Source organism: Lepisosteus oculatus, chromosome 3 (assembly GCF_040954835.1).
Source record: "Lepisosteus oculatus isolate fLepOcu1 chromosome 3, fLepOcu1.hap2, whole genome shotgun sequence".
NCBI classification, from domain to species: domain Eukaryota; kingdom Metazoa; phylum Chordata; class Actinopteri; order Semionotiformes; family Lepisosteidae; genus Lepisosteus; species Lepisosteus oculatus.
Window position 1 is genome coordinate 12,222,243 of NC_090698.1, and position 210,989 is coordinate 12,433,231.

The 210,989-nt window shown below is 49.5% G+C and overlaps 20 protein-coding genes and 2 long non-coding RNA genes across 46 annotated transcripts; 16 read left to right on the forward strand and 6 right to left on the reverse strand.

Annotated features, from left to right (window-relative positions):
- Positions 1-1,603: 1,603 nt before the first annotated feature.
- LOC102691067 (RING finger protein 223) lies at positions 1,604-6,932 on the reverse strand. The gene is made up of 2 exons (XM_069186833.1): positions 6,833-6,932; positions 1,604-4,471 (listed from the first exon to the last, which is right to left on the reverse strand). Exon 2 carries the CDS (start codon positions 4,369-4,371, stop codon positions 3,763-3,765), a length of 609 nt encoding a protein of 202 aa, XP_069042934.1. The 5' UTR covers positions 4,372-4,471; positions 6,833-6,932; the 3' UTR covers positions 1,604-3,762.
- Positions 6,933-20,097: 13,165 nt separating this feature from the next.
- On the forward strand, positions 20,098-22,599 carry LOC102690862 (RING finger protein 227). Its single transcript, XM_006627327.3, has 2 exons — positions 20,098-20,670; positions 21,344-22,599. Exons 1-2 carry the CDS (start codon positions 20,172-20,174, stop codon positions 21,400-21,402), a joined length of 558 nt encoding a protein of 185 aa, XP_006627390.1. The 5' UTR covers positions 20,098-20,171; the 3' UTR covers positions 21,403-22,599.
- Positions 22,600-29,850: 7,251 nt separating this feature from the next.
- On the forward strand, positions 29,851-31,837 carry LOC138237251 (zona pellucida sperm-binding protein 4-like). Its single transcript, XM_069186836.1, has 9 exons — positions 29,851-30,064; positions 30,146-30,333; positions 30,413-30,510; positions 30,586-30,713; positions 30,801-30,990; positions 31,076-31,223; positions 31,305-31,380; positions 31,488-31,613; positions 31,691-31,837. Exons 1-9 carry the CDS (start codon positions 29,851-29,853, stop codon positions 31,819-31,821), a joined length of 1,299 nt encoding a protein of 432 aa, XP_069042937.1. The 3' UTR covers positions 31,822-31,837.
- Positions 31,838-33,625: 1,788 nt separating this feature from the next.
- Positions 33,626-36,023, forward strand: LOC138216039 (zona pellucida sperm-binding protein 3-like). Of its 2 annotated transcripts, none has more exons than XM_069186834.1 (9): positions 33,626-34,000; positions 34,076-34,194; positions 34,283-34,386; positions 34,581-34,758; positions 34,833-34,950; positions 35,031-35,116; positions 35,191-35,303; positions 35,624-35,755; positions 35,873-36,023. In XM_069186834.1, exons 1-9 carry the CDS (start codon positions 33,650-33,652, stop codon positions 36,001-36,003), a joined length of 1,332 nt encoding a protein of 443 aa, XP_069042935.1. In that variant the 5' UTR covers positions 33,626-33,649; the 3' UTR covers positions 36,004-36,023. The 2 variants fall into 2 exon arrangements, with proteins under 2 accessions (XP_069042935.1, XP_069042936.1); XM_069186835.1 differs by having other exon boundaries at positions 35,630-35,755.
- Positions 36,024-39,050: 3,027 nt separating this feature from the next.
- Positions 39,051-40,460, forward strand: LOC138237267 (zona pellucida sperm-binding protein 4-like). The gene is made up of 7 exons (XM_069186837.1): positions 39,051-39,133; positions 39,209-39,336; positions 39,424-39,613; positions 39,699-39,846; positions 39,928-40,003; positions 40,111-40,236; positions 40,314-40,460. Exons 1-7 carry the CDS (start codon positions 39,069-39,071, stop codon positions 40,442-40,444), a joined length of 864 nt encoding a protein of 287 aa, XP_069042938.1. The 5' UTR covers positions 39,051-39,068; the 3' UTR covers positions 40,445-40,460.
- A 1,784-nt stretch (positions 40,461-42,244) lies between these two features.
- On the forward strand, positions 42,245-44,646 carry LOC138237283 (zona pellucida sperm-binding protein 3-like). Of its 2 annotated transcripts, none has more exons than XM_069186840.1 (9): positions 42,245-42,623; positions 42,699-42,817; positions 42,906-43,009; positions 43,204-43,381; positions 43,456-43,573; positions 43,654-43,739; positions 43,814-43,926; positions 44,253-44,378; positions 44,496-44,646. In XM_069186840.1, the coding sequence occupies exons 1-9, from the start codon at positions 42,246-42,248 to the stop codon at positions 44,624-44,626; spliced, it is 1,353 nt and encodes a 450-aa protein (XP_069042941.1). In that variant the 5' UTR covers position 42,245; the 3' UTR covers positions 44,627-44,646. The 2 variants fall into 2 exon arrangements, with proteins under 2 accessions (XP_069042941.1, XP_069042940.1); XM_069186839.1 differs by having other exon boundaries at positions 42,246-42,623; positions 44,247-44,378.
- Positions 44,647-47,080: 2,434 nt separating this feature from the next.
- LOC138237309 (zona pellucida sperm-binding protein 4-like) lies at positions 47,081-49,077 on the forward strand. Its single transcript, XM_069186841.1, has 9 exons — positions 47,081-47,309; positions 47,392-47,579; positions 47,659-47,756; positions 47,832-47,959; positions 48,041-48,230; positions 48,316-48,463; positions 48,545-48,620; positions 48,728-48,853; positions 48,931-49,077. Exons 1-9 carry the CDS (start codon positions 47,096-47,098, stop codon positions 49,059-49,061), a joined length of 1,299 nt encoding a protein of 432 aa, XP_069042942.1. The 5' UTR covers positions 47,081-47,095; the 3' UTR covers positions 49,062-49,077.
- Positions 49,078-50,859: 1,782 nt separating this feature from the next.
- On the forward strand, positions 50,860-51,723 carry LOC138237325 (zona pellucida sperm-binding protein 3-like). Its single transcript, XM_069186842.1, has 3 exons — positions 50,860-51,238; positions 51,314-51,432; positions 51,519-51,723. Exons 1-3 carry the CDS (start codon positions 50,861-50,863, stop codon positions 51,706-51,708), a joined length of 687 nt encoding a protein of 228 aa, XP_069042943.1. The 5' UTR covers position 50,860; the 3' UTR covers positions 51,709-51,723.
- A 338-nt stretch (positions 51,724-52,061) lies between these two features.
- Positions 52,062-52,973, forward strand: LOC138237804 (zona pellucida sperm-binding protein 3-like; the record flags this gene model as incomplete). Its single annotated transcript, XM_069187651.1, has 4 exons — positions 52,062-52,198; positions 52,279-52,364; positions 52,439-52,551; positions 52,909-52,973. Coding segments are annotated over exons 1-4 (339 nt in total), but the record flags the coding sequence as incomplete, so codon positions are not given.
- Positions 52,974-52,975: 2 nt separating this feature from the next.
- Positions 52,976-53,327, forward strand: LOC138237341 (uncharacterized). The gene is made up of 2 exons (XR_011188883.1): positions 52,976-53,059; positions 53,177-53,327. It is a non-coding gene; the product is annotated as an uncharacterized lncRNA (long non-coding RNA).
- Positions 53,328-55,890: 2,563 nt separating this feature from the next.
- On the forward strand, positions 55,891-57,893 carry LOC138237392 (zona pellucida sperm-binding protein 4-like). Its single transcript, XM_069186846.1, has 9 exons — positions 55,891-56,128; positions 56,211-56,398; positions 56,478-56,575; positions 56,651-56,778; positions 56,857-57,046; positions 57,132-57,279; positions 57,361-57,436; positions 57,544-57,669; positions 57,747-57,893. The coding sequence occupies exons 1-9, from the start codon at positions 55,915-55,917 to the stop codon at positions 57,875-57,877; spliced, it is 1,299 nt and encodes a 432-aa protein (XP_069042947.1). The 5' UTR covers positions 55,891-55,914; the 3' UTR covers positions 57,878-57,893.
- Positions 57,894-60,108: 2,215 nt separating this feature from the next.
- Positions 60,109-62,551, forward strand: LOC107076541 (zona pellucida sperm-binding protein 3-like). 2 transcript variants are annotated; one of them, XM_069186844.1, is made up of 9 exons: positions 60,109-60,497; positions 60,573-60,691; positions 60,780-60,883; positions 61,092-61,269; positions 61,344-61,461; positions 61,542-61,627; positions 61,702-61,814; positions 62,159-62,284; positions 62,400-62,551. In XM_069186844.1, exons 1-9 carry the CDS (start codon positions 60,111-60,113, stop codon positions 62,531-62,533), a joined length of 1,365 nt encoding a protein of 454 aa, XP_069042945.1. In that variant the 5' UTR covers positions 60,109-60,110; the 3' UTR covers positions 62,534-62,551. The 2 variants fall into 2 exon arrangements, with proteins under 2 accessions (XP_069042945.1, XP_069042944.1); XM_069186843.1 differs by having other exon boundaries at positions 60,110-60,497; positions 62,153-62,284.
- A 450-nt stretch (positions 62,552-63,001) lies between these two features.
- On the reverse strand, positions 63,002-72,576 carry LOC107076539 (caspase-14-like). Of its 4 annotated transcripts, none has more exons than XM_069186849.1 (9): positions 72,469-72,576; positions 70,446-70,725; positions 70,016-70,078; positions 68,757-68,806; positions 67,808-67,960; positions 66,667-66,886; positions 66,015-66,137; positions 65,527-65,636; positions 63,002-63,752 (listed from the first exon to the last, which is right to left on the reverse strand). In XM_069186849.1, the coding sequence occupies exons 2-9, from the start codon at positions 70,720-70,722 to the stop codon at positions 63,648-63,650; spliced, it is 1,101 nt and encodes a 366-aa protein (XP_069042950.1). In that variant the 5' UTR covers positions 70,723-70,725; positions 72,469-72,576; the 3' UTR covers positions 63,002-63,647. The 4 variants fall into 4 exon arrangements, with proteins under 4 accessions (XP_069042950.1, XP_069042951.1, XP_069042952.1 ...); XM_069186850.1 differs by lacking the exon at positions 72,469-72,576 and adding an exon at positions 71,360-71,734; XM_069186851.1 differs by lacking the exon at positions 70,016-70,078 and having other exon boundaries at positions 72,469-72,570.
- Positions 72,577-74,128: 1,552 nt separating this feature from the next.
- Positions 74,129-81,059, forward strand: LOC107076540 (C-type lectin domain family 4 member E-like). 5 transcript variants are annotated; one of them, XM_069186853.1, is made up of 7 exons: positions 74,129-74,428; positions 75,941-76,030; positions 76,591-76,665; positions 77,123-77,239; positions 79,833-80,068; positions 80,167-80,282; positions 80,690-81,059. In XM_069186853.1, exons 1-7 carry the CDS (start codon positions 74,356-74,358, stop codon positions 80,856-80,858), a joined length of 876 nt encoding a protein of 291 aa, XP_069042954.1. In that variant the 5' UTR covers positions 74,129-74,355; the 3' UTR covers positions 80,859-81,059. The 5 variants fall into 5 exon arrangements, with proteins under 5 accessions (XP_069042954.1, XP_069042956.1, XP_069042955.1 ...); XM_069186855.1 differs by lacking the exon at positions 79,833-80,068 and adding an exon at positions 79,421-79,572 and having other exon boundaries at positions 74,145-74,428; XM_069186854.1 differs by lacking the exon at positions 79,833-80,068 and adding an exon at positions 79,406-79,572 and having other exon boundaries at positions 74,146-74,428.
- On the reverse strand, positions 77,736-83,959 carry med11 (mediator complex subunit 11). 3 transcript variants are annotated; one of them, XM_015340333.2, is made up of 5 exons: positions 83,874-83,959; positions 83,284-83,414; positions 82,579-82,716; positions 78,542-78,789; positions 77,736-78,452 (listed from the first exon to the last, which is right to left on the reverse strand). In XM_015340333.2, exons 1-5 carry the CDS (start codon positions 83,941-83,943, stop codon positions 78,302-78,304), a joined length of 738 nt encoding a protein of 245 aa, XP_015195819.1. In that variant the 5' UTR covers positions 83,944-83,959; the 3' UTR covers positions 77,736-78,301. The 3 variants fall into 3 exon arrangements, with proteins under 3 accessions (XP_015195819.1, XP_015195821.1, XP_006627388.2); XM_015340335.2 differs by lacking the exon at positions 83,874-83,959 and adding an exon at positions 83,587-83,769; XM_006627325.3 differs by lacking the exons at positions 77,736-78,452; positions 78,542-78,789 and adding an exon at positions 81,757-82,099.
- LOC107076538 (autophagy-related protein 16-1) lies at positions 83,907-91,985 on the forward strand. Of its 5 annotated transcripts, none has more exons than XM_069186858.1 (9): positions 83,916-83,995; positions 84,545-84,710; positions 84,811-84,992; positions 86,812-86,875; positions 87,408-87,495; positions 88,365-88,438; positions 88,716-88,967; positions 89,088-89,144; positions 90,680-91,985. In XM_069186858.1, exons 3-9 carry the CDS (start codon positions 84,905-84,907, stop codon positions 90,780-90,782), a joined length of 726 nt encoding a protein of 241 aa, XP_069042959.1. In that variant the 5' UTR covers positions 83,916-83,995; positions 84,545-84,710; positions 84,811-84,904; the 3' UTR covers positions 90,783-91,985. The 5 variants fall into 5 exon arrangements, with proteins under 5 accessions (XP_015195823.1, XP_069042959.1, XP_069042961.1 ...); XM_069186860.1 differs by having other exon boundaries at positions 84,545-84,704; XM_069186861.1 differs by having other exon boundaries at positions 84,545-84,700.
- Positions 91,986-93,214: 1,229 nt separating this feature from the next.
- Positions 93,215-129,464, reverse strand: arrb2a (arrestin, beta 2a). Of its 2 annotated transcripts, none has more exons than XM_069186848.1 (15): positions 129,243-129,464; positions 113,764-113,794; positions 111,748-111,808; positions 110,263-110,307; positions 109,937-110,133; positions 105,688-105,747; positions 105,488-105,555; positions 104,776-104,911; positions 102,635-102,719; positions 101,278-101,350; positions 99,814-99,951; positions 99,372-99,455; positions 98,080-98,156; positions 97,554-97,608; positions 93,215-96,846 (listed from the first exon to the last, which is right to left on the reverse strand). In XM_069186848.1, the coding sequence occupies exons 1-15, from the start codon at positions 129,263-129,265 to the stop codon at positions 96,750-96,752; spliced, it is 1,230 nt and encodes a 409-aa protein (XP_069042949.1). In that variant the 5' UTR covers positions 129,266-129,464; the 3' UTR covers positions 93,215-96,749. The 2 variants fall into 2 exon arrangements, with proteins under 2 accessions (XP_069042949.1, XP_069042948.1); XM_069186847.1 differs by having other exon boundaries at positions 93,215-96,849.
- LOC107076543 (uncharacterized) lies at positions 128,564-131,248 on the forward strand. The gene is made up of 2 exons (XR_001477755.2): positions 128,564-129,222; positions 129,412-131,248. It is a non-coding gene; the product is annotated as an uncharacterized lncRNA (long non-coding RNA).
- Positions 131,249-133,278: 2,030 nt separating this feature from the next.
- gpc2 (glypican 2) lies at positions 133,279-147,604 on the reverse strand. The gene is made up of 11 exons (XM_015340312.2): positions 147,034-147,604; positions 143,635-143,793; positions 141,915-142,049; positions 141,216-141,391; positions 140,817-140,897; positions 140,362-140,527; positions 139,732-139,862; positions 139,314-139,457; positions 138,964-139,100; positions 138,404-138,579; positions 133,279-138,261 (listed from the first exon to the last, which is right to left on the reverse strand). Exons 1-11 carry the CDS (start codon positions 147,182-147,184, stop codon positions 137,981-137,983), a joined length of 1,737 nt encoding a protein of 578 aa, XP_015195798.1. The 5' UTR covers positions 147,185-147,604; the 3' UTR covers positions 133,279-137,980.
- A 3,011-nt stretch (positions 147,605-150,615) lies between these two features.
- LOC102689854 (cohesin subunit SA-1) lies at positions 150,616-177,215 on the forward strand. 3 transcript variants are annotated; one of them, XM_015340295.2, is made up of 34 exons: positions 150,616-150,820; positions 153,151-153,355; positions 154,037-154,169; positions 158,277-158,408; positions 158,902-158,998; positions 160,309-160,385; positions 161,179-161,383; positions 162,177-162,328; positions 162,608-162,681; positions 164,303-164,426; positions 164,561-164,659; positions 164,834-164,913; positions 165,460-165,567; positions 165,715-165,814; positions 165,950-166,064; positions 166,379-166,482; positions 167,032-167,124; positions 167,465-167,554; positions 167,804-168,004; positions 168,238-168,305; positions 168,703-168,790; positions 169,078-169,158; positions 169,301-169,393; positions 169,524-169,683; positions 171,035-171,168; positions 171,859-171,960; positions 172,132-172,280; positions 173,134-173,256; positions 173,415-173,605; positions 173,730-173,934; positions 174,655-174,783; positions 175,125-175,218; positions 175,428-175,499; positions 176,512-177,215. In XM_015340295.2, exons 2-33 carry the CDS (start codon positions 153,234-153,236, stop codon positions 175,479-175,481), a joined length of 3,777 nt encoding a protein of 1,258 aa, XP_015195781.2. In that variant the 5' UTR covers positions 150,616-150,820; positions 153,151-153,233; the 3' UTR covers positions 175,482-175,499; positions 176,512-177,215. The 3 variants fall into 3 exon arrangements, with proteins under 3 accessions (XP_015195781.2, XP_015195780.2, XP_069042963.1); XM_015340294.2 differs by lacking the exon at positions 150,616-150,820 and adding an exon at positions 150,833-151,011; XM_069186862.1 differs by lacking the exon at positions 150,616-150,820 and adding an exon at positions 151,215-152,261.
- A 658-nt stretch (positions 177,216-177,873) lies between these two features.
- ap4m1 (adaptor related protein complex 4 subunit mu 1) lies at positions 177,874-189,032 on the reverse strand. 5 transcript variants are annotated; one of them, XM_015340318.2, is made up of 16 exons: positions 188,903-189,032; positions 188,577-188,638; positions 187,975-188,060; positions 186,752-186,858; positions 185,161-185,257; positions 184,710-184,820; positions 184,123-184,203; positions 183,955-184,017; positions 183,796-183,862; positions 183,500-183,553; positions 183,088-183,194; positions 182,014-182,105; positions 180,658-180,702; positions 179,794-179,839; positions 179,593-179,710; positions 177,874-179,051 (listed from the first exon to the last, which is right to left on the reverse strand). In XM_015340318.2, the coding sequence occupies exons 2-16, from the start codon at positions 188,632-188,634 to the stop codon at positions 178,801-178,803; spliced, it is 1,383 nt and encodes a 460-aa protein (XP_015195804.2). In that variant the 5' UTR covers positions 188,635-188,638; positions 188,903-189,032; the 3' UTR covers positions 177,874-178,800. The 5 variants fall into 5 exon arrangements, with proteins under 5 accessions (XP_015195804.2, XP_015195803.2, XP_015195807.2 ...); XM_015340317.2 differs by having other exon boundaries at positions 187,975-188,063; XM_015340321.2 differs by having other exon boundaries at positions 179,794-179,844; positions 188,903-189,031.
- A 955-nt stretch (positions 189,033-189,987) lies between these two features.
- On the forward strand, positions 189,988-206,266 carry mcm7 (minichromosome maintenance complex component 7). 2 transcript variants are annotated; one of them, XM_006627280.3, is made up of 15 exons: positions 189,988-190,190; positions 197,191-197,270; positions 197,828-197,992; positions 198,087-198,211; positions 198,776-198,956; positions 199,496-199,633; positions 199,840-199,989; positions 200,090-200,204; positions 200,858-200,989; positions 201,095-201,178; positions 201,559-201,770; positions 201,866-202,131; positions 203,083-203,251; positions 205,160-205,269; positions 205,642-206,266. In XM_006627280.3, exons 1-15 carry the CDS (start codon positions 190,160-190,162, stop codon positions 205,847-205,849), a joined length of 2,166 nt encoding a protein of 721 aa, XP_006627343.2. In that variant the 5' UTR covers positions 189,988-190,159; the 3' UTR covers positions 205,850-206,266. The 2 variants fall into 2 exon arrangements, with proteins under 2 accessions (XP_006627343.2, XP_015195785.2); XM_015340299.2 differs by lacking the exon at positions 189,988-190,190 and adding an exon at positions 194,937-195,386.
- The last annotated feature ends 4,723 nt before the right edge of the window (positions 206,267-210,989 follow it).

Sequence of the window (210,989 nt, forward strand, 5' to 3'; positions counted from 1 at the left end):
TTTCTATTTTTAAGTTTCAGGTTGTTGTGCAATACCAGCTTCATCCTCAGTTCCCTTTCCCAACAGCAGAAGCTTGAAAAGGAAACCCCCTACTCTTATCTGTCTGCCGAAACACAAACATGCCCTCCCATAACCTGACAAACCGAAACAAGGCTCCTCTTCGGGGGGGTGGCTGGATTCTGCTCTTTCCTGAGAGGATGACCTTCAGAAACGACAGCTGTCTCACTGACACCCTTCATCCGAAAATCCGGATGGCTTTCTGGAAACAGAGAGTGAAGGCCATTCTCTGACAGCGGGGTGCAGAGAAAAGGAAAGTGAAAGAGCTGAGGAGCAAGGTAAAGATCAAAATTGGTTTCTTTGCCAAGTCAAACACCTGCGGCAGTGCAGAAGGGCAGAGAGCAGAGTTTTGGGAAAACCAAAACTTTCTGTCTGAGGGTTACCCACTGGGGGAACAAATAATAAAGGTTATGATGAGATGCAATACGTCACTATGCTGTTTAGTGAAAGTTTGAATTAAGTTCATCTGGTCTCAGAAAACAGAATATAAATTCATTGCAGAGACCTGGCCAACCTCTAGTGTTAACAGTAATGTCAGGACAAGGACAGAATACACTGCATACACAATCTGTTTTGGCATTTAAAATATTCCTGTACCACTCCATGAAATAGTTTTCTGATGTCCAGCTGTCTGAGAATATCATGCACTCTAAAATCAGCCCAGTGATTTTAGAGTGCATGATATCTCTGCTGCTCATCCTTACAGGGGTGGCCTGAGCCTGATCACCCATCCATCCAGTTCAGGGTCACAGGAGACCAAGAACCTATCCCAGCAATAACAGGTGTAAGGAGGGGTACACCCTGACTGGGACCATAGTGCACACACAGATACAAAAACACACATCACACTTACACTTACACTGGGGATACTTTTCCCTGAAGCCAATTAACCCACCTGTATGTCTTTGGACACATAGGAAACCAGAGCACACAGAAGAAACCCTCATGAACATAGAGAACATACAAACTCCACACAAATAGCAGCCCAAGAACTGAACCCAGGGCCATAGTGCTGCAAGGTAATAACACTAACCACTGCGCCACCATTCTGCTCAACAGCTTAGCCACAGTATTATTTATTGCTCTGTCTTCTGCAGGGAAGTGGGTACTGAAAAATCAAGAAGTCACATACTGCCCCTCTAAGAGATCAGTTAAGTTCGTCCATGATTTTCCTTTTGGTTCAAAATTCTTCAGCATGAGCAAGATGATAATAGATCTTAATAACACAGCTCTTGATTTCAAGGGCTTTTAAACCTAAAGGATTTTAAAGAGGTCTGTGCAAAATGCACAAGCAGGTTCACGTATTTACACGTGGGAGCAGTACAGTATACTGTCTCATTAGTATACTCATTATTAGCATACTCGTTAGCTGTGTTGTTTAATAGATCAAGAGTGAAAGAGACACTCTAAGACACTCTTGGAAGACTCTTTAGGCAGATAGCCTGATGTTACAGGAATAGTCCTCAGAGAGATTGACTCCGGGATGATCTGTAAGATAATGCAGTAATGCCGAAGCAGAAATTGAACACAAGAGATGTGAGACCTGTAAAGTTTTCAAACCAACAGGATTTTATGTGCAAAGAAAAGGCAACAGCAAATCAAATATAGGGCTACATATACCCATTTAGTATAATAGATTAAACCTTTGGAAAGTCTCTCACACACTGGAACTGCGCTGTATTTCTCTTCTTGATCTGACCGTCCTTGTACATTTTCTTCTATTTGCTGGGGTACCTCACGATTTCTGCAGTTCTCCAAACTTCTGTTCCAGTTTCAGAGCAGGATGTCACTGGGCCTGTGTCTGTTATGAAGGTATACCAGGGTGTGCCAATCCATTTGAAGTGTCAGGTCTTCACACTTCTCAGGGAGTTTTCAAATGTCCCCATTCGAATCTTGTGTATCTCTGGGTAGTTTTTAGGATGCATCCTTGATGGACAAAATGAAACTACAAGACAGAATCACAGCAGACATACACAGATACAGTATGTGCAACACTGCACGACAGGAAAATAGAGAAGACATATTCACAAATTGTGTTAAAACTAAAGTTTCTACTAAAGTGCATTTATACTGTATACTGTACGTAACCCTTTCAAACCTAATAGCCATCTTTGTTCTGATAAAATCATTATTATGTAGGAAGCAATAATTATATTATTATTCCCATTTCATCTTTCCCAAAACCATTCTTTTTGTGACTGAAAAAGGGTTACAGGGCAAAGAAGATCTCTATTATTAATATTGATTATTTGACACTGTGATCTAAGATGTCTAGTAGTCATAACCAACCATAGAACTGTAACATATTAAAAGTAATGAATAGAACAATTACAAGCAAGTACATTAACACAATAATATCATATAGCAAAGTAGTCAAAACAAGATAGAGGAATTATCAAAATATTATTCTCTGATCCACGGTCCAAAGCAAATGTTTCCTAATTTGGTCCTGGAGAGTCCCAGTCCAGTAGTTTTTACAAATAATGAATAAAATTATCAATTATTAAAATACATCAATTCCTGAAGATCAATTCAGGTGTGATCAATGACAAAGGCAATTTCTTAAGTTAAAAGTGTTAGAAATTGTTTGGAGAAAGATCTGATTCCTCCTCTTCTCTCCAGGATCTAGCTTCTTTTCATCTAACAGATTACTTTCTTAGCTGATAGATGATGTACGTTTTCCAAATGACTATAAGGAGAGGGGAGATATGAACTTATCAGACTGGGACTTTCCAAGAATGGGATTGGAGAATCTCAGGCTAGCACATCTAGCATATCTGAAACAAAAGCAACGTTCCAATGGCGAACCATGCAATCCAGCAACGGTTTCTTGAGGAGGCAATGGAAGGCGCCACATGGGGGCGCCAGAGAGGACCGAGAGGAAAGTAACATGAGAGGCCTGAGAATAAAGAGAAACATGAACCATCAAGTCTGCAAGGATTCGAGATGTCATCCACAGTTTCAGTCCTATCCCACATTTGTTCATTTTAAAATAGGGTTGTCCGAAGTCTCAGCCAGGAGAACAGACAATTGTGTCTATTTAATCTAGGTTGTGCTATAGACTTGGGAAAGATCAGTGCACGAACCAGTCTGAGTAAATCGCTGAGCACTTATGAACCCGGGATTGGAGCAGAAAATAGAAATAATATGATCAGAACCTTTAATTGAAATCATTCTGTTATCTTTTGAATTCAAGGTTAAAATTACAAATTGGCTGCAAATGTAGGCCTCTGCATATCATTCCCTGCAAGCATTCAAAAGGGAATAGCACTGAGGATTTGGCTGGAGATCTGCTCCAGCCCAGTCTTTGCTGTTGTATCCAGATTACCCCAATCAACCAAGCTTACGTTTCACACATGGAGCATACGACCTGTGACGGGCTACCATCTCATTTATGAGGGGGGTCTCAACTTGACTTAAACCATAGAAATCGGGAATAGCTCTGATTTCAAGAAAAGGTAGCTGTTTGTTCTTAAAATCGATTACAAATTGTTCACTCTTGTTTAAACTCTGCGTATCACCAACCCCGGTTTGCTTTCAAACTTCCGATGTCCAAATGCAGAAGTCAAAGTTAAAACCTTGTCACCCTTATTTCCCACTTGATTGATTCTCTAGATTATAAAACACCAAAGCAAACATGTTGGACCAGACAGTGACCACATGTTTGTTACAACGGACACCAGGACAAAAGGAAATCAGGTTTGGTTAATTGTGGAAGAAGTTGGGCCCGAACACCACTCCTACGACACAGGTCATGATGAACATGAGCCAAAAGACCACGGAGATCAGCTGCACGCAAATCAAAGCTTGGCGCCTCTGGCGTAGCTCCCCGGCGTCGCTGGACAAGAGCGAGCGGGTGTTGGCGTCACTCTCGGTGCCCATCTGCTCCACCCGCAGGCTGACGGTGGGAAGGATGATGAACCGAGCTTCCCGGGACTCCAGGGAGAGGACGACCCGCTGCGTGACAGTGGCCAGCCGAGCCGCCAGGGGCATGCGGAAGGTCACGTGTGGCAGCTGTGCCATGATGCGGTGCTGGCAGGGCAGGGACAGGGGCCCCCCCGTCTCCAGAGGGGTGGGGTGGCGGCAGAGGGGGCAGGAGATGGCCGGGGTGGCGGTGGGGTCAGGCGGGTTGGGGGAAGACAGCTGGATTTTCTGCAGGCACTCCGTGCAGAAGACATGCAAGCACTCCAGCATGCGAGGACACTTGGGTCCCTGGTTGTATTCCTGGTAGCAGACCGGGCACTCCAACTCTGCTGTCTCCCCAGCGCCTGTGGTGCCCTCTGAGGGTGGTATGGTTCCAGGGAGGTCCGCCATTCCTGATGTGGGTTTTTGGGAGCACTTGTTGGCCTTATTGTAAAAGCACTGTGGTTAGAGGTGCTGTTTGAAAGTATTATTTTTGGTTTCCAAATCACAGCTGGAAGAGAAATGATTGATTTTATGGTTAGAAAAAGTTGACCTGAAGACCCTTAACCTTCATCCTTTGTGGATTGTGGAGCTGAGCTACAACCTTAGAAAGCTCATTGAAATAAACTGGCAGAGTTCAGGCTGCTAGGTTTTGGGCTCTTAACAGAGTTTCTAATAGATGTTTGGGAGGAAGGATATATATATAAAAAAGCTGGAAATTCTTCAACTACCAAATTCTTAAACTCTTTTCAAATGTAAATTTAAAACTCATCTTCTTACCAGGGCCTACGTCTGATTGCCTTTCAGTTTGCTCTTGTTTCATTTTATTTACTTTTTAATGTATTCTTTATCAACATGTACAGCATCCTTGTGTTTGGATGTTATCACAATAACAAGGCTCTGGTAACAGTATGTAGCACAAGTGCTGTGCAAAACTGCTTCTAAATTACAAAACTGTTGCAATTACAACTCACTTGGCAAAGGGATTCCATTTAAAAAATTGAGAAAAAGATATATGGGTTAATAGTTAAACAAAATACGTTTTGCACGCTATCAATTTCAGTGATCTATGCAGTGTCTGTATTATAAATGTACCTCTTAAAAACAGTTTCCCCAATCATTTAATCAATCTAAAAAGTAATCTCTTACACAAGTAAATATAATGGATTATAATTATACTTTGAAAAGTATCTTTTAACAACACCTATACCATAATGTACTTAAAATACTGAAGCTATTGCCTATATCATACGGTATAGCTCAACCACAGGAAGCACAGGTGAAGCACAAGGTACAGTATATCAGAGGGTACACTTAGCTGGACTGCGAAAACAGCATACACAAGAGACCACGTCAGAGCCATTATTACAGCTCCTGAACCAAGCTGCTTATTAAAAACCTGCTCGGGTACCTCTCAGCCTTTGTAACTGGCATTGGATTGAAGCAGCTGCTCAAGGACATTGCACAGCTGAACAACAGGGAACTAAAAAGCCCAAAGCAGAATTGTTTTAGGGAGCACGAGTTAAACCATTACAAGATCAGTGGTTCCTATCCACTAATCATAACTGGTCCCACAGGGAGCTGTATGAGCCATTCGCTTTGCTGTGTGGGCTGGGCAGGAGCAGCTCCCTGCTCACCACAAACACACACAGGGCAGTAACAGAAATTCAGCCTGTTACCACCGTTGCTAAGCAACCCAATCCCTCTGGCCTCAGGCCTGCTTGAAATTAACACAAACACAGGCCCATAAATGGATGTTTGCTGTCCCTGTGCTGCTACAAGAAAAAGTCACAAAGTTCCTTTCTAAAGCTCTAAAGGAAGGATGGGATTAGTATCCATATTAATACCTTAATCATTGTAATTCCTATTATTGCATTTGCTCACCATTATTTCAACATCTAATTCTAGGTTACTCATAAATGATGAGAATCATACCTGTATTTAATTTTGCGGTTTTACAGTAATTGTTACTATTTCATGTCATTCAAGAACAGTGATAACAACACATGTTACACATTTTAAGGCCACCCCATTTTACACAGCTTCTCTGGTTAAGAAAGCATTCTTAACATAACTGCTAAAAAGATTTTCTTCAGCCCTCAATAAAACTGATACAACTGTTTTAGTTTGTCATGACTGTCACATTCTTGGAACAATCTATATTATCTTGTTTATCACTGGATCTGTAGTTATAAAAATTTGTATATCAAATGTGTAGCAAAGTGTGCAAACTGTGTCTGAAAAATAAGGTCATTGTAGATAATAATACAAATGTATGCTTTGGAGGATTTAAAAGACCCCTACAAATATAAACGCACAATTCAAGTTGGGACCATCATTTTTTTCTGGCATTTTTGCAGGGTTTCGAAATGCACCATCATAAAAAAATCATTTCCAGGCAATCAAAGGCTTTTTGAAACCACCTGTGAATCTGTTATTGAAAGGGCGCAAGCTTTGGGCAACATGGAAAAAAAGGTTTGCACTCAGCCGAGGGAAGTTTGCAAACTCTTATCAGCAAAGGCCGATAAGGATCTTCCTCTCGCCCAACACCATCTGTCAGTTTTTGCTGTTAGTTTTAAACTACATCAGCATTACTACTGTCACTTGCAAGCACCTACAATATATACACATTTATACAGTACCTACAGTATCAGCAACTTTGTTTCTTCAGTCTAAAAGTAGGTTAAACTTTGGGTGGATTCAGCAACTTTTTAAGTAGATCTTGTAGATTTAGCACCATTTTGCAAAGTGGCTTCCCCAACACTGTAAAAGACATATTTGCTGCCCTTCTGTGCTACTTCAGAACTACAGAACCTTTACCTGGCAGGATGCAGGGGTTGTAGCAGGGAGAGAATTTGAAACAACATCTTACCCCATCAACACTCCGCAAGCCCTGCGTTTGTCTCTTTGCCCTTTTTGAAGCAAGGTGTCCCATCTCTGGTTCCCATTGCTGGTTGATGCTAGCCTCACCAGGAGAGATCATAAAATGCCTCTATGGATAGGAGAGGCAGCCTGATCTCTCTGACACCCCTTGCCTGCCTGGGTGAAACACTGTAACCCTGGTAAAGGCGCAGTGGAACCGTGTGGTTTCCAGGGAGGGGAATATGTCAGCCCCTATGCGATGCAAACTGGGGGCTACAGAGACTCAGGGAGAGGGGGGGTGGAGGCTCAGATTATTGGTGTTTGAGCTTACTAGTGCTTCCCTCTCACCTGTTGCATTTCATGAGTTTGAATGAGCTTGAATGAAGCCAGAAGGACTACCTTTGCATGTCAGTTTCACCATTTCATGGTACAGACTCTTGTATGGGTGGCAAACTCTGCTGACATTTCAGATTTGATAGGTTATATCACATAAAATTACACAGAACTATGAAATGATGAACTGTGATTATATTATTAACGTCTTTCTACTTTTATGAAAGGTTTTGAGGCTTAGAAAACTTTAAATGGAACCTACTGCTGCTAAACAGATCTATTTTTCTCTCAGCTGAGGGAATCCGGCTGTTATTGTGCAGGACAGTGGTGAGGTAGTTAGCACTGTTTCCTCACTGTTCACTGATCTGGGGTTTGACTCTGGCTTTGGTCACCTGCCTATGTGGATTCTGCTTGTTCTCCACTTATCCTCAGAATGATCTCCAGGTAATCTGGTTTCCATCCATCTCCCAAACCCAAACTGATCAGCTGTTGATCAGCTACTGTAAATGCATTCATTCCATGATGAAGAGGGCTGTAAACCCTGCTTCACTGCTGTCATGAATGGCTCTTCCTGGCCCTGGATTGGGTTTCTACAATACAGTACCGCTTAGACCCTGAGAATGCTATACTGCACTTTATAATTAATCTTGGTCTGAACAGGCTGTCAGACTAGCAAAACAGCTTGAAGGCATCTGAATTTGTTAGTCCTGTTGCTATTATTGTCAAGTGCAGCGAAAACAAGTCAAAGAAAACAGTTGTACAGTAAAAAAACATAACTAGATAAATGAATTGAAAATACAGAAGCAAGCTAGAATAATAAAAATGGCAATTAACCACATTAATTGGAAGGGCAATGTTCATAAGAAAGCTCATGAACACAATTTGAGAGACTAAGCACCAGAACTCAAGGCTGATGATTAGAAATGGGCAGTAAACAGTAGCCAGGTAGCCAGATCTAAATCCCAACTACTGAAAAAGTTAGAACAGAATTCAAGAATGAAGTCCCTTAGCATAAAACAGAAAACATACAACTGCCCAGTAGCCAAGCTGGTCTGTAACATCAGTCTCTCTGTCACTAAACAGTTCTTTCCGGGCCCTATGCAGACGACACGATCTTGTTGAATTGTAAGGAAACACTGGGGAAAAAGTCATGCAGGAGAGGGTCTGGAGACAGGGGGCGTGTCCAAGGAGTGCAGGTGTCCAGGGGAAGTGAGTCCGGGGCGAACAATCCATGTACAAGTCCAAACGGGTCATCCAAGACAGAGGCAAAAGTCCATGGCCAGGCGATCCATCCGGGGGGAATAAGGAACAGGAACCGGCGGGGGGAATCAGGAACAGAAAGTTAAAATCATAACGGAGCCAGACGCTGCAGGACCCGGGCTCTCACGAAACGGGATTCAAAGAGGAACCTCGAGTAACGTCTACGTCTGGCTTTTAAGGTGGAACTAAGGAGAGGCTGGAATAAGGAACAGGTGTGGGGAATGAGGTAGAACAAGGAAGGGCTGGAGCACCCTCAAGAGGAGGAGTAGCGGTCGTGACACTCTCCCACTCCTCTGAGTCCCAGCAGAGGCTGAGACGGGATTTTATTGCAACATGTTGGAGGATTCTCAGCGTCTGCCATGGCTGGATGACTGAATGATTGTCTGTTTGCCAGTAAGAAAGGGCATCATCTCTGCTTTCCCATGCTGGCCAGTCAGTCACCTCAACCATCCAACCGTTTTCTAACCTCTTCTTCCAATTCAGGGTCACAGGGGAGCCAGAGCCTATCCCGGAAAGAAACAGGCTCAAAGCAGGGCACACCTGGTGAGAATGTATTTTATCACAATGGGGCTGTGACTTAAGTTCCTCAGGCTTTATTCTTCAGCAGCATTACCACTGAAGGAGCACTGTGTGTCAATTTTAGCTCTCTCCCCTGCTTTAGCTCAGATAATTGTTTGCATTACTTTACATGCAATAGACGTCAGACGTACTGGTCTATGATTGCTCGCATCAGTTTGGTCACCCTTGTGGATGGGTGCTACATTAGCTATTCTCCAGTCCCTGAGTCAATCAATCAATGGCTTCTGAAGAGCATCTCTCATTTCCTTGAGTACAGCTGGGAAGATGCCATTGAGCCATCTGGATCTACTCATCTTGAGTGTTTCTGTTAACCAAAACATTTCTCCCTCTTCTATGCCGATATCGTCCAGTGGAATTCTTTCCTTGCAGTGCTCGAGGCCTGTTGTTGACCTCTTCCTCAATGAACACCTGAGTTTAGTACATCAGTTGTTTCTCTTTCCTTGCCTAGACATTTACCATGGTTTTCCCAGCTACATTTTATTTTACCCATAATGGTTCGTTTACTGTTGTAGTGCTGACAGGACTTCTAACTCCTCATTTGAATTCCACTGCATGTTTGCTCAGCATCTGTCTCTTGGCCTTTTAATACCCTTTTAACCTGCTTATTTAAGAGAATACATTTACAATATATTCTCTTTACCGTACATTCTCCTTCTTTTATTATTGGGTTTTCATTTTTTTACTACTCCGAAGTGATGTGTTTTAATCCTTTTTATGAAGGACTTGCTTTTCTCTTCTATTGGCAGGTGAAAAATAAGCAATAATCACAACAGGTACAAAATCTACAGTTGTCACAAACATTATTGGTAGTATCGGACGTACGGTACCAGGAGAGAAGGTTGCAGCTTTCTTAGAAGGTACATAAATTAAGAGTGAAAATGGTTAAAATTCCATGTGCATTGTCCTGACAAGCAGTAATCTTAATAAAAATCAGCTCCAGGATATGATGAAGAAAAGAAACATCCCACTATCATAACCCTGACAAGGAAATGAAATTGTTAGTGTTAGTACTGGGATATTAAATATTTAGGTATTAAGAGGTCACCTAACAGGTGACAGTTAGTGTGAGTCATGAATACGGGCAACTTGTGTGTTTTGCAGACTGAACAACACAATCTGAGCTTCTGAAATGGAAACAGAAGTGAACAAAACACTGGTAAAATGTCACCACACTTCCGCAAAAGAGAAATGAGAAAACAGGTCAGCTTCTCCAAAATCTAGTTGAATCCTGTCAGGGCTTATCGCTGCCGGTGCTGTTATTTTACAGTGGTGAGCTGACGTGCCTCTCAGGAGCGAGTATCCTGCCAGCTGACTGACAGCGGTCAACTCGCTGGACCTCAGTCCGATTACATCACAGAGTTTCCCCTGAGTCAGCCAGCGTCAGCACTTCCTGACAACTTCTCACAGGGGCAGGGAGACACACAGCCACTGAGCAAACTGGGAACCCTGCCAGCTTCCTCTCAGGAGTGGGCGGCTGATCCAGGGCCTGTTGTTTTAGACTCCACAGCCTAGCAGATTGACATCCCTGCCCAGGAAGCAGAGGGAGCACAGACTGAAAAGACCCACATGGGTTAATAAACAGTCACCTTGTTCATGTCTCACAGTGGATCCTCTCTCCTGTCAGGCAGGCCTGGAACACCAAAGAATAATAATAGCATTCCCTACACTTATACTGTATAACACTTTTCTGGACACTCCACTCAAAGCACTTTACAGGTAATTCGGACTCCCCTCCACCACCACTATGTAGTCCCTGACTGAATGATGTGACAGCAGTCATAGTGCGCCAGTACTCTCACCACACACCAGCTCTCGTGGGGTGGAGAACAATGTGATACATGGGGATTATTAGAAAGCCATGATTGGTAAACAGGGTAACAGGCCTACATTTTTCAAGAAACATCCTGGAATTTTTACTGAACACAGACATTCACAAAATCTCATCCCAAGGACAGTGTCTTTTTACAGTTTAGTGTCCCCATCACTATACTGGGACAATTGAACCCACATAGAAAACAGGGTGAGCTCCCCCTACCAGTCCCACTCACACCTCTTCCAGCAGCAACCTTAGTTTTTCCCAGGAGGTCTCTCATCCAGGACTGACCAGGCTCACACCTGCGGAGCTTTAGTGGGCTGGCAGTTGTGAGCTGCAGGGTGATAGAGCTGCTGACTGACAAAAGGTAGGAAGGTGAACTTCATGGACTTTCAGTGGATTTAAGAAATCTGCTTTGTTTTCTCTCCTTTCCATCATAAGACTTGCCAGTTTTATTTCGATCAGTTTTATTTCCATTAATCAATCAATCCATCCATCCATTCATCCATCAACCAATCCATTTATCAATTGACCAACCTATCAGCCAATCAACCAACCAATTACTTCCAAGCAATAAATCAATATTGTGTTGGTATAGCACCCTTAACAACAAGCTGACACAGAACACTCTACAAGTGGCAGTATATGCTGGGGCCAATTACAAACGAAAACCTCTGACAGCTAATAATAACTACTTTCCATACATCTTCACAGAACAACAGCAATATACACGTTTCCACAAATACATTTTGCTAAAAATAATTGGTGATAGAAAAATTGTAATTTATGGGGAAATGGTAAGACACCATCGTATTTCAATGGTGGAGAGATAGGGGCATCTCCTGACCACAAGAGGGCGCTGTGGCAGCTGTTTTCTGGGCTTCACTTTTGGGCCTGACCTTGAGTGTGATTTTGGATTATAGCACAGGTGGGTGTAAGATAGCCACAGGTTCAACATACCAAACAAAAAAAGTCAATCCTGTTTGCAAGTCCATTTTATTTTCTACTGAAATGAATGTTCTATAATAGGTGAGAGCACAGCTTTTTATTTTATTCTTATAGGCCATTAATCTGGAGAATCTCCCTGGAAGATCCTAGCTCTGAGACATCAGATTAAAAGTAATCAGAGGTCAGTAAGGTAGTCAATTGTTTTGATTGATGAAACAACTGATTCAGTACAATAACTAGGCTACCATAGATCATAGACTTCAGTCTTATTTAGGATTTACAGGGCAGGGTCACATGTAAACACGAGAGGTGTAGAAGAAAAGGGAACAGTACACTTTTCTGTAGTTGCGGTTTATCTTTAATCCCTTGTTTTTTCTTTCTTCAATATATGTGTTACCACTATCCAGCTCTTCCAGACATTCAGCCACCAGCTGAAGAATGGAGATGAATAAGTCCAAGAGCAGAATCAAAGCCAAATATTTACTGCTACATGTAGACAAGAAGCGAGAATTGGCATTCAGTTCCACACCAGTAGTTTTAAGAAGTTTAATTTGCCTCTCAGTACTAGGGCCCTGGGTTCAAATCCTGGGGTGTTATTTGTGTGGTTTTCCTATGTTCACGTCGGTTTCCTCTCAGAGTCCAAAGACAAGCCAGTAGATTAGCTGGAATCTGGGGATACTGGCCTTGGTCTGGTGCGAGTGTGTGTGTTTTCTGTCCGTGTTTCTGCCCTGTGATGGACTGCTGTCCTGCGTGTCCTGCCTTGAGCCCGTTACTTGCTGGGACAGGCTCCACCTCCCCTACAACCCTGAATTAGATGGAGTGTTAATAAAACAGATGGATTGCATTGGGGATTTCTGGCCTTGAGGGGAAAGATTATTTCCTTGTATTGCATTATGAATGTGGAGGTGTCTGTTGATCTCATCCCAGGATGCTATAGTAAAATTTGGGAAAGCATTCCATAGCTCCAGGGATTGAAATCTGTCGATACACGAGTCTCTTTTTACCAGAATATTAGCTGTGGGCTGACAGCAAGTGGAAACACGAATCTCCTCAAACAAGAGCTATCCTGCAGACCTGATGATACGGCACACTGCATCTTGCTGATCTGCCAGACAGAGGACTGACTTCACCATGAATGTGCTGCTTAGCTTTTACTCAAGCCGTCAGTAATTATATAGCTTGTAATCAGTCTTTAGGGGTATCTGACACAGCTTACTGAAGGTACTGAAGTTATTGCCTGAGCATCACAGTAAATATTACAAAAGAAGACAATATAAACTGCAGCTACAAATTTAAATCTTATGGCCAGTTATGCTATGATATGAGTGCAGATCTGTATGTAATGAATATAACAATACAAGGGTTGCAAGCTTGGTAACTCACAGCCTGTCCTGGTATTGTAGGATGCATTCGCTCAGGAACAATTTAAAGGCTCCAATTCACATAGCTAGCAATCTTTTGAATTGAATGAATCACATCGCATTGCATTGAATTAACCTTGATTGTTCCTAAGGGAATTTGTCTTGCACATCAAAAAATCCCATAAACATATAACACAATATGTTTAAAACAATAAATAAACTGGAAAACAGCATTTAACTATACTTCCGCATCAGAAGCTGCAGTAATATTATTGTTGTTGTGGAAAATTCTTCATTGGAGGAGCAGGACACAGTTTTGTGCAGATCCAGTTTCTATGGAGCTCAATATGTACAGCAACACACGTCGTGTCTGCCCCACAGAACACAGACGTTTGTTTCACAGTCGGGGTGCTTGTCCTGTTCTTTGATATGTTACTACTTCTAGTCCTCTCCTTTGAAACATAACAGCGGTCATTTCGCTTGTCGTGTTGCCTGTTGCAGGGGTTGTCCTGCTTCATGGCTTGTTGACAGGAGTTGGTCCTGTCCTTTGATATATACTGTAGATTAAGCTGCTGAAGCAAGTCCACTTTATTCTGCCTGAACGTAACTTTCGTTGAGGGCTGAATTAACAGATCCCTGCAATTACTCTAATAGCTTCCACAGTTTGGTTAAGTAGTAATATCGAAGTGCTGGATATATGCAATATGTACATTTACACCCTTCAATAAGGTTTTACGTCCCCCTTCAAATGTTTTAAACGTAGCTCTCTAACAACACAACACAACCCAAAAAGAGGTTTCCAACATTACACTGTTTACTGCAGCTGCTGCAAGAACTCAGACTGGTGTAAAATTGACGTTTAGGCCTACAATATGCATAATATACTGTGTGTTTATGTGCACATTGCAAAAAGTAATGCAATAGCCCATACGTCACCTCTCACCAGGTCTGTGGTGAGTCAGCAGTTACTGCACTCTCTGCAGATCCAGTTACTTTGGCAGACTGCCTGGCGAGCTTTGTTCTGTAAAGCAGTATCAGTGTTTTCCCACTCAAAGGCTTAGGAGTTTTTTACAAGCTGAAAACAAGGAAGAAACGGGGAATTTCCACAATGCAAATACACACGTACACACGTTATATTTGGAAAGAGTTTTGGGAACAGAGGGAAACACTGGTGTATAATGCTAAATGCTGTGCATGCTGTGCCATGCAAAAAGTTCCAGTTCTGTCTCTTCTGACCACACAACCTTCTGCCACACATCTGTAGCAGAAAGAGCAATTCAATGTTTTATTGCAAAACCCAAGCGAGGTTTGAAATGTTGTTTTTCAGAGAAACGGTCTCCTTCTTGTCACTCTGTCGTACAGACCAGCTTTGACCCACAGGGATATTTTCTCCCATCTCTGACACTGAACTCCACAGCTCTTTCAAAGCGTCCCTTGGACTCACAGAGTATTCCTCAACAGTTTCCTACTCACCCAGCTGCTTAGTTTGGAGAGACATCCCAATCAGCCGATATACTTTCCTCTCTTAATGATCAGTTGTGTTACTTGTCAAAGTACGTTTGTGCGCCTGGGCTAATATAGGTTTGTCATAGCAAAGAAGGTGAATACTAATGTTGACTAATGTTAATAATGTCAGCTGAAAGGGTGTTGGGTGGTATAGTGATTCGCATTGCAAACTTCATAGCAGTGGGGCTCTGGGTTCAATTCTGAACCTGGGGTGCTGTCTGTGTGGAGTTGATATGTTTTCCATGTGTTCACATAGGTTTCATCCCACATACTAGTAGGTTAAGTGGCTTCTAGGGAAATTGGTCTTCGGCGTGAATGCATGCCTTCCTGTCTGTGTGTCTGTCTTCCCTGCGATGGACTGGCATCGCATCCAGGGTGAACACTGCCTTGCGCCCGTCGCTTGCTGGGATAGACTCTGGCTCCCCTACGACCTTCAATTGGAAGACGTGCTAAGAAAATGGATGGATGGAGTGGTCTTCATTTGCTTAAGCTATGATTTCTGTCCTCTTGTCATGAGAAACATCCTTCCCAGAAGTCTTTGCATTCACCACATATTTAAAACTCTTCATCTGATTGTTTGAAGTTCTGTAGGAAAGGAAGGACTTGGGCTCTTTCTGACATGACTTTGCTGTAAAAACCAGTGACTTTGTTGCATGTCAGTTTAATACTGGATTAGGTCAAATTGGTCAGTGGGGTCACTGTTATAGGATGTGCCATGTTTATGTTTCAGTGGAACACTGTGTAATAATAAGAAATCTGAATTTCTTGAATTCCCTAAATATTACTGTAAATATGTAAACTCTGAGGTTTCACCTAACAAAATAAGAATGGTTGCTAATGTCAGGAGGTCATGTGTTCATGTAGCCTGTTTAGATTTTATGTTTTATATATATATTACGTTCTCATTGTAAAACACACTAAAAAGACCTGTCAAAATTAGACAAAAAAATAGTGATTAAATCATGTTTTGTACACACAGGTTTGTGCCCTTCGTTGTGTCGTTGACCGCTGATTTTACTGCTAAATGCTCTCTCTCTTAAAACACCATGTTGTTTCTAAAAATCATTTTCAAATGCTTTTTTATTTAATGTGTTGATAAATACAAGTCCGGTTATTTTGTGGTTCATAAAAAACACAATTTTGATGTATTATTCTACCTTTCTCTAATATCAGAGTGCACACTACTGTGGGACAACCTACAGCACATCTAAACATTTTTTATGCCTCAGTTGAGCAGACAAGTCAATTAAGAACAAACACTCGTTTCTGGAGGCCAATTTATATATATATAGTGGATGGAATTTTATCAGATTGAGTTACCTTGTTTAAAATACAACAACTGTGCCCCTGGGATTTGAACCTGCAACCCTCCATTACAGAACCCAGGACCTCTAACTGATATGGTAAATATTTATTGGTCAGCTATTGTAATTTCCCAGTAAAACAGCATATTCATTTCCCAAAAGTTAAGTAATCCTCTGTAGTCAGTCGTATTTTTTTCCTGTATTAACCAATCCTTTCCTGTTGGACTAGCTCAGCCAAGACTCGGAAATGTGATTGTTTTTCCTGATTAACTAGATCAAATACAAATCCTGTTGAGACCTAGGGTGCTAAAGGGAGTTTTATTTTAGCACCGGAAAGACCTAGAACAGATTGTGTTGTTGTTTTTTTACTGATTTAGATCATACGTTTTACATCAATAAATCACTTGAGAAACGTTTTCAGATTTTCATTTGCTTCCTTTTACATCACTTTTACCGTAGGACATCTGTTACACATTATGAAAAAGACTGAAATGTACAGTATCTATTGTTTACAGATACTCTTCACAGGGATAAGTTCAAAGAAAGATGCAAAAAAACGTTTTTTTTTCTTTTTCAAAAGACTGTACAGCTGGAAACAAGCGCTCGGTTTAATAGGTAGGATATTTCTAATTTAATTAGACAGAATAGAAAAATGCCTAAGCGTTTACTGGGGCTTAGAAAATAATGCGCTTGCTCACAACGCTTGAAAGTCTCGCTTTTATATCTTTGGGATTCCTGCGATCAGGTGTGCTGGAAGCAGAGGTACAGTATTTTAGCCTACAGTGCGCGCAGACGAGATGATGACAGCACCATTCTTTGCTGAACGCATTACATCACGGTTGAGCGTTACTTGACCTTTCTTGAGGTTTCACTGAAAGCGGTACAAATCGGTTGGAGCGGAAGTTGCAGGAGTCCACGCTAATCCTGTTTAACGTTCATTGGTTTTTATTCCTCTACCGCAGTTAAGGTGGACCAGAGGTGAATGGCTTCACGCCTGTTCCCGTCTCAGTAACGGAGTGCCTCTCTATCGCTCTCCTAGTGGACGGCGCCCGTGAACTATCTCATTTGGTTTGAGTGTTTGGTTTGCTCTGATCCTAACTCGGGAGAGCCACGCGTGACACGAAGAAACGAGACAACCAGAGAGGAACGAATCAGATTAAACAGAAGTAAAACCTAGCCAGCCAAGTGCGGAAGATTATTACATTTGCAGAGTACACAAATTAATATTAAATTATAACATTTCTCAATTTTGGAATGCCCGCTGTGGGGGCATGTACATCATTTAAGTGTTTCTCTGTATCTAACTGACTTTGAAAGTTATTTTCCTGTAGCTGCAAACCGAGTGCTGACGAATTTGTGATGAGGAGAAAGGCGATTTATTTATTTTTTAATAATGAGAAATAGTTCATCAATCAAACTCGATTGTTTCCTGGATTTATAGGGGATTTTCTTTTCGGCGCCTAAAGATCGGTTTTTTTGTTGTTGGGGAATTCCACGTGCGCGAGATTTCTGCTTACTGTCAGTACATTGATTTGGGCGTTTGTCCCGTGAATGATGTAGTTTATAGGGTATTTGAAAGTTGGTTCACCGCAGAAAAAGAAGCCTGTTAGCAAAATAAAATCTGTCTGGAGTCTCTTTTGTAAAACTATTGATTTTTGCAAGCAGTGATATCGCGCACGATGGGTTTAATAGGCCTGCTCTATTTTGCGATGTGTCACATGCTCTTAGTTTCTTACAAAATTTGTGGTGCTTACCGAGTTCATTCGACATGGTCCTACTGGCCCAGTAGAAGTTCTCTGCGCACATTTAACGTTAAACGTATTGTAACGCTTACGGCCGACAGGTACTGTGTAAGAGCCGGCGTACCAGAGCAGGTGACGTCGCCGCCCTTCCCTGTGATAGCAGGACTACAGCTAGTGGGCCGTAACGCGATCTCTCTTTGGCTCATCGGGCTGGGTCCCTGCTGAGGACGGTGGGGGGCCGACCTAATGCGGCAAGGGCGCCCGCCTGAGCCCCCGTTGCGTTACAGTGTTTTGCTGAAAGTGTTCATCCCCCGCCCAGCAAAACAGACTGAGCTAGGACACTGTTTCTTCCTCTGCAGGGTCTCGAATCGGGTCAGTCCTGACGACGGTTTTACAAATTATTGCTTCGCCTTTCCGGATGGGGTCGGGGGTCAGAGGTTGAAGCTCTCTTACTGCCTCCATCACCAGTAAGAGGTCGGGCGGAGAATCGGGAAAATTATTCGTCTCTTCACGGCACCGTGGGGCGCCTCGATGGGGAGAAATCCCAGGCTGCACAGCGGTGCTCCTGCTTTAAACTCTTCAGAGCAACGGTCAAAGTCTTTTTAAATAAACGTCATGTTAACATTTGCTGGAGAACTTCAAGGGACTCCTCTTTACACTTACACCCATCCATTTTATGTCCACTTCTTCCAATTCAGGGTCACACATACAGAACAGAACAGACAAGCACGCCCTCACACCAGGACCAGTTTTCCCAGAAGCCTACCAGTATGTCTTTGGGCTGTGGGAGGAAACCTACTGTACCTGAACAAAAAGAGGGCATACAAACTCCACACAGGCAGCACCCCAATTCTGGAATTGAACCCCGAGCTCCAGCACTGCAGGGTGGCGACGTGATTGTGCTACCGTGATGTTCTCAGCAAGGCACTGTTAAGAAAACTAAGCAATGGGGAGCGTTTGGTTTTAGCTAATCTGTCAACAGAAAGCCTTTGGAAAGGGTACTGTTGATTCACAGTGTACATTCTGTTCTATCACCATTAGACTTCATATTCATATTCTACACAGGCTTCGAGAGAATGTGCTATCCAGCTTTGAAAGACATGCTTGCAGTTTAAGGACCTCTACACTGTATTTTCCGTGTAAAACCCTTATACTATATTCAAGTTCATTTCCGAAATGTAAGAATTTATTTTGTACCCAATGCATAGACGAATATGAGATCATGAAAAAAGGTTACAAATCTGAGGTCAGATAGTTAGTCATATGTAAAACTGTAACACATATGCATTTCTGGACCATAATGTTTTTATAAAGGAAATATCAAACATAAAAATAAATTGGCCCAAATTAAATTTTTAATACAAAGAGGGTGGTTTCGAGTACCTTTTGACTGTTAACATATTAGTACAAACGACAACTCTGCATTTACCTTAAGATCTTTGGTATTTCCAGAGGGCAGGTGGTTGGGGTCCTATAGCTAACTACTGCTAATTTATTGCTGCAGGCCCAAGTGTTTAGGAAATGACCCTGATGCGGTTCTACTGGTCTTTACACAGCACAAGTATTCACACAGACAACTAAACCAGAGGCCAAGACTGACATTAACACCTCAGTAGGAATAGGGGCAAGACACCTCCAGGAAGTCTGATGTGATAAAAGAGCTCATTAACTGTGGTCTTTTCTCCAAAGATTAGCTAGAGAATCACCTCATAACCACTCAAGAGTTTCTGGGGCATCAGCATTAACAACATGACTGAATACTTTTCACCAGGCTCCCACTGTGCCATTCTTTTACATCATTCTAATGACTTACTTCCGCTCTTTTTTCAAGTGGGCTCGAAATTCATCGCTCTATAGTCGCTCTATAGTCAATTTCGAGCCCACTTGAAAAAAGAGCGGAAGTAAAATCATTATCTTTCAACATCTAGACCAGGTGTTTAATTTCATAGAAACCATTCTTAAAATCCTAATAGCCCAGCTCCATGTTACACATCAGCTCATATAAAATGCTGTTGCCTTGCGTTGTAAGTTGTGACAGTTAAGTTTCTGTGTCCGTTTTTGACCTAACCAAAAGTTGACACATTACGCAGACAGACAGGGAAACCCTTTCAGAGAATGAACTGAACTTTAACAAGTACGTTGTTTTGTCTGTGCTCTTTTTAAGCACAGCGTTTCTCGGGATTAGAAAAAGGAAATTAGGTTCCATCTTAAAACCGGCGACTTGAGGCAAGCCAACAGAACTTGGCTACTTTTTGTTTGGCAAGACGCTCTTCAGTCAGGTTGTCTGTTGTCTGCCGAGCGGTGAGGTAATTTTGCTATGGGCGGAAGCGAACGCGTGGGCTGGTGTAAGTACTCGTTGTTGGAACTACCTTTTTCAAAGCCCTCCCTCGCTCGCTCTGCCCTCCTCCTACCACACTTTAAAAAACCGCGAAAGACCTTCAGTTCCAAAGAGAGACACGGTTGGAGCTGCTGATACTACTGACTTGTAGAGGGTGCCGGAACGATGTGCACTGAACTTGAATGCGGGATCTGCTACCGAGCGTATAGCACCGGTCGCCGCTGTCCCAGGGAGCTGAGCTGTCGCCACACTTTTTGCGAGAGGTGCCTGTTCACCTTAGCCCTCAGTCCCAAACACCTCTCAGTAGAGGACGAGACCCGGCGAGAGGACCCCCGGTGCGACACGGCGATCATTGTCTGCCCGCTTTGCCGGCGTTCCACGTCGGTCTCCAGCCCCTCCGGCGTCCGGCGAGAACTCCGGGTGGACGAGGCGGTTTTGGAGCGGATGGAGGTGGCCGGGGTGCTGCACGGATACGACGGTCAAAGCGATGGGGAAGACGCCGAAGAAGAGGGAGCGAGTGATGCTCCTCCAGAAAGAGACCCCTGTGGCACAGCCGGAGAAGAAAGCGACGCCCCCCTGTCCAGAAAAGGCAAACTCTGGAGGTCCATCAAGCGCTTTTGGAAGAAGTGCGCGGGCACTAGCAGCGGCACACAGCGTGGAATCCGTAAGTAGCCGCGAAATGCACGAACTGCTTCCACGCAGTGTAACAACACACAGATACAACTCCTCCTGGCTAACTGCGAGAATATGCCCACTCTCGCTTGGACTAGCTTACATCACAGCCCTTGCTGTACAAACGCAAACCGATCATTTCGATGCCATTTATAACTTCATTCTAAATTATGTGTTCCTCGAGTTAGGCTATAATGTTCAACACATAGAATCCTGTGTAGGCTTTCTAAACGAGGTATCCTTTTTCACAAGGTTTTTCAGCTAAGAAAATGTTCATTCATTTGAAATAAGGGCGGGTCATGCGAGAAAGTTAATGTACACTAGGTCCTACTATAGCACAGAAACTTTGGACCTGTGACGTCAGTGTAGATGGCATTCGTGATATTTTAACAATTTTCTAATGGTAAAACATTGCGCCGTCCCTGCTTGAACGGGCTGTGTAAGTATGCATACGGATATAAGAGTTTTAGCTCCTCTGTGATACATTTATGACTTAAATAGAAGCGTAGGGATTAAATAATAAATACTAAGATAAAGCACAACCGGACAAGCCCGCGTAGGCGTACTCCTGCTTCCCAATTTCTATATTTGTTCCAGAACAATAGATCTGTGGTTTAAATGTTAGTTCGAGGAACTTTAATCTCACGGTTTCTCTGTCTCTACAGACTGCACATCGGAAGACCTGAAGGACATAGCACTGATGACTTGCTACACGATGATGTGAGCGTACATAGGCTGATCACTGTCTCCACTACGCCGCACAGCACCTGTCACAACACGGTTTTCTAACTTGTGGTGAAATATGCACCAGAAAGCGTCCTGGAGATATGCCTGGTGGGTCGGGACTGCTTGGACTGTTTGCGCTATAGCATTGCGTTATTTTCTTTAAGGCAGCTGTCAACCATTTTCAGTGTTTCAAGCTCTCAGAATGAGAATGTTAAGTACAGATACTCACAGGAAAGTGGGATTCTTCAGACTGCCAAGACAGCGGTATAATTGTACTACGATCAAGTCACGTTAAAAGGTTAATTTAAAATGAACTAAGAGACAAGAAACAGAAACTAACCTTAATTCACATTCTCAGAAAAATGCGTTTAGAAATTACCGTGTATACACGTAAGCACTATATTTTTAGAGATGTTAGTAAACGCTGGCTCTGTATAGTCTAACAGAAGTGATGTACAATGCGAAAGGGTCCGACTTTATTTGATAACAACAACCTAAAGCCTTGGGGAAATATTTAACATCCACACTAAAAGTAATTTTAAGAAAGGTGGTATTTTATATTCAAGATTTCGCTGATTTAGTTCGACAGAACCACTGTGGAAAAGTCGCCCTGTAAATCAGTTTTTCAAAGTATTTGGGGGCTCTGAATCGACTCAGTGATGTAACTGAGTTAGAAGCGAATCTTCCATTGTGTTTGTGTCCTTAATATCCCAAACGTTAACTGGCAAGAGTTCATGATGTACGTGCACATTGCTTATACTTCAAATGGCAAGTTTGAGAAGGTATCTGTGTGCACTAGTCAAGTAGAAGCCACTGAAACCCAGTGGTATTTATGTCTCCCGTGGGCAAGACTGCTTATTGTGTGCTGAAATGTACGCTATGTTTATTCAGACATACGGGGAAAGCCAGCCGCGAAAGTAACATGACGTCAACGCCGACCTTTAGTCTAAACTGTGGAATGTGCAAGGATGACGTTGAGGAGAAAATTTAAACGTGAAAGCTGTGAGACTGGTTTGTGTGGTCTTGTCCTCCTCTTTGTGTCATCTTCTTGTTTTATAGATGAAGCATTGTTTGACAAGTATGTAATTTAAGTTACTGTATATAGGTATCGTAATTTATTTTGTTAAAGGTGTGTGCAGCAATATTTGTATTAGCTAAATATAATTTTGTAATAAAAATGTATTTTTAAAATATGCCTACGTTGTTGTTGTTATTATTATATGGATTTTAATATTACAGCGCCAAAGTCCCGTGCGTCTTTGAGACGGGCGCTTTCGGCAAAACCCGTTGCTCTGAGCGTTGCTCTGGATACCCGCCCCATTAGAGAAAAATCATCCATTTCCTACCCGCTTCATCCTATACAGGTTCGCCCATTTCTCGTATTCAGACCAGTATCCCCTGGAAATCTGTTTCCAATTCCCGGAGACTCACGCGCTCCCCAAACCTTTCCAAAACATCTAGTGTATGTTTGTTCCTTCGGGTGTTTTGTGAAGGCCAAGAATGACCAATATTGCCATTAGTTTTCAGAACACTTCATGAATATTCGAGGAAAAAACAAAAACAAAGATCACTTCAAACCAGCCTTGTGCCCGTGTCTCCTAATTTCATGCCTCATTAAATTGTTTATTTTTGTACCAGCAAACACTTGTGTTGTTCAGCACTGTAGAAGCCATTTGAAACTACAAAGGCTGAGAATGACATGGAGCAGTTTGAAGGTGCTTAATTAATCAATTCAGCATATCCACACAGGTTTATCAAGGTCCGGAAGTGCTCATTGCAAAAACATGTAGTATAATGTACTCCTCATAATTCAAATTGTTCAAATGCCAAGAGGATGATGTCAGAGCTCAGTTTGAGCAGGTGCTGACCGGGTTCACTGCAGTCAAGATCTGCTTTAGTTTGATCTGGAGCTGATTTGGTACTGCACTGTTAGGTTTAATTTAGGAAATGATCTAGCTTAGCTAATACACTGAGATTGATGTTGTCACACGTACTGAAGCTTCTGAATGGACCTACTAAAATGCATCAACTCAAGAAAAAAGTATGGGACACAATCAAACTGAAATATAGCGTAACAGCACACATAGCATGACTCATAAGAGTTTTATGGTAAGAGTGGTTTCATGTAAAAAATATGGTCATTATCTTTTACTGAACAATACTGCACTAAACCATCACTTTATCTCAATCTGTATTAGGAGAGTGTTAGACTATGACAAAAATGCTGTGAAGGGAATTCTAGAATGTAAGGAGTTCCATGTCATTTTAAAAACAAATACCTCTTTTTAAGACTTTACTATTACTTCTGACCTGAGCTATATCCTTCCATTTTCCAACCTCTTTATCCAATACCAGGGTTCATGGGGAGCCAGAGCCTATCCCAGCAAATAATGGCCAGAAGGCAGGATACACACTGGACAGGATGCCAGTCCATCACAGGGCAGACACTCAGATACAGACACACATACACATTCACACCAGGCCCAATTTTCCCAGAAGCCCAGTTAACCTCTCAGTATGTTTGTGGGCCATGGGAGGAAACCCACATGAACATGGAGAGAACATACAAACTCCACACAGATAGAATCCTAGGAATCAAACCGAGGGCTTCACTGCTGTGCTACTGTGCCACCACCAGAACTTGATCATAGCCAGTAATGTCAAGGCATACTGTATGTATCACAACATCATATTACAGCTCATTATTTCCACTTGCTATTGTATCTGAGATTCTCCTTCTGTAAAAATGGGTAAAACTGACACTTGCACTGAACATAGCAAGTTTCCTGACTCCAAAAAGCAACATACTGTATCCTTCTTTAAAAACACTTTATCTTTTAACTAAGTTAAAAAATAAAAGTCATGCTCAATGTTTAACTTATTGATCTGAAGTTAAATAGCTATCAGGTTATTTAGGGATATCTTTACCACACACCACTGTGGGAATGTATGACTTAAGGTGTGGGCTTTGCCTTTATGCATTCATATCACGCCTGGCACCAAATTGCTCAGGCTGCTGCTTGTGAATGTGACTCCAACCAGCTGGTCTGCACAAGCCACAATGCAGAACTCAGCCAGAACGATATCTGTGTTCTGATTCACTGGGGCCTTTCTAAGAGCCCAGTCAGAACAGCTGTGCTTTGCACAACTTAAAAATACGTGGGTTGACTGCACTGATATCCATGGGGCATGAGGTGGAAGATCATATGGAGACCTTGGGACTGATCACAAGCGTTGCTCATCCGCATGAGATAGGAAGCATCTTAAACTAATACCGTATACTGCTGCAGAAAATTCACAACAAGCACAAAAACTGCAGAAGAAATATTCAAGAAAGTAACGACTGATTAATTACGACCGGGAAAGTAACAAAAGGAAGAAAAATCTTCAGGGTGATGATGTCATACAGCACCTTTTTGTATTTTAATATTACGTAAAATAGGGAATACACGAGGAATAAAAACAGCGACCCCTGTTTCTCTTGTAACGAGACCAGCTGTACCGCGACATTGCGCAGACCACACCTGGCAAGCCTCGCCACCGCCACATTATAAACCGTGCAGTTAGTCATACATTCCGGCCTGTTTGTTGCTGAGTTTTTAAACACTCCCTTAGTAACCACGCACAGGGAGGCCCGTGACCGCCCACAGAGAGGGAGGCGCTGTGAAAACTGTTTGAAAACAAAACATTTGAAGATAATAAGTTGGGAAAACTGACACACCTAATCTTCAGCAGTTTTCAGCTCCCTGATAAAAATTAGAGGTCAAATTACACCCCTCTACAAATGTTACAATGTACATTTTCGAAAGTATTGATTTATTTCTTTAGCGACTGAGAATAACGCGCTGTGTAGTGTAGTTCGGGTCCGTGGTGATTATTGTATTCACAGGTAGTGGCTAAATCTGAACTTTATAGACCTTAAAGAGTTTCACGTGCATTTTCACATGTTGCTGACTGAGGTTTTTATTATACCTCTTGTGATCTCTGGGGTGTTTTATCGCAGTCAATCCATTGGTTTCGGATAATTAGGCTGTTTATACTGTCTTGCCAGTTCTGATACTCTTTTTTTATTCACTTTGCACTAGCAACAGACATAAATTGTAACCTTTGCGGTACGGACTGGGAGAGGATAATATTGTAACGCATACGGCCATCAGGGTGTGTAAGAGCGGTGACGTCGCCGCCCTTCCCTGTGATAGCAGGACTACAGCTACTGGGCTGTAGAGAAATCTTTCTTTGGCTCACCGGGCTGGGTCCCTGCTGAATGAGGCGGGTGTCCCGGGTTCGAGCCCCCGACGGTGCAGGGCCGACCTAATGCGGCAAGGGCACCCACCTGAACACCCGTTGCGTTACAATACTATTGTCAAAAAAGTAATTAAGTAGTTTCTATTCTGAATAGAATAAAACATCAATGTGACACGTATCCAAACATATTACCAACTGTTTATTGGTGTTTACATCAAAATGTTGACAAATGTTGTCATCTTTCAAAACTACAAAACACCGTAGTTCAATATCAATGCGTGTGCTGTTTACAAAGCGTTAGCCGAGGAAAAATAACTTTTCTTGTAGTACAAATGGTTTAAATTGCCCTAGAGGTTCTGAAGAACATTACAATCATTTAAACAGTGTGTAAAACACGAAACAAGTACTCGCACAACACGAAAAAAATGTTATTTTTAATATGCGTATACTTTAAAGGTTGAAGTAAGACGTCGTTATACAAGTGAACGCTCAAAACCTACTAGAAGTTGATAATATTACCATTTTATGCACCCTTGGAGAGATCCTGATCCGCATGTTTTATCGGAGCTGTAAACAGTGAGAATTGATAGGGGCAGAAAAAAAAACTACTTGTATTGACAAAGTAAAGCTTTTCAGGAGCAGAGCTGGGGACTCCAGACAGACCGGAGGCGCAGCTCTCTTTCTCCGCTGTCTGGGAGACAAGCCAGTTAGCCACCACGCCCCACACTACAAGGACAGGCATGAACTTCCCCTCCCTCAGTACTGACCGGAACAAAACGACCTGCAAGATGTTTGTTTTGGCCTAGAACCTTCCTTGAACTGTCTTCGGCAATGTAATATTTTGGATATCACAATGACATAGACAGTACAGGTTTCTTGGCCGAAACTACGAAAAGAAATCATTAAAACCCAATTTAGACTTTAGTGAAACAATATCTTACGGGAAAGGATCAGCAAAAACGTTGAACTACAGTATATAGTACTTACAGTGTTGTACAATATGAAAGAAATAGCGTAAGGTTTTGTCTGTGGCCGGTTAAAAAACTGTGCAGTCTGCTTTCGTCTGTTTTGATGGATGACAAAAAATGTTGCGTGCTGTGTGGTGGTGACAGCTCAGACCTCTAAATTAAAAAGTGCCTTATTAACGCATGTTAATTGGGTGAAGACATAATATTAATTTAAACTTCTTGTGTTGGGTAAAACTGTTCATCAACATTGGGGATTCTGGGGAGGAAACATTAGAAAAAGAAATAAATGGAGAAGTGTATCGATGTCTCGTTGTGTTCTCGAAGTTTCCGAGAGTTTTTTTTTCTTGGAAACTTTGGGTTTGTTTCTCAGACAGGAATCTAAGGCTTTTGGGGAAAACGGGAATATGGATCCTTATATACACTGTACATATTAAATCAACGGACTGCACCTGAATTACCCTTTAACCAGAACTGCGAGTTTGTCAAAAACAAGATGTTTTGTTCATTGTAGGCGCAATTAGAATATTTGTGGTTTGGGTCTGAAGAAACCGAATGTAAATACAAGGGAACTCCCTGCCTAGCAACATCAGACACACAACGCGCGTTGCCACGGAAGTGGGTCGATATTTATCAGTACAGGCTGACAAAAGTATCTGGATACCAGACTGGAAATATCGGTTCTAATTACTTCTCATGCTGGACTTGTAAAACAGTCAACAACAAGGCCCTTTGACAGCCATGCCAAGGGATGACAACAGCTTTTTTTAAAAAAAATTCATCGTTCTAAAATTCCCAGTTTAAGTTTAATCAGGCACTACGATGTTCTGTTGTTATTAATTTAATTGTTAACAATTAAATGTGTTCATGCATTTTGGGATTTGACAATTTGTGCTAATACGTGTTACCGTTACCACAATGTGTTTTTCTTTTTTTTAAATCCTCCTGCAATTGCTCTTCTTGCCTTCTCTCTGATTTTGGTGACAACTACCTGACTCACCAACTGACTGATTATAACAAAACAACATCACTTTATTGGCCCTATACAACTTCTTGCATTAGGAATTTGTCTTCTCACATACCCCAGCTTGCTCTCCATGAGACACACAGACAGGGAAAGAAGCTTGGGGTCAGAGCGCAGGGTCAGCCATTGTACAGCGCCCCTGGAGCAGTTGGGGTTAAGGGCCTTGCTCAGGGGATCACCAGAGAAGGATTCCTCTACCGGGTACGGGATTTGAACCGGCAACCTTCCAGACACAGACGCAGATCCAGATGTGTCTAAGGTGTCACACCTGAAGAAGGCTCCACGGTCGAAACGTTGTGTTTTCTTTCTTCTTTTTTCAGCATGGAATAAACCTATTACTTGTTCTTTTGTTGCTACTATGTCTGCTGGCTGACTCCGACGCTGAACTAGCTCCGTGAAGTTGCCCCCGCAACAAACTGCAAAACGATTTAACCAACCTCATTCGTTAGTGCTGCATTTCTGCCGGTTCTTACCTTTGAAAATAGCGTTTGTGCTGCTTTCGTCAACTAAGTATATAGTACCTTGGGTTTTCGGATAATCACGTGACCGTCTACAAGGCGGTTTAAAGGTACCAACACACTCTGTACATTTAATTACTGGATGTGATGAAAACAACTGGTTTGCGTTTTGTGCAATTTGAGCCCTGTGGAGTAGATGTTTTACATTTCAAAAGAGCGCCTTCCTTTTCGGAGTATGACGCAAATACAGAGGGGTCACGACAACCAGATCTGTAAATTGAACAGATTTCTGGTACATATTCTGCATCTCAAACAAAGACCTCTTTGAAATGAGTAACTTTGATCTTCTCGTGAACGTTAGAAGAAGATTGCACCAAAACGAATTGCACCCGTTGTTTTCATCACATCAAAAAGAACCGAGTGTGTTGGTTGCTGTTCGAAGAGGTGTTAGTGGGACCACTAGGTGGTATTCACCCCGCGGTATGTGTGGGTCCTAACGCCCCAGGATACTGACGGGGACACTACACTATAAAAAGGTGCCGTCCTTTGGAAGAGACGTTGAACTTAGATCCTGATTGTCTCTGGTCATTAAGAATTCCAGGGCATTTCTCAAAAAGAGGAGGGGTGTTCGGGCCAAATTGTCCCCTGGCCTTTACCAATCATTAATACACCCGATCTGTGAACTGGATTCATCACTCTGCTCCCCTAAGCAGACAGCTGGTGTGTGGGGAGCGTACTGGCGCCCTGTGGCTGTCATCCAGGTGGGGCTCTACATTGGTGATGGTGGAGGGGAGAGTCTATGCCTGGTGTGTGAGTGTCTAGAAAAGCATTATTTAAGTGAAAGGAATTATTAACTTCTCATTGAAAAAAGATTTTATGGGGATGTAAACAAAACGTGTTTTTATGGCAGGAAGCCATCTGTTTCGTTCTGTTATGTTCCAACACACAGTGCTACTGCTTGAAACAGTGCAACGCACAAATAAACACATTGGGAATAATAACACACGCGCTGAGGGCTGCGTAGGAAGAACATAAGGTAACAATCAAGTGCTTCAGAGTGAGTTTGTCGAAAGGCTGTGACCGCACCGCCCTCTGTTGGGAAGAAATTGCAATTGCTACACCTTCTCAAAGCGCAGCAAAACTGCTGGGTAAAGCGAAACTACCACAAAGTCAAAGACAGCTGAACCAGACATAGCACACTGCTTACCCGAGAATCAAGCATTAAATTGTTATTATTATTTTATAAAACACCTCAAAATAAAATATTGGAATAACGTAACAGTATATTCATTATAAAGACCACAGTAGTAAAAACATGAATTAGAAGGGAAAAGATGGAAAAACGTGTTGGGTGTGCTACTTTTATCGACAGTTTCTCTATTTATGTTTTTATGTTTTTTTTTATTTTAATATCTTTGCTAAACATTTGTATAGGTCATTTAATCACCAGGGTCTACTGGGTGACAAAATACAAGCAAAAAGTAAGGCAAAAATTAATCTATTATGCACAGATTTCCAATACCATGAGAAATAAAAATTGCCATCTACATATCGAATGATACCGAAAAAAAACAGCAGTACAATCTGCGCACCTGGACTCAATTCTTGACCCTGGAGACGCGCAGAGCGTCTGAGGTCCTCGTGCGCCCGCTTCAGCCTGCTGCTGTCCAATCGCCGAGCTCAGCCAATCAGCGCGCAGAGAGAACTTAAGGCGCTGAGCGCGGCTTTCCTCTAGTTCCTCTCCGAGTTCTGCCATGGAGAAGTCTGGGGGCAGTGGGAAAGTGTGGAGTCTGTGTGCCTGGCTTTTTGTGTTGCTGGATGTGGCTCTAGCCCAGAATCAGAAATGTCTGGTGAGCGATAATGACAAGGTGGTGTGTGGAGACCCAACCGTCACGAGAGCCGACTGTGAAGCAGGAAACTGTTGCTTTGATCAGACAAGCCAGAGGCGCTGCTACTATGGGAATGATGGTGGGTTTGTGTAACCTGAGCACTTCAGAGCAGGACTCCTTTTTTATAATGGGATTGAATCCAGCCTTTGTATCCCCTCAGTGACTGTGCAGTGCACCAGGGATGGTCAGTTTGTGGTTGTGGTGTCCAGGAATGCCACCAGCCCTCCACTGAGCCTGGACTCGGTCAGTCTGCTGGGGGGTGGCAGTGCAGCCTGTGGCCCTGTTGGCACCACTGCTGGCTTTGCCATGTTCAAGTTCCCAGTCAGTGCCTGTGGCACCAGGATGAGGGTGAGTTGCAGCCAGTGTCTTGTTCCCAGAGTGCCAGTGTGTGCAGGCTGTGCCTGTCATGTCCCCACCCCTGTTCCAGGTGGAGGCTAGTGCTGTAGTGTATGAGAACCTGATGAACTCCAGCTTCGAGGTGAGGCCGGGACCTGATGGCTCCATCACGAGGGACAGTGCCTACAGGTGGGCAGGTTGCCTTCTCCTTCCTCGGCTCCCCTCGGCCTGTGCCAGTTCCTGATGGCTGGCTTCTTCCTGCAGGCTGTTCTTCCAGTGCAGGTATGCAGATGATGAGCTGGTTCCTCTGCAGGCAGTGGTCTATACGGTCTCTCCACCCCCTCCAGCAGTGTCCCCAGGACCTCTCCGTGTGGAGCTCCAACTGGCAAGAGGTACCTGTGCTGAGCCTTCAGCTCTGCTCGGCTGCCCTGCAGGGTGAAATAGTGCTCAAGCTCCCTCCTCCTCCTCCTCCTCCTCAGGAGAGCAGTATGACTCCTACTACAGTGAGGGTGACTACCCTGTGACCAAGGTCCTGCAGGATCCTGTGTATGTGGAGGTTCACATCTTGCAGAGGACGGATCCCAATATTGTCCTGACGCTGGGAGACTGCTGGGCCACTTCCACCCCAAGCCCTCTGAGCCAGCCCCAGTGGAGCCTCCTGGTTGCTGGGTAACCTGTCCTCCTGTAGCTCTTGCTGGATTCCCCACTGCTGACCCCTGCTGGCAGAGCTCTCACCCTTCTCCTCCTGCTGCAGGTGCCCATACAGAGATGACGACTACCAGACCACTCTGATCCCTGTGGGCGGCTCCTCAGGGCTGCTGTACCCAACGCACTACCAGCGCTTCATGGTCCGGATGTTCACTTTTGTGGACCCTGCCTCCCAGCTCCCCCTGAAGGAGACGGTAAGGAGCCGTGGCTGGGAGGCACCAGCTTGATCCCCGAGGGCAGCTGACCTTCTCTCACCCCTGCTCTGCTCTCTCCAGGTCTACATCCACTGCAGTGCAGCAGTGTGCCAGCCGACTGCTACTGACCGCTGTGTCCCAACCTGCAGCAGGAGGAGTGAGTACCTGTCGCATGTCGGCTCCAGTGCTCCAGCTGAGGGGTACCTGTTGGCTGCTGAATCCTGGTCGTCAGTCCTCCCAGCAGTTCTTCTGTTCCTCTTCCAGGAAGGGCAGCTGCTGCAGCACGCGGGGGCTCCTCCAAAGACACTGCAGTGGTCTCTAGTGGAGAAGTGATCCTGACTGCCTCTGAGCTCCCAGCCCAGGGTGAAGCGCATCGGCTCTGGCCTGAAGGTGAGAGGCTCCACTGTGTGAGCGGTGTTGGCGTGTTGCTCTGGCTGTGTACTGACTGCTGCCTGCTCTCTCCTCAGTGCCCCAGGTCTTCAGCTATGTCTTGCTGGCAGTAGCTGCCTCCACTGTGCTTGTGGTCTCTGCGCTGCTGCTGGTAGCTGTGTGGAGATTCAGACCTTGTACACAGAACAAAGATGTAACTGGAGCATAATAAAGGGAGAAGTGAACTCTGGTCCTCCTCAGCCTTTTTCTTATTCACTCTCTTAATGATGTCTAAGACGCTTACAGCTGCTTCTTTCTAGAAGGAATGGTGGCAAAAACACTGCTTAACAGCTCAATGTAATGATTATTGCAGTAAGAGGCCTTTTCTGCATCCAGCTCTGAAACCTCTTCCAGAACCACAGTCTGCTCCCTCTCCTTCGTCTTGGTAATCTGACCACTGAGGAAGGTCATTAATACTGCAGGTGCTGCTTGGAGTCAGCGGCAGTGCTGTTCCCCTTGCAGCGACTGTAGGGGAACTGACTTCGTACCTCCACTTACTGCGGCAATACTGCCTGCTCCTCACACAGGACTGATGTCACGCAATCCAGGAAGTGGCTTTAGAGCGGGATAATCTGTGGTCTTGGCTTCTGCTCTCTGGAGAGAGAGGGAGGTGGCGGGATTGGACTTGGGGTACCTGGGAGGTCATTTGGGAGATACGGATCCATGAACAAATATATAATCAAAGTAGTTTGAGTTTCACTTGTAAACATCAACATTATTGATCACAAAAGTCCCATTTGAAAGGGAATTAGTGATGGGGGAGGTGCAGTGGGCAGTATTACTAAACTTTGGTCATCTGTATGTCGAGTATAAAAAGTTGGAATTGGTGATTAATCATGCAATTGAATATTGCGATCAGCATAGATTATTGGCACTGCAAATATTTTCGGCTATATTTGCTTCGATTACAATTTGAGAGACTTTTCTTCCTGTTAAAAGCTCGAAGAGGAACCTTTGGGGATTTTTAACCAATCTCAATTCACTACGTGATTCGGAAGCCCTCATCTGAAAGAAAAACGAGGCATTAACTTTTAAAGATTAAACCTTGCTGAACGTGCAATAAGACTGACCTCTTTCAACTTGTATTTTAAACCACCAGCGTACGTGGTAATTATTCTAAAGCAGTACTTTAAATGTCGAAAATATTAAACTTATTTTCTTAATGTGTGCGATTTCAGCCCGCAGGCACAGAGTACACGTGTTCTCTCATCTGGCTGCAGCTCCTTCATCAGCGCCAACATCGCAGGCTTCTCGATCACACGCCTGCTTACGCGACACTGTCTCATTCGCTTTCTGGTGCTCTAATGTAGCGGGTTTGTCTCTGCAACACGACTAATCAGTTCATTGATCTGAAATCACACGTGTAGCGCAAATTAAGACGTAATTAGAGTGGATTTAGGATTCATGTTAAACGAAATGTAAGATAAAACTACACATTGAAAGGCCTGCCTACATTTTCTATAATGTCCGATGTGATTTAACAGTAAGCCAAAAACATATTTGACTAAGAATACGTTATCAGCAGCGATTTAATCCTAGCTTGAAGTGGACTGAATTTTGCTGTATTTTACATTTTTATTTTCTGAAAATCCTCAAGGAAGGTTACAAAGTGCACCCCCTGGACGTCTTCACAGCCAGCACTGGGACGATATTTAAGGTAGAAATTGGATCACAATGCGTAATTACAACAGAACGTACTGACTCAGCCGGAGAAAATGGAAACATGAAATAAAAGAATACGTAAAACAACACCGGTTCCTATTCGGACAGTTTTCAACAGACTCGGCACTGTTTCCTGATCGCTGCTCTGATCTTCCCCGACTCTCGCGCTCTATCCGGGCTCCTCAGTACGAGCGGACACGGGGTTTGTTCACGTGAGAATCTGCTTTCTCTGTCGGCAAACCTGAACCCCATTAAGAGAGAATATCTGTGTGCCTTTAAAAAGACGTACTTGGCAAACAGTAGGTATCATGGATTTGTTCTCTGTGGGAAGCAAAATGTGGGTTTCGGGCATTTCTCTCTTCAGCTTCTTGGTGTTCGGGCGTTTCTGTGACGCCGCTACATGGCGCTCAGTTCCCGGACGGCGAACCGGTATCACGCACAAGGGGGCTGTGTTTTACGACGTTCCTCGGTTTCCACAGCAGGATACGCCGCTCGTGCGGGCTGTGTCGGTAGCGTGCGGGGAGAGTCAAATCGTGGTGCAAGTCAGGAGAGACCTGTTCGGTACCGGTCAGCTGCTCAACTCCTCGGACGTCAGTCTGGGAGGCTGTGCGGCCACAAGGCAAGACGACGCGGCGCAGGTCCTGATCTTCGAGTCCGAGCTGCAGGCGTGTCGTAGTTCGCTGACGGTAGGGTGCCCGGCTTTGACATCATAGCTTCATATTTTAATGGTGTGCCGGCTTCACCCGTCGCTTCTCTCCTAGAGCGCACCAGAGGAGCTAGTGTACAACTTCTCTCTCAACTACACCCCGCGGGCGATTGCCAACACCCCCATCGTGAGAACGAATGGCGCCGTTGTCGGTATTGAGTGTCGCTACATGAGGTGAGGGAGGCATCTGCTGTCCTGCAGGGTCCACGGAGCTCCAGGGCTGAATAAGGACTGTGTCACTCTGCTGGAGTCTCTTTCCCAGGTTTCACAATGTGAGCAGCAGCGCCCTGAAGCCCACCTGGGTCCCCTACACTTCCACCAAGTCTGCGGAGGATGTCCTGGATTTCTCCCTGGTGCTCATGGCTGGTATGTGCTCCTGTAGGGAGAGGTGCAGCAAGACTCCCTTTCGCACTGGGGATGTCTGCTAGAGAAGATTGCTTTGTTGAATTAGCTTGACTGGGGGTCTATGAAGGTTTGCTCCCAGTAACCGGAGCTCTTTGAAGGGATCTGTTCATCTGGTTCTCTGCTATCTTCCTGTAATGGCTCCTCTCCAATGCTAGATGACTGGAGCTCCCCAAGGACCTCCAACGTGTTCTACCTGGGGGACGTCCTGAATATTGAAGCCTCCGTCAGCCAGGCTGACCACCAGCCCCTCCGGCTCTTTGTGGACAGCTGTGTGGCCACCCTGGTGCCTGACCAGACCTCTACCCCCAGATATGCCTTCATTGAGAATCATGGGTGAGTCCTGTGCCTTCTGATGGAGGAACTGCTGTGCAGACGGTGCACTTGCAATGACCTCCCCTCTCCCCCAGGTGCCTGACTGATGCCAAAACTACAGGCTCCAGTTCTCAGTTCATGCCAAGACCCCAGGACGGCAAGCTGAGGATGAAGCTGGATGCCTTCAGGTTCTATCAAGATGCCAGGAGCTCAGTGAGTGTCTTCCTGTGGCCTCTGGGCTGTGAGGAGGTTTAGCTGCAGTGGAGCCTCTGACTGAAGGTGTGCTGTTCCAGATCTACATCACCTGCCTTCTGAAGGTGACTGCTGCTTCCCAGAGTGTGGACTCCCTGAACAAGGCCTGCTACACTACTGGGAATGTGTAAGTGAGGAGGAGGCTGTTGCCCGCAATGTGCTTTGATGCGGGTGTCTGCAGTGATGCCTGTCCTGCTGTAGGTGGACGTCTGTGGATGGGAGTGATCAGGTGTGCAGCTGCTGTGACTCCAGCTGTCCTACTACCAAATCCAGGCACTGGATGAGAATGAAGAGGGATCTGGGATCTAAAGAGGGTGAGACTCTCTTGCTTGTGGTTTCCTCAAAATGAGAAGAGAGGATTCTAGTTCTTGTAGAGGCTAGTGTTCCACTCCAGTAGTATGAACATTGGTACATTGAGGGATTGGGAGCAGAAGTCTTCATAGAAAACCATGACACTGTATGCTCTTATTCTTGGGGAATGTAGGCAACTGTTCTCTGGATTGCTACATGAAAAGGAGCGTTCCAAAGGGTGTCCTTCCCTCCAGCATGCTCCTTAAGTCCTGGTCAGGCTTATGTGAAAGTGAATGCTGTCTTCTGCAGCGCTGTAGGTATTTCAATCCAGAATTCCTTCCAGTTGCAGCTGCTGAGTGGGAAGGCGATGCCACAGTTGGTCCTCTGTTTGTGCTGGGAGAGCAGGCTGACCGCCCAGCAGAGGTGGAAGGTCAGAGGTCTCAGCTGAGAGCACAGGAGGAAGGTGATGTAACAGGTAGAGGAAGCCTTTAGTACCCAACCTGTATACTGACTGGGGTCTCAGTGGGACTGAACTGGTCTGAAAGCATCTCTATGGTAGAGCAGTGTGAGCTAACCTGTCCTCTCTTTCCAGGAGTGTCTGCTGAGCCTGTGATCCTGGCTGCTCTGGGGGCAGTGGTGGGGCTGGTCTGTGTGGCTGTGCTGGGGACTGTCCTTTACAGGAGACTGCAGAGTAAATCCACTGAGCTGACTGTGGAGAAATAAAGGAGGGATTGGAAACTGTCTCTCTGTGTGATACTTGTTCCTTTCTTAATCCAGTGCAGTAGACCTTGACACCTGCTTATTGCGCTGACCTCTCGTGTCCTCATCATGCTACCCTGTTCAGTGTCTTTGCCACAAGCACTGTGGGCAGAGGGTGGGCTTGGGCTGTTACTGCACTGGCTCCAGTCAGCTAGTCTGACTGCCTTTCTTGTGCAGATGCTAAGCATTAAACTGCAGCTCCACTCTGTAGAGTAGATGCTATGGGTGGGGAGCTTCTCTGCAGCTGATGATGGCTGCTGTAGTACTCACGGGAGCAGCCTGGACTCCAGCCTGTTACAGGTCCCTGCCAGCAGCACATGGACGGTTGATTGTGCTTCTAATTCAGGTTCTAGTTGACACGGCATCCTTTATGAAGGGTAGAGGGCAGCCACGTTTCTGGTGTTGCCATGTGGGGCTCTTTACTGTCACTGAGACGCCTCGTATGGTTCTCGTTTTTTGATTTTATGGAGTAACACGTTTTAAGGGGTCTGACTTTTTTACTTCGTTCTGAGGTGAAAATGTTTTGGTATGACCGCGGCGTTCGGTACCGAATGGAGCGGGCGTAGGACTCGGGAGAAGTGGTTAATCAGAAGCGGGGACAGGGATTACAGCGCTACACCTACACTAACAGACACGAAGGGAGGAGCCTGTTTCCAGCCTCTCTCCCCCTATATACAGTACAGTCCCCTAATCCCGCCCCCCAAGCGCTCTTTCCAGCCCGCCCTGCGTGCGCATGGCTCTACAGTATTATCAAACTATGTGGATGGAGTTTAGATTTTTCTAAACAGTATTGTACTTAGGACTTCGTTCTAATACACAGTACAGTCTAAGACAAGAGCCTAAACAAAATTAGCTTGCATGAGCAGAAGAGATGTAAACGAAGGCTGAAAACCGCCGCTCCAGCTTCCTGTCTCTCTCGAACATGATGCATCATGTTGAGATGCGAGTGGAAAATTCCTTCTGCTACCTCTTTCTGTTGCAGCTGAGGAGTTTACTAATGTCCGAAAATGGCCCATTAGCATTGAGATCGTAATTTGTTTCTGAAGAATAGAAAAGAAAATCGGGATAAGAGATCTCGAAAGAGGGCAACGCCGAAACCAGCCATTGTAAAAATGCATAAAATGTAATCCTATGTATTTCATTTGGTTTGGGCTCCGTTACATCCAATTAACTAACAAACGGTAGACATGGCCCATTGTCAAGCTAGAGCCGTCGACTATTCGAGGTTTTTCTTGCTAGAAGTGAGCAGATTCTCGTTTGCCGCAATTGTACACATGCCGTATGTCTACAAATCGGCCCTACCCAGACAAAAGCGTGAAAGCGCAGTTCAGCGATTATAACCGGCATTAAAACGTATTGCTTTCCGCGCGGCTTCTCCAGTGTTTTATTAAATGGAGGTGTGAATTCAACCTGTAGCCGCTCTCCTCAGAGCTCAAGCGGATTAAAGCATACCTGAGGTCCACAACCCAGGCACAGTTCTAGAACGTTTTTTATCAAACTTTCCCATCTTCACAGCTTTGCTGATCTCACCTCCCTTGCTACTGATGGCTCTCGATTTAGGCGTTTTACCTTCATCTTTATTTCTGCAATTGCTTTCCACAAAGGTTTCAGTGCAGTACTTTTTAAGTTATGATTTGCTATCATTCTTACGAAGCGGAGATCCTATTTGTTATGAATTCTCACACATCAAAGTCAGTGTACAGGCGAAGGTTCAAACAGGAGCTCCCAGGGTACTGTGGACAAGGCAGGCTCGGAGTCAAAGAAAGAAACTAGGTGGAGGCAGGAAAACAGGCTCACTGGAAGAACACGACTCAGGAGGTTGAGGCAAGACTTCGCGAAAAAAACGAGGCTTAGACAGGCTTTATATAACGTTACAAACTTTTCGAGGGTGTGGCAAATGAGGTGATGACAGGTAGCACCCAATCACAAATCGGGGAACAGAGAGATATTTTTGTACTTTCTATGTATGTGTATTGGGTCAAAACGTTGTGATCCCAGATCACCAGCTTGCTCTTAATTTTTCCTATGCCGAATCCCGGCAAAACATTTGAAGCATTTCGAAACAGTGTGACGCCATGAAGTCGCGTTCAGCCTGGTCACGCGCCTTTTCATACGGACTTCGGAGCAGTGGACAGTATGGTAACGCTATGCTCCAAAGGAATCGAAGCAGTGTTTCGAGTCGTTTTTCGTTAAACCAGTCGCTAAAGCAAGATCAAACGATTCCTGGCTCAAAAATGACGCTGGAGGGAACCAGCAGAGCGATCTGCGCACCTGGACTCAATTCCTGACCCTGGAGACGCGCAGAGCGTCTGACGTCCTCGTGCGCCCGCTTCAGCCTGCTGCTGTCCAATCGCCGAGCTCAGCCAATCAGCGCGCAGAGAGAACTTAAGGCGCTGAGCGCGGCTTTCCTCTAGTTCCTCTCCGAGTTCCGCCATGGAGAAGTCTGGGGTTAGTGGGAAAGTGTGGAGTCTGTGTGCCTGGCTTTTTGTGCTGCTGGATGTGGCTCTAACCCAGAATCAGAAATGTCTGGTGAGCGATAATGACAAGGTGGTGTGTGGAGACCCGACCGTCACGAGAGCCGACTGTGAAGCAGGAAACTGTTGCTTTGATCAGACAAGCCAGAGGCGCTGCTACTATGGGAATGATGGTGGGTTTGTGTAACCTGAGCACTTCAGAGCAGGACTCCTTTTTTTATAATGGGACTGAATCCAGCCTTTGTATCCCCTCAGTGACTGTGCAGTGCACCAGGGATGGTCAGTTTGTGGTTGTGGTGTCCAGGAATGCCACCAGCCCTCCGCTGAGCCTGGACTCGGTCAGTCTGCTGGGGGGTGGCAGTGCAGCCTGTGGCCCTGTTGGCACCACTGCTGGCTTTGCCATGTTCAAGTTCCCAGTCAGTGCCTGTGGCACCAGGATGAGGGTGAGTTGCAGCCAGTGTCTTGTTCCCAGAGTGCCAGTGTGTGCAGGCTGTGCCTGTCATGTCCCCACCCCTGTTCCAGGTGGAGGCTAGTGCTGTAGTGTATGAGAACCTGATGAACTCCAGCTTCGAGGTGAGGCCGGGACCTGATGGCTCCATCACGAGGGACAGTGCCTACAGGTGGGCAGGTTGCCTTCTCCTTCCTCGGCTCCCCTCGGCCTGTGCCAGTTCCTGATGGCTGGCTTCTTCCTGCAGGCTGTTCTTCCAGTGCAGGTATGCAGATGATGAGCTGGTTCCTCTGCAGGCAGTGGTCTATACGGTCTCTCCACCCCCTCCAGCAGTGTCCCCAGGACCTCTCCGTGTGGAGCTCCAACTGGCAAGAGGTACCTGTGCTGAGCCTTCAGCTCTGCTCGGCTGCCCTGCAGGGTGAAATAGTGCTCAAGCTCCCTCCTCCTCCTCCTCCTCCTCAGGAGAGCAGTATGACTCCTACTACAGTGAGGGTGACTACCCTGTGACCAAGGTCCTGCAGGATCCTGTGTATGTGGAGGTTCACATCTTGCAGAGGACGGATCCCAATATTGTCCTGACGCTGGGAGACTGCTGGGCCACTTCCACCCCAAGCCCTCTGAGCCAGCCCCAGTGGAGCCTCCTGGTTGCTGGGTAACCTGTCCTCCTGTAGCTCTTGCTGGATTCCCCACTGCTGACCCCTGCTGGCAGAGCTCTCACCCTTCTCCTCCTGCTGCAGGTGCCCATACAGAGATGACGACTACCAGACCACTCTGATCCCTGTGGGCGGCTCCTCAGGGCTGCTGTACCCAACGCACTACCAGCGCTTCATGGTCCGGATGTTCACTTTTGTGGACCCTGCCTCCCAGCTCCCCCTGAAGGAGACGGTAAGGAGCCGTGGCTGGGAGGCACCAGCTTGATCCCCGAGGGCAGCTGACCTTCTCTCACCCCTGCTCTGCTCTCTCCAGGTCTACATCCACTGCAGTGCAGCAGTGTGCCAGCCGACTGCTACTGACCGCTGTGTCCCAACCTGCAGCAGGAGGAGTGAGTACCTGTCGCATGTCGGCTCCAGTGCTCCAGCTGAGGGGTACCTGTTGGCTGCTGAATCCTGGTCGTCAGTCCTCCCAGCAGTTCTTCTGTTCCTCTTCCAGGAAGGGCAGCTGCTGCAGCACGCGGGGGCTCCTCCAAAGACACTGCAGTGGTCTCTAGTGGAGAAGTGATCCTGACTGCCTCTGAGCTCCCAGCCCAGGGTGAAGCGCATCGGCTCTGGCCTGAAGGTGAGAGGCTCCACTGTGTGAGCGGTGTTGGCGTGTTGCTCTGGCTGTGTACTGACTGCTGCCTGCTCTCTCCTCAGTGCCCCAGGTCTTCAGCTATGTCTTGCTGGCAGTAGCTGCCTCCACTGTGCTTGTGGTCTCTGCGCTGCTGCTGGTAGCTGTGTGGAGATTCAGACCTTGTACACAGAACAAAGATGTAACTGGAGCATAATAAAGGGAGAAGTGAACTCTGGTCCTCCTCAGCCTTTTTCTTATTCACTCTCTTAATGATGTCTAAGACGCTTACAGCTGCTTCTTTCTAGAAGGAATGGTGGCAAAAACACTGCTTAACAGCTCAATGTAATGATTATTGCAGTAAGAGGCCTTTTCTGCATCCAGCTCTGAAACCTCTTCCAGAACCACAGTCTGCTCCCTCTCCTTCGTCTTGGTAATCTGACCACTGAGGAAGGTCATTAATACTGCAGGTGCTGCTTGGAGTCAGCGGCAGTGCTGTTCCCCTTGCAGCGACTGTAGGGGAACTGACTTCGTACCTCCACTTACTGCGGCAATACTGCCTGCTCCTCACACAGGACTGATGTCACGCAATCCAGGAAGTGGCTTTAGAGCGGGATAATCTGTGGTCTTGGCTTCTGCTCTCTGGAGAGAGAGGGAGGTGGTGGGATTGGACTTGGGGTACCTGGGAGGTCATTTGGGAGATACGGATCCATGAACAAATATATAATCAAAGTAGTTTGAGTTTCACTTGTAAACATCAACATTATTGATCACAAAAGTCCCATTTGAAAGGGAATTAGTGATGGGGGAGGTGCAGTGGGCAGTATTACTAAACTTTGGTCATCTGTATGTCGAGTATAAAAAGTTGGAATTGGTGATTAATCATGCAATTGAATATTGCGATCAGCATAGATTATTGGCACTGCAAATATTTTCGGCTATATTTGCTTCGATTACAATTTGAGAGACTTTTCTTCCTGTTAAAAGCTCGAAGAGGAACCTTTGGGGATTTTTAACCAATCTCAATTCACTACGTGATTCGGAAGCCCTCATCTGAAAGAAAAACGAGGCATTAACTTTTAAAGATTAAACCTTGCTGAACGTGCAATAAGACTGACCTCTTTCAACTTGTATTTTAAACCACCAGCGTACGTGGTAATTATTCTAAAGCAGTACTTTAAATGTCGAAAATATTAAACTTATTTTCTTAATGTGTGCGATTTCAGCCCGCAGGCACAGAGTACACGTGTTCTCTCATCTGGCTGCAGCTCCTTCATCAGCGCCAACATCGCAGGCTTCTCGATCACACGCCTGCTTACGCGACACTGTCTCATTCGCTTTCTGGTGCTCTAATGTAGCGGGTTTGTCTCTGCAACACGACTAATCAGTTCATTGATCTGAAATCACACGTGTAGCGCAAATTAAGACGTAATTAGAGTGGATTTAGGATTCATGTTAAACGAAATGTAAGATAAAACTACACATTGAAAGGCCTGCCTACATTTTCTATAATGTCCGATGTGATTTAACAGTAAGCCAAAAACATATTTGACTAAGAATACGTTATCAGCAGCGATTTAATCCTAGCTTGAAGTGGACTGAATTTTGCTGTATTTTACATTTTTATTTTCTGAAAATCCTCAAGGAAGGTTACAAAGTGCACCCCCTGGACGTCTTCACAGCCAGCACTGGGACGATATTTAAGGTAGAAATTGGATCACAATGCGTAATTACAACAGAACGTACTGACTCAGCCGGAGAAAATGGAAACATGAAATAAAAGAATACGTAAAACAACACCGGTTCCTATTCGGACAGTTTTCAACAGACTCGGCACTGTTTCCTGATCGCTGCTCTGATCTTCCCCGACTCTCGCGCTCTATCCGGGCTCCTCAGTACGAGCGGACACGGGGTTTGTTCACGTGAGAATCTGCTTTCTCTGTCGGCAAACCTGAACCCCATTAAGAGAGAATATCTGTGTGCCTTTAAAAAGACGTACTTGGCAAACAGTAGGTATCATGGATTTGTTCTCTGTGGGAAGCAAAATGTGGGTTTCGGGCATTTCTCTCTTCAGCTTCTTGGTGTTCGGGCGTTTCTGTGACGCCGCTACATGGCGCTCAGTTCCCGGACGGCGAACCGGTATCACGCACAAGGGGGCTGTGTTTTACGACGTTCCTCGGTTTCCACAGCAGGATACGCCGCTCGTGCGGGCTGTGTCGGTAGCGTGCGGGGAGAGTCAAATCGTGGTGCAAGTCAGGAGAGACCTGTTCGGTACCGGTCAGCTGCTCAACTCCTCGGACGTCAGTCTGGGAGGCTGTGCGGCCACAAGGCAAGACGACGCGGCGCAGGTCCTGATCTTCGAGTCCGAGCTGCAGGCATGTCGTAGTTCGCTGACGGTAGGGTGCCCGGCTTTGACATCATAGCTTCATATTTTAATGGTGTGCCGGCTTCACCCGTCGCTTCTCTCCTAGAGCGCACCAGAGGAGCTAGTGTACAACTTCTCTCTCAACTACACCCCGCGGGCGATTGCCAACACCCCCATCGTGAGAACGAATGGCGCCGTTGTCGGTATTGAGTGTCGCTACATGAGGTGAGGGAGGCATCTGCTGTCCTGCAGGGTCCACGGAGCTCCAGGGCTGAATAAGGACTGTGTCACTCTGCTGGAGTCTCTTTCCCAGGTTTCACAATGTGAGCAGCAGCGCCCTGAAGCCCACCTGGGTCCCCTACACTTCCACCAAGTCTGCGGAGGATGTCCTGGATTTCTCCCTGGTGCTCATGGCTGGTATGTGCTCCTGTAGGGAGAGGTGCAGCAAGACTCCCTTTCGCACTGGGGATGTCTGCTAGAGAAGATTGCTTTGTTGAATTAGCTTGACTGGGGGTCTATGAAGGTTTGCTCCCAGTAACCGGAGCTCTTTGAAGGGATCTGTTCATCTGGTTCTCTGCTATCTTCCTGTAATGGCTCCTCTCCAATGCTAGATGACTGGAGCTCCCCAAGGACCTCCAACGTGTTCTACCTGGGGGACGTCCTGAATATTGAAGCCTCCGTCAGCCAGGCTGACCACCAGCCCCTCCGGCTCTTTGTGGACAGCTGTGTGGCCACCCTGGTGCCTGACCAGACCTCTACCCCCAGATATGCCTTCATTGAGAATCATGGGTGAGTCCTGTGCCTTCTGATGGAGGAACTGCTGTGCAGACGGTGCACTTGCAATGACCTCCCCTCTCCCCCAGGTGCCTGACTGATGCCAAAACTACAGGCTCCAGTTCTCAGTTCATGCCAAGACCCCAGGACGGCAAGCTGAGGATGAAGCTGGATGCCTTCAGGTTCTATCAAGATGCCAGGAGCTCAGTGAGTGTCTTCCTGTGGCCTCTGGGCTGTGAGGAGGTTTAGCTGCAGTGGAGCCTCTGACTGAAGGTGTGCTGTTCCAGATCTACATCACCTGCCTTCTGAAGGTGACTGCTGCTTCCCAGAGTGTGGACTCCCTGAACAAGGCCTGCTACACTACTGGGAATGTGTAAGTGAGGAGGAGGCTGTTGCCCGCAATGTGCTTTGATGCGGGTGTCTGCAGTGATGCCTGTCCTGCTGTAGGTGGACGTCTGTGGATGGGAGTGATCAGGTGTGCAGCTGCTGTGACTCCAGCTGTCCTACTACCAAATCCAGGCACTGGATGAGAATGAAGAGGGATCTGGGATCTAAAGAGGGTGAGACTCTCTTGCTTGTGGTTTCCTCAAAATGAGAAGAGAGGATTCTAGTTCTTGTAGAGGCTAGTGTTCCACTCCAGTAGTATGAACATTGGTACATTGAGGGATTGGGAGCAGAAGTCTTCATAGAAAACCATGACACTGTATGCTCTTATTCTTGGGGAATGTAGGCAACTGTTCTCTGGATTGCTACATGAAAAGGAGCGTTCCAAAGGGTGTCCTTCCCTCCAGCATGCTCCTTAAGTCCTGGTCAGGCTTATGTGAAAGTGAATGCTGTCTTCTGCAGCGCTGTAGGTATTTCAATCCAGAATTCCTTCCAGTTGCAGCTGCTGAGTGGGAAGGCGATGCCACAGTTGGTCCTCTGTTTGTGCTGGGAGAGCAGGCTGACCGCCCAGCAGAGGTGGAAGGTCAGAGGTCTCAGCTGAGAGCACAGGAGGAAGGTGATGTAACAGGTAGAGGAAGCCTTTAGTACCCAACCTGTATACTGACTGGGGTCTCAGTGGGACTGAACTGGTCTGAAAGCATCTCTATGGTAGAGCAGTGTGAGCTAACCTGTCCTCTCTTTCCAGGAGTGTCTGCTGAGCCTGTGATCCTGGCTGCTCTGGGGGCAGTGGTGGGGCTGGTCTGTGTGGCTGTGCTGGGGACTGTCCTTTACAGGAGACTGCAGAGTAAATCCACTGAGCTGACTGTGGAGAAATAAAGGAGGGATTGGAAACTGTCTCTCTGTGTGATACTTGTTCCTTTCTTAATCCAGTGCAGTAGACCTTGACACCTGCTTATTGCGCTGACCTCTCGTGTCCTCATCATGCTACCCTGTTCAGTGTCTTTGCCACAAGCACTGTGGGCAGAGGGTGGGCTTGGGCTGTTACTGCACTGGCTCCAGTCAGCTAGTCTGACTGCCTTTCTTGTGCAGATGCTAAGCATTAAACTGCAGCTCCACTCTGTAGAGTAGATGCTATGGGTGGGGAGCTTCTCTGCAGCTGATGATGGCTGCTGTAGTACTCACGGGAGCAGCCTGGACTCCAGCCTGTTACAGGTCCCTGCCAGCAGCACATGGACGGTTGATTGTGCTTCTAATTCAGGTTCTAGTTGACACGGCATCCTTTATGAAGGGTAGAGGGCAGCCACGTTTCTGGTGTTGCCATGTGGGGCTCTTTACTGTCACTGAGACGCCTCGTATGGTTCTCGTTTTTTGATTTTATGGAGTAACACGTTTTAAGGGGTCTGACTTTTTTACTTCGTTCTGAGGTGAAAATGTTTTGGTATGACCGCGGCGTTCGGTACCGAATGGAGCGGGCGTAGGACTCGGGAGAAGTGGTTAATCAGAAGCGGGGACAGGGATTACAGCGCTACACCTACACTAACAGACACGAAGGGAGGAGCCTGTTTCCAGCCTCTCTCCCCCTATATACAGTACAGTCCCCTAATCCCGCCCCCCAAGCGCTCTTTCCAGCCCGCCCTGCGTGCGCATGGCTCTACAGTATTATCAAACTATGTGGATGGAGTTTAGATTTTTCTAAACAGTATTGTACTTAGGACTTCGTTCTAATACACAGTACAGTCTAAGACAAGAGCCTAAACAAAATTAGCTTGCATGAGCAGAAGAGATGTAAACGAAGGCTGAAAACCGCCGCTCCAGCTTCCTGTCTCTCTCGAACATGATGCATCATGTTGAGATGCGAGTGGAAAATTCCTTCTGCTACCTCTTTCTGTTGCAGCTGAGGAGTTTACTAATGTCCGAAAATGGCCCATTAGCATTGAGATCGTAATTTGTTTCTGAAGAATAGAAAAGAAAATCGGGATAAGAGATCTCGAAAGAGGGCAACGCCGAAACCAGCCATTGTAAAAATGCATAAAATGTAATCCTATGTATTTCATTTGGTTTGGGCTCCGTTACATCCAATTAACTAACAAACGGTAGACATGGCCCATTGTCAAGCTAGAGCCGTCGACTATTCGAGGTTTTTCTTGCTAGAAGTGAGCAGATTCTCGTTTGCCGCAATTGTACACATGCCGTATACCTGCAAATCGGCCCTACCCAGACAAAAGCGTGAAAGCGCAGTTCAGCGATTATAACCGGCATTAAAACGTATTGCTTTCCGCGCGGCTTCTCCAGTGTTTTATTAAATGGAGGTGTGAATTCAACCTGTAGCCGCTCTCCTCAGAGCTCAAGCGGATTAAAGCATACCTGAGGTCCACAACCCAGGCACAGTTCTAGAACGTTTTTTATCAAACTTTCCCATCTTCACAGCTTTGCTGATCTCACCTCCCTTGCTACTGATGGCTCTCGATTTAGGCGTTTTACCTTCATCTTTATTTCTGCAATTGCTTTCCACAAAGGTTTCAGTGCAGTACTTTTTAAGTTATGATTTGCTATCATTCTTACGAAGCGGAGATCCTATTTGTTATGAATTCTCACACATCAAAGTCAGTGTACAGGCGAAGGTTCAAACAGGAGCTCCCAGGGTACTGTGGACAAGGCAGGCTCGGAGTCAAAGAAAGAAACTAGGTGGAGGCAGGAAAACAGGCTCACTGGAAGAACACGACTCAGGAGGTTGAGGCAAGACTTCGCGAAAAAAACGAGGCTTAGACAGGCTTTATATAACGTTACAAACTTTTCGAGGGTGTGGCAAATGAGGTGATGACAGGTAGCACCCAATCACAAATCGGGGAACAGAGAGATATTTTTGTACTTTCTATGTATGTGTATTGGGTCAAAACGTTGTGATCCCAGATCACCAGCTTGCTCTTAATTTTTCCTATGCCGAATCCCGGCAAAACATTTGAAGCATTTCGAAACAGTGTGACGCCATGAAGTCGCGTTCAGCCTGGTCACGCGCCTTTTCATACGGACTTCGGAGCAGTGGACAGTATGGTAACGCTATGCTCCAAAGGAATCGAAGCAGTGTTTCGAGTCGTTTTTCGTTAAACCAGTCGCTAAAGCAAGATCAAACGATTCCTGGCTCAAAAATGACGCTGGAGGGAACCAGCAGAGCGATCTGCGCACCTGGACTCAATTCCTGACCCTGGAGACGCGCAGAGCGTCTGACGTCCTCGTGCGCCCGCTTCAGCCTGCTGCTGTCCAATCGCCGAGCTCAGCCAATCAGCGCGCAGAGAGAACTTAAGGCGCTGAGCGCGGCTTTCCTCTAGTTCCTCTCCGAGTTCCGCCATGGAGAAGTCTGGGGTTAGTGGGAAAGTGTGGAGTCTGTGTGCCTGGCTTTTTGTGCTGCTGGATGTGGCTCTAACCCAGAATCAGAAATGTCTGGTGAGCGATAATGACAAGGTGGTGTGTGGAGACCCGACCGTCACGAGAGCCGACTGTGAAGCAGGAAACTGTTGCTTTGATCAGACAAGCCAGAGGCGCTGCTACTATGGGAATGATGGTGGGTTTGTGTAACCTGAGCACTTCAGAGCAGGACTCCTTTTTTTATACTGGGACTGAATCCAGCCTTTGTATCCCCTCAGTGACTGTGCAGTGCACCAGGGATGGTCAGTTTGTGGTTGTGGTGTCCAGGAATGCCACCAGCCCTCCGCTGAGCCTGGACTCGGTCAGTCTGCTGGGGGGTGGCAGTGCAGCCTGTGGCCCTGTTGGCACCACTGCTGGCTTTGCCATGTTCAAGTTCCCAGTCAGTGCCTGTGGCACCAGGATGAGGGTGAGTTGCAGCCAGTGTCTTGTTCCCAGAGTGCCAGTGTGTGCAGGCTGTGCCTGTCATGTCCCCACCCCTGTTCCAGGTGGAGGCTGGTGCTGTAGTGTATGAGAACCTGATGAACTCCAGCTTCGAGGTGAGGCCGGGACCTGATGGCTCCATCACGAGGGACAGTGCCTACAGGTGGGCAGGTTGCCTTCTCCTTCCTCGGCTCCCCTCGGCCTGTGCCAGTTCCTGATGGCTGGCTTCTTCCTGCAGGCTGTTCTTCCAGTGCAGGTATGCAGATGATGAGCTGGTTCCTCTGCAGGCAGTGGTCTATACGGTCTCTCCACCCCCTCCAGCAGTGTCCCCAGGACCTCTCCGTGTGGAGCTCCAACTGGCAAGAGGTACCTGTGCTGAGCCTTCAGCTCTGCTCGGCTGCCCTGCAGGGTGAAATAGTGCTCAAGCTCCCTCCTCCTCCTCCTCAGGAGAGCAGTATGACTCCTACTACAGTGAGGGTGACTACCCTGTGACCAAGGTCCTGCAGGATCCTGTGTATGTGGAGGTTCACATCTTGCAGAGGACGGATCCCAATATTGTCCTGACGCTGGGAGACTGCTGGGCCACTTCCACCCCAAGCCCTCTGAGCCAGCCCCAGTGGAGCCTCCTGGTTGCTGGGTAACCTGTCCTCCTGTAGCTCTTGCTGGATTCCCCACTGCTGACCCCTGCTGGCAGAGCTCTCACCCTTCTCCTCCTGCTGCAGGTGCCCATACAGAGATGACGACTACCAGACCACTCTGATCCCTGTGGGCGGCTCCTCAGGGCTGCTGTACCCAACGCACTACCAGCGCTTCATGGTCCGGATGTTCACTTTTGTGGACCCTGCCTCCCAGCTCCCCCTGAAGGAGACGGTAAGGAGCCGTGGCTGGGAGGCACCAGCTTGATCCCCGAGGGCAGCTGACCTTCTCTCACCCCTGCTCTGCTCTCTCCAGGTCTACATCCACTGCAGTGCAGCAGTGTGCCAGCCGACTGCTACTGACCGCTGTGTCCCAACCTGCAGCAGGAGGAGTGAGTACCTGTCGCATGTCGGCTCCAGTGCTCCAGCTGAGGGGTACCTGTTGGCTGCTGAATCCTGGTCGTCAGTCCTCCCAGCAGTTCTTCTGTTCCTCTTCCAGGAAGGGCAGCTGCTGCAGCACGCGGGGGCTCCTCCAAAGACACTGCAGTGGTCTCTAGTGGAGAAGTGATCCTGACTGCCTCTGAGCTCCCAGCCCAGGGTGAAGCGCATCGGCTCTGGCCTGAAGGTGAGAGGCTCCACTGTGTGAGCGGTGTTGGCGTGTTGCTCTGGCTGTGTACTGACTGCTGCCTGCTCTCTCCTCAGTGCCCCAGGTCTTCAGCTATGTCTTGCTGGCAGTAGCTGCCTCCACTGTGCTTGTGGTCTCTGCGCTGCTGCTGGTAGCTGTGTGGAGATTCAGACCTTGTACACAGAACAAAGCTGTAACTGGAGCATAATAAAGGGAGAAGTGAACTCTGGTCCTCCTCAGCCTTTTTCTTATTCACTCTCTTAATGATGTCTAAGATGCTTACAGCTGCTTCTTTCTAGAAGGAATGGTGGCAAAACACTGCTTAACAGCTCAATGTAATGATTATTGCAGTAAGAGGGCTTTTCTGCATCCAGCTCTGAAACCTCTTCCAGAACCACAGTCTGCTCCCTCTCCTTCGTCTTGGTAATCTGACCACTGAGGAAGGTCATTAATACTGCAGGTGCTGCTTGGAGTCGGGGGCAGTGCTGTTCCCCTTGCAGCGACTGTAGGGGAACTGACTTCGTACCTCCACTTACTGCGGCAATACTACCTGCTCCTCACACAGGACTGATGTCACGCAATCCAAGAAGTGGCTTTAGAGCGGAATAATCTGTGGTCTTGGGTTCTCCTCTCTGGAGAGAGAGGGAGGTGGCGGGATTGGACTTGGGGTACCTGGGAGGTCATTTGGGAGATATGGATCCATGAACAAATATATAAATAAAGTAGTTTGAGTTTCACTTGTAAACATCGACATTATTGATCACAAAAGTCCCATTTGAAAGGGAATTAGTGATGGGGGAGGTGCAGTGGGCAGTATTACTAAACTTTGGTCATCTGTATGTTGAGTATAAAAAGTTGGAATTGGTGATTAATCATGCAATTGAATATTGCGATCAGCATAGATTATTGGCATTGCAAGTATTTTCGGCTATATTTGCTTCGATTACAATTTGAGAGACTTTTCTTCCTGTTAAAAGCTCGAAGAGGAACCTTTGGGGATTTTTAACCAATCTCAATTCACTACGTGATTCGGAAGCCCTCGTCTGAAAGAAAAACGAGGCATTAACTTTTAAAGATTAAACCTTGCTGAACGTGCAATAAGACTGACCTCTTTCAACTTGTATTTTAAACCACCAGCGTACGTGGTAATTATTCTAAAGCAGTACTTTAAATGTCGAAAATATTAAACTTATTTTCTTAATGTGTGCGATTTCAGCCCGCAGGCACAGAGTACACGTGTTCTCTCATCTGGCTGCAGCTCCTTCATCAGCGCCAACATCCCAGGCTTCTCGATCACACGCCTGCTTACGCGACACTGTCTCATTCGCTTTCTGGTGCTCTAATGTAGCGGGTTTGTCTCTGCAGCACGACTAATCAGTTCATTGATCTGAAATCACACGTGTAGCGCAAATTAAGACGTAATTTGAGTGGATTTAGGATTCATGTTAAACGAAATGTAAGATAAAACTACACATTGAAAGGCCTGCCTACATTTTCTATAATGTCCGATGTGATTTAACAGTAAGCCAAAAACATATTTGACTAAGAATACGTTATCAGCAGCGATTTAGTCCTAGCGTGAAGTGGACTGAATTTTGCTGTATTTTACATTTTTATTTTCTGAAAATCCTCAAGAAAGGTTACAAAGTGCACCCCCTGGACGTCTTCACAGCCAGCACTGGGACGATATTTAAGGTATAAATTGGATCACAATGCGTAATTACAACAGAACGTACTGACTCAGCCGGAGAAAATGGAAACATGAAATAAAAGAATACGTAAAACAACACCGGTTCCTATTCGGACAGTTTTCAACAGACTCGGCGCTGTTTCCTGATCGCTGCTATGATCTTCCCCGACTCTCGCGCTCTATCCGGGCTCCTCAGTACGAGCGGACACGGGGTTTGTTCCGTGAGAATCTGCTTTCTCTGTCGGCAAACCTGAACCCCATTAAGAGAGAATATCTCTGTGCCTTTAAAAAGACGTACTTGGCAAACAGTAGGTATCATGGATTTGTTCTCTGTGGGAAGCAAAATGTGGGTTTCGGGCATTTCTCTCTTCAGCTTCTTGGTGTTCGGGCGTTTCTGTGACGCCGCTACATGGCGCTCAGTTCCCGGACGGCGAACCGGTATCACGCACAAGGGGGCTGTGTTTTACGACGTTCCTCGGTTTCCACAGCAGGATACGCCGCTCGTGCGGGCTGTGTCGGTAGCGTGCGGGGAGAGTCAAATCGTGGTGCAAGTCAGGAGAGACCTGTTCGGTACCGGTCAGCTGATCAACTCCTCGGACGTCAGTCTGGGAGGCTGTGCGGCCACAAGGCAAGACGACGCGGCGCAGGTCCTGATCTTCGAGTCCGAGCTGCAGGCGTGTCGTAGTTCGCTGACGGTAGGGTGTCCGGCTTTGACATTATAGCTTCATATTTTAGTGGTGTGCCGGCTTCACCCGTCGCTTCTCTCCTAGAGCGCACCAGAGGAGCTAGTGTACAACTTCTCTCTCAACTACACCCCGCGGGCGATTGCCAACACCCCCATCGTGAGAACGAATGGCGCCGTTGTCGGTATTGAGTGTCGCTACATGAGGTGAGGGAGGCATCTGCTGTCCTGCAGGGTCCACGGAGCTCCAGGGCTGAATAAGGACCGTGTCACTCTGCTGGAGTCTTTCCCAGGTTTCACAATGTGAGCAGCAGCGCCCTGAAGCCCACCTGGGTCCCCTACACTTCCACCAAGTCTGCGGAGGATGTCCTGGATTTCTCCCTGGTGCTCATGGCTGGTATGTGCTCTTGTAGGGGAGAGGTGCAGCAAGACTCCCTTTCGCACTGGGGATGTCTGCTAGAGAAGATTGCTTTGTTGAATTAGCTTGACTGGGGGTTTATGAAGGTTTGCTCCCAGTAACCGGAGCTCTTTGAAGGGATCTGTATTTGGGAGACGTTCATCTGGTTCTCTGCTATTTTCCTGTAATGGCTCCTCTCCAATACTAGATGACTGGATCTCCCCAAGGACCTCCAACGTGTTCTACCTGGGGGACGTCCTGAATATTGAAGCCTCCGTCAGCCAGGCTGACCACCAGCCCCTCCGGCTCTGTGGACAGCTGTGTGGCCACCCTGGTGCCTGACCAGACCTCTACCCCCAGATATGCCTTCATTAAGAATCATGGGTGAGTCCTGTGCCTTCTGATGGAGGAACTGCTGTGCAGACGGTGCACTTGCAATGACCTCCCCTCTCCCCCAGGTGCCTGACTGATGCCAAAACTACAGGCTCCAGTTCTCAGTTCATGCCAAGACCCCAGGACGGCAAGCTGAGGATGAAGCTGGATGCCTTCAGGTTCTATCAAGATGCCAGGAGCTCAGTGAGTGTCTTCTTGTGGCCTCTGGGCTGTGAGGAGGTTTAGCTGCAGTGGAGCCTCTGACTGAAGGTGTGCTGTTCCAGATCTACATCACCTGCCTTCTGAAGGTGACTGCTGCTTCCCAGAGTGTGGACTCCCTGAACAAGGCCTGCTACACTACTGGGAATGTGTAAGTGAGGAGGAGGGTGTTGCCCGCAATGCGCTCTGATGCGGGTGTCTGCGGTGATGCCTGTCCTGCTGTAGGTGGACGTCTGTGGATGGGAGTGATCAGGTGTGCAGCTGCTGTGACTCCAGCTGTCCTACTACCAAATCCAGGCACTGGATGAGAATGAAGAGGGATCAGGGATCTAAAGAGGGTGAGACTCTCTTGCTTGTGGTTTCCTCAAAATGAGAAGAGGGGATTCTGGAGTGGAACACTAGCATCTACAAGAACTAGAAGTATTAACATGTGGTACATTGAGGGATTGTGAGCAGAAGTCTTCATGGGGAAAACCATGGCACTGTATGCTGTACACAATCCCTCCTGCTCTTATTCTTGGGGAATGTAGGCAAAATGTTGAAATGCAACTGTTCTCTGGATTGCTACATGAAAAGGGCTGTTCCAAAGGGTGTCCTTCCCTCCAACATGCTCCTTAAGTCCTGGTCAGGCTTATGTGAAAGTGAATGCTGTCTTCTGCAGCGCTGTAGGTATTTCAATCCAGAATTCCTTCCAGTTGCAGCTGCTGAGTGGGAAGGCAATGCCACAGTTGGTCCTCTGTTTGTGCTGGGAGAGCAGGCTGTTGGGAGAGCAGGCTGTTGACCGCCCAGCAGAGGTGGAAGGTCAGAGGTCTCAGCTGAGAGCACAGGAGGAAGGTGATGTAACAGGTAGAGGAAGCCTTTAGTACCCAACCTGTTTACTGACTGGAGTCTCAGTGGGACTGAACTGGTCTAAAAGCATTTCTATGGTAGAGCAGTGTGAGCTAACCTGTCCTCTCTTTCCAGGAGTGTCTGCTGAGCCTGTGATCCTGGCTGCTCTGGGGGCAGTGGTGGGGCTGGTCTGTGTGGCTGTGCTGGGGACTGTCCTTTACAGGAGACTGCAGAGTAAATCCACTGAGCTGACTGTGGAGAAATAAAGGAGGGATTGGAAACTGTCTCTCTGTGTGATACTTGTTCCTTTCTTAATCCAGTGCAATAGACCTTGACACCTGCTTATTGCACTGACCTCTCATGTTCTCATCATGCTACCCTGTTCAGTGTCTTTGCCACAAGCACTGTGGGCAGAGGGTGGGCTTGGGCTGTTACTGCACTGGCTCCAGTGGCTGTCGGCTAGTCTGACTGCCTTTCTTGTGCAGGTGCTAAGCATTAAACTGCAGCTCCACTCTGTAGAGTAGATGCTATGGGTGGGGAGCTTCTCTGCAGCTGATGATGGCTGCTGTAGTACTCATGCATGGGAGCAGCCTGGACTCCAGCCTGTTACAGGTCCCTGCCAGCAGCACATGGATGGTTGATTTTTGCTTCTAATTCAGGTTCTAGTTGACACAGCATCCTTTATGAAGGGTAGAGGAGAGCCACAAGGCAGCCACGTTTCTAGTGTTGCTATGTGGGGCTCTTTATGGTAACTGAGACGCCTGATATGGTTCTCGTTTTCTTTGATTTTATGGAGGGATCTGACTTTCTTACTTCGTTCTGAGGTGAAAATGTTTTGGTACGACCGCGGCGTTCGGTACCGAATGGAGCGGGCGTAGGACTCGGGAGAAGAGGTTAATCAGAAGCGGGGAAAGGTACACCTACACTACCAGACACGAAGGGAGGAGCCTGTTTCCAGCCTCTCTCCCCCTATATACAGTACAGTCCCCTAGTCCCGCCCCCCAAGCGCTCTTTCCAGCCCGCCCTGCGTGCGCATGGCTCTACAGTATTATCAAACTAAGTGTGTGGATGGAGTTTAGATTTTTCTAAACAGTATTGTACTTAGGATTTCGTTCTAATAGACAGTACAGGCTAAGACAAGAGCCTAAACAAAATTAGCTTGCATGAGCAGAAGAGATGTAACCGATAGCTGAAAACCGCCGCTCCAGCTTCCTGTGTCTCTCGAACATGATGCATCATGTTGAGATGCGAGTGGAAAATTCCTTCTGCTACCTCTTTCTGTTGCAGCTGAGGATGATACTAATGTCCGAAAATGGCCCATTAGCATTGAGATCGTAATTTGTTTCTGAAGCGTAGAAAAGAAAATCTTGATAAGAGATCTCGAAAGAGGGGAACGCCGAAACCAGCCATTGTAATAGTGCATAAAATGTAATCCTATGTATTTCATTTGGTTTGGGGTCCGTTACATCCAATTAACTAACAAACGGTAGACATGACCCATTGTCAAGCTAGAGACGTCGACTATGCGAGGTTTTTCTTGCTAGAAGTTAGCAGATTCTCGTTTGCCGCAATTGTACACATGCCGTATACCTGCAAATCGGCCCTATCCAGACAAAAGCGTGAAAGCGCAGTTCAGCGATTATAACCGGCATTAAAACGCATTGCTTTCCGTGCGGCTTTTCCAGTATTTTACTAAATGGAGGTGTGAATTCAACCTGTAGCCGCTCTCCTCAGAGCTCAAGCGGATTAAAGCATACCTGAGGTCCACAACCCAGGCACAGACTTTCCCCATCTTCACAGCTTTGCTGATCTCACCTCCCTTGCTACTGATGGCTCTCGATTTAAGCGTTTTACCTTCATCTTTATTTCTGCAATTGCTTTCCACAAAGGTTTCAGTGCAGTACTTTTTAAGTTATGATTTGCTATCATTCTTACGAAGCGGAGATCCTATTTGTTATGAATTCTCACACATCAAGGTCAGTGTACAGGCGAAGGTTCAAACGGGAGCTCCCAGGGTACTGTGGACTAGGCAGGCTCGGAGTCAAAGAAAGAAACTAGGTGGGGGCAGGAAAACAGGCTCACTGGAAGAACACGGCTCAGTACAAGGCACTCAGGAGGTTGAGGCAAGACTTCGCGAAAAAAACGAGGCTTAGACAGGCTTTATATAACGTTAAAAACTTTTCGAGGGTGTGGCAAATAAGGTGATGACAGGTAGCACCCAATCACAAATCGGGGAACAGAGAGATATTTTTGTACTTTCCATTTATGTGTATTGGGTCAAAATGTTGTGATCCCAGATCACCAGCTTGCTCTTAATTTTTCCTATGCCGAATCCCGGCAAAACATTTGAAGCATTTCGAAACAGTGTGAGGCCATGAAGTCGCGTTCAGCCTGGTCACGCGCCTTTCGATACGGACTTCGGAGCAGTGGACAGTATGGTAACGCTATGCTCCAAATGCATCGAAGCAGTTTCGAATCAGTGTTTCGAGTCGTGTTTCTTTAAACCAGTCGCTAAAGCAAGATCAAACGATTCCTGGCTCAAACATCCAAATATATTAGCAGCCCAATGATGTGAAATTGTAAGCAGTGCTGATTTTAATTGGATTTAAAAATCACCGCTGAGGTTCTGTTTCCTCACTTGTTTCCACATCACGGCTGAAGACAATTCTTAAGAATGACGCTGGAGGGAACCAGCAGAGCGATCTGCGCACCTGGACTCAATTCCTGACCCTGGAGACGCGCAGAGCGTCTGACGTCCTCGTGCGCCCGCTTCAGCCTGCTGCTGTCCAATCGCCGAGCTCAGCCAATCAGCGCGCAGAGAGAACTTAAGGCGCTGAGCGCGGCTTTCCTCTAGTTCCTCTCCGAGTTCCGCCATGGAGAAGTCTGGGGTTAGTGGGAAAGTGTGGAGTCTGTGTGCCTTGCTTTTTGTGTTGCTGGATGTGGCTCTAGCCCAGAATCAGAAATGTCTGGTGAGCGATAATGACAAGGTGGTGTGTGGAGACCCGACCGTCACGAGAGCCGACTGTGAAGCAGGAAACTGTTGCTTTGATCAGACAAGCCAGAGGCGCTGCTACTATGGGAATGATGGTGGGTTTGTGTAACCTGAGCACTTCAGAGCAGGACTCCTTTTTTTATAATGGGACTGAATCCAGCCTTTGTATCCCCTCAGTGACTGTGCAGTGCACCAGGGATGGTCAGTTTGTGGTTGTGGTGTCCAGGAATGCCACCAGCCCTCCGCTGAGCCTGGACTCGGTCAGTCTGCTGGGGGGTGGCAGTGCAGCCTGTGGCCCTGTTGGCACCACTGCTGGCTTTGCCATGTTCAAGTTCCCAGTCAGTGCCTGTGGCACCAGGATGAGGGTGAGTTGCAGCCAGTGTCTTGTTCCCAGAGTGCCAGTGTGTGCAGGCTGTGCCTGTCATGTCCCCACCCCTGTTCCAGGTGGAGGCTGGTGCTGTAGTGTATGAGAACCTGATGAACTCCAGCTTCGAGGTGAGGCCGGGACCTGATGGCTCCATCACGAGGGACAGTGCCTACAGGTGGGCAGGTTGCCTTCTCCTTCCTCGGCTCCCCTCGGCCTGTGCCAGTTCCTGATGGCTGGCTTCTTCCTGCAGGCTGTTCTTCCAGTGCAGGTATGCAGATGATGAGCTGGTTCCTCTGCAGGCAATGGTCTATACGGTCTCTCCACCCCCTCCAGCAGTGGCCCCAGGACCCCTCCGTGTGGAGCTCCAACTGGCAAGAGGTACCTGTGCTGAGCCTTCAGCTCTGCTCGGCTGCCCTGCAGGGTGAAATAGTGCTCAAGCTCCCTCCTCCTCCTCAGGAGAGCAGTATGACTCCTACTACAGTGAGGGTGACTACCCTGTGACCAAGGTCCTGCAGGATCCTGTGTATGTGGAGGTTCACATCTTGCAGAGGACGGATCCCAATATTGTCCTGACGCTGGGAGACTGCTGGGCCACTTCCACCCCAAGCCCTCTGAGCCAGCCCCAGTGGAGCCTCCTGGTTGCTGGGTAACCTGTCCTCCTGTAGCTCTTGCTGGATTCCCCACTGCTGACCCCTGCTGGCAGAGCTCTCACCCTTCTCCTCCTGCTGCAGGTGCCCATACAGAGATGACGACTACCAGACCACTCTGATCCCTGTGGGCGGCTCCTCAGGGCTGCTGTACCCAACGCACTACCAGCGCTTCATGGTCCGGATGTTCACTTTTGTGGACCCTGCCTCCCAGCTCCCCCTGAAGGAGACGGTAAGGAGCCGTGGCTGGGAGGCACCAGCTTGATCCCCGAGGGCAGCTGACCTTCTCTCACCCCTGCTCTGCTCTCTCCAGGTCTACATCCACTGCAGTGCAGCAGTGTGCCAGCCGACTGCTACTGACCGCTGTGTCCCAACCTGCAGCAGGAGGAGTGAGTACCTGTCGCATGTCGGCTCCAGTGCTCCAGCTGAGGGGTACCTGTTGGCTGCTGAATCCTGGTCGTCAGTCCTCCCAGCAGTTCTTCTGTTCCTCTTCCAGGAAGGGCAGCTGCTGCAGCACGCGGGGGCTCCTCCAAAGACACTGCAGTGGTCTCTAGTGGAGAAGTGATCCTGACTGCCTCTGAGCTCCCAGCCCAGGGTGAAGCGCATCGGCTCTGGTCTGAAGGTGAGAGGCTCCACTGTGTGAGCGGTGTTGGCGTGTTGCTCTGGCTGTGTACTGACTGCTGCCTGCTCTCTCCTCAGTGCCCCAGGTCTTCAGCTATGGCTTGCTGGCAGTAGCTGCCTCCACTGTGCTTGTGGTCTCTGCGCTGCTGCTGGTAGCTGGGTGGAGATTCAGACCTTGTACACAGAACAAAGCTGTAACTGGAGCATAATAAAGGGAGAAATGAACTCTGGTCCTCCTCAGCCTTTTTCTTATTCACTCTCTTAATGATGTCTAAGACGCTTACAGCTGCTTCTTTCTAGAAGGAATGGTGGCAAAAACACTGCTTAACAGCTCAATGTAATGATTATTGCAGTAAGAGGGCTTTTCTGCATCCAGCTCTGAAACCTCTTCCAGAACCACCTCCTTCGTCTTGGTAATCTGACCACTGAGGAAGGTAATTAATACTGCAGGTGCTGCTTGGAGTCGGGGACAGTGCTGTTCCCCTTGCAGCGACTGTAGGGGAACTGACTTCGTACCTCCACTTACTGCGGCAATACTACCTGCTCCTCACACAGGACTGATGTCACGCAATCCAGGAAGTGGCTTTAGAGCGGGATAATCTGTGGTCTTGGCTTCTACTCTCTGAAGAGAAATGGAAGTGGCGGGATTGGACTTGGGGTACCTGCGAGGTCATTTGGGAGACACTGGTCCATAAATTATTATAAAAATAAAATCAAGTTTTTCACTCAAAAATAAAAACATTCATGATCACCTAAATGACATGATTTCAAGGGGGGTTAGTGACGGGTGTAAAATTTCTAGAATCAGTGATCAATCATGCAATTGAATATTGTAATCCAAACAGTTTATTGGCATTGCAAATATTTTGAGCAATATTTGCCTCTACTACAATTGGAGAAACTTTTTTTTTAATCCTGTTAAAAGCTAGGAGAGAAACCTTTGACAACTTGGGGATTTTTGACCAATCTCAATTCACTACGTGATTAGGAATCCCTTGTCTGAAAGAAAAATGAGGCATTAACTTTTAAAGATTAAACCCTGCTGAACATGCAATAAGACTGACCTCTTTCAAATTGTATTTTGAACCACCAGCATATGTAGTAATTATTCTGAAGTAATACTTCAATTATTTACTTCCACTTGTATAACGCTTTTCTGGTAATGTGGACTCCCCTCCACCACCTGGAGGATGTGACGGCAGCCATAGTGCGCCAGAATGCTCACCACACACCAGCTCTCAGGGGGAGAAGATTCACAGATGGGGATTATTAGGAGGCCATGATTCTTTTAGAGAGACGCCCTGGGATTTTTAATGACCACAGCGAGTCAGGACCTCGGTTTTACGTCTCAGCCGAAGGACGGCGCCTGTTTACGGTCTAGTGTCCTCATTGCTATACTGGGGCATTAGGACCCACATGTACCACAGGGTTAGCGCCCCCTGCTGGCCCCACTAACACCTCTTCCGGCAGTGACCTTCGTTGTTCCCAGGAGCTCTCCCATCCACGTACTGACCAGGCTCACACCTGCTCAGCTTTAGTGGGCTGCCAGTTGTGAGCTGCAGAGTGAAATGGCTGCTGGCTGTGCCAAATGTCGAAAATATCAAACTTATTTTCTTAATGTGTGCGATTTCAGCCCGCAGGCACAGAGTACACGTGTTCTGTCATCTGTCTGCAGCTCCTTCATTAGCGCCAACATCGCAGGCTTCTCGATCACACGCCTGCTTACGCGACTGTCTCATTCGCTTTCTGGTGCTCTAATGTAGCGGGTTTGTCTCTGCAACACGACTAATCAGTTCATTGATCTGAAATCACACGTGTAGTGCAAATTAAGACGTAATTTGAGTGGATTTAGGATTCATGTCAAACGAAATGTAAGATAAGAAAACTACAGATTGAAAGGCCTGCCTACATTTTCTATAATTTCATAATGCCCTATGTGATTTAACAGTAAGGCAAAAACATATTTGACTGAGAATACGTTTTCAGCAGCGATTTAATCCTAGCCTGAAGTGGACTGGATTTTGCTGTAGTTTTTCATTTTTATTTTCTCAAAATCCTCAAGAAAAGTCACGAAGTGCACCCCCTGGACGTCTTCACAGCCAGAACTGGGACGACATGATGCCATTTAAGGTAGAAATTGGATCGTAATGCGTAATTACAACAGAACGCACTGACTCAGCCGGAGAAAATTGAAACATTAAATAAAAGAATACGTAAAACATCACCGGTCCTATTCGGACAGTTTTCAACAGGCTCGGCGCTGTTTCCTGATCGCTGCTCTGATCTTCCCCAACTCTCGCGCTCTATCCGGGCTCCTCAGTACGAGCGGACACGGGGTTTGTTCACGTGAGAATCTGCTTTCTCTGTCGGCAGACCTGAACCCCATTAAGAGAGAATATCTGTGTGCCTTTAAAAAGACGTACTTGGCAAACAGTAGGTATCATGGATTTGTTCTCTATGGGAAACAAAATGTGGATTTCGGGTATTTCTTTCTTCAGCTTCTTGGTGTTCTTTCGTTGCGGTGTTTTCTGTGACGCCGCTACAAGGCGCTCAGTTCCCGGACGGCGAACCGGTATCACGCACAAGGGGGCTGTGTTTTACAAAATTCCTCGGTTTCTACGGCAGCCTACGCCGCTCGTGGGGGCTGTGTCGGTAGCGTGCGGGGAGAGTCAAATCGTGGTGCAAGTCAGGAGAGACCTGTTCGGTACCGGTCAGCTGCTCAACTCCTCGGACGTCAGTCTGGGAGGCTGTGCGGCCACAAGGCAAGACGACGCGGCGCAGGTCCTGATCTTCGAGTCCGAGCTGCAGGCGTGTCGTAGTTCGCTGACGGTAGGGTGTCCGGCTTTGACATCATAGCTTCATATTTTAGTGGTGTGCCGGCTTCACCCGTCGCTTCTCTCCTAGAGTGCACCAGAGGAGCTAGTGTACAACTTCTCTCTCAACTACACCCCGCGGGCGATTGCCAACACCCCCATCGTGAGAACGAATGGCGCCGTTGTCGGGATTGAGTGTCGCTACATGAGGTGAGGGAGGCATCTGCTGTCCTGCAGGGTCCACAGAGCTCCAGGGCTGAATAAGGATCGTGTCACTCTGCTGGAGTCTCTTTCTCAGGTTTCACAATGTGAGCAGCAGCGCCCTGAAGCCCACCTGGGTCCCCTACACTTCCACCAAGTCTGCGGAGGATGTCCTGGATTTCTCCCTGGTGCTCATGGCTGGTATGTGCTCTTGTAGGGGAGAGGTGCAGCAAGACTCCCTTTCGAACTGGGGATGTCTGCTAGAGAAGATTGCTTTGTTGAATTAGCTTGACTGGGGGTCTATGAAGGTTTGCTCCCAGAAACCGGAGCTCTTTGAAGGTATCTGTATTTGGGAGACGTTCATCTGGTTCTCTGCTATTTTCCTGTAATGGCTCCTCTCCAATGCTAGATGACTGGAGCTCCCCAAGGACCTCCAACGTGTTCTACCTGGGGGACGTCCTGAATATTGAAGCCTCCGTCAGCCAGGCCGACCACCAGCCCCTCCGGCTCTTTGTGGACAGCTGTGTGGCCACCCTGGTGCCTGACCAGACCTCTACCCCCAGATATGCCTTCATTGAGAATCATGGGTGAGTCCTGTGCCTTCTGGTGGAGGAACTGCTGTGTAGACGGTGCACTTGCAATGACCTCCCCTCTCCCCCAGGTGCCTGACTGATGCCAAAACAACAGGCTCCAGTTCTCAGTTCATGCCAAGACCCCAGGACGGCAAGCTGAGGATGAAGCTGGATGCCTTCAGGTTCTATCAAGATGCCAGGAGCTCAGTGAGTGTCTTCCTGTGGCCTCTGGGCTGTGAGGAGGTTTAGCTGCAGTGGAGCCTCTGACTGAAGGTGTGCTGTTCCAGATCTACATCACCTGCCTTCTGAAGGTGACTGCTGCTTCCCAGAGTGTGGACTCCCTGAACAAGGCCTGCTACGCTACTGGGAATGTGTAAGTGAGGAGGAGGCTGTTGCCCGCAACGTGCTCTGATGTGGGTGTCTGCAGTGATGCCTGTCCTGCTGTAGGTGGACGTCTGTGGATGGGAGTGATCAGGTGTGCAGCTGCTGTGACTCCAGCTGTCCTACTACCAAATCCAGGCACTGGATGAGAATGAGGAGGGATCTGGGATCTAAAGAGGGTGAGACTCTCTTGCTTGTGGCTTCTCAAAATGAGAAGAGGGGATTCTAGTTCTTGTAGATGCTAGTGTTCCACTCCAGTAGTATGGACATTGGTACATTGAGGGATTGTGAGCAGAAGTCTTCATAGAAAACCATGGCACTGTATGCTGTACACAATCCCTCCTGCTCTTATTCTTGGGGAATGTAGGCAACTGTTCTCTGGATTGCTACATGAAAAGGAGCGTTACAAAGGGTGTCCTTCCCTCCAACATGCTCCTTAAGTCCTGGTCAGGCTTATGTGAGAGTGAATGCTGTCTTCTGCAGCGCTGTAGGTATTTTAATCCAGAATTCCTTCCAGTTGCAGCTGCTGAGTGGGAAGGCGATGCCACAGTTGGTCCTCTGTTTGTACTGGAAGAGCAGGCTGACCGCCCAGCAGAGGTGGAAGGTCAGAGGTCTCAGCTGAGAGCACAGGAGGAAGGTGATGCAACAGGTAGAGGAAGCCTTTAGTATCCAACCTGTATACTGACTGGAGTCTCAGTGGGACTGAACTGGTCTAAAAGCATTTCTATGGTAGAGCAGTGTGAGCTACCCTGTCCTCTTTCCAGGAGTGTCTGCTGAGCCTGTGATCCTGGCTGCTCTGGGGGCAGTGGTGGGGCTGGTCTGTGTGGCTGTGCTGGGGACTGTCCTTTACAGGAGACTGCAGAGCAAATCCACTGAGCTGACTGTGATGGAGAAATAAACGAGGGATTGGAAACTGTTTCAGTCAGTCTTTTCTACTGTACTTCTGTCAAACTGGGGGCAACAGATCAGTATTTGTCTTGTCCACTGAACTATAATGCTGGCATGTTAAGGACGGACTCTGTGTGCCTTTGCCACATCTATTGAAAGGGTCAGCTACTGTTGGCTCCAATTCACTGAGGATTTTAAAGCTCACCCAGTACAATGGTTCAATCACCACTGCTACACTGGGTTTTCATGTGCTGACTCTTGGAATTAAGCTAAGGCTGCTGTGTTTAGGTATTATTTCTACACTGGCCATCTGTGTATGCTTTAGTGATGCTTGCAAGAGCAGGTTTTGGCTGCACAGTGCTGTCTGAGTCAGTGAGAGTGAGTAGTATCCAGATCAGTTTGTTGCACACCAGGAATTTGATGGAGAGGTTTCTGAGTTAGGCCTGCCACCCTGACAAATGTAGGCAGGGCTGTGCTCTCAAATTTAAACTGTTTATTAAGTAACTTTTACAGGTAAGAACAAGTGATCTAGGATCCTTTGCCAGCCTAGAAGATGAAGAAACTATCTGCTTAGTGTTGTTTATGAAACTGGTGGGTTGCAGGCTCCAGGTTTAAGATTATCAATCCAGATGGCAAATTAAGTTGTAAACACCTTCACTGTAATCAAGGAAGGTACAAATGTACAGCAGTTTTGGTTTTTTATTTCCAGCTGTGACCTGTCTTCCCACTGGATGGCCTGAGCTCAGCAGGGCTAGGCTATAGTGGGGTGGGACACTTCTAAGGAGAAAACCAAGCTGTTGCTGTAAGTGATTTTGGTAAACCAGTAGATTTCAGACTAGAATTTGCTATGTTGGTGCCCAGTATAGGGACATGGTACTGAAGGAGGTGCTGCTGTTCAGGGTAGCCATTAAACTTTACTACTTGCCCATGAAAGCTGCTGTGGCTCTTTGAAGTAGATGGAGAATTTATGCTGGTGTGCGGATATAATTGCTTTTTTAATTTTATCATTTTTATCTAAAGTGGCTTTACATAAAAGTATTAATAAAAATAAACCACTTAAGTGGCAGTGAGCTGCTGATTCTTGCCTGTGCATTCCCAGCAGGAGCAGGTCAGCACAGGCCTGCTTATCTAAGAAAGAGGGCTTTAGTGAAGTTGGTCTCCACATTCACTGTGACCTTGGCTGTGCTGCTCTTCAGTGTGTAGTCAGGCTGGACCATTTTTTGGTTCACCTACAACAGAGACAGAAGGAGCGGGAAGTCAATGCTGGCATCAGTTTCAATGTACAAAAAGGCTGCTAATGTTTTGAGAACGCACAGATCCTAGGCATGGTTACAAATGAGAGGAGGCCCTTCACCAATCAGCCCCTGTTGAATATTTAGGGGTTAGTAGTTTTCTTGAAAAAACACAAGGTTTTTAGCTTCAACAAGCATGTTCCAGTCCCCCACAGCCTTTTGTGTAAAGCTGTGACTCCTGTTCTGCCATATAAGTTACTTGTGACCTCTTGTTCGTTAAATACTTCAAATAGGTAATAAAATGCTTCCATCCCTGTGATGTGTGATGTGTCAGCAGTGCTCTGGGTGTTTCTGATGTATGAAGTGTCTTGCAGCAGCCTTAAACACACCCAGCTCCTGCTGTCACTGGACAACTGAGGCCTCACAACGTGGACAGAGTTAAGGGTTGCTTAGTGCAGTGTCTTAAGTCCCACACAGTTGGCACACATGGTAAATGTATAATACACTCTAATTGCAGCAACTTTCTTAGACATTTGGGACTGAAAACTTCACAAAACCACAGGTTCATTTCTTTGTAATTTTGTCCTCGTTATTGTAGCGGTTCCCTGTCCCAGTCCTGATGTAACACTGCCTGCTGGTCTTCATTCCAGCTGAGCTCTTAACACATCTGCTTGATCCTTTAGACTTTTATTTAACATGTTCCTTCAGTCAGTGCTGAGTGTCAAAACTACCCATCTTCCAGGACACTGGCCCCAGCCTCTCTGTAGCCTGCTGGGTGTTATTTTAGCCTCAACAGCTCTTGCTAGTTGAACAGACACAGGTGAGAGTGACTCTGTATGAGACACACCTACAGTATAAGGAATGTTTCCTCCTTCTGCAGACCCCCAGGTGTATATCCACGTCAGGCACCACAGCTGAATGAGGCCACTTCTGAATCTGGGTTGATACGTATTACAGCTCTCTTCTGAGCTGTTAAGAGCCGAGAGCAAATTTACACGTGTGTACCAGGCAGTAAACTAAAATCAGTCAGCCTGTGATGATTACAGGTGACCTGCTATGAAGATCTTTATTTGATTTGTGGGAAAGTGAGCTTCTTCCCCAAAAAGCTCCCCTGAAGTGATGTTCCAGTGTCAAATGCATCACGTCCAGAGGGCATGAGAGCACTGGTAAGGACCAGAGTGAGGGTTAACAGCCTTATATGAGAGCAACTTTGTTCTCCTACCGCGTCTCCTCAGGCCTGTGTGCTGTCCCCCATCCCATGCATTCTGTACACAGACAGCTGTAGAAGCCTTTTGGAGGACAGGCACGTCATTACGTTTGCTGATGGCTCTGTCGTTGGCTGTCTCCTCCAAGACATAGACACTGATCATGGGCCTGTGGTGGACTATTTTGTTGAATGGTGCAACAAATCTTTCGTTCAGTTTAAAATGTTAAAACCAAATACATGCAAAAAAAACAGATTAAGCAGAACAGCAACTGAACTAGCAAAGGTGTCGGTGCACATCTGCTACAGCTGGCAGACATCCATGCCAGACAAATAATGCGGAAGGCCCATATAGTCACCGACCATCACGACCACCCCTTGCGCTGTGAATTTGGTATGTCTTTTACTTGACCCAAGGAACGATCCGCAGAGCAAATGACCCAACTGGGACAATAGCAGGAAGTAAGTGAGACCAGCAGTCCAGCGCGATCGGCCTCTGGGGGCAGGAGGGCTGGTGGCAGGGCCTTGGCCTTGAAGATGTGGTCTGGGCAGAACCCCGCTGCTCACCTTCATGAACAGGTCCGCCAGGTGATACCTCGGAGCATATTTTTCGAAGACTTCTTCCATCACCCAAAACAAGGGGGATCCTCTTTCAGGATGGCGTAAGGCTTGGTTACCTGCGGGGTGGAGAATGCCCACGTCAGTCCCCCTCACCGCCAAGGGCATGTCAGCCCCCAAAGCCACAGGACCTGATTACAGTGCGTTTAATACTGCCTTTATCATCTGAAAAATCAAATACCAGTAGGTGCAAAATTGCTACCGTTTGTTCTTTAGATTTAAACATTCCGACCTGCTCCAGTATTGGTGCTCGGTGCTCTGTCTTATCTCCTTCATTGTCAGCCCACTGTGCTGTACAGATGACCAACTGAACAGTCTAAAACTATGGAGCTGTCTTGGTCTCCCAGGGTGCCTTTGTACTGCTTTTTAGGTGCTCAGATAAGCAGCTTGTCAATGGCACGAGAGGCTCCTTCCTCCCTAGTGTGCACAGTTCTCACCTGGCATTGTGGGGTAAACTGTGAAGGTGTCGCTTATTGTGGGCAGTTTGTACTTCTGAATACCATCGTCCTCAAAATCAGATGGCAGATCGTCAGCCTGCATTACTCCTTCATCCACATCACCTTTAATGTGGAAAGAATTGTGCAAAGTTTGGAAAAGCATACGGGATGTTTAATGGCATCATCCTTTAAGAATGCACATATCTGTAGAAAAACACACATTTTATTAATGACACAATGTTACCAGCCCTAGAGGGACCCCTGACACAGGACACCAGCCCTACAGAGACACCAACGCTGTACACCAGACATAGAGAGACACTGACACTGTACATTACTGCACAACCCTGGTATTACAGCGGGCGGAGCAGTGGTTCTGTGGCTAAGGATCTGTGCCTGTGACTGGAAGGTTGCTGGTTCAAATCCCACAGCTGGCAGAGGAATCCTACTCTGTTGGGCCCCTGAGCAAGGCCCTTAACCCCAACTGCTCCAGGGGTGCTGTATAATAGCTGACCTGTGCTCTGACCCCAGGCTTCTCTCCTTGTTTATGTGTCTCATGGAGAGCAAGCTGGGGTATGTGAAAAAAGATGAATTCCTGATGCAAGATAGTGTATAGGGCTAATAAAGTGATGTTATGTTATTATTTACATACTTCCCCTGCAGGCCTGGATGATAAAGACCTTGGGCTGTCCCTGCAGTTTGGGGCACTCCTTGTTGTTGAAGAGGGCAAAGATCTCCTTCAGAAGAGCTGGCTGGTTATCTGTGCCCAGAATGCTGTCTTCCTTACCGTGGGCCATGAGAACCACAACACAGCACCTGACCTGACGGCGATTGGCGCGGTCTCTGAAGGCTGTGAGCTCCGGGATGATTTCCTGTTAATGGACCCGAAAATGAAACCTTTCTAATGAAATCTTCACGCTGAAGTTGTCTGTTACTGAAGCATTTACATTCAAGAACAGCCAGTAACTTTGTTACCAGACCCCTTCAAGATCCTAGTTAATGTTATAACACCCTCTTAATGTTAATCTTTCCCAGGTTATAAACAGAAGTTGTGTATGTTTCATTATAACACTATTACTTAAATATGAAGCAGAGGTCACAAGGGCAAGCTACAGGGAAGAACAACAGGAGGTACTTCTTTACACAAAGGGTGGTGGGAGCTTGAAACAAGCGGTCCACCCATGTGGATGATCCTGGGATCAATTCGTTACTAGCAACCAAACAAGCTATTTAGGCAGAAGAGCCTCCTCTTGTTTCCTTTGAAACAAGAGGAGGCTCTTGTTTCCTTAAACCTTGAACCTTTTTCCTTGAACCTTTGTTTCCCTGAACCTCTTGTTTCCTTGAACCTTTCTCATATTCTTAATGTGTTTAATGCTCCTGTAATATGTGTACATAATATATCATATTTAACTTCATTATTATTATATTGTGAAATGGACACATCCTAGGTTACCAACTGACTGATGTGGCTCTACTTCTCCGTTAGCCCATAGCCAGCAATTCTTGTACTGGGAACAACCCCACCTTCCAAAGTATAAAGTCCCTTTGACCCCCATCCCCACCCCAGGAAAGGGATGGTTTAGAGTAGTCAAGGTGTGTATAGAGGGGTGGAGGATACCTGACCACCTGGCAAAAAAAACAACTAAACATGAGGAGACCATGTAAACTCCCCACAGACAGGCAGCCCCGTCTGGGGCTGTGCAGCTGCATGAAGGCTCTGGGGTGTCTTTCTGCAGCTCTGCTGCGCCAGTGGAGAGAGACTATAGGACTGGAAGAGAACGGGCGGCCATTACCTTCCCCAGCAGGTCCGTCTCCTCCGTGCACTTGAAGCCATACTTGCTCAGGAGCTTCCGGGTCCGCTCCAGGTCTACTTCCGCCCCCCGGCGGTTCTCCTTCTGGCACAGGATGAAGGCCTCCCGCGCGCCGTCTATATCATAAACATCATCCTGAAAACAGAGGGAAAGGAGTGGTACTTTAATCTCTACTGTACATTAATTTTCCATTGTTTCAAATCATGTTAATATAATCAGCAACTTGTGTCCATTTGGAAGGCTGTACTATAGAGCTCAGTTCAGACCTAAGACTTTCAGAACATCGGGAGAATTCATCTCTTTTCTGCTTCATCCAGTACAGGGCCACAGCCAAGCTGGAGCCTATCCCAGCAAGCAATGGGCAGGAAGCAGGATACCCCCTGGACACGATGCCAGCCCATTGCAAGATGGACAGAACATTCATATCATAGCCCAATTTTCACAGAAGCCAATTAACCTTCCAGTTTGTCTTTGGACTGTGGGAAGAAACTGCAGCTCCCAGAGGAAACCCATGCAAATACAGGGATAGCATGCAAACTCCACACAGATAGCACCCCAGCCATTTCATGGCATTCAATATATTTTGCCTTTGAACCCAGTTTTAAATGCTTCGATAATTGGTTAATAACTGGTTTATTTAAAGCCAGGAAAACTGGGTAATGTTTTAAGGTCAGTTCTTTGTTCTCAGTCTGTGAGCTAGATAAGTCTGGCCAGCTCACGAGGGCCTGTCTCTTTCCTTCTTACAGGTATAATCGTCAGTGTAGCTTCAGTGAATCTACAGAGCAGGATGGGCTGATATCATGTATTCTTCATGCGGTCTCCGTTGTACTGGAGATGGGGTAGGATCCATATTGAAATCCCAATACATCCACCAAGTATTTGACACACAACAACCTATAAGACTACTCAATTACTAATTATAACTGCTTACCTTGTCTATATAGCATCCCTCAGTGTTTGAGCTCTGCAAACCAATGGAATCTGAGAGAGAAATAAATGTCAGACATCAGTATACTTTGGTGCTGAGCCAGTAGGTGGCACACTTTCCTCTGGATTCAAACAAGACTTCAGAACTGTGATGGGGAACACTATACTGCCTTTCAAAAAGTTTGCACAAAGAAATTGCAGATCTACAGAGTCCTGCTCCTGCACACAGGGGAGCATAAGGAGGCGGAGCCAGATTCCATCCCACCCACCTTCTAGCCACTCACTGTTTGACACGTCACAGGCTGCACCGCCGTGTACCAGACGTCAGCGGTGACTGGAGGAGAGGTCCATGCCTCACCAGCAGCGCCATGTCTTTCCTTTACAGGGCACACTCAGAAGCACTCACACCAGGGGCAGTTTTCACAGAACCAATTAACCTACCAGCATGTCTTTTCCTGCAACTCACAACTCACAAGTGGCAGCCCACTGGAGCTAAGCAGGGGTGAGCTTGGTCAGTATCTGGATGAGAGACCTCCTGGGAAAAACTAAGGCTGCTGCTAAAAGAGATGTTAGTGGGGCCGGCAGGGTGCTCACCCTGTGGCCTGTGTGGGTCCTAATGCCCCAGTATAGTGATGGGGACACTATACTGTAAAAAGGCACCGTCCTTCAGATGAGATGTTAAACTCTCTGTGGTCATTAAAAATCCCAGGGTGTCTCTGGAAAAGAGTAGGGATGTTACCCCAGTGTCCTGGCCAAATTTCCCCCTGGCCTTCACCAATGGCCTCCTAATGATTCCCATCTATGAACTGGCATCATCACTCTGTTCTTCTTCCCACTGAGAGCTCGTGTGGGGTGAGTGTACTGGGTTGCCGTCACATCATGCAGGTGGGGCTGCACACTGGTGGTGGAGGGGAGTCTGCATTACCTGTAAAATGCTTTGAGTTGAGCGTCCAGCAAAGCGCTCTATAAGCGGAGGGAATTATTATTTTGTCTTGGGACTTTGGGAGGAAACTGGAGCACCTGGAGTCAACCAAACAAACAGAGGGAGAACATACAGACTCCACACAGACGTCAGCAGGTCCAGAATTGAACCCAGCGCCCCAGGGATCCAAGGCAGCCATGCTAATCACTGTGCCACAGTGTTTACTACCTTAAGGGCTAGATGGGCTGTATGGCCTCCTCTGTTTCTTTCTTAGGCCGTTATGGCTGTCAGAACTGAAGAGTGCTGTTTGACAGAGACAGGCAGACAGAATTTACCCTCACCGTCCGTTTTATAAACCTTCTCAGGCGGAGCGCTGTGGCTTTCGGCAGGAGGGCGTTTCTGCGCTGTAAGGGAAAATCACAAAGCAGAAAGAGGGTAAGTCAGGGTGTCCTGTGGTGAGGGGTGTGAAAACTCTCTGATGAGCTGCCCTGGAATCTCGTAGCTCCGGCCTCCAGAGCCACAGCCACTGGTCGGCTCCTTGGTTTTCCGACATTAACCCTGCAGCTCCTCGTTCTCCCGAACTGGGATGAAGAACAATGCAGTCTGGAGCCCAGTGTGCAGATTTCCAAATGACATTAACCTGCGTCTTAGTATGCCTGTCAAAGTACTGTAACGCATCTTTAAGAACCAGTCCAGACTTTTACAACTTTGTCCCTCCGTTTTTTTGTCTTAGTTTTTCTTCTCGCTAGATCCCTTCGGAAGCGGGTGTACCTCCGTGCAAGGCTGCAGTGAAGGGCTGCAGCAGCCCGATCATCCGCGGGTCATTCCTGGGAATCTTTCCCACCGCCTCCTGAACGGCGACCACGGATTCCTCCAGCCCGTACTGAGACACGATCACCTCGGGCATCTCCTCCCTGGCCATCTTCTTCTTGCTTTGGGGTATTTTAGGGAGCAGCATCATCATCTTCTTATACTGCGGCTCCGTTAGCTCTTCGATGATACTGCTCAAGGCCTGGCACCAGTCGTCCTGAGAAATTCCTCTTGCCATTCCCTGAGGAATAACAGCCCACGCATCCCAAATTCAGGCTTTCCAAGCAAAGTTTACACGCAGAATCAATATCAAAACATCTGCAGAGCTTAAAATGAAACATTGGACAACTCCTATCAATCACCAACTCTTCCAGCACATGCTACTGAGTGCAACAGACCTCAATACTCCACTAGAAAACTCTCGAACTCCCTAATTATTAATGAATTAGGACGACACATTCATCCAAAGCAACATGTATTCATGTACTTCAATACAGGCATTTAGTGGAGCAATCTGAAGCTGTGCTTCCCTTTGGGATTTAAATCTGCAAACCTGCAAGCTTCTCCATACTACTGCTTCAATACAGCACCTTTTTAGATTCATCAAATGCAAAATGCTGCAAACTGTAAGTAATAATAAGTAATACTAATAGGAAATAAGAATGTCAATTGAGTGCACACAGGTCATATAAACATACGATAAGTGACGTGACAAACTAGCCAGCCCATCTAGACCATTTGGAATGTCATAGCTAACTAACGCTCCTTTAAAGAAACCAGTGTATGGGCTACAACAACATGGCTGGGCAGCTTGTTCCACACTCCCAAAACTCTTTGTGTAAAGAAATGCCTCCTGGTCTTAGTTTTGAATGTACCTTGCTCTGGTTTGTGCTTCACTGTTGGTTCTGAAGGTCCACTGGTTTGACTGCTGGAGGGTTTTGAATACTGGAATCAGGTCCCATCGATGTAGTGGTAACAAACAGTGGGTTGGGAGGCTGCTGTCAAGACTTGAGCCCAGGGGATTGCCATAAGCTGGACATCAGTGTGAACCCACACATTGGACTTATAGGAGACAAGACTTCATAATCACCTGCTAATTGCCAAATGAGGCTGATCAAATATTGATCAATATAATTACATACAAAATTCCCTTGAGAGCATTATGACTAGAACCATGCAGCTCAAAATTAGTACTCCACTCTTCAGGCTAAACCGGTTCTCCAGGAAATCTGAGATTGACTCGCCCCCTTCTTGTCTACCACTTTGCAGTGAGCGATTTAGGCAGGTGGAGTTCCTGGGAGCTCCAAACTGAAACGGTATTTCTAAAGAACCCAGAAAACAAAATGAAAATGAAATGGGAGTGTAGCAGACACACACAAAGGCACACAGATTTCAAAGTTTTCCAAATACATACAAGTGTTCAAAACTGACAGTGTCACTGACTAAAACAACTCAGAGGACTTCTTCAGAATAGACAGTGTAACATTTACCAGAGGACACAAGTGGAAACTAAACGGAATGCATTTGTCACTGAACAAAAAGCACAAAAAGGGTGGTGGGAGTATGGAGCAAATTAGCCTTGTCAAAGCTTAAACCCTGGCCTTTCTTAATTAACGGTTGGATGAGATCCTGGAATCAATTAACCTCTAGCTAATTATTGTGACATGATGTGTAGGCTGATCTAATGCTAAACATTTACGAATACAAGAAGCTGAAACTATACATGATAGAGGAATTCACAGAAGGTATAACAAAGACCAGTAGTGTGGCTGAGTGGTTTGAGCTCTTAATGCCTCCCCAGCAGGTTGTGGGTTCAAATCCCATTAGTATTGCAGCTGTTTAGCCCTTGAACAAAACATTTTACTCAGATTTCTCCAGTAAATGCCTTGTTGCAGGACCAGATCTATTACTGTAAACAAGAAGTTGCCCTTACCTGCTAGAGCAAGGAAAAGAATAGGATATTGGAATAATAATGATGGCTTACCCGCGTCTAGAGTTTAGCAGTTCTATGCAGCACAACACAAAACTCCTTTCTCAGGCTCATGAGAGCTTATATAGAGGTGACTGTGCTTGAGGTGTGGCTACACTGAAGCAAAACAAGGAAAACAAAAAGCTTTTATTTGACTGGCATATCGCTGGGATCCTGAATGTGGTGCCAATAAGAGTAGGTAAACATTTCACTTCACGGCTCGCAGGATGCAGACGTACAATGGCAAAATCCCTGAATTCCCCCAGGCCTTTGTACTTTTACTGTAATTTGCAATTGCCCAACTCCCCACACAGCTCACATCCCTCAAACAGAGAGCTGGCTTTAGAGAGCAAGCACAGCGATCGATCGATCGTGGTGGTTCTAAAAACTACAGATAAGAAAAGTGTGACCCCCCCTTTTGCAGAGATAAACTGGGCTATGTTTTTACAAAGGAAGTCCACACCCTGAAGACAGCAGAGAGGTCGCAGGGCCTAAAACAAACAATGACTGAGTGGAATTAAAACCTGTTAAGATCAAGGATGAGTCCACAGCTATTTAAACTCATGTTGTCCCTGTGCTTTGGAGCACATAGTGTGTTTGGGCTCTCTTGGAGCAAACGAAGTCCAGAATATTTATCTGGCAAAGAAAAAATGATAGAGAAGATTTTCTTTTTTTAAATGCCCTGATTTAGGGGCTGGTTTATTCTCACCTTCAGGGCCGATTGCAGATCACTGAATCCCAGACATTAATGCTCTTGTGCCTGGCAGATGCTGAGCGTGCAGATTAGAGTTTGCAGTAGCTGCTGTCGGTCCTGGCTTGTGGCTGTGGAGGGGACAACTGCACATTGACCTCTCCAAGCTCCAGTCTATTTACAGGGAGCAGGAGCAGCACAGGCTTTACCAGTGAGTTCAAAACAACAAGGAAGTAAGTGTAGAAGAAAGGGTGCAAGCAACAGATTAGAACTAGTTAACACGGCAGCACTTAACGCTACACTTGACATTCCTGCTCGTTCTGTGGTGCACTTTCCATGTCCTCCTGCTGTTAGTGTGGAATCTTCCTACTCAAACCAGCTAAGATTTGCAACTACCTGGAGCAGTAAAGGAAAGCAATGGCCTGCAGGACAACCGAATGAACAATATTTGTTCTGCCTTGACAACGGGGTGGGATCAGAGTTCTGTTTGTCATCTATCCAAAGTGCTGGGGGCGTCTGTGGAAAATAAGACTGGCGTGTTGAGACGGGCCCCCTCGTGCCTACCCAGACCCAGTCCCTGAATCTCCCAGCTTCCAACGCCTCCAGTAACCGTTCAGTTACTGAGCTCACTGGGGGGGGGTTTGTCAGCTCTGAGAGGTTTTTCATATCATAGTGAAGGTTCATGGTGCTAAAGTTCCTCTCAATTTTGTCTTCTCTGTTTTCTCTATTTTGCAGCTCCTCAGAGGTAACGGACACACACTGGCCAAAATATAAGGAGCCCAAATAGTATGTCAGGAACAGGACTGTGTACCACTGTAAAATCTCCTTGTTGTTTAATCTTTTGCTGCACTAAGCTTTACAATAATTTACCATTTCTAGAAAGGCCAAGGTCTACACAAAATCACACTCCCCCAGTCCAAAGATGTACTGGTAGGCTAATTAGCTACAGGGGAAAGTGGCCCTGGTGTGAGAGTGTGTCTATAGTCTGTCTTTTTTTAAAAACCATAACAAGTTCGTAGCTCAGTGTAAAACAATGCAACACTCTTAACATACAGTAGCTGTGTTGCATCAAAAGGGTTCTGCAATTAGGAAGTTCCTGGAATAGATGTGCAGTCAGAAATGAGCACAGTAAGTTAAATCGTTTTTGCTCGCTTTGCTTTTGACTGTTTCACAATCCCTCTTAACGGTCTGAAGCCATAACCACAGAGGACATGGACATCGTTTACGCTCAAATCAATTTTTCCAGCAAGGTGGCAACAAAACAGAAAACTGAAAAGAAACCTGGTAAGTCCGTTTAAATCTCTATTCCTTCCTAGTGAACTAGTAGTACTACTATGCTTTCCTACACTATACTACAGCCAAAAAGAATTCAGGCAACTCAGTCTCACTATACACTCATTCTAAACTAAAAGTACTACTATACTAGTCAGTACTACAGGGGAAGAGATCATTAATTGTTCTTGAAATATTCTGCAGACTGGGTCACAATACCTTACGTCTAAACTAGAAGTACTACTATACTACTCCATACCACAGGGAAAAAGAATTCAGGCTTATTGAGTCGTTCTGCATTTATGATCACTGGACTTCTACATTTTATTATAGTTTTAATAAAAAATTAAAATAAGACACATCCTCACTCAAGACACACCAGTCCCCCAGAGGCACATCCTCACTCAAGACACGCCAGTCCCCCCACAGTGAATAGATTGTCTTTCATAAAGAGACTTTTTACTAAGTAATCTCTGTGAGCCTTAATTTTTTTCAGTCAGGGAAATCTGAATAAATGAGCCTAGCAATAAATAACCTAAAATACGTTTTCCTCTGTTCTGTTGCCATACTCGCGACAAATGATATTGAAAAAGAGTGAAGTCTCGGACGTGCCCATAATACAGCCACAGTATTTAAATACAGATGTATTTGTGGCCTCTTTTTGCATCTTAATCTGGGCATTAGCTGTGCTCTGTCATTGTTAGAGGTAACCAGTTCTTTTTCAGGAAATGTCTGGCTCAGGCCCGGAGTCCAGATGCTATTTTCAGGAATGCTATACAAAGAGAATGATGTGTCAGAACTAGGTTCTCTTAGTTCTACAGTTCTGGCAGTTTGTTGGGTTGGAAGTCCTGTTGGGTTTGGATTGGTGAAGGGCACACTTGCTCACGGACACTTTCTGCAGGATAGAATGTAGGAAATATGCTGTCAGAGTTCAGGAAAATTACATTTGGTTGCAGGTTTTAATTCCTCCTTTGACTAATCTTAGTTCTACAGTTTGACTAACCCTTTGACTTCCTATCTCCTGGATTATTACTTTACTTACAGACCAGATTTCTGCATTCGGCTTTGGTTTCCTCTTTCTGAGGCTGGGGATTGCCCTTACGACACTGAAATCCGTTCTGAGAGAAAAGAAAAGAAAAAGAAACTCTCTGTATCCTGGCCAAAGAGGGGCAGTGATCTGAGCAGTGGGGACTTCATGCTGACCAATCAGTCAAACCCGCTGAGCCAGCAGAGATTTAGAGTCAAGTGCCCATTGCCTCTCATCCTCATTCACAACAGAAGGAGCAAACAAGAAAGGCTACAAATGAGAGAAAGCTGCTCAGCCCATCTTGCGTGTTTGGTCTTTTAGTAGTTAAGAATCCCCAGGATTGAGCCTTTCTCTGTGCCTTAAGAGTCTGAATGCTTGAATCCAATCTCCACTCAATCTGCTTTGCTCTAGACTGCCTAGACTTCATTACTTTGCCAATCCATTTAGGAAGCATTCTTGTTGCTCCTCTTCAACAGTCTCTTGTTCATGTGTTTCAGGGGATGATGTGACGTACGCCGATGTGCACATTGCCAGAACACAGACAGAAGGCCTACAAAGTAAAACGATTCACGGAGGTTTTGCTCCTGGTATAACACAACTGTGATTTTTTTTCCCAAAAAAACTAGAACGAGTCTCTAAATTAATCAACTCGGTCACCCTGCACTGTTTAAATGTTTAAATCACTATATAACCATCTCTGAGATCCAGATCATCCAGTTGGAAAGCAATCTGGATATGATTGTGACACTGCTGGCTCCAGTCTGATCTGAGCAGACAGGAACACATTTAACCCATCCGGTCCGTCTGGTAGATAGCAGTAAATCGACCCAAGGATCGCTTTCATCCGTGTCTTGAAACTAAGGTATCACCTCAACAACATAGCAGGGCAGCTTGTTCCATAGTTTGTGTCAAGAAGTGTCTCCTGTTCTCAGTTTATTCCAAGATCTACATTTTTTTTTCATTTCCTGACATAAAATAGATATAGAATATATCACAATAATGATGCTAACAGTGGAATGGATTTTAATTGTGCAATATTACCAAAATGGAATGATAATTTCAATAGTTTTCCTGGTAGGTTTTTCCATCATCTTCTTTAAAGAACTAGTACAGTAGTTGACGGGTAGATTTGGGTCTTGTATTTCAGAGCTTGAACAGACTTACTCAGATATTGGCACTGTTGGGCAGGATATCCCAAAAATAGGCACAGGACGTTCATGGGGTAAGATACTAAGATCTCATTTCCTGCTTTTCACTCACTTCTCTTTTTTTTTCTCCACTTTGTCATGTTTTCTTTCTTGCTATTGTAATGATCTTGAGTACATTCATTCAAAACATAACTCCAAATGGTTAAATGTCTCTTATTCAGAGATCATTCAACTGGAAAACAAGTTGGGTCCTGCAGACCTGAAGTTGTTGCCTAGTTCTGACTGGGTCATTAGCTGGCTATGACCAGGATTCTCTAGAGGTGGCTAATAGCTAGTGCCACAAGGTGTCTGTGATAGTAAGAGCTGCGTTAAGCTCTCAGTCTGATCCATTTTGCTCTGCTGTTTTCACTGTCTTTATATAAAGTGGGAGAGGACATGAAGTGCTTAGGCCGGCTCTTAAACTATTAGTTTTTAAAGAACTGCTGAAGCTACTGACACACTGACGAGTGTGCAATCCTGTGTTCATTGCAGACAGCTCGCCCACATGTGCGGAGAGCCGAAGACGAACTGGCAGGCTTTGTCTGATCTCGCTCCTGGCAGTCCTGTGCTGCCTGGCTGTAGCTCTGCCGATAACTCTGCTTACCTCTCGTAAGTGCTGAACAATCTGATCACAGTGAGGGAAAAATCATATCGGAATTTGGGCTGAGCCACAGAGCAACGGGTAGGGTGGTAATTCCAGGGGGAAAAGTAAAAAGAATAAAGTTTCCCGATATTTCGGCTTAGGAGCTACACACACTCGTCTGGCTGCACTGGGGCTTGAGAAGAGGGGGTTGTGGGTTCAAATCCCAGCTGGAACGGTGCTCCTCTTACATTTCTCCCCCAGGAAATACGTCTGGACAAGTGGGCGCTCTCCAAGCCAGCTTTAGAGCTGAGACTTTCATCTGGCCTGCAGGCCTCTGGGGCTCAAAATCTTTTTAATTTGTCAGCACAAGGTTAGCTTCTGCTTGCTTCTTAGGAGAAAAAAGGGTGACGGAGCTAAAAGTTGGCCCCATCTGTACACTCCAATGTGTTCCTTTTTTATTTTGGAGATTCGGTTTTAATTTTGACATTAACAAGGAACATCAGATCAATAACAAGATAAGCCAGAAACAAAGCAATAAGTTTAACCGGGATGCTGTGTGTCTTGTTTCTGTACATGGGAGGAAATAATTAACAATAATTAGGGCAGTACAGAGTGGCAGCAAGCAGGAGGGCGCAGGGCAGGATACCCGTCCATCACAGATCGTGCACACTCACAAACAATTCAGACAGTGGTTAACCCCACCAGCATGTCCTTGGGAGGAAGCCTGAGCCCTGCCATATGACCACAGTGGGAATAGGCCAACCCCACACTGAACGCACCCGAGCCCCAAATTGAACCCGGCGCCCAAGAGCTGTAAGACAGCAAACGTTCTGCCCATCAAACACTAATATACCCCAAAAAGTGGGAGGTTAAAGACCGCACCTACCAACACAGCCACAACTATCGGAAAACCACACCATTAAAGCACACATAAGAGAATCGTGTTTGTTTCTAACATTGAGGAAGTCATTTGTGGGCTACAAGGGGTTTACTGAACACCAGACTAAACACCCCTCAGAGGATGTCTTCCTTGATGGCCTCATTCTGACTCAGTCACCCAGATTGACTCAGTGTCATGCGGTCGGTTACTAAATGTCAGCTGCCACGGTGCTGGGTCCAGTCAGACAGTTTACTACTGCATGCTGGAGCTGCCTTTCTCCCCCGACGTCATCCCGGAACAGGACAGGAGATGGGGGTTCAGATGCAGTGTGATGGCCAGGGGTCATGTCTGGACCGGAGCTGCGAAATATAGGACCAAAGCAAACCTTAAACCTTTCAGGACCTTGTTGAGCTTCTGATGTAAAAGTGGGGTTCAGGAAAGCGGAAACCTCTTGGCCTTGGATGTCCTGAGGCTCAGTTTCTCCCAGCACGCTGTCTGAAGGCTTGTAAAAACCCAGTACAACACAGCCCTGACGTGTGGCTTTCCGTACTCAGAACATGTTCCTTTAACTGCCATCTCTCCCTCGCTATTTTTGTTGTCTGTGGATTCCTGCTGCCTGCAGGCGGGTCCCCTCCTGACTTCAGTGCTACACGGTCCTGTTGTCCAGTGGACTCCTGCTCTGTCCAGTGCTTTGACCTAACAAGGAACTTAAAAAAGGTTACAAACAAGAGGAGGCCATTCAGCCCATCCAGTAGTTAGTTAATTGATCCCAGGATCTCATCCAGACATTTACTGAAAGAGGCCAGCGTACTGGCTTTAACAACATGCCTGGACAGCTTGTTCCACACTTCCACAACCCTTTGTGTAAAGACATGCCTCCTGTGCTCTGTTGTACGTATTTTTCCCTCGTCCTGTGGTTAACACTTCACCATTGACTCTGGGGTGCCAGTTGGCAGTGTGTGCTTGGATGAGGTCACCTCATAGTCTCCTGTGTGTACGTGCCGGTTCCTTCAGTCTTTCCAGTGCAGGGCCTTCCTCTCACTCAAGGAATCCACAGTGCAGCACTTTTGTTCTACTTAGAAAAGAAACGCTGACAGCCTCTCTATACACACCCACAGACGCACACAAAGCACCACACGGAGGTCCACACACCACACAGCTCTTAGCCTAAAATAAGGTATTTCCAGAGGCCTGAGAGCGAGGAGGCTCTCCTTAGTCTCATCATTCCGCGGCTGGAGAAGTTGCCCTTTTCTCTCGAAGGTTGATTAAACACTAGCTGACTGGCAGTCCGACGTGGCTCACCTTTGTCCAGTCTCTCAATCTGCAGGAGAGTCGAACTACTCCTGTGAGGAGCCCTGGAGGCTGTTCAAGGACAAGTGCTACTTCCTGTCTGAAGACAAAATGAACTGGAACAGGAGTCGTGACAACTGCACTTCAATGCACAGCCACCTTGTCGTTATAGACAGCCAAGAGGAGCAGGTACTGCAAGAGGCTTTATTGCCTTTCCTGCAAACCAGAAAACTCAAAATGAAGAAATTAGTGCTGCAGTGGTTAGTTTTGTTGCCTCACAGTGCTGGGCTCAATTCCTCGCTATCTCCATATCATCCTTGTATTTACAGAGGTTTTCTCCTAAAGGGCCAATAGATCAGCTATGTTTTAAAAATACAGTGATAACTACAAGTATGGAAATGATTGTTAAGGACCTATCCATCTATCCATTTTCTCACCCCTCTGTCCAGTACAGAGTCACGCGGGGAGCCGCAGCCTATCCCTGCAAGCAACCGGCACAAGACAGGGTACACCCCGGACAGGACACCAGTCCATCACAGGGCACACACAGGCACAGACACACACTCACACAAGGACCACGTTTCCCAGAAGCCAATTAATCCACCGGCATGAGAGAGGAAACTGGAGCACCAGGAGTAAACACATCCCAGGTCTGGAATTGAAACCATGGCACCAGAGCTGTGAGGTAGCAATGCGAACCTCTGCACCACCAGTCCACCCCTCCTCCACAGTGAAAAATGGACTAATGGTTTTCACATGCGGATGTCCTGTTTCTGCTTTCAGAACTTCACGAGTGGGGTGCTGCCCCCAAACGACAGGGCCTGGATCGGCCTGACAGATCAGGAAGAGAAGGGACGCTGGCGCTGGGTGAACAACAAAGCTTTGCAAGAGAATCAAAAGTAAGAGCTGCTACTGCCTCCGGCAGGGAATGTGAAGGAGGTTAAAAAAAAACAGTAGGCTAATCGTCCCAAGCAGTCTGTTTGGAGGTGTGTGGCTAATTGATTCCAGAATCTCCTCCAGATGGCTGAAGGAAGCCAAGGCTTGCTGGGTAGTGAGTGACACTCCCTCCTACCACCCTTTGTGTAAAGATCCTCATGTTGTGATTAAAGGCTCTTATCCGGTCATATCTTAAAAGAGGCCAAGGTATCAACAGTTACTGTACTTGACATATTAGCACCCCAGAACTAGGAAACAGCTATAGTATAAGTCCTTATTCATTAAGGGCACGTAAGGGCAGGACAAGGGGAATAATACTGAAAAATGTATAAATATCAGTGGTAAATAATCTGCTTGTTTCCATTTTTAGGTACTGGCAACCTAACCAGCCTGATAACTTCAAGGGCAAAGATTCCTTAGAGGCGGAGCACTGTGTAGTGATGTACAAAGGAACAAATTTGCAGAATTGGAATGATGCCTACTGCTCTGCCAATAGGACGAGACTGTGTGAGAGACCTGCAGTGGATCTGAATGCCTAGCTGAGCTGAAGGAGTTCAGTGTCTGTCCGGCACAGCAGGAATAGAGACCTGGGGCTCTTTTCTACTTATAAGAATCAGACATGTACTGTAGCATTGTCAACTTAACATCCCAGTTCCTCCTGGAAATGCATTCAGATGTACATAGAATGACCTTTCATGCTGTTACTAATGGCCAATAAAAACAAAAAAAACGAAAAAGAACATTTTTTCATGTTTACCTTTAAATTGTCACAAGTCCCTGCGAGTGGAGGCCCATGTTTGTTATTGGTGGTCATTTAACTGGTGATAAGAGGTTCTTCTTCCATGGACAAACTGTTCTCCGCTTTCCATTCGTTTTGAGCGTACCACGATACTGGCCAGACTGAGGAACCGTGCTTTAAACAGAACTTTAAAAATAATAATCCCATCAGAAGGTCAGGGCAAGCTAGGTGGATCGCCCCTGAGCGTAAGCTGAAAGTCTCATTTAATTGTGAAGGGAAGGGAGAGATGGGTAAAGAGTGATGGGACTTTTCTGCTATGAAAGAAAATGGAACTAAGAGAAAATACAATCCCATTCTTCAATCTGCACACTGGGTGATGTAATTATGGTCTTCAGTAGGTCTTATAGAACATATCATCTAGACGGTACCACCGTTATTGAAAAGAGCGTAGGAGAACAGTCACTCACACGCAAATTTATTGCATCGTTTCAGCTGTTTCAAAACACAAAGCTGAAACCTCCGACACCCCAAAACCACTCCGGCCTGAGGTGGGCCCAGAACAGAAGTTTCCCTTGTACTTCCACAGTGGGACCGCCGCAATATCTCTACTGCAAGTGGTGAAGACTCCACTGAAACCTGCTTCAACACCTACACATTGCTACAGTGCTGTGCTTTACAAATGAATCCATGGACTGTAGTAGCAAAAAAAACACCAGTGGTCTCAGTTTTATTTCTTAGTATTTCTGACTCGAATGTACACTGTGATGGTTCTTGTCCCTACTGCATGGTTACATTCTAGCTATATCCTTAGCCTTCATGCTCACTGGCCATAATATTAGGAACCCCACGTCTGTAATGCAGGGCAGTGTGTGTGGCTGAGGCTGAGGAGCAGGAGCCTGACGTCAGTCTCACCTTCCCTGGCCTGGACCCAGGTCTCCGTCCTGCCAGGGTGGAAGGTGCAGAGTGACCACACACCTTTACGAGTCAGGAGTGAGGGGGACAGTGTGGGAGCAGTGGGGTGGGACTGGACGGCACTGAACCCTGCAGAACACAGATCACATCAGGGTCAAGCTGCTCCTGCTGCTTGCCATAGGTCAAACAAAGTTCCTAAAATTCTGGCCAGTGAGAGTACTGACATTAGGGACATTGAGTCCCTACAGCCAGGATCACAGCCAAGGTCCAGGATGAGCTCTTATGTCAAGGGGGAACAACTATGGTTCTAGAGGGCTGCAGTCTGTTGGGATTGTCTAATTAAACCAATAATTAGCTGTTATGCCAAGAAGAATGAAAACCTGGGGAGACTGCACCTTGCCAGGGCCAGAGCTGCTCTCCCCTGTACCCCAGTCCCAGGATCACAACCAGGGCGCCAGCTCACTGGGCCCTTCGGCTACCCGTCTCTGTGGCACTGCGAGTCTGTCCGTCATGGCTAAGGATCCAGCAGTACAGAGCCTGCGCATGTCCTGGGGTCTACGCCTGGTGGATCCCAGGGTGCCCAGCGGCAGTGCGCGTCAGTGTCACACCTGCGGGTCCAGCAGCAGCTCGCAGGTGCGGCCCAGGTCGCCCAGCTTGACCCGCGCGTAGTCGGCCCGGTTCAGAGCCATCTGGCAGTCCTTTCTGGCGGAGTAAGTGGAGCCCTCGTGAGGCTGCCCAGTGGCCACCTGGAAGGTAGGGGAGGGAGAGTCAGTGTGTTTTGAGCAGGGCTCATCCTAAGAGTATCCAGGCATCTGGTTATTCTGGCCATCTCCTTCCTTATTAAACTCTCATTTTGCAACTCTAGAGAGAGAAAGAACAAGCAGGAACTATCACAAACACCAGTGTGAAGAAAACCTACTGCCAGGCAAACCTCCCAGTACCGCTGTTCTAATGGATTTTGTGTGAGAGTTATAAATCCTTCCAAAAATAAGGAGAACCTGAAACTGCTGTCTGAACATTTTACTCAAGTTTCTGACTGGCAAATGGCTAGAATGGTCCCAGTTTCCTGACCTATTGAACAGATCTTGCTGTGTTTGGAATCACATCTTCAACTAAGGGTATTTGGAAGAAAACCTGGATCTGTGACGTGTTGTTCAGAACATTAGTGCAGTTTTAAGGTCACTCTTTCTGTGCGAACATTTCACTTGGGCCTTAATCTCAGTACATCTGTCGCTTTTGGACTCTCACTGTCTCTCTCTGCAGTCAGTGAGGTCTTCCTCTGCATCTCTCGATGCCCCCCACAGTTGTCTCACCTGCGTGAGGTAGCGTATCTGTGAGCTCAGTTCACTCTCCACCCTGTTGACAGAGGAGGTGAACTGGGTGAGCTGTCTCTCCAGGTAACTGGCGTTGTGCTTCTCCTTCGACAGCTCCAGCACGATGCTCCCTGCAGGAGACACAAGGGAGAAATCAGTTTAACACGGAGCAGGTTGGGCACAGAGTGAACAGGCCCTGGATTCGTGAGGACTCCTCAGTCACAGCTCCTCTTGCTGATTTTATTCCCTTACAAAACTGAAGAGAAGAAACAAGCTTCTATTTAGTAAAGATATTGCACCTACCTGTACATGCAGTAGTACCTTTGACTACAGAACACATAGTACTGAGCAAGATTAAAAAATGCAGAGGTTACAGGACACTCTGAAAAATCTGGCAGTTTCAGTTGAGTGAAGGGTCTTGCTCATGAACTGTTCTACAACTGTGCCGGCAACCCAAGTTATTTTCCACTGCTCCATCACTGCATCCTGCTGGTGATGCTCTAGTTACTTCAACAATGCACACTTCTCACAATGATGTCAGCCCCACCACTGTGATGTCACAGGAGTGATGATGATGACGTCACACCAACCTGCACTCTGCAAGATGACAGCGATCTCCTTCTCAACGTCCTCCAGGGCTCGCAGTCTGTCATTTGCCATCGTGCTCCTATCCGGCACCGCCCTGAGGCTGAGAGAGAGAAGGGACGAGGGGGTCAGTATGAATATGCCTGGATTACTTCCAGTCCTGTTCACTTTACTGGGAACAGTTCAACACCAGTTCCCACATCCGAACAGCCTTCACATCGCTGAAATGAAGAGTACTCACAAACATTAACAAACGTGTACGGTTTAAATGCTGTTTTACTTATTTTGCTTTTATTTTGATATTAATTTCCTAACAAATTTCCTGTTAGCTCTCACTTCGAACAAAGCGTTGACGTAAGAAACTCTACTGGCCGTCTAGAGTATTTAAGTCGCTTTCTAAAGACTAAATGCACCTCCTCGTTATAAATTCGTCTTTTCTAAACGTTTTTCGTTGACATTTATTAACTTCTAATTTATGTACAGCGATTTATCAAGCATGAAACTTATCAGATACCTCCGGTACCCGAAGCAACTCTAACTCTATACAGATAGACAGTTACCAACCACAAAATAATAATACTGCTATCCGGTTAACCACAACACACTTCAATCTGCGACTATCCCGGGTTTAATATGCTCAATTTCAACACAAACCTAAAATTAATCTCCCCGCCAGTTTCAGCAGAACTCTCCTCTTCCGTATACGGGCAGTATACGGGTCACCTGACACGGCAAGAACCAAGGGACAAACCTCCTCCACACTGAGTACGGCCTGGAAAGGCGAAGCTTAAAAATACAGGAACAGAACCCCGAATCGCAGCGAGTCAGCGGAGCAAGTTTGAGTTTGGTCATATTTTACAATTGTCTTTCCTTTTACGCATTTATTGAACCGGTTGCTGTTTTAAAGATCACTTTTAATGCCCACGGTACTCTTTAACTAAGATGACCCTGTCAGCTGACCACGGCCCACCGTGACCGCGGTCGACCCCGAGCAGTAGGGCTCCCCACCGAGTCGAGGGGATTGAACGCCGGGAAGATGGAGAGGTGGAAGACTCACGTCCGCTCGGAGCTTTTGAAGCGAGATTCTCTCCAGAGGGACCCGTACGAGCGCTGGTTCAGTTCGTGTAAGCTGATATTCCCGACCGAGAGTGTCCTGTTTGACAACAGACAGTACCTGGCTTGTTCAAAGCTGGCCAGAGTTTCCTGAGAAATCTGTCAGATACAGATAGCGATCAGGACACGGAGGGTTGTACCTGCGCAGGTTGTTTCGACCTGTGAGTGAGGTTTCGTGCCACAAAATTCCCAGTGTATGTGCTGTAATCAGTCCGCTTAACGGAGGGTGTTCTGGCACGGCGAAGTTCCCATTAATACATTTGGTGTCATTTTTGTATATATACATGGGGTGGTGGCTGGAAGGTTGCCGGTTCGTATCCCGCGGCCGGCAGAGGAATCCTACTCCATTGGGCCCCTAAGCGAAGCCCTTAACCCCAACTGCTCCAGGCCTGCCGTATAAATGGCTGACCCTGCGCTCTAACCCCAAGCCTCTCTCCCTGTCTGTGTGTCTCATGGAGAGCAAGCTGGGGTATGCGAAAAGACAAATTCCTAATACAAGAAATGATATATGGCCAATAAAGTGATCTTATCTTATCTATGCCCAGAAATATCAAGTCTTTGGGATTGGCATCCCGTTTCCTCTATTCCCTTTGATTTTCAACTTCCATTTTACAATTCGAAAAAGTGAATTGTCTTTGGATTGTGAAATGGAAGGTGAAAATCTACGATAGTAACAGGCGAGAGTGGCTGATTTGAGAGGATTCCCAGCTATGCTTCCCTTTAAACTTGAGAAATAAGAAAACAAACTTGAGCGCAGCGCACACTGTTAGTGTTAAATACGAGCCTGCGCTCCTAAAATGACCTCAAACAATATGCACACATTACAGTTTTGCAGGTGCGAGCTAAGCGCTAATGCACTTGGCGCAGAACAGTTTCGGCCCTTTACTCTATTTAAGATTCCACTGATGTCTTGTTCGGGATCCAGTTAATTCTTGTATTACACTCGGGTAGTGACTGTGTGCGAGGCGGGTTGCAATTTCCGCATTAGTCGCTAAAACTAAGTATTTAAAAGCGGTCCACTCCTCAGCGAATTCGGTTTACTGTGTGGTGTACGTTTACTCCTGGCAACGTTTTTGGTGTTGTTAGGCCCTTGAAATAGTGCTGGAAGGGACAATATTTCTGAGCTTTTACTAATTTCCTGATGCCTACTGCTGATAATCCTGATCAATTAACCTCAATTTTATAGAGTGCCCATCTCGGGAAAACACCCTGTACACAGTGCTGCATATTGAAAACAATGCAGTTACAGATGAGATTAAGAGTAAAACAAAAAACAAATGGCAGCAGTAACAATAGCTATGTTGTAATAATATTATTACTGTTGTTCGAATCTCCTAGGGGTAATTTTGTTTTGCAGCAATACTACAAAACCATCACTAACAGAGAGGTCAGGACAAACGAGATTTCCTGTGAACACTACAGGGAAAAAGCATAATTATTTAAAATTATTTAAAAGCAAAATCATAGAGGGGATAAACTCTTATCGTTACTCCGGGGGACACAGAGGTGACTCCCAGGTGAGATATGTGTACACTACCAGAGGAGGGGTGTGTCACAAGCTCCATACTGCTGTAAGCCTGCCTTACAACCCTCTGCAGAGGGCATTGAGGCAGATGTGACGTATCCCACTGATAATGGTGACTGGTTACATGCAGTACTGATGTCATTCAGCAATGACTACCCTGATCAAAGTTGCAACAGCTGTGCCACACCTGGGATCTGAACCCGCACGTGCTGACTCTGCTGGAGAGGAATGGCACACGGCGGTGCCTGAGGATCATGGGGAAACGTCTGCAGGGCGCGAGTGACGGGCAGCTCTTGTGCCCGCAGATTCCCGTCTGCTGGAGAGACTGGACCTGCGGGAGACCTTGTGGGAGGAAGCCAAGCAATTCAGGTACAGAGCCGTCCAACAGGGGTCTTTTGGTCTGGGGAGACCAAAGGGATGTTAATAATAATAATAATAATGATCATATTTGGTATTTGGCTGATGCTTTTATCCCGAACAACCACCGTACTCATGTGCACTCCTGAGCTGGGTTGTTTTCCCAGAACAGTTTGGGTGAGTGAGTACTTTGGACACAGCAGCTGTGTATCTGTGATTTGAACCCTTGACCCTTTAGGTATGAATCTGGAGCCCTCCTTAATAAAATGTGCCACACTGTGAAAGAATATACAACACTGAGTGGCGAAAATGAACAGTACTCAAAATGAGCAGGTCCGAAAATCCATAATACTACAAGTGGAAGAAATACAGAATAAAATACGAATATTACAATGCTGAGATGCATGGTAGGCTCTAAAATCCCCCTCTCATAAATGAAGCCGTGTTTCGGGGCATGCCAAGTGTGGCTCCAGTACTGCTGTGCCGCGGTCCAGAAGGAACTGGGCGGCGCCCGCAGTCTCTGATGAGCGCGTCTCTCCCGCAGCCCAGACGCCAGCGGGTGGGTGCAGTCTCTGGAGGATCCGGTCCGCGTGCAGCTGGAGCTGAGAGAGAGCCGGCTCGCTCGCCAGCAGGTGAGGGGCCACGCCTGTCCTCTGATGTCCGCTGATCACAAACGCGACTATTTAGCTGGGCCGTGACCCGAGGGGTGGGTGGGTAGATACTGGGAAGAAGGAGCTAAAGAGCCCCCTTTTCTCCTTTTGTAGAAGAAGGCACTTTGATCACAACACCCAATTCTTTCGCAGCCAAATAATCACGTTTTATGCAGGCTGACCTGCTGGGCGACCCCTACGTTTTTTGCATGAAGTTTCCTCTGCTCCGTTTCAGAGGGAGCTCTCCCCAAGCTGGCCGCTGACGGGTTAGACACCTGTGCTTTTCTGAGTGTGGAGCAGTAGAGGAATCCTACCATAGGAATAGACCCTTTGTGACAGAAAAATCTTAACTTGTGCATGGTTCAGATTTTCACATGTATACAGTGTCAACAATGCCAGTAGCCCATTGCAGGTAGATTCTGCCAGGCCAGTAAATTTTGGCAATTTCCAAGAATTTATTCCTGACTATGGTAATTAAACCAAACACCACTCGATTCGATTCGATTCGATTCGATTCGATTCGATTCGATTCAAGGTGCTTTATTAGCATGACCAATGGGTACAATCAGTGTTGCCAAAGCAAATGAAAGTAATGATATTTACATCAAACAAAACATAAATTGAAGTAAAACTCTTTAGAGGAAGTACTGATTTTTTGTTCTTTGGTAGCAATTAACTGGACTGTGTTAAGAAGTGCCTCTCAATATATTTGTATCAGTCTGGTAATAAAATCCACGTGTTTTATTGTTAACGTGTTTAGAATTAGATGATTGGCAGATTCAATGGGCATTGGAGCTTGGAGCCTGTCCTGCATGTTGCTCATGTTGTTCCTGGCGTTTTGATTCCCTCAGCAATCTGAGACAATGTCAGAGCTCACTGCCCGCCTGGGTCTGATGGAGGCGGAGTTGCAGTACTGTCACTCACAGTGAGTAGCACGTGGGGGGCGGGGCTCACCCACAGTGGGGGGCACGTGGGGGCGGGGCTCACCCACATTGAGTAGCAGTGGGGGGCGGGGCTCACCAACAGTGAAGAGCACGTGGGGGGCGGGGTTCACCCACAGTGAGGAGCACATGGGGGGGGCCCAGCCCAGCCCCACATCCTCCCACACGCTCCACACACACATGCACTCTCATGTCCTGTTGCAAGCACCGCACCATGCCATCGCATGTACACAGCCTGGCTGACCTCTGACCCTCTCCCAGAGTGAGCCGTTACCGCACGGAGGCTGTCTCCCTGTCCCGCCTGGCCACCACGCTGCAGGCCAGCCTGCTGGAGTGCGAGCTACAGCTGGAGCAGCAGGCGGAGGAGCTGGCGGGCCTGCGGCAGAGCCGGGCGGAGCTGGAGGCGGGGCTGGGCCAGGCGGAGAGGGAGAGGGAGGAGCTGCTGCAGCGCTGGCTGGTGGAGAAGCGGGAGCAGGCAGAGAGGGTGAACCTGCACAATGATGCCCAGGAGAGGTAAGAGAGAGAGGGGGACTGTGGGAAACAGTGACGTGAGGACACAGGGAAGTGCGATGGCATGAGTGAAAGAGGGAGGCCAGAGAGACTTTGTCTGACAGTCCCTCCTCTCTTTAACAGGTGGCTCCGCCTAACAAACAGGCTGAAGAAGCTTCTCCGACACCGGACACCCCGCCTGTAAGCCCCGTCCTTTCTCTCTGTACCCCACTGTCCGCATCTGACCACACCCGTTAATACACCCACCTGCAAAACCACATCTTTTAACCCACACTCCTTAACACACCCTCCTTTGTACTTAATGGCTGTGGTGACATTTTGTTTCTTAATAATTGACATTATTAGTTCACAGTTCTCTGCCACAGATAATGTGAATGCTACTAGAATGACAGAGCGCTACACATTTTCATTTTCACATTTTTTTTCCTTTTCTGATTACTTAGTTACAATTTTTAAAACAACACAATACATTTCACCAGGTCTATTATCCTACCTCATACACATACAGTGTGCCTCTGGACTCCATTAATGGCCTCGCATGAGACATACAAAAGATAGTGACATCATCGCCCCTGCTATATATCATCCTTGACCACAACCAGCCATTGTCATGCCAACATTCATTCTTCCAACATGCCTTAATCCCTCCTGCAGAATCTCAGATCCCCTGCATCCCGCAGAGCTTTTACACAGCTTCTTTTGTTGAAAGAGAAACTGAAACACCAGTGCTTATCAAAGGCAGTGCTGTGTTGTCATGAGTGTATGAGGAGAGGCGGCCTGGGGCGGAGGGCTGGCATGCCACCACGGGCTCATCTTGAAGAGGGAACCTCAGGGCTCGCTGACCCGTAAAGGACTGAGAGCTGTGACGTTGTTCAGATGTGCATTCCAAGCCCAGGCAGTATAATAATAACAATAATTGCTTACACTTATATAGAGCTTTCCTGGACACTCCACTCAAAGCGCTTTACAGGTAATGCAGACTCCCTTCCACCACCACCAGCCCCAACCTGGAAGATGCGACAACAGCCATAGTTCTCCAGTACACTCCCCACACATCAGCTATCAGCGGGGAAGAGAGCAGAGTAATGAAGCCAGTTCATAGACGGGGATTATTAGGAGGCCAGGGGGAAATTTGGACAGGACACCGGAGTAACGCCCCTACTCTTTTCGAGAAACGACCTGGGATTTTTAATGACCACAGAGAGTCAGGACCTCGGTTTTACATCTCATCCCGTCACTATACTGGGGCATTAGGACCCACACAGACTACAGGGTGAGCGCCCCCTGCTGGCCCCACTAGCACCTCTTCCAGCAGCAACCATAGCTTTCCCAGGAGGTCTCCCATCCAGGTACTGACCAGGCTCGCACCTGCTGACCTTCACTGGGTTATCAGTTATGAGTTGCAGGATGATATGGCTGCCCAGTCTGCCTATGGTGTGACAGAGGGTCCCAGTGTCTGTGTTTACATCCATAGCCTGGCCAGTAATATTGGATCACCCAGACGAAGAACGCACATCACAGCGCCATCACTGCCATCGCGGATTTGCACTGCACTGCACTTGCAGCTCCGCCTGATACTCCTGTTGTCTCTCCGGCCTCACCCACACCCGAATGTTCTTTATGGGCTCGCTTGTGTAACCACTTCCTTTTTGCGGGCCTGCGCCTCTCTGTTCTCTCCTCCACCCCTGCCTTCCGTCTCTCTGCCCCCCCCCCAGGTCCCTGCTGGCAGCCAGCTGTACGAGGGACATGGAGCTCCGGGTTCGAGCCCTTGGCGGGACAGAAGGGGAGACTGAGGGAGGAGACCCTGTTGTTCCGTAGACCTGAGCGAGGCCCCCCGGAACCTCACCTAGGAAGTGACCCCTGAACTTTGACCCCTGGTGGAATAAGGAAGCTTGCTCCTCCGTCTATCACACAGGATGTGTCCCTCCTGTTTCTAAACATAGTGGAGGCGCTGCAGCTCTGCCTGTGAAGACTCTACACTGCGATCGACTGCAGTTGTCGGTATTATTGTAATTAAAGGGGTAGTAACTCGTTTCCTATACCAGAACTCTATCTATGAGCAGGTGACCTCCAGCTGTTGCAGATCTGGTTTGTAAGAGAGACTTGTGTTTTTTTGTGAATACATGAACAGAAGTATTCATTCCCCCAATGACCTTGAAAGTATAGTGTTGATTTTTTTGTTTTTCTGCTGGAATCGTCTTAGGGTTTGGGGTTTTATGGGGTACAGCGTAAGCCACTGTTTCAGGAAGCAAAGATCCCCATTCAGCAGCCCTGACCCCAGCCCCTGAACTACAAAGTCTCAGGTGAGAGTTGGACCCACCCTGTGCTGAGCCACAGTGTGATCCAGGATGTGGTGTGCAGATGCCTCAGCTTCATAATGTGGGTTCTGTCATGGACATGTGGGGGAAGAGCCACTCGCTGTCTGGGGGTTTACAGCAGTGGGAGACTCCTTACACTTTAGCTAGCAAAGAATGAACCTCGCCTGCCCAATCTCGTATATTGTCTGAATGTCACGTCCGCTTATCACTACCGACGCCTCTGGGATTCCAGTGCTCAAATTGTTGCTGGGACTGCACTCCTCACCACAACCCGACTCCTCCTCCGCCATGCCCACAGTGCTAATCAAGGGGGAAGATTGAATGGGCTTCTAAACGCGGGTCGGGCTGGGCGGGGAGCTGTGGTCTTGCACTGGGGGGGACCGGTACTGGCGTTGCTCAAGCCGGCAGATGGCTCAGAGCCCTGATGCTGTCTCTGCCTCGCACTTTCAAGAAAGGAGTGTCTGTAAGAAATGTACCTGACATGACCTCGCTCCTACTGCAGACATGGCCAGTGGTGCATGTTGAAGAGCTGTGCTGTAGATGAAAACTGTAGACTAGCGAACATGTTAGCTACATTTCAGATCAAAGGCCCTTCGTTTACAGTTCATATTCCCCCTCCAGTGTAATGGATGTTGTTCTGTCTGGTTTCCCTTTGGTCCTCTTTGTGTTCACATGAATAAAGAGCTCCTGTGATAATGCAGAAGGCTGTGTTTTTCTTAAGGATGACTTGCTACCTTAATAACATATGCCTGAGTAAGCATGTGTGGTAGGACAGGGTCAGTGTATGTGAAGAGTGTGTATGTGTAGCAATTTTAATATTTCCATTTAGTATTGATACAAAAAAATACCTTCAAATCTTGTGACACCAGTCCTTCTCCCAGACAGTGAGCGCGGGGAACAGTGACCCTCCACGTCCTGAACACACTTCTGCTCTGAAGCCGCCAGCCCCTGAGAACCAGCACACCGAGCGGCCTGCCTACAGCGCCCAACATGATCACAGACCCCTGGGCAGACAGGCTCCTGTGTGCCCGCAGCCTGGCACGAAGCGGTGGCACCGCTGGGTCAAGAACAGCGCCACGGGATCCCAGACCCTGAGGACATCGGAACGCGCAACCGCACAGGAAATCCACGCAGAAACATTCGGCATTTTTAACATTTTATTTTTCTTTTAAAACATTGTCTAAAATGCAGTACAAAATAAAGAAGCGACAAATTTTTCAATGTTTTTTTAGTTTTTCTTCATTTTCTTGACTAAAATAACATATTGCTTATACAGTATCTTGGTTGTTTTACCTTGTTTTAATATTTATTAATTAATTAAATTACCAGGTAGTAGTTTAGTTTTTTTAAATTTAGTAGTTATAGGAGTAGCTTTGAAATTGTCTTCTTTTTAACAAAGAACTCTGGTGCGATACTTGATCGTCTAGAGACTCAGTTGTTTTGTTTTTCTAAAACTGAAGACTTCAGCAAGAGTGGGGAGCTTCTGGACTGGGCTCATTCGGATCTATACAGACAGCAGGGTCGTGGTTCTGGAAAACGCTACCTGAACCAAAAAGGCCCCCGGGACCAGTTTAGTGGTCCGAGTTTCCGAAGCCAGCGCCCTCTTCCACAATACAGAGGAGAAACTCCGCTAAAAATCTCAGCTCGAAATGATCCAGGACTGTTCACACGAGGAGCGCAGGGCTGGCCCAGCATGCAAGAAGAGCGTGTAGCAGATATGTGAAGCTCCTTTCCTGGGGACCCTACACTGCTCGCTTCTGAGCAGAGGCTCAAAGCTGAGCTCATGCGCCGCCTGGTACACCCCTCCAGACCCGAGCGGTCCGAAAGCTCCCCACCCCTCCCTCGCTGTGCTCACACTCAGTCTGTGAGAAAACCACAGGGCAGATCAGCTTAGCTCACAGCCTGTTAATTACAGAAAGAAAATGGCAACAATTGTCTTCTTTGATTATAGCAGGGTGATTTTTTATTGTTATTTTTACACTTACAAAGTTGCACAAGTATGCAGTTTCTGCTGGATGCTGGCGTACTGGGTTTGGTCACACAGAGGCTCCACGTTAACGATGGCCTGACTACAATGTGGTGAGGTCGCGGTTCCAAACGGGCACAGGTTGGCGCTACTGCCTAAAAGCCTAGGCGATCGGCAGCCCTGAACCCGGAAAGCAACAGGGTCTTCTAGGTCACTCCAGCTGAGCCTCCACGTGAGCCAACTGGATCAGTAGTTCAGGTGATCAGTGCAAGTGGACCCACATTCATTCACTAACTCTATTTAAAGCACTCTGTAATGAACCCAGCAGGGCCAGGGCTTAACTACTGTGTTTACTTTCAGAACCTCTCACTGCGGTCTTCAGCAGCAGAACCCATCATCTGTGTGTGTGGGGGGGTGTAAGTCAGTGAAAACACCTGACTTACAGCCCCTCCCTTCCTTTGTCCAGCGTCAAGTCAAATCCTAAGCTCAGGGGGTGAAAACGTGAGGTCTTGTGCTGAATCCAGCTCGGATGCCAACACAGGCTGCTCAGGAGAAGGCCCCCTTGGCCTGACCTCAGACAGTCGCCTGTTTTTCATTGGCCAGACCACACCCTGCTTGGAGCTGCTCCTCTGTCACTTTCTCCCCCCTGCCAGTCTGTGCCACACTGCTGACACCCCCTGCCAGTCTGTGCTACACTCGCTGACACAGCACCACACAGCTGCCTCCTCCTGCCAGTCTGCGCCACAATCACTGACACAGCACCACACAGCTGCCTCCCCTGTGAGTCTGCGCCACAATCACTGACACAGCTGCCTCCCCTGTGAGTCTGCGCCACAATCACTGACACAGCTGCCTCCTCCTGGCAGTCTGTACTACAATCACTGACACAGCACCACACTTCTGCCTCCCCTGCCAGCCTGTGCCACAATCACCGACACAGCACCACACTTCTGCCTCCCCTGCCAGTCTGCGCCACACCTCTGCCACCCCCTCCGCTGTGATCCATGTTAAATGCACAAACATCAAAACCTCTACATACGCCAGTATTTCACAAAAACTGAACCACGAGACGGGCTACAAAATGGACAGGACGGCCTTCGCTGCTCCCTCCTTCGTGCTGGAATTGAGAGTTTTGCACAAGCATGACGAAAGGCTTCCGAAATAGAAACAACAGTAACGCTGTCCTCCTCGAGCAGACGGTGCTACACCTGCCTTCTGCTGAAAAACACAGACTGTTGCTTGGGCATGCGGGGGCGAGCTGGCAGCCCGTGGACACAGGCAACGCCACTGCGACTCAGAAGTCACCATGGAACGTCACAAAAAACAGTGAGACGTGATCGCTGTACAGAAACTCGGTATGGTGCAGAACCTGTACCCGTAGATGGCTGTAGGAAGCTAAGGTTGGAGGCCTTTGAAGGTTGCAGACCGGGTAGGGTCAGGACCAGGATTGAGCAATGACGAAGAAAACAAATTCGGCTACTGTTGGAAATAATGCTAGTGGACCTGAAGGTGGGGCTGCTGTTTCCAAAACCGATGCCTCAGCATGGGGACAGGAAACACTGTGCCACAGCAGGAGAAGACGCTATCCTGAGTAAGGGGTGCTGTCCCAGTTGTCTGGCTTGCTCACTGCACCACAACTCTTCCCTGCTTGAACCAGCATGGTAATCTCTCACCGGGACACACTCCCACCCACGCCAGAGCTGCCGCCCACCTCACAAGTGTGAATGGGTCCCCACTCACTCCGAACTCCACCTGGGGAAAGGGCATGGCTCAAACGCAAGACACCAAAACCAATACACCATGCAGGGGGGGTGAAGGATCTCTCTCGGCCATCTTTCTGAATGGAACACCCCTCCCTCCCAGCTCCTCCCCCACTCCCTGCCCCATCCTTTCAGAGGACACACTGTTGCTTCTGGGGAGCAGAAGGCGCTGCTGGACCACAGCCTAGCCTGCAATCTCCTGTAAACTTTCCATCAAGCCCCAGAACCCAGATGTTTCACAAAAATAAACTTGAGAGGAACGGAGCAAAGTGCAGTAAGGGCAAAACTTAAAAAAGCCGGGGCTTTGACGCAAAACCGACGGCAGTTTTGCCACAGCTCGGCCTGCTCTGTCTCCGGTATTTGCTTGGAGCGAGCTGGAGGTCGCCTCTCCAAGAGAATTCGACAAAAGCAGAATTTTAAAATTTTCCAATCCCCTTGAGGATTCAAAATCCTCAAAGGGACTGAAAAAGTCAACTCTGTGGATTTCCTCAATTAGCAACTACCAAACGACCTGGACGACTCTTCATGGGTTCACCCTCGGCCCACACCGCCAATTACAACGCATGATTGCTACGCTGTGACTCATGACCGGGGCGAGCAGGCTGGAGTTTTAAAGACAAGGAATAATCAGCAACCGTTTCGAAAACTCACGAGCAGAGGAGCACCACGGTACAGCTTCCCATCAGGCCTCAGCGTGGCCCGTTGGGTTGGGCAAGTCCAGGAACATTTGTCCGGATAAAAACACAATAAGGGTAACAAGTGAGAGGAGCCATCTAGTTTGTTTGATCCCAGATGTTTCTTGAAAGAAACCAGGGTATCAGCTTCAATACTATGGCAGGACTGCTTGTTCCACACTCCCACCACCCTTTGTGTACAGAAGTGCGTCCTTTTCTTGGTTCTAATTGCACCTCCACACAGTTTTCACATATGTGCCCTGAAATAAGCGTGCTTGTGTGTTTCAGCACTGGGCAGGTTTCACCTGCAGTGCGCTGAATTTCTCCACAAGGCCCATCCATGGAAGCGATGACTCTCCTTCACCCCTCCAGCTAGAAACCCATCCCAGTGAGGGCGAGTCCCATCACCGGAGCCCCTTTCGATTCTGGGGGCAGAAGTCGTTTCCTCTCGCACAAGAAAAACAGCCTTTAACAGCAGCCTTGTTTTAGCACAGCTGGCTCCCCTAAGTATTCTGACTCGGCAAATTCCTAAAACAAAACATAATAAAAATAAAATAAAAATATATATTAACTCTGACATTCACCCGTGTGTAATAGCAAAATGCTTGTCCTCTGTTGTTCCTGTTCTGTTTCTTCGTCTCTCTGATGAGTCATCATTAGTCTAGAATATAAACATTCTAAAAAGTTACACCTGACACATGAATGTACAAAAAGACGGATGAAACCATGTTTTCGGTCTTTGTGTTGCTGATGTTTTATCTTTCTTTACCCCCCTCCCAACCCACCCCCTCATACCCATGCCTTCTTGCTGCCCCCCCACCCCTCCCCCTCCACCCCCCTCTCGCTGCAGTAGAGCCCGACACAGAAAGTGCAGGATCTCTGGCGCAACTGTAGAGACCTGCTGCTGTGTTGAAGAGAGCCTGGTGACCAGAGAGAGGGAGAGGAGGAGAACGGAGAGGAGGGGCCTGTGCTGTGACCACTCCTCTCACCCTCCCTCCCAAAAAAACCACGCCCCCGATTCCCATTGGCCAGTGACTTGTTGGCTATGCCCCCCAGGGGGAGGGGCCTCAGCAGAAGTGGTCGTCCTCGTCTTTGTCATCTTTCATGCCTTTGAGCCTTAGGCGGGCGAAGTCCTCGAACACAAAGTCGTCATCCTGAGAGAAGCTGCTGCAGGGAGAGAGAGGGTGGGAGGTTTTAGGGCAGAACCACTGGCCGCCATATGGGCTGCAGAAAAAAGACTACAGGACAGACAGGGAGACAGAGAGGCAGCAAGACAGGAAGACATACTTGCAGCAGAAGAAACGGTGGGAAAGAGTGGCAGGAGGACAGACAGAGGCGGCGGATCACAACACAAGGGCAACTGGAAGGTAGAGGGGAGAGCAGACAGACAGGACAGCGGATCACACAGCGAGGAGCAGACAGACAGGACAGCGGATCACACAGCGAGGAGCAGACAGACAGGACAGCGGATCACACGGCGGGGAGCAGACAGACAGGACAGCAGGGAGCAGACAGGCAGGACAGCAGATCACACGGCGGGGAGCAGACAGACAGGACAGCGGATCACACGGCGGGGAGCAGACAGACAGGACAGCGGATCACACGGCGGGGAGCAGACAGACAGGACAGCAGGGAGCAGACAGGCAGGACAGCAGATCACATGGCGGGGAGCAGACAGACAGGACAACGGATCACACGGCGGGGAGCAGACAGACAGGACAGTGGGGAGCAGACAGGCAGGACAGAAGATCACACGGCGGGGAGTAGACAGGCAGGACAGCTGGGAGCCGACAGACAGGACAGCGGGGAGCAGAAAGACAGGACAGCGGATCACACAGCGGGGAGCAGACAGACAGGACAGCGATTCTCACTTTGTCTCAAACTCTATCAGGTTGGTGTCCACTGGAGCATCGGTTTCTGGAATAGCTGTGGAAAAGAAAAAAACAATCGGGGAATATTTATACAGTGCCCTTTCATGTAAAAAAGTGTTTTACGCTGTCAGGTTCTAATAGGGAACCATATATTAGCCTTTCTTTATATGATGACAGTTTGTAGATTTTTAGGAAACTTGAGAGTTTGAGTCTAAAATTAGCACAATAATGGCATAGACTAAGTGCTTTGGTAGCCAATAAATATCAGAGGTAATAAGCGAGGATGAAAACAAAAAGAACTGAGATCTTCCCTGCTTAGACACAAGAAAGAAAGACAAGGGTCATTGGTGGTGAAGATTTCATCCCTCCTTGCACAGAAAAATTCAAAACCTGGAAATAAACTTCTTCCAAGCTGTCCAATCCCAGAGCCCCAACCCCATTCCACAAGGTGTTGGAGGACCATCCCCAAATTCATTCCAGATGTAAGGAGCACCATCAAGGTACAAAGGTAAAAAGTGAGTCTTACCTGATTGCGGCCGGGAGGAAGGCTGATCAGAAGGCTTGGGGTGCATTAGGACAAAGGGCAGCTCCACTGATACGTCTCTGAGATAGAGGAACACACACAGAGAGGTGTCAGGACCTGCGGTACTGCAGCTGCCAAATGTAGCCCTGTGATCACAGTCCCGTGTGCCCACAGTCCCTGTCGATTCCACCAAGGCCCCCCATTTAGCACCGGGGTCCCACAGTCCCAGTTGATACCACCGGGGCCCTACAATTAACACATGAGCCACATAGTCCCCTTCAATACCACTGGGACCTCACAATTAATACTGGGACCCCAAGGTCCCCTTTGGTAACACAGGAGCTCCCCTGTCCTCTTCAATTACAATGGGGTACTATAATTAACCCAGGAGCCCCACAGTGGGCTCCAATTACAATGGGGTCCAAAGTTGGGATCTCTTCTTGTATCCATTTTTATTCCAGGATCTGTATTGCAGCACTCATCTCAACTTCACACACTACAAAAAACACAACCTAACTAATGAAAAAGATGTACTCCACAAAGAGAGTGGCTCACTTTACCTCACGAACATCCCACTGAGAAACCTGGGTCAGACAGACAGATGACCAAGAGGGCAGAATTGAAACAGAGAACAAATTAAAAGGCACTGAATCAAGGACACAGACACAGTGCCAAGAGAAGAGTGGTGACAGGATAGGCTGTGCCAGTCTAGTCATTCTGAGGCAGGGAGGTCTGGCGAAGTTCTCAGCCAGCCTGAGGCAGGCAGGCTACACTCTCACAACCACTAAAGCTCAGACCTCAAGCGCTATATCAATGGACCCAGCCAGTTAAGGATGGTGATTAACGTATACATTCCTGAACTCAGGTAATTCTAAACTTCAAGATGTGACCACTACAAGAGGTCACCTGCCCCTGTTAGCTCGGGCAAGACAAAAGCCAGAACTCTCCAGGAACGAGCACAGCTATGACCTCCTCAGAGGAACTACTCACTCTGCACCCTCCAGCTATCGACAAAGCACACATGAGCACTGTATGTGTGCCCTCAAGCTGTGGGTAAAGCACACATGAGCACTGTACGTGTGCCCTCGAGCTGTAGGTAAACCGTGTGTGAGATCAGCAAGAGGAATATGGTGACGGCATCGATTTCTCCATCAGCAGACGTTCCTCAACAGGGCATTCAGACTTCACAAAAACAAAAACTGTCACAGCATGGACAATTAATGTAAGGCATTAAAATGTGAAAGCCCTAGCAAGCCCTGCCCTCTTCGTGACATGAGCCAACACCAGACCCTTACCCTCCACGTGACACCACCAGCTTGACCTTCACCCGGTAGGACACCAGGATACCCAGCACTTCCTTGTTAGCAGGCTCTTTCACTCTGAAATAACAGAAAGAGGAAATTACAGAGGGCCTCCTCAGCACTGCCTACAGCTCCCATAATTCCCTATGCCCAGTCGTTCTCACTCCAGCACTACCTACAGCCCCCATCATTCCCCAGACTCCATTCTTCTCACTCCAGTACTACCTACAGCCCCCATCATTCCCCAGACTCCATTCTCCTCACTCCAGCACTGCCTACAGCCCCCATCATTCCCTAGACCCTGTCCTTCTCACTCCAGTACTACCTACAGCCCCCATCATTTCCCAGAATCCATTCTCCTCACTCCAGCACCGCCTACAGCTCCCATCCTTCCCCAGACCCTGCCCTGCTCCCTGTCAAACGGCCTGTGACCCACATGGTGCTGGAGGCCAGGTTGGTGTCCTCATGCTTCAGCTTGCCGTCCAGCGCCAGGCCGCGCTTCTCTCGGTTGTTGTTGAGCGTGGGCGTCAGGGTGTATACCTTGCAGAACGTTGAGCTGGGTGACACCTGGTCACTGTGGAGACAGGGAGAGACAGAGCTGTGAAATCCACCCCCCCAGCACCTGGGCTCAGACACCTGCTGACTGACTCCTGCAGCCCTTGACGCTTTAAAACGAGTGCCTCCCTGAACATATGGAAGCACAAGCCCCTCTGGGAACAGGAGCCCACATGATGAAGGTGAGCTGGCCAGACCTGGGGGACATACTGCAGGGAGTGTAAGGAACTTCACCTTCAACAGCACCACCATCACAGACAACCATCTGCAAGTGCTGTGAAGACAGGCCCGGGAGCCACCGCCCAAACACTGGCCAGAAAAGACTGAAATGAGTTCAGCCCAAAGACAAAATGCCCATTCTGAATTCTTGAGAGAAATCAGCCGCCCTTCTCTTAAAGGTTACTGCAGTTTTTTGGGGGTGAATTTTACACTTGAGATGGGTATACCTGCTCTAAAGAGAGGGAGATCTGCTGTAGGAGGAAAGAGTGCTGAGTCCTGCAGCTCCTCAAGTTCAGCAGCTGAATGACACATAACTCAGGAGGCTGGGGCATAGAGGGGATGACGTAGTGAAATGGGTGTGGGGGTCTCTGGGTCTTGTATTTGGGGTTACAGTGGATAGCACTGGAATGCCTCCACTTAACAAGTAAGCAGTGAGCTCGGAGATTTGGCACAGGAAAAGAAAAGACGGTATACGGGGGGATCAGAGAATGGTCTGCAGATGTACAGATAGAACGGATGCCTACAATCAGCAAGTGAGTAGTGAACTCAGCACACAGTATGTGGGATGCCGGTACTTACCGGGAGAGCACCAAGCTCACAGACTTGCTATAGGTGTCGCTGGAGAAGAGCACCACATCAGTAACCTGCAGCACTGAGAGAGAACACTGTCTGTGACATCACAGCAGGGCGGGGCTAGGACCAGGCAGAGTCCCGCTGGGGCAGAGGGAGGGGATAAAGAGCAAGGGAGGAGTTGATTGGCTGGGCTGGAGTCAGTGGGAGGGCCAGAGGTAAGGGCTGTGATGTCATAAAAATGACATGGGCAAGCTGGAGGGCTAATCTTCAGGGGGCATGGCAGAATCTCTCAGTCTGGCTTGCTAGTAGCGAAACTGACTGTACGATATGTAGTTTTTTTACTTCAATTAATGAATAACCTCTCTTCTTGCAAATAACAAAAAAAAAATCTCAAAGGGGGAAATAGATAGGACAGGATGGATTTGAGGATTTGATGAGGGAACAGAGGGCGATAGGCAGGAGATGGTGGAGAATAAGAGATGGTGTACAGAGAGAAAGAGAGCAGGAATACAGAGACAGCAGGGAAGGGAGGGATGGAGAGAAGGGTACTCACTCAGCCTCGACCTGAGCCACAGGACACTTATACTGGGCAGTGCTAAACAGACAGATATCAGCATACTGCCGCACTGTGAGGAGAAAGGAACAACACAGGGTTACACATACAGAGCTACAGTCCACAACACTCATACTGCACACCATTACACACCCAGCACACAACACATATACCCCTCGCCATTACATAAAACACACACACCACAACTCACACAAGCACAGACACTACAATACAGTTTTGTGCAGAAGAACTGCAGACACACATGGCTGTTTCCTAACACAGGGATGGGTGAGGACGGGTTTCTATTACAGTGCGCTGTGCATGTGCCTGGGCACTGAGTGATCAGTTCCTCTAGCAGGAAGAGTGGCACCAGGCCTGAACACACTACTAGAAAAGGCTGAATGAGCACAGCAATTCATGTACCAAAATGCAAAGCCAGGGGAAGAAGACATAATCCTTTTTCAAGGCAAGTCCTTGACTGATTTTTTCTCCAAATATTGATGACTACAGATGACTATCATCAGGTATTTTCATTAAATCAAGGGAAATGGTCATTGACTGTGACTATTTTTGTGTGGAAGGTTCTTCAGCCTTTCAAGAACATAAGAATATGAGAAGTTACAAAAAAGAGGAGGCCATTCATCCCCTCCAACTCGTTTAGTAGTGAACTGATTCCAGAGTCTTGTTGAGAGGGTCTCTGTGAACTTTGTACACACTTTTTCTGCTGAAGCTGCAATATTTTATAAGGTGGACATTCAGAACTGGTTTGAACTGGATTGGAAGAATGCTGGTCACAAGGGCTACTATCTAATTCTATACTGTTATATAGGAACGTGTACTACGGACCCTAACTAACCAATTGCATCAAAAGAAGATATCTTTAGCAAATAGGGAAGTAGGAAGATGTGCGTGATTTTGGATAACTGCCAATCTTGTCAGCCCAGGGAGCCATGATAGATAAAAATATTTAAGGACTGTTCCTGTTTACTCTGAGAAAAACACACAGAGCATCTCTGTGTTTTTGCTCCCATGCGCATGAAATAAAAAGTTAACTTCTGAGGCGCATTCCTCAGAATCGGGGAAAAATTTCTCCAATGGTCACATCCAGCTGCTTCAAGAAAGCCAGGGTTCTGACCTCAACAGCACAGCTGGGCAGCTTGTTCCACGCTCCCACCACCATTTGCGTAGTGCCTCCAGCTCTCAGTTTCAAATGCAGTGCCACACAGTTTTCACGTATGTACCCTGACATAAGCATGCTTGTGTGTTTCACGCCTGGGCAGGTTCACCCACTGTGGGTTTTTATTAATCGGGAGTGGCTGGATACAGCACTGAACACAGGGGGTCGGGGCCCACTCACCGGAGATCTTCACCTTCTTCACAGTCTTGGTGGAGTTGTTGGTGACGTGGACGTTGACACTGATGGGTTCGCCGTGGTAGTACAGCTGGAGAGAGGGAGGAAGCCTGTGAGGCCTGAGACAGCTCTGCCCAGGGGGAACAGGCATCCCCCGCCCCAGAGAGCACAGCACCTTTCTGTTCTGTAGTGTCCAGGGCTCGCCAGCCCAGAGTGTGAACAGATTAGGAGGGAGCACGGGACTGGGCGTGTGTGGGAGTGGGAGGGGGAGGAGGCGCGGGACTGGGCGTGTGTGGGAGGAGGCGCGGGACTGGGCGTGTGTGGGAGGAGGCGCGGGACTGGGCGTGTGTGGGAGGAGGCGCGGGACTGGGCGTGTGTGGGAGGGGGAGGAGGCGCGGGACTGGGCGTGTGTGGGAGGGGGAGGAGGCGCGGGACTGGGCGTGTGTGGGAGGGGGAGGAGGCGCGGCACTGGGCGTGTGTGGGAGGGGGAGGAGGCGCGGGACTGGGCGTGTGTGGGAGGGGGTGGAGGCGCGGGACTGGGCGTGTGTGGGAGGGGGAGGAGGCGCGGGACTGGGCGTGTGTGGGAGGGGGAGGGGGAGGAGGCGCGGGACTGGGCGTGTGTGGGAGGGGGAGGAGGCGCGGGACTGGGCGTGTGTGGGAGGGGGAGGAGGCGCGGGACTGGGCGTGTGTGGGAGGGGGAGGGGGAGGAGGCGCGGGACTGGGCGTGTGTGGGAGGGGGAGGTGGCGCGGGACTGGGCGTGTGTGGGAGGGGGAGGAGGCGCGGGACTGGGCGTGTGGGGGAGGAGGCGCGGGACTGGGCGTGTGTGGGAGGAGGCGCGGGACTGGGCGTGTGTGGGAGGAGGCGCGGGACTGGGCGTGTGTGGGAGGAGGCGCGGGACTGGGCGTGTGTGGGAGGGGGAGGAGGCGCGGGACTGGGCGTGTGTGGGAGGAGGCGCGGGACTGGGCGTGTGTGGGAGGAGGCGCGGGACTGGGCGTGTGTGGGAGGGGGAGGAGGCGCGGGACTGGGCGTGTGGGGGAGGGGGAGGAGGCGCGGGACTGGGCGTGTGTGGGAGGGGGAGGAGGCGCGGGACTGGGCGTGTGTGGGAGGGGGAGGGGGAGGAGGCACGGGACTGGGCGTGTGTGGGAGGGGGAGGTGGCGCGGGACTGGGCGTGTGTGGGAGGGGGAGGAGGCGCGGGACTGGGCGTGTGGGGGAGGAGGCGCGGGACTGGGCGTGTGTGGGAGGGGGAGGAGGCGCGGGACTGGGCGTGTGTGGGAGGGGGAGGAGGCGCGGGACTGGGCGTGTGTGGGAGGAGGCGCGGGACTGGGCGTGTGTGGGAGGGGGAGGAGGCGCGGGACTGGGCGTGTGTGGGAGGGGGAGGGGGAGGAGGCGCGGGACTGGGCGTGTGTGGGAGGGGGAGGAGGCGCGGGACTGGGCGTGTGTGGGAGGGGGAGGAGGCGCGGGACTGGGCGTGTGTGGGAGGGGGAGGAGGCGCGGGACTGGGCGTGTGTGGGAGGGGGAGGAGGCGCGGGACTGGGCGTGTGTGGGAGGGGGAGGGGGAGGAGGCGCGGGACTGGGCGTGTGTGGGAGGGGGAGGGGGAGGAGGCGCGGGACTGGGCGTGTGTGGGAGGGGGAGGAGGCGCGGGACTGGGCGTGTGTGGGAGGGGGAGGAGGCGCGGGACTGGGCGTGTGTGGGAGGGGGAGGAGGCGCGGGACTGGGCGTGTGTGGGAGGGGGAGGTGGCGCGGGACTGGGCGTGTGTGGGAGGGGGAGGTGGCGCGGGACTGGGCGTGTGGGGGAGGAGGCGCGGGACTGGGCGTGTGTGGGAGGAGGCGCGGGACTGGGCGTGTGTGGGAGGGGGAGGAGGCGCGGGACTGGGCGTGTGTGGGAGGGGGAGGAGGCGCGGGACTGGGCGTGTGTGGGAGGGGGAGGAGGCGCGGGACTGGGCGTGTGTGGGAGGGGGAGGAGGCGCGGGACTGGGCGTGTGTGGGAGGGGGAGGAGGCGCGGGACTGGGCGTGTGTGGGAGGGGGAGGAGGCGCGGGACTGGGCGTGTGTGGGAGGGGGAGGAGGCGCGGGACTGGGCGTGTGTGGGAGGGGGAGGAGGCGCGGGACTGGGCGTGTGTGGGAGGGGGAGAAGGTGTGCTGTACCTCCTTGTCCAGGGAGGCTTCCAGGTGCAGCGAGCGGTCCGACATGAGGAAGCTTCGTGTGGTTTCCACCATGGGCTGTGGGCCGGGCTTCTCCGGGGCGTACTGCACCTTGCGGATCACCAGCCGCACAGAGTTCCTGGGGAACACAGGTAGGCGGTGAAAAATCTGCACTCTTCTCCAAGAGACTCTGACACTGCACACACACGCCAGAGGCATGCCCATCTGCGCAGAGTAGAGATCCCACGTGTGACCCAAAACCCAGAAGGGCTGGCTGTCAGGAGTCTGCTGGTTTAATTCCGACTCGGCAGTCCGAGAGAACAAAGCAGAGCTGTGTGGGAGTCTGTGTGGGGCTCCTGATCGGACCGGCGTACGAAGGAGGTGAAACAGAATCCAGCAGGAAATCAGCCGACCAGTGTGGGAACTGTCGGGGCCGCAGCACAGACAGACTGAGGAAGGACTGGATCAGGTGAACTGGGAAGTCGGGAGTTTTGAGAAATGTGAGCAGGAGATGGACAACTGTGGGTTTCTTTTAGACTTGACAGAAAACCTTCAGTCTGACAATCCGCCGTGCAGCTGCACACTGGGGGAAAGGAATGGCTGGTTCTGGGTTATTGAAATATTTGGACCCGTGGAGACCTGTAACACTGGACCCTCGGATTCTCGGATGCATGCTGCAGCTGCAGCTGGGAGACAGAGACACACGTGCACACACCTCTTATGAATCTTCTCTTCCACAGATTTGGCACAAAAGGCTCTGATCTCGAAGTCCACCCCACAGGCCTGTGGACAGACCAACAGAAGGACAGAATTGAAAGAGGGAATCCCTGGAATAAGGCGTGCCTTCTGTAATACAGGCAAACCTCTCTAACTACCGCCTGCTTAATACTGCCTGCCCACATGCCAGTGCCTCACCTTGCCAGTGTCCTCTGGTCCAGGCTGCAAGGTGACTGAACAGGGCAAATTCTGAGGGATCTGTAAAAAATCAAAGAAGAGTAACCAACCACAAGATGACAACCTGGCTCCCACACACTGTCCCACAATTCCAAAACTCTAAGAAAACTCCTGGCCAACGGTAAGCAATGACCTAGTCCATCACAGAGAACAGCAGACCCACACTGTTAAATTCTGTTAAAACCATTTTTAGAAATCGGGAATCAGCTTACGAGAGAGTGAACAGATATATTTTATTGCTTAAAGGCAAGTCCTACACTCAGAAATGCTTTAGATTTAAACATTTGTGATACCAGTATTACAAATCCTTCACATTAACCCAGTGGACTTTTAAACAGTGAAACACGATAAGGAGTTACAAGTGTAATTTAAAACTGATAACAGGAACCACTTATGTGTGCGTGCTGGACCGGTGTTACAGTACAGTGTCTTACAGTGCAGTAGAAGGGGTGTGCGTGCTGGACCGGTGTTACAGTACAGTGTCTTACAGTGCGGTAGAAGGGGTGTGCGTGCTGGACCAGTGTTACAGTACAGTGTCTTACAGTGAAGTAGAAGGGGTGTGCGTGCTGGACCGGTGTTACAGTACAGTGTCTTACAGTGCGGTAGAAGGGGTGTGCGTGCTGGACCGGTGTTACAGTACAGTGTCTTACAGTGCGGTAGAAGGGGTGTGCGTGCTGGACCGGTGTTACAGTACAGTGTCTTAAAGTGAAGTAAAAGGGGTGTGCGTGCTGGACCGGTGTTACAGTACAGTGTCTTACAGTGAAGTAGAAGGGGTGTGCGTGCTGGACCCCTGTTACAGTACAGTGTCTTACAGTGCGGTAGAAGGGGTGTGCGTGCTGGACCGGTGTTACAGTACAGTGTCTTACAGTGCGGTAGAAGGGGTGTGCGTGCTGGACCGGTGTTACAGTACAGTGTCTTACAGTGCAGTAGAAGGGGTGTGCGTGCTGGACCGGTGTTACAGTACAGTGTCTTACAGTGCGGTAGAAGGGGTGTGCGTGCCGGACCCCTGTTACAGTACAGTGTCTTACAGTGCGGTAGAAGGGGTGTGCGTGCCGGACCCCTGTTACAGTACAGTGTCTTACAGTGCAGTAGAAGGGGTGTGCGTGCCGGACCCCTGTTACAGTACAGTGTCTTACAGTGCAGTAGAAGGGGTGTGCGTGCTGGACCGGTGTTACAGTACAGTGTCTTACAGTGCAGTAGAAGGGGTGTGCGTGCTGGACCGGTGTTACAGTACAGTGTCTTACAGTGCAGTAGAAGGGGTGTGCGTGCTGGACCGGTGTTACAGTACAGTGTCTTACAGTGCAGTAGAAGGGGTGTGCGTGGTGGACCGGTGTTACAGTACAGTGTCTTACAGTGCGGTAGAAGGGGTGTGCGTGCTGGACCCCTGTTACAGTACAGTGTCTTACAGTGCAGTAGAAGGGGTGTGCGTGCTGGACCGGTGTTACAGTACAGTGTCTTAAAGTGAAGTAAAAGGGGTGTGCGTGCTGGACCGGTGTTACAGTACAGTGTCTTACAGTGCAGTAGAATGGGTGTGCGTGCTGGACCCCTGTTACAGTACAGTGTCTTACAGTGCAGTAGAAGGGGTGTGCGTGCTGGACCGGTGTTACAGTACAGTGTCTTACAGTGCAGTAGAAGGGGTGTGCGTGCTGGACCGGTGTTACAGTACAGTGTCTTACAGTGCAGTAGAAGGGGTGTGCGTGCTGGACAGGTGTTACAGTACAGTGTCTTACAGTGCGGTAGAAGGGGTGTGCGTGCTGGACCGGTGTTACAGTACAGTGTCTTACAGTGCAGTAGAAGGGGTGTGCGTGCTGGACCGGTGTTACAGTACAGTGTCTTACAGTGAAGTAGAAGGGGTGTGCGTGCTGGACACCTGTTACAGTACAGTGTCTTACAGTGCAGTAGAAGGGGTGTGCGTGCTGGACCGGTGTTACAGTACAGTGTCTTACAGTGCGGTAGAAGGGGTGTGCGTGCTGGACCGGTGTTACAGTACAGTGTCTTACAGTGCGGTAGAAGGGGTGTGCGTGCTGGACCCCTGTTACAGTACAGTGTCTTACAGTGCGGTAGAAGGGGTGTGCGTGCTGGACCGGTGTTACAGTACAGTGTCTTACAGTGCGGTAGAAGGGGTGTGCGTGCTGGACCGGTGTTACAGTACAGTGTCTTACAGTGCAGTAGAAGGGGTGTGCGTGCTGGACCGGTGTTACAGTACAGTGTCTTACAGTGCGGTAGAAGGGGTGTGCGTGCTGGACCGGTGTTACAGTACAGTGTCTTACAGTGCGGTAGAAGGGGTGTGCGTGCTGGACCCCTGTTACAGTACAGTGTCTTACAGTGCGGTAGAAGGGGTGTGCGTGCTGGACCGGTGTTACAGTACAGTGTCTTACAGTGCAGTAGAAGGGGTGTGCGTGCTGGACCGGTGTTACAGTACAGTGTCTTACAGTGCGGTAGAAGGGGTGTGCGTGCTGGACCGGTGTTACAGTACAGTGTCTTACAGTGCAGTAGAAGGGGTGTGCGTGCTGGACCGGTGTTACAGTACAGTGTCTTACAGTGCAGTAGAAGGGGTGTGCGTGGTGGACCGGTGTTACAGTACAGTGTCTTACAGTGCGGTAGAAGGGGTGTGCGTGCTGGACCCCTGTTACAGTACAGTGTCTTACAGTGCAGTAGAAGGGGTGTGCGTGCTGGACCGGTGTTACAGTACAGTGTCTTACAGTGCGGTAGAAGGGGTGTGCGTGCTGGACCGGTGTTACAGTACAGTGTCTTACAGTGCAGTAGAAGGGGTGTGCGTGCTGGACCGGTGTTACAGTACAGTGTCTTACAGTGCGGTAGAAGGGGTGTGCGTGCTGGACCGGTGTTACAGTAGTGTCTTACGGTGCAGTAGAAGGGGTGTGCGTGCCGGACCCCTGTTACAGTACAGTGTCTTACAGTGAAGTAGAAGGGGTGTGCGTGCTGGACCGGTGTTACAGTACAGTGTCTTACAGTGCAGTAGAAGGGGTGTGCGTGCTGGACCCCTGTTACAGTACAGTGTCTTACAGTGAAGTAGAAGGGGTGTGCGTGCTGGACCGGTGTTACAGTAGTGTCTTACGGTGCAGTAGAAGGGGTGTGCGTGCCGGACCCCTGTTACAGTACAGTGTCTTACAGTGAAGTAGAAGGGGTGTGCGTGCTGGACCGGTGTTACAGTACAGTGTCTTACAGTGCAGTAGAAGGGGTGTGCGTGCTGGACCCCTGTTACAGTACAGTGTCTTACAGTGAAGTAGAAGGGGTGTGCGTGCTGGACCGGTGTTACAGTACAGTGTCTTACAGTGCAGTAGAAGGGGTGTGCGTGCTGGACCGGTGTTACAGTACAGTGTCTTACAGTGCGGTAGAAGGGGTGTGCGTGCTGGACCCCTGTTACAGTACAGTGTCTTACAGTGAAGTAGAAGGGGTGTGCGTGCTGGACCGGTGTTACAGTACAGTGTCTTACAGTGCAGTAGAAGGGGTGTGCGTGCTGGACCCCTGTTACAGTACAGTGTCTTACAGTGCAGTAGAAGGGGTGTGCGTGCTGGACCCCTGTTACAGTACAGTGTCTTACAGTGAAGTAGAAGGGGTGTGCGTGCTGGACCGGTGTTACAGTACAGTGTCTTACAGTGCAGTAGAAGGGGTGTGCGTGCTGGACCCCTGTTACAGTACAGTGTCTTACAGTGCAGTAGAAGGGGTGTGCGTGCTGGACACCTGTTACAGTACAGGGTCTTACAGTGCAGTAGAAGGGGTGTGCGTGCTGGACCCCTGTTACAGTACAGTGTCTTACAGTGAAGTAGAAGGGGTGTGCGTGCTGGACCGGTGTTACAGTACAGTGTCTTACAGTGCAGTAGAAGGGGTGTGCGTGCTGGACCGGTGTTACAGTACAGTGTCTTACAGTGCGGTAGAAGGGGTGTGCGTGCTGGACCCCTGTTACAGTACAGTGTCTTACAGTGCAGTAGAAGGGGTGTGCGTGCTGGAGCGGTGTTACAGTACAGTGTCTTACAGTGCAGTAGAAGGGGTGTGCGTGCTGGAGCGGTGTTACAGTACAGTGTCTTACAGTGAAGTAGAAGGGGTGTGCGTGCTGGACCGGTGTTACAGTACAGTGTCTTACAGTGAAGTAGAAGGGGTGTGCGTGCTGGACCGGTGTTACAGTACAGTGTCTTACAGTGAAGTAGAAGGGGTGTGCGTGCTGGACCGGTGTTACAGTACAGTGTCTTACAGTGAAGTAGAAGGGGTGTGCGTGCTGGCCAAGCTTCTTGAGGAGCCTCTCCTGCAGGCGGCTGAGTGGCCGGCGCTCCTCGGGCTGTGGCGGGTAGGCCTGGAAGGTGGAGATGTACAGGTCCTTCCTGAATGACAACCCCAGCACATCCAGATCCTCACGGCCATAGCGGAACGCACACGTCAGAGTCACAAACACTGGGAGAGAAGAGGTGGGGGTGAGAGGAGAAAGGATAGAGGCAAAACAGAGCAACATGTCCAACTGTACAGTTCAAACACGAACGTATAGCACTATGGAATGAAAGCAGATTTTTTTTTCAGATTTACCTTTTCTGTCTTTAAGGTAGTCTGGATCAATCAGGAGGACTCCATCTAGACAGGGAGAGAAAGGAAAAATTAGTGAGAGCAAGAAACCGTGACCAAATCTGAGCACATTTAAAATTAACTACTACTACTGACACCCTACTCTTTTCAAGAAATGCTCTGGGATTTTTAATAACCGTTGGAGTCAGGACCTGTCCCCGTCACTATACAGGGGCATTAGGACCCACACAGACCTCAGGGTGAGCGCCCCCTGCTGGCCTCAACACCACTTCCATTAGAAACCTTAGCTTTCCCAGGAAGTCTCCCATCCAAGTACTGACCAGGCTCACTCCTGCTGAGCTTCAGTGGGCTGCCAGTTGTGAGATGCAAGGTGATACATTATGCTCAGCGTTCTGGCCTGTTCAAGAAGGATCATTGATACGTGTACAGGCACAGAGAGTTCCTATCCCTCGTCTGCGGACAGACAGCCACAGAGTTCCCAGGCCCTGATCCTGTATGGAGTCGGAAGTCAGAGCTGTCTACAGCAGGGAATAAAAGAGAAGCCTGCTGAGGTGCTGTAACACCTCCACGCACAGAGCTACACATCTCGACAGGAGGAGCTCGGAGCCTAGTGGGACAGCGGCTCTCCTGGGTGCCAGTCACTACAGAAACCGCTGCCCCCACGCTGCAAAATCAGGGCCAGCCTGACTTTGTGCATGCCAGGAAAACAAGGTGTGACAAGCTCTTCTGTGCAGCTTCAAACTCAGGGAAACGGGGCACGTTTGAACAATAGCAAGAGAGCATGCCAGGGACCAGTGGAGGCTCAGGTATCCTACAAGACATCTGACAAGATGCCCCCCTGCTGGGGACAGCCTGTGCGAAGCCAAGAGAGGTTCTGATGTTAGGAAATTCAGCCCCAGTGTTCACCCCTTAAGCGCCTTCTCCAGTTGAGAAAAAAGGATGCTTTATATAGTGCCTTTACAAGCAATCAGCATTACACATCCGCAGAGGAGAACAGCCAAGGCCCAGGACTCTTTAGATTCTTAATCAGCACCCGGTCTCACTGCAGAAAGCCCAGCCACCTGAGTTGCACTAACACGAGTTAAATGCGATCTTCTAAGAACATCAGAACAGTTACGAACGACAGGAGGCTGTCCGTGCCATCCAGCCCATGTGGTGGATAGTAAGTAAATAATGCCAGGATCTCATCCAGCCGTTTCTTCAGAGAAGTCAGGATATCCGCTTCAGGCACAAGCCTGAGCAGCTTGTTCCACACTCCCGCCATCCTTTGTGTAAAGGAGGGCCTCCTGTGCTTGGTTTTAAATGCACTTCACTTTGGTCCTGTGGCTCTTGTTTATACCAGGTGATGACAAGAAACATGAGCTCTGAGGTGTTTCAGTGCCCAGGATGGCCTGCTAGCAACGTGCAACTGCGGGAGTCTCAGATGGTCAGGAAATGCCCCAGTGATGCATACCAGTCATTACCAGTCACTACCGCCCCCAGACTCACCCACAGGGTCCACATGGTCCAGATGGTCGACAAAGTCTCTCTTCCCCAGGTACACTGTGAGCTGGAAGGCAAAAGAGAGGCGAAGCTCTTACCCAGATGTCTCAGACCACGGTTAACATAAATCAGACGTCACCAGATCACATCACATCACACCCTGATCATGTCTTGCTGCAAACCTGCAGTTCTGGCCCCATGTCAGAACACGGCGCTGAGCGGTCTCTCCTGTCCCCTGACATCCAGTCCGAAACCTACACAGACTCGCCCCCTCCCCTTACCTCCCCTGCGCTGTCTGCTACCATGGGCTCCCTGTCACAAACACCCACAACAGACTGACCCCAAGACGCTCCACTCCCTTCTTGAAGACCCTCGTCCCAGGAGGGGGAACTTCACAGAAGACATCTTCCACGCTCAGAGCCCCCTCCATTGATGTCAACAGCAAGGGAGAGAGATTGGAAGAGAAGGACTGGGAGTGAACAGGAGATAGACTAGGAGAAAGAAACTGGGAGGCCAGGAAAACAGGAGAAGACAGCAGAAAGAGACTAGGTCAAGACAGCAATGAAGGAGGACAGGAGAGAGAGAGGACAGCAAGACAGATGGGGAGCAAATAGACAGATCGGAACAGAGAGACGCATGCAGAAGAGCAAAGGCGGCAAAAAAGAAGCAGAGAGCTGGAGGAAAAGGGAGAGACTGTCCTGAAAGAGCAAGCTGCTGAGCTGGTGTAGCCGTTTGAGGAGGAAGTGAACAGAGAGCTGCCTGACTGGAACAATAGAGAGACAGGGAGGGAGAGAGGACTCCCAGTGGAGCTCCAGATCTGTCCTTTGGGATACTGGCATCTCCACAGTAACCCTTTCAGCACGCACAAGAACAACAGCATGCTCAATACATCCCCATCTATGGATTGGTTTTTGCATTTTACAAGTAATCAGAAAGGATTCCATCTCGTGCCACACAAGTAGTAATTTCCACTCTCGACAGGGGCTTGGTGTTTACAGAGGACTGTTGCACGCGCCTACAATCCACACACAGACACAGGGCACAGGCGCCTCGGTGCACACACACAGACACAGGGCACAGGCGCCTCGGTGCGCACACACAGACACAGGGCACAGGCGCCTCGGTGCGCACACACAGACACAGGGCACAGGCGCCTCGGTGCGCACACACAGACACAGGGCACAGGCGTCTCGGTGCGCACACACAGACACAGGGCACAGGCGCCTCGGTGCGCACACGCAGACACGGCACGCGCACCTAGGTGCACACACAGACACAGGGCACAGGCGCCTCGGTGCGCACACACAGACACGGCACGCGCACCTCGGTGCGCACACACAGACACGGCACGCGCACCTAGGTGCGCACACACAGACACGGCACACATGTGCCTAGGTGTGCATATACAGGCACGCACAGGTACACCAGATGATCTCCTAATAATCCCCAACTATGAACTGACTTCATCACTCTATTCTCCCCCCTACTGCTAGCTGATGTGTGGTGCAGGTACTGGTCCACTATGGTTTTCACCCACTTTCACATCAGCCAGTGGGGGCTGCATATTAGTAGTGGTGGAGGGGAGTGTCCATTGCCTGCAGAGCACTGTGAGTGCAGTGTCCAGAAAAGTGCCACATAAGTGTAAGGCAAATTAATTATTACACACTTACTGTATGTGCGCAGACACACGCACAGTTACACCAGACACACACCTAGGCACTTACAAACACATCCAGGGCAAAAAGTTAATGCATTGGCTAAACAGCAATGATGAAGATGAAGGTAATCCTGGTTCACAACTGCACGAATTAAACTGATTAAATTAATGCAGTCCACAGACAGCAGCTCAGGCACTACATTCATTCAGACCAGCTCTGTCCATAAAACTGCTGCTCACAAGAAACAAATGATGCCGTTCACCTTTCCCACAGTGCCCTGCCTTGGCCTGAATCAAGACAAGAACACAAAACACCACACACACACAAATGAAAAAGAATGAAAATGAAAAAAGACGTTTTGTACCTTGCAGTTGGGGCTGGACTTCTTGAAGACTCTGGAAGAGAAAAGAGAGAGATGGGATAAGAAGGAGGGATTCTGAGACCGAAATCCTGTGTTCTTATTGGATGTGCATGTAGTACTGAGAGCAGGAGGCACTTTACACAAACGGTGGTAGGAGTGCAGAACAACCTGTTCAGCCATGTTGCTGAAGCCGATACCCTGGTTTATTTCAAGGAACGTGAGGATTAAAACTGCATGGTGCAATTATATATTATATGGGGTATCTATCTTGTATTTCCCTTCAAAATGAAAAATAATTACAGTCTCAGTTAGTTTCTTCATTAACGCTTTTTAATCATGCAAAGGAGTTGCTCAAAATTACCCTCAGAGTTTTTTTTCCCAATGAAACTAGAACTGACACTTTTCTGTTTAGCTGAAAATGGAAATTTACTCAGTGCAGACATTGAGGCATGAGATGCTCCAATCGGGCCCAAAGCTTCTAGAACATTCCCTGAGGCCCAAAGCTTCTAGAACAGTGGTTCTCAAATTATGGTACACGTACCACTCATGGTACATGGAGCGCCGCCAGGTGGTACGCCACATGACCCTGGAACTTTGTTGTGTGCACTGAAAAATCAGGATGGGTTTTCATATTTTCTATTTTAATACGTGTCGAATACGCAGCTTACGTACTATGATACAGCACGAGCTAATACTTCAGTGGACACAAGGGCTACTAGGTAATTCTATACCATAGTATATGAATGTGTTCTACGAACGCAAGGGACCAATTGTATTTAAAAAAACGGATCTCCAGCAAATAGGTAGGAGAATGTGCGTGATTTTGGAACAATGTCAATGTTTGTAAACACAGGAAAGCATAGAAATGCGTACTAGGAACGCTGGCAATCTTGTGAGCACAGGAAAGCATGATAGATAACAGAAAAATATTTAAGAACTGTTCTAGATTATTTGAGAAAAATACACCAAGCGTCTCTTGTGTTTCGCTCCCATGCGCATGAAATAAAAACTTCTTTTAACTTCTGAGACAACTCCTGAAATGGAAACGGGTAAAAATGCAAGCTTGCGGATTGATAAAGCAGGTAAGCCCCACTAGTTCTGAAGAACCTTATTTACTTATTGGCAAAAGAGCTGACACGTATTATGTGTGGAGAAAAGGCTGCTAAACAGTTCGACCTGCTGCCCCCTCTGAAAGACAGTCACTCAGAGAATTATTGATACTCCAGATGAGTATCAAAAGTACGCTGACAGAGCACTGTAAGATGAGCAGATGCTTTTCACCGCAATTAGATGAGTCTGTAAATGTCGTTGATTTGGCCAATTTGCACGTTTACGTTACATACGAGTTTGTGGGTACGTCCAATAAGGACTTTCTGTTCTGTAAACCACTAACAATAGGAACTACAGGAGAGCACGTTTCAGCTTCTGAATGAATTTATCAAAGAGGATGGCATCGACTAGATAAAATGCATCTGAGTTTAGTTGCACGAATTAGAGAGGTTGCTCCAGAAATGAATGGATGCATAGCAACATCCACAGCGAGACCTTTGCCGTCAAGAAAATGCCTGACAATTTAAAATCCGTTAAGACTGTTGTGAATTATATCAAGGCTCGAAAAATGAATTCAGATCTGCTTTGCTCGACTAAACAGGCTCACCCCTCTCACTGAAATGGTGCTTTTTAATTGTTTATTTTTAATTGCTGTTGTTCCTGTTTTTTCTGTAAAGCGCTTTGAGAAGCCACAGTTAAAGGTGCTATATCAAATAGAGTTTGCGCAGCGGGCGCAGGAAACCAGCGGGCGGACTCGCCCTGCGCAGCGGGCGCAGGAATCCAGCGGATCGGGCGGATGGACTCGCGCTGCGCAGCGGGCGCAGGAAACCAGCGGGCGGACTCGCCCTGCGCAGCGGGCGCAGGAATCCAGCGGATCGGGCGGATGGACTCGCGCTGCGCAGCGGGCGCAGGAAACCAGCGGGCGGACTCGCCCTGCGCAGCGGGCGCAGGAATCCAGGGGATCGGGCGGATGGACTCGCGCTGCGCAGCGGGCGCAGGAAACCAGCGGGCGGACAGACTCGCGCTGCGCAGCTGGCGGACAGACGAGGGCTAGATTTCCAGAAGCCACCAGCTGGTTTAAAAGCCCACTCTAAGTACCCGCTGTCTTTTGACTTCTATACAGAAGCCCCACTTTCCCCTCCCATTCCTCTCCTTCCTTCTTCTGTTCGCCATCCCCTTCTGCCGATAACAGAATGGGGAGACCTCAAGACAGACAGGCGAGCATGCTGGAGAACACAGTGACGCACATCACGACCTTGCAGTTATGAGCCACTTCGAGTCGAGGCAATAAACAGACAGGCAATGTGTGAGGCAGTGGCCTTGAAGAGCCTTCACATTCCTGAATGGGTCTGTACCCCCCTCCCCAAGTAAGGTGGTACTGACCTTTGTACGGCCTGGCTCCTATTCAAGAGCAAATGGGACTATACCATAATCCAATAATCCGGGGGGGGTTGGACCATGTTAACACTGCCATCACAAGCAAGCAAATGTTGCTTACTGCTCATGAAAACGGTTAAGTTTCCTCTGCACGGCTTGTGTAAGTTAAACTCAAAACTCATCTTTACTGCCGGGGCTCTCAATCACAGACACCAGCCCCGAGGGAACTGAGGCTCTTTAAGTCTTGAGCAGAGGAGATCAAGTGGAGACTTGATTTAGGCCTTCAAACTCATAACTGGACTTGATCGTGTTTAAGGAGCATACACGATGGAAAACAGGATGCACTTCTTTACAAAAGAGTAGCCGGGGTGTGGATCCACTCCCAATTCATAACTGTAAGAAAGGAACAGATGGAATTCTTAGATCGTTAAGATACTACTGATCACATGACATGGGTCTGGCACCTTTCTTCTATCCTTCCTGGCTAATAGGTCCGTGTGCTTGGGAGTGTTCCTGCTCACCGCGGAGGATGTTATAAAGCACCCTGCCCAGCCCGCACGCCCATCAGTAACAAGCAGGGGCTTCATGCACTGCAGAGCCCAGAATGCACTGCAATGATGGAGCACAAAAGCGAGAGGCTGAACGTACCGTTTCTCGCTATCTGTCTGTTTCTCTCTCCACTCCTTTTCTCTCTGTCGGTCTCTTTCTCTCTCATTCTCAGCTGTTAATACAGCACAGGGCTCAGCTGATTAAAGATTAAAGCCCAATTAATCAGTCATCTTGGCCTCCCAGTCTCTAATGAATAGGTCTGATTAATATTTCATGATCTACAACTATCCTAAGGGCTACAGCCAGAGCTGCACGCTCACTGCAGACACCAATCGCACACATCGACGCAGAGAAATCTCAACCAGAGGTGCACACACAGCCGGAGAGGCCAGCGGACATGAATAGCCAGCACAGACCAGAGGGGAAGGCTCGCAGGGTGGACTCGACCCGGGTTCGGCACACTGGTGCGGTCAGGAAGAGCGATGATACAGAGACTGAGTAGCAGCAGATCTGGTGATAATAATCTCTGCTAGAATCTATTAAACTGGCAGATAAAGCAAAATACGCAGTGTGCACTCAACTACACACACACAGACACAAAACTGCGCGCGCACTCACACGTACGCACACACTCACAAGGACACGCAAAGCTGTCCGTGCGCACGCACGCACACACACACACGAGAGGACACACAAAGCTGTGTGCGCATACACACACAGGAACGCAAAAGGATTTCATTCTGTTGCCCTGGCAGCCAGCAGATTTCCCAGGATTGCTATGGCAACAGGACAAAGTGCAAAAAATACAGTAAGTATCAGAGCAGCTAGGGCACGTACACAAAGCCTTCTTTTACACACCATACAGCACACAGCACACAGGGAACACACACAGGGTGAGCCCCAAGCCAGCAGGGGGCTCCAGCGTTACCACACGCACGAGTGTGCAGCAGAGGGAGAAATCAGCACCGGCCTCTCAGGGGCGGTGGCTCTGTACAGAGCTGTACCAGTGCTGCTAGCGCCCCCGTCTGCCAGCGAGAGGCAGATATAAACCCTCACACTTCGGCACCTGGGGGAAGAGCGAGCAGCACGACCCGGTCCGATCCCTCATCCGAGCGGCCTGGTGGGACTCGATTCTTTTCCCCCGCCATTCTCACGCAGGCCTGCTGGGTCATGACCTCTGATGATCTCGTGACCTCTGAACAGAGCACCAGCTGAGCCGGAGAGAGGCGTGGCGAGGGATCAATCCGCCATACGCGCCGATCTGATGTCACCCGCTAACGAATTGCCGAGGCTGGCAGATCAATGCAGCCCTTGAAAGGCTAAACACAGGAGCCGGAGGAGAAGCTGGTCTCCCGAGCAAGGACAGGGGAAAAGCACAGGGACAGGTCGTGGCCCTGAGACCAGGCTCCCACTGGCGCCCCAGCTCAGCAGAGTGGCGCACAAGTGCATTTCACTGCCATGATGCTCACACTCCATACTCCCTTTGCTCCGTCAGGAGTGTTCACTAATCAGATGTTCATTCTACACAGCTTAAAGGGATCAGCTCCGGCCCGGACGAATGAGGCTAAGTCAGGTGTACTTGCTGCAGGTGGGATCCTTCATCTGCCCATCAGCGCGACCTGCGCAGGAGCCTGAGCCGTTCCTCTGCTGCAGCAAGCCAGGGTAAGCATGTACCGAGACTCTGCCACACCTGGCTCAACAGAGCTTGCAGAGCTCGCAGCCCTCTGCGGCGGGGCAGCTCAGTCTGCATCAGGCTTCCCCATGTTTGACACTTCAACCACAAGGGCTGGTCACATGACCCCCGCTTCCTGCTGACTGGCTATCCACAGAGAGGGACTTCCTCTCTTGTGGGCTGATGGCGGATATCCAGAGAGAGAGCGCAGCAGAAACTACGAAACTGGGGGGGGGGGTGGAAGGTGGAGGGGGTCGGAGAGAGCGAGGCGCTTTTGAAAAGTAGGCAGTTAGGATAAAGGATGATAAACATAATGACCAACGCAAGCAAGATTCTGCCAAGAGACAGCGGCCCCACACAGGGGGGAAACAGGAAACCCGTCTCGCCCACTTTGAACAGTCAGTAAACCGGCGTTAACCCTTCCCCTCCTGGTCCACTGATCACGACTCGGCCCAGACGCCAACCTGCGCCGCAGGTCCAGATCGGCAGCTACGAGGTTCGTACCTTCTGCACCGTGACAGATGAACGAATGGGGGACAGAGAACGCGAGTTCATGTTCTAAAGCTCCCTTATGGTATGCAGAAATCTAGACTCGGGACTCTTTTTCCTTCCCCCAGCAGGAAAGAGCCTTCGTCACACTGTTGAGCAACACTGTAGAGCACAATTCAAGAAGAAGCCTGTTTGCCTAAAAATCTGTCGAGTGGCAAATAAATATTAAAAACATAAAAGCGCCGAGTGTTCGCTGGAGCAGTGCGCAGTACTGTAGCACCAGAATTCAGGATCTTCTATTCTTTAACCAGATGATGCTTCCTGGTAAAAAAAAAAAAACAGCCTGGAAACACAGGAAGAGAATAGGCTTCATCCTGGACAGACTTTAGAGCCTCCAGTTAAACCAGCCAGCATGCCTTTGACAGTCAGTGGTGATTTGAATACGATTTGCCTGCGATGAGGTGCACCAGTGCAGGAGGGGCCTGCAGGTTTTGCATGCCTCTGTCAATCCACGACAGATTAAGACCTACAGCCGCAAATGACCCGACTTCCTCATCACTGAACTGTTTCAATGAAGGCATCAAGACAGCAGGTCAGAAGATAATCAGGGCCCCCCCCACCTCCAAAGACCAAATCACAGAACAGTGATGTGACCCCGAACGGGGCCTGGCACCCCCAGGTGTGTCAGACTGGTAACTGTGTTGGGGGAGAGGCAGCCATCTGCTGTCCCATCAGTCATCTGCTCTCCCCGTCTTCCTTGTCTGCGTCAGGAAATGACAGGATGACACTGTGCTCTGCCGACCTCCCTGGGAGCTGCAGTCCCTGGGATGGAAAACATCTCTGGGAACCGTTCCCCTCTCTCTCTCCCCCTGGATCCCATCTCTTCTCCAGCCTCTCCTGTCCACAGCTGCGTCCACTCAAGGAGCCACTGGGGACAATCGTTCCCGCTGCCTGCAGACAGGAGGGGAGCATAACCTCAGCGGGAGCTCCAGACGGAGAAGCCTGCCGGGCCGCTGGCTCTGCCGTCCCGGGACGCTCTCCTGCAGGACACGGAGAGGAAGGCGGGGGGGCAGAAAGATCACCTCTGAACCTTCAGAGGAAAAGGAGGAGGGAGGGGAGACGGGAGGCGCTGACTGTGTAGTGTCTCTCGGAGCAGGGGGGTGGGTTTCCTGCCTGCTGGAGAACAATCGCACTTCCTCATCGCCAGCTTTCCGCTGCACCTCTCCGCCAGCGCGGCCATATGGTTTCCGTGTCCACCAGGCCACTAGACCGGGGGAAGGTTCAGCCACTATTCGAGGATCGACAGGGCCCCGAGGGAAACCCATCGGGCGTGGAGGGCCACGGCGATGGACGCCCAGGTGCCCGTGACCTTGACCCTCCGGGCTGCGGAGCGGACACTGCTGGCGGGCAGTGGGGTGCAGAGAGCACAAGCAGAGAGCGTACAGGGAGCCAGCAAGATCTCCTTCGCAATGCGATGCTCAGGTCTGGACGCGACCAGTTCTGTGGTGCTCCCTGAATGAGATCTCGGGAGAATCTCATTCCGTAAAGGACAGATCTTGCAGACAGATGGACAAGAGGAATTGAATCCCTTTACTCTTGGAACACAGAGCTGATGCAAGCATTCAAACTCCTCAAAGGCATCAACACAGTCAGATCAGTGGATGGAATTAACAGAAAAGCATGGACCTGAGGACACCAGTGGAAATTACAACCAAGAACGGGAGTGGCGGTAGGAGCGTGGAACAAGTAGAACATTTTTGAAGCCAATACCCTAACTTCATTCAAGAAACAGATGGATGAGATACTCCAATTGGGACAGGAGGGACGTCTGTCCACAAAGGGTGATGGGAGTGAGGAACAAGCTGCCCAGCCATGGTGTTGAAGCTGAAACTGGCTGGATCAGATCCTGGGATCAATCAATGCTGACAGCTAAACGGGCTGCACAGGCCGAGACGTGACTGGCGTCTCGGCAACCCCAGTACAGGGCATTTACACAGAGGGGCTGGACCGGGAGTGGGCCTGGCAGCCCCCGACACTTAAGCACGGCCATTGAAATACTGCAGCCTGTCCCTTCTGCACAGAAACTACTCGCTTCCAGCGAGCAGCCTGCACCACACTCCCAGGCCCCTCTCTTTCTCATTGTCAACCCCACTGCTAGAACATGAATCTGTTTTCACAAAACCTGAAATCCTGTCTGTAATGCAAAAGCCTTGCATAGTACAACGTGAAAAAAAAAATCGGACAATTCTCTTTATACTACTACTGTGTCGACGTAACTGCATTTCCGACTCCATCCAATTTTCCCATTGCTCTTTCCGGTTGTTATGGACGAGTATAACAACATTCCAACAGGAGAAAAAAGATCCAGGGATTTGAGGAATCCCATTATTGGATTATAGGATATTCCGTCTTTGATCCCTTTAAGGGGATCATCTCTTTAAGTGGTAACCCTCCCTCGGCCTCCGCTACCACCGGCCCCCCGTCCTGCGAGAGAAACAGGCAGTGTTCACCTCTGGAACAGCTCATGCCCTCAGGGATGGAACCCCGACTTTCCCGTATGTCCTCTTTTTATAAAATATAGCCAGGAAATCTCTTCATGATCGCCCCCCTTGTGCAAATCAGAGCTTCAGGAGATCTGTCTGCAGGGGAACAGGAATGTGTCCTCTCCCGCCCCTCTCCAACTGTCTCACAATACATTGGCTCCTTTTAAATCCTGCTGCTTACGTTGTGGAAACACTGGAGCTGTAGGTGGTACATACATGCACATGCTTCTCCACAAACACAAACAAGCCCCGCCCCATGCCCCACCCACACGCCAAGAGCTCCACCCACACCCAAATCGAAGCTGAACCATGATCGGTATCCGGGTGGATAAATACCAGCTCAAACTACAGAGCAAGGTGGAGAAGGAGAGAGGAGAGACGATACCGGTAACTGAGAAATTAACTTCCTATAGCTGGAGATAAGCTGCAGTCACCTCCAGTCTCCATGCCAATATCCTGCGTGCAGATTTTCATATTTCGAGGCACAAATTAAGACTGTTTTTGTGGAATTTGCAAACTTGGACATATATGCAATACTCCCAGAACAAGTCAATTTAATTTGCAGAAAAAGACCTGCCAAGCTCATCTCAGATCCCCAAAAACTAACGTGAGGGAGTCGGGGACACGGGCAGACATGGAGCGAGCACACACTGCACAAATGTATCGCATACGCAGATTCACACAGACCCCACTAAAACAGATATCAAACACTCACACAAGACTGCGTTACCGTCTTCGTAAAGACTCGACAAATGTTTTGATTTATTCTTTACTCTGCCGAAAGGAAACTCCACACAAACCACAAGCTGGACAAGATGCTGACATTTTCCTTCCTCTGAAAGCAGAGGCCGAATGGAGATGCCTGTCGTGTTCCCTGTACCCCCGCAGGGACGTTCTCACTGTCCCAGGCTGACCGAGCTACACACCCACACTCGCACCCTCACTGCCCGCAGAGACTCGGGGGCAGAGAGAGAACAAGGGGGGCTGCGAAGACAGGCCTCTTGCCCAATCTCACTGTAGTTCCACTTCCTCCCTTCTGGTCGCTGGCTTCCTGTGCCTTCAGAAACCACTGACAGCGCTCTGTCCCCTGTGCTCTCACACACACACACACCCTTCATTTCTTCACCACTGCTGTCCCTCTCCTCTCACACACTGAGACACACCTGACTGGACTGTAGACACTGCTAGAGCCACTGCTGTCCCTCTCCTCTCACACTCACCCTGAATTCACCAGCACACACACACTGTCACACCTGACTGGACCGTAAACACTGCTAGAGCCACTGCTGTCCCTCTCCTCTCACACTCACCCTGAATTCACCAGCACACACACTCTGTCACACCTGACTGGACCGTAAACACTGCTAGAGACACTGCTGTCCTTCTCCTCTCACACTCACCCTGAATTCACCAGCACACACACTCTGTCACACCTGACTGGACCGTAAACACTGCTAGAGACACTGCTGTCCCTCTCCTCTCACACTCACCCTAACTCAAAAATTTGAATTCAGAAATAACAGTCACTATTATGTCACTGAGCCAGTCCTCTCTGAGCAGCCAGGTCTGCCTGTGTCCAGTGAAACAGAGCAAATAAAAAAAACGCATGTTTCCCAATGCAAAGATTGAAAATCCAATCCAGCAACCAAAAAAAACAGTCAGATGGGGAGCACGAAACTGCCAGGTGATCCCCTCTTTTCTGGGGGGTGTTTATTCCAAAAATGCACACCACCTCTGCCTGGATCACGACAGCATTGGATCTGTCCAGCACTGCACGCTGAGTTGTCACTCCTGCAAAGCCCGTCAGCCCCAGGACACTTGGCCATCAGGGGCAGAGGTGACTGGGGGGGTCCAGGATCTTGCAACAATTTGAGGAAAATGAGCAGTACATTCTTTTGGCCATCAGTGACCCCTGACTGGCAAAAAATAACTGCATGAACAGGAAGTAGCTCATTCTTTAAGAAAACACAGTGCATCTTGTACTTAACACATTTTAATAATGTGTTTTGAAGGAGGAAATTGCAAACAAACCACAGAGAAAATGTTTTCGAAGGAAGGTGGTGGTGATAGGAGCAGCTTCTTGTCAAGCCCCGCTCCAGAGCAAACTTTAGAAGAGCTTCAAACCTATTCGACAGCTCAAAGGCAGTGGAAAATATCTCATTTCCAACTCAAGGGGAACCACAAGAAAGGAAATGAGGGCATAAAAAGAGGAGGTATGCTGAGACATGAGCTTTGTGTAATAAATGTCAAGTGATCTTTCCACCTGGTCAGACAGCTCTGTGCAGCAGTCACGCCAATGTACGCCCATCTCTGAACTCGAAAGACAGCAACAATGTCCATCCAGGAACAAGCTCTAATCCCAAATAAGGCAATCAAAAGAAAACAAATGGGTCAGCTTAGTCAGAGAGGTTTGCTGCTAACGAGGCCTATAATCAGCTCTTTAATTAGCAGGCTTAAGCTCCAGCCATGATCAAGCCTCCCAGTGACAATCGACTAAGGCTAACTGAGCTGGCAAGGGACAGGACACGCTACCCCGCAACCTCTCCTGCTGCTGCTGCCCAGGACAGGACACGCCACCCCGCAACCTCTCCTGCTCCTGCCCCCAACAGGACACGCCACCCCGCAACCTCTCCTGCTCCTGCTCCGACAGGACACGCCACCCCGCAACCTCTCCTGCTCCTGCCCCCGATAGGACACGCCAACCCCGCAACCTCTCCTGCTCCTGCCCCCGACAGGACACGCCACCCCGCAACCTCTCCTGCTCCTGCCCCCGACAGGACACGCCACCCTGCAACCTCTCCTGCTCCTGCCCCAGACAGGATACGCCACCCCGCAACCTCTCCTGCTCCTGCCCCCGACAGGACACGCCACCCTGCAACCTCTCCTGCTCCTGCCCCAGACAGGACACGCCACCCTGCAACCTCTCCTGCTCCTGCCCGGAAAGGACATGCCATCCCCTTGGCCTCTCCGGCGTGCAGCTCGACAGGACACACTGGACGTGACACGCCAGCTCCTCCTGCCTGACAGGACACGCTGCCCTTCACAGTTGCGAGACCTGTGCTGAGAGGCTGCTACACAGAGCCTGTGCACGACAGGGAGGTCCCTGCAGTGTCAGGACTATAGTTTATCACATTGCCCCAGCGGCAAAGCAGCAGGAAAGCAGAACTCAATCCCCAAAGCCCACAGAGCCTCTTACGCTAATATTTCACACAAGCACAGAAAACACAGGGCCTGCTTCGGACCACGGCTTATTGTTTCTCAAAACCCAAGAGATTAAAATCAAAAGGAGAAGTCTGCGTCAGCACGTGCGCCCAGAAGGAAGAAAGACTCATTGTGTGTTTGTAATGTGTGCGTCTTGGTGCGTGCGCGCGAGGCTGTGTGTCTCAGTGCAGCAGTTTACAGCTGAGTCAGCGAGCGCAGAAACTGGAATTGATGAAAGCAAGAAGAGAGGCTCTGTTTGCAGTTTTCCAGGGACAAAGCTGCTCAATTTAAGCACAGGGAGAAAACTAAAAACAAAACGCAAACACAGGGCCTGTCAGATTTGAACACTGCGATGCCGTTCAGATCTCCGCGCCGCCCTGGGATTGTTCGAACCACTGGCTCACACAGGGCCTGGCAGAGGAGGAGGAGGCAAATCCCAAAAAACAAATCCACGATCTGGGAGGACTCAACAGCCAGAGGTCCCGTATAAACCTCTCCTGGACAGAAAGGACGCTGGAGAAGCCACCGCCTGCCCTGAGACCACCTGCTTGCCATCACAGCATTGACACAATCATCCTTGTCCAGCATCTCCAGTGACGACAGGTTCTTGCAGCAAATCAGACACTTGGATCACTTTTAAACAAAGAGGTTAAATCTTCTCTTTAAACTAGAAGGATAAACACAACCACAGAGGCACCTAAGACTTGAGAAACCTGTTTTCTTGGCCCCGCACCCAACTGGGATGCCAGCATAGTGCTCACAAAGACACCTTACTTTTTCAAGAAAGACCAAGTAGGTACGACAACTTCAGCAAGGAACTGAAGAAAAAATAAAATAAAATTTCTTTACTGGCAGTGAGCGGATATACCTCAGAAGAAACTACAGCTCCCACGATGCCCCTCAACCACATGAAATCGGAATGAGGGTCAAAGGTCACCAAGGAGGAACAGGTTAGAGGTCACAGGCAGTGAGACAGTAAAACAGAACTACTGCCAGTAGCCATCTCAGGGGTGTATGTTTAGGAAGTAAATCTCATCTGTAAACAACCAACTGTCATTGTGGTTTAAACTATCATGTTGTGTAAACGCCACGTCATCTACTCAAGAGGACAGGAGCACAGGTATAGTGACCAGTAACACCTCACTGAGCTGAAAACACACCTGAGCTATTCCAGGTCAACACAAGAGATGTGCGTCACAGAGCGAAGAGGTTTTTAGTAAGATTTCAGTCATGGCACAGCCACTCAGTCACTGGGATCCATCTGCAAAATCCAAGCATTTGAAAGGATGCACTACATCATTCCAGAAAGAGTGCAGCCCTCCCCAGCCCGTGTTCGAACCCTCAATCTCCTGCTGCACTAAACTGATCAGAGATAAAACCTTGCAATTCCAAGTGGCTGGGCAAAGACAAGGGCACCAGGGCAGCCCATTCCAAAGCCCACTGGGTACAGGGTTCCTGGGCATCGAACCCAGGGCACCAGGGCCAGCACACCAGGGAGACACTCCCAAACAGTCTGCACACTTCCCAGGTCCCAAGCTGTGAGAGCAAGCAAGCAGGGAGTCCGGACACTTGGATGGATTCCAACTGGTAATCTTGTCTTGGATTCAGGAGAAACTTTGAGACAAAGAGGAGAACAGAGCAGGACAAGCGTGTCTCAGGGGCGTGACGTTCAGCCCTGGCAGGGTCTAGATCGGTGCGAGTCTGGAAGATCTGGAACAATTCTAATACAAATCAGACTCTGAGCTGACATAGGTAACTGTTAAATTCAGTAAAATATTAATTAAAGCTGCAGTTAACATAGGTCTATTTTAGACAATAATCAGTTATGACTTTACTTAAACAGAACATTTCCAGCTCTACAGCACAAAGTGTTTCTCATTAAAACACTAATAAAATGAATGCATTGTTAGGAGGTAAATTTAAGAAACGTACTAACAATCCTGATTAAAACAAGGAAACGCACATACACAGCGGACATATTGCTGCAGTTCTTAACATTATCAACACGCACAGAATATGATAAGGAACCAGCACATGATACAAATGCAAAAGATAATGTACTTTAGTCCCACTCTTAACATGGACAAAATCTGAACAAGACTGTGCACTAGGCAACATGGGTGTATCTGACAAAGATCAAAATCAGTATTTTTAACACTATTGCCTCAAGCCTATAAAAATTGGTTTTAGTCTTTTAAATCTCATTTAGAAACCCATTTGCTGTCCTAATTTTAAAGGAAGACTGTTCCAGATTCTAGGGGCTCTGATAGAGAAAGCCCAATCTCCCTTTGTAATGTAGTTAATTGACAACCTCAGGACCAGGACTGGACACCCTGCAGACACACTGACCACCCAGGACCAGGACTGGACACCTGCAGACACACTGACCCCCAGGACCAGGACTGGACACCCTGCAGACACACTGACCCCCAGGACCAGGACTGGACACCCTGCAGACACACTGACCCCCCAAGACCAGGACTGGACACACTGACCCCTCAGGACCAGGACTAGACACCTGCAGACACAATGACCCCCCAAGACCAGGACTGGACACCCTGCAGACACACTGACCCCCCAAGACCAGGACTGGACACACTGACCTCCCAGGACCAGGACTGGACACCCTGCAGACACACTGACCCCCAGGACCAGGACTGGACACCCTGCAGACACACTGACCCCCCAAGACCAGGACTGGACACACTGACCCCTCAGGACCAGGACTAGACACCTGCAGACACAATGACCCCCCAAGACCAGGACTGGACACCCTGCAGACACACTGACCCCCCAAGACCAGGACTGGACACACTGACCTCCCAGGACCAGGACTGGACACCCTGCAGACACAATGACCCCCCAAGACCAGGACTGGACACCCTGCAGACACACTGACCCTCCAGGACCAGGACTGGACACCTTCAGACACACTGACCCTCCAGGACCAGGACTGGACACCCTGCAGACACAATGACCCCCCAAGACCAGGACTGGACACCCTGCAGACACACTGACCCTCCAGGACCAGGACTGGACACCCTGCAGACACACTGACCCTCCAGGACCAGGACTGGACACCCTGCAGACACACTGACCCTCCAGGACCAGGACTGGACACCCTGCAGACACACTGACCCCCCCAGACCAGTACTGGGGAAGCTCTGATAGCACTTTCCTCATCACAGCCCCCAGCATCTACTCTGCCTCCTACTTCACAGGTGGATCTTTCCCTCCTCCGCAAACTTGATTTGGAATTCAAATCAGCAGCCAGGTGAGCCGGGCCTGGAAAACCACAGACACCCCCCCATATACACACCCACGGCCCTCTCCCCCGAGCCCTTCCTGGGAAAGATGAGGAACATCCCCTGCTCTCCGGCCCGGAGCACCGAGGCTGTGCCCAAACCTCCCGGACCGGATCCACAGCCTCTTCACGCACGAGGAAGAGCAGAGACCCCAGCGATCTCATCCCCCACCCGGGGCCGACTGTGCCCCTATCTCACGGGTCCTCCTGAGCGGTCCTCACAGCTGGACCGCTGGTAACCCGAAGAACAGCAGACCTTTCCACAGACCCTCACGGACGCGCCTGGAGAGAAAGAGGCCACCTCTCTCTACCCTCCTTTCCACCCCCGTCACGGACACGCAAGAACACTAGAGGGAAATGCAGAAGAGAATCCAATTTTCTCTGATGAGGTGAATACTGCGGATGCGGGGGAGAGACAGATACACACGGTCCCCATCTCTCTCGGGCGGCACGTCAGGACGCCAGGCAGCCCCGGGCGCAGCGCAGACTGCTGGAGCTGCCGGGTTTTTATAGTTGGTTCCTCTCTTGCGAGACACGGACCCGGAGCGATTTCCGTCGTAGAGAGGAAAACAAAACCCCTAAACAGAACCGCCCCTTGCCGAGGGATGTGCAGCTGCATGCGCCTGTTTATAAAGACGCACACTCCCGCATACATGTCCGTGTGCGTGGGTATCGAAATGTAAACTACACGTCAAACACCACGTCACGACATCGCAAGGAGATCACAAGGAGACGGGCACAGCGCGGCCACCAGCACCGGGAACCCAACCTTTCACATTTCCACCCCACGTAGCCGATACTCTATCTTCCCAGGCGCTGGAGGAACACGGACGAAGGCGTTTGCTTGAGGTCACGCCAGCCAGTCTCGCCACAGACACGCAGGTGACACACAAAAAAAAACACGCAGCTCCTCACCTAGAGAGCCACGACCCCAACGGCAGCAGGACGGAGGCGCTGTGAGGGACACAGTCCAGAGGAGACACGGGCGGGCAGCGACATTATTAATGTTATTATTAAGGATTCCGCGCCACACCAGCCACCCACGGCTACCGTGTCGTGTTCACGTCTCTTCCGCAGCGCGCTAGCGAACAGGAATCTCAGCGGCTCATTTTCACTCCCTTTCTCGAGGGTGTGCGCGCGCGGGGGGGTTGCCTTCTTTCGCTTGAACGTCCACGGCAGTACCACCGCGAAGCGCACCGTCGCACCCGCCCTGGCGATTTAAACTCCCCTCCAGCTCCGCTCCACGGCGGCGGCTCGGCGCACGAAGCGCTGCGGGGGTAGGAAATGTCTCCCTTACCTGGTTCCCGCCTTGTCCCCCATCGCCGACCGGCTGAGTATTTTTATTCTTGATTATTTTAAGAATGCGCCCTCCTCCTTCGCTGCCGTTGTCGCTCGCAGACTTACACACTCGCTCGCTCGGGTTGTTCCCCTCCTCCCCTCTCTCTCTCTTTCTCTCGTTTCCGCAGCCAGCAGACGGAAGAACGGCTCGACAACCTGACAGCCGCCCTGGCCCCGCCCGCCGTCACTGACGGACAGCCGCGTTAGCCAACCGCTCGCCTGGAACGACAGCGCCGCCGACCAATCGGAGCCTTCCGGTGGGAGAGCTGTTCGCTCGCCTAAGGAAAGCAAAGGTTCCCGCCTCGACTCCCGTGACATCATCGCCCTACAAAACTGTATTATTATTTACTCTTCTCGCAACAGCCAGTCAAAATTTACCGTTCGGGAAGAGAGGCGGTACTGCCTCTTGATGGACAGCAGCAGCACCCAATTACAGCGCACGAATTTGTTTACGCACTTCGGAATACGATCTTAGTGTCTTTGGATAGATGTTTTTAACCCGAGGTGCAGAAATTAATGCATCGAAAATGGTTTGTTGGATAGAGTTGGTGTGACTGTAGGTACCCGTGAGGGAGCGAACGGATGGGTGCCTAAAGTTGGCTGAATTTTCAGTGCCTAAATAAAAAATGCTCCCCCGGTTCTGGGGGTTAATGAAGCCTTCAGTATTTAGGGGTTTCCGTAGCACGCTCGCAGTCTGTTACACGTTAATTTTATGTAAATATATATTTTTTTAATTAAACGTTAGACTGTTCTCTGCCTCCTCTGATATTTCCGGAGGTGAAACTTCTATTTAGGGCTACCGCGGCGAGTGCGCACGCATTGCACTAATGAACAGGAGGACAGAGTACACAAGACTGATGTGATACAGCCGTCAGCCCGAAACGATTTCTCACATGTGCAGATTATGATAAGAGTCTTCAACCCAGGTACTGAAGAGACCCGGTCCAGTCAGTACAGGAGTCTCCAGCCCCGGTCCGGTCAGTACGGGGTCTCCAGCAGAGACACATCCAGCCCTGCTCCCATAGAGACTTTGTCCATGTCTCTGTCTCCAACAAAACAGGATCGTTGTTTTTAATAATTGTGATAAAACCCACTGGCAGGACCCACTAATACAACGCTTTGTGAGTTGTAATATTACTGTGTCTCTCCTGTTCTGGCTTTCAGTTGATTATGTGAATCACCTGTAATGGCTACATTAACACAGATTTCACTGTATTCAGCATAACTGCACTACTTGTGTATATTGCATGCACCATGGACACATAGCAGCTCTACTCATTGAGTTTCAATTTCTATTACATCTATTATGTAACCTTATTTTCATAACCTCATTTTTGTGATTTTTGTGAGCTCACAGAAAAAATAAATCATTGCCAGCAACTACTGCTGCACGCTGTAGTGTTGTGCATTTGATAAATAAACTTTGATTTGATTTGATTGGATGGTCAGAGCTCTATGTGGCTTGTCTCCCCGGTCGATGTGTTGTCTGTCGGCTCCCCTCCATGGGACCTCTGCTCAGCTGATTCTGGTTACTGTGTCTCCCCTGTGTTTCATCAGCACTCTGGGGGTGACAGGGTCTGGTGTCGCTGCCCCCAGAAGACATCAGGGCTTCAGCGGCAATGGGTGCTTTCACTCTTCTTTATGTGATTCTCTGCACTCTAATGTGCTTTGTTGTTTTTCATTGGATTTGAGCGGTGATGAGCAGTACGGACTTTGAAATGAGCAGATGAGACGGGCAGTTCCCCAGTCGAACTCTCAATTCAATTCCATTTATTGTTCTCTAGCGCCTTTCACAACAAGGTTGCTGGAGGAACTCCCCAGTGTCCTTGTGCAAGAACATGAGACGGGTGGCAAATGAGAGGCAACCATCCGGCCCTTTTGTTTGTTATCTGGTGATTGATCCCAGGATCTCATCCTGGCGTTTCTGAGTGGAAGTCAAAGTATCCGTTTACAAAATATGGCTTGTTCCACACTCCCACCGCCCTTGGTGGACAGACGTGCCTCCTGGTCTTAGTTTTAAATGCACCTCCAGTGCGTATACAGCCTCCCCATGGGACAGATGGCTGCTGAGGACTTCTGTGCTCAATGCTGTGCTGTGCAGTGAAATTCCAGGAACGTTTCTGGCCTCCTTCCAGCTCACTTAAACTCCCACACATCCAGCTTATCACTTCTCTTCAGTGCAGCCTAATATCACAGCTGGTGACTCTGCCCTGTAACAAACTCCATGTACAGTTCCCACATTCTCCTGACAGATCCATCCATTTTTGAATCTGCCTTATCCAGTCTAGGGTCACGGGGAAGCTGAAGCTTAACACAGTAAGCAATGGGTACAAGGCAGGGTACACCCTGGATGGGACGCCAGTCCACCACAGGACACACACATTCCCACCAGGGGCATTTTTCCCATATGCCACTTAATCTACCAGCAAATCCTCCGGAGCGCTGGAAGGGACTTTGGGAAATCCCTGTTCCTTGAGCTCCTGCTCCGCAGTTTCAGAGCCGGGACAGGGAAATGGCATGGCCAAAAGCAAGTGGTAGGGCTTGGAGGGACTCTTTCATTGTGTAAATCCATCCACTTGCCCTGATTGATAACAGACAATCACCTGAGTGAGGAAGTTTTTATGTCATGTGAGTCTGATTATCTGTTAGAAAGTTTACTACTGTGAGATGTGTTTGTGAAAGGTTATTTTGATAAAAACCTCCGGAGCACCTGGAGGAAACCCATGCGAACACGAGGAGAACATACAAACTCCACGCAGACAGCACCCTAGGAAATGAAGGCAGGGCCCCAGCATTGCAAGGGAGCACTACTCACAACTGAGCCACTGTGCCGCTATCTATTGGCTGATGATCTGGATGAAAGGTGCTTGTAGCGACCCCTAGTGGCTACACTGTCACTGTCATCACACTCCTCAGCGCTCTGGCCCAGGGTGGCCTTGGCCAGGTTTGCAACAGGCTCACACACACAAAATAAGACGAGTGTCCAGCGTTATACTTTGCTAGCAGTCTGTCTAGGAATGCACACTGGAGAGCATATTAGCAAACAAAAAGACAACATGCGTTCGTTAATTACCTAATTAGCTACTGACCTTTTTTAATGATGAAGAGAAGTGAAGAGAAGCCTGAAGGAGATATAGAGGACTGGGCTGACAGAAAGCTGTCCCACCGACTCGGTGATACATTGCTCATTGTATTACAATTGCACTGCACTGATTCCTGGACAGCGAAACTGGACACAGACAGACATCGCTGTCCAGAGAGGACAGGCTCAGGGACCACAGACTGGACAGAGAAACTGGACACAGGCAAACTGGGCTGTCCAGAAAGGAAAGCTCAATGATCACAGATGGGACAGAAACTGGACACAATGTGAGGACAGGCTGTGCTCCTACTGCCAGCAGGGAGATACACTTTCTACTGCACTATGAGTAACACTCAAGAATTAGACATTCTTCCCTTAAATAAATATAATCCCAGAATTCCCACAGCTGCTAGAATCAGGTCGCTTTCCTATCCCACTGTGACATTGATGAAGACTGTAGTCAGTGTTGGAGACTGTAATGTCTTCTGAGATTTACTGGGGTCTTAAACCCAGTTCCTGGAGGATCTAGTTCTATCTAAATTTGTCCTAATTATTTAATTAAGTGTTGAAATAAAAGAGTTCCAACTTGACTGCGAGCTGTTTTATAGTTAACTGCTCCTTTAGCAAAGTGATGGGGTTCATATGACCTCTGAAGGTCTGGTCTGTCGTATGTCCTCTGGAGTCAAGGAGAAGTGGCTGGGAGTCTGTTCCTCTTCCTCACCCCCCGGACAGACAGTGGACAAGATCGAAGTCACGGATCACAGTGTTACCTGCTGGGAATGGGGTCACTGGGAAGGAAGGAGGATCAGATTTGCATTTCTTTTCCCAAATTTCTTCTTCCTACCAGCCTTTTCTGAGGACGTCTGCCTTGGTGAGCGAACTGCTACAGAACAAGCCAAACAACTCAGCAGGGTAAGAAGAAAAACAGGTTTTAATCATTGGCTTCACATCAACAAGGCTTCTGAAAAAAAAGCATTTTGTTCTTACAAAAATTCTATAAAACAACGTGTTACAAAATTGTGCTGCTTGTTACAATACTGGAATACAGCTGCTGTGTAGTGTTTTTTTATTTTTTTTGGGGGGGGGGGGTCGACCACTGCGAGGTCCAATCAGAGGGTACCCTCCTCACACGCGGGGCTCAAAGACTGACTCGCACACCAGTGCAAACGGGCCAACGGCTGGGCCCGAAAAGGGCAGAGTCTTTGCAAACTCCTGTCCGCTGAGGCTCCTTCACAGTAACATGCACCCAGGTCCCCTCTCCCTGTCTGTGCCCCGTCTGAACCACACAGGAAAAGCAATCGATAAGAGGAGATCCTGTGCCGAGGTAGAAGGAAGCTGTGTAAGCTCGAGTCTCTGAGCCCCGCAGTGCAGCACAGGAAGAGCCTGCACCTCCGCACACACGGTCACGGTTCGCTGCCCCGGTCCTGTAGGAACCCCAAATCTTCTGGTCTGCTCTCCATTCGAGATCTTCATCACTGGCTCTGACTGGGGTAGGATTGTAGATTTGCTCTTAGCTCTTACGAGGCCAGATAGGATTTGAAATCTGTATTCTGCACTGTTTTCAGAACTGCCCTCATTGAGCTGTGTTTGCTGAACATGTATATGATTTGAGCTGCAGAAGAAAGGCTCATTGTGGGTATGTCTGATAAAGAACAACTCCCACTGTGGTTGTTTCTGATATACGCACACCCACTGTGGGTGTGTCTGATATGCTCACAGTAAATCAGACACCTGTGAACAAACTGAAGGAACACGTAAAAGAAAAGTCTAGAGGCTCAAGCAGATGAGTGAAGGCAGCAGTGCTGGAGGAGCAGAGCTCAGCTGGAGTGAAGACCAGCAGGCGGTGCTCCTTCAGGGCCGGAGGCAGGGAACTGCTGCTGTTAAGGAGGTAACTGCACCGTGTGGCAGAGACAGCAGACAACTCTCACACGTCAAGTAAGAGGGCTTCCCAGGTCGCCGCTAGCTGTCACATGGCGTGGAGCCCCTGTTTGTGCCTCATGGGCCCCCCTGCCCCTAGAGCGTAGGACACATAGCTCAGCGTGTCTGAACACTACTGTAAGAATGGGGCTGCAGGGTTTCCATACACAGCACTGTCTCATGCACACCCCCCCGTCCACCCTTCCCTCCCACGAGAATCCCCACCCCCAGGGGCTAGCACAGGGGGTCTTCCCTGGTCCTGGGGAACCCCTCTCAGACCAGCTCTTTCCTAAGTGGACGCTTAATTGCACTAATGAGGTGCCTGATGGGATGCTTTACGAGCGGCTTTTTTTTCTCCGTAAAACTGCAACCGAAATGCACAGGGTCAAAGGTCGACTCGTGACAGGTCACAGACCAAAACCCAAAGAGTTCCGAGGAGAGGAACGGTCTTTGTCCAAAGACACTAGACCTGCACATATTCATCTTCACATGGAGCCACAATGTGCATCTGCGGAGTATTTAATCCATGTGTAACTTGTGTTTCATAGCAGAAGCCAGCGTGTTCGTTGCATTACAAGATGTGTTCATGTCAGCCGATCAGTGTGCAGAACAGGATCAGAATCTAAAATAACACACAGGCATGAAGAGTGCAATCTGACTTGGGGAGAATTCAAACCAATCTCTCACTTGAGTCAAGGACACCCTATTTGCTCGTCACCCTATTTGCACATCAATTAATGATGTATGTGAGAGCTGGATTGAAAACAGTAGGTTTTGGGATCCCCAGGACTGGAGTGAGGAGCCCCTGTGCTAAAGCCCAATGTCCCCCCACCTTCTCCTCCACCCAAGTCCCAGAATACATACAAGTGTTAAAGAAATACAATCAGTGGCTCAGCTCTGTGCAGCACAGAGAGGAGGATGCTGCAGCCGCCAGCCCCTCCCCCTCTGCCTAAGCCCCACCCCTTTCCCTGAAAAGGGGCGGGAACACAAGAGCACCTTAAAGGGGAGTGAACGCCCTCCCCTGCCTCCCAGACACACCAAAACACACAAGTGCAGCCACAAACACACATGCACACACACAAACCCGCTCCAGCTGGGACCCTGTGCCCCTTTGCCCTACAAACTTTGTTTTCTCTCAGCGAATCCCCCCAGTCCCTTCATCCCAGCCGAAGATCCCCACATTCCTCTTTCCCCAAAAACCCTTTCCTACCCCAGCAGGAATCTGGTCCAGCTGCTCTGTTACAGCCAATAAATAATTATAAATAGATTAATAAATAAAAATCGGAGTCCTGCTGTGGTGGGGCATGACACGGACGATCATTGCACTCTGCTCTCTGATAGACAGGTCTTGATCTCTCTGTGTACGCAGTGCGTGTGGTCAGAGGATGGAGTGGAGCTGCTGAGGTTTAAAATGGCACAGACATCATGAGTGGAGCTGTACTCTGGATTCGGGGGTTTAAAGGCTCATGCCCGAGAATCCCAGCAACAGGATCTCAACAAATATTGGACCTTGCAAGGGACCAGTCACCGGGCAAGGGGTGTTCAACCCCTCCTTCCTTAAGAGCCCACCCCCTCATGCAGGTATTCATGATCGTCCCTCAGCCCCCGGTCTCGTCAACGAGCCCAATCCGCAGACGTGGGGCCGCCGCGTTCCAGTGGAGGTTTCAACACCAGCTCCCGCCCCATGCTGCCTCTCCCTCAATGTCACTTCCAAATCTCTGCTTTCTAACCACTGAGGCTGGCAGGTGTTGACAGGGACCAAGAGGATTCGGTGAAATTGTATTCGCAGGAGGAGATTCCCAGAATCTTCCTTCCACATCGTTGGTTTTGAGGGCCAACTCAGACTAAGGAGAAGTGCCTTCCAAGAATCCAGACGAGAGCTCTTTTCCTAAGTCAAGCTGGGCTCCGACTGCACTGCGCTTCCTGGGAATCAGGGCCCAGGAATGAAGGAAAGCTGGGAAATGGTAAAGGGGCAGACAGGCCAGTTCCCATGCTCAGAGATGGGTCTTTCCGAAATCCTTAAGACTTGACATTCGTCATTCCAGCTGGTTTAAGTTCTCCAGCCAGGGTCGCATGATTCACTGTGTGGGTCATGACCTGCTGGTGCACTAGGCAAGTCGAAACATGGGTCAAAAAGATGAAGGCCCTTCATTCTGGGTCTTACCCTTTCTCCTAAACCAGACCTGCTCAGTCTTTATAAACAGGAGCAGAAACGCTTCCTGCTGCTCGTGGTTATGAAGAGCACTCCTGCACCATTGGATCTTGAAAGTCCCATTTTAATGCTAAAACAGCTGACCTTTCAGTCCAAAGACTGAAATGTGCTATTGGAGTGATTAAGTACAGATGGCAAGGCCCAGTGTGTGCAAGTGCCTGTCTGTCTCTTCTGCCTACCTGCCCTGCACTGCACCGGATTTCACTGTTGTTGTTGTAATCAGACTGGTTACAATTCAGTTCACAATCAGTAAGAACTGACAACTGTCCAATTTACAAAGAACAAAGTCATTCTTATTTAATGTTCAGATGCTCCCCCACCCCCACCCCACCAGCAGAATGAAAAATGGACGTCTAGTCATATCTCTTGCTGTGCCTCTGTGTGTCCAGTGCTCTCGTTGGTTTGATCTGCACTCATTCGGTGTATACAGAACTCAGAATGGCCAGCTGTTATTGTCGTGTCCGCCACCCGATTCGCCCACTGGTGGAATCGCCAGCTGTGTGTTTTTTACTTCTACAAGCCCTGTGACTGCACACGGGAGACGTGTGGGAAGACTCCTCTGCCCCACCCACCTTCCAGTTACTCGCCTCTTCAAACAGTAGACAGACCCGACTGTACTGGAGGATCAGTGCTGGCTGGAGGACAGGAGCATCACCTGTTTCAGAGAGCCCTGTCTGACTGACCCCACCCTCTGCTCGGTCGTGTGCCACTACTTGGGAAGCCCCAGTCGTAGTCGGCTAGTGACATGACCACGATCCAGACCCAAACCTGGGATCGCTCAGACAGGTGATTCACTTGTGTGGCCCCTCTGAGCTCTTCCCTACTATTTCAGGGGCGGTAAAACAGGATGCCACTCAACTGGCAGTCACAAAGCATACGAGTCCTGTGAATTTGGAGAAAACAAAGGTGCAGAAGGCTGAAAAGGCTCACACCTCGTTTTGAGAAAGCAGCAGCTCCCTTTTCTACCACTAGAGGTCACCACGCCACTGTTTTACTCGGGCCTCACTTTCACCGTTCGGACGGGAAGGAATGGCATGTTGCATGCCTGTCAGACAGAAAGGGTGATTTCGACTGCTGCTTGGGGAGAAATGAAGAAATCCAATTGTACTGAGCCTTATTACAACACAGGACAAGGCAACTTCCTGCGGTGGCTGGCAACAGTGTCCTTGGTCTCGCCACGCCAAGTTCACAGCTCAGCCATGATCACCTCAGCTCCACCAAGCAGGAAGTGCCCTGGTCTTGTCAAATACCGGCACTTAAACCGGACCACAAAAATACAGACAGCTCCTTCTCCTACAGGCTTTTTGTCTGGTGACAAGAAAAGAAGGCGACTCTTGGACCGAGATCACAGTGTTATAGGCAGGTAGACTGGGGAGAAGTAAGACCGAAAATGAAGAGCCCTGGCTATAGTTCAGAAACACTGACAGCGGGTGTTATCAGACTGTTTGGACACAGTGTTGATCAGGATGAAGGGCACAGTTAGGCCCTACCACCACAAGGGGGCACCCAGGAGAAACAGTGAGCAGGCAAAAGGGAGGATAAGAGTGGACTGTACTGTGGGTGGCCCAGCTCCTGTCGCTTTCACCCGGCTGCCCGAGTTCTGGTGCTGGTTGGGCCGGGTCCACTTGGGCCTGTCACGTGTGCGGGGGGGTTTGCTCTGGCCGGGATCAGTGCGAGGGGGCTTGCCATAGTTGTAGGTGTTGGGCCCATAACCAGGCCAATCCTCACTGTACCGCTCTCCCGTTCCAGAACCACTGCCATCCTCACCTGGAGAGAGATAGGACAGAAAGTCAGAGGGAGTTCTGTGTGCTGGGCTGTCTCATTGTACCGTTCAACTTCACTGTGCTGGTCTGAGTGCTGGTCTGTCTCACTGGGCTGGTCTGTTTCACTGGCAGTGGGTATCACTTACTGGAGTCCTGGAAGTCAGAGTCATGGCCGCTCTGGGCCTGTCTGAGTCGGTTGGTGGCCACGCGCAGCTCCATGATCTGCTGCCGAGTCTTCACATCAGGGCGAGCGATGTCCACTTCCACTTCCGGGTTGTTGATCTGGTTGACAAGGCCATCCCCAGTCACGTCGGGCAGATACCTGAAGATACACGCAAGTAACACCTCTGTATACACACTGCGTCCTGCACATTATCATCATGAAACCACTGCACACATGTATGCACACAGTACCAGGGGATGTGGGTGTGGCCTCAGGTACTCAGACACACCCACTCAGTGCTTCCAGTAGCAGCCAATCACAGGCGTCACAGGCAGTTTCAGGGGCGGGCTCTTTGTTCCAACTGGCTAACCACATACGGGCCCCTCACATGGGATACAGAAGGTATTGTTGCATCGATGACGGCCTCAGTTAATTAACTCAGAGAGTCTTCCCACCCTCATTTCCTTCTCCCTATCCCCCATCTCCTGGCCTCCTCCACAGGGCCCCCTCCTCTCCTCTCCCCTCCCCTGTCCCAGCTCTCACCGGCCCCTCCCCTGTCCATTCCAGCACTTCTCCTCATTGGTGACGTCGGCAGCCATCTTTTCGTCGTTGCAGAGCGTGTGGGGGAGGGTGACCCAGAACCTCTTCATGGGGCGCAGTCGTTCCTTCAGGTCCGCCACCTGGGGGGGCAAGGCAGAGATAATCACTCCTCAACACCAGGGGGCGCCTCCATCAGAGTCTGCTTGCTCTTTTATTACAGCTTTTTGCAGACACGTAACTGTGCAAACCTGCAGGTCTCTACATAATGCCTTCATATCTCTCCTTCCTTTAATCCACCACCCAGCCTGACTCCCCCAGGCCCCTCGCCGTCTCTGCCCCCCACTCCGACTCACCAGTCTGTCCAGGTTGGTGCCTGCCGCAGTGGTAGGTTTCTCCTCGGGGCTGTAGGTCCTGAACCTCCTTTTGCCTTCTTCCCTGCCTGGTGAGCGCCGAGTGCGAGCCGGGGCCGGGCGGGGGCTGCCACAGCCTTGGAAGACCTGGGGGGCAGGGGGCAAAGGTCAACACCATCACAGACACTCCTTCACTGTCCTAATCTCTCTCCCAACCTCTCTCTGTCCACCACCCAGTCCAGACTACGCTGCCCCCTCCATCCTTCTGGATCCAGGCCACCCTGAACCCTCCAGTGTCCCGCGTCCAGACTCAGCCCATCTTCCAGTTTCTGTGTCTGAACCCTCCAGTGTCCCGCGTCCAGACTCAGCCCATCTTCCAGTTTCTGTGTCTGGACCCCAGTCAGTGTCCCAGTCCTGTCACCTTGGTGGAGGTCTGCACGCTGTTCTCCTGCATAAACATGATGGCCTCAGAGATCTTGATAGCAATAGAGTCGGTGGCCAGTTCCATGTTGAACGGGCCCTCTAGCTTCTCAGCCACTTGCATCAGTGCATCTGAGGAGAAAAGAGAGCTCTCATTAGAGAAAGAGATCACACTTGGCAGCAGGTGGAGGGAGAGAGAGATCACACAGGGCAGCAGGTGGAGAGAGAGAGAGATCACACTGGGCAGCAGGTGGAAGGAGAGAGAGATCACACAGGGTAGCAGGTGGAGGGAGGGAGAGATCACACTGGGCAGCAGGTGGAAGGAGAGAGAGATCACACAGGGCAGCAGGTGGAGGGAGAGATCACACAGGGCAGCAGGTGGAGGGAGGGAGAGATCACACTGGGCAGCAGGTGGAAAGAGAGAGATCACACTGGGCAGCAGGTGGAGAGAGAGAGATCACACAGGGTAGCAGGTGGAGAGAGAGAGATCACACAGGGTAGCAGGTGGAGGGAGGGAGTGATCACAATGGGCAGCAGGTGGAGGGAGTGATCACAAGGGGCAGCAGGTGGAGAGAGAGAGATCACACAGGGCAGCAGGTGGAGGGAGAGAGATCACAACAGGAAGACTCACCGATGAAGTTGTTCCACTCAGCGTCCAGGTCAGCCTGGTTGGCCAGGCAGCCCTTCATGACGTTCCGACAGAAGGCATGGCACGGCCGGAGAGTGGGCAGCCCCCGGCACAGCGGGCAGTATGACATCCGCATCAGGGCACGCACACACTCGCGGCTGGGGCTGGGCTGAGAGAGAGAGACAGGACAGAGCGTCACACTGGGGACTGGGGCTGAGAGAGAGAGACAGATCGTCACACTGGGGACTGGGGCTGAGAGAGAGAGACAGATCGTCACACTGGAGACTGGGGCTGAGAGAGAGAGACAGGAGTCTCTTGGACAGGAAACAGACAAGCAGACAGGAAGCAGGTAGACAGGGAGACAAGCAGACCTGAAGCAGGCGGAGAGGGAGACAAGGACAGGAAGCAGGTGGACAGTGAGAGGGCAGAAGCCAGGTGGGTAGACTCTATCTTCTCACCTTTGCAGCTTTGCTGGCGATGTCTCTCCCAGTGGCCAGCCCCTGCACCAGGGCTCGTGCTGCGATGAAGGCACGGGACACCTGTGGGAGACAAGATATTACTGTCCTTTTGCCCAGCATCAAGGACAGCCCTGAAGCCTAGCACAATTTGGGAATGTGGGGCTCAGGAAACGTGTTTGTATATACAGTATATACAGTCTGCCTGCGCAGTGTTACCTCTATGCGCAGTTTCTGGGGCAGTGTGCACAGTATATACAGTCTGCCTGCGCAGTGTTACCTGTATGCGCAGTTACCGGGGCAGTGTGTACAGTATCTACAGTCTGCCTGCGCAGTGTTACCTGTATGCGCAGTTTCCGGGGCAGTGTGTACAGTATCTACAGTCTGCCTGCGCAGTGTTACCTGTATGCGCAGTTTCCGGGGCAGGTCTCCAAATGGCTGAAGCTGCTCTGCATGTTTGCTGACACACTCCAGGTACTCGTCACTGAACTGGTACTGTGGGTTCACCAAAGAAAAGACCCTCTCTACCAGCCGTGCCCAGAAGTCTGACAGCACCTCCCCCAGACTCACACTGCCCCCTGCAGGGAAGGAGGATATAAAGAAAGGCAGTAAAGTATAGTGTTAAAGTTGAAAGAGATCACAGACAGTTTTGATCTTCAGCTATCCAGTCTAATTCTTGCTTTCTGTTTCTTTTGTTCACCCTGGTCCTGGCCAGAGAGAAACAGTATATACATAGACACCCCCACACACTGCAGTACACACACACAATCACACACCCCACTGCGCACAAACACACTCACATACCGTACTTCACATGTCAACACACTCACACGCTGAAGTACACACAAGCAATCACATACCCCACTGCGCACGGACACTCACATACTGCAGTACACACACACAATCACACACACACTACTCCACACAGACACACTCACACATACTGCAGTACAGACACAACACTCCACACAGACACACTCACTGCAGGGCACACACAGACACACACCATCACACAAAGCCCATTGCACGCGGACACACTTCCACTCGCACACTGCAGTACACACATAGTCTCACACGCCCCCTGCTGTCTGGGCTGCTGACCGGTGTAGTAGCGGCGCAGCTCGGTGAACAGGTCCTGGAACACTGCAGCATTCTGAGTGTACAGACGGCCGTACGTCTTGGTGAACATCTGGTTCATGGACTTCTCCGCCACGTCGATCAGCTCCCGGAAAAACTCTGAGTCAGAGAGACAAGGGGGTGTGGGTCACGCGAGAGTGAGAGATTGAGAACGACAGACCGAGAGATCAAGAGACCAAGAGACTAAGAAAACCAGAGATCGAGAGAGCGAGAGAGTGAGAGAGCGAGATTGAGAGAGCAAGAGTGAGAGATCGAGACAGCGAGACACAGAGAGCGAGATATCGAGAGAATGAGAGATCAAGAAACCAAGAGACTGAGAGATCCAGAGATCGAGAAACCAAGAGATCGAGAGAGCGAGAGAGTGAGAGAGCAAGAGACCAGGAAACGGGTGTGGCCAAGGGGACAGGAGTGCAGAGGGGTAGCAGCCAGAACAGGCCAGCGTCTCTTCCTGTCAGGCCTGGGTCATGTCATGCGGTCAGGTGCTGCTGCCCACAAGCAGTGCCTCTCCTCCAATCTGATCTGCCCGGAAGGGCCGGTGCTGCCAGTGACACATTAACAGGGGGCTGGTTTCGAAGGGGCGGGGGCGGAGGAGCCCCCACTTCCCGGTCCTCCCCTGTGTGTGGTGGCGGGGTTGGTCAGTACAAGCCCAGATGTGAAAAACACACGACGAGCCAAATCAGCAAACCCAATGCTGTCCATACACAGCGCCCCCTCTGGTAGCTTCAGGTGTTAAAATAAACAGCATTTCATGCACTCTGTGGGCAGGTCTTCCCATTGGCGTTCGCCTAAAAACCCTCACAAAGAGACAGCAGTTCTGCAGCACCGTTGGCCCAGTTGAGATGAGGATAGTGATTACATTACAGATTACGATGTAACAAAGAAAAGCTTATAGCCTATAGCTATGGAAGACCAATTATGCGGCAACTGTCAAACGTTAAAGCATCCAGAGAAGGAGATTCAGCAGTAATGAGGGTCAGGGTTAGTGTGGGCGCTGCAGAGAACTGAACTGCCAGGAAAAAGAAAATGACTTGCAAACCTATTATGCACTAATTTCTACACTCATTTCTGGGAGACATCATAGCATCTCCCAGACACCAGGGGGCGCTCTTTGCCAATGCAGTAGATCGTGGACTAGTCTACAAACAACAACTTGATTACCACCATTTTCCAGCAGCTGGGGATCCATCCAAAGGATATCATAATTACACACCATTCTGATTATACCAGCACTGTATTAAATGCAAAGTACTTTTCATTAAACAAGCTGATGTGTACTGTACTGTTACACTACTTTAAATGTCAATGAACTGCTATGTACTCTATACTTTATTTTTCAGTTACACACAGTAATAAAATTCTAAACACTTTGCACCAGAAAACATAAGCAAAAATAAGCTACAATAGAAAAACCTGATCCAATTATGATCCTTCAGTTTTGAAAATCCAGAGACCCCTTCCTCTTTTAGACGCTGGATAATCACTGATCCACTGTGTCCACTGTCTGGTGCACAATTTGTCTGATTTCTGAACATGTGCTTGAATCACTGTGGTTACTCTCTTGGCTATTTGATAGATGCCATGCTTACTGGGCCATTTTCCTGTTTTTTCTCTGATAATAGAACTTTTCTCATTACAAAAAACCTGAAAACCCGTATGCCCCGAGCTGGAGCACCAGCTCTCTTACCGTCAAATTTGCGGTGGCGCTGCGTGAAGGTGGTCAGCAGGAAATTGCTGGTCTCGTCCACAGCAGCCAGGAAGTCAGTCTCACTCTGGCGCGCCAGCCCCTCCTCCATCTCACTGGAGCAGCAGGTGTAGTCCTGGGGGCAGAGCCGCAGGTGCTCCCCTGTGGGCCAATCAGAGAGTAAATCTCATCAGGGACAGACCAATTGGAGAGAAGAGCTGTCACAGAGGCCACCAATGGGTGATAATAGTCGTCCAATCACAACCTCAAGACCGTCATCCAATCACAGATGAGCACCTTGCCAATGCCCCGCCTGTTCAATAAGAAGAGCTCTCCGCATGGTGCTACAATGTGGTAGTCGCCAAGACAAGTGAAGCTCATCCTCCCTTGAGATTTAGCTGCCCCATTCTGGTTGCCCAGGGAGAGGAGGATTCCCCTCCGCTGAAGGGCCTGGCCTCCTGTCCCAGGATAACTCAGGAGGTGAGGTCATCTTTTGAACAGGCTTGGTGGCAAATGGGTCCCGTGGCACCAGCTCTTAACAAGAAGAGTGTATTCTTACTGTGCTCAAGTTACGAGTCACTCCACATTCACGTCTCCATCCAATGGATGCAGCCAAAGCCGCAGCATGCAATGTAATGCATTCAGATGCACATCAAGGCCCAATAAAGGAGGTTACGAATCAGGGCAGAGCAAAACACAGAAGGGTCCCAGGTCCGATTTCAGGAAACAGTGAACCATTCGGCCACACGGTGCCTCGGGCTGTTAGCCAACAGCCACTTCTGATGCGAGAGAAACGTGGCACCACCTGGTCGCCTCACAGCCTGCACTCAGACAGGAAGTGATGCGCATGCGCAGGCCTGACTGCAACATGTGTTTGAGTAGAAGAAAGGTTCCAAAAATGAGAAGAAGCTACCCAGCTCATGGAGCTTGTTTGCAGACAGGGGGATTAAATTGCAGTTTGGGATATTAACACCCCCACACCCCCTGAACCCTACTCCCTCTTCTTCAACTAATCAGACATCTGCTCCCCAGGCCCCTGGGACAGCAACCCCCCCCCCCAGCCTGAACGCCCTCGGCCCCCGCCTCACCACACACACAGCTGGGCTCAGGGCGGAGGCTGCAGCTTCAACACAAAACACAGCCTAACCAACAGCACCTGCAGGTCGGGACTGATCTTGTCTCACGCTCCCACAACCCTTTCCATAAAGAATCCCCCTTGGTCAGTTTTAAATGACTTCCCTGTAGTTTCCACTTGTCTCCTCTGGTCCGTGTCTCTCTGGTTCTGAATAAGTCCAGAGCCGACTTCAGCAGTGTCTTTGAGGAATCTGAAAACTTAGATCAGGTGCCTTCATAATCTTCTAAAGAGTTCAAGACTGAAGAGGTTGAGTTCTATTAGTCAGTCAACATAATATGTTTCCTTTCTTAAGCCTGGGAATGTATCTGGTTGCTCTCCTCTGGGCAGATTCCAGAGACGCAATATCTTTGTTATGCAGTATATATTTGTGTCTGTGATGGAGGGGTGTTACTGTTGTTTTCTGGGAACAATGTCTGATTTGATTGGGTTTCACGCGCTACTCCTGTAAAGCACGCTTGTGATGACAGACGTCCCCTCTGATTGTTCCCAGATCCTGCCTCATTAGTCTGATGACGAGTTCTGGAGCTGAAGGGGATCACACCTCAGCTACAAGCTCAATCACTGTGTTCCGGCCCACGCCCTCACTGAGGGCTACTGGCGTAGAAACATGCTGCCGTCTGCTCCTGACATCCCTCGAACCCAGGGCCTGCCTTGGGCAAAAAACAGTCCGAAAGATGGGCTTCCGACCCAGTTGTGCCAGGCGGAGGGACAGTCTGCTCGTTTCGGACTGGAGGAGCCGGGCCAGGGCTGTCAGGGTCGCTGCAGGGCCAGGAGCGGGCCGCCTGTGTCACACCCTGGGCTCTCGACCCCGCAGCCAGCAGCTCCCATGAATTAAACCGCCCAGGAGTAACACATGTCTCCTGGCTCTGGGTGGATATAAGCATCTTGGATGAGGGGCTCTGAGTGATCTTACAGTCCGCCATAAAGTTGATGTCAGGACTGAGTAAACGAGGTGAACTGAATTTTCGAGCTCTCAGCTGAAAGAGAAACCGGCACCAGGGCCTCCAGGAGGAGTCAGACACCCCTGACAGACTGCAGCCATTACACCACAAACTGCTGCCAGTGCCCTCTGACAGCCCTACACACGTGTAGCTTGGCTTTTCTTTCAGCGCCAGCAGGTGATGGGCGGGTCAAGGACACCTGATAGAAACAGGCTCCTTGCAGAGGTGCCGTGCTGCTCAGTGCCTGTGTCTGAGGGTCACACAGAGAGGTCGTGCACACGCCATCTGGCCCCCCTCCCCAAAACCTATCCCCCCTTTTCACCAGCTGCAACATCAGGACCCTGCAGCCTACAGCTGGACATTCCCCATCACACCTGGAGCTCTGAGGTACTGTCAAACCTTGTCTGCCACTGGGCACGCTGCAGGGCCTGACGCAGACAGCTGATACACCAGGGATGGGACACTCCTCTTGTCTAGAAATGAACAGCACTGACACAGACAGCCACAACTGGGCGCGCTGCAGGGCCTGACGCAGACAGCTGATACACCAGGGATGGGACACTCCTCTTGTCTAGAAATGAACAGCACTGACACAGACAGCCACAATTGGGCACGCTGCAGGGCCTGACGCAGACAGCCGACACCCTTGGGACTCTTACAAGACCGATCGGGGGTCCTGATAGTGGGGGAATTTGTCTTCTCTCGACCCGTGACAGGCTGGGCAGCGCTGGGACACAGGAGGCGCCTCGGATCAGAGTGCCAGCTAACAGCCGGCTTAATAATTAAAGACGATTTCACGGCACTGTGATCACAGAGTGAGGGAACGTTCCTGCCGTCCTGGAAGAAGTCAGGGGATACGGTCTTCCCGACACATCCCAGCACAAAGCTGCAGACACACGGCACGCACGTCCACCTCACACACGCCGGGACAGACTCGCAGAAAGGCGGGGGGGGGAGACAATAGCAGCTCTCGGACAGCAGACAATGCGCACACACGCAGACACTTGGGAATCACCCGACAGTACCCACACGCACAGCACAGACGCTGCGCCGCACAGGTTCAAAGCCGAACCAACCGCGGTTCCGAACGAGGGGCTGCCGAGTTCGGGACTGATGCACAGAGGGTAGTGACCTGTGGGGAAGCGAGCCGTGGGGTCCGGGGAAGGGGGCGCGAACTGTATCACACACACACAAAAGACACCCAGGCGCAGCCCTTCCTCGCTGGCACGGATCTCGCAACAATGATGCTCGGCCCTCACTGTCCCCCCCCCCGGCTTTGTTCGCGGACTCACACAGCCCCCCGCGCCCGCACCAGGCAGCTCTTACCTGAGATCTGCGTCTGCGGGGCCGTGGCGAGGCTGAAGCCCTTGGCTCCGTACGCCAGCCTCACCTCGCTGCAGCTGCGCCCCCCGGCCGCCCCCCGACAGAGAGCGAGCAGGAGCGCCAGCAGGCAGGGCGCCGGCAGCCGGAGCGCCATGGTCTGGGCAGCCCGCGCTCTCCCGGCCGCACGGGGACCGAGCGGGTGGCTGCGGTGAAGGAGAAGAGCGACGCTGCTGCACCGGCGAGACCCTCTTCTGCCCGCAGCGGCCCTTTCCGCTAACCCGGTGCTGCTGGGGAGGCGCTGAGAGGCGTCTTCCTGCTGCCAAGCCCCTTTGTGTGGAGACACACACGACCACCGCGCAGCGTGCAGCAGCCTCGCGCCGAGGTGCAGGCGAAGCCCCCTTGTCTCGCGAACAATCCGTCTTCGAACAATGAGCCTCTGGCAGGCACGAGGAGGGCGAGGGCTGGGTGGGACCGCGAGCTCCGCCGGGTCCTAAAGTCACAGCTGCCTCCGTGCCGGCCGCGAGCTACAGAGGTATACCCCCCTCCCCGAGCCCCTCTTCGTCTCTTTAACACCCCCCCCCCTCCTTCCACCGCCCCCTCCTCCTCCTCCTCCCTCTCGTGGGTCCTATCCGCTCACTCAGACTCGACACCTGCTCCACAGACAGAGCGCTCGGTTCCGCCCGAGACTCCTGTATCCCGGGACCAGCACCTGGTCTTCATTTCTACAGGAGCTGGAGACCGGCCCTAGACGCCGAACAACTGGACAGAACCAAGAAGGGGCGTCTTGTCTCCCGTGCACCTACCCATCTAAGTCATCTTGAGGGCTCGCTGATGCCCAATCAAGGCGCCACCTGTCCACGCGATACGGAAATACAGCGGATCAAACCCAGTCAGTGAGAAGGGCTTTCTTAGCGCTCTCTTAATCTGGTTTAATGGCCGTTCTCCCGTCCTCACGCTGCCATCTGTTCGCGATCGAAGGAGCCGGCCCCACGCCGCAAATGGCATCCCTTTTAACTCCGTCCCAAAGACAGATTATAAGCGATCGATAGTCCATTTAAAAAGCGATCAACCACCGATAGCCCTTCAATCCCGCCGAGACATGTGGACCGGCGAGTCGGGTTTTTTCAACCTGGGAGGGGAAGAAGGGACAGAGGAGACCCGAGGGCTCAGCGAGAAGGGGCTGGGCTGCGGGACGCGGGGCGCTCGCCGGCTCTGAGCGCGCAGGGAAAAGGAGACACAGCGACGCCCCGCGGACGCAGGAGAAACTGACTGTCTCTGCGAGCTCCGCCACCCCCTCCCCCCCCCGAGGGGACCCTGACACTGATCTGTAACTCACACCGCACGGTCCCAAGGCGGGGAGGGGCGGCGCTCTTCCACAGCGAGATCAGTAGTTTTCAGGAAGAGCAGGATTTACAGCGCTAACTCCTGGGTGTGATCCGCTATTTCTGAAAGCCCGATTCCGGTGACTAGCGCCCTTTGCTGCAAAACTGACTGAAGGGAGCGGCGGGCCGGGGTGTCCTTTCAAAAATCCGTTAGCATCTCCAGTACAACACAGCCTACAATGCTACACAACAGTACCCACCGTCCTATAGAACACTACAATGCACAACACGATCCACAATATATCACAACTCCACACACAATACTACACAACATACCCACAACAGACCACAGCTCAACCCACAATGATACACAACACGACCCACAATGATACACAACACGACCCATTATAACTAGGGTCTCAGACCTCTTAGGTCTCCTCACAACTTTAATGGCAGCTACTTTGCTGCTGACCAGTGTGGAGTAAGGCACGAGGGTAGTGGAAACAGAAATTTGAAATTAAAACTGCTTGAATACACTACCTGTGTATTGAGTGAGTGTTTTAATAACACAATAGCAGAAACTTAGAATACAGCACTCAGGGCCATATTTCCAGTGTCGATGCAGCTCTGTGTGAGGGTGGTGCGTCTGCACCAGTGTGCGGTACAGAGGGCACTGTCCGCAGACTGCAGGACTCCCTGCTGAGCTCTCCCGAGGCCAGCACATGGCCCTGCTCCTGGAGGTGGCAGATCTCTGCGTATTTCATCGCTGTAATGCAGGGACTCGGCAGGGGCGCTGTGCCATCAGACCCAGGGTTCACCCAGGGCCGGATTTTGGTGTTCGTAGACCCTAGGCACTTTCACTCCGAAATGTGCAAAAAGAGGCGTGAACGCCAATTGAATCACGTCGATTGACATAATGCACTTTACACTACTCTAATGCTAAACCATGTGATTGATGGAGTGACTCGAGAGACCATCACTTCGATACTGCTAGTTTCTAGAACAGTCGCTTGATATCGTGCGATTATTAACAAGCATGTTGTTTCAGCTTGTTTTTCATTAGTCGCTAGTGTTTCCCTCCTTCATAGGCCCTAAAACGTCCCTACAGTGCCTTATGGGAAATCGGGCACAGGGTTTATTGTATGCTTTTTTGGATTCTGAGATGTGAGATTGTGTATTAGGGAACTGATGTCTCTCCCCTGCTGTCTAATTTTACAGTTAAACTGAAGTGGAGAAGGATCTGACTTCCCACAGAACAGCCTGACCCTTTGGTAACAAGATGAGCTTTGTGTAATTACTAAGAACTACTGAGTAATTACTCCCCACTATTGCTGTGTTTTACTCATTTTTTTACCTACTCCACTTTAAAATATTTACTTCACACAGGACACAATAGCAGCAGGTTAACACTGAGAGGGAATGGTTGTTTATGCTGGTGTTGAGGCTCACTCTCTCCTTTCTCAGTCTCTCCAGGGGCTGAGAATCTTCCCTCTTTGAGCTGATAGCTGTAGCTTGTTTTATGTGTGTGTGTATGAATTATATTTAAATATAAAGTCTTAATATTTTGTAACCATTTAAATGGTTAAGAGACCAGAGTTTCATTGTGGTCTTTTGCTATTGATGTAGCAGGTCATTGGAAGGCACCACTACATACTGAGTCAACTGTATTTTAAAATGAGTCAGAAAAACAACATTGAAATTCAACAAAATTTCATCTGTTCTGAATGTAAATACAAGACTTTCATGAATCAAGATGCTGACTGAACACGTTTTTGGAAATAATTACTTTGATGTGTTTTTTTTTATAATACGATTTGAGTAAACCGTTTTTTATGCAAATAAATGTACTTTTATCATCTGTTCTTGCATCAGAGAATGCTGGCCATATCCCACAAACATCAGTTCACCGGTTCCTTCAGTATAATTATATGGAATGAGGATACATTTCTAATCACAGAACTGTTAGTTCATGTCCTTTTTATGTATATATAATGTCCATCTCGCAACATGGTGGTGTCGACTGCTTTGAAGCCCACGTCATATGAAACGCCCATGAAACACAAATACGTAGCCTGCGAGTTCAAGACACTTAAAAAAACTGCCGGATTTTGACTTCACCCCAGCTGAAAGACAGGATAGTAACGTCTTTGTATGAGCATTTCACAGACAATTAGTAAAACAAACAGCTTAGCAGCCTAATACCTCAGAAAACAAAGGCCAAACGCTATGATTATCAGCACAAAGTCACAGGACACACTCAGAAAAGACAAGGCGCTATATAGCGGGAAGGACAGCTGATGCATGCCAACCTCACGGAGCTCGCGAGATCTCGCGATGTAGCAGCCATTGGAAGGCATTGGAAAAGATCTCGCGAGCTTAGTAGCTGGTCACTGTTCCCGCCCACCGGTTTTGTGGCGCGAGACGGGCTCCACCTCAGCGCTTCTCTGTGAACGCTCGCGGACAGGCAGGTGGGTCGACGGCAGCATCCTAGTTTATATGACCTGACAGATCAAAACGTTTTTCTATCGCTTTTATGTTGTAACCCTCTTCGCTTCTGTTTTAATAGCAGGCGCTAAACGTCGGGGTCGCTCAGACGTTTTTGAAATCGCTGCCGATATATACCCATTTTTTGGTACTTTCGGTGAAGAACCAAATAGTTGTAAGTTTTCCGTTTTTAGACTGGCTGATTAAAGACCTTAACGTAATTTGAAAAGTTGATGACGATTGAACTGACAACACCTACGAGTTGCTTTCGGCCTGTTGCTTTGGTCGTTTATCCATTTAAGTAATTTACATTTATATTATATTTATATTTATATAAAAGTATATAAGTAATAGAAGAGCAGCGCCTTTTCCGATTGAATGTTTTTTTTAATACTGAAAGCAAAGCCTCCTGCAATTACTCTTATTTTGTCAGGCCAGAGAGACGCGTTCTCTACAGCCTTTTGATGTGTGTGTTGGAGAACCGAAGGGGTGATTGTCAGGTCCTAAGGCGTTGCGACGCGTTTACTGTTTTTTAACCAGCACTGTGAAATGAGATCGCGTCGGAAGTGGTGAATACCTGTAACTAGCGTAAAACAGTACGGGCAAACCAAAAAAAGAGAGGTGGGTCCACGAAATTACGGATGGTGGTGGGCGCAGAGGTAGAACATATTTTCGCTCGGGGTGATGGCGGCCTGTGGGGAGCGCAGAAGCATGACGGGATATCTGCTGCACGGTGAAGCGTCTGCAACGGCGCATGCGCTCTTTGGGCTGTTCGGCGACGCTCCTCATAGTAGTAGTATTTTTTATTGCTCGATTTAACTTTTAAGGACATTGTTCTTATTCTGAATAAAGGCAAAGAGGTTTGTGTACAGTTAAATAGCCATATCACCCTGCAACTCACAACTGGCAACCCACTGAAGCTAAGCAGGTGTGAGCCTGGTCAGTACCTGGATGGGAGACCTCCTGGGAACAACTAAGGTTGCTGCTGGAAGAGGTGTTAGTGGGGCCAGCAGGGGACGCTCACCCTGCGGTCCATGTGGGTCCTAATGCCCCAGTATAGCGATGGGGACACTATACTGTAAACAGGCGCCGTCCTTCAGATGAGATGTAAAACCGAGGTCCTGACTCGAGGCATTTCCCAGTCCCAGGGCATTTCTCGAAAAGTGTAGGGGTGTTACCCCGACGTCCTGGCCAAATTTCCCATTGGCCCTTACCAATTATGGCCTCCTAATAATCTCCATCTATGAATTGGCTTCATTACTCTGCTCTCCTCCCTACTGATAGCTGGTGTGTGGGGAGCGTTCTGGCGCACTTTGGCTGCCGTCGCATCATCCAGGTGGGGCTACACCTTGGTGGTGGTGGAGGGGAGTCCTCATTACCTGTAAAGCGCTTTGAGTGGAGTGTCCAGAAAAGCGCTATATAAGTGTAAGCAAGCCATTAATTAATTAAATGTCATTCTCGTGTTGCCAAAATGCTGCAGATGAAAATGCAGAGAGCGTGAAACTTCTGAGTGCTTCGAGGAATTTTCCAATTTAAATCTGAAATGACCCTCGGAGAACTGGTTCACAGAAATCTCTGCATACAATTTAATCTGATCCTTAATGTAATCTTTGTATTGTCAATAAGGGTCTTAATGATTTGTTCTGTTTTGTTCATTTGATGTCTTTGTATTGTCATGTTTGTACATGCCCTTGATTTTTGTATATTTTGTATAATTAATTTACATCTTTGTTCGAACCTGGGCTGGCACAATGCCCTACTGTGCATCTGTGTCACTTTTTTAGATTATAAAAGTAATTTCATGTATGTTCCCTGGTTTCTGAAAAGACAACTTGTGGGGCTGGAGACCTGCAGGTTAAGCTGGTCATTACAAGTCACTGCCACCCCTGACTCCTGCTGTGGTGTTACGTTCTATTATTTTGATTTTTGTTGTGTGCTGTTACACATTGCATATTTTTGCAGTGTTTGTTGTTTTGCTTTCCATTGGTTATTTTTTGTATAATATAGATAGATACTTTATTGATCCTGTGAGGGAAATTGCAGAATATACCGATTGTGTAAATCTAGCAACCTGGAGGGGAGGCTGCTTTGATCAGTGAAGTAAATCTGCAGTTTGATGGCAAAGAGCTGGAATGAGACTCATTAGATGATGAGGCCTGAGGTTTGCTCAAGAGCCTGATTTAGAAAACCAAGGCGGTGTCTCATGGCGCTATAAAAGTAAATTAGTGGTCATTGTGTTTTGGAAGTGCAGTCTGCTGTGGAAGTATTTAAGTACTGAACAGGCAGAATGGGTTTGGTCTGCTTGTCTCTCTAGCCCAACAGGTTAAAATTCGCTGACGTTGGAGACGGCCACGGTGGGGGAGGATCTTGACTCTGCCACTCACATCTTGCTTCTCCATGGACCAATCAAAGACTATGGAACCCACCTCCAGTCCCCGCCCACATGCTAGAGGTCCCGCCTCTTCTAACAAGAATCAGCCAGGATCGAAGGCGCAGCAGATCAAGGATGTCTTTGACAGGTGACAAATACCAGTTTTGTTTTTGCTGTGTGTGATGACACAGGGCTGTTGCACTTCCCTCATCATGGGATGACCTCCGGTCTCATTGACTTGCTTGTTTTGACCTCTCTTTGGATATACAGTGACAAAAAAAAACATTTGTATTTCTGTTTTGCTTATTATTGTTCATAAGCGTTGCTTATTTCATTGATGTCTAGGTTATTTGTGTTCATGATTTCCCTGTTGGGCTCCTGCTGGGCTATCCTTGTATGTTCCTCCAGTCTGTCGGGTTACAGACCCCGACTCGCCTGTGGTTTAAATGGAAGCTCGACTGTCAGGAGGCGCAGGGGTGGAGCCTAGGGTATTTAACCTGGGATTCCTAGTGCAGAAGCTCACTCTGTGTATCCTTGTCAGTGTGCTGGTACACACCTTGGTTCATATTAGGACCCTACCTTTTAACTGTTAGTGGGAAATCCCCTGGAGAAACTGCTTTTTAACTTAGAATATTCTGTCTTTTTTTCTTCTGTAAATATTTTTCTTACACAAGAGCACAAGTATACAAGCACTACTGTTCTACTACGGTTCTGGCGTTCAACAGCGAGGGGCTTTTTGGTCTGATAACTCAAGACACTGCAGGTCTGGTGTTTCGCACTAATGTGCGCCCACGTGTGTGGTGGTGTGTGTTCTCTCTTCCTCCCCTAGTGTCGAGGAATGGAGCGAGCCCTCCGACTCTGGCAGCGACTTTGAGCCCCCGGCAAAACGCAGGTCGAGGAAGAGAACGGCGCACTCTGAGCCTGCGAGGTCGCCCGTCGCGAGACAGGCGGACAGGGAGACGGTGGGTGTTAGTGGCCCGTGTGAGACGCAGCCTGTGACATGGCAGAGCTCTGGTTCTGCTCCACTGACGGGTCACCGCTCTTTCTCTGGGGTCTCTCTCAGACTCATTATACTGTAGAGGAGAAGGGGTTTATTCTGTAACACAGAGGCCCCCTTTTAGATACGACTGAGAGAGTGGTATCTGTCTGTTCTCTAAAACGTCTCCTTCAATCACAATAAATTCAATAAATTGCATTTGGAGAAGCATGCATATTCGGACCTATTAAAGTAAACATTTTGGTCCTTTATACAGATTACCATTAAGGTGACAACAATGCCTTACTTTGCTGAACTGTCTGGTTATTTTGTGAACACACCAGGTGTCTGTACAGCATCTTTTATTCTACAGCACAAAAAAATATCCTACACATGGAAATCTACAATACCATTAACACAATTAGACAACTTTCCCACCAATTACATTTCTAGTAGCCTCTCAATTTATTCATACCTGTGCTGTAATTAAACTTGGCATGAACGCTTTAGTTTATATTTGAGTATACATGGTTAGATCAAAATCGTGTATGTTAAATTGAAATAAGTATTTTCTACAGTCATGCTGTCAATATATTTGGTTTTCCTGTTATCATACTTTCATGACATTCTTTCCATATTTTCATAACAATATTGACCATATTTTTGTTTGGAAATGTTAAAAAAACTTTGATGTACAACTCGGGCTGGGTGATATACTAAGAATTTACTGATACCGATGTTGAGAATCTCTCCCCGACCTAATTTTGCTTATGTTGGTTCTACATAGCGAAGGACATGGTCCCCATAGCTACAGTGGAACATAGTGGTTTCAAAAGACTCGCTCAAGCCCTTGACAAAAGATATGTTGTGCCCTCGAGAAAATATTTTTCTCAAACTGCGGCAACTTACATTTACAAAAAAAATTGCTGTGAAAAGATAGCTGCTGAGCTATAATCAGTCATGCTCAAATAAATGTTCATTAAAAGTTATTCTGTTTGTGTTTCCATGAATTATTTGTAAGGCATTGAGATGAGATGAGGTGTGTGCAGCTTTAATAGTTTTTGTGTCCGCATTTGACATATCGACTCCAGCACACACGTACACACACACGCACGTACACACACACCCGTACACACAGAAACACCGGAGAGCCCTGCAGACTCCAGCACACACACACCTGTACACACAGAAACACCGGAGAGCCCTGCAAACTCCAGCACACACACACCTGTACACACAGAAACACCGGAGAGCCCTGCAGACTCCAACACACACACACACAGAAACACCAGAGAGCCCTGCAGACTCCGGCACACACACACCCGTACACACAGAAACACCAGAGAGCCCTGCAGACTCCAACACACACCCGTACACACAGAAACACCGGAGAGCCCTGCAGACTCCAGCACACACACACCCGTACACACAGAAACACCGGAGAGCCCTGCAGACTCCAGCACACACACACCCGTACACACAGAAACACCGGAGAGCCCTGCAGACTCCAGCACACACACACCTGTACACACAGAAACACCGGAGAGCCCTGCAGACTCCAGCACACACACACCTGTACACACAGAAACACCGGAGAGCCCTGCAGACTCCAACACACACACACACAGAAACACCAGAGAGCCCTGCAGACTCCGGCACACACACACCCGTACACACAGAAACACCGGAGAGCCCTGCAGACTCCAGCACACACACACCCGTACACACAGAAACACCGGAGAGCCCTGCAGACTCCAACACACACACACACAGAAACACCAGAGAGCCCTGCAGACTCCAACACACACCCGTACACACAGAAACACCGGAGAGCCCTGCAGACTCCAGCACACACACACCCGTACACACAGAAACACCGGAGAGCCCTGCAGACTCCAGCACACACACACCCGTACACACAGAAACACCGGAGAGCCCTGCAGACTCCAGCACACACACACCTGTACACACAGAAACACCGGAGAGCCCTGCAGACTCCAACACACACACACCCGTACACACAGAAACACCAGAGAGCCCTGCAGACTCCGGCACACACACACCTGTACACACAGAAACACCGGAGAGCCCTGCAGACTCCAGCACACACACACCTGTACACACAGAAACACCAGAGAGCCCTGCAGACTCCGGCACACACACACCTGTACACACAGAAACACCGGAGAGCCCTGCAGACTCCAGCACACACACACCTGTACACACAGAAACACCGGAGAGCCCTGCAGACTCCAACACACACACACAGAAACACCAGAGAGCCCTGCAGACTCCGGCACACACACACCCGTACACACACACACCTGTACACACAGAAACACCGGAGAGCCCTGCAGACTCCAGCACACACCCGTACACACAGAAACACCGGAGAGCCCTGCAGACTCCAACACACACCCGTACACACACACACCTGTACACACAGAAACACCGGAGAGCCCTGCAGACTCCAGCACACACCCATACACACAGAAACACCAGAGAGCCCTGCAGACTCCAACACACACCCGTACACACAGAAACACCGGAGAGCCCTGCAGACTCCAGCACACACACACCCGTACACACAGAAACACCGGAGAGCCCTGCAGACTCCAGCACACACACACCCGTACACACAGAAACACCGGAGAGCCCTGCAGACTCCAGCACACACACACCCGTACACACAGAAACACCGGAGAGCCCTGCAGACTCCAGCACACACACACCCGTACACACAGAAACACCGGAGAGCCCTGCAGACTCCAGCACACACACACACATGTACACACAGAAACACCGGAGAGCCCTGCAGACTCCAGCACACACGCACACACGTACACACAGAAACACCGGAGAGCCCTGCAGACTCCAGCACACACACACGTACACACAGAAACACCGGAGAGCCCTGCAGACTCCAGCACACACACACCCGTACACACAGAAACACCGGAGAGCCCTGCAGACTCCAGCACACACACACCCGTACACACAGAAACACCGGAGAGCCCTGCAGACTCCAGCACACACACACGTACACACAGAAACACCGGAGAGCCCTGCAGACTCCAGCACACACACACCCGTACACACAGAAACACCGGAGAGCCCTGCAGACTCCAGCACACACACACACATGTACACACAGAAACACCGGAGAGCCCTGCAGACTCCAGCACACACGCACACACGTACACACAGAAACACCGGAGAGCCCTGCAGACTCCAGCACACACACACGTACACACAGAAACACCGGAGAGCCCTGCAGACTCCAGCACACACACACGTACACACAGAAACACCGGAGAGCCCTGCAGACTCCAGCACACACACACGTACACACAGAAACACCGGAGAGCCCTGAAGACTCCAGCACACACACACGTACACACAGAAACACCGGAGAGCCCTGCAGACTCCAGCACACACACACACACCAGAGAGCCCTGCAGACTCCAACACACACAGAAACACCAGAGAGCCCTGCAGACTCCAGCACACACACACGTAGACACACAGAAACACCGGAGAGCCTTGCAGACTCCAGCACACACACGTACACACAGAAACACCAGAGAGCCCTGCAGACTCCAGCACACACACACCCGTACACACAGAAACACCAGAGAGCCCTGCAGACTCCGGCACACACACACCCGTACACACAGAAACACCGGAGAGCCCTGCAGACTCCGGCACACACACACGTACACACAGAAACACCAGAGAGCCCTGCAGACTCCGGCACACACACACACACGTAGACACACAGAAACACCAGAGAGCCCTGCAGACTCCGGCACACACACACGTAGACACACAGAAACACCAGAGAGCCCTGCAGACTCCGGCACACACACACGTAGACACACAGAAACACCGGAGAGCCCTGCAGACTCCAGCACACACACACACGTACACACAGAAACACCGGAGAGCCCTGCAGACTCCAGCACACACACACACGTACACACAGGAACACCGGAGAGCCCTGCATGCAGACACAGGCCACTTTACTTGAAACTGAGGCTTTTGCCCTGACTCTCTTGCCACTGTTGGACTTCTTTCCTCTCTTCTCTTCTAGGTGCACAAAAGAGCCCAGCGCAACACAGCTCAGGCTCACAGGACACCCCCTCGTGCTAGTGAAACCAGGTCACAGCAGGTCACTGCTGCACACCTGTATGAGGCCGTCAGGGGGGGCAGGACCGCCATGAGGGTGAGGCAGCACCCTTCCTCCCCCATCTCAAGGGTTCAGACACTCTGAAACGTGATTGATTCAGGACGTGGTGGGGAGGGTGTCTCTCGTGGGAGCGCAGAAAAATATAAATACAACTTTACAGCTGCTTAAGTGAATTGAGGCAGATTACCGGGTTATCAGACAATTTACTGCCCTCCAACCCTAATATTTCACAACATCTTGGAGCTCTGCCAAGACTGGGCCAGCCCGGCTAGGACCAGTGGACGCTTATGGGATAGGGTAAATATGTCAGGAGATCAAAAGATTCTGCCAAAAGGGACTGGGACAATTTAGATCCTCTGGGATCACCTTAATTAATTGATCTTTACTGTTTATTGAGGTTTCAGCATCTCAGCCGTACCGTTGTAAATGTACTTCTAGTGTTAAAAGATCTTTTATGTCATCTTTATCTGCAAAACTTAATTTTGTTGTTGTGCTGAATTTTAACTCCAGATCATTGTGTGCTTTCCAGAGTCTGATTGATGACTTCCTGGAGGGTTACAAGCAGGACAAGGAGGCGGAGCTCCTGGAACTCATTAACTTCATTGTGATGTGCAGCGGATGCAAAGGTCAGAGGGCATGAGGAGGTGTGGACTGGACTGGTGCCCTGCCCCAAATGAGCTCTCCAGTGGACACAGAAACCCAGGCTCCCCACTGGCACTGGCTGCCAGCACACAGAAGTCTAGAAATGATGGAATCAGCCATTTCCAATTGAATTTTATTTGTCATTGCCATTTTGAAATTAAGCCATTTGTTTTGCTTAGTCTTTTAATAATAATAATAATAATAATTGCTTACACTTATATAGCGCTTCTGGACACTCCACTCAAAGCGCTTTACAGGTAATGGGGACTCCCCTCCACCACCACCAATGTGCAGCATCCACCTGGATGATGCGACGGCAGCCATAGTGCGCCAGAACGCTCACCACACATCAGCTATCAGTGGGGAGGAGAGCAGAGTAATGTAGCCAATTCATAGAGGGGGATTATTGGGAGGCCATGATTAGTAAGGGCCAATTGGAAATTTGGCCAGGACACCGGGGTACACCCCTACTCTTTTCGAGAAGCGCCCTGGGATTTTTAATGACCACAGAGAGTCAGGACCTCGGTTTTACGTCTCATCCGAAGGACGGCGCCTGTTTACAGTATAGTGTCCCCATCACTATACTGGGGCATTAGGACCCACATGGACCACAGGGTGAGCGCCCCCTGCTGGCCCCACTAACACCTCTTCTTTTACTGTACATTTTCAGTACCGTACACCTGAAAACACAGCAAGGTAGTCATTAACCTCTTCATGAAATTCACAACAGGGTTTCAGAGCTGTATCTGTACCCTAAGGTTTTAACTTTAACTGTGATCAAAAAACATATTAAATTATTTAACAGAGTATTGCACATGCAAGTGATCTCCAATATCCTCTTAATCCAGCCATTACATTTTTCACAGCTGTGAAACTTGTATTAAAAAACTAAATGCCATTAAAATGCTGTCAGACAAAAGCTGGTTGGTTGAATGTTCGTGTGGTTTCACGGCGGCACTGGTTAATCTCTGTTCTTCCGTCATTCTCAACTTCATTTGTAGCGCTTACCTGTCGCAAACTTCTATCACGAATTTCTGCCCGTTCCTCATCAGGATCTGCAGTCTCACCTTGCAGAATTCCTCCTCACCATTGGTAGCCAATTTGAAGAATGCTGTTGACCCCCCTAGCACGTTTTATCTGGCACACCCCTGTGCTCTCGGCTTACTCATTTGAAACACTGGTCTCACAGTAGACACTCACAGGGAGCCGCCAGCAGGCTAGTGTCTCAGGAGAAGGGTGACGGGCTGAGATCTGGCGGACCTGCCGGACTGACGTCAATGTTTGCTGCTTTCAGGAGTGGTGAGCAGGAAGATGTTCGCCAACATGCAGAACGCCCAGATCATCAGTAGACTGACCCGCGAGTTTGACGAGGTGAGGAGTCCGAGTGACCTGGCTTGTGTTACTTCAGTGTTCTTGCATAATCCGCCAGGTTTATGCTAAAAATATTAAGTCTGGCTTGGGTAGACCTAGTCAGGATTTTCAAGCCAATTACATGATGCCATGTGTTCTCAAGGTTCTACTTGTGTTTTTAGTATAAAACGCAGCGTTATTCACCAGGCACTTCTTTACACAAAGAAAAGGTGATGGGGGGGCTGGAAACCCTGGGTTATTTCAAGAGAACAAGTAAAGGTTAATTCCGTGCTGAAACGGAGATAAACAATTTGGCTGTGGAGTCTTCTTCAGGTTTGTCAGAAGGCTCCACAGCCAAAATGTTTTTTTTCTCTCTTTTCTGCATGCAATAAACATTTACTTGTTCTTATGCAGCCTACGCATGCTGGCGCAGCTACCTACTTTAATTATTTCAAGAGATCCTAGGATCATGACAGGAGGCACTTACTTGCATAGAGGGTGGTGGGAGTGTGGAACAAGCTGCCCAGAAATGTGGTTGAAGTCGTCGTTTCTAATGTGATAGAGAGGCAGAATGGCAGTCTCTCATGTGTGAACGATCTCATGTTCTTACTGCTGTGCCTCAGTTGCAGGTAATTTTAAGAGGCTGCAACTGTTGCTTGGGTTAATGTGTTTTTAAAGCCGCTCATACAGTATGTCCCAGTATTTCCCTCTGGAATGCTTCGTTTCCTTGGTCCGTGCTGAGGCCGTCAAAAAGATGTGTGCAGTTAAGTGGTGCGTCCAGCAATTTCTCCGCGACTGCTCTGTTCCCTGGCAGGACTCGGGCAGCTACCCCCTGTGCTCCCCGGGGGTGCAGTGGAAGAAGTTCCGTGTAAACCTGTGCGAGTTCTTCAGCATGCTGGTGCATCGCTGCCAGAACAGCCTGCTGTATGACGAGACCTTGTTCAGCTCTCTGATCGCGCTGCTCACAGGCATGTCCGACTCCCAGGTGCGTGCCTTCCGGCACACCAGCACACTGATAGGTGAGAGCGCCGGGGGAGGGCCAGTGCAATCCATCTCGGGGACGAACCGTGCTGAAAGGACAAGTCTGTGTGGATTTCTTAAACCACATCAGGCGGAAAGCAGGGAGCAGCTGTTACTTTATGCTCCTCGCCTGTAGTTTGTGAAACCGGAGATGGGTTACGCTGCTGTGATTTCTTCCGTGTGAGCTGGTGTGGTGTGGGTGTGTGCTATGGGATCGGGGCACTCATTGTCCTGCTGTCAGTAGCTGAGCAGTGCCAGACCCAAGACCACACTTCCTGCTGCCCCATCGGCGATGGTTTACTGCTTCATTCATTCATTCAGAAGGTTCATTTGCTATAAAATTGAGACTCCACTTAATCAAATCTTTTAGAAATCCTAAAAACCTTAGTTTTGCGCAAAGACACTTCTACACTAAAAATGTTCGCGTCCTTTTGCTTCACTCTGGTATGTTTGTCTAACGTGTGTAATTGCACTTTTTGTTAGTATTTATCTGTACTTCTTTAGTATTGTATCTGTTACTCTTTTCCAGAAAAGTAATGCTGCGTTCTTGTTTACACTGTATTGTGTGTCACAAGTGGAAATGAGCTTATCCACGTGTTAACTAATGTTGCTGAAGAGATGTTCATGTCTGTGTGCCTGCACTTGTGTTCCAGTGCTCCTGTGTGTCTGTGCTGCGGTGCAGCTGTGCTCCTGTGAGCATGTGTGCTTCAGTGGGCCTGGGTTTCACGGTCTGAAGCTGTCCTGGCAGACCCAGCTGGTGGCCTGAGCTCGTGCTGTGCTTGTTTTGGCCAGTGCTGAAGCTGATGACTGCCCTGGTGGAGGTGTCTCTTGGTGTGGGGTATCAGAGGGAGACGTGCCAGCGGCTGTATGAGGCCGAACTGGGAAAGGAGCTACAGCGTCAGGCCCCTGCCAAACTGGAGGAGCTGCGTGATAAACTCGCCGAGGTACCAGCACAGTACACTCTGCACCACACTCACTGAGATACTCCACGCTCTCCGAGAGACTGACGCTGAGCTCACTACTGAGGGGCTGGCACTGCGGCACCAGTGCGGTGTGCACAGAGGTAGTGTGACCTGACACCCTAACACGCAAAAATACAAGTTCTGGAATATATTGTACAAAAACAGTCTGAGGTAATGCTGTACGCAACACATTGTTTCATATTTGAAACATGAAATGAGCAGAAAATAATTGATTTCTTATTCTTGTTTGTGGGTTTGCAGCTACAGGAACAGCAGGAAGAGATGAACAGCATGATAAATTCCATCTTCAAAGGCGTCTTTGTGCATCGATACCGGTGAGCCCAGGGCAGCACTGAGTGGGGTAACAGTGGTGCTGGGCTGTGGGATTCCCATAGTTGATGTCTCATAGGAAAGGTCACAAACAAGAGGAGGCTTTTGCTTTATCTAGCTTGTGTGATAGTTAATAAATTACCCCAGGATCTCATCCAGCTGTTTTCCTGAAGAAAACCAAGGTATCAGCTTCATGAACATGGCTGTGAAGTTTGTTCTAGACTTCCTCCAGAAAAGTCCGGTTCTTGGTTTTAAGTGTACTTTCTGTAGTTTCCCCTTGTGTCCTTTAGTTCTTGTTTCAGTTCTTTCTAATGCAAGACATGTAGACATTGTACTTTGCTCAATTCCTGTTGCTTGACAGTCTTCCGAACAGTCTGCTCTGGTGTGTTGTAAATATTCTTCTTGTTAGGGTGGATTAGTGTTCAGTAAAGTGTGCATCTATCTGAAAAGGGAGTCTGGTTGATGTGGTAAAGTGACATCCATGTGAACCACATTATTTGAGTTGAAGGGTTAGTGCAAATTGCAGTGTTTGCATAGGACAGGGGTGGAATAGATCAAGGGCATGAGAAGCGGCCGTCTGGAGCCGTCTGCAGAGAGGTGAGAGTGTGTTCGATTGGGTGTGAGCAGGCACCGGGGCCCAGGGAGAGGTGGTGCTGTCAGGCTGCGAGAGCACTCGCTCTCTTTTCTGAGGGGATTTGCTCGATCGAAGTGCTCTTTGTGCTGCCTGCTCTCAGGCACCTTCATGCCATGTGTGCCACCTCATGCAGGCCCCCTCGCAGCTACTGTACACTGGGTGGTTATGTAGATTCCTCAGTGCCCCCGGCCAGCCAGCGTGGGGATGTTGTAATGCACTAGTAGGAGCTCGCTGAATGCTGCGTTCAGTTGTAATGGCATACTATGCTGTTTTGTAAAAGAACTATACAAAAAGAATGATTCCTTGTTTTAGGGATCGCCACATGCAGACAGGTTAAAGGAACTGAAACTCTTCAGTCTAAGTCAATCTTAGGAAATCTAATTCAAGTATATAAGATCCTACATGGTATAGCTGTCAACCCAGAGAATGTTATAACTCGCCATTGGAAATTAAAGGGCATGCATTGAGCAAAGAGAAAAAGAATTGTGTGTAACTGGAAGTCTTTCCTGCCAGGAGTTTGAAGCCCTAATTCTGGGCTTCTTCTAAAAACTGCAGAGCAAAACTTGATTCAGCTACTAAACTACCGAACAAGTAAGATGGGCTTAGTAGCCTCCTCTTTGCAGCGTTATGCTTTTATTTTAAGTTTGCTTTTATCACTAATGTTCAGTGAAAAGAGTGGGGGAAAAATGCCTGATGGGAGAATTTTCACCCTAGGTGCATGCCTAGGTGTGCGTGTATGTGCGTACACACAGATAGCGTTGTGCCTGCGACCAGATCTGAGATCAGATCATGATCAAAAGGAGTACAGAGGACAGGTGAGGAGGAGAAGTCATGGTGAAAATGTGAAAATCACAGAAGTATTTATTGTGATTCTGCTTTCACCCCATGTCAACAAACACACACAGGTTTGCACTTGTGTGTATTTGTTGACATGCCACAGGGTCATGAGCGAAGTGTCGCGTTTTAGCTCTGCATGTCTGTGTTGTGCACAGGGACATACTTCCCGAGATTAGAGCCCTGTGTATGGAGGAGATTGGGCTGTGGATGAAAATTCACAGCGAGAGCTTCCTGAACGATGGATACCTGAAATACCTCGGCTGGACCCTGCACGACAAGGTACGTCCCTACAGCAGCTCTGAGAAGGCAGATGAAAGTTGAATGAATACATAACAACCCTTCAGACACTTCATCGCTGCGGTTAATGACAAGGCCTTGCAGCCTCGTTCTGAGTCTTGTGTTTGTCTTCGTAGCAAGGTGCTGTGAGGCTGAAGTGCCTGAAGGCGCTGCAGGGTCTGTACAGCGAGAAGGACTTCATTGGCAGGCTGGAACTCTTCACTAACAGGTTCAAGGTCAGCCTGTTACCAGAGTGGAAACTTGAGTGTGTCCTTCTGCATCTGTAAGAGTGGACTCCGTCTCTCTGTGCCTCTGTGGCAGTGTGTCCCGTCTCTCTGTGGCTCTGTGGCAGTGTGACCCTATGGCAGTGTGTCTTTCTGTTGACAGCGCTGTGCTGTTTCTGTCAACAGGAGCGGATATTGTCCATGGTGCTGGACAAGGAGGTGGAAGCTGCAGTGGAGGCTGTGCATCTGCTGGTTCTCATCCAACAGTGAGTGTCTGCACCGCAGAGTGAAGGGTGTACAAACTACTGTAGGAGGGCTTGACCTCATTACGTTTAAAAACAAGTCATTCAAAATACCCTTACTAGTCTGACAGCACAGGGACTCTTTTTTGTGAAAGAAGGGATGACAAATGTAAAAAAGAGCAAGGGTCCAAACAGCAAGAATTGTTGCATTTAATCAAGTGACATTTAAAACCAGGAAGTTGTGGTTTCCAGTACAGGGAGCCTCAGTTTCCTGGCTTTAAATGTCACCTGGCATATTGTCTTCCACCAACTAATCAGGTGACTGAGGACAGAAGGCAATTCCACAATCGTGTGGGGAATGTGGTTCTGACAAGACTTTATCTTGTCTAAACCCACTGCCCTCTGTTCATTCTCGGTTCTTAAGCCCTGTGCTTCTAGGATGTTTTCCCTCTCTTTGACCGTCACCCGGGACCCGGGACAACATTTCTTTCATGTACAGTATAGCAAAACCTTGTGTAATTGTGACTTGAGCAGAGAGTTTATTCCTTGTCCGGTCTGTGTCCTGTACAGAAACACCGAGGATGTGCTGACACAAGAGGACTGTGATAATGTTTACCTCCTGGTCTTCAGCTCTCACAGAGGCCTGGCCTCAGCTGCTGGGACCTTCCTCTACAACAGGTCACACTTATCTCTCTCTCTCACACTGTCTGTCTCTCAGATTCACCTCCCCAATGCTACCCTGTCTTTTTCATTTCATTCGTCGCCAGGGTGGGATTAGATTCATCTTGGCTCTGAACAGTGTGCCGTCTTGCTGTGCTCTCGCAGGCTGTGCAGCAAGGTGGAGGGAGACAGCGAGAGGATGGAGGTGGACAATCGCAGAATGGCCATCATCAAACTGCTGCTCTCCTTCTACATCCAGACTGAGGTATCTGTGCCTTTCCTGCCCTTCTGCTATACTGTTGTGAGCGTGCCCCTGTTCACTGCTTCCCTAGATCTGGTCGCATGCGGCCTCAGTGTCTTTGCCCAAGCCCCTTTCCTGAGTGCCTCTCCTCTGTCTTAGCTCCACGAGCACGGCGCCTACCTGGTGGACAGCCTGTGGGACAGTGCTAGCGCAGAGCTGAAGGACTGGCAGACCATGACTGAACTGCTGCTGGGGAGGCCGGGAGAAGAGGAGGGTGAGAAGGAGAGGTTCTGGGCTGAGCTGGGTCTAGAGGAAGAAGTGCCTTCTCCATGCAGTGCACACAGTGGCCTCTGTGCAGTGCACTGAAACAAGTGGTTTGTCTCGCCTTTGTCCAGGGCTGGGGGACCACAGTATTAACAGGACCGCAATACTGATGGGACCAGGGTTGGGACCCCTGTAATAACTGTACCAGGGCTCCCCTGTACTGACTTAGGAGTTTAAATACTGTAACATCTTGAAGGCCTTGGTGTTAGCAGGCAGGGGTATTCATTTCCTGTCCCTTGACCTGTGTTGTGTCTTCACCTGCAGGTCTGGGAGATGAGGAGGAAAGTGCCCTGATTGAACTGATGGTGTGTGCAGTTAAACAGGCAGCAGAGGGCCAGCCTCCCATTGGCAGAGTATCTGGCAAGAGGGTGAGCGAGAGTGAGAGGGGGGGAGGGAGTGAGCAGGAGAGGGAGAGAAGGAGCGAAGCCAAGGGAGGGTGAGAAAGGGATTTGGCGTGATGCCTGAGAGCAGTGGAGGGTGAGAGGAAATGAAACACAGAATGACAGGGGAGGTGAGCAGCAGAGAGGACAGAAGACAATGCTGTGTGCTGCTGTGCAAACCCTTAGAAAAGGTCAGTGAGAACCTGGATGTAGAGAGAAATGACGCTGAGCAGGGTGAGCACAGAGGGCAAAGGGCCGTGGCAGAAAAGGACTGAGTGGGTTGGGACTGAATGACATGATGAAAGGGAGAAATAAGGTAATTGGAATAAAAATCCTGTAAAGGAAAACATACTACTACAGAATCCTCTGCTGGAACATACGGATTGAGAATGACACCAGGTGTAGTATTCTCTGCCCTCTCTTCCCTTCACTGTTTCCTCGGATACACGAGCACTACCACTAGTTTTTCCCTCTCGCTCTCTGTGTCCATCTGTAACCCTCTCGTGTGCTGTGCAGCTCACAGTCTCTCTCTCCCAGGTCCAGACTGCAAAGGAAAAGAAAACACGGGCCCAGGACCGGATACGGCTGACAGGCCATTTCATCATAGTGCTTCCACAGCTCCTGGCCAAGGTCTGTGACTCTCAGTCCCACTGTCTGGAGGACAGCAGCAAGGAATCAGCTGGCCAGAGGCCATCTGACAATGAGCAGCCCCTTTATAAACAGCGATGCTAAAATCTTAAATTGTGTTAGGTTTAAATAGACACTTTAAAAAGGAGCTACAAAGTAGTGTGACTCATATATAGGATTTAGGAGTTTCCATTTGTTTTCTGTTAGGTTTCTGATAGTGTACCTCACGTGTGACTCTTGCACCATTTGGAAGCTGTGCTTTTTGTGGAATGGCAGATGGGTTGAAATGCTGTATTTCATTACCTTGTAAAATGTTTTGAGTTCTTGTGTGTTCGCGTCTCAGTACTCCGCAGACGTGGAGAAGGTGACCTGCCTGCTGCAGACTCCTCTGCACTTTAACATGGACATCTACTGCACTGGCCGGCTGGAGAAGGTGAAACACCGTTCTCTTGTCTTCACATGCCCATCCCCTAGAAATCTAGCAGATCTTGCCAGTTCATTACTTTCTCTGTCTCCATCTTTCAGCACTGTTTTTCCTGTCCTGTCTCCCTTCCACGCCTTCTGTTCACTCTTCTATCCCTCTGCTCTTCAGCCCTGATCTGCTCCCTTCATGCCTGTGTCCCTACCCATCCTCCCTCTGCCTGTGTCAAGACTTGTTCTGGGCTCCCCTCATCTCTCTTAGTACCTGGAGCTGCTCCTGGATCAGGTCAGCATGATCGCGGAGAAACACACGAATGATGGTGTGCTGGATGCGTGTGCTCGCGTGTTCTCCGAGCTGTGCAGCGACTGCTACACCTTCGCAGGGCGCAGCAACGTGGCACTCAGCCAGCTGGTGGAGGGGCTAGTGGACCGCTTCACCACGACTGTGGAAGACCTGCTGCAGGTATGAAACCAAAACCACAGGCCCAGCCGGTCAGAGGAGAGATACAGGCGGAGCCGAGCTCCTCGCCACCTGGTCAGATATACAGCAGTAGTGCTAGTAGTGCTAAAGTTTTGTGACACTGAGAATTCAAATTAAAGTGTTCTGTTTCATTTTGTAATGGCTTAATAGCATTTTTAGCCAGTGCAGTTTTGTTAAGATGAATCTGGCTGTTATTGCTTTGTCTTCTTTGTCAGGGCACACTAGATGAAGATGAGCTGTATGGTGCAGTCGCCAATCTGAAGAGGATCGCTGCTCTCTACAAGTCAGTTTGACACACCAGTGTAGCACTGTCAGGTCACACCTAAACCTGGATTAAGTGAACTGCCAAGCCATCTGCTGGCTGCGAGTTAGAATCGCACACAAGAAACCCTTGTGATTTGTGAATAGAGGATGGGTTTAAAGCTGTGCTTAATCCAGGCCTTGGGCTGTCAGAGTTGTCTTGCCTGTTTCAGTGCCCCCTTGTGATGAATGCAGTTGCTGAGCATTTGTGTTTTTGGATTTTGGCCCAGCACTTTTTCTAGCTGTGAAAGCTGGGTTGTTTTGAGGTAGTTTTTTGCCCGTGTGTAAACATGGTAGCTGTCCTTGACTGCACACGCTGATGACTTGTGGAGTGTACTGCTACAGCTGGGTTTCTGTCGCTCTGTGTGTCTACACTACAGCGCCAAGGACCTGACACGCTGGGAGCTGTTCGACCCCTGTTACCAGATTCTGAATCACGGTGTGCAGAGTGGACACACTATGATGGAGGTAAAGACACTTGTACGCGTTGCTCCACTCCCAGCTGACGTGTTGAATGTTACATGGGGCACGTTGCAGTTCCTGCTCTACAGACACCCAAGCTACCAACACACAGGAGGTGAGGCGCACAGAGACACGCTCCAACCACACAAAGACGACAGCTGACCTGGAGGCAGAACAGAGCATCGTTATGTGGCTTAACTTTATTTTAAAAGCGGAAAAGTATTTTTTTTTCCTCATCTCCATCATGGTATGCTGGGAATGGCGGTGGATCACGGGAGCGTGCTGTGTTTCAGGTCATGGTGCCTGCGCTGAAGAGCGCCTTTCTCCACGTGATGTGGGAGCTGGTCAGGGTTGTGAACTCCCAGCCCAGTAAGGTAGGAGACCAGGACTGTGGGATGTCGGATCCGGTGCCTCGCACACGCGTCTTACACTTACACTTCAGATTGTTTGAACTGGCTTTGCAAAAAGCACTAGGTTTCCATCACAGAGAGCTCCTGACCATCTCTTCTCCGACAGGCACAGCTGAGCCAGTTAAAGCAACACACGAAGGGTCTGATTGCCGTGTTTCAGAGCTGCCTGTCGATGATCAAGAAAGAAATCAGAGATCAGGTACAGTTAGGACCTGATCTGAGTCTTCTCTTTCATTCTGTCTTGTCCATGTCTCTATCCTCCCTCTGACTGGCTGTCGTTTTTGTGTTCTGTGAGACTGACCACATCCGTTTCTCTGTCAAATGACCAGGCATTTCTCCTGCTGTGCGACTTCCTCATAATCCTCAGTCCTAAATTGGCCAAAGGCCGGGATGACCTGCAGACAGTGGTCTTCCTGCCCCCAGACGCTCTCCGCCTGGAGATGGCCAGCTTTGTCATGGACTACGTGTTTGTGGAGGAGGAAGTGGATGGTGAGAAGGGGGAAGGTGGAAAAGGCTGTGTGAGGCAGGAGGCCATAACTAGAGTGTGAAAGGCGTGTCAGGCTCCCGAGTGGCTCAACTATTAAAGACAGATTCTGAGGGCAGGTCGAGCTCCCTGGCCCTGGCTCCCATTTAGCGCGGGCTTAGGCCTGAGATGCGACTTGTAGATGTGACCAGGATTCCCTAAGTGGAGGCACAGAGTGAACAGGGCGACTCTGCCTGGGCTCGCTTGGGTTCTGGCAGGTTAGAAAATTGTCACTTCCTGGGTACCTGGAGATGCAGCCATCTAGAATTTGCGTTAAGTTTCACACCAATGGAGAGCACACTACAGTATATATACTGTGTGGCGTGCTGCTCAGTGACTTGTAATGCTTTAGGTGTTGCTGAAACAACTTCATTTAATTCCTAGTCTAATAATCATATTTATTGAAAATACAAATGTTTTATATGTTACATAAAAATACGTAGCCGAGTTACTGTTTTAAAGTGTAGTGTGGCTGTTAAGTTTTTTTCCGCTGAAAAGGGGTTTACATACAATGAGTGGAGCCTGGATTTATTAGATTGAAAACTCTCACATTAGCCCACTGTGTACAGTATGATACTTTGAAGAACAGTACTGTAGCATTCATGTACTGGAAGCCACCTTCTTCAAGTCCACTTAATATAGCATCATAATTAAAAAGATTTTTGTAGCTGAAAATAAAATTAATAACATTTTGGACTTATTAACAATATTACTTTCTGAATATAAATATAATGTAGTGGTAGCTAAAAAAATGTTATATAGAATAACTACTATGAAATAAGTGTACATTTTGATAAAGATATGCAGTTAGCAAGAACAGCTATGATATAGTGTATGAAAATATATGTGCTTGCCACAGAAGCAAAAATAACATGTTACACGTGATCTAAAGAAACAATACAGTGGGAACAAAACAGTATTCCACTTTCTTCATAAACATTGTGTACATCGAGTTCTTTAACTCAGTCTGTTGTTATTTAGGGAAAGTTTGACTCGTTTTAAATTTCTTATGAACACCTGTAAGATTGAAATGAAAAACAATTAATAACATGATTGAACAAACACTGAATCTTATAAAAAGGCTGGGTGGGACCTGCAGGACCCAAGGAAGCAGAACCGTGGATTTCTGGGAGGTGTAGTTTTTGTGGGCCATAGACTTGGCTATCTAGATTTGTGTTGTACATTTTAGTTTTCGAAGCTGTACATTTTACTTTTATTGTGGTTTGAAATGCACTCATCAGTGCTGATTCTTTATATCCCCAAAATGTAAAAATAGCCTTGCAGTTCCCCTTAAATCCTGATGTCTATCTCTCCCAGATAAAGAGGAGGACTTGGAGAAGATGGAGGATCTTCACAGGCGCAGGAACCAGCTGGCAGGATACTGCAAACTGATCGTCTACAACGTGCTGGACCTGAGTGCAGCCACCGATGTCTTCAAGCACTTCGTCAAGGTGTGGGGAGGAGAGCACAGGGGTGGGGAGAGGGGAGGCACCCGCAGAAGAAGAGCCGAGGGCAGAGAAGGAGGCAGTGAAGTTGGAAGGAGGGACCGAAGGGTGGGCAAGGAGTGTGGGCAGGCAGTGGAAGACAGCTGGCATCAAAGCAGACGTGTAGGCCTTCTCCATTCCAAGCTACTCTGTGCTTAGCAACTTGAAGAGTCGGTCCTTCTGGGGAAGGGTCCCCAGTCTGATTCCCCATGCCTATGTAGTCTCTTCCCATGACACAGAGGTCCTGCTAAATAGCAGAGGAGTCATGTGCTGAACAATTATTGCATTCGCTTTTGGCCACTGAAGAACTTAAACAATTAAGTCTCCTTGTGTCATTATCCACCAAGGCTGAACTGATGTCCCCAATGGACTTCTGTTAGCTGACTGTCAGGCAGACTTTGTCAGAAAGGCCAGCTCTATTCCTCCTGCCCAATCCAGCACAGTGAACACTGGGTAAAAGATCTGTCTTATTGTTTTTGTTGTTCTTGCACAGTAAAATGTAAACCAGCAGGAACATTGAAGTCAGAGACATATGAATCCCTTGAGAGCAGAAGAGGGGTTAAAGCAGTGTTATTTTGGTGCTGATTGCAGCAAATACATGCGCTGTTCCAGTTTCTCAATGTGCAAATTTCAGTTTCTCTGTTTGTGTGTCTGCAGTTTTATAAAGACTTTGGGGACATCATCAAAGAGACCCTAAGCAGAGCCAAACTGATCAACCGTGTGCAATGCGCCAAGACTGTTTGTCTGAGCCTTCAACAGGTCTGTGCTCCCTGTCCCAGTGGAAGAATGAGTTTGTTCCACTTGTGTGTCTGCAAGTATGAGCTATGTGTTGGACTTTGTGGAGTCTGCTTCCTGTCTGGCTTGGTCAGTTACTCAGTGACAGTGCGCTTGTGTGTGATCGTCTCTTTCTCCTCTCTCTCTCTCTCCCAGTTGTTCACGGAGCTGGTGCAGGACCATGGGGTGGCGTCAATGAGTGTCAGCCCAGAGTTTGGCGCTATGAGGGACCTGGCTCACCGTCTGGCCATGACCTTTGGCATTGAACTTCATAGTGTCAGAGAGGCCCTGGTCGCCCTGCACAAGTCAGTTTGTGTGTGCTTAGGGTAGTTATGATGCAGGGTGGGAAAAAGAAAAGAACATTAGGCGTCTCGAATAGGGTAGAATAAATTATAAGCCGTTAACTCGTTCACCTACAGCACGGTTAAACACTGCGCTCCTGCTCATTAGGCTACAGCATGGTTAAACACAAAAATCAGTTCTGATCAGGATTACAGGCAAGACAAAACACAACAACTACACTATTCACAGTGGACAAGGACTGTGTTCTTCTGCATAGGTTTTGATTTGCTTGTTGCTGTTTGAGCCGATGAATCATGCAGCTACAATGTGGCATTTGGGATTCAGGTGAGCACATTTCTGAGGCTGTTCCTTTGTATGGTCTCCATGGCTTCTGGTGCGTCTCTGTCTATTGTGCGGCCTTGCAGCGGGTACACACAGGCTGGTCTGTCATTTCCACTGGATAACGTAAGACAAATGACAGACGAGAGGAGGACATTGGGACTGATAAGTCTGTTAAGTTGTTAGGAGTCATTTGAGCTGAGAATCTCATGAAGTCGTTTTTTGAAAGAAGCCAAAGTATCATCTTTGACCACGTGGCTAGATAGTTTGTTTCACTCTCCTGCGTATCTTTTTGTATAGAAGCACCTCTTAGTCTAACTTTTAAATGCACTTCCTTTAGTTTCCACATGTGTCCTCTGGTCTGTGTTTCACTGTTCATTCTGAGAAAATCTGCTGTGAAGTGCCTTTGAGTATTTTGACTTGTCGAGTATGAATTCCCTCAGTCTCCTTTGTTCAAGACTGAAAACGGCATATTAGATTGTTTTCAGCTATGTGTTTCTTCAAATCCGATGATCCAGTATGTTCTGTCTGTTGCAGGGATGGCATCCGGTTTGCCTTTAGGGACTTGGGTGTGGGCGACAGACCTCCCGAGAACCTGCACTTCCTGGAGATTCTGTCCGAGTTCTCTTTCAAACTGATCAAGCAGGACCGGGCTCTACTGTGAGTCAGTGCAGACAGGACATTGCTCACACATCCAGTCCACACACACACGGATGAGGAGATCCTTGACGTACACTCACGTACTGACAGATGCAGGCATCTGCTATGTTAAATGACTACTTTCTCACCCCCTTCTCGCTTTCCCTCTTGGCACCCAGGGCTAACTTTCTGCAGCGCATGACTTCCTCAACCTCCACATCCTCCCGGTTCTGGCCTCCCATGGTCATGTACCAGCGCTCCCTGCAGACTGGGGAGAAGGAGGCTGGCGGCTGGGACAAGCGGTCCTCTGTCAGCAGAACCTCTCCACGCACACCTGCCAGCAGGCCCAGGAGGAAGAGAGCCACTGCGGGTCAGGGGACGGGGGGGAGGTGGAGCCACAGAGGGCTTGCGTTACAGGAGTGCTGTGGGGTACTGATTTACACTGGGTGGGGGCTATTAGCTTTAAAAACATGAATTTATGTTTTCCCTCTCAGCCTCTTCTCCCAGCGTCAAGGAGACCGCATGGCTGGACCAAAGCAGCAGTTTCCACAGCAAACTTCAGACCCCACCCTTAACCTCCACTGTGCTGAAGAAGGCGCCCCAGGCACCATCTGACAGGGAAAGCGAGGTCTACAGGACCCTGCCTGACAGGGACAGAGCCAGTTCGGAGAGGGGTTCAGAGGCAGACTTCACCAACAGGTACAGTGGGCACTCTCCTGGCTGTCCTCAGCTGGTGCAGGGTAAGAGGTTATTTCAACACACCGGGAAAACACTGTCCGTTCTTTAAGAAGGGGGCCTTTCTCATCGGCAGAACTCCGTGTGACTGTTCTGTGCAGTACAACTGCTCCTATAATCTCTATCAGTAACATCTGAACATGCCTTGCCTGCACTGGTGGAGACCTGCTGCTGTGGGCCAGCACAGCTCTCCTCAAACTGTACCTTGTACACATACAAGGGCATCGGACAAAGTGGGGGAGTCAGAGGAATAGGTGGGATGAGTTTCACAGTGAGAGGGGGAGGCGGGAGACCAGAATGAGAGCAGGCCACTCGGCCCCTCTGCCTATTAGTATCTCATCCAGCCATTTCTTGAAAGAGATTGTTTCAGTTTCATTCACATATCTGCACAGCTTGTTTAATACTCCCACCACCCTTTGAGTAAAGACTCAACTCTTGGTCTTGGTTTTAAATAAGGTTTAATCAGCACTGACCGATGTGGGAGGTTTGCTGGGAACTGAAAAGAGTTTGAATTTCACAGGGAGTCCTGAATGAGGCAGAACAATCAAGATCTCCAATAAAACAAACGGGTTAAAAAGCTGCAGCACACAATGCAGACAGGCAGTTTCCTTAAGCTTCTCCCAGCCCTTTGGCTGAGACCTGCGTGTCTCTGATGTGCTGATGTGCCTCTGTCTCTCCTGTCAGCCCGCCTGTGCGCAGTGTGTCCCGGAAACAGGCTGCTTTCCCCACTCCAACCAAAACCAGAGCTCTGCCCAACCCCACGCCCACACCTACCTCCGGCCGCAGCAGAGACCTGGACTCCCAGCTGCACCTGTGAGTGCTGGAGCTGCACTGACAGCTTCCTGTTATTCAGCTGGCAGACTGGCCATGTTAAAGACCTCTGACGGAAGGATTTGCAAGAATAGCTCACAGCTGATTAAAACCCAAGTTGTACATGGCTTGTTTCTGAAAAGCAGTTATACTGAGTCTGTTTATTCCATAGTATTGACATGTAGGCAGAAAAAGCTCATAGTAGAACAGTCTTGAGATCAAGCTGGAATCTGACTTGCAGCAGTTCTAGTCTTGCGCAGTTCAGATCACACTACGCATATCAAGCATGTCACTCAGTACCTCATGTGCTTTCCTGAGTGTCAGTGTCATCTTGTCTCTCCCAGACTCAGTCTGATTGAAGAGGATGAGGATGACAACCAAGAGGAGTTGGAGATTGATGATGATGAGGGGTCAGGGGGCACGTCTCCTCTACACCTGGTCAGCCTCTCCTTTACAGTCCACTTTTCTCTCGTGCCCACCCCTCATGAACAGCCCTGTACCTTGCAGTGTTCCTGGAAAACAAAGCCCCACTGCCCTTCTATAACTTTACCTGTCAGTTTTATCTTTTGGTCAAACATGTTGAAAACACCCTTTCTAACTTAGAGCTTAATTATCTAATCTAATAATATTCACCGCCCTCTCTCCAGCCCTCCACCCGATACCAGCACTCAGGCGGTTTCCTGGAGGACCTGTTTGACTGAGAGCTCCTGGGCGCGAGGGTAAGACATAGTCACACGCTCATTAAAGCCTCCCGTTTCGGATCGCAGCCACGGTGCTTTTCCCACGCAGTGTAGCTCTGCGTTTTCATCCTGCAGCATGCACTCTGCCTGACCAATAAGCTGTGCCACCTTTCCTTGACTCTGCGCTAGCCCAAACCCACTTATATAGCGCTTTTTTGGACACTTCACTCACAGTGCTTTACAGGCAATGGGTGTTCCCCTCCACCATTACTAATGTGGAGTGGGGTGTCCAGAAAAGCGCTATATAAGTGTAAGCAATTATTATTATTATTATTATTATTATTATTATTATTATTATTATTATTAATATGCTGCCGCACCTGGATGATGAGACAGCAGCCATAGTGATCCAGTACAGTATTTTGAATTGAGAAGGGTTAAAAGTTGATTAAAACGTCAAACTCTCCTCTATCTCCTCCTGCCTTGTGCAACTAATAGTTATACATTACTGCATGAAAAATATCAGTCATGATGGTGTTTTCTAGACCTCCTCTTCCTAACCCTTTATGTGTTTAGTGAAAGTAAAGTCCTTGAGTCAAGCGTTAGTTCCTGGTCCAGCTGTGTTGAGGGTGTGTAGTCCTCCACCAAGTAAGGAAGAGAAGTCTAGATTTTTTTAACTGCACTGAAAATATTTGCTTATACTTGTTGGAGCAGCAATCACCAGTCCAGATACCCATCTATTCAGGTAGATGCAGGTTGTCGGCGTCTAGCGAGCGTCTGCGACTGAGGGGCTCGTGCTAGAGTCTGCAGTGTGGCGGCACTACGCAATTCCAAATTGGGTAGATGTGACGCCCGAGGTAGTGTGAAACAGTAAAATTTAGAAAGACTTTGCCTGAAGAGCATAGCTTGACCCTAGGTGCACTCTTGGACTCAACAGCATGCTACTGGCACACAACAGAGCACAACATGTCACTTCAAACACTCTTCAGAAGCTGCTTCACAGCGCATGCGGGTGCAGACCTGGGAGCTGACACACATTGTGTTTCTGCAGCTCCCTGAAGGAGAGGTGTGGCTGAACTGATGGAGCATCCCTGCCCCAGCAACACCAGCTACACTGAAGAACACCCAGTGCAGAGGCCAGGCTGCTCCAGCCAGGCGTGTAATTAGTTCACGGGAAGTCTGAAAAGGTTCTGCAAGAGGAAGATCCCGCGCTCAACGTCAAGAGGCCTCGGGTTCCAGCACATCTGCTTAAGGGCTTCAGAAAGAGTGAAGCACTTAGTTGCGCTTCAAAACAACCGAGACCAGTCTGATCAGTGTAGATTCACTGACAACAGACCAGCTCCAGTGTGCAACTTCCGTAATCACACAGGCCTCCCTTTTCAAGACAAACAGCGGCTAGGGTCTGAATCGGCACCCAGTCCTCGGCCCGGGACTCGAGAGAAGGCCCTTTGTGGTTCTGACGTGGGGGAGAGCACCCTGCTGTGTCAGAGTTGTTGTTCACTGTCGTTGGATTTGTGTTTGTTCCTGTTGGGATTGGAAATCCCTCCCACTGCAGTGTTCTTGGTGATTCGGGGGTGTGCTGTTCACAGTGGGGTGTAAAAAAAGCAGAGCATGGTGTTTTAAAGGGAGGATGTTATTATGCGTCACAGGGGCAAGAGTCACCAGTGGGTTTTGAAGGGATTTTGTTGTTGGAAGTTGGAAATCTCAGGTTCTTGGGTGTTCTTCACAATAAACTGCATTTCTGAGGTAAATCGATTTTGCTGTTGAGTGACTCTGCAGTGTCAGGTGGTTCCAAGCTTTTTAAAGGGGTTTTAAAGGCAGAGCGACAGTTGTGATCTGAACAATCCTGATGCGACATGGGCAAGAGCCCAGCACAGGCGGGTCTCTAGGGAGGAGTGAGCCTCGCCAGTCCAGTCCTTCACCCACTTCTCCAGCTGGAGAAACACTTATTCCACACCAGGAGTGGGTGGGTTCATTCCTCTGCTGAGGAACATCCCTGTGCTCATTATTCAGATAAAGTTTAATTGCTTGTAAACGAAAAATACCAATGGCAGGAATCCTGCTCTTGAGGCTGGGATCTGCTCAAATCCGCTATTTTTAAGGCACTCTGTCCTTCTAATGCCTTCATGCCACAAACCTTCCTTTGTCTTATGTTCACGAATTACCAGAGGAAGCTTAGTGAAATTTTTACCTTTTTCAACTAGTTCTCACTATTTGTTGTAGCTTTGATTATGACCCTTACAGAGCAGTGTGGCATCACAGCACAAGGCACCTGAATGCTGTTATAAAGAAGATGACTCAAGGTTACAACAGTGGCAGAAATGGACAAAATTCTGGATAAGCTGCATTAGGAATGAGTATTCTCAGCTTTCGACATTTGAGATGTTTAATTTTTATTTACCTTAAGCAAATGTCATGTTTATGCTTTTATTGTACAATATATATACTATAATTTCATTTCATACAGTTCAGAAGAGGTAGGCCACTTCACTTGTTTGGAATAATATACCTCAGTAGGCATTCATGTGTGACTTCACAAGGCATCCTTTACCTCTCCCCGTTGATTACAGGAAGTGTTAAGGTTCTTAAATTCTATGGGAGAATGTCACCCAGGTGCAGAATGTCTATTTGTCTGACGACTTTATCTGGTCTTTCCAGCCCTGTGTCCTTCGTTTCTGACTGGAGCAGTAGACATAACTGGGGGAATCGTGACCATGCCCATCACACAACAGTTTTCCCCCTGGCAGCCGGCTTCATTAGGGCCAACCGTCTGCTCCCGTGATGCCCAACTGTGATCATTAGCGGGTTTCCAGTTACCCTCTCCTTTATAGCAAAGGAAAAACAACTGGACTCAGAGTTACCTCTTAGAACACTTCAAGAACACTGGATACTACAGTAATTACAAATGAAAAAGATGAAGTTCTGTCCATCCACAGAGTGAGGTGAAAGGCCTGCTGCAGTGTATTTACTGGTGAATTCCCAGTTCCAGCTACTCCCACTAGCACCTCTCACTAGTATTAGACACCCACCGCCTGCTGTCACTCTGCTTCCAGAGGAAGACTGCAGCATCCCTTCAGCTGTCCCTGTCCTTTTCAGTGGGGTTGTTCTCCAGGCTTTCATAGACAATGATGGCACCTGCTTCTATAAAGGTTTGTTCCAAGGGGTGCGTGGGGAGTTCCTGAAGAATATTCTGTAACCCTGTGCAAGAAAGTGTCTGGACAGCAGCTGGAAGAGAAGGATGACCAGGTCGGCCTGCAGGGGTGCCTGGAGCCTCGCGTCTTGCAGTGGTCTGACCGCATTCAAATCCCCCGCCTCTTGGCACGTGCCCTCGCTTGCTCGCTCAGACAGCCCGCTCTGAAGGAGAAGACGAGCCCCTGTGCGGCAGGCTGGTCCCCAGGCTCACAGGCGGATGGTGTAGGAGTCGGAGTGTGTCACATAGCGGACCCAGCGCTGAGGCAGGGAGGGCGCGCCGCGGGACAGGCGGAGGAAGCGGATCTGCAGGCCGGTGCAGGTGTGCTTCGGCAGCTCGAAGGACAGGCTGACCGGACCTACTTCCTGCAGCGAGGCGGGGCTCAGGCCTGGCACTTCCAGCTGAGAGGGAAGAGCACAGAGTGTTTGGTCACTAGGAGCTTAACCATCCCAGGAGATCACGAAGAACTTTCCACATTCAGGACAGGACCTTCTCGTCCCCAATAGATGCACAAGTGCAGCCCCAGCTGAACAGAGGAGGGATGGAGGGAGGCCCGAGTCAACAAACCCCTAAAGGCAGTCAGGACCCTGATTCCGCATGATCATGGTACAAGTCCAAAACGCTTGCATCCCAAACATCTATTCTACAATACCATCAAGTCTCTTCCTACAGGATCTTGCATAGTGACCCTCAACAGCTTGATCCACACCTCCACAGCACTTTGTGTTAACAAGTGCCTCATATTTTGTGTCCTTAAAAGGTCCAAAACTGTTTCCACTCATGTACCTGTGTCCCTGTCACCACTGGGCTTAAGGATGGCCCCTGGGTTGAAGTTGGCCTGTTCCTTTTAGGGTTTTCAATACTGTTCAAGACATTAAGTCTGGCTCTCAAGAACAGCAAGAAAATGCAGAGCAGCCCCCTACCCAGCACCACCCCTCTCACCTTGAACACTGCAGACAGCTGTGTCCCCCCTGGGAAGCGGGGGATCTCCCAGATCACAGCCTTCTTGCTCAGCTGCAGTTCGGCACTCTGGTCGGGACTGCTGAGCTCCTGGGACAGGCTGGGAGAGAGAGCATCAGGAGAGAGGGGTGGAGCAGGAAGAAGAGAGGAGATAGGACAGGGAGACAAGGGAGGGATTCTTACCTCAGAGAGCCTTTGGGCACAGGCACAGTGACCACCACGCCGAGGGCTGCGCTGAAAAATCACAGAGGAACACTGCTTCAGTGTGCTTCCAGCCTTTTTGAACTGGTACAGTAACGGCACAGCACACCAGCTCTCCCCCAGTCTCCACGCGCTGCCTGCGCTTTGCCACACAAGATCGCAGCAGCACCAGCAGTGTTGAGTCACAAACACGCGGCGCGGCCCGAGACGCATCTTCAGGGAAACCGTGCAGTCCTCAGTGTATAGTACATCCCGCCAGGAACGGGTTCCCTCACTGTTAACTCCAGCTGAGAAAGGGGGTGCTGAGCCCACGGTTACTTGGCAGCAGTCACGCAGAGTTTGCTGGGGGCACAATAGCTTGAGACCAACTGTGAGTGAACTGGGGCTGGTCATCCCAGAACACAGCAAAGGAATGGTGGACAAGGGAAAGTGGCCCGCCACAGAGCGAGAGAGACCAGAGCCACGTGCTGTCCTGTCCCCCGCGGGACACACTGGCCTCTGCCACTGGCAGTGACGGATCGAGCGACGCGCCTCCCTGACGTGGTCTTCCACGCACGTCTCCTGGAACACAGTGTCTGCAGGCGTCGCTCAGACTGGGAGCAGCCTTCTTCAGGCTTGTTCACTTCAAGGTGGGGTTTGCCAGCACTTCAGCGAGGTTCATTCTGTTTCTTGGGGATCATTTAGCAGTGCTTTGTCTTTAACAAGCCCTTATTGCAGGAATTCCTGCAGGAATTTGGAGTGCAGGAGTGTTTCTCCATGGGACCTGTAAGCGGACAGCTGCAGCAGGACTAGTGTGTGGGTTTACCGATACAGCAGATTACAGCAGAGGGACACATGGACACTCACCTCTTCGGAGGCAGATCACATCTGAGCTTGAGGTAAATTAGCAGTCTGTAAAGAGAGAGACAGGATACATGAGTCCTACAAGCTTGTCTATTTGAACTGGGAGCCACCTCTAAACTGAGGTCTTAAATCAGAGTCCATCTTGGTCCTAGACACACTGCTTCCAGTCTGTCATTACCTAAGTGTGATCGGCTGATGCACAATTGGCTAAATCGGCAAGATCGGGTCGTAGGTAGTTGGGGTTTGCTGCTCAAAAGCGCCCCCTGTGCAGAGCAGCCTTAAATGCCCCTCCCACACACACTCCAATAAAAGGGATATTTGGGGTAGCCTTGAGTCAAGATACATTGAAAATGCCGATTCCAAAAAGAGAAGGGTTCAAAAACAACTTGGATAATCAATTGACCGTTTCATCCCTGCTGGACCTGTGCTCTCTCTTCTGCATGGCTGTGGCACCAGACCTGCTCTATCAGAGGCATTAATTAGCAGGTGAGCCTGATATTTCTGATGTAGCCTGTAGGCTTTCAGTTGCCTCTTCTAGTCTAGCATTTCCTGTTTCACAGCCGTAGGCTGTGTTTTTGCTACTGGTGTGTCTACATTCAGTGTTACCTGACAGGTATGTGCCTTTTCCATCCAGAATTTGATTCAAATCCCTTTGAAGATCTTGAGCAGCTACCAGTGTTTGCTAAATCTTGAAGTTGGGTAAATTGTCTACAAACATGAACTGTTTTTTTAGCTAATCCAGACAGCTCTGTTCTTGGGAACAACAGTGTTCTCCATGCAGATCCCTGAGGTAGTCCGCCAATTAGTTAACTAATTAATGGAACACAAAAATGGTAATAATCTAAAATATTAAAACATGTATGCACAGAAACCTAAAGGAGACATTCTGCACCACAATATTCATTTTTTCATCTTAAATCTGAGTTACTTTATACAACAAAAACAGCCATTTCAACTTCACTTCCACAGTACATAAGAAGGGCACTACTTCTTGCAATCTTACTGCAACATTATTAATCCTCTAGTTGTAATTATTGCTTCCTTAATCATAACCTTGTACGTAATAGAACTGAGGCTTATTCCTCTAATGCAGACATGGAGTTAGACCTGCCAGTGGTTTCTCTGCTTTCTGTCACACGTCACCTGGTACACATTTATATCACGTATGAATGATGACCATTCTCAACAGGACGTGGATCTCCTCCACTGTCTGTCACTGGTGAGCTAGGAGCTGTGGCGGTATCTATGGCCAGGCAATGATGACCAGGGGGCAGCGAGCAATGCAGAGTTTTCTCCAAGAGGCCACTTATCTACTCCAAGGGGCACAAGATATAATGTCCGCTAAAAGAGGATGCGTACCTGCCGCTGGGGTCTCTCTCCAACGTGGGGAAGAGCCTGAAGGGGGGTGAGGAGGGCAGGTCGTCACACAGCTGGTACTGCATCACTGTTTGCTGTGGTTAGAGAAACAGAGCAAACGCATTATAAACGAGAGGGGTGGCTCAGCCCATCCAGCCCATAGCAGATCCTTCCCTTGGGGCCAGTAGACCTGGAGAGGGTGGACCAATCCAGTGTGGTGACACAACAACCAATAGGGGTATCAAGTCCCCTGTAATGTCTGATTAGATGTTTCAGGCTCTCAGAATAACCTTAGTGTGTGTCTCACCTGTGACTACCTCTGTCCTGCTCAGTGCTCTGAGGAGAGAAACACCACACTGCAGGTAAAGCCCATTTCTCTAATAATTGTGTCTAGATTTATTTTCAATTTTGGAGTGTTCATATGCTGCTCTCAGCAGTCTGACAAAAGCTCAACACACCCAGATCCCTCTGCTCTGTTGCAGCAGTTCACTGATCCCAGACAAACACCAGGGTATCGGCTTCAACAACATAAGATAAGATCACTTTATTGGCCATATACAATTTCTTGTTTTAGGAATTTGTCTTTTCGCATACCCCAACTTGTTCTCCATGAGACACACAGACAGGGAGAGAAGCTTGGGGTCAGAGTGCAGGGTCAGCCATTTATACGGTGCCCCTGGGGCAGCTGGGGGTTAAGGGCCTCGCTCAGATCCTTAGCCACAGAGCCACCGCACCGCCCATGAATGTGGTAGCTCATTTCACACTCCCATAACCCTGTGTAAAAAAAGTGCCTCCAGTTCTCAATGTTAAGAGCATTTCCACATATAGTTTCCACTTGTGTCCTGAGGTTTATATTTCAGTATTCATTCAGTACACTGGTTTGACTTTATCAAAGCCTCTGAGGAGGTGGATATAGGTCTCCTCAATCTTTGTTCCTTCAGCTTGTCTGTATATTCCCTTAAACCCCAGAATGTATCTGGTTACTCTACGTTGTGTTGGGAGGTTGCGTGTCTGGGCTGCCTGGATCCTGTCCTGTTCCCAGTGTCCAACTTTGTGTGTGCATGTGTCTCGCAGTACCTCTCCCTGGCTAGGGGTGACTTTCAGAATCCTGTAGCTGTCGAACTCGTCCAGCTTGACGGACTCGTGGAAACTGCACTCATCCACACGCACTGCTGCTCCATACCCTGCGAGCGAGAGGGGAGATCTAGTCAAGGGCCCAGCAAGAGAGAGACAGGAGAACGAGTCGAGCTCCGAGTGAGAGAGGCAAGAGACAGGACAGCAAGTCAAGGTCAGAGTGAGAGGCAGGCTAGAGAGAAAGGAGCATGAGTCAAGCTCAGAAGAGTGGGTCTCTAAAGAAAACCAGTGTGCTGCTTTTAAGGTTGTGGCTGGAAGAGCTGCTATTACTGCTCTACCTGGGACCAGCTTGAGACGGGCTGGCCTCCAGCCCTGACACGCCCACCTCCAACGGGGAAGAGCAGGGTACACTCACCACGCAGCTGGGACTTCCCAATACTAAACTCCTCGTTGAGGCCGATGCGCATCTCTGCACGGGGGAGAGAAGGAGACATGAGACGTCTGAGCAGTGGCAGAACCCGGGCAGCAGCAGGGACAGGACAGGAGTGTCTATTACAGCACATTCAGCAACAATAGTAGGGCCATGAATCTGGTCAGCAACCACAGCGACTGGCTTTCATTACAGCTGCTGTTATAAACACATAGCTCTGGCCACACAGACATGATCACTGCAGGAGTTAGAGCACAGTGGTAGGGGGTTAGGAGTCTCACCTGAGCAGGAGGGCAAGAAACTCTTCACCCTGATCTCTCCCTGAATGTCTGCCTTCATCAGCACCCCCTGGGAGAGACAGAGGGACAGGGGACACAGTGTCTATTCTGTACAGAAGAGAGAGCAAAAATGTTCAGTCGTTTTCAAGACGGGCAGCTCACGTTTGACCCGATGATAACTGTCAGTCTTTCGATCACGTCCACGAAGATCTCGTCCTTCCCACCCTGGTGAGAGAGAAGCGGGAGAATAACAACCAGCCTGACTGATGCGCCGGCTGGCTGGACGGACTGACATGTTGACACGGTGCTTGACAGCTTGGTGCGACTAACCTGCTCTCCCCTGGTGGTCAGTATGGGCCGGCTGGCTGCAGCACTGGGAGCAACCTTACTCTGCTGAGTGTCCGCACCAAACTGGAGAGAGAGACAGTGAGACAGGAGAGAGAGTGAGACAGGCAGACAGGGAGAGGGAGTAACAGTGAGACAGGGGAGAGAGTGAGACAGGCAGACAGGGAGAGGGAGTAACAGTGAGACAGGGGAGAGAGTGAGACAGGCAGACAGGGAGAGGGAGTAACAGTGAGACAGGGGAGAGAGTGAGACAGGCAGACAGGGAGAGGGAGTAACAGTGAGACAGGGGAGAGAGTGAGACAGGCAGACAGGGAGAGGGAGTAACAGTGAGACAGGGGAGAGAGTGAGACAGGCAGACAGGGAGAGGGAGTAACAGTGAGATGGGAGAGAGTGAGACAGGCAGACAGGGAGAGGGAATAACATGCAAGAGAGAGACAGGAGAGAGAGTGAGACAGGCAGACAGGGAGAGGGAGTAACATACAAGAGAGAGACAGGGAAAGTGAGACAGGCAGACAAAGGGAGAATGAGAGGAGACAGAGACGGAGAGTGTGGGACCAAAGGTGATGCTGTACCAGCCCCACGTTGCTGAGGTCGAACAGGCTGAATGGCTTGGCACTGACAGCCTCTGTCTGAATGAAGTTCTTCAGGATGTCGGTGGAGGAGGTCTGGATATACCCGTAGTCCTAAAAGCCAGGGGCAAGAAGAGAAAGTCATACCACACACACAGCAACCACAGTTATCTATACTAAGCGTGGTAAAGGCAAAAGTCTTTCTTATGCAGGATCAACAACTGCATAACAACTGTGACACAACAACAGTGAAAACTCTCAAACCCAGTTGGTGAAGACCAAGGAGGATAAATTCAGCTGGAAACAGAATGAATCCCAGCCAAACAGACAGTTCTGCGCCCTGCTCTCGAGACTGTCCAGTTAAAGAGTAAGACTGTCAATTCTTGGTAAAAAAATCATTCTTTGTGTCTTTCTGCGCTCTCTGTGTAGTGTGTGTTTAACCCTATCTCCTCACCAGCATCTCGTCTAGGAGCTCATATATCAGGGCGAAGTTCATCCTGACTGACTTCTCCGACAGGGAGCCACAGTAGTCTTTAATCAGGGCTGCCAGCCTGCAACACAAACACCCCCCCACACCATCACTGCTCCGTCTCTGTACACACACACACACCCCCCACACCAACACTGCTCCGTCTCTGTACACACACACACACCCCACACCATCACTGCTCCGTCTCTGTACACACACACACCCCCCACACCATCACTGCTCCGTCTCTCTACACACACACACACCCCCCACACCATCACTGCTCCGTCTCTGTACACACACACACACACCCCACACCATCACTGCTCCGTCTCTGTACACACACACACACACCCACCATCACTGCTCCGTCTCTGTACACACACCCCCACACCATCACTGCTCCGTCTCTGTACACACACACACACCCCACACCATCACTGCTCCGTCTCTGTACACACACACACACACACCCCACACCATCACTGCTCCGTCTCTGTACACACACACACACACCCCACACCATCACTGCTCCGTCTCTGTACACACACACACCCACCCCACACCATCACTGCTCCGTCTCTGTACACACACACACACCCCCACACCATCACTGCTCCGTCTCTGTACACACACACACACACACCCCACACCATCACTGCTCCGTCTCTGTACACACACACACACCCCCACACCATCACTGCTCCGTCTCTGTACACACACACACCCACCCCACACCATCACTGCTCCGTCTCTGTACACACACACACCCACCCACCATCACTGCTCCGTCTCTGTACACACACACACACACCCACCATCACTGCTCCGTCTCTGTACACACACACACACCCCCACACCATCACTGCTCCGTTTCTGTACACACACACACACCCCACACCATCACTGCTCCGTCTCTGTACTGTACACACACACACACCCCACACCATCACTGCTCCGTCTCTGTACACACACACACACCCCCCACACCATCACTGCTCCGTCTCTGTACACACACACACACACCACACACCATCACTGCTCCGTCTCTGTACACACACACACACCCCCCACACCATCACTGCTCCGTCTCTGTACACACACACACACCCCACACCATCACTGCTCCGTCTCTGTACACACACACACACCCCACACCATCACTGCTCCGTCTCTGTACACACACACACACCATCACTGCTCCGTCTCTGTACACACACACACACACCATCACTGCTCCGTCTCTGTACACACACCCACACACCATCACTGCTCCGTCTCTGTACACACACCCCACACCATCACTGCTCCGTCTCTGTACACACACACACACACCATCACTGCTCCGTCTCTGTACACACACACACACACATCACTGCTCCGTCTCTGTACACACACACACACACACACATCACTGCTCCGTCTCTGTACACACACACACACACCATCACTGCTCCGTCTCTGTACACACACACACACACCCCCACACACCATCACTGCTCCGTCTCTGTACACACACACACCCCCCCACACCATCACTGCTCCGTCTCTGTACACACACACACGAACAGATTACCTGTTCAGGAACTCGATGACAGTGAAGGGCGACAGGTTGGCGGTTGTTGTGGCCACGAAGTAGAGCCCCCCCTGTCGGATGTGAATGAAGTGCAGCCCCTCGTGACTCTAGAAGAGAAACAGACGCACATGGGGGCAGGGTCTCTCTTCTTATATAATAATAATAATAATAATAATAATAATAATAATAATAATAATAATAATAATAATAGTGTTTCTTTATTAGCACTATACAATTTCTTGCATTAGGAATTCCTCTTTTCGCATACCCCAGCTTTTCTCCAAGGAGACACAGACACACAGACAGGGAGAGAAGCTTGGGGTCAGAGCGCAGGGTCTGCCATTGTACGGCGCCCCTGGAGCAGTTGGGGTTAAGGGCCTTGCCCAGGGGCCCAATGGAGTAGGATTCCTCTGCCGGCCGCGGGATTTGAACCGGCAACCTTCCAGATCCTTAGCCACAGAGCCACCGCTCCGCCTACTTGATGGTCCTGCACCCCCAAGCACACCAGCAGTCACTGCAGTCTACAGCTCCGGGCCCCCGTGGCTCAGAGGAGGGTCAGCAGTGACATCGCTGGGGGGGCTGAGCCTCCTGAGGCTGCTGTCAAGTCGGGGGTAGGACCAGAGCCACACTCTTCACACAGATCAGACAGCGCCCCCCAGTGGTGGAGCCAGACCCTGTATCACTCTTCCATGGGACTCCAGTGTTATAGGTCAACCTCAAAAAAACCAGGAGCTCTTGGAAGGGAGGCATCAGTTAATCAGGCAATGTGCTCCATTAAAGAAACTCCCGGAATCTGCTTGCAGATCATTACTGAAATTTAACTAGTTACCCACAAGGGACCACAACAATCGTGTTGCCAGAACGTAGGCATAAGCAGCCCGTGTGCAGCAGGAGCCAGCCCTAAACTCAGCTGATGATAACGGGTGACAGGACACACTCATCACCTCTCCCACATGCTCGAGAGAGAACGCGTGTCCTGAGCTCACACAGGCAATGAGCTAACGGGTCCACGCCCACAAACGGACAGGAGGAACGACTTCGGGAGAGGAGGCCGAGGGAAAGGGAGCCGTGAGAACAAGGGCCTGGTCACGGGCGAGTGAAAGATTAATACCAGTCTCACTCACTCGTGACCACCACCCAGTCTAGGCCCTGTGGGCAGAGAGGACCTGCAGAAACGCACCGCGCTTGGACAATTACAGCAATAAGAATCAGAGGACTGCTACCATGACAACGGGAGGCTGGTCTCCAGGCAACGCCGTCACCTTCTCGTAGAAAACGCCGACGACATCACTCCCCGCCTCCCCGCGAACTGCTGACATCATCAGTCAAGGAGTGCCAGTCGCGGGCGGTTTGGCTGGCATCGCTCCGCGGTACCGAAGCGACCACGGAGCCAGTTAACACTGCTGAACACACCAGTATTCCACAAGCGAGCTCGTGGGGAAAGGAGCGCTCCACAAAGCAGATACAGGGCGGAGTAATTGTCCGACACAAACAGGAATGTAAGCAAAACAACACAAAGTAAAGAAAGTGCAGAGAGAGGTCTTCAGGGTGAGACAGACACGACCCAGAGAGACAGACAGGTCAGAGAGACGTCTTCAGGGAGAGACAGACATGTCAGAGAGGTCTTCAGGGCGAGACAGACGGGTCAGAAAGAGGTCTTCAGGGCGAGACAGAGACGACCCAGAGAGACAGACAGGTCAGAGAGATAGGGACAACCCAGAGAGACAGACAGGTCAGAGAGAGGTATTCAGGGAGAGACAGACAGGTCCCTGAGCGGGGTCCTGGTTACTGACAGTGAGTTTGGCCCAGGGCGCAAAAAGGATACAGTCTTTATAAATCAGGTGATCCCCCTTGGCAGACAAGATGAACACCTGGGAGATCATACCGCTGTAACAAGCACACGTCGAATTAATAGCAGAACAACGCGAGTCCTCGGAGCAGGCGTTTAGAACCGCTAAAGACATTTATAGGACTGTGTAACAAGTCTGGTTTTACAAATGATTGAATATGTTGTCTTTTTCTTTCACGCTGCTTTCTAACACTGCAGTTATGAAACATAGCGGTATAATGGCATCAACATCGCTGAAACAACACAAAGCTATATATATAGATCTATCCGGACAGATTTTAAGATCTGACAAACGGTAATACCTAACACCTTGTGGAGGCCTCCTCCAAACTGCCGACTCTCGAGTGACCACAGTGCCGCAGACAGCTAAAATCTGCCAGGGTACCGAAACTGAACACAACCGGCGATCTGCCAAAACACAGTAAGACACACGCCTGACCGCTTCTCATTGGCCCATCGCTAACCGGCCGTCACTGTGATTGGATACATTCAGCCAATGGGAGGACTCGAAGGTATCAGCTGACCGTCCTCCCCTCTTCCCATCCGGCGCGCTGTGTGGTGGGGGGTTATCCGGTTAGGCGTTACACAGCACAAAAACACGAAGATTGTTTTTCTTCGGGTGTGATTTTACAGTTAGACTCAATTTAGTTTAGAAATCATTGATCTGTGCTGCCGACTGATAGAGTAGTTTAACACAGAACAAAAGTGCCACAACACATTTATTGTCCCTGTTGTCTACATTGTGTGGTGTTGTCTGTGTATATCGCGAGAGATCAGCGTGATTAAGAATTCCAACGTACATGTACATATGGCAATAAACTACTCTTAACTTTCAACTGGCTTATTTATATAACAACAATGTATAATTTTTAGTGCCTTGTTTTAGTTACACGGGTGCTTTATTAACACGTAGCGGCGTTATTTACAATGTGAGAGTCCACAGACTACTCGTCCACCTGTGACAGCAGTTGTCATTAATTCACTGATTACAGGCTAAGGGGAAAAAGGTTTGGCGCCAAAAAGCCTGTTCTGTGAAGGACGAGTCCATTGGGATATTTGTACAATGGCACGGGGGTGGAAGAAATATATCTATATGAACTGTACATTTTGTGTTCCGTTCTATGTATCATATCCTAAATACTTAAAATAGAATTTACAAATATACTTTCGCTATAAGGATTTATTCCATTCTTATAATAATTTCTATCCCGTTTTTCTCTTCTTTTTTCCCCATCTTCCCCCCCACTTCCAGCTTTGTTTTTAACATTTTTCGCGCCAGAGGCGGTTCCCGATTCTCTGATTGGCTGCCAACCTAGCTTCCAAGGCTTTCGCGCCACTCGCGAACCCTGCCTACGTCACTCGATTCCCGAGCGATGATTGGCTGAGCGGGGAGCCGGACTGGCGCCAGTTTTCGCAGGGCTTTGGGAGACCGTGAGCCGTTCTGTACCGAGTGGCCCCGCGGCTGGACTCTTCGAGAAAGACACGCTATTTTCACAACGTATAATTAAACCATTTTCTTCTTGCCTGTTCCCGTGACTTCGCGTCGGGTTCCAGCAGCTATGCCTCCTAAGGACTACCAGGCGGAGAAGGGTGAGTTTCTGTGCCTTTGTGTGTAATGGGCTCGTTACTCGATAAGGCGCCGGTCCACCCGTGCACGGATCAGGCTGGTTTGAAAATATGGAGAATAAGCTCTGCTGTCAGCGTGCCCAGCGCCTGTCGGTACTTAAATAACTCGTCTGCAGGGTGCTCATTTGAAGTGTATGATGCGACACATCTCCTAGGCGCTGGGCAGTGGAGAGCGCCGATCCGCCTCGGTGTTTTACATTAAACTACAGGGCTGGGCAGCTGTGTCTGTGTCCCGTTCAGCTGTAGGACTGTGAAAATGCCAGAGGCGTTCGGGTGACCGTGCTTGACGTGACGTTAGTGAAGCAACAGCTGTTGCACGAACTCCGTGTCGTGGCCGTGGGCTCCGCAGCGGCTCCCGGCTGCGACCCGGATGGAACTCGGAGACAAAGAGTTCAGCGCGAGGCGCACATGGCCGCGGGGGGAGGGGCGACCTTTAACCCCGGCGGACGCAGCGGACGGGCCCGCTGGGTTGCGGGAAGTGCCGACGGCCGGGCCTACGCGTTATACGGATGCCGGTCGTGGGCGATGTGTCCGTTTTCGTTTCCTTCTCGCCAGTTTGCGGAGCGTTCTCGAAAGGGCGCCTGTAGGTCCTGTGATGGCTTCCTGTCCCGTCCCGTCCTGCTTGTACCCTGCACTGCTGAAGCCAGGCGGGACAGCACGTTCAGAGAGATGGGCTTTGTACAGGATGGGCCGCTGGCTGTGCAGTGTGCGCTCCAGGCAGCTGTGCTTCCTATTCCGGAGACTAGGAAGACAGAGACTCTTGCATCTTGAACAGGAAGTTTCAGTTCCTGCCTTCAGCATAGCTACAGCACAGCTCCTTGCCCAGCTGGTCGGTCTGTTTCAGATGCTGAAGGCGTGGCACAGGAACTTGCTGATTACAGCTCCGGTGTCCCAGGTTCGATTCTGGTTTGTTGGGGCCTGTCTGTGTGGACTTTGCATGTTCTGTTTAGGTTCTTGAGTGTTGGCCAGGTGCTTCAGTTTCCTTCCAGCTCCCACAGAGATCTGAGCTGTTTCACTAGATCATCTGAACCATCCCAGGGGGAGATGCCAGAGGCAGTTCGTGCTGGGGACTCCAGTACTGGCTGCAAGACTACAGAGACACAGATCTAGTTCCAGGAGGCTTTCTGATCCGAATCAGTTGGTGATGATGGATCAGATGAGCCAAAATGTCTGTTTTTACTGCCATTCCACCCATGTGAAGAAATGGGAACCAGCTTCTCCACCTGGTGCTGGGGCAAACCCCGGAGTCTGGGTGCAGCAGGTGTCTGGTCACCCTTGTGTATGGCCATGCCTGTGTTCAGAGTTGCAGCGGGGAGGCAAAGGGCAGAGTTCATATGTGAAAGGTCACAGCGTTTGGGGTGCTGCTCAGGGCCTGCTGATCGCTGGCTCGTCAGTGCCCAGTGAGGGAGAAGGTTCTGTGGCGCTGGCTCCTGGACCTTGAGCTAGCGAGGCAGCACCAATGCCGATTTGCTGGCAGAGTGGCTTTCCAGGACAGGCTTGGAGGAATTTAGATTTCGGGATTGGGAGCATTTAAGGACGGGGCTGGCTTTGGAACTCTCTGACCTGTCACCTATCATAGGCTGTGCTGTGTGTGAGCTGATAGTACTGATGTCAATGTAATGAATGAGGACCTGTTGGAAACGCCCCCCTGTCAGATCATGGGCCAACCCAGTCAGGCTCCGCTAGTGTTCTGTCCCGGGTTCAAACCAGCAACATCCAGGCCACAGGCCTCATCCTGTGTTTCAAGGATCCTGCTTGTTGTTTAAAAGTAATTTAACTGCTGATCTGCTCGACTCCTGCCTCAGACCAAAGGAACTGTGCAGGACGACTGAACTGTTTCAGTTGCATTACTATGCAGGGCCCTGCTCAGCCTGCTGTGGCTACTCTGCTATAGAGAGCAGAGAGCTGCGACTCTTGTTTTCGGGTGTGGGGTGTGAGACTGGGGGACAGCTGTGGGCCTGGCCTGCAAACTCATTTCGGAACGGCTCTCAGCTACAGGTGTGAACTCATTCTTGATTTGATTGTAACATTGAGCATCTCCCAGCTAAAGAGATCTGTCAGACCCGAAGGGCTCTGGACCCCTAGGCCTGCAGGAGGTACCACTGACTTAGGAGGACCCTTTAATCAGAAGAGGTAGCATACTGGGGTACCTCAAGAACAAATATTGATGCTCTGAGAAACTGAGGGTAAATGTGTTTAAAGTCAGATGTGCCCAAAAAGTATCCAAATATTTCACAAAAGGTTTGATGCATTTTTAACCTACTTTTATTTGTAGTAGAATAACAACACTTATTCTTGCACATCACTGTTGTTGATAAGATCTTTCTCTTTTTTTTCTCAGGACACGTAGTCTCGGACCCTCTCTGGTCCAGTGAGCTCAGTACATGTTTACCCAACCCAGATGAACTACAAAGTAGCTTGTATTTCATCTGAATGTATTTGCATTAACATTATTTTCACAAACTAGATCAGTCCCTTTCACATATTTACACCCAATGACGGCACCACTGAACACCACAAGCTGAGAAATCATTACTGAATCTAGATTTCATCATATGTGAAGCGAAATGGAACAGGAGATTGTGAAATTGGTCATCTTGGGAGTTCCCTTCTTCCAGATGGAAAGATTGTTTTTATAAAAGAAATCCCAGAGGGCATGTATATTGACAGTTCAGTTAATGAGGTTGTAGTCCGTTAGTGAAGTACAGTAGCCTTTTCTGGGTACAGAGCAGCAAAACATGAGTAAAATATTTAAAAAAACATTTAACTATACTGAATTACCTCAGATCTCTTCTCTTAGTTGATTAGATATTAAATAAAAAAGGACATTATTTTACAATATGTACATCTCACCAAAGTGCACATTGTTTATGGAAAAGTAAGAAAATAAGTTACATGACAATTCTTAAATTCTTATTCAGGACACCTCAAGTCAAGGTTGTTGGCTGAAGCTGTATGGGATTATTGAAAGTCATAAAACAGGACATCATTTTCTTTCAGTGGGTAGCTGCGTCAGCATGCGTAGGCTGCAAAGGAACAAGTAATAGGTTTATTCCATGCTGAAAAAAAGAAGAAAGAGAACACAACGTTTCGGCCGAAACGTTCTGTTCTCTTTCTTCTTTTTTTCGGCATGGAATAAACCTATTACTTGTTCCTTTGCATCATTTCCTTTACTCTAGGATACATTTGCATGAATAGCTGAAAACTGTGTACATTATTGAACCTTGCAAACGATCATTATGCGTTCCTCCTATTGCTATATCCAGTTTTTGTAAAAGCTAAACGGCAGAATTCTTTCCCAAGCCTGCGTACAGCGAACACAAGAGCTCCGTGTGTTTTCCTTGTTGAGAGAGTTTGTTCGCTTCACTTCATTGTGTCGCACTCGGCTCCGGTTTCCACTCTCCTGCTTTCGGTTTCTGCGCGACTGAGCCCTCTCCCGTCTCCAGCCGCTTGGCTCGACTCGTCTTGCCTGCCTGACGGACCTGAGAGACCGAGCGAATCGACCTTCCGAACCATCTACACGGGTACATCTGCGGGTGGGGGGGGGGTGCCGCCCTGCGCCTTGCTGGGGTTCGGGACAGGTGACGGGGTGGAGGCAGGCTTCTCCAGGCCCTGCCCAGGCTGAAGGCTGCCTCCTCACTACGGCTCTCCGCTTCACTGGCAGCTGCAGCTGGGTAGACTGGGAGACCCCAGCACAGGTACTCTGTGACCCCTCTTCCAGTTGTTTCAGGTGATTAGACCAAGTTTTCAGCTCGGAGCTTTGTAATGTCCCTGCCTTGAGAGCGAGCATTCCTGGTGCTGGAGGCAGGTCTAATGTCTGAGTCTAACACCAGCGCATGTGCTGGACTGTACTCTGGGGGCTCCCTGGTCCTGGGGTCCCCCAAACCTGCAGCTGAGCTCCTTCCCCGACCCCCGGCCCACACTGGGCTCCTTCTCGGAGGCTGGAGATTTTAACCGCATTAACTTTGTTAATGGCTGGATGGCGCCTTACTGCATTTAGGAAACTTACTACGTTTAGGAATGAACCAGAAAGAAATCAAATTAAACTTTTGTTGAGTCTATTCGTTATGGGTCTCAGTTATTTAATTTAGAGTTAGGGTTAATTGGAGCTCTTGGATTTGTGCTTTATCGTCTTGGAGACCGCCTTTCAACAACCGAGTTTCTTACGCAACCTGAACGAGACTTTCGATTAGGAAGCGGAGAGATTCTGGAGACGGGTGGAGTGGGCAGGTGTGTCGTGCTCCAGCTGCCTCTCTGCAGCGGCGGGGTCGCGTCTCGGCCGCTGCTTTTGTTTCCTGGTGGAGAACCGCGCCAGGCGCGCGCGACCCCTGCTACGCGACCCCACCTCCAGGAGTCTGGCGTGCGCGCGCGCGCGCGACGCTCGAGAGCAGCTGCGCCTCTGACGTCACGCGTCGGGCTCTTTGGCGGGTGATGACGCGCTCGCTGTCGTGAAAGGCTCAGCACGCAGAGCGGCCACATCCGCCCGGAGTGGAGCAGGGGTTTGTAGTGCAGTGTGCGTGCGCGTAAGGGTGTGATTCTCCTGCGAACTTGATTTTTCTTTCCCGGATTACGTGGCGCGAAGGGTCGGGGTGAGGCGAGGGAGGCCTGAGACGCGGGGGTGGTGGTCGTGGTTGGTGTGATGTTTTCTTGGATGAAACGGGGAGCGGGCACTATTTGACGCGCGGAGGGATCGCGGAAGCCCCGCAGGGGGTGGCGAGGCCGAGCAGCCATGTGCTTCTTTGTTTACAAAAGCAGGAGTGAGGAGACGGCGGCGCGGCGTGGGGAGCAGCGCCGGGAAGGAGCCCCGAGTCGCGGCGAGAGCTCGGTGCCACGGGGCCGCCCTTGTCCCCGGCCGGCCGGCCGGCTGGGCGGGCGGAGGAAGCGCGGCGAGGGAGGTGCCGGGCAGCCGAGCTCCGTGCGGCGGCCGTGGGGTGGTTTGCGAGTTCGGCGACCGCGCTCCTGATGAAGCTGCAATGTCTGAGGTCCGCGTGTGTGTTTGTCCCGGTGTTGGTGGGCTCTCTTCCCTCCCCGATCCGAGTTCAGGCTCAGTTTTAAAGACGGAAGAACGGCCGTGGATTGGAGTTCGTGGGCGCCATGTGCGGCACTGTTTACTAGTGGACATCGACTCCCTCTCCAACAAAGAGATCAGCGCGGACACGGGTGGGGAGGTCCTCGCTGTCCCTGCGTGTGGGTGTTTTTTTTTGTTCCGCGGGCGAGCTCTGTTGAAAGCTGCCGTTGCGGGATTGTCTTTGTGAGTCTAGTTGGGCTGTTTTAAAACCGAAAGTGAAATGAACGGGTGAAAGCTGCGCGTGGGTGGCTTCTCGTGGTAAATTTCCATTGGTAGTGATGGTGGGGGTCTTCTGGAGACGCGCAGTGGAGCTTTAAGATTGTGAGGGTGTGTATCCGAGGCTTCGCTGAATTATTTCGTCCGGGGGATAATCTGAGACTCGACATTTTTTGACAGGCGGGCTGTGTTGTTGACATTTTAATTATGAATAAATACTGTTTAAACTAGTGTTTATGTTGCCTGCTCAATGCACGGCGCCGTTCAAGTTTGTACTACTCTAGAGTAGTTAACAGGCAGTCTTGTAACTTTTCTGTGGACTTGTTCATATGGAAACCTGCCTATGTAGATCTTATTTTCAGAAACACTTGTGCCGCGAACGCGTTGTATTTTAGTGGACATTGTAATTTGTCCACGCAGAAAACTTAAATCCAGGTCTGTGATATTAAAAAGATGTGTGACTCCACTGCATGTAGGGGATCATTTTCCGGGGCGCGCAGAGGAGCAGTCTCTTGAGTTTGTGAACTGAAGGTCCGTGATTTCGGTTCAGTGGGAGCTGGGAGCAGCGGTAGCGCTGTAGAGTGGAGTGTCACGGGGGAGGGGGAGGGGAGGTCACGTGCTCTTGGTTTTGTTTACAGCTGGAGCGGTGCGCGGATTGGCTGTCACTCAAGGCCGACTGCGCCAGCACGAGCCGCTTCCACGCGTGTACCCTGTGGCTCCTCTGCGCGGTTTTCCGATGTTGCGTTGTCAGCATGCGTTTCGCCGCCGCCGCTACTCTGTGTCGTGTGCGATAGCGGTTGTGTTTTGTGAGTTGAGAGCTGTGCTTTCGGCAGCACTGCTGTGATGAGTTTGCCTGTCTAGGCTGTCCAACTGCCCAGCATGGTGTCATGATTTAGGGAGGCCTATGTGGTTAGCATGGGCGTCCTCGAGCTGTGAATGCTGGACCCTCTCTGGAGCCAGCAGGGTTGGAATGTCAGAAAGCGATGGCACGTGAGCTCTGCCAGCCCGATCGGACAGTTCTGGGGGGCTCCTGTGCGTGGAGCCAGCGAGTGTCTGCAGTGTGGGGTGGAGAAGCCTGGCCTGCTGTGGGCTGGTCCCGTCGCCTGACACCAGATTAGTGGTCTTCAAGATTAAAGGCTTAGAAAGCTGTCCGGGGCCCTGCTGGAGGAGAGGCCGCTGGCGGCGGGGGGAGCTGGGCCTGTTCACAAGGCCTGGTCCTCTGCGTCCCTGTGGAGGACCTGTTGATCCAATAGAGGCGTTCAGAGCTGTGCCGCACGGGTGTATAGTGATGCCAGAACATGTTCGTGTGCCCCAGCTGTGTGGTGTGGCTTCAGTGTCTCTCCTTCGCACTGACCCCACTCTCTCTGTCTGCTTCTTTAACCTCTGCAGCAGTGCTGGAAAATCCCTTTTGGCTGGGACACAGGGTAACACTCTTCCAAAATTGCCCCCAAGAGTTCAGATCTGCCCCTGCCTCTAACCCACAGTTAGTTTTCCAGCCCTGAAGTCCTGCCTCTGGTGAGACAGGGTTTTCAGAAAGTACTGTGAACTTCGAATTTGAGTTGTGATGCTGTCGTGCAAGGCCTGAGGCCACGCCTGCTGCTTTCTGTTTTCAGTCCTGCCAGACAAGTGTCATGATTGCATTTAAATGCATTTTAAAGGTTGTGTCTTGTCTTCCTCCAGAGAAGTGCAGGAAGTTCCTGCAGGAGTTCTACACTGAGGATGACGCTGGGAAGAAGGTCTTCAAGTACGGCGTTCAGCTGGTGAGGGCTCGGGGCGTGGGGATGGATGTGGCCGTCCACGGCATGCTGTACAGCTAATCAGGATTAGCTGTTGGAGCGCGTGAACTGTGTCCTGTCTGCTTAGTCTGGGGCTCCCCCTACCTGCACTGGCAGCCCTGTGTCCCATCTGCTTAGGTTGGGGTTCCCCCTACTTGCACTGGAGCGTTGCCTGAGTGGAGTTGTCTCCTGTGACCTTTACGTGCTCTGCTTTGGTCATCAGAAATGTGTTTAAATTTGACAGCCGTGAGATCCACATCTTATTTACCTGGAGTTGGGGAGGAGGCAGTCCAGGGCCCCCCAGAGGCTTCCTTTCCCCAACTGGGGTTTTTTTCTCCTCTCCCCTTTGCCCATATGATCTGCAGAACTTGTTGAGTACAATTGAACTGCAGTTGAACAGTTTTTCTAATGGAGGAAGCAGCAGTGCGTTACTTCCCCTTGATCTGGAAGCATGTTCGGTGCTTGCTGTGTGGCGTGTGTTTGGAGCAGTCCTGCCTGTGCGTGCCTCAGTGCCCCCTGTCCTTTTCTCCCTCCCTCTCCAGGTGTCGGTGGCTCACAGGGAGCAGGTGTCCCTGGTGATCGACCTGGACGATGTCGGGGAGGAGGACCCTGAGCTGGTGGAGAGCGTGTGCGAGAACACGCGCCGCTACGCCGGCCTGTTTGCCGACGCCGTGCACGAGCTGTTGCCCGAGTACCGGGAGAGAGAGGTAAGGTCCTGTGTCTGCCCTCAGTGAGATGTGTGTGCGGGATGGGGGAGATGGCCTGAGTGGCCTAGTGAGCTGACCGCCCCTCTCTCTACAGCATGTGGCCAAGGACTCCTTGGACGTCTACATCGAGCACCGGCTGCTCATGGAGCAGAGAGGTCGTGACCCCAGCGACACCCGGGACTCCCGGAACCAGTACCCGCCTGAGCTGATGAGAAGATTGTAAGTCTCTGTCCTCCCGTTCTCCCCCGTAGTGCTCTGTAGTGCGCCCCCAACCTCTCTCCCCCTCTCAACGAGGAAGCCTCTTGCCTCTCGTCTCTCTCAAAGTCAAAGCGCTTTACTGGCACGACTGATGAGGGAGTGTTGCCAAGGCAGAAAATTAACAGGTTATTTGACACATACAGACATCACATTATTAAAAGCATTTTGAGAGGTTGATTCTTCCTGAGGCTATTACAGGAGATCACACACTGACTGCAGCTCTTCTGGGTTTCCATTTGAAGCTGATCTGATTGGGGAAGTGAGAGAGTTCTGGTATTAGATTGTGTTTAGGGAAGAATGTTTCTATGTTCTCTCTGTGTTTGCATGGGTTTCCCCCCACTGTCTAAGGACATGCTGGTTACAATAGGCTCCTGTACAGGTGACCTTGGTGTGAGTGTGTGTCTGTGTGTGCCTGTGTGTGCCCTGTTCTGCACTGGCCTCCCATCCAGGGTATACACTGCCTTCCACCTATAGCTTGCCTGGATTGCTCCAGCTCCTCCACGTCTCTTTCTGTCCCTCCCTCAGCGAGGTGTACTTCAAGCCCCCCAGCACGATGAAACCAAGAGGGGTGCGCGATGTGAAGGCCGACAGTATCGGGAAGCTGGTGACGGTGCGCGGGATAGTGACCCGGACGACGGAGGTCAAGCCCATGATGGTGGTCGCCACCTACACCTGTGACCAGTGTGGCGCAGAGACGTACCAACCGGTGAGACTGGAGAGGGGAGTGGGGGAGCATACCACTGTGGTGCTGGGGGGGGGATCTGTTAATCAGTCCATTTAGGACTGAAACTAGGAGGTTGTTTTCAATCGAGATAGGAGAGTTTAGTTTGACTTGCCCACAACGTGCCCGCTGGCTTTAGAGTGTTGAGAATGACAAAATGAGCGTGAGCGGCCATGTGGTTTTGACAGGTTGTGGCGTTTCTGCTGCATAGAGGAGGGTTTCAGCATCACAGCGCAGGTTTTACAGAGCCAGGTCTTTCCGCTAAATCACTCGTGCAGAAGCAGTACACCACAGCCAGGCGGCAAGTCCTCCAGTTTCTCACATATGTGATGCAATGAATGTTTCTGCATGATAGTGCAGAAGCAAATAAGCTTCACCAAAACACTTCTAATTGTTTAGTCTGAGGACTGCATGAGTTTTCCTTGGTTTGGTCAACGCTGAGGGATTCTGTGCTGGACGCTGGACACCGATGTGTCCCCGTTAACTCGGAGAGTAATGATTTGCGTGTCCGTTTTCTCTCTCAGATCCAGTCCTCCTCCTTCATGCCGATCATCATGTGCCCCAGTCAGGACTGTGTCACCAACAAGTCAGGAGGGCGGCTTTACCTACAGACTCGTGGGTCAAAGTTCATCAAGTTCCAGGAGCTCAGGATTCAGGAGCATGTGAGTTGTTCACAGTTCACAAAAGATACCTCTGCCACCGTGGAGTTTTGGTGCAATACAGTAGCCTGACTCTTTAAGTGCAGCGTTAATGTACTGTAGTGTTTAGTGTGTCTATATTAACCTCTCTCTCTCTCTCAGTACAGTGTTAATGTACTGGAGTGTCCAGTCAGTCAGTGTGTCTGTATTAACCCCTCTCTTGCCAACAGAGTGACCAGGTGCCGGTGGGGAACATCCCGCGCAGCATGACGGTGTTTGTGCGCGGTGAGAACACTCGGCTGGCCCAGCCTGGGGACCATGTGGCCATCTCTGGCATCTTCCTGCCCCAGCTGAAGAGCGGCTTCAGGCAGGCCGTGCAGGTCAGTTCCACAGGCTGGGTCCCTCTCGTGTGGTGCAGCAGCTGCTGTCTCCCCGCAAAACCTTAACTGCCGTGACTGAAGGCCCCTCCCTGTCTCTCAGGGCCTGCTGTCAGAGACGTACCTGGAGGCCCACAGGATCATCATGATGAACAAGACTGAGGACGACGAGCTGGGCACTGAGGAGCTGAGCGAGGAGGAGCTGCGACAGATCACAGGTGCAGTAGGGGTCCATACTTTTAATTTCTGCAGTGCTGTATTGTCCTGGTTTCTGTGCAGTTTGTCCCCATACTAGCATGGTTAACATACCTCTTTGCCAGGCTTTGAGCATCTCAGTGCCGGAATGGTTCTCAGTGCTCTCCCCTGTTCCCTGAGCTACTCGTGAAGGGTGCTTTCCAAAATGGGATTCAGAGCTCATGTGCCGGTAGACATCGGGGTCCCAGAGGACGGGGTCCAGTGTGTGGTGGAGGGAAAATTATATATAATCAAGTTTATTAAGCCTTTAAAAGAGGCTTCATGATGCACTTTACAGAACAACAACAAAAAAATACACAAGATATGTACAAGAAAATGCACAATGGTAGAGGGGGGTACTGAATACGGTAGGGGTAAATAACAGAACCTGTTAAGTAAAGGTTTTGTATCTAGTTATGAAGGAGTGTAGGGAAGGTGACTCTGATTTCCTTAGGGATAGAATTCCAGAGCTTTGGGGCATCACAGCAGAAGGCCCTGTCACCCATAGGGGCCTGGGGGACAGACAGCAGACCAGTTTTAGAAAAGCGACATGGAAAGTAGGATGGTAGTAACTCGGGCGAAGCCATGCAGAGCCTTGTATGCGATTTGCTGACCAGGACTTGTCCCTCCCTTCCAGAGGAGGATTTCTACGAGAAGCTGGCCGCCTCCATCGCCCCTGAGATCTACGGCCACGAAGATGTCAAGAAGGCCCTGCTGCTGCTGCTGGTGGGCGGGGTGGAGCAGGCGCCCCGCGGCATGAAGATCAGGGGTGAGCTGGGGGGGCAAAGGCGCTGTATTTGTGACACGTACTTAGTGGAAGACTGTGGGGGAGACTGAGGGATTCTGTGTAACAGTGTGTGTCCTCCATCCTCAGGGACCATTAACATCTGCCTGATGGGCGATCCCGGAGTGGCCAAGTCCCAGCTGCTGTCCTACATTGACCGGCTGGCCCCGCGCAGTGAGTATAGACCGGCCACCCTGTGAACCCCACACTCCCAATTCTCTCTCCTTCAGCCCTCGCTCAAGCTCCTGCTATTAGAATCATTACAGATGTGTAGAACCAAAGCTTATATCTAAAGCTGCTAAGGTTCTAGACGTTGACAGTGCCGGGCATTTTACTGAAGCCGTCAAGGAGCTCCTTGCTCAAGGGTACAGCAGCTGTGCCTCGCCCAGGATTTGAACCCCGCAGCACCCTATAGCTGGAAGTTCAGGTCCTTAGCAGCTGCTCCACACTAATGTTTGGGGGTGTTAAGTTCTCTGTCCTGACCCCCCACCCCTTTTACATTCCTCGTTCTTCCCCAAACTCACCCTCCAGTCTCTCTCCCCTCTCTGCCCCAGGTCAGTACACCACAGGTCGCGGCTCCTCCGGGGTGGGGCTGACGGCGGCAGTGATGCGGGACCCGCTGACAGGCGAGCTGACCCTGGAGGGCGGGGCGCTGGTGCTGGCGGACCAGGGCGTGTGCTGCATCGATGAGTTCGACAAAATGATGGACGCCGACCGCACCGCCATCCACGAGGTGATGGAGCAGCAGACCATCTCCATCGCCAAGGTGCGTGTCACTCACCTGCCCCTGGGGCACTGCCCTGCCCCCACCGGTCTCTCCCGCCTGCCCGCTGGCTGAGCTGCCTCTTCTCTTCGTGCCAGGCGGGCATTATGACCTCCCTGAACGCGCGCTGCTCCATCCTGGCGGCAGCAAACCCCGCGTACGGCCGCTACAACCCCCGCAAGACGGTGGAGCAGAACATCCAGCTGCCGGCGGCCCTGCTGTCGCGCTTCGACCTGCTGTGGCTGATCCAGGACCGGCCCGACCGCGAGGGCGACCTGCGGCTGGCCCAGCACATCACCTACGTGCACCAGCACTGCCGCCAGCCCCCCTCCCACTTCACCCCCATCGAAATGAAGCTCATGAGGTGAGGCTGGGGGAGCGGGGCAGAACCTGTTGGGGCACGGCGCACCGAAGCCGGATTCACTCGCACACAGCTTTCCAGGCCAGCGGCCTCGGTTTCCTTACAGAGCCACCCAAGGAACATGACCTGTGCTGCTTGCGGTCCTGGCCAGGGCCACAGATGTAGCGGGGAAGCAGCAGTAACTTGATAGACTTCAAAGAACAGTACAAATGAATGATTTGTACAATGAAGTACAGTTTCACGTTCATCAGCACTCTCGTGGTTATTATTGCCTGGAGCGACAGATTAAGTGTTCATTTTTGCAGCTACAATTATGGTAACGAGGTCCTGAATTGTTGAGAAAGAATAGTTGTAAAACAAACAGGAAGCACAAAATTCTATAGCTACAGTCCTGGTTATATAATGATTGTAAGGTATAAGGATAAACTACTGCAAGGAATCGGTCCACCTGAGCAAACAAGATCGTAATAATGTTGACACCCAATAATGTAGAAGCTATGTAATAGGTGCCGTTTCCTGAATGAATAGCCCTCAGGCGCATCAAGCAGTCTGATGTAGTAACTGTGGATTTGGGGTTAGTGTCGTTATCTGACCATTGACAAAGCACAACTATTTTTTAGGGTGGAAGTTAAGTAAGCGAAAGTGTTCAAAAATCCTTTTGCCCAAAACTGAGGGGGCGGGGCAGTTCAGCTGAGGGGGCGACGTCCCGTGGTGCCGGGTCTGGTGTAGCAGTTAGTGCCAATAACGTTTCTTGGGGAAATGAGATGAGTCTTGTGTTCAGCTCTGCTCCCTTAGGGGGGCAGGACCAGGTGTTGGGTCAGCAGGTCTCCAGTGTTAACTCCTGGGCATCAGGTCTCTCTACCAGTCGCCTATGGAGTGGTGGTAGGGGCAGAAGGTCCTCAGTGTGGACTCCAGAGTGTCAGCTCTCTCTTGCTCTCTCTCTCTCTCTGCTAGGCGCTACATCGCCCTGTGTAAGAAGAAGCAGCCTGTGGTGCCCGAGGCGCTGGCAGACTACATCACGGCCGCCTACGTGGAGATGAGGAAGGAGGCGCGCACCAACAAGGACATGACCTTCACCTCTGCCCGCACACTGCTGTCCATCCTCCGCCTGTCCACTGCACTGGTAAGACGTGCCTCTGTGCCGGTCAGACCATGCAGCCCAAGCACAGGTCTGGTGCACTGAAGCTTGTCGGTGAGGTCCAAGTATCTACAGCAGCCGAGCGCTGGCCTGAGGGGTCCTCGCTGTGCTAAAGTGCTTACAGTGCAGGTAGTTCCTCTGTTCAGCCTACCGCAGTGTGAGCACTTCTTGCACAGCAGGGCCAAGACGCAGGTTCGCGCGGCAGCCTTCAGAGGAGAACGGCCCCTGGGTGCCCAAAGTGCTGTTTGTGCAGGTAGCTAACCTTAGAGCCTACTGCAAAACCAGCACTTCCCGACACACAGAGGCACTGCACTTCTCCTGAGAAGCCACTGGTGGGCGCCAGACGACACAAAACAAGCTGTTCACACAAGGGTGAGGAGAAGCTCTGCTTAAGCCTCAGAGTTACTTGATCAAATGAGAGCTGCTGCTTAGGACTTGATGCACTTTTTCTAAGAAGATGGCTAATTTGTGTTAATATAATTCCCGTTTATTAAGGGGAACAGGTTGTCTTGCCTGGGGCGAACTGGCACTCCCTGTTAGGTGCTGTGTCTCCCTGTGTGCTGTGCGTCCTCCCTGTCCTCGACCCGCGTGCTGCCTGGACTCTGCTGCAGGCTCTCCCTCTCTCTCTTGCCCTGCGGGTCCCAGTCAGCTTTGCAGGGTTGCAGTCAGCCTGTGCCTGTCAGTGCCGCTGTGCAAACCCATGCAAAACTGACTGTGGCTGGTGCCGCCTCCTCTCGCCTGCTGCCAGGCTGTGGTCAGACGCCGGCCGCCGTCCAGTGCTGCTTCTGAGACGCCAAGAAGCCGTCCTTGAAGAAATTCGTACCCCAGCAGGACTGCTCTTGCAGGTGGGCAGGTCCTTCTGTCCTGGTGCAGGCAGTAGAGTTTATATGGCTGCAGAACGCACTTGCTCACTGCGCATGTGTGCCGTGTTCACTTGTTAAATAGCGAGCAGATAGGCTTGTTGATTGAGTTGATCTGTTCCTTGGGATGTCCTGGCACTGAGTGATAGTGATGATCCATGTAAACACGTTCCTGCCCGAGTAAAAATTATCATCTGTTTCCTGTTAAAATAATGTCTGAGAGAGAAATATTCCAAAGGGTGAGATGCTTTGCATTCAAGTCCTGGAAGTTATTTTTGTGAGGCCGGGTCACACCCTGCATCTGCAGAGTTGTTTGGGCTGCAGCAAAAGCAGGAATTCCAGCCTCCTGTGCTCACAGAGAGAAGGGAGTGGAGGTTAATACACAGATCACTCCTGCTTTGCCCTTGACCTGATGGAAGGCTGGCCACCTGTGGGGAAGTTGGGGGGGGGGCATTACATTGTCGCACTTGCTGGTTTGCACAGTGGAAACATGATGTGGGGAGCAATTCCATCTTTGCAGCAGGTGAACAGGCCTCCTGAGGTCCTTTCAGCCAATGGCATAGGTAGTAGATATTGGCTGATGGTAGTTCAGCCAATCTGGGACTAGCCAGTGTTGAGAGGCGGAGACTTGGGCAATTGCCGGCAATCCCAGAGGGCATTGCACTTGTCTCGGTCTGACAGTGCTGGCACTGCGCGGCAGTGGCTGAGCATGAGGAGGGCCACAGAGGTCCCACTGCGCTCTGCTTTGGAGGGATTTTTCAAATTTCAGAAACAGTGTTTTGTATCAAGGAAGTGTCCTCTCTCTGCAATGCTGGACTTGAGAAGGAAAAGTATTCATCAGCTGTTGGTGAGCTGCTCTTCCAAATGGGAGAAAACTCAGGGGGAAATCTAGGTTTATTGCTAGAGGTGGTGGAAATGCTGCAGTTTCCTGTGCCTGGCTATAATGCTGCCTGTACTGAGATGGGTAACAAGAGGGAGAGCAGTGCTCCAACACCCTGCTGACCTCTGCTCTGTCCCGCCCCCTGGCCCTCAGGCTCGCCTGCGATTGGTGGACACCGTGGAGAAGGAGGATGTGAACGAGGCCATGCGTCTGATGGAGATGTCCAAGGACTCGCTGCAAGCAGAGAAGAACCAGAGCACAAGGTAACTCAGCTCCGCTCTGCAACGCTGTCGTACGAACAGCGCAGGGGTACTCCAGGCAGGTTAACTGGGTATGTTCAGTCAGAAGCTGCAGATCACATTCATCTGGACTAGTGAGGCCTTTTACTGGGACAGTCAAGTAGTTTAGAGTAGTTCAGAAAACAAGAGGGATGTGTAGTTCTCCTAGAACCAAGATTGTGACTAAAGTCTGTAGCTCATATCAGCTTTGTATTGTAGTGTCTTGTATTAACTCTCAGTGCAGTGTTAATGTACTGTAATGTCCAGTGTGTCTGTATTAACCCCTCTCTCTCTCAGTGCAGTGGTAATGGACTGTAGTGTTCAGTGTGTCTGTATTAACCCCTCTCTCTCCCTCAGAGCCCAGCGGCCGGCGGACGTGATCTTCGCTGCGCTCAGAGAGATGGTCCCGGAGAAGGGGGTGCGCAGCGTGCGGTTTGCGGATGCCCTGCAGCGCTGCGTGTCGAAGGGCTTCACTCCTGTGCAGTTCGAGTCTGCGCTGGAGGAGTACGAGGAGCTCAATGTGTGGCAGGTCAACCAGGCTCGCACCCGCATCACCTTTGTGTAGACTCCTGCAAGCTGGCCAGCGCCTTAGAGTGGAGGACTTTCTTCGCGGCTCTGCCAGAACTGTCTTCACAGATCACGGCCCCACCAGGCCTGTAGCTGACCGGTGCTTCACACCGGCCACTGCAGCTCAGACTGTGAGAGGCCAGACTTGTACATACGTGTTAATCGGTCTTTGTTAGGCATGTTTTTCTTGTGTAAATGGAACTTTGGCTTCTTTGAGAAGGTGTCTTTACTATAACCTCTGCAGCATGTTTTTAATATTTAGGTAAAAGATCAGATTCTCTCCTGAGCGCCCCCTGCTGCCAGGCTGTGACAACGTTCCTGCCCAGCAGTTCCAGGGGCAGGTGTTTCTCCCTGTACTTTGTTTAAATGCTCCCCTTCCTGCTTTACACTTTTCAATAAAGGCCAGTTTATTTTTCCTTTTCTTCTGACATTGTTGTGCGATCGGGTAATGAGCTTTGCCTTCTTGTTGTCTTCATCCTCTGTCAGTCTTGTTCTGCCGAAGCTCAAGTCGGCCTGCTCAGAGCAGACCTGCAGGTGCTGCGTTGGGCTGCGCAGTGATGGGCAGCTGTTCTTTGTCACCCCCATGACCCAGCGAGAGAGAACTGTCGTCGGCCTTCCCAGTCCTCATTCCTGCTGCCAATCATTCCAGCTCAGCTTCCAGTTCCCCATTGTAGACTGAAACCAATATGTTGCCTGATTGGAACATTTTTTATTTTTTCCTGTGTAGAGGTTGGGAATTTTTTTTAATGCATTAAAAGTGACATTCTACATGTTTAAAACCTGATTAAACAAATTATTGGACCAAAAATCTGGGAAGAATCACTCCAGGACTGGGAACCCCTATTGCCATGGAGTCATAATCTGGTTAGTCTTGCAACTCACCCTAAATTACCTAGTAGGAAGTGTGCAGATAACTAAATCTCACCCAAAAGACCTGCTTTATTGATTCCATATGCCATTTTTAGACTTTTTTTTTTTAGCACCCAAGTTGACTTGAGGGGACATGCAAGTTCCACACAGAAGGACCCCTGTCCAGAATTACTCCCTTGTTCTTGGTCTGCTGTCTCGTACGCAGCGCACACGGGCACATATTGGTCTAGAGAAGGGTTTAGAACTCGAGGTCTGGCTGCAGAAGAGGATTGCGGTCCGACAGCTGTGTTCTCCAGCGTGGGGGTGACCGGGCATGTGTGGCGGGGCCGGTTGCGACAGGTTGTGGGGTGCTGTTGATTACAGTGCGCCGCCCAACTCTGCTGCTCGACATAGCTGAGATGCCAGCTCTGGCACTGCAACACCTGGAGCCCGTGCCTCCCAGCTCATGTACGGTCAACCTGGTGTTTAAAGACAACGAGCTGCGTCTGTTTCACGGGTGCTGAGGGAGGGGGGGGCCCAGGGGGCATTCCAGCCTCCACACGTCAACCAGAGGCAGCCGCTGGGGGAGAGCCTGGGCTGGAGGAGCTGCAGTCTGAATGTGACATGGGCTTAGATCTCTGGACTATTTCATGCAACATATCTGTTAACAGGGGGTCAGAGCCATTCACGGTCTTCAGAAACAGACAACGGAAGGGTCACTTTTCAGGCCTTCTCATCTTTATTAGCAGGGCAGGACTAGGTGAAACTATTTCTCATTGTTCACTTACAGGACTGGGCCAGAATCTTGTTAATGACCATGCTTTGCATCCTATCCTGTTGGGTTGTGTCCTACTCCTGCTACTGAGAAGGTCAACCACTGTTCTCGGACAGATGGTCTGTGCCCGATAACAGTTCCACTTGGAAACCAGAGCCCTCTAATGCAGAGGCTGTCAACCCGGGTAGCTTTATAGGTCAATGTAATTTTGACCAGTGGTTATTTGTTAGGGAGTTCAGGGATAATTTGAAATGGCAGTCCCAAAAACTGCAGTTGGCCATTCCTGACTGACCTTGTTCAGTTGCTCCCAGTCTTCCCTGATTTCAGGGTGACCCGTGCCTGAACGATCCTGCTCTGATGGGAGAAGTATCCAGCACCTGTATTTCTAACATGTGGAGGTCCTTCTGAATCCTCTCAAAGAAAATCAAGGACCCTTACTGTAGATGTAGATTAAACAAGTCCCACGAGCACGATTGTTTCTCTTCTCTCTGCGTTGTTATAATAATTGCTTACACTTGTATAGAGCTTTTCTGGACAATCTGCTCAAAAGCGCTTTACAGGTAATGGGGACTTTCCTCCACTACCACCAATGTATAGCCCCACCTTGATGATGTGACGGCAGCCATAGTGCGCCAGACGCTCACCACACATCAGCTCTCAGTGGGGAGGAGTGCAGAGTAATGAAGCCAGTTGATAGAGGGGGATTATTAGGAGGCCATGATTGGTAAGGGCCAATGGGAAATTTGGCCAGGACACCGGGCTTACACCCCTACTCTTTTAATGACCACAGAGAGTCAGGACCTCGGTTTTACGTCTCATTCAAAAAACTTTGGCTATTTTGCAGTATAGAGTCCCTGTCACTATACTGGGGCATTAGGACCCACATGGACCGCAGAGTGAGCGCCCCCTGCTGGCCCCACTAACACCTCTTCCAGCAGCAGCCTTAGTTTTTCCCAGGAGGTCTCCCATCCAGGAACTGACCACCAGACTCACACCTGCTGAGCTTCAGTGGGTTGCCAGTTTTGAGTGATATGGCTGCTGGCAATATTGTTGCCTCCTCTGACTTGACCAACAGAGTTTTTCCAAGATATCTTCCTTTTGGAGTTTTTAGAATTGGAAGATACATTTACCAACAGAGTTTAGATCTTCCAAATGTTTTTTTATCACAATTTGATGTTCAATCTTCATTCTTTTTCCCCCCTCCAAGGCCAGGCAGGGCCTCGGATGTGAAAATAGCCCGTAGGGATTCAAGTTTGTCCGATGGCGTTTTCACACTGATCCATAGCTGGCTGGAAAGCTGACACGGGGGAGCGGGTGTACGGACCTGCGCCGCGTCTCTCAGATGCTAGGAAGAAAAGACCCTGCCAAGCGCTTCGGCCGCCACATCATCCTCACAGCGGGAGCTCGTTATTCCCGCGCTGATCCACACCCCCGGCCCATCCGAGAGGCACCCCTGGGTCCTGTCTCTCCTGCTTCCAGCAGCGGAGGAATTTTTATCCGTTTCTTTTCCTAACTAGCACAGACTCAGCAGAAACCCTAGACTACAATCACCCCCCTGCAGGGCCGATCCTGGCCGGCGAATCTGCACAGCGCCTCGTGGTAATTGGCCTCTGTTCCACGTGTGCAAAACCATGGAAAAGAGAGGCTTGTGATTCCGGTCCTGAAGAGATCTGCAGTGTGAGCCGTGCAGATTTAAGAGACGTATGAAGTGAAGTTTCCTTACGTGTCAATGAAAGCCAGAGGCCTGCGGGCTCTCGCTTGATGCCGAGGAAACCTGGGCACTCTGCAGAGCTGTGCAAAATAGGGGAACAGGGGGTCACAGAGTACTGTTCTCACACAGCTGGGGGACTCGGTGAGGACAGAAAGGGAAACTGGATGTGCATTTACCTCCAAGTACAGGAGGGAGGTACGTCTTTACACAAAGGGTGGCAGGAGTATGGAACAAGCTGCCCAGCCATGTCGGCACCCTTGCCCTGGCTTGTTTCAGGGAACAAGCTGGATCAGACCTTCACATCAATTGGTTGCTACCTGCAGGGCAGGCTTTCAATTTGTTATGTTCTTGTGTGTGTCTGGATCTGAAAGATTTGTCTACTTGAACGTTCTTCCCTTCTGAGTTTTGTAGATCAAGTGAAAGTTTTTGTCCAGTCCCTGCGCGTGTGTTACCTCTGTTATGATTTACTGCCCCCTAGAGGGTGGGGTGGTCGATGTCAGCAATACGGTGTAGCTCTGGTCAGTGGGGGATGATTGGAGTGAGGAGGGCAGTGAAATGGACCTCTTTACCAAGAGGTTATAGGACCAGGTCCCTGGTGTGGACACTAGTGTCCTTGATCAAGCTGCTGTGCTGTGTAGCAGCTGTGTTCACAGGGAGATGGATTTAGAATGGACTGTTGCGGTCCCTACCCTACGACTCTCAGCTCTGCTTACAGCTGCACGTAGCCATTCCTACTCCTTGTGAAACGGGCACAATCTGACAGCCAGTCCACCTTCTAGCGAGAGGTGAATGGAAGCTGGAGCGCCATGCGAAATGGGGCAGAACATGCAAACTCCACACACACAGACACCCTGATACAAAGTCAGTCCCAGGAACCAAGATCTCAGGATTAGGAGGCGAACGCGGAATGGGTTAAAGAACCTACCAGGGTCCCGCACCGTGCCTGAAGGGCGAGAGTCCTAAGTAAGCAGCCGCAACAACGAGTTTTGCGCTGCGCGCCGGCAGGCACTGGCGAGCCCAGCTGGTTCGCAGGAAAACAGGCTCTAATTTTATCAGGCTGGCTGACACGGAGGAGGGAAACTGGTTATTATACTGCTCAGGACCTGGATTGGAATGGGCGAAAATAAGATAAAAACGCAGATAGGATTTGCGCGGAACTGGCCTTTTTTTCAAAGCTGTAATGAGCCGAGCTGTAATGAACGCCAGCGTCAGTATCGGTCCCTGGCCGGAGGCCGGCGCTCTCCTGTGCTCCCGAGCTCAGAGCGGGCTGATTGTTTCGGCGTATCTTTCACAATGTCGCTACACTGGACACTGTTTCTATCGGGTTTTATTTCTAAGAACTGGAACTAGATATATGAAGCACATGATTCACAACGCGTCTCATTTCTGAAGACTAGTTTTCTCTTAGGATGAAGACCACGGCGCCATTGCAACAGAGCCACTAATATTCACCCCTAAAACTCGTTATGTGTCCCGATGGAAACCGATGTTCATATCACTGGTAAAATGTATTATTACTCTGCTATCATTAAAGAACACAGCTCATGTTTCTTCCTTTTCAGCCATTCCGAGGCTAGAAAATGTCCTGGCGCGATCAGAGTGGACAGGAGCTGTATGCCCACCTGAGACTTGAATCCATGACCGCAGGGGTACACACAGAGGTCGCCTCACATGGCCAGCTCCTCCGAAGCTGAGCTCCTGCGCCTTTATCACAGCTCCACACCAGAAAAAAAAGCTAAAGTTTGCTTTAATATTCATGCTCGTTAAACTACACTGAACAGCGAATGTCATTTCTAATGAAAG

Bases quoted from the DNA above. Each gene is read 5' to 3' on its own strand.
- LOC138216039 (XM_069186834.1), top strand. From the start codon at position 33,650: ATGTGGGTTTCGGGCATTTCTCTCTTCAGCTTCTTGGTGTTCGGGCGT. The intron at 34,001-34,075 runs GTAGGGTGCCCG...CTTCTCTCCTAG, and splicing joins CGTGTCGTAGTTCGCTGACG to AGCGCACCAGAGGAGCTAGT. The intron at 34,195-34,282 runs GTGAGGGAGGCA...TCTCTTTCCCAG, and splicing joins ATTGAGTGTCGCTACATGAG to GTTTCACAATGTGAGCAGCA.
- LOC138237267 (XM_069186837.1), top strand. From the start codon at position 39,069: ATGAACTCCAGCTTCGAGGTGAGGCCGGGACCTGATGGCTCCATCACG. The intron at 39,134-39,208 runs GTGGGCAGGTTG...TTCTTCCTGCAG, and splicing joins ACGAGGGACAGTGCCTACAG to GCTGTTCTTCCAGTGCAGGT. The intron at 39,614-39,698 runs GTAACCTGTCCT...CTCCTGCTGCAG, and splicing joins TGGAGCCTCCTGGTTGCTGG to GTGCCCATACAGAGATGACG.
- ap4m1 (XM_015340317.2), bottom strand. From the start codon at position 188,634: ATGATCTCCCAGGTGTTCATCTTGTCTGCCAAGGGGGATCACCTGATT. The intron at 186,859-187,974 runs GTAGCAGTCCTC...TTTCTCTTCTAG, and splicing joins ACCAGCCTCCCGTTGTCATG to AGTCACGAGGGGCTGCACTT. The intron at 179,840-180,657 runs GTGAGTGTCCAT...TTTTCAGCGCAG, and splicing joins TGTGATCTGCCTCCGAAGAG to CCCTCGGCGTGGTGGTCACT.
- arrb2a (XM_069186847.1), bottom strand. From the start codon at position 129,265: ATGGGGGACAAGGCGGGAACCAG. The intron at 110,134-110,262 runs GTAAATCTGAAA...CTTCTCTCCCAG, and splicing joins CTACCTTAAAGACAGAAAAG to TGTTTGTGACTCTGACGTGT. The intron at 105,748-109,936 runs GTAAGACACTGT...GATTTTTTACAG, and splicing joins CACACCCCTTCTACTTCACT to ATCCCTCAGAATTTGCCCTG.
- LOC102690862 (XM_006627327.3), top strand. From the start codon at position 20,172: ATGTGCACTGAACTTGAATGCGGGATCTGCTACCGAGCGTATAGCACC. The intron at 20,671-21,343 runs GTAAGTAGCCGC...CTGTCTCTACAG, and splicing joins CGGCACACAGCGTGGAATCC to ACTGCACATCGGAAGACCTG.
- LOC138237283 (XM_069186839.1), top strand. From the start codon at position 42,246: ATGGATTTGTTCTCTGTGGGAAGCAAAATGTGGGTTTCGGGCATTTCT. The intron at 42,624-42,698 runs GTAGGGTGCCCG...CTTCTCTCCTAG, and splicing joins CATGTCGTAGTTCGCTGACG to AGCGCACCAGAGGAGCTAGT. The intron at 43,927-44,246 runs GTGAGACTCTCT...AATTCCTTCCAG, and splicing joins GGATCTGGGATCTAAAGAGG to TTGCAGCTGCTGAGTGGGAA.
- LOC138237309 (XM_069186841.1), top strand. From the start codon at position 47,096: ATGGAGAAGTCTGGGGTTAGTGGGAAAGTGTGGAGTCTGTGTGCCTGG. The intron at 48,464-48,544 runs GTAAGGAGCCGT...TGCTCTCTCCAG, and splicing joins AGCTCCCCCTGAAGGAGACG to GTCTACATCCACTGCAGTGC. The intron at 48,854-48,930 runs GTGAGAGGCTCC...CTCTCTCCTCAG, and splicing joins GCATCGGCTCTGGCCTGAAG to TGCCCCAGGTCTTCAGCTAT.
- LOC107076538 (XM_015340337.2), top strand. From the start codon at position 84,905: ATGGAGAGGTGGAAGACTCACGTCCGCTCGGAGCTTTTGAAGCGAGAT. The intron at 84,993-86,811 runs GTAAGCTGATAT...TTGTGCCCGCAG, and splicing joins CGAGCGCTGGTTCAGTTCGT to ATTCCCGTCTGCTGGAGAGA. The intron at 87,496-88,364 runs GTGAGGGGCCAC...TGATTCCCTCAG, and splicing joins GCCGGCTCGCTCGCCAGCAG to CAATCTGAGACAATGTCAGA.
- LOC138237392 (XM_069186846.1), top strand. From the start codon at position 55,915: ATGGAGAAGTCTGGGGTTAGTGGGAAAGTGTGGAGTCTGTGTGCCTTG. The intron at 56,129-56,210 runs GTGGGTTTGTGT...GTATCCCCTCAG, and splicing joins CTGCTACTATGGGAATGATG to TGACTGTGCAGTGCACCAGG. The intron at 57,437-57,543 runs GTGAGTACCTGT...TTCCTCTTCCAG, and splicing joins CCCAACCTGCAGCAGGAGGA to GAAGGGCAGCTGCTGCAGCA.
- gpc2 (XM_015340312.2), bottom strand. From the start codon at position 147,184: ATGGCGCTCCGGCTGCCGGCGCCCTGCCTGCTGGCGCTCCTGCTCGCT. The intron at 142,050-143,634 runs GTAAGAGAGCTG...TCTCTGACTCAG, and splicing joins GCGCCACCGCAAATTTGACG to AGTTTTTCCGGGAGCTGATC. The intron at 140,528-140,816 runs GTGAGAAGATAG...TCTCTCTCTCAG, and splicing joins TCGCCAGCAAAGCTGCAAAG to CCCAGCCCCAGCCGCGAGTG.
- LOC138237251 (XM_069186836.1), top strand. From the start codon at position 29,851: ATGGAGAAGTCTGGGGGCAGTGGGAAAGTGTGGAGTCTGTGTGCCTGG. The intron at 30,065-30,145 runs GTGGGTTTGTGT...GTATCCCCTCAG, and splicing joins CTGCTACTATGGGAATGATG to TGACTGTGCAGTGCACCAGG. The intron at 31,224-31,304 runs GTAAGGAGCCGT...TGCTCTCTCCAG, and splicing joins AGCTCCCCCTGAAGGAGACG to GTCTACATCCACTGCAGTGC.
- LOC107076539 (XM_069186849.1), bottom strand. From the start codon at position 70,722: ATGGCAAGAGGAATTTCTCAGGACGACTGGTGCCAGGCCTTGAGCAGT. The intron at 68,807-70,015 runs GTGAGGGTAAAT...TTTCTCTCTCAG, and splicing joins GAAGGTTTATAAAACGGACG to ATTCCATTGGTTTGCAGAGC. The intron at 65,637-66,014 runs GTGAGAACTGTG...TCCACCCCGCAG, and splicing joins AGTTTACCCCACAATGCCAG to GTAACCAAGCCTTACGCCAT.
- LOC102689854 (XM_015340295.2), top strand. From the start codon at position 153,234: ATGGACCAATCAAAGACTATGGAACCCACCTCCAGTCCCCGCCCACAT. The intron at 164,427-164,560 runs GTACGTCCCTAC...TTGTCTTCGTAG, and splicing joins GCTGGACCCTGCACGACAAG to CAAGGTGCTGTGAGGCTGAA. The intron at 168,005-168,237 runs GTATGAAACCAA...CTTCTTTGTCAG, and splicing joins CTGTGGAAGACCTGCTGCAG to GGCACACTAGATGAAGATGA.
- med11 (XM_015340333.2), bottom strand. From the start codon at position 83,943: ATGGCAAATGACAGACTGCGAGCCCTGGAGGACGTTGAGAAGGAGATC. The intron at 83,415-83,873 runs GTTGGTGTGACG...TGTCTCCTGCAG, and splicing joins TGTCATCTTGCAGAGTGCAG to GGAGCATCGTGCTGGAGCTG. The intron at 82,717-83,283 runs GTGAGACAACTG...CCTACCTTCCAG, and splicing joins AGATACGCTACCTCACGCAG to GTGGCCACTGGGCAGCCTCA.
- LOC107076541 (XM_069186843.1), top strand. From the start codon at position 60,111: ATGGATTTGTTCTCTATGGGAAACAAAATGTGGATTTCGGGTATTTCT. The intron at 60,692-60,779 runs GTGAGGGAGGCA...TCTCTTTCTCAG, and splicing joins ATTGAGTGTCGCTACATGAG to GTTTCACAATGTGAGCAGCA. The intron at 61,815-62,152 runs GTGAGACTCTCT...AATTCCTTCCAG, and splicing joins GGATCTGGGATCTAAAGAGG to TTGCAGCTGCTGAGTGGGAA.
- mcm7 (XM_015340299.2), top strand. From the start codon at position 195,200: ATGTCTGAGGTCCGCGTGTGTGTTTGTCCCGGTGTTGGTGGGCTCTCT. The intron at 198,957-199,495 runs GTGAGACTGGAG...TTTCTCTCTCAG, and splicing joins GCGCAGAGACGTACCAACCG to ATCCAGTCCTCCTCCTTCAT. The intron at 203,252-205,159 runs GTAAGACGTGCC...CCTGGCCCTCAG, and splicing joins TCCGCCTGTCCACTGCACTG to GCTCGCCTGCGATTGGTGGA.
- LOC138237325 (XM_069186842.1), top strand. From the start codon at position 50,861: ATGGATTTGTTCTCTGTGGGAAGCAAAATGTGGGTTTCGGGCATTTCT. The intron at 51,239-51,313 runs GTAGGGTGTCCG...CTTCTCTCCTAG, and splicing joins CGTGTCGTAGTTCGCTGACG to AGCGCACCAGAGGAGCTAGT. The intron at 51,433-51,518 runs GTGAGGGAGGCA...AGTCTTTCCCAG, and splicing joins ATTGAGTGTCGCTACATGAG to GTTTCACAATGTGAGCAGCA.
- LOC107076540 (XM_069186853.1), top strand. From the start codon at position 74,356: ATGGACATCGTTTACGCTCAAATCAATTTTTCCAGCAAGGTGGCAACA. The intron at 74,429-75,940 runs GTAAGTCCGTTT...CATGTGTTTCAG, and splicing joins GAAAACTGAAAAGAAACCTG to GGGATGATGTGACGTACGCC. The intron at 77,240-79,832 runs GTAAGTGCTGAA...CCCTCTGTCCAG, and splicing joins GATAACTCTGCTTACCTCTC to TACAGAGTCACGCGGGGAGC.
- LOC102691067 (XM_069186833.1), bottom strand. From the start codon at position 4,371: ATGGCGGACCTCCCTGGAACCATACCACCCTCAGAGGGCACCACAGGC.